At 45.7% G+C, this 288,358-nt stretch overlaps 3 protein-coding genes and 1 non-coding gene across 4 annotated transcripts; 1 reads left to right on the top strand and 3 right to left on the bottom strand.

Moving 5' to 3' along the window:
- Positions 1-18,987: 18,987 nt before the first annotated feature.
- On the bottom strand, positions 18,988-27,306 carry CLEC3A (C-type lectin domain family 3 member A). Its single transcript, XM_066243890.1, has 3 exons — positions 27,192-27,306; positions 21,727-21,810; positions 18,988-19,379 (listed from the first exon to the last, which is right to left on the bottom strand). The coding sequence occupies exons 1-3, from the start codon at positions 27,304-27,306 to the stop codon at positions 18,988-18,990; spliced, it is 591 nt and encodes a 196-aa protein (XP_066099987.1).
- A 40,981-nt stretch (positions 27,307-68,287) lies between these two features.
- On the bottom strand, positions 68,288-227,826 carry VAT1L (vesicle amine transport 1 like). Its single transcript, XM_066243322.1, has 9 exons — positions 227,485-227,826; positions 202,541-202,670; positions 197,969-198,184; positions 158,789-158,931; positions 149,721-149,824; positions 147,146-147,201; positions 142,657-142,851; positions 73,201-73,284; positions 68,288-70,897 (listed from the first exon to the last, which is right to left on the bottom strand). Exons 1-9 carry the CDS (start codon positions 227,715-227,717, stop codon positions 70,799-70,801), a joined length of 1,260 nt encoding a protein of 419 aa, XP_066099419.1. The 5' UTR covers positions 227,718-227,826; the 3' UTR covers positions 68,288-70,798.
- Positions 198,900-199,046, top strand: LOC136313791 (small nucleolar RNA SNORA15). The gene has a single exon (XR_010727226.1). It is a non-coding gene; the product is annotated as a small nucleolar RNA SNORA15 (small nucleolar RNA).
- Positions 227,827-269,857: 42,031 nt separating the features above from the next.
- On the bottom strand, positions 269,858-279,857 carry NUDT7 (nudix hydrolase 7). Its single transcript, XM_066243782.1, has 4 exons — positions 279,740-279,857; positions 276,442-276,595; positions 271,589-271,753; positions 269,858-270,537 (listed from the first exon to the last, which is right to left on the bottom strand). Exons 1-4 carry the CDS (start codon positions 279,832-279,834, stop codon positions 270,169-270,171), a joined length of 783 nt encoding a protein of 260 aa, XP_066099879.1. The 5' UTR covers positions 279,835-279,857; the 3' UTR covers positions 269,858-270,168.
- Positions 279,858-288,358: the final 8,501 nt, after the last annotated feature.

The raw sequence follows: 288,358 nt of genomic DNA, 5'->3' as shown, positions 1-288,358 counted from the left end.
CCAGAACATCCCTTCCTATGGGCTGAATGTTTGTGTCCCATCAAAATCCGTATGTCAAAATCCTAGCCTGCAATGTGATAGTATTAGGAGGTAGGGTCTTTGGAAGGTGATTGAGTCATAAGGACAGAGCCTTTGTAACTGGGATGAGTGTCCTTAAAAGAGACCCCAGAGAGTTCTCTAGTCCCTTCCAGTAATGTGAGGAAACACCAAGAAGTCGGTAGTTTGGAAGAGTGCTCTCACCAGAACCCAGTCATGTTGGAGCTCTGATCTGGGACTTACAGCCTCCACAACTGTGAGCAATGGGGTTCTGCTGCTTATAAGTCCCCCAGATTACAAAGTACTTTGTTATAGCCACTCAGATGGACTAAGACCTGCCGTAATTACAACCTCTGCTATAGTTCCTCCCTACATTGGACTTGTGACTGCCTAAGTGCCTGAGTTTAAGGCCTTGGGGAGGAAATCTGACACTGGGATCTCAAGGATCCAGTTTTGAAACATACTGTCAAGTAGAGACTAAAGCTTTAACTTCGTAACCCTGCTTAGAGAGAAGTGTGCACTCAGTCTTGGTGGTCTAGGCTCACTGAGTCACAGTGTTTCTGATGATCCTCGCTGGCTCCTCAGCTGGCTCCTCAGCTGAGCTCACCTCCCCAGCAGGAGAGAGGTCTGTAAACGGTCTCTTCCCCAGCAGAGATGCTGGAGAGTGAGAAACTTACTAAGGGCTTTTGTCGCGGTCCAGCCACGAGGAGTCTATTATGGGGTCTTCGAACGGGTAAAGGTATGGAATTGAAATAAATGATAGACAGAGACTTAAAGTGTGTGTGTATATATATACACACACACACACACACACACACACACACACACACACACACACACACACACGGGTTCAGGAGGACTCCACAGCAAACAGTCTCTACTGTTCCTTAGCTGTAATGTACCTGCTCCCAAAAACACATCCACTTTTATTCATAGAAAAAATGTGGTCCATCAGCAATTCAATTAAGTTTCCAAGGCAACTCAAAGACAACCCCCACCATACCATCCAAATCTACTTTACACTAATAAGAAACTAGCTTCCAGCCTCCTCTGGAGAACATGGGTGAGACAAATGAGAATCAGGTGTAGCTCTTTGTTAACTAGGCAAATGAGGTGGGGTTTGGGCCCAGCACCTCTGTCCAGCTTGCAAAAATACCCTATTTGGTCCCCAGCAGGCTTCCTTCCTAGACTGTCGGTAGGCAAGAATACAAATCTTGTACTCTGGGAGCTTTATGTTGCCTTTTAGGGCACAGCTGAATCTCCAACATCGATGCAACTTATGTGCACATATTTTCATTTCTTTTTCTATTTTCTATTTTACTTATTTTCTTTTGAGAGAAGGGGGGAGGAGCAGGAAGCATAAACTCCTGTATGTGCCTTGACCAGGCAAGCCCAGGGTTTAGAACCAGCGGCCTCAGCGTTCCAGGTTAACGCTTTATCCACTGCGCCACCACAGGTCAGGCTGCACATATTTTAACAGAAGTTCATTATGAGTTGACAAACATCTGATAATGGATACAAAGTTTAGACTTTGAGTTTAAATGGGTTGAAATAAAGGATTCTACAATAGAGCTTGTGAGGCCCCTGAAGCTTTGTGGCAAGTGGTTTGTATGTGCACATACATGCGTTTTATAGGAGAAGGGCTCATGCCTTTCTGATGGGCTCCATGACTCCCATAAAATATAAGACTATTAGTTTAAAAAACAACAACAACCCAAACTCTCTTTTTCCCTCTTTTGTCACTCATAAACCCACTTCCTTGTTTCTTCCTGATTTTGCTAAAAAGTAGTCCTAGGTTGATACTTAATATTAGGGACTCTGGTATATCAGATAGACGACAAAACTGAAAAATCTTTGTTTATCATAAGACTATGCAACTGGGTCCTGGCTGGTGGCTCAGTGGATGAAGCATCAGCCCAGTGTATTGACGTCCTGGGTTTGATTCCTGGTCAGGGCACATAGGAGAAGCCACCATCTGTTCTCCCCCCTTCCTCTCCCCCTTCTCTCCCTCCCTCCCCAATCAATTTCTTGATTGGTTTGAGTGTGGCCTGAGGCACTGAGGATAGCTCTGTTATAGCACATCAGCCTCAGGTGCTAAAAATAGCTCACTACTCAAGCATTGGTCCTAAATGGGGTAGCTGGGTGGATCCTGGTCAAGGCACATACAGGAGTCTGCCTCGCTATCTCCTCTCCTCTCACCTAAAAAACAACAACAAAAAACAAAACAAAAAAAAAACATGCAACTGACAATTGGACCAGAACTTGGAGACCCAATTCTATTCTTTATTGCTCATCTGATATGATGCTGAGAGGTTTGTTTTATTTTTAATTTTTATATATTTCCATTGAGTTGAGAGAGAGAGAGAGAGAGAGAGAGAGAGAGAGAGAGAGGAAGGGGGAGATAAAGAGAGGGAAAGGAGAGAGAGAGAAGCATCAACTCCTTTCACTTAGTTGTTCCATCTAGTTCTGTTTGCATTGATTGCTTCTTGTATGTGAATGGGGGGAGGGGTTTCAAACCTGCGACCTCAGGCACTCCAGGTTGATGCTTTATACTCTGAGCAATCTGGCCAGGGCTCTGCAGGAGCTTTTGCCTTTTTAAAAAGTATCTATTTGTGTTTGGATTCGTCCTGCAAATGTTTCTATCATCTATTATACCAAACTATGTGCAAACTCAAGGAGTTATTTTTTTTAAGAAGGCACCTGGAATCTCAATAGCCCTACAGTCCTTTGAAGCTTACAATTAAAGGAAGGAAAGTGAACACTTACTGAGCATTTTCTTTGTGTCAGGCTCTTAAAAGCATGTATTATCTGACTTACCTCTCACACTAGGAGGTTGCTATTGTCCATTCTCTCAACTGACTTTTTTATTGAGCCAGACAACTAAATAAAGCTTGAGGAATTTGAAGAACTTATCCTTGGTCACAGAAAAAATAAGAGGTGAAGTTTATTTAACACATACCATGGATGCTGTTTTCTTGTTTATATAGTGAGGCTCTTCCTCATTCCTCTCTAAAGAAATTCTCCATGAGCCTGACCAGGTGGTGGTGCAGCGGATAGAAGGTCAGACTGGGATATGGAGGACCCAGGTTTGAAACCCCGAGATCACTGCCTTGAATGTGGGCTCATCCGGCTTGAGAATGAGCTCACCAGCTTGAGCACGGGTCACTGGTTTGAGCGTGGGATCATAGACATGACCCCATGGTTGCTAGCTTGAGTCCAACGGTCGCTGGCTTGAAGCCCAAGGTTGCTGGCTTGAGCCCATGGTCACTGGCTTGAGCAAGGGGTCACTCACTCTGCTGTGACCCCAGTCAAGGCACATATGAAAAAGCAATCAGTGAACATCTAAGGTGCTGCAATGAAGAATTGATGCTTCTCATCTCTACCCCTTCCTGTCTGTCTGTCCCTCTCTCTGACTCTCTTTCTGTCTCTGTTAAAAAAAAAATGGAGGGAGGGAGGGAGGGAGGGAGAGAGGGAGGGAGGAAGGAAGGAAGGAAGGAAGGAAGGAAGGAAGGAAGGAAGGAAGGAAGGAAGGAAGGAAGGAAGGAAGGAAGGAAGGAATTCTTCATGAATGATCGAGGAGGACCTTAGAAATTCCCCTATATTTTCAGCATGGGCAAGGGAACTGCTCCTGTCTTGGGGAGGAAATATCAGAAGAGGATGAGGAAGAGAAGAAAGGCTGGTACAAGAACTGTCAGCGCCTCCCCTCCCCAGCGTACTTCATTTGCTTTGAAAGAAAAGGTTGACTTTTCCGAGTTGAAAGGTCTGGAAAGAATATTCTAATTAGGTTTCCTTCTTTCTTCTAGCAGGAAAATGGAAGGAAGCCGAGAGAAAAGGCCTGACTAAAAATGCCACCTAGATAATTTAACAACCAGACGACCCCTTCCCCATCCCCTTCTCAGCCCATCTTCCTATGTTGACACGTTTCCAAAGCATCTTTCTGCCCATGCTGCCTCTTTCGGCCTAGACTGTTAAGCCCAGACCTCTATGATTGCGTGATTATTGGCTGTGTAACAAGCACACATGCTATGTTTGTGGGAACAAAATGACTGCAGTGCCTTTTGCATATGTTCCCATTTATGAGATTATAGTAGAAGCACCCTAAAGGTATATGGTCTAGATAAGGCCCTCAGAGCAGGGCTGTTCCAGACTCAGTGCCGGGAAGCAATCCAGTGCTAACTAAGCATCTACTTTGTACCATGTTCTGTACTTGACACCTTACACACCTCATTCCATTTAATCTTCAACAATAATAATCTGAGCTTGGTCAGGTATATCCACTTTTTAAATTATTTTTATTTATTTATTCATTTTAGAGGAGAGAGAGAGAGATTGAGAGAGAAAGAGACAGACAGACAGACAGAAGGGGGGGGAGGAGCAGGAAGCTTCAACTCCCATATGTGCCTTGACCGTGCAAGCCCAGGGTTTTGAACCGGCGACCTTAGCGTTCCAGGTCAACGCTTTATCCACTGCACCACCACAGGTCAGGCAGGTATATCCACTTTTTAAGGGAGAACACTGAGTGTCTGAGAAATTAAGAAATTTGCCTTATCTCACCTGCTGTGAGTCGTTGGTGGAGTCCATATATGAACTCAGGTTGACTAATTGTTACTCTTTTCCTCTACATCAGGCTACCTTCCAGTGTTTGTCACAGGTGAGGACACAGGATTTATGACTGGAGAATCAGGCTGCAGGACTGCTAAGAATGCTGTTCCGGGCTGGGCTTTTATCTTGGCCCCCTTGAAGAATCTAGCATCTGCCTTGTCGGAGTGTGTGTGTGTGTGTGTGTGTGTGTGTGTGTGTGTGTGTGTGTGTAGAGTGTCTTCTCCACATTTGAGGAAATGTGCTCACAAGGGGATGACACAAAGAACAGGAATAGCTAGCGTTCATTGCAAACTTATGGACATCTGCTAAGGAGCCTATGGACATTGTCTTATTCCGTTCCCGCAACAACCTGGAGAGGTAGGTACTGTTTTAATTTCCATCCACAGATGAGAAGTGAGCCTTACAGAGATGTAAATGTGGCCCTGTTAACTCAAGACAAGTTTTTTAGTTAACTCTATGTAAAGGAAATTTGATTTCTCTCCCTGGGTCTGTCTGACCTCAAAGCTTTAATTACTTGGCTGCCTTGAATCTGATGTTGAAAATGATTCTTCTCTTTGTACCCAACAACTCAACAACTGTTAAACCACAGAAACCTTTTATTTCTGGGCAGTTCAGCTAAGGAAGTTTTATTGCGTAATGACACAGCTCTTTTATTTAGAGAAGCTACCAAACTGAGGAAAACTCTCTCTCTAGTTTGTTGGTAGTTATTCATTTATTCAGGGCTCTGTTGTTAATTTTAACTAGTTGTTTGACCTTTAACCACTATAAAATTCATCTGATTAAAAGAATATTTTCTTAACATAGAAATTGCCAGCAAATAAGCTCTAGTCAACCAAGCCAGACATGCTTGAATAAATATCCAAAGAGCTCATCGAATGTCTGCCTGTGCCCTTGACATTTGTAAAGAGATAATTATGACTCCAACTCAGTCTTTGCTATCACTGGGTTATTGCTAACATATCAGTCTTAACTTGACCATCAGCTTTGATTTTTCCAATGGCAAAAGAGCAACTTAAGCTTTTCACATTTTCTGCATTACTGGTCGTACACAGATCTCACCCCATGTCACACACACACACACACACACACCCATACTTTCTCAGCAAAGCGGCCTTTAAGAGGCTAACAATATAAACACTTAGCAGTCTAAAATACAGAGAAACAACAGAAACCTTTCATAGCTTGTTGAAAGAGGGGGGCTTCAAAGACAGCTGGAAGAATGTAAATTAAACACAAAAGAGGATTTCCTGTCTCGGAAGTTGGAAAGACATTATTTGCTAAGAACGTCCTCCTCATTAGATTGCACATACAAGTGAAATCATATGGTACTTTCTCTTTCTCTGACTGGCTTATTTCGCTCAGCATAATAATCTCCGGGTTTATCTTTGCTATGGCATAGTATTAGGCGCTCACAGACAACATTGTGGTTATTGCAGGAGGGAAGAGAGGTTGAGGGGAGCTAGCAGAGGGTAAGGGGGGATAAATGTTGAGAGAAGGGACTTGACTTGGGGTGGTGAAGCGCAGTGCAGTGTACAGACCTTGTGTTATGGAATGGTGCGCCTGAAACCCATGAAATTTATTGACCAATTAATTTAATTAAAGAAAAAATAAGGAAAAAAAATGTCCTCCTCTGCCTGTATTCTTCTCTGGCAATTTTTAAATTCAGGGAAAGAATCATTTGAATTCGTAAGTTTTTCTTCCATATCTTTTTAAGTTTCTTTGACTGAGCTCTTGTTCTTTTGTGGCCTTGTACACATTGCTTGGCAAAAGGAAGTCAGAGTATTTGAAAGAAATGAAAGGAGGAATGTATAAGTATAACATTGTTTTTGCTTCAGGCCCAAAGTTCTTTACAACATTTGTACATGTGAGGATTGCTCTTTGCTCTGCTGTTCTGAGGTGAGCCTCTGCAGTCATAACCCGCTCCCTTCTTTCTAACTGGGGATGATGGCTGCTCTCTGGGTACTGGATCCCCGTTACTGGCTACTGAAAAAACTCTTAATCCTTGGTCTCTACTTCGCATGATTATTTTTCTCTTTCTCTTTCTCCCATCCCCTTTCATTGAATTGGTGGACATCTTCTAGCTATTAAAAAAAAAAAGTAGACTGCAACATAAGTCAATGGACATCTTGGCTACTGAAATATTAATCTGAAGCGAGTCAGTGGGGGCAGTTGTAAGATGTGTTTGACAAGCATCTAAGTATCAAAATAAGTTGGTCCGCTGAAGTCCACTTACATATATAAAACATTTTTTCTTGATTTAAAAGTAATATATGCTCATTTTAAAACATGTGTTAAATAAGGCAAACATAAAGCAGAAAATAAAGTTCATCTATAAAATTTTATCACCCAGCTATTAACAATTTTCTGCATTCCCTTTTCAATCATGTGTGTTTGTTAATGCCTGTGTTGCTAAAAATCTAGAATAGTGCCTGAAATACTGTCAACTTAACAAATATTTGTAGGATGTGGACAAGATGATTTGTGTGTTCCATCTGACCAGAGTCTGCTCTGGTTTTGATTACTGGGAAACTTCTGTCAGTTACATCCCTGCACCACATCAATGTTTAGTAAGTTACTCCTGCTGGGCACCCCTCCCCTGGGTAATTGACCTTGAGAGTCTGCTCTCTAGACTTACTTACATAAAAGCACACATGTTAATTGTGCTAATAGATTAATTAGATAATTTAGCTACATGTTCATTTTAATTTTAACCTGGAGTGTGTGAGCAGGAGGGAGCGGCAGCCTAAGGTGGTAGAAAGAACCCTGGCCCTGGAGACTTTTGGATATGGATTCTGTTCCTTACCCTACTGCTTTCAAACTTTGTAGCCTTAACAACGAGCTTGATCTCTTTGAGCCTTACTGTCCTCATTGCTAACATGACTTGTAGTAAAAACACACATCATATTGTTATTGTGAGATGAAAATATGTACAAAGAAAAAAAATCACTAAATAAATTTGGGTTGTCATACAGTGAGACTCAGAACGTTTTTTTTTTTTTAAATCATGGCTTATCGCCCTGGCCGGTTGGCTCAGTGGTAGAGCATCAGCCTGGCATGCAGGAGTCCCAGGTTTGATTCCCGGCCAGGGCACACAGGAGAAGCACCCATCTGCTTCTCCACCCCTCCCCCTCTCCTTCCTCTCTGTCTCTCTCTTCCCCTCCCGCAGCTGAGGCTCCATTGGAGCAAAAAGTTGGCCCGGGCGCTGAGGATGGCTCCATGGCCTCTGCCTCAGGCGCTAGAATAGCTTTGGTTGCAACAGAGCAATGCAACAGATGGGCAGAGCATCACCCCCTGGTGAGCATGCCAGGTGGATCCTGGTCGGGCGCACGTGGGAGTCTGTCTGACTGCCTCCCCATTTCCAACTTCAGAAAAATACAAAAAATAAAAATAAAAATAAAAAATAAAAATAAATAAAAAATAAATCATGGCTTATCATGCCCTACAAGTTTTTATAGGTGAAAAAGCCATGGTGAGCCCTGGTCAAGTTGCTCAGTGTATATAAATCATTGACCTGGTATGCCAGAGTTTGTGGGTCTGACCCCTGGTTGAGGCACAAATGAAAAGCAATCAATGAGTACACAGCTAAATGGAACAACCAAGTGAAACAATGAGTTGATGCTTCTCTCTCTCTCTTTCTCTCTCAAATCAATGGGAAAATTTAAAAATAATAATAATAATAAGCCTGAGCAGTGGTGACGCAGTGGATAAAGCATCAACCTGGAACTGGAACACTGAGGTCACTGGTTCAGAACCCCAGGCTTGCCTGGTCAAGGCATATATGGGAGTTGATGCTTCCTGCTTCTTCTGCTTTCTTTCTTTCTTTCTTTCTTTCTTTCTTTCTTTCTTTCTTTCTCTCTCTCTCTCTCTCTCTTTCTCTCTCTCTCTCTTCCCTCTCTAAAATGAATGAAGTCTTTAAAAACATTAAAAGAAAAGAACCATGATGTTACAAGGTTAAATGGTAGAATGGTAGCCTGGATATTTAGAAAAAAAATACTATGCTAAAAGACAAAAATTTATAAATTGAGAGTGTTTGTTCATTCTTCAAAGGGAAACTCTAGGGCTGATTTAGATTGCTCATACTGGCTACATCTACACCCTCGAAAATTACTGTCATTTTAATCATTGACTTTTGAAGTACTCAGGAAATTTCTCTCTTTTTTCAGAGCCCCCTGATATTTGATTGTTGAGCAATCACTTCTATAACCATGAAGAGCCTTTCTTCCCTCATTCCAGGAAATCAGTTAGTAGCTGGTGATGATCATTTTCATTTTCTAAGCATCTCCTGTGAGCAACAGACTGTGCAATGCCTTTCTACCTGCACTGTCTCATGAAATTGTCGTAAAACTTTAATGAGGTGGGAGTATCGTTCCATTTTCTAGATGTTCCTAAATACTACCTGCTGTTTACAAATGAGGAAACCAAAACAGCTTGTGAATTGCTTGCTCTGGTCACAAAAGTGCTGGCAGTATAACTTGAGCTTTGCCATTACCAGGCAAGGAGGGAACACAGTCATGTCCTCTCGTCACTAGATCTCTGTATTCAGCTGGTGCGTTCAGCTAGTTCGAGATGCTAAGGCAGGAGGCAGTCTATATTCCCAGACCGCTTCTCACTTTGGTGTCCAGAAGAAGGCTGAAACCAGGTCTCTGCCACATCCTCTCCAGGAAGCTGAGCGGGTACTCCTGGAAGGTGCCAACCTGAGTATGTAAGTGTCCATTGCTCCTACAGCCCTCTATGTTGTTGAAGTCCACTTCCAGTTGCCGGAGAAAGCTGACAGCACAGGGGTCCAGTGCAGTCTGTTGTGGGCACCCCAGCAGCCAGCAGCTGGCCCGGCGCACAGGTCCTGCACGATCAGCTTCAGCACCCAGGCTGAGAGGACAGCGACAAGTGCAGCCCCTTTGGCCCCACACCCACCACCAGTACCACAGTGTGGGCTGGTGGACAGCACAGCCAAACACTGCCTTGACCACTGCCAGCAGCTCGTGGGCAGCAGGTGTGTCCAGCACCACCCTGGGTGCCAGAGCCTTGGTGTCTTCTGGCCCATTGGCCCTTGTGCCCATAGCCCAAGCTTTCTTCCCCAGGCCTGGTCCCCGGGGAGTCCTGACCTACAGCGACTCCCTGGGGGCAGGGCCACTCCTCTGACCTCCGCACACCTTCCACCAGCAGGGCATCTCAGAACAAGTTCTCAGAAGTGGTTGCTGACAAGCATGCCCCTTCATCAAGCTCAGGACTAGGACTAGAATCACCTGGGAGTCTGTCCTTGGTGTCATTTCTTTTTTTTTTTTTTTTTTTGTATTTTTCTGAAGCTAGAAACGGGGAGAGGCAGTCTGACAGACTCCCACATGCCCCCGACAGGGATCCACCCGGCATGCCCACCAGGGGTGATGCTCTGCCCACCAGGGGGCGATGCTCTGCCCCTCCGGGGCGTGACTCTGCCTCGACCAGAGCCACTCTAGCGCCTGGGGCAGAGGCTAAGGAGCCATCCCCAGAGCGTGGGCCATCTTTGCTCCAATGGAGCTTTGGCTGCGGGAGGGAAAGAGAGGGACAGAGAGGAAGGAGAGGGGGAGGGGTGGAGAAGCAGATGGGTGGTTCTCCTGTGTGCCCTGGCCGGGAATCGAACCCGGGACTTCTGCATGCCAGGCTGACGCTCTACCACTGAGCCAACCAGCCAGGGCCTTGGTGTCATTTCTTGAGAACTTTTAAAACCTCTTCCTTGAACTCTCTTATGTTACTTAAAAAATATGTTTGGGCCCTGGCTGGTTGGCTCAGCGGTAGAGCATTGGCCTGGCGTGCGGGGGACCCGGGTTCGATTCCCGGCCAGGGCACATAGGAGAAGCGCCCATTTGCTTCTCCACCCCCCACTCCTTCCTCTCTGTCTCTCTCTTCTTCTCCCACAGCCAAGGCTCCATTGGAGCAAAGATGGCCCGGGAGCTGGAGATGGCTCCTTGGCCTCTGCCCCAGGCGCTAGAGTGGCTCTGGTAGTGGCAGAGCGACGCCCTGGAGGGGCAGAGCATCGCCCCCTGGTGGGCAGAGCGTCACCCCTGGTGGGCGTGCCAGGTGGATCCCGGTCGGGCGCATGCAGGAGTCTGTCTGACTGTCTCTCTCCGTTTCCAGCTTCAGAAAAATACAAAAAATATATATATATATGTTTGTTGTGGTTTGTGATTACATGTTCTTTTGGTTAAAAAAAAATTTTGTTTGTATTTTTCTGAAGTTGGAAACAGGAGGCAGTCAGACAGACTCCTGCATGTGCCCGACTGGGATCCACCTGGCATGCCCACCAGGGGGGCAATGCTCTGCCCATCTGGGGCATCGCTCTGCTGCAACCAGAGCCACTCTAGCACCTGAGGCAGAGGCCATGGAGCCATCCCCAGCACCCGGGTCAACTTTGCTCCAATGGAGCCTTGGCTGCGGGAGGGGAAGAGAGAAACAGAGAGGAAGGAGAGGGGGGAGGGGTGGAGAAGCAGATGGGTGCTTCTCCTGTGTGCCCTGGCCAGGAATCGAACCTGGGACTCCTGCATGCCAGGCTGACGCTCTACCACTAAGCCAACCGGCTAGGGCCTCTTTTGGTTAATTTAATGGTGATTTCCATCATTGTATTTCCAGTTCTTAGCATAGCTTGAATTTGTGTGACCCAAATAAATATACCAAGTGTAATAACAATGTTACTCGCTGCCCTGAGGCTTCTTAGAAGTACCCCTCTCCCCTACACCATCCTAGTTTTTTTTTCTTTTCAAAAAATTTATTGATTGATTTACCTGGTCTGTGGTGGTGCAGTGGATAAAGTGTTGACCTGGAATGCTGAGGGCGCCGGTTCAAAACCCCAGGCTTGCCTGGTCAAGGCACATGTGAGAAACAACTATTACAGGTTGATGCTTCCTGCTCCCTCCCCCATCCTTTTGTTCTTACTCTTTCTTCTCTCTCTAAAGTCAATAAATAAAATATTTTTTAAATTGTTGTTCCATTTAGTTGTGAATTCATTGGTCTCTTCTTATATCTTCCCTGACCGGGGATCAAACCTGCAGCCTTGGCGTATCAGAGCTACACTCTAACTAACTGAGCTGCCTAGCCGGGGCCTCGTACTCTATTTCTTAGCTTAATCGAACAATTAATATTGTTATTATGTTAACATATAATATTATACTAACATTATGTTAATATAATATTATGTTATATTGTATGTCTGATTGAAAAGTTGCCAAATTGACTTACCAAAAAATATTTAACTCTGCTTACTTTAAATCCTAACAATTTTCTGAAGTAAATATCAGTATTGTGAATCCCCTATGTTTTTGTTTTACTTAACAAATTGGAAAAGCAAGGCAAAATGACTTGTTCCAGGTCACAGAGCTAGTGAACATGGCTGTTGGTTTGTTGTTTTTTTTTCCATATTTTTCTGAAGCTGGAAATGGGGAGGCAGTCAGACAGACTCCCGCATGCGCCTGACTGGGATCCACCAGGTACGCCCACCAGGGGGTGATGCTCTGCCCCTCTGGGGCGTCGCTCTGTCGTGACCAGAGCCACTCTAGCGCCTGGGGCAGAGACCAAGGAGCCATCCCCAGCGCCCGGGCCATCTTTTACTCCAGTGGAGCCTAGGCTGCGGGAGAGGAAGAGAGAGACAGAGAGGAAGGAGAGGGGGAGGGGTGGAGAAGCAGATGGGTGCCTCTCCTGTGTGCCCTGGCCGGGAATCGAACCCGGGACTCCCGCACGCCAGGCCGACACTCTACCACTGAATCAACCGGCCACCCCGGCTGTTGGTATTTAAACCCAGGAGTGAATGGCTGCAGAGTTAGTGGCATCACAGAGTATGCTGACTCTTCAAGTTTCACAGTCCTTTTGGAAAGCAATTTAGCACAATGATGCAAAGTATCTCAAGTTTTTCCTACCCTTTGATTCAATCATTGCACTCCTGGAAATCTGTCTTAGCAGTGGATAAAAATCTAAAGTCCAATAGGAAAAAAAAATGACAAAAATGTTCATCACAGCATTATTTACAGAAGTAAAATGAAAAGCAAAATTTTCATTTATTTAAATAAATACTAAACATTTATATTGAGATGGTTAAGTAAATTTCAAATCATAAATGTGTTCAAAATGCAATTATACATTTTCAATAAATAACATATTTGGAATATTATGGAACCATGGAAAATACATTGGAAAAACCTAGAAAATGGTTACTTTTCTAAGTCAAATAAAGCAGAATATTGCATTGCCTAATGATATAACCTCTGCACCTTTGCGTGGATGATGGTAGAATTAAACACTGCTGGATACATGTGCTCCATAAATATTATTGGGTGAGTGAAGAAGACCACAGTGAAGGACACTTTCTAAAATGTTTTTTCTATTCCTCAAATTTTTTCTGTAATGAGATGTTTTAGTTTTATAATGGAACAAAACCATTTTTTTTTTGAGATAGCATATCTAGAGTGTTTGCTTGCTCATAAAATGTTTTCCAATCTCAACTTCCAGTTCTGTGGGTGACCTACCATTCCCACTGTTAGATGAGGAAGAGGGGGCTCAAACATCTATCCTTACCTGAAATCACACGCAGAATAAGTGTGAAGTCTGGATCTTCTGACTCTAAGTTCCTTCACTGTACCTGACCTTGAACTGGGCTGGCTTATTGAACAGGCTCTGAATTGGAACACAGGAAACTGAATTTGAACCCTTGCCCTGGCTCTTGACTTTCTGGGTGATTTTGGACTGTCACTTTTCTCAGGGTCTCTCTTTCTTGGATTCTTGCTCTGACGATTTATAAGATCACTCTCTTTTCCATTCTCTCTTTTGATGGAAAGAGGGCTATATTTGAAGGGTTGATCATGTCTAAGTAACATTGCTCCTTTTACGCCATCTTTCATCTCCCTGTTTTAATTCTCTTCTTTTTTTTTTTTTTCATTGTCGTTTTCTCATATCAACCTTTCAACATTTTGTCATTTTCAGAAATGATCTTGTTTATTTCTTTGCCTTTTACACTTTTGCCTGTCTAGATAGAAGCTCCATCAGGCCATAACCAAGCCTATCCTGGCCGATATGCAAACTCAAACTAGCTCAAATGAAAAAGATAACTTGTCTTGTGCAGCTTGAAGGGATGGTGAAGTAACTCATAGAAATAGCAACCAGGGCTTTAAGAATGACAAACTCGCCTGACCTGTGGTGGCGCAGTGGATAAAGCGTTGACCTGGAAATGCTGAGGTCGCCGGTTCGAAACCCTGGCTTGCCTGGTCAAGGCACATATGGGAATTGATGCTTCCTGCTCCTCCCCCCTTCTCTCTCTCTCTCTCTCTCTCTCTCTCTCTCTCTCTCTCTCCCCCCCTCTCTCTCCTTTCTAAAATGAATAAATAATAAAAAAAAGAATGACAAACTCAGCACTAAGTGAACATCCACACACATTTACCCACTTTCTTTCTCTCCCCCTCCTCCCCTCCCACCTCTATTCCCTCCCTCCCTCCCTGCCCCATCATGTATCACCACTGCTTATCTTTGTTTCACTTCATTCTGCACATTGCATCCATCTGGAAGGGAAGAATTCTGCCAGAAGCTGTAAATTCACTTTGTCCCAATTTAGCATCTCCAGCCAAAAAAAAAAAAAAAAAAAGTTTTATTGCCCCCAGGGTCAGATGGCAACCACTGAAGAAGGCTCTGATTGGCTTTGCTTAGGTTATGCATGCCTCCTGAACCAATCTCAGGAGCAGAAGTGTCAGCTGCACTTACCAGCATATGTGCATGTGCTTTTTATTATTACTGTATGTATACTCAATTTAGTGTTTCTTTGAAGAAATGTAGTTAAATTGTTGCCCATTTTGTGGGTATAAGCTTAGGTAAAACCAGATAGAAATAATCTGTAAATCACTTAACTTCCATATTCAATTAACACTACTGATTCTTTCTTTATAGACTCCAGTGGTTAGTTAGTCTTGTTCTCTTTCTGTGTGCCAGGTTGTAATATCCTTGAGTGTAGGTACCATGACTTAATTCCATTCCTTCCATGGTACCTAGCATATTGCTTTAGTTAGTATTCTTTAAATTACTTACATCAGATTAAATTAGCTACTTAACTAGCTAAATTTGTGGGGTTCTTCATTCATTAGACTTGTTTTATTTGGTGAGGATCTTAAAGTTTTCCACTCATCCGAAATTAGGAAAGACTATATCTCTATTTTTAGTTTAAGAAATGCGTTCAACAGTGCTAGGGAAGAGGAAGGAACCATTGAGCCTTGCAATAGATCCTCCTTCAGCTCACTAATTTGAGTCTCTGTTATTGGTGTTTTCTTTAACTAGTTCATTTTTACTCTGTACCTCATTTAATGGTATGGATGGAAACATCTGCGGGGGAGATTGCTTAGTATTGTTGTTCACTCACACTGTAGATCAGGGGTCCCCAAACTACGACCCGCGGGCCGCATGCGGCCCCTGAGGCCATTTATCCGGCCCCTGCCACACTTCCGGAAGGGGCACCTCTTTCATTGGTGGTCAGTGAGAGGAGCATAGTTCCCATTGAAATACTGGTCGGTTTGTTGATTTAAATTTACTTGTTCTTTATTTTAAATATTGTATTTGTCCCCGTTTTTTTTTTGTTTTGTTTTGTTTTTACTTTAAAATAAGATACGTGCAGTGTGCATAGGGATTTGTTCATAGTGTTTTTTATAGTCTGGCTCTCCAACGGTCTGAGGGACAGTGAACTGGCCCCCTGTGAAAAAAGTTTGAGGACCCCTGCTGTAGATCCTACCCTTGATTTTTAAGTTAAAGGGAAGCAAAATTGCTGGAATCCATCAGAGACTGTTGCTGGGTAAGTAACTGAAGGCCTAGGCCCTTGCCATCAGGCTGTCATGTGTGGTCTAGTACTGTTGGCTCCCACTGTTGGCTTTTACAAACGCAGAGTTTGGGGTCACCGCCCAGACCTACAGGAATCTACAGGTTCCCAGGTGGTCTGTAAACTCAAAAAAGTTGTACAACACTGCTTCCTGGTGAGGTCTGTTGACCTTTCACTGCAATGGGTATCTGCAGAAAGCCAGATGTTAGCAGTGGGGGTGACAGTTATGTGGTACAGATGTTGACATCCCCCAGCTATGAATTGGTGAGAAACATTGTGAATTGCTACCGGCACTCTTTCCACCAAGCTTCAGGAGGTTTCTCCACTCTGTAGTCCAGGCAGCTCTCCTGGAGAAAAGTTGGCCTCAGAGTAAAGACCCATTTACCAATCTTGCCTGAAAACCAATTAATTGTTTGCTAACTGGTGCCCAACAGGCAAAATGGACCAAAGGGAAGTCTAGGTTAGTGAATCTTGTAGGTAGGTATGGCCTTTGGTTGATTGGCTAAATAATAAACTCAAGGTCATGAGTTTGACCTTGGGCCAACCAGAGAATCCCTTAATCCACTTCTTCCAGTCCTGCTGTGTCTCCCATCCACCTGCTCATTGTTTTGCTAACTCATCTTGACTTTTCGTCTCTAAATTTCATCTATTCTTTTGCATTAAGCTTTTCCTCTTTAACTTTCTGTCTGATTGGGGTTTTGGAGGGCAATGATATTGTTTAACCCCATCTCCTAGAAACTCTAACTCTGACACTGACTTGTGTGGGCCATGGTTGTCTTTATTCAGCCCTTCTGAAGCAGCCTCAGACTAAATGTCTTACCAAGATCCACGGTTTGCCCAATAGCTTCCCTAGATGAGGGGATTGGGAAACCAGGTTCAAGTCTGCTTCCATTGCTTAGGCGAACAGGCTTGACCTTGTGTGGTAGTAATATAATGTTATAGTAGTTAAATATATATATAGAAATACAAAAAACAAAAATATGGAAGATATATAAAAGTAATTAAGATATAATATTAAAAATAATTAAGGAAATTAAAGTTATGCCATCTGGATAGAAATTAATGTAGTGGGTGCAGATGTGATAAACAGACTCTGACTTTCGAGCAGGGCCCAGTTAGTGTGTGTGTGAACTTATACATAGATAAGAAGTGGCTTGATGTCATAACTTTGTAAGTTAATGTAAATAAGAACATCTTAAAAAGTGGTTTGATGTAACATTTCAATTAACATAAAAGGAGTTCCCTGGGAGGAACTCCCAAAAAGGTGGTTTGGGGCGATAATCCTGTAGATTGACACCTGTTAAAAGGCATTGGCCAGAAAAGGTACTAAAGCTGAGGGGCCCCGTGCTGAGGTAGTCACCTACACTCCAAAGTGAACATGGACTGTCTCCATGCTGCTCTGACCAAAAACAGCCGAGAGGAGCACACTAATGGGGCCCCCTTAAGCTGTACCCAGGCACGCCAAAAGGATTTGTGAGTAATAAATGACCTGTGTGAATCTTGCAACTAATTTGTGTGTCGGTTGTGTTTTTCCTCCGGTGGCAGTTAGTGTCGGCATTTATCAGTAGCATCCTCACAGCCGCCTCAAGAGTAGTCTCGAAGAGACTGCCAGCCCTGCTGATAAGCAGGAGTGTCCCACTGCACAGGGAAGTCGAATCAGGGACGCCTGATCAATGTAGAGCTCAGGCTCTACTGGGGCACCTTGTCATAGCTCTCCTATAGTTACTAAGGGTATAGGATCTGAGCAAGTTGTTGGGTTCTGGTGACAACTCCACTACTTTCTGGCATGTGACTTAGGGCAAGTTAATACATCTCTCTAATAAGAAAATGAAATCATTTTAGAGCCCGATTCCCAGAGTTGTTCTGGAGATTAATAATTATATAAAAGTTAGCACAGTATCTGAAATATGATCAACATCATATACCATTAATGTCTACTAATTTCATTACTGTCATCATCTTTAAAGAAATTATAGTTGTATTGAAGTAGAGAATTGGCCAGGGTCAACCAAAAACAATGGCAAGTACAATTTATTTTTAACGTTCCTCTTCTCCCTCATAGACTTTTTCTCTTTATTGTCAGGTAAAGTTAATCTCCTAGTGCATGTAAATCATGAGTTTGATCAAATATGGGGTGTTTCCCCCTAAAATTCTGCCAAATTTGATATAAACCAGTATAGTTTGAATAACTACTCAACATCCAAATACATCCATATTTATCAGAATTCAGGCTTTATTATTACAATGGAAAGAACCAAAACTTAATTCCAAGCACATGTAGTTAAAGAGTGCGGAAATGGATATTTAGTCACAAAACAATTCAATGTTTAAAGAAAAATAGTGACATTTGAAGAACGGAACAAATTTGTGTGTGTGAAGTTATAGTAGTTAAATATATATATAGAAATACAAAAAACAAAAATATGGAAGAAATACAAAATTGTTTGCTTTTAAAAAGCCCATTTTCAGTTGCTTCTTGGCATCTTGGCTAAGATCAAGTGTAAAAAGGCCAATTCTCCCAAGCCTAAACTTTGTAATTTCATAGTAAGCAATGAAGTTATTTTATGCAATCTAGTGAAACAAGATTAATGCCATTAACTGCTTAATGGCAATAGCATTTGACAGGATAAGAAATTGTATAGACATGTGACTTCCAAATAGTTTTATTTAAATCTAGTTTTCAACCTCCAAAGATAGATTGCCCCTAATAGACTTAAATATATGATTATTGAAACATAAAGTATGTGAAAGAGGAAACTAACATATGTAATGTCCACCTTCAGTTTCATAAAGGAGAGTAGGATGCTAATGCATGGAAAAAGTAGACATTTTTCTTTTTCTGTTTTCTCATACAATTCGCTGCTCTTGTTCTGCCTTAAGGTTACCCGTTCATATTGGAAACTGTCATGTAATGCTGGAAGGGGAAATTGATCACGTATGCTACCTTATTGTTTGTTTCAGGTCTTGATTGGAAACTTTGTGTATGGGGCAGGGAACTTGAAGAAAAAAGTGTGATTGAGAATCTGAGACATTTATGTTCTGACGTGGCAGACAAGATGCGAGTTCCACCAGGAATTGCCTCAATGCAAAGAAATAATGAGCTAATGAGGTACTATGACCAGGGTGGGACAGATTGAGCATCAGACTGAAAAGTTTTTGGATCCTATAGCACCTAGAATCTCTGACTTAGAGAATTCTCATTAATAAAGTATATACTAAACTTTCCAGAGAAGCTTGCTTTTCTGGCTATTGCTTGCTTCATAAAGACCTGGTTTATACAAGTGAGACGGACTAGGAAAGAGACAGTTTGATAGCCCGTTTTGCAAAAGCCACTTTAACGGTGTGTGTGCATAGCTGGATCCCTATTTTCTGACCCCACCCCATACCATAGAGAAAGAAAACTCACAATGCAATATGGTAGTAAAATTGGCTGACTCTTGTATTCCTAAGATCAATTTGACTTATTCTTGAGGATCACTAGTCTATAAATCATGACCGATCTTGCTTGGAAGATATATTGGAGAAGGATCTATGTATTAAGGGATGATGAACTCGCATATGTACCTCTTGCTGCTGCGGCAGACCTCATCGCTCCATTTACCCTGAGCTGACTGGGAGAACAGGGCACAGTTTTCCCGTTTGCCGCCATTAGGCTGTGCTCGGTCCCAGTTGAGGAAGGAGATGGCAATTCCATTGACATCAACAAACTTGCCTTCTGTGATCAGGTCATTGATGCCCAGCCAGAAGTCATTGACACCTGGCAGGCTCCTTTTACCGTAGTCTCGAAGGGCATTGATTTCTTCTGAGTTTCTGGGGATTACCAGGGTCCCTCCCTTGGAAATGCAGTCTTCGTTGGCTTCGTGGAAGTGCTTCGAGCCTTCTGACGCAAGGTAGCATTTTCTGTGAACTTTCATGCCTCGGAGACAGACTGTAAAAATGTGAAATTGAAATTTACATGTTAAGTTGCTTTTTGAGAGTAATTCATCCAGGACTGGACCTGACAAATAGCAATACATATTTGTGGAATGAATGACATGTGATGGCAATGCTGAGTTAACATTTATTTATTGGAGATTTTGTATGTGTTGGATAATGTGCCAAACACTTTACTTAGATTAGTTCAGGTAATTATCACAACAAATCCCATGAAATGGATTTTATTACTGAGATTTTATTACTCCCATCTTTACATATCAGGATATTGAAGCTTAGAGAAGTTGTTACTTGCAACAACTTAGCAAATAAGAATGTAACTTATGTAGGCCCTGGCCGGTTGGCTCAGCGGTAGAGCGTCGGCCTGGAGTGCAGGGGACCCGGGTTCAATTCCCGGCCAGGGCACATAGGAGAAGCGCCCATTTGCTTCTCCACCCCCACCCCCTCCTTCCTCTCTGTCTCTCTCTTCCCCTCCCGCAGCCAGGGCTCCATTGGAGCAAAGATGGCCCGGGCGCTGGGGATGGCTCCTTGGCCTCTGCCCCGGGCGCTAGAGTGGCTCTGGTCACGGCAGAGTGACCCCCCAGAGGGGCAGAGCATCACCCCCTGGTGGGCAGAGCGTCGCCCCTGGTGGGCGTGCCGGGTGGATCCCGGTCGGGCACATGCGGGAGTCTGTCTGACTGTCTCTCCCCGTTTCCAGCTTCAGAAAAATAAAAAAAAAAAAAAAAAAAAAAAAAAAGAATGTAACTTATGTAGCATGTAAGGTCACAACTACACACACCCAGGTCTGTCCCACTCTTAAAACATGGCCTTTAGCCCTGGCCAGATAGCTCGATTGGTCAGAGCATCGTCCTGAAGCACAGAGTTGACTGTTTGATTCCCGGTAAGGGCACATACGGGAACAGATCTATGCTCCTGGCTCTCTCTCTCCCTTCCTCGCTCACTAAAATAAAAAAATTAAAAATTAATTAAAACAAACAAAAAAAAACATGGCTTTTAGCCTCTTGCTTCTTTGATATACACATGCTTGTTAGTATAGCTCTATTATGTCCTGAATTTGCTTGAGACTTTTGGAACTGAAATGATACTTTATAATCATTAAAAACAAAAACAGAAGTCTGAGTGTGCATATAGAGATATATAGTATTTTTTTAAATGCAGATAACTCAGCCCTGATAGTATTGTTAGGTCATCCAGGATGAATCAAACAAGTAATTTAGGGAAAGCAGTGGAGAATCAGGCTCTGGCATTTATTAGCTTTGTAAACCACGGTCAAATTATTTAATTTTTCTGCGCCTCAGTTTCCTCATCTATAAAATGAGGATCATTATAATGGCACATATCTTGTAAATTGTTAGAGGATTAACGTGTTAATGTTTATAAAGTACTTATAGTGCCTGACTATAGGTAAAGCATTAACAAAACTTTCCCCTTCTTCATGTGCATTTGACCTGCTTTAAACTTTCTAATTCTGTTTCTCCGGAAACCTGGTAAACGAAATATATTGTCAGTGTTACTAGGCAATATTGTTTACGGTAAAAAAAAAAAAATGACCTTGAATTGGTAACATGGATGGTCTGTGAGTTTTAAGTACTTGAATGAAAGCCATAACTTCAGTCTTGGCTGAAGGCTGTAACTCTTGTAACCGGGCAGGTCTCTTGTGGAGCCCTCAAAGCTCTGCTTTAGCAGTTGTTATGAGAGTATGTGTGGGGTCCAGAGGAGTACGAACCTTGCAAGGCAGGGCTGTCCCTGAACCACCCAGTGGGGCTCTCATTTCCTCACCCCTGGGAACCTGGGACAGTAGCTCCTGGACAAGGGTGTGTATGGCTTCCTATGCTGCTGGGAGCTCTGCTCCAGAAAGCAAGGCAGACGAGATGCTGCTCTCTGCTGGCAAACCGTGGTTCTAACCAGTGTCCTTCCATATGCATGCGATGTGTTGGCCAGAGTCCCATGACCCCAGGTTTAGTTGAATCTCAGCAGATCTTCCCATGAGCATGTAGTAAATATCTAATGAATGCTAATTATTTAAGGCAGTTATTACTTGCTTCAGTTCTGTTTCATTGTCTATAACAGAAGAATTAGAAACAGACTTTTAAAATGGTTTATTGATATACCTATTTTTATTTCTATACCACCCATATATAGAATGAGGGAGTGGAAAATCAAGCTGATTTCTCAAGACAATTGTCTCCCCAGCTTTGGGATGCTTATGGATCCATCTGGCTTATCAATATCTCTTTTAGAAAGGTGTCACCTAGAACTTTGCATGTGGTTTGAACGGCTGGCAAGCCACAGATCTGCCCTGGCCTCCTTTGAGAGAAGGCATTGATGAGACAGGGTCTTACCTGTCTGCAGGGCCTGCATTTCCTTCAGGGCGTTGACTTCTCTCCAGAGCTTTTCAACTTGAGTCTTTAGGTCTCCATCCTTTTCTGGGGATATTTTCAGGTGGGATGGTATAGGAAAAATAAAAAGCATATGACCAAAATAATATGAAAATAAAATAAAGCCTTGGAATCCAGAATCTAAGGTAGGGGTGGTTTTAATGAAATTGAACCCAGTGTACATGAAAAATAAAGCATGAACATAAGTTGGCCAGGAGTCATAAGAGTTTGGTGATTGGGCTCCGCTCTGTCTCTCCAGTCCCTTCCTGTGGGACTCTCAGCTTTCAGACTCTGTGACTTTCAGACACATCCTAGCAAGCTGTCTCATCTCGGGACCCATTCCTTAGAGTCCCTTCTGCCTGGAACACTCTTACTCATCTCTTTGTTAAGTTTAAATATTTCCTCTAAGAAAAAATTTTCTGATCATCCTCTCTACATTGGCATTCCTCTGGCTAATCTCTTTCTTTGAAACTTAATTTTTTTTCAAAGAACTTTCTCCAATCTGTGCTTATTTTACTTAATCTGTTTATCCAGAGTATTTCTTGATGCTTAACACAGTACTTGGCATATAATAGACATTCATAATGTTTGTTGAATGAATCAACAAAATTCTAGAACTGGTGGAGATTGTTTTAGAAATTAAAGGCTAGTGAGCTCTTCAAAGGCAGAAATTGTAATAAATCATAATAAAAATAAAAAGTACTGAAAGCTACCATACCCTGTGCTCCAAGAGTTTAATTCTTTCTTTCTTTCTTTCTTTCTTTCTTTCTTTCTTTCTTTCTTTCTTTCTTTCTTTCTTTCTTTCTTTCTTTCTATTAAGTGAGAGGTGAGGAGGCAAAGAGACACACTCCTGCATGAGCTCCCCCCGGGGACCCACCAGCAAGCCCCCTACCAGGTGATGCTCTGACTCTCTGGGGCTGCTGCTCTGTTGCTTAGGAACTGAGCTATTTTATCACCTGAGTCACCTCAGGTGACTGTAGCTATCCTCAGAACCCGGAGCCAGCTCACTTGAACTGTGGGAGGTGAGAGAGAGAGAGAGAGAAAGGGGAGGGGGAAGGGTGGAAAACCAGATGATTGCTTCTCTTGTGTGTCCTGACTGGGAATTGAACTACATGCCAGGCTGATGCTCTACTGCTCAGCTAACTGGCTATGGCCAAGAGCTTAATTCTTTCAATATTCCTGTGAGAGAGACACCATCACTATCCCCATTTCACAGAAGAAGAAATAAAGGCACAGACAGCTGAATTAACCTGTGAAAGGTCACCCAGCTCATAAGATACAGTCAGGATTGACTCTCACTGACCCCATGACTCTTTTCTTCCCCTGCCTCCCATCTGCTTCTGCACAGTGATCACCTTCACCTGCTCAGTCCCTAACACGTGGTCTCAGGCAGAGAAAACACTTAAAGCTTGATCTGAGCTGCCCCCAGATCCCTCTTCATGGGGGTGCCAGATAGTGAATCTATGCTCTGCCCTGGGTTTTTCAGGACAGCCCCAAACCCAAACATGCAAATTCACCACCCCTTTAAACATGTGTTTTCAAGCCAGGTATTTCCACAGTTGGGTAAAGACGCTGGTTGGCAAACCGGGGCTCTTTGGCCCCTTGAGTGTGGCTGTTCCACAAAATACCATGTGCGGGCGCTACCTCAATAAGGAATGTACCTACCTATATAGTTTAAGTTTAAAAAATTTGGCTCTCAAAAGAAATTTCAGCCGCTGTACTGTTGATATTTGGCTCTGTTGACTAATGAGTTTGCCGAGCACTGGTTAGGAAAATGCCTTCTGGGGTACCCAGGGTGGCTCACACCTCTGTTTCACTATTGTTTGTCAATTCTCAAAGTGTCCAACAGCTCAGCTCGGAAATACAATAGTCCAAGGGTTTCCTCAGTGGGATCATTCAATCCAGAATAAATATAAGGAAATACTGAGAATGCAAAACCATTCATTGTTTGGGTCCAGGTTTGCAAAGATCTTTCCAGTTACAAGTTGTCCGTCTATAAATGTCATCCCCCATTCCTCTCAGCTTCCTGCGCCACTCCATCTAAACAAGTGACCTCCACAGAGAAGCTGTAAACATTGTATTAATAATTTGGATAAAGACACAAGAATTAATATCAGGCCACTGAGAGATCGTTATGGAAGTCATGGTTCAGGTGGCTTGGTTTCTGCTTCTCTCCTTCATGACATATGTGAGAGTGTTTGTCTACAGTGAATTCAGGGAACAACTATTTCACTGTAAAAATTATATTTTATTCATTATTGCAGCATACAATTATTTGAGACCTTGGAAGTAAGTACCAGAGAAATCTTTCGTTTGGAGCTAAATAATTTAATTACCATTTTGAGTTTTTTAAAAAAGGCTCCTTTTCATTTTATTATTAGTGTTCTCCAAAATAGGTACAATACAGAAACTATGCAAAAATAATTCCTAATAAACATATGAAATGACCAGTAAACATATGAAAAATACCTCACTCTCATTAACCATCAATTAAATACAAATTTTAAAAAAGTATTTTTGTCATTTGGTTAGTTTGTCAGGGCTTAAACCTAAACTGATGGCCTGATGTTGGTTGCCATGGTGTGTGGAAATGGGCAGTCTCACCCTGACAACAGGATCATAGATTGATGCTGTTATTTTGGGAGACGATTAGAAAGTGGGATTAGCCAGGGGTTTTGCTTCTAGAAATGTATCACAACATCCTAGCATGGGGATTGGTATACTTATAGACAGTCCCTGACAGGATGGTTCAATGTATGATTTTTTATTTTATTTTATGATGGGGTGAAAACCAAACACTTTTAGTAGAAATGGTATTTTTTAAAAGTTTGATCTTTTCCTGGGCGAGCACTGTGTGGTATCATTTCCTCTTTGGTGCTGGGCAGAGGCCGAGAGCCACAGCTCCTGGTCAGCCAGGTGGTCAAGAGGGTAAACAAGCTATGCTCTGTAGTATACTGCATCGTCAGCATTTAAAAAATATATTGTGTTATGAGCACATTTAACATAGTTTAGGCTAAGCTACATAATACTTAGTAGGTTTTATATATTAGGTACATTTTCAACTTATGATATTTTCAATTTATGATGGGTTAATCAGGATGTAACCCCATCGTAAGTCCGGGAGCATCATTATATGTGTACAAAGCAGGTCACTGAGGTTCTGAATCAAAAAGAGAAGGATTGGAAAGCACACAAAAGTTCACCAAGAGAACAGATTACATTAGTCATGACCCATCTACACGACAGAATAGTATGCAGCTCTTCGAACAACTGAGGTATGCCTCGTGTTGATCTGGATCCACAATTTAACAGATGAAATTCATTAGTTTGTCTATCGGGCACTTTGTGTAGTCAATGCTTATTTTGTTAAAAATATCAGTTTTTAAAATATGCATTTAAAAAACTGGTACTATTACCTCCCGACAGTTAATAGTGGGTAAGACCATGGAGATGATTGGGAGGGAGAAAATGGGGTTCACTTTTGATTTCATAAAGTATTTATATTATTTACAGGTACTTAAACTACTTCAAGTGTGTTAGAGGGTGGGGGAGACTGTTCTGTGAGTCTAGGCTTACTACCTCACCCACTGTAGAATCTGCTTTTTGAGACCTACTGGCAAAAACTAGCAAAGAAAAAACTGCTTTGACAAGATGGTATTTAAGATGTGTACCCAGCCATTTAAAAAAAAGGCATGTGTATGTGGGGTGTGGGTGTGCAGAGGAGGGGAAGTGGGCAGCTCTCTATGACCTGAACTGCAGTTAACTCAGAAACAACCACACTGCACACATGCACGTTCCCATGATCATACCCCTCCCCATGTCCCTATTGGGTGGTCACCACTTTGCCACTCCCCTCCATTGGTAAAGAGAGGCTGGCTGCAAAAATATGCCACATCACCCGGTACCTTCTCTCCTCCTTCCCCTGCCTCATCTTCAGCGACAGACTTGACCTACACGTGGGAAGTATTGCAGTCTTCCATTAAAAGAGGAAACAGGGCGGTATGATAGTTAATAAGAAAAAATTTTTCTACTTAAGAAACCTTGGGGCCCTGGCCAATTGGCACAGTGGTAGAGCGTCAGCCTGGCGTGCAGAAGTCCCGGGTTCGATTCCCGGCCAGGGCACACAGGAGAAGCGCCCATCTGCTTCTCCACACCTCCCCTTCTCCTTCCTCTCTGTCTCTCTCTTCCCCTCCTGCAGCTGAGGCTCCATTGGAGCAAAGATGGCCCGGGAGCTGGAGATGGCTCCTTGGCCTCTGCCCCAGGTGCTAGAGTGGCTCTGGTCGCAACAGAGCGACACCCTGGAGGGGCAGAGCATCGCCCCCTGGTGAGCAGAGCATCGCCCCTGGTGGGCGTGCCGGGTGGATCCCAGTCGGGCGCATGTAGGAGTCTGTCTGACTGTCTCTTCCCGTTTCCAGCTTCAGAAAAATACAAAAAAAAAAAAAAAAAAAAAAAAAAGGAAACTTGGATCAGACTTAAACTGTATAAATTCCTCTAGATAAAGACACTTTGTAATCATCAAAACACAACATAAAACAAACCACCTTTCTACCAACCAACCATCTGTGTTGTGTCAAATCAAGACTAACCTTGTTGGTATTGCTTTATATGTTTTGTTATTATTAAAGTGCAAGTGATAAAGGAAATAGTGTTATAATATTTATCTAAAATTATCCTGATATGAAAATGACTCAAAGAATGAAATAAAACATTACCCATGTTTTCCCTTTTGTTTTGGTTTCAGCATGTTGCAAATAAATTGCCATCATCTGTTTTCTTTGCAACGTTTACTATTTTTTTAACCTCTTACCCTAATTCAAGCCACCCAAAATTTGAGATTGATTGTAGATTTAGTTTTGCATTAAAATGTCTTCAAACACTATATGATTTTGCAAGTTAAAATATGTTTAAGTTAAAGAGAGGTTCAATTTCTCCCTGATATGAAAAAGCTTATATAGATAGTATAGACTGTCCTTACATTGCAAGGGATGTGAAAATATATCTATATGGTAATTGGTGACAAAAAGAAAATCACAATTACCAATAGCTCTATACTACCCATGTAATAAGATTATAATTATCTCAGACTTATCTTTGAATAGACTTACACAACCTCAATGAGTGAAACAGTGTACTCTATAATAAACATTTTCTGCTTGACCTCTCATTCATAATATCAGATGTCTATATATCCAAATGACTCCATCTGAAAAACATTCTGCATATCTAACCCCACCTGACAAAGGTTATACTATATATATATATATGTTATATTACAAAAGATACTTTTCCTGAAAAAACTCATCCAGAGAATTAAAAGGTCAGTCAATCTCATGAAACACCACACCCCTCTGATGGCATGGTACTGTCACCAGGGACGGTGCTCACCCTGAGCAAGCCTAGTATTTTGCTGGACTGAGAAGCCCCGTTACCTTTCACTCGGCGTTTGCTGTGCTTCCTGGCTTTGATTTTGGACGTGTGACTGGTGGTCTGGTCCAGGAGTAAGGTGATAACCAGGACGTAAATTACAAGTCCACTCTTTGCCATGGCTCTCGGGCAAGTCCTATGGCCACTTTGCCAGCTCCTCTGAAGTCACTAAGGGACAAGTAGACAGCACAGCCACATCTTGCTCAGGAATGCCAGGAGCCAGCTTTATAAAAGTGAGCCGGGAAGGCTGGCGGCAGTCCTGCTGACGAAACGTCGGGCTGCCTCGCTGGCCACAGCATAAGGCGACCCCTTGTTCTCCTTCCTCATGTCAGACTTTGCTATTTTAATATTGCTGCTGCATTACCCAGCCGACTTGCCTTCTCAGAGTGTATCAGAGTGAACTAAGGACAAAAGGTTTTGCCTGTTTTTCTTTCTTTTATTTTAAATTTAAAGTCCAGGAAGCTTGGGGTCTCTGCAAAGACCCCAACATTTAAGTCTTGCATTTGAAGGAGCTCAGGATTCACTTAATGTTCTGGGAAATGTACTCAATTCCAAATGACCAAAAAAATAAACCCACCCCCAACCAAGAAAGTTACTCTGTGTGTGTGTGTGTGTGTGTGTGTTTGTGTGTGTGTGTGTGTGTGTGTGTGTGTGTGTGAGAGAGAGAGAGAGAGAGAGAGAGAGAGAGAGAGAGAGAGAGAGAGAGGCTACAGCACCACCTGTGTGTCTATACCCACTGGAGCATCTGCAAGCGAAAGTCCAGCTTGGGAATGGCTTGCTTACAGGATGGAATGGAGACAGCTGAAGTGGAGGGTTCATGAGGTATAAGTTCCCTCTTTATAAGGGTCTCATGGATTCATTAAGAATTACTTTCTTAGAGTGAAAACAAATTATAACAGTGAGTTACTTTCACAAGAATTAATGTAAATTATTAACTATAGTTATCTTATGGGAGATCCCCACCACCCAATACTTTTAACCTTGAAACTACCCCCAAAACTTAAAGAACACTTTCAAGTGAAATATAGCAATAACAGAGACCTAGAATGAAAGACTTGGTGTAATTACTCTTATCTAACAATGGGCTTTAAGGATGAGTATTGGGAGCCAGATATAGAATTTTGAATCAAAAGCAAGAGACTTCCATACAAGTGCAACCAAGATGGAGTAAGTTAGACCTCAGAGAAAGGCCCCAATGGATTGATTCCATCCTCGTTGTTATCTGGATGACTGGGTGCAGATAGAGAGCAGGGCTTGCAGAGTTTGGAAGTCTGAAGGACCATACTAGTACTACTACTACTACTACTACCACCACCACTACTACTACCACTACTACTACTACTACCACCACCACCACCACCACTACTACTACCACTACTACTACTACTACTACTACTAACACCACCACCACCACTACTACTACCACCACTACTACTACTACTACCACTACTACTACTACTACTACTACTATATGACTCCTCCTCCTCCTCCTCTTCCTCTTCCTCCTCCTCCTCCTCTTCCTCCTTCTCTTCCTCCTCCTCCTCTTCCTCTTATTCCTCCTCCTCCTCCTCCTTCTTCTTCTCCCTTCTCCCTTCTCCCTCCTCCTCCTCCTCTTCCTCCTCTCTCTCCTCCTCCTCCTCTTCCTCCTCCTCCTCCTCTCCCTCTCCCTCCTCCTCCTCCTCCTCTTCCTCCTTCTCCTCTTCCTCCTCCTCCTCTTCCTCCTCCTCTCCCTCTCCCTCCTCCTCTCCCTCTCCCTCCTCCTCCTCCTCTCCTCCTCTCCCTCCTCCTCCTCCTCTTCTTCCTCCTCCTCCTCTCCCTCTCCCTTCTCCTCCTCCTCCTCTTCTTCCTTCTCCTCTTCCTCCTCCTCCTTCTCCCTTCTCCCTTCTCCCTCCTCCTCCTCTTCCTCCTCCTCCTCCTCTCCCTCTCCTTCCTCCTCCTCCTCCCCCTCTCCCTTCTCCTCCTCCTCCTCTTCCTCCTTCTCCTCTTCCTCTTCCTCCTTCTCCTCCTCCTCCTCCTCCTCCTCCTCCTCCTCCTCCTTCTTCTTCTTCTCCCTCCTCCCTTCTCCCTTCTCCCTTCTCCCTTCCTCTTCTTCTTCTTCTTTTTAGACAATAGGGAAGAATCAAGGGCTGATTGATTCCCTCTGAATCTCAGTAAGGAAAACCACAGCCTAATTCATCTATATTTCCTCCCTGCTGAAGTCGCTTTGTAACCTTCCCACAATTACAGCAGAGTAAGGCTACTGATGTGGGGAAGTCAGACCTAATTTAGCAAGGTAAGTGTGAAATAAAAAACTAAACATTTTACTTATGCAAGAGTCTTTTGCTGATATGGGCAGCCTACAAGTAGGCATTTGAGGGCACTGGAAACCAGCTGAGCTGGGTTCACATCATGCTTTCACCCATTTATCAGCTGTGTAATCTTGGGCAAGTCATTGCACCTCTCTGGATCTTAATGAGGGGGCTAGGAATGCTTAGTTTTCAAGGCTGTGGGAAAGATTAAACGAGATAATGGGTATGAGCACTTAGCACAATGTCCAGTGCTTCATGGTGATAATGATGATGATAATAATAAGTGGGATTCATCCCAGAATCTCAAGGATGGTTCAACGTATGTAAAACAGTTAACGTAATACACCATATCAACAAAACAAAGAACAAAAACCACATGATCTTATCAATAGATGCAGAAAAGGCTTTCGATAAAATACAACACAATTTTATGTTTAAGACTCTCAACAAAATGGGTAGAGAAGGTAAACATCTCAACATGATAAAGGCCATATATGATAAACCATCAGCTAACATCATATTAAATGGCACTAAACTGAAGGCTTTCCCCCTTAAATCAGGAACAAGACAGGGTTGTCCACTCTCTCCACTCTTATTTAATGTGGTACTAGAGGTTCTAGCCAGAGCAATCAGACAAGACAAAGAAATAAAAGGCATCCATATCAGAAAAAAAGAAGTAAAGGTATCACTTTTTGCAGATGATATGATCCTATGCATCGAAAGCCCCAAAGAATCCACAAAAAGATTACTAGAAACAATAAGCCAATACAGTAAGGTCGCAGGATACAAAATTAACATACAGAAGTCAATAGCTTTTCTATATGCCAACAATGAAACATTTGAGAATGAACTCAAAAGAATAATCCCCTTCACTCTTGCAACAAAAAAAATAAAATACTTAGGAATAAACATAACAAAGAATGTAAAGGACTTATATAATAAAAACTATAAACCATTGTTAAGGGAAATCGAAAAAGATATAATGAGATGGAAGAATATACCTTGTTCTTGGTTAGGAAGAATAAATATAATCAAGATGGCCATATTACCCAAAGCAATATACAAATTTAATGCAATTCCCATCAAAATTCCAATGACAGTTTTTAAAGAAATGGAGCAAAAAATCATCAGATTTATATGGAACTATAGAAAACCTCGAATAGCCAAAGCAATCCTAAAAAAAAAGAATGAAGCTGGGGGCATTACAATACCTGACTTCAAACTATATTATAGGGCCACAACAATCAAAACAGCATGGTATTGGCAGAAAAATAGACACTCAGACCAATGGAACAGAATAGAAAACCCAGAAATAAAACCACATATATATAGTCAAATAATTTTTGATAAAGGGGCCAACAACACACAATGGAGAAAAGAAAGCCTCTTCAATAAATGGTGCTGGGAAAACTGGAAAGCCACATGCAAAAGAATGAAACTCGACTACAGTTTGTCCCCCTGTACTAAAATTAACTCAAAATGGATCAAAGATCTAAACATAAGACCTGAAACAATTAAGTACATAGAAGAAGACATAGGTATTAAACTCATGGACCTGGGTTTTAAAGAGCATTTTATGAATTTGACTCCAAAGGCAAGAGAAGTGAAGGCAAAAATTAATAAATGGGACTACATCAGACTAAGAAGTTTTTGCTCAGCAAGAGAAACTGATAACAAAATAAACAGACAGCCAACTAAATGGGAAATGATATTTTCAAACAACAGCTCAGATAAGGGCCTAATATCCAAAATATACAAAGAACTCATAAAACTCAACAACAAATAAACAAACAATCCAATAAAAAAATGGGAAGAGGACATGAACAGACACTTCACCCAGGAAGAAATACAAATGGCCAACAGATATATGAAAAGATGCTCATCTTCGTTAGTTATTAGAGAAATGCAAATCAAAACTGCAATGAGATACCACCTCACACCTGTTAGATTAGCTATTATTAACAAGACAGGTAAGAGCAAATGTTGGAGAGGCTGTGGAGAAAAAGGAACCCTCATACACTGTTGGTGGGAATGTAAAGTAGTACAACCATTATGGAAGAAAGTATGGTGGTTCCTCAAAAAACTGAAAATAGAATTACCTTATGACCCAGCAATCCCTCTACTGGGTATATACCCCCAAAACACAGAAACATTGATACGTAAAGACACATGCAGCCCCATGTTCATTGCAGCATTGTTCACAGTGGCCAGGACATGGAAACAACCAAAAAGCCCATCAATAGATGACTGGATAAAGAAGATGTGGCACATATACACTATGGAATACTACTCAGCCACAAGAAATGATGACATCGGATCATTTACAGCAAAATGGTGGGATCTTGATAACATTATACGAAGTGAAATAAGTAAATCAGAAAAAAACAGGAACTGCATTATTCCATACGTAGGTGGGACATAAAAGTGAAACTAAGAGACATTGATAAGAGTGTGGTGGTTACGGGGGAGAGGGGGGAGAGGGAGAGGGGAAGGGGGAGGGGGAGGGGCACAAAGAAAACTAGATAGAAGGTGACAGAGGACAATCTGACTTTGGGTGATGTGTATGCAACATAAGTGAACGACAAGATAACCTGGAGTTGTTATCTTTGAATATATGTATCCTGATTTATTGATGTTGCCCCATTAAAAAAATAAAATTATTAAAAAAAATAATAATGGTTATAGCTGTAATATCCTTATCGTTAGTTATAATAGTAATGTACAGTTTCTGGAATGCCAGATCTTTGTAATCTTCAAAGCAAGCCTATGGAATAAGTAATCTCTGCATTTTATAGATGATTTAAACCAACCAAACCTCAGAAAAGTTAAGTGGATTTGTTCAATGTCACTCAGATCCCAAGGATAAGAGTAAAAATTAAAATCTATTTTTGACCCCAGAAGACTTCTCTTTTAACCTGGACTGGGGAAAATATGGTTTGATTTAAATAGGGGAAAGGATCAATGTTTTACAATTGATCTTATGATTGCTCAAAAATGCTTTTTGCCAGTGTCTCAAATCCTTTACACTGAGATTTCAAGTTACAGAATACTGGTGGAAAGCTAAAGATTTATCTTGGATCTTTGATATGTATTGTGTTCAACCTGAACTTATAAGAACAAGGTGTCTTTCTTCTTCAAATTAAATCTATACTGTTTTTAAACTCTTTCCTTTTCCAGGAAAACCTCTGACACTTTTAACCAGATCTTAAAGCCTATGCTTTCTTCTTTAATAATTAATAGACTTTATTTTTTTTAGAGCAGTTTAGATTTACAGAAAAATTGATCAGAAAATAGAGAGGGCTCCCTTTTAACCCCTCTCTCTGACCTCTTGATTTCTCCTATTATCAACATCTTGCATTTGTGTGGCATATTTCTTGTAATTAATGAATAGACATTAATATGTTATTATTAACTAAAGTCTGTCGTTTACATTAGCATTCATTCTTTGTGTTATGCAGCTCTATGGGTTTTAGGAAATAAGTGTATAATGTCATGTACCCACCATTATAATAACATACAGAACAGTTTCACTGAAGCCCACACTTAAAAAAATTTCAATTACTGTTTGCATTCAATATTATTTTGTATTAGTTTCAGGTGTACAGCATAGTGGTCAATCATGTACTTTACAAAGTGTTCCTCTGATAGTTCCAATACCCACCTAGCTCCATGTATAGTTATTACACTGTTACTGACTCTACTCCTTATAACAACATGACCACTTTATAACTAGTTTGTACTTCTTAATCCCTTCACCTTTTTTACCCAGTCCCCCACTGCCCCTCCTCTCACAACCACCCGTCTCCTATTCTCTGAGTCTGTTTCAATTTTATTTTGTTCTTTAGATTCCACATATCAGTGATACCACATAATATTTGTCTTTCTCTGACTTACTTCACTTAGCATAAGACCTTCTAGGTCCATCCATGCTGTCACAAATGGTAAGATTTCATTCTTTTTTATGGCCACATAATATTCCACTGTTTATATGTACCACAGCTTTTTTTTTTAATCTACTTGTTTATTGATGGGCACTTGGGTTGCTTCCATATCATGGCTATTGTAAATAATGCTACAATAAACATAGGGGTGCTTATATTCTTTTGAATTAGTGTTTTAGGTTTCTTTGAACATGTACCCAGAGTGGGATCACTGCGCCATAAGCAGTTCCATTTTTAATTTTTTTGAGGAGCCTCCATACTGTTTTCCACAGTGTGAAGCCCGCACTTTTTGTTCTAATGAAACATCTGAGGATTCACCTGTTCCTCATCTGTGCTGCCTGGCACTCTCGGATTCTCTCCTAACTGCTCTAATCTCCTCCACTCTCTACCTAGATTATCTTATTCCTTCTCATGGATTCACATTCCGTCTGGGACTTCCTCACACTAACTTCTCAACTTAGGATCGCCTTCTTCAGCCTCATATTTCCTGTTGTTCATGTGACGTTTCCAGTTGGATGTCTCAGAGACATTTCACACTTGTGATGGTTAAAATTAATTCCAGGTTCCTCTCTCATTAATGCCCCATAAATTTAGAAAAGCTCCTGTCCTCCTCAGTCTTCCCTGTCACAGTTCATGTCTCCATCGTCTACTCAGTGGGCCAGTTCCAAAACCTGGGAGTCATCTTTGAGCCCCCGTTCCTTTAGCCTCAACATCCTTTCTTATGACCTTGTCAGTTGGAAATGGTTTGGTTTCTACCTCTACATACATTGTTCCTCTCTGATGCCTTCAACTCATCCTAAGTCCCCAAGAGCTCTTGTCGTAACCAAGCTCCTGCCTAATTCAGAGGAATGCACCACACATCACTAATGTAGTTGTTCCTCTCCTACTTCAAATCCTCCAAATCTTTCCATTGTACTTAAAATGAAGCTCAGAATGCCTATCGTGGTGTCTGAAGCCCTATTCCCTCGTGCGACCTTACATGCTTCTTCCCGATGACTTTCTCCAGTTGCAGAGAGACCTTTGCCAACTTTGAGTCATGTTTAATTCTCTCCTTCTACCAAACTATGCCTTTCCACGTGCTTTTTCTCTGTCACTATACCCCACCCCTTTCCAAAACTTGAACTCTTGGCACATAGTCTCAATTAATGCCATTTCTTTCTTTCTGACTGACTCCCTCTTGTCCTCCAGGTCTGAATTCAGAGATGACCATCGCAGACACACCTTCTCTATCTGCACAATCTAGGAAGGTCCTGCTTGGTTTTCTTTGTTAAAGTACCATGCCTTCTTTGTAGCCTGCATTACAGTTTGGTACTCATCTGAGATTTTCCGTTCTTAATGAGTTTCCTTGCTGGATCTCAGCCTCTCTGGCTGGGCTGTGAGCGCTGGAGGTCAGGGGCTATCCCAGGTTAGCTCATCCTGCATGTAGCACCGCAGGCAGTGTTTGTTCAGTCAATATTTACCAATGTGTGGCAGGACAGTTTTGCTTTTGCTTCCCTGTCTTTCCACCTCTGCCCCAAGGCTCCCACAGTAAGGCTCTTTGATCAAGGAAATAGCAACTCAACTCATGGAAGAGTCAAGAGGCCAAGACTTGTTTGGCCTAATACCACCGGGAGTCATGCTAAAAACCATCACTCCCAACACTGGGGAAGTTCCAATTGTCTTGTAGGTACTCGGACCTGAGGCCAGGCGGGAATGGGAACTTTCCTGTAACTTCTCTTCCTCCTGCTGCGATTCCAAGTCCAGTTCACCCTCTTTCAGGGAAGAACCCATGGAAACTGAATGGCTGCAAGTTGGCTAGAAGAAGAGGAGGAGGGATGGTGGTCAGGGGGTAGAGTGCGAACTGAGAACATTCTCAAGGAAGGATTTTTGTCCTTGTCCCACCATCAGACATGGCCTCTCCATCAAACATGGCCCTTTGGTTCAGCCCCTACCCCTGAAACATCAACAGAGGCAGGAAAAGAACTGAAGATACCTGAAAAAGAATCACACCAGGAGCTGTACACACATCAAAGATAATGAGGGCCAGCGGCCCTCTTCCCACCTGGACCTTAGGGAAGTCCGGCCTCACCCGGTTTTCTTGGAGGCTTAACAATCCCTTTTTTGTGCAGCAGGATGATGTCACCAGCTCATCTCCTGGGCTGGACCTGGGCTTCTGAAAGAGCTATTTAAGAAGTAGCACATATTTATAGGCAGGGAATAGGAACTATAAAAATATTGCCTTTAGTCAAAAAGTCTTTGGGTGAGGATTTAAAACCTGTCACCAGGGTTTTACTTTCTTTAATAAATTGCTGTTTACAGCGCATCCCCTGACCATCCTGTGTAATTGGGGTACTTATTCCACCAGTTGCTATTTTAAAGTCTCTCTAAGCTGTTTTCCAGTGTTGAATTCTAATAAATAAGACCATCTGGCTTCATTGCTGTTTGGCTGTTAATATTCAAGTCTGAGTATGTTTGGAGGCTGTGTTCAGAGATTCAAGGGCAGCATTTAGCAAAAGCGAGAACACCAAATTTGAATATAGCGCAAGTGGCACAAGTTGAAATGCTTGGAGGAAAGATTGGTTACGGTACATGTGCAAGTTTCCCGATTCCTACTGAAGGCTGTTGCTTGCAGCTGTGACTGGCAGGTGTGTCAGGGCATTTGAAGAGAAGGCTGGGACAGGTTTTAGTGAAGGGGGTTCAGAGACTGTTAAAATGGGGCTGCACTGAGTATAGGTAGAGAACAAATACTGTGATAAAATGGGGTTAAAACTCAGATCTGTTACTTATAAGGTTTGTGGCAATGGTCAGACTTTGTCATCTCTTTTAACCTGGGTGACTGTGTTGCAGAATGGTTGAAAAAATTTGAGCATGTCTGTAAAACATTCAAGTCACATCTTGTTGCAGTAGGTGATCAATCAAAGCATTGAATGCATGAGGCATCAGACCCGTGGAAGGTCCTCAGAACCGCCCTTCCTCTGACCGTATCTCTATAGGTTTGGTCTCATTTGCACCCACACTGAACATACATTTATCATAGAACCTCTGAACATCATATACTTATTTGATATTAGTCTCCCCACATTTTTTTTACCTTGGACTGGATCTTGTCTTATCCCCTTTTGATTTGCTGGACCAGGGCTATCTGACAGTGGCTGGTGGCTGCCATATTGTATATAGCACAGTGGTCCCCAACCCCCGGTCCGTGGGCCATTTGGTACCGGCCCGCAGAGAAAGAATAAATAACTTACATTATTTCCGTTTTATTTATATTTAAGTCTGAACGATGTTTTATTTTTAAAAAATGACCAGATTCCCTCTGTTACATCCATCTAAGACTCACTCTTGACGCTTGTCTTGGTCACATGATACATTTATCCATCCCATCCTAAAGGCCCCTCTGTGAAAATAATTTCTGACATTAAACCGGTCCGTGGCCCAAAAAAAGGTTGGGGACCACTGATATAGCACACTTTTTGTTCCTAACAAAATGAATATTGCTTAGCGCACATTTAATAAATGTGTATTACATGAAATGGTTCTCCAACCATGAATATTTGGAGTAAAGAGAGGGGCGATTTAAATTCAGTTAATCTCATCCTAATTGCTGCACTAAGATTTTTCATCTACATCCAGGAAGGAAGGCGTTGTTATGCTTGTTTGCTAGTAGATGAGACCTAGCCTTAGAGAGTGAAGTGACTTAGACTTCTCAGTCTCTACATGTTAGTCCCGTATCAGGGCTCAGCTGAGGTGTGAGGCCCCCTGGTGGTAAAAGGGGTTTGGAGCTTCCGTGGGCTCCAAAAGGAGGTCCCTGTGGATATTTCCGGTAAAATCAAGGTGGTGGGATTACAACAATGGAATCCAACTTTGGGAGAGACAAGTGTCTGCTTTGAGCAGTTCCCATGGTGGAACATCCACTTCTCAGCCAGGCAGCCAGTTCTATTGCTAGCAGCTTTGGCCTCACCCAGAAGACCCCTCTCCTTTTCCCCCATGTCTTCTTGCCTCTGATTGTGACCAGCTTTCTTTCCTGGCAGCCTGTCAGGAAGGGCGTCAGCGCCAGTTTAATTCATGAATGCCCCCTGACGTGCTGCGTCCGGCTTGCCCCGTTTGCACACTGTTTCCATCGTCGCCCCGGTTTCTCAGGGTTCTTCCTGATGTTAGTGACAGCGGCCTCTGCCCAAGTTCCTCTGCTTCAGGCCTTGGGTAGTTTTTTCTCTGAGCTGGTTTCCAGTGTGTGATCTCACCTTGAACTGGCCCCCTCCCCTCTTCTAGGGTCACGTGCCCTTGTGACTCCGTCCCAGGTGGCCTTCAGGTAGGGGCTTCTCCGACAGGGGCTGTAGCCAAGCATCCTGGCTCCAGGCAGACACCTCACTGAAGCTCTTCCTTCCTTCCCACAGCGACCTGCAGTGGTGGACATGGCACGTGCGCCATCACACAGACCTGGGCTTGACTCGGGGTTCTCCCATTTGCCAGCTGTGTGATTTGAGTAAACTCATTAACCTCTCTGAGCCTCATGTGCCTATAGACTGGGCATCATAATGACTACTTGCCAGCATTATTAAGAAGATTAAAAAGATGCCCTAAAAATAAGCAATATACTTAACGTCTGATACAGGGGAGCTATCTCATATGTAAACGTACCATTAATAAATTAACCACCATTATCATCAACATTAGTATAACAATGTCCTAGTTCTTATGACTTCACCATGAAATCATTCCTCTCCAGCCACCCCACCTGGACCATCTGGTACCCCTGGGCCCCATTCTCTGAGCACTTACTGCAGGGAACAGTGCATTTTTTAAGGAAGGCAAACTTTCCGTTGGTCTGTTTTCCCTAGGTGTACAGGCATTCCAAATTTATTGTGAGTTTTGCCTGGCCCTGCCGCCAGGATAGTCTAAGAATACAAGTCAGTCAGTATTCACCTCCCTTCCACCCAGAGCAAGGACAGCCCACAGCGGAAAACCTTCATAATTCCTCTCTGTGGGCCTCCCAAGGGTGGACTTGGTGGAAAGAGTTTTCGACCTTCAGGTGACAACAGTGAGGCCTTTGTTCTTCCCCGGAGTTCAGAGACTGACTTGCCTGTGCTGGGAGCAAGGGGGTCGCAGCTTGCAGAGGGGACCGTGGCACTGATCTGCCTTTCTGGGGGGGGTCGCAGCTTGCAGAGGGGACCGCGGCACTGATCTGCCTTTCTGGGGAGGTCGCAGCTTGCAGAGGGGACCGCGGCACTGATCTGCCTTTCTGGGGGGGGGGTCGCAGCTTGCAGAGGGGACCGTGGCACTGATCTGCCTTTCTGGGGGGTCGCAGCTTACAGAGGGGACCGCGGCACTGATCTGCCTTTCTGGGGAGTCGCAGCTTGCAGAGGGGACCGCGGCACTGATCTGCCTTTCTGGGGGGGGGGGGGTCGCAGCTTGCAGAGGGGATCACGGCACTGATCTGCCTTTCTGGGGGGTCGCAGCTTACAGAGGGGACCGCGGCACTGATCTGCCTTTCTGGGGGGTCGCAGTTTGCAGAGGGGACCGCGGCACTGATCTGCCTTTCTGGGGGGTCGCAGCTTGCAGAGGGGACCGTGGCACTGATCTGCCTTTCTGGGGGGTCGCAGCTTGCAGAGGGGACCGCGGCACTGATCTGCCTTTCTGGGGGGTCGCAGCTTGCAGAGGGGACCGCGGCACTGATCTGCCTTTCTGGGGGGTCGCAGCTTGCAGAGGGGACCGCGGCACTGATCTGCCTTTCTGGGGGGTCGCAGCTTGCAGAGGGGACCGTGGCACTGATCTGCCTTTCTGGGGGGGGGTCGCAGCTTGCAGAGGGGACCGCGGCACTGATCTGCCTTTCTGGGGGGTCGCAGCTTGCAGAGGGGACCGCGGCACTGATCTGCCTTTCTGGGGGGTCGCAGCTTACAGAGGGGACCACGGCAAAGATCTGCCTTTCTGGGGGGGGGGTCGCAGCTTGCAGAGGGGACCGCGGCATTGATCTGCCTTTCTGGGGGGGGGTCGCAGCTTGCAGAGGGGACCGCGGCACTGATCTGCCTTTCTGGGGGGTCGCAGCTTGCAGAGGGGACCGCGGCACTGATCTGCCTTTCTGGGGGGTCGCAGCTTGCAGAGGGGACCGTGGCACTGATCTGCCTTTCTGGGGGGTCGCAGCTTACAGAGGGGACCGCGGCACTGATCTGCCTTTCTGGGGGGTCGCAGCTTGCAGAGGGGACCGTGGCACTGATCTGCCTTTCTGGGGGGTCGCAGCTTACAGAGGGGACCACGGCAAAGATCTGCCTTTCTGGGGGGGGTCGCAGCTTACAGAAGGGACCACGGCAAAGATCTGCCTTTCTGGGGGGGTTGCAGCTTACAGAAGGGACCACGGCAAAGATCTGCCTTTCTGGGGGGGGGTCGCAGCTTACAGAGGGGACCACAGCACAGATCCGCCTTTCTGGGGAGGTCGCAGCTTACAGAGAGGACCACGGCACAGATCCACCTTTCTGGGGAGGTCGCAGCTTACAGAGGGGACCACGGCACAGATCCGCCTTTCTGGGGAGGTCGCAGCTTACAGAGGGGACCGCGGCACTGATCTGCCTTTCTGGGGGGGGGGGTCGCAGCTTACAGAGGGGACCACGGCACAGATCTGCCTTTCTGGGGGGGGTCGCAGCTTACAGAGGGGACCACGGCACAGATCTGCCTTTCTGGGGAGGTCGCAGCTTACACAGGGGACCATGGCAAAGATTTGCCTTTCTGGGGGGGGGGGGGGGGGGGTCGCAGCTTACAGAAGGGACCGCGGCAAAGATCTGCCTTTCTGGGGAGGTTGCAGCTTACAGGGGGGCGCATTGCCCTTTCTGGGCACGAACTCATTTTTCAGCTTTCAATCCATTACCATTTTACTGGTGAAAATTTAGTGACAGGACTAAAGTCACCCCGGGTGCCCCTTGAGCTAGCTCAAATCAACAGTCAGACTATGCTCTTTGGTTCAGATGACATCGAATGGGATTACCTCTGGGTCGCCTTTCCAGGAAGTTCTTCCTGTGGCTGAAACCCTGGATGGGGAAACTGAAATTGTCTTTCAGGGGTAAACCATGGAGATTGTGTCCATGAGATCTGTTTTTCACAAAGAATAGGAAAAAGAATCAAATAGGTAAGTTGGCTATAGAAGGTACTACATACTTACATTTCTTTTGAATCTGAGATGAATAAAGAGGAAAAGGAAGAGAATCAGCAGACAGGGAGGATGGAAAGGTTGAAACAAATTTGGTATTGGACACGCTGGTCTTAAGGTGTTCATGGGACACCCAGCTGCATATGTCTAGTTGATGATTGGAAATAAGAGTTAGATTGGCCCTGGCTGGTTGGCTCAGTAGTAAAGCATCGGGCCAGTGTGTAGATGTCCTAAGTTCAATTCCTGGTCAGGGCACACAGGAGAAGTGCCCATCTACTTCTCTACCCCTCCTCCTCTTGCTTCTCTCTCTCTCTCTCTCTCTCTCTCTTGCCTTCTCTCCCCCTCTTCCTCCCCTCCTGCAGCCATGGCTCGATTAGAATGAGTTGTCCCTGGGCTCTAAGGATGGCTCCATGGCCTCTGCCTCAGGTGCTAAAAAATGGCTCTGGTTTCAACAGAACAAGGGCCCGAGATGGGCACAGCATTGCCACCTAGTGGACATGCCGGGTGGATCTAGGTCTGGGTGCATGTGGGAGTCTGTCTCTGCTTCCTCTCTTCTCGCTAAATAAAAAAAAATAAATAAATGAAAATAAAATAAAATTTATATATATATATATATATATATATATAAAAGATGAGTTAGACACTTGATCGAGGTGAAAAGAGTTGAATGAGTGAATCAGTAATTTTTTAGTAGAGAACCAATGGTATGTCCATAGTGGAAAACCAATGATGTGTACAAAGCCGAGATACTTATAAGGATAAAAGAGGAGGATCAGAGACAAGTCCTTAGGGTCCCAGATATTTCAGGGGCGGGTGGAGACAGGGAAGGGATTAAGTGGTCAGGCACGCTAGGGAAAAACTGCGTTTCCTTTCACCGATTCAACAAACATTATTTGAACATAAGACGGAGGTTCTTAGAGAGGAGGGCGAGGTCAGAACTGGCAACTATGTCAAAGAAACGAAATAAGAAAAAGACTAAAATAAACACTGGTCCTGGGAGTTAGAAAATGACTCACATGATTTCTGTAATGCATTAGACATGGAAGTGAAAAAACAAAACAAAACAGTAAGTAGAGATTAGAAAGTTAAATTTCCAAAGAGCTTTTTTTTTTTCAGGGTGATTTCAGGTTAAGACCCAAGTTGAGGGGAAGGTACAGAGAGCTCCCTACCTCCCCGCCCCCTGCACACGTCTCCTTGCACGTTGGGGCGGACGGGAGGGTGTGTTTGTGCGCAAGGAGCGGGGAACCCATCCCCCTGCAGTCTTCGCATCCGGTCCCTGCTGCTGCCCGTCCTGACCCACAATCCCGCACGTACCTCACTCTCAACACAAGACCGGGCTGGCCATGGGGCCACACACATTCATGCCCACAGGCTGGTGGGCAGAAGGTGCTCTCACCACAGGCTCTGTGATGAAATGGCTGGGGAGGAGGGGGGGGGGTTACGGCTGAAGCTCCGGAACCAGACTGCCTTGGTTGAATCGTGGCGTTCTGACTGCTCAGCTGTGTGCTGTGGCTGCAGCGTCTCTTATCTCCCGGGAAGAGAAGGCGTGACAGCCGCCCCTACCTCCTGGGCAGAGGTTAAATCGGTGACTACACATCGTAGCTTGCAGTAGTGCCTGTCCAATAACAAATGCTAACAGTGCTCTTATTAAAGAGGTGGGAATGTTGTGTGATTCTACCCCTGGGTTGAAGTTTTTGTCAGGGGTGGACTCCTCGTCCAGTGAGTGTCCCAGAGACCGTTCTGGGAGCCTGGCAGGCTAATCCTTCCCTAGTATGATAGGGCAGCAGGGGGCTGGTTCAGTCAGGGGAACCCCCTCTCCGTATCCTGCCGCCTTGGGCAGGTCCTCAGTAGCCACAGCTTAGTGCTCGGCAGACTGCCAGCGGTCAGAGTTACTGCACGTTGTTGTCATAGATACGTAATATTTCATGGACTTTACTAAAATTTTTCCAATTTTTAAACTAATTTAAATTTTATAAATAATGATGAGATTAACACCCCCCCCCCAGATTATTGTCTCAGGACACCCTGTTCTATCAGTGAATTTACTGAAAGGCAAGCATAGTCTAATGCTTAACAACACAGACTAGAGCTGGGATTTCTTGGAATCAAATGGAGGCTCTGCCACCAGATCTTGGGTCATGGACCGATCTCCCCACGTCTTGGTTTCCCCATCTGTAATACAGGAGACAATAGTACTTAAAATATAAGGTGATTGTGGGGCTTAAATAAGTTAATACTTATAGAGTATTTAAAGCAATTGTTAGCCCATAGGAAGCATTAATAAGTAATAATTAATATGACTGGGCCAAGGGGGATGCATATTTAAGATTTTGGATAGATATTGCTAGTTACATTTGATGAAGAAGAGGAGAAGGTCTTAGCTTCTTCAGGAGGAGGGACTAGTGATTAGATTGAGTCAGTTTTTGGACAAAGATTTGGGCCACACAGACCAGCCAGCAGGGTCCCTGATTCTTAAAAGGACCCTTAAAAGCACGGAGATGGCTGACTCTTCCCCTTTGCCTCTTTTCCTGAGCGTTTCTGCTCATCTCATTGCTCCTCTGTAATATGCAGCTGGATGGATGGTGTTAAGGTCCTGGCATGTGGGTCTCGTCTCAGAAACTCCAAATTTTGGGGCCATTTTCTGTGTTCCAGCCCAGTCTACTGCAGGATGCGAATGCTAACAATGCTTTTATTAAAGAGGTGGGAATGTTGTGGAATTCTAACCCAGGGTAAGGCCAGTTGTAAGGCCAGGAGCCGCCATCGTGGCCATTCACATGCAGGTTCCCATCGGATTTGGGCAGACGGTAAAAGCAGGAAAAACCTGCTTTTCCCATGAAGGGCAAAGGATCAGGGAGGCCCCTGCAATGGTGATAGCAGGAACCGAGAGAGAGCAAGCTCCCGGTCTGCCCCACTTTATAGTATAGAAATCAAAACCTTTAGTCCAATCCATGCTCTGTAGTGGAATTTGGGACACAAGCTCTGTACTAGCCAAGTAGGTCCTTGTGTCCACTCATCATTGTCCCTCGTGCATGGAAGAGGAGGGTTGGGTGGCCACGGCAGGATTCTGGTATTTCTGTGATCCCTGACCACTCTGTTGTGTAATAATGGCCCCAAATGCTGCCATTCATACGTAACTCTGTTGGAAAGGGGTGAACCCATTTTCCCACAGTAAAAAATTTGATATCTTTTCTTAGCAGTGTGGAGATGTCCCTCAGGTTATGGAGCAAGATGGCAGACTCAAGGGAGAGTTGTGCTGGTGCCTAGAAAACACGGCTCTCTTCCTCAGAGGTGAAAGCCTCCGGGGTTTTTGAACACGAGCCAGTGTTTCTTTCCTTTCAGGAAGCCACCAGCACATCCAGTTTCCATGTCTGGAAAACAGGGAGGGAGTCAGTGTTCTGTGAATGTCTAATGTTCGTCTCGGGAATCTTTTCCAGCTCCTATTTCCCTCTGATGAGCCGAGGGCCATTCAGTTTGCATTGGATGCTGGTTTTTTTTTTTCTATTTTCTATCTTTCTTTCTTCTTCTTTTTTCTGAAGGGTTCCTTCCAGTGAAAACCAGACAGGAAATATTCCCAGAGCTTGGCTGCTGGGGTGTGGAGACAGCAAGTCCAGGAGACAGGCTGATGTCTCTGAAGGACCCACATTCACCACACCCACTTCCTTCTGTAGTTTATTTCTGCCCAAGGAGACTAGGCCACCCTCCAAAATATATACCAGATAGCTGGGACGGTGGTGGAAAACCCAGCCCTTGCTTGAAGTGTCCCTTATTGCAAATAAAGAAGCAAATGGTCCAGGCTTGGGTCTGCTGACAGTAGTTCAGAAAGAGTAAGCAAAATAATTATTTCTAACAACCAAGCATTGAAAGACGACGACTCAAAGGGGATTAATCTAGTGTTAATTAATCTTCTATGCCATCCTTAAACTTCTGTTGTGAAAGAATATTGGTCGACAGGGAAAATGCCCATAGTATATTTCTAAATATAAAAGGGAAAAAGCAGTTATAAAATAGAACTTATGGGTTGGGGAGTAACAGGTCTGTATGTGGTGATCTGCATAGATTAGGGATAGAACCAATAGCAATAATGGTTACTTCTGGGTGCTGAGATTATTTATTTTTTCTTTTTGATTTCCTAAGTCTTCTGAGTAAAACATACATCAATATTATTTTAAATGTAAGCATTTTACTGAAGTATAACACACACAGAGAAACATGCCCAAATTATAAGTCTACAGCTTTCTTGTTCTTCCTAAAATTTAAGTATGGCCATGCAACCAGTACCTAGATGAAATAAGGAGAACAGCCGAGCACCCCCGAGCTTCTTTGTGCCCTGTCCAAGTCACTGTCCCTTAAAGGGCAAGCTGCTGCCGTGACTTTGGAAGACATCAACTCAGCCTGGCTCGACTGTGTTTCCCAAAATTCCTTTCCCTGTGTGCTTTGGATTGTGGTGAGGCACCAGCTTCCCTGTGAGACACCCACATCATCAAAGGAGGGGCAGGGAGGGGTTGACAAGGGTGCTGGCCCTCGCTCGCGGGTCCTAGCTTGTCTTCCTTCTCTCCCACTTTCCTTCCATCTTCCCGACCCGCCGCCAGCCTGTGGGCCTCTGGCTCCAGCTTCAGATGTGAAGACCACGGCCGTACGGAGACGGTTTGACCAGTGTCCACAAGGGCATCAGGCCATCTCCCTGTCCTAAACTCTTTACTGGCTACATGTGCACACACACGTGTCTGTCTCCTAATGGTTTCGCTTCCTTGATTGAACTGTCTGTTAATAGATTTAGAGGGTGGATGATGGTGGCCCGTCTTCAAGATGGCCCTTACTTGTTGGTGTCCACACACATGTGTGTAGTCCCCTCCTATGAGCAGGATTGACCTGGGTCACTAATAGGATATGGTAGTATGTGACTTCTGAGATTAAGTCATACACGACATTCCGACTCTTCACTTCTCTCTCTCCAAGTTCTTGCTCTGGGAGAAGCCGGCCATCATATCATGAAGATATCCAGCCGGCTCACCCTGATCCAGAACCGCTCAGCCAAACCACTCAAATTCCTGACCCACAAAAGCTGCGTAAAATAATACCTATATGTTGTTATTTTGAGTTGCTAAGTTTTGGGGTACTTTGCTACATAGAATTAGATCCACAGAATTGTGAGTTAATGAAGTGGTGGTTATTTAAGGCCTCTAAGTTGTGAGGTGGTGTGTTACCTAGCAACAGCTGTAAAAACCCTTTCTAAAATCCTGATAGTCGTGGTGCAAATCTGAATCAGTTAGGGGCATGTTCTGCTGTGAGTAACAGCATCTGGAACAAATGGGAGGGGGACCTTTTTCTTACATAATAAGAAATCTAGAGGGAGATAGTCCAGTGTGACCTCAGCGGCTCCATGTTTGGGTGTCAGTTCAGTCCTCTTTGCAGTTCTCTGGGTATAAGATGTTTGCAGTAGCTTCAAGCGTCACATCTTCCCAGCATCCCATTAAAAGCAGTGAGCAGTGGCCTTTGTGGGACAGCAGTGTGGTCCTCACATGCCTCCCTTATTCAGGGAAGGACACATGTGCTCAGATGTTCCCTAGCAGATTGCCCCTTCATGTTTCATGGGCCAGAATTGGGCCACAGAGGCCCTAGATAGCTGCCACGCCCACTTTCCCTGACTTGACAGGTGCTTTCCCAGATACTTGAGCAAAACAGAGTTCCATGAGCCAGGAAAAGGGCGGGAAGGGGATGCTTTTGAGTAAACAGCCAACAGGAGCCGCCACAAACTTTCCATACCCAAATCTTTCAGATTACCACACCGTCAGAAAGAACTTCTCTGTGTCAGAACTTTTTTTTTTCTTTTCTTTTTTTTTTTTTCTGCAGAACTTTTTTTTTTTTTAACTCTTGAGGATGTGAAGTATTGGGTACTTTCTTTTAGGAACAACAGTCCCTGTAATCTGGGTAGTTTGTTATTTAACAATGCCTGTGTCTCTCGTTAGACTGCACATCGCATGATTCATGCCTGAGGACACAAGGTGTGGCATGTGTGACACCAGAAACTTGACTCTCCTCCCACCTCCTCTCTTGTTCTTTTTTTTGCTCTTTCTGATCGATTGACACCATTCTGAGAAGTAACATTTTCAGTTTTCTGCTGACTTTTATTTGTATATCTGTCCCTGGATGTTCAATTGACTTGTTGGGCATAACTATTTAATAAAGCAAGACATTGAATGTTTAACAAATGCAATGTTCTACTACGAGAAGTCCCATGACGGGGGAATTGGATGTATTCCTGACTTTATATAACTGACAAGGCTTGATTAAATATTAATCGGCCTCTCTTGGAAACAGAGCCTGAGTTTTGTGATACAATTGTGGCTCATACTCATCAGTTAGGATTCATGCTCCTTAACTGCTTCCTCTGGAATAATAATGCCATTTCCCCCAAGGCTTGTCAAGTCAAGGGGAATTGATAGAGAGGGTCGAGCAGATGACATGTGTCAGACCTGGCTTGCAGGGCTGTAGAAAGAGAAGACCTCTAATTAGTTCTGACTAGAATGTGGTTCCTGCCTGCATCCCTATGTCAGATTGGTCCATTTGCTAAAGGTAGGTAGGGCCCTGCTGTGGGCCAGGAGGTGTTCCAGGTGCCAGGGTACAACAGTAAACTGCACAGACAAAATCCCTGCCTGCAAAGAGCTTAGATTCTAATGTTTTCCCATCCCTATTATCTTGAGACCATGAATTCTCAATCGGTGTTCACAATTCACCCAGGAGATATAATTTATCATTTCCCATGATGAACAAAGGCAGCCTTATCTACCCAGCAGGTTTTTCTCCTCCTAGTTGCAAAACCTCTGCTGGGAGAAACACGTTCTTTGTGGTTCAGGTGGAGATGAACAGCCCCATCCCAACAGTGTTCCTGAGAAAGACGAGTACACGAGCTAGGAGCCACCACGGAGTCTTCTCCCAGGTCAGCCGAAGTCCTTCCCGGGCCTCAGCACCAGCCCTGTCACCGGGCTTTGATCTCCTCCTGCTGAGATTGCTGGAGAGAGAGTCACTAGCAGCCAAAGGTTCACATACTATCTTTCCCCCCCACCTCAGCTATGTACACACATACACACACACACACACACACGCACACACACGAGAGAGAGAGAGAGAGAGAGAGAGAGAGAGAGAGAAGAGAGAGAGAGAAGAGAGAGTGTGTCCTACTGAGGTTCTGGATTCAGTTGTGCTAAAGTCAACTGTCTTCCAGAACTGTCCCACCAACTTACTGTTTCTCTCCCGCATTCCCCTCTTTCTACTTTCCTACCTCACTTTTCCACTTTTCAGCAAATATTTACTGAAATACTGTTTTAGTTTCCTATTGCTATGTAACAAATTACCACAAACTCAGAGGCATGGTTTTCTTGTTTGTTTGCTTTTTATAAACACAAGATTCTTGTCTCAGTTTGTGTGGGTCAGAAGTCTGGGCTTAGCTGGTCTGATCCTCAGGCGCTAGTCAAGATATCAGCTGGGCTGTGTTTTCAACTGGGTGCTTGACTGGGGAATACTCTGCTTCCACACTCATTCAGATTGTTGGCAAAAATCATGTCCTTGTAGCTGTATGACTGAGACCCCATTTTATGGTGATTGTCAGCCAGGGTCCACTCTCAGCTCCTAGAGGCCACCTAGAGCTGTTGGCCATGTGGTCCATAACGTAACTTCTTGTTCACACCAGTGTCACCCTATTATATCTAATATTTTTAAATTCCTTCTTCTTTTTTAAATGAGAGGAGGGGAGATAGAGAGACAGACTAAGATCCATCTGACAATCCCTCTCTGGGACCAATGCTCGAATCAACCAAGCTATCCTCAGTGCCTGGGGTCAACACTTGAACCAACTGAGTCACTGGCTGCAAGAAAGGAAGAGAAAGAGAGAAAGGACAGACGGAAAGAGAGAGAAGCAGATGGTTGCTTCTCATGTGTGCCTTGACCAGGGATTGAACCCAGTACATCTGCATGCTCTATCCACTGAGCCAACCAGCCAGGGTCTAGTTTAATCTCTAAATGAAAAAAAAAACCCACAAAAACAAGGAGAATCTCTTGCTCTGGTTTGCTAAAATAGAGTTTTATACAATGTAACCTAATCTAGGGGATGCCATCATCACATTTGCCATGTTCCACTGGTTCACTGGTTAGAGACAAGCCACGAGTTCTGCTCTCACTCAAGGGGAAGGGATTATACAAGAATGTGACTCTTTGGGGGTTAGTAATGAGTGTGTCTGCCACAAACACCTGCTTTAGGTACCAGGCTCTATGCACCACTTTGAGGAATGCCAAAATGAAAAAGAGATAGAGTTCCTGCCTTCTTAGAGCTTCCATTCTTATAACCTTGGAGTTTGTAAACTCTATAAGCCAATGAAATGCTCCCTCTTCTCCAGTTTCTTTATTTTGTTTTTAAGCTAGCTTGAATTCCTGGCATTAGAAAGAATCCTGCATGATACAACTCTATTTTGTAGGTGGGACAAGTATATAGGTTGTAGAAGTCCAGGGTCCAATTACAGGCCCTTAGCCGTGGAATAAGGTAAGACTTTGGGGTGAGATTGTCTCTTATCTTGGCTCCACCATTTACAGATTGTCTGACCTTAGGCAGACATAGCCTCAGTTTTCTTATCTTTGAAGTGAACATAGTACCTGTCCACTATAGGCCCATTTTGTGTGGTTCATATGTGACAATATTTAGAGGACTAGTTATAGAGCTGGGTGATTATGACTAATGGTATTTGGAGACCAGAACCAACATCAGAGATCTACAGAACCTTTCTGTGCCAGGTGGTGGTTTACCTGGATCTTCCCAAAGCAAACATCTTGAGAGTGGGGACTCCACCCTTTCTTAGCACCTCTGCTTCTCAGGTGCCCGATACACAGAATGTGCTAAACTAGTGCTAGTCCTTCCAGCATCTTGTGCAGTCTTTCATCAAAGTGTTTGTGGTCGCCCGGATGATGGCCACTCAAAGATGCCCTGGAGACCTGTGGATATGGCAGGTTACATGGCAGAAGCGACTTTCCCAAAGTGATATTGTTAAAGATCTTAGATGGAGGGATTGTCCTGGAGTGTGTGGGTGGGCTCAACGTCTCTATGGAGAGTGAGGCAGCAGGGTCAGCATATGGGGGAAGGTGATGGAAGCAGAGATTAGAGGAGGCCATGGTTGGGAGGGACCCCAGCTCGGGAAGGTGGGTGGCCTCCAGAAGCTGGGAAAGCCAAGGAGTAAATTCTTCTCTAGAGTCTCCAGAAGGAATGCAGCCCTGCAGACACCTTGACTGTGGCCCATAAGACTCCTTAATGAACGTCTGACTTATAGAATTATAAGATAATAAATGTGTGTTGTTTTAAACTGCAAAACTGTGGTCATTCTTTTTTTTTTTTTTCATTTTTTCGAAGCTGGAAATGGGGAGGCAGTCAGACAGACTCCCGCATGCGCCTGACCGGGATCCACTAGGCATGCCCACCAGGAGGTGATGTTCTGCCCCTCTGGGGCATCGCTCTGTTGCATCCGGAGCCATTCTAGCACCTGAGGCAGAGGCCACAGAGCCATCCCCAGCGCCCGGGCCATCTTTGCTCCAATGGAGCCTCGGCTGCAGGAGGGGAAGAGAGAGACAGAGAGGAAGGAGAGGGGGAGAGGTGGAGAAGCAGATGGGCGCTTCTCCTGTGTGCCCTGGCTGGGAATCGAACCCAGGACTCCTGCACGCCAGGCCGATGCTCTACCGCTAAGCCAACCAGCCAGGGCCTGTGGTCATTCTTTATAGCAGAAATTGTAATCTAAGATAGTCCTCGTCTGATGTGATATTGTGTTCTATGTATGGCCATAGTGTGTACAGAAATCAGCCTCTGTCAGCACTCCAGAACGAATTGTTAAGTAACTGGGAATCTTACGAGCTCATTGTCAAAGTCTTGATAGCATGCAGTTGACCATGTTGGGATTATTTGCAGAAGTCAGCAGCAACAAATTAGGGTTAAAAAAGTGCTGGAGAGCTCGTTTGGTTGTGTGATAGCGGGGGTATGGGGGGCAACTGGGACCAAGTGGTGGTCTGTGTGACAATATTTCCGGGGGACATCCTAAGGCAATTATTGCAGGCAGAGGCCGTGTCTTGTTCATCTCTAAAACTTTTCCTTCCCTGTGCTTTGCACATTGTGGATTCCCAATTTGAAATATATTATTCTTTAACAACCCTCCCAGATGGGTCAGTCCTCCAGTGCTGGCCTCACGCATAGGATTGTCCAACTGTCCAAGGGCAGCCCAGTGTAGCAGAGAGCCATGGGATTTGGAAGCTGTCACAACCTCGGTTTGAGACCTGGCCTTATTGCTGGTTAGTTATGTGACCCTGAAGAATCAACCTTAGTGAGGTCCAGTTTCTCATCTGCAAGATAGAGCTTATGTTATGTTTGCATGTTGTTGTGTGAAGGTTGGACACAATAATGGATGTCCAGGGAATTTGTAAATGTAAAATGCCATATAGGAAGAGATCATTGTCACATAGAAAACTAGGTAAGAGTCTTCAGATATAAAACTATGGTTTCAACTTTGTGTGTGTGTGTGTGTGTGTGTATGTGTGTGTGTCTGGGTGTGTGTACACATAAGAAATAAATGTCTGTGGAGTTTAAAATATATATATTTACCATGAGAGAGCCCATTTTAGGCTTTCTGGATTCAAAACTCTAGGAGTGGGCCCTGGGCAGACGCATTTTTTTTTAAAGCCTGCAGATGATTCAAACTTACACTCCATATTTCATGAAGGTCAGAATGTTTGCGATGAGCTGTCAGAAGAGTTGATGTGGGACCTTGTGTAAGTCCCTCGTGTCCCCCAGGCCTCAGCTTCACCACTGGGAATGACTTGACTGACCTAAATAATTGGTAGGGTTGCTTCCAGCTCTATAAACAGTCTTAGTTTCCTCCAGAGCCCAACAAAGGGACTGGCAACACCATAGGTGCCCAACAAAGGTTTGCTGGATCAATGAATGAGAGTTGAGTGGAGAGTAAGAAGATAAATTAGCAGCGCGGTTTTGAGTGACCACTAGGTGGCAGGAGGGTCAAGCTCTGGTGCCCAGGGGCCCTGGGTGGCAATGGGGCGCCTGACTGGGAGCCTTCCGTGAGGGGCCTTGAATGTCCTTCTAGGCTAAGGCTTGGCGTGGGAAGGGGGGAGGGGACCAGGAGGCCTCTTTCACAAAGGCCTCATTATTAGACAAATGAGTTTATTTCCACTGTCTTAGAAATTCATAGACAGGCTTGGAAAATATTGATGCAACTGTTTATATTTTTGTAAATTTAGCATTGATGATATTCTTTAAATATCTGAACTGTCTCGCCTGACCAGGCGCTGGCTCGGTGGATAGAGCATTGGACTGGAATGCAAATGACTAGGTTCAAAACTCCAAGGTTGTCGGCTTGAGTGTGGGCTCACCAGCTTGAGCGTGGGGTCGCTGGCTTGAATGTGGAGTCGCTGCCTTGAGCATGGGATAATAGACATGACCCTATAGTCTCTGGCTTGAGCCCAAAGGTCGCTGGCTTGAAGCCCAAGGTTACTGGCTTGTACCCAAGGTCGCTGGCTTGAGCAAGGGGTCATTCGTTCTGCTGGAGCCCCCTGGTCAAGGCATATATGAGAAAAGCAATCAACGAACAACTAAGGTACTGCAACAAAGAATTGATGCTTCTCTTCTCTCTCCCTTCATGTCTGTCTGTTTCTATCTGTCCCTCTCTCTGTCTCTCTCTGTCTCTGTCACACAAAATAAAATAAATATATGAACTGCCTCAAAACAGAAGCGGCAAGCTCTTCCCCCTCTCTCCCACCCCCCTTCCCCAGTACATACACACCTGAGAAGTCCTGCACTCCTGACCTCCAGAGCCAGGTGTGGAACAGGCCTCCCGACTGTGAAATGCCACTGGGCTGTTCTGTCTCTGAGCTCATTCCCATTGCAAGAGGAGCCTCGCTCCTGTGTAGGGTTCTTCCTAATGCAGGGGAATCACCTGGGGCTGGTGTGCATGAAAACGCAGATTCCTAGAAGTCACGGAATTTTAAACCAGGAACCCCTTGAAGTGCTTTAGTCTGCAGTTGCATTGGCTTTAACGAGCTCCCTGTGATTCTCATGTACAACTGAAGCTTGGGAACCAGGCCCTTAGGCTTTCTTGGGAGCTTTTCTGGGACTCCATTGGACCTCTCAGAGGTCTAGTGATGCCTAGCTGCCTCCAGTTTCACACACACACACACATTAGCATAGACACACACACACACACACACACAGGTTGTGTTTATTTTTCTGATTACATGCACAATAACGCCAGGGCTTCTCAAATTTGTACACCAACTGCACAGATTGGCTGTGGACTGAGGCTATGAAGTCTCACAGACCCACTTACCCACTTACATTTGGCCACTTCATGCATGTTTAGTCATGTGTTCCTGAGGAGGAAGGTAAGTGTAGGAATTGCTGGGCTACAGATTTCCATTTGGTGACAGAATCCCCCCCCCCCAGTAGCTGCTCATGATCTTCTGGGAGGGGCTTTCATACTTAGTTCCCATAGAGCAGCGGTTCTCAACCTGTGGGTTGCGACCCCGGCGGGGTCACCTAAAGCCATCGGAAAATACATAATGCATATCAGGTATTTACATTCCGAATCATAACTGTAGCAAAATTACAGTTATGAAGTAGCCACCAAAATTATTTTTTGGTTTGGGGTCACCGCAACATGAGGAACTGTATTGCGGGGTCACGGCATTAGAAAGGTTGAGAACCCCTGCCGTAGAGGCTTTTATCAGAATTCTGGAGGCACATTCTGAGAGTCCTGATCTAGGATCATATAGTCCCACTCTTTTGCTTTTATAACCATTTTCAATTTTGTAGTATTTTTTTAAAATTGAGATATAATTCACATCTCATAAAGTTCACCATTTTAAGGCACACAATTCAGCGGTTTTTAGTATACCCACGAGGCCATGCAACTATCATGATCAAATTCCAGAACATTTTCATCACCCAAAAGGACACCCCACACACATGAAGCAGTTACTCCTCATTTCCTGCCTCCAGCCCATACCTGGATCTACTTTTTGTTTCTATAAATTTGTTTATTCTGGACATTTCCTATGAATGGAATTGTACAGTAGGTGGCCTTTTGTGTTTGGCTTCTTTCAATTAGCATACTGTTTTCAAGGTTTCTTAATTAGTGCAGTTGGTCTTAGACTTCAGGAGGCTTCAGAATTCATTGGAGAACTTATCAAAATGTAGTTTTCCTGACTCTCCTCCTAAAATTTCTGGTTCAGTTGGTCTGTGATGGGAACCAAGCATCCACCTGTTTGAAAAGTCCTCTGGGTGATTCCGGTCCAAGTGGCCCAGGGACCGCACTTTGAGACACCCCCCCCCCCCCCCCCGCCCGCTGCCCCACCCACCAGACCCAGCACTGCAGGGTCAGCCCGAAGGCACACCGCAGTTCCCTAGTATAATAATTACCTGTTGGATTCTGTGGCATCTTCCTGGAAATCAGATATCACCACCCCCTCAAAAAAGTTCTGAAATGACTAGAGGAGCACCGGGGCGTACCAACTTTGGTGAGAGATTCCAGAAGATCACACTAGCGTAGTTGAGCCCATACCGTAGTCGTTAAGCCACCTGTCTCCTGAGCCAGGGGTTACGGGTTTGGGTCCCAGTGAGTGTATGGTTTCCGGATGAGCAAATCAAAATGCAGGATGGACTGCCCAGATAAACAAGAAATAATGTTCTAGTGTAAGCGTGTCTCATGAAATATTCGGGACATACTTTACTAACAACTTATTGCTTGTTGGAAATTCACGTTTAACTGGGCATCCCGTAGTTACTCTGGCAACCCCTGGCTAGGCGCCTCTTTTGTCTTCCGTGGGGCAGCACAGCTTGGTGGCTGATGGTGGGTGAGCACATGCACTCTGGAAGCAGACGGCTTGGGTCTGAATCCTGGCACTGCACAGCTGGCTGTAAAACCAGGGTTTTACAATGGAAGAGTTACACTTCTTCCAGCCTCGGTCCCTTCATCTGTAGAACGAGAGCGTATAGTGAAAGGACTCGATGGAATAATCTGGGCGAGGTGCATAACGGGGTCCTGCCGTCAGTGAGGGTGACTGGGAGTTCCTACGCTCCCCACACACAGTTAAGCATTCGACGGACATGACTGTGTTGGTTTCCTTCCCAGCACTCTGTTGCCGCTAAAATTTAGCCCTTTCAAAGTTAGGGGACCATTTTAAGGTTCTTTTGGGGGATTCTGGCTCAATCTGGGGAGTGCAGGTGCTTGGCAGCTAGAAATGGGCTGTAAAAGTGGCGGACCAATGATTTGTCTTCCCATCTGAGTTTTCTGGTGCGGAGAAAACAAAACTTCTGTCAGTGAGTCATTGTTGAAACGGGTGATAGCCAGCATTTAAATAGAAATGGCTGGCTGCAGAAAATACAGTCATCACCCAGGAGCCAGATCTGTTTCAAAGCTGTTGTGAGCAAAGTGGGTTTTGTGCAGAGGGAACCTGAGTGTTCAGTGATGTGCACTGACATGTCTTCTCAGCCAAGCGCTCACCATGAAGTCAGCCCCCGGCCTCCCGCCTCCCCTGGCTGCTAGCTGTTCCAGCTGTCAGAGCTTCTCCAAGGCATGTTTTTCCAAGGGCAGGTTTCCCTTAAACATTGAGATTCATACCACTGGGGCACATACATTGGGGAACACTGGGTCACGTGGCAAGAAAGCTGGTCCTGTTCCAGTTCTCTTTGAATCCTGATCATGGTGTCAAAGAGACAGTTTTAATTGGATGGTAGTATGTCTTTTAAAATCTTGCTAAAACTTGCTAATCTCTTTTTTTTTTTTTATTAACAAGATAATAAACAAGAGGAACTTGCCCTCAAGGACTTTTGAAATTTGCACAATACTGCTCTTGTGTTATGGGTATTTTAGCTCTATTTTTTTTTATATATATATACTTCAAATACTTGACCATTGGGTCCCAATTAAAAACTTGCAACGTTTCTGAGATGCCTGTGTTTTGGCATGTGTACTCTGTCTCTTACACTGCCTCTTAGCCCCATGCACAGTAATAACCTTTTGACAGGACACATGTCCTGACTTACCTTTGGGAAATAAAGGTGCTGTATATATACATGGATACAGCCAGGAAGATGAACTATTCTAGTAACAACACTACCAAGTTATTCAAGGCCCAGTTTGAAGTCCTTCTTTGTATCAGGTGGGGTTCTTTAGTTACATAAAATAGAAATCAGGTTGACTTACTTAGGCTGTGTGAATGAATTGCTCACATAATCCAAGCTAAACGTAAAGATCTCGGCTTGGGAAAAACCTGGAAACGGGCAGCTTTAGGAATTGTGGTAGCAGGGAGTCCTGGGGAATCTTTTCAGGGTACCGCCTTCAGGACAAATGGGCTCCATTCATTTTTCTGTGTTTACATCTTCCTTCTTAAGCTTCACGTTACTAAGAGACCATCCATGGTACCTTCCCTGGGTTTATTTATTTATTTATTTAGTGACAGAGACAGAAAGGGACAGATAGGGATAGACAGGCAGGAAGGGAGAGAGATGAGAAGCATCGATTCTTCATTGCAGCACCTTAGCTGTTCACTGATTGCTTTCTCAAATGTGTTTTGACTGGGGGGCTACAGCAGAGCACGCGACCCCTTGCTCAAGCCAGCAACTTTGGGTTCAAGCCAGCGACCTTGGGCTTCAAGCCAGTGACCTTTGGGCTCAAGCCAGTAACCATGGTGTCATGTCTATGATCTCATGCTCAAGCCAGCGACCCCCTCACTCAAGCTGGTGAGCCCACGTTCAAGTTAGCGACCTTGGGGTTTTGAACCTGGGTCCTCTGCATCCCAGTCCGATGCTCTATCCACTGAGCCACCACCTGGTCAGGTGTTGCCCTGGCTTCTGAGTCCCATTTAGCAGAGGAGGATTGAGTGCTTTTATTCCCAGGATTCCCAACACAACATATAATGGATGGGGTCATTCCCCAAAGGAAAGTAAGAAGTCGTTGACACAATGCCTCATCATTACAAGTGCTTATTCTCCATATCAGGCATTTATTTAAACAGTTTAGATCTATTTCTTTAGTTAATGTATGCCACAACCTGATAACATTTTAATGTTATCGTCCCTCTTTACAGAGAAGGCAGCAAAAGCCCAGAGATTAAATAACTTGTTCAAGGTAATGCAGCTGTTACTGTAAGAGTCAGGATTAAGATTCAGGCCGTCTGTCTTCAGAGTCCTGCTTCTGACCACAGAACTGTAAGTAGGGTAAAGTCAATTTTTGGTGGGCAAATCCTCCAGGGTCCAACCACATCCATTCCATAGAGACTGTCTTATCCTCTGTCCAAATGACACCTCTCCCAATTTTGTACCCTATGGGCATTGCACCTCTCCCTTTTAGGTTGCTAGTTTTTTTCTTTTTTCCTGGTGATTTGTGTCCCTGTCTCACTCTGTCTTTTAGACCAGTGATTTTCAACTGTTGTGCCACAAGAATTTTTAATTTTTTTTTCTTTTTCTTTCTGAAGCTGGAAACGGGGAGAGACAGTCAGACAGACTCCCACATGCGCCCGACCGGGATCCACCCGGCACGCCCACCAGGGGCGAGGCTCTGCCCACCAGGGGGCGGTGCTCTGCCTCTCTGGGGCGTCGCTCTGCCGCAACCAGAGCCACTCTAGCGCCTGGGGCAGAGGCCAAGGAGCCATCCCCAGCGCCCGGGCCATCTTTGCTCCAATGGAGCCTTGACTGCGGGAGGGGAAGAGAGAGACAGAGAGGAAGGAGGGGGGGCGGGGTGGAGAAGCAAATGGGCTCTTCTCCTATGTGCCCTGGCCGGGAATCGAACCCGGGTCCCCCGCACACCAGGCCGATGCTCTACCGCTGAGCCAACCGGCCAGGGCCCACAAGAATTTTTAAAACATGCATTACCTGTTTAGTCAGAGACACTGACTTCTTTTCCTTCAGATTGTCAAATAAAAAAATAACAGTATTAAATACAACAATAGCTGCCTGGTTTGAATGAATCGAAATTAATTTTTTTTTTTTGTCAGATTGGCAAAAAAAAAAAAAAGATTTTTTTGGCCTGCTGCAGAATTTTAGTAGTTAGTTTATGTGTGCTGTGCAACAAACAGGTTAGAAGTTGCTGTTCTAGACAGCAGGCTCGTGGCCAGCAGTGGCTGGGCTGTATTTATTTCTGGCTCCTTTACAACACATGAAACAGGGCCAGCACATAGCCAAAGCCTAGGAAATATTTGTAGAATTGAATTTAATATTTTTGATAATATTTACTTTAGCACATAGAGAGAGAGATCCAGAGTAAGAATGGGAGTTTTGATATACTCTTCATTCACCCAGTTAATAATTAAATACTCTGTGTCAATTTGATGGTGCACTGACTTCCTGCCTTGCTGGTTGATCAACTACAAAGAATCCTTAGGATATTCAGACTTGTGCCCCTCAACAAGGACAATAATCAGACCAGCTCTTTTTTTTTTTTTTTTTTTTCATTTTTCCAAAGCTGGAAACAGGGAGGCAGTCAGACAGACTCCCGCATGCGCCTGACCGGGATCCACCCAGCATGCCCACCAGGGGGCGATGTTCTGCGCATTCAGAGCCACTCTAGCGCCTGAGGCAGAGGCCACAGAGCCATCCCCAGCGCCCGGGCCATCTTTGCTCCAATGGAGCCTTGGCTGCGGGAGGGGAAGAGAGAGACAGAGAGGAAGGAGAGGGGGAGGGCTGGAGAAGCAGATGGGCGCCTCTCTTGTGTGCCCTGGCCGGGAATCGAACCCGGGACTCCTGCACGCCAGGCCAACGCTCTACCTCTGAGTCAACCAGCCAGGGCCCAGACCAGCTCTTAACATCAGCTGTCAACCCGAGCGTTAGCCTGGACGCTGTAAATAGGCATTTATGCTTGTTTTTGCAAAGGATAAAAAGATGAAATGCATAGTGAATGTGTGTGTTGATCTGATTCCCTGTTTCACAGCATAGCCCTTTAACTCATCAGGGCTGCTGGGCCCCCTCCTGCTGGCCTTGGATAGAATTCTCCAGAGTCAGGAGTACAGTAATAATCCCGTCTCACTCCCTGGGCATTCTTTGAAAATCTGAGAAAGGCTGGCCCCAGAAGTCATCTTAATTGACAGTAGCTTAGCTTTTGAACACCTTTTCCAACTTGTTAACTGGCATTGTTTATTTTCAGTGACTTGGGAATTAAAAAGAGCTTAACTTGATTTCTGGGCCCAAATTCAGGAGGGTGAATGGCTATATGTAGTTTTCGGCATTTTATTTAACTTTTCTGAGACTCATTTTGTCATCAGTAAAATTCAGGACACTTTATAGGGTTGTTATGAGTATTTGGCAAGTTAATACATAAAAAATGCTATTTTTCATTTGGGTTCCCCCAAAGTAGCCCCTAAGATAAGGACTTGGGTTCAGATAGTTTATTTGGAAGGTGGTGTCAAGAAGCAGGAGTAGGGGAGAGAAGAGAAGAGATAAGGAAGGAAGACAGCCAGTAGACATGCTAATGAACATGTGACCATGGTGGATATTTTTGGCTTAATGCCATCAGGGGACCCTTGAGATGCTATGTGGAACATGGTTCAGAATTATGACACCAGAAGAAAGGGAGTCTGGGCGTTTATCCACTGGTTCCCATCCTCCATGGTCAAGGCTTCCCCTGGAGGTATTAACCTTCACTCCACCCTAGTAATTCTGGGTTAATTTTGTGCATTTGTGCCCCATGGTCCTGGAGTAAGCCTGCAGGCACAGAAGAAGGAAGACAAGTACAGGTGCTTGAGGTGGGGAGCTGGCAGCATGCCAGGAACTGTCTACAGCTGCAGGTGACCCCGGTGTACAAGACAGCATGTGCGGGGGCATCAATGGTGACTGCCATGTGGGCATGAAACAGTCTCTGGTGCACTATTAGTACTCCATGTACATAGCTACAGTGAACACACTGTTAACTGTCCATCATCCCCTCCTACGGGGATCTACCCCTCTCACTGGATGCCGTTCTCTAGAGTTTTCAATCAGGGTGCCAGCTCCTACCATGACCAGTGGCAGGGGTGGTCCCATGACCCAGGCTAGCCAATCAGAATAGCCATCCCTCTGCCTCAGTGATTGGTTTAGGATGGACATGTGACCCAAGATGGGCTGATGAGAGACCAGAACTGGTGGAAAACAAGTTCTTTTTCCTTTGGGAGTGGAGGGTAAAGGGGTCAGGAGTGTGGGGTGGTAGTGGGAGTGACCACCTTGCCAGGGGGATGTTAATTTGGAACCTTGAGCCCCGTCTCTCCCAGCTACTGGGAAGAAACCTTTCTGCCACGTGGAGTCCTAGGTTCTAAGTAGAATTCCTCCTCCTAGCTGGGTAGACACGGGCAGGCCACCTCACTTCTCTGAAATTAGTGTTCTTGTCTGTAAGTGGGGATGGTGTCTAATGTCCAGGGTATGGTTTTGGTCCGGTGAGGGTAGTTTAAAGTTTCTGGCAAACAGCATATCCTGAGCAAGTGTAGCTTTGTACTCATCGTTTGCCTTGATTTGATTTCCCTCTATAGAAATCTCTGAACTCGAAGCTAGGACAGTTTTGTTTTTTTGTTGTTGTTGTTCAATTTTTTTTCTTCTTTTTTTTTTTTTAAAGATTTTATTTATTATAGAGAGGGGAGAGAGAGAGAGAAGGGGGGAAGAGCAGGAAGCATCAACTCCCATATGTGCCTTGACCAGGCAAGCCCAGGGTTTTGAACCGGCAACCTCAGTGTTTCCAGGTTGACGCTATATCCACTGCGCCACCACAGGTCAGGCTGGGACAGTTTTCTGATAATGGTTCTGATCTTTATGAGTGTGAGTGTTTATGAGTCTGTCACATGGGTTTCATTGTCTGATTGTAACCACAGAACCAGCTCCAACTGGCCCATCCTGTTTCCAGCAAGACCTGGAACTAAAGTTTAACCCTTTGAGTTTAAACTTATGAGTTACACTTTGTGAACCCTTAACTGCTGTCCCAGTGGAACCAAAGGACCAGGACATAACCAGAACCTGAACACCAACACCCTTTCAGAGGTGAAGGGACCAATATCCAGGAAGACCTGAGGCTGAAACCCCTTAAATCTTGCCCCAAACCCTGAATTGGGGATGTTGCCTCCTGTCTCCTTGCTGGTGGACCTCACAGTACAAGCTTTTTTCTTTTCGGAAAGCTGGTGCCACAGTATTGACTTCTAGGAGCATCAGGCAGCAAGCCCTTGCTTGGGAACACTGTTAGTTTTGACTCTCAGCTCTGATGGGTGGTGATTTATTTCCTGGGAGCCTCCCATGGACAAGCCTGCCCACTCCCCAGGAAAGGACTGTACCAGAAACCCCTCTTTGTTTTCCACTCCTGGAAGGGAGAGGTGCCCCTTTCCTCCCACTCGTGCCAGTTAGTTGCCACCTTAACTGATGAGCAAATAGACTATGGATGGGTCCTGGGGGACTGTTATTCCAGTATGGCCAGCTATCTGTCCTGCCTCTGAAACTGGGCCACGTAGGATGGTGAAGTTCATTTTGGGAAGATTTCCTATGATCCTTCTCCAGTAGTTCCTTGATAAATCTCTTTGCTTTTCATACAAAATCCAGAACCCTTGAAGGGACATTTTAGATTTCTACAATTCAGTCTTTTTAATATCTCTTCTCTTGATACATGCAACAGCTACATGGACCATTCTATTAACCTACCCTGTCCTTCCTCACTGATGAGCCTAAAGATAGTTCCATCTCCTAGACAGCTCTCTTGACCCACTCCTGATGGACAGTTTTCATCAGTTTACACCAGGGGTTTTCAACCTTTTTACTCTTGGGGACCGGTGAAAATAAGAGAATTCTTTCAGGGACCAGGCAGAAATCACCCTGAGCATAAGCGAATTTGATTAACATCCTTGAGTCTATAATCTTCACACAATATCAGGGTGGTTAACTCTTTTGTGAACTAGCATGAAATTTCTGGCAGACTTTGGGGACTGGCAATTGAAAAAACACTGAATTACCCCACTCTTTACCATTCTACCCCAATACGCTCTTAGTTCCAAGTCAGGCTGTACAAACAAATCGCCATTTGTGCAAGAGATAAAGTTTATTGTTATCAAATCATTAAACAGTAAGGTCCTGGATGGCCAAGTCTATGTATTTCTTATTTTTCCTACTAAGACTTTAAAAATACTGTATAGGAAACATTCTAGGTATTTAATCTCTGTTTGTTGAATGAAAGAAACCACAACTTGTTTTGAAAGCATTCACTGTCTGGCTTCTAAACTGGAAATTGTGGATCATGGTTTCAGTTTGGTTACATATACACTGTTACATTTGATCTTTATAACAATTCTAGGAAATAGACAATGTGATCATCCACATTTTAGTAAAGGAAAGCTCAAATGCTGAGCAATTTGCCCAAATTTGATCCTTGATTTGCAAGATTCCAAGGCTTACTACTCTCTTCACCACAAACACATGTGCGGGTGCATGTGCACGTGGCTGATGTGGCTGGGTCACTCCTTTGTGTGGGTGTTTGGGTGCCAATCTGAAGAACTGACAGGATGCTTTTCCCAGCATCTTTGTTTTGCTGGTAAAGGAGCTCCGCCCAGTCTGCTCATGCCAGAGAGAGCGTAGACACACTCATGTCTTAGGCAGTCCAGGCGGCTCTAAGAAGGCATCATCAACTCAGTGGCTTATCAGAAGTTTCTTTTCTTTTTTCTTTTCTTGTGTGACAGAGACAGAGAAAGAGACAGAATGACAGAGTGAGAGATAGACAGGAAGGAAGGGAGAGAGATGAGAAGCATCAATTCTTCGTTGCAGCTCCTTAGTCTCCTTAGTTGTTCATCGATTGTGTTCTCCTCTGTGCCTTGATCGAAGGTTGGGGTTGGGGGCTGGGGGTGGGCTACAGCAGAGTGAGTGACCCCTTGCTCAAGCCAGCGACCTTGGGCTTCAAGCCAGTGACCTTGGGCTCAAGCCAGCTACCATGGGGTCATGTCTATGATCCCACGCTCAAGCCAGTGACCCTGCGATCCAGTTGGTGAGCCCCCACTCAAGCGGATGAGCCCGTGCTCAAGCTGCTGACCTCAGGGTTTCAAACCTGGGTCCTCCGCATCCCAGTCCATCACTCTATCCACTGCGCCACCGCCTGATCAGGCAGAAGTTTAATTCTTATAGTCTGGAGGCTGGAAGTCCCAGATTGGGGTGCCAGCTTGGTCTAACTCTCTGGAGGGCCCACCTTCTTCTAGGCTGCAGACTGTGGACCTCTCATTGTGTCCTCACACAAGGGAGAAAGAGAGGAAGCAAACTCTCTCAGGACTCTGATAGGGGCACTAATCCCATTCATGAGGGCCCTACCTGCATGACCTCATCTCATCCTGATTACCAAAGGCCCACTTCCTAATACCATCTTCTGGTGAGTGGTAGGATTTTATCATATGAACTGGGCAGGTGGGGGGGGGGCAGGGGACACAAACACTCAGTCCATAACAGCCTTTTATTTTCTCCCACAAGCAAATCTAGACGCAGAATACAGAGACCTATACATTCTCTGTTATAAAAAGGAGGAAAGCTACCGAACATTTCCCAGTCATCTCGTTCTTTCATCACTGGCACAGGGCGGTGGGGTGGGGTAGGGAAAGGAAGCTGATATTTATTGCACGCTTACTATGTAACAGGCACTAGCTGTGTGCTTGAAGTATGTTACGCTCATTAGCAACACCCATCATCTTAAAAGACTCTATTCAAGCATCACTTTTGGCCTGTACAATGTCTCCGCCATCCCTTCCATGGTGGAATTGACCCCTCATCACTTTCGCCCTGTGCAATGTCCTCACCATCCCCTCCATGGTGGAATTGACCCCTCATCACTTTCGCCCTGTGCAATGTCCTCACCATCCTCTCCATGGTGGAATTGACCCCTCATCACTTTCGCCCTGTGCAATGTCCTCACCATCCCCTCCATGGTGGAATTGACCCCTCATCACTTTCGCCCTGTGCAATGTCCTCACCATCCCCTCCATGGTGGAATTGACCCCTCATCACTTTCGCCCTGTGCAATGTCCTCACCATCCCCTCCATGGTGGAATTGACCCCTCATCACTTTTGCCCTGTGCAATGTCCTCACCATCCCCTCCATGGTGGAATTGACCCCTCATCACTTTCGCCCTGTAAAATGTCCTCACCATCCCCTCCATGGTGGAACTGACCCCTCATCACTTTCGCCCTGTGCAATGTCCTCACCATCCCCTCCATGGTGGAACTGACCCCTCATCACTTTCGCCCTGTGCAATGTCCTCACCATCCCCTCCATGGTGGAACTGACCCCTCATCACTTTCGCCCTGTACAATGTCCTCACCATCCCCTCCATGGTGGAATTGACCCCTCATCACTTTCGCCCTGTGCAATGTCCTCACCATCCCCTCCATGGTGGAACTGACCCCTCATCACTTTCGCCCTGTACAATGTCCTCACCATCCCCTCCATGGTGGAATTGACCCCTCATCACTTTCGCCCTGTACAATGTCCTCACCATCCCTTCCATGGTGGAATTGACCCCTCATCACTTTCGCCCTGTACAATGTCCTCATCATCCCCTCCATGGTGGAATTGACCCCTCATCACCTTCACCCTGTACAATGTCCTCACCATCCCTTCCATGGTGGAACTGACCCCTCTACCTTGTGCTGCCCTCTGCCCTCTAACATCACCTCATGAGACTCAGTGTTACAGATCTTGGTGTCCATTTCTCTCTTTCCTTTTATCCTGTCTATATCCAGAATGGAAGCACCAGTCAGAAGTGCTATGGGGCATTTGAAAGTATCTAGTTCTGGCCCTGGCTGGTTGGCTCAGCGGTAGAGCGTCGGCCTGGCGTGTGGGGGACCGGGGTTCAATTCCCGGCCAGGGCACATAGGAGAAGCGCCCATTTGCTTCTCTACCCCCACCCCTCCTTCCTTTCTGTCTCTCTCTTCCCCTCCCGCAGCCGAGGCTCCATTGGAGCAAAGATGGCCCGGGCGCTGGGGATGGCTCCTTGGCCTCTGCCTCAGGTGCTAGAGTGGCTCTGGTGGTGGCAGAGCGACCCCCTGGAGGGGCAGAGCATCGCCCCCTGGTGGGCAGAGCGTCGCCCCTGGTGGGCGTGCCGGGTGGATCCTGGTCGGGTGCATGCGGGAGTCTGTCTGACTGTCTCTCCCCGTTTCTAGCTTCAGAAAAAAAAAAAAAAAAAAGAAAGTATCTAGTTCTGGGCCCTGGCCGGTTGGCTCAGCGGTAGAACGTTGGCCCGGCGTGCAGGAGTCTCGGGTTCGATTCCCAGCCGGGGCACACAGGAGAGGCGCCCATTTGCTTCTCCACCCTTCCCCCTCTTTCCTCTCTGTCTCTCTCTTCCCCTCCCCAGCGAGGTTCCATTGAAGCAAAGATGGCCCAGGCGCTAGGGATGGCTCTGTGGCCTCTGCCTCAGGCGCTAGAATGGCTCTGGACGCAACAGAGCTACGCCCCAGAGGGGCAAAGCATCGCCCCCTGGTGGGCATGCCAGGTGGATCCCAGTCGGGCGCATGCGGCAGTCTGTCTGACTGCCTCCCCATTTCCAGCTTCGGAAAAATGAAAAAAAAAAAAAAAGAAAGTGTCTAGTTCTAATTGAGATGTGAACCCAACATACCAGATTTCGAAGTCTTAAAATGAAAAACCGAATGTTAAATAGCTCATTAATAACCTCTATGTTAACTATACGTTGAAATGATAACATTCTGAATATATTGGATTAAGTAAAATATTACAATTAAATTTTCTTGTTTCTCTTAACTTTTTTAATGTGACGACAAGAAAATTTAACTTCGTATGTGGCTCACATACAGGGTGGAGCAAAAGTAGCTTTACAGTTGTGACTATGTAAAACACAGAGTTTATTCTTGTGTTACTATTTATTATTGTGTTATTTTCCATATGAACAACTACAAAGCTACTTTACCCCACCCTGTATATTTTTATTGGATTACATAGTTCTAGCCCAGTGTTTTTAAACCGCTGGTCCATGGACGGGTGCCCATCTGCTAGAAATCTCATGCCGGTCCATGAAAGAATGAACCACCCTGATATTGTGTGAAGATTAGAGACCCGATGATCTTAGTCGAATTCATTTTTGCTCAGGTTGATTTCTACCTTAGCGGTCCCCCCAAATAATTCTATTTTCACTGGTCCCCAACCAAGTGTGAAAAGGTTGAAAACCACTGTTCTAGACTGTAAATTCATTGAGGAAAGGTCTGTATCTTATTTTTTTCTATTTCTAGAATCCAGAACAGGGTCCTGCACATAGTAATTGTTTATTAAAATTGTGTTGCACAAACATGTGGTTTTACTTAACAGAGAACCACAGGTTTTCTTGCCCCAGGTGAAGAAGACCTGACATTTATCAAGAAGGTCCCAGTGAAGTCAGCCATCATGGTGTGATGGAGGGCGTTTTGGCTGTCCCTCCTGAGCAGAAACGGTACTAAGTCAAGGGACAACGAAAGAAAAGCAGGAAAGAAGGGGTGGTGTGAGCTAATGGGATAGCTGGAGTGGGGCGTGGTCAGTAAGACTGGATGTAGTTTGTGGGAAGCCGTGAACACTTCCCTCCGTAATTGCACAGTAAAGGGTGCAGGAGCTGTGGGCACTTGTGCCACATCTTCTCACTGCTCCCGTACACATCAGCGGCTCCTTGTCGCTGTCTGAGGGCACTGTCTGGCCACAGCAATGTGCTCAGCTCACACAAGGGGAAGGTCAAGAGTGTCAGGGAAGGGATATGCTTGTTGGGAGTATCCCTCAACCAACGATGCATGGAAATTGGTGGATAAATATGACAACTTCCTCACCTCTCAAACAGGACCCTGTGGGGCATGTCTGTGGTCTCCCACAGTGGTAACTGGCTCATCGACACACCCTGAAGTGCCTTCTTCCCTTTCCTGTTTCACGTGCCTCCTCCCCTGTCTGTGTTCCTCAGGATCAGCTCCCAACACTGCTGACACTCAAATCCTTGTTTCAGCATCTGATTCTGGAGGACCCAGACTAGGGCAAAGTGCTTGATAGCCAACTCCAGACCACCTTCAGGCTCCTGTTAAATCCCTCTTTCCCTTAAACCCTGCATATACTCTTAGTAATTGCCTGCACACCCCAAGCTTCCCCATCACACCATTGTACATCCTCCTTCCTTTCCATAGCAATCCAAGATTATCACACTGGCATTCAAAGGTCTCCAAGCCCGGTACGAACTTCCCATCATGCATGTCTCCTCTTCCACTCCGTCCCTGCTCCTGTGTCTCTCGGCTGCACTGCTCTGCTCTCCATTCCTCCGATACTCCCTTCCAAAGTTCTCAGCTCTGCTTTTACACAAGTGTTTCGCTGTGCCCCAAATGGCTTTTGAAAGGTTCACCTCCATTACCGCCCTATCCTGATCCACACTGCTGAAAAGAATCTTGGTTCCGACTGCTAGACCTCTTGCCTGTTCTCAGAGGAATAAGTGAAGATTGGATTTTAGTTTAGATTCCAGTTTTTGTTGCTGGCCTGTGTTTACATGCTGGCACCACATTAGCTACGTGCGACCATGAGATTTACAGGGAGTACATGAGCTTTAAATGACGAACGAGAACATCCTCTGTGCAGAGACTTTGTACGAATTTCCGTGACGATATGACTGTACCAGGAGCCTGCGCTGGCAGACACCACGTGCTCGGGCGGCTCAGGCTGAACGCAGTCGCTACAGCACGTGACGAGCACGTTCTGGTTGGCTTTGATTTCTGTTTGCCTGTCGCAGGGTTTTTATTTATCTGGGACACTTGGATGAAAGCTGTCCTTTTAAAGTTAGGCTATGGGAAAAGGGACAATCTTTCCAAAACCAAGTGTACATGTGGCATTGTATTGACATGGGACGAGCTCTATTTTCTTCTTTCTTTTTTGCTTTCTGCCGAGAATTATGGTAAACACAGTAATGCCTCTCTAATCATGAATTCCTCTTTAGTGAAATTTTAGCCTTTGAAGTTTAACTTTTGTGTATCTCTTTGATAGCCTTGAGGAAATCAGATCATGAAAATAAAAATGGTCGAGATGTGTGTTTTAAAATCAGCACTCTACCAAACACTTGGAGGGAGGGCCAGGGGGAAGAAAAAGCGCTTCTTGATATGCATATTATTTGCTACAAACCAAAACAAATTGACAGACATATCCCTGAAATCAGAGGAAACAGAATCCCTGAAGAGTTTCTAAGGGATGGTAATTTGAAATAAATCATAGTCTCACCTTATCTAAGACAAGAGAGCACACTGGGGCAGTTAAGAGCATGAATCCCAGCTTGTTTCAAGAACCCTGGCTCCTTCACTTACTAGCTGTGTGATCAGAAACAAGGGCAAAACCTCCCTTAGGCTTGTCACCTCTAAAGTGGGCGGAACGATAAACCCTACCTCTCAGGACTGTTGGGAAGGTAAGCAAGTCAACACACATGTATATAGCTGTTTCAACAGCATGTGGTAGGTGCCTTATGAATTGCAATTATTGTTTTTACTATTATTACTATATGCTAATCTTTAGTACTTTTATTTAGTGGTTTTATTTTCTCTCTTGAGGAAACCTGAATGTTGAATTTCTTTTTAAAGGCTTGTCTCATCTCTACCCCACATTTTCTACGTAGTCTTTCGTTCCTCCTTTGGAGATTCTTCTATCCCATGTTTTTTTGCTCCCCCTTTTCCAGTTATTCATTCCTTACATTTCAGTGGAGATAGGGGTTTGCTTTTCCAGCAACTATTTATGTGGAGGAACTGACACCAAGCGAGGTTATGCTATGCCGAATACTTTATTTATATTTTTTGTGTAAACATAATTTGCTTTGTAGGCACAATATAACAAAAGCTCTAAAGCCACAAATACATTAGACAATGTTTCAGTTCACTCCAATCAAGCTTAAATGACAGAGAAGCCTTCACAGTTCCTTTAAGGCAAACTGAGCCGTTCTTTACACTTCCTTCAGAAAAACGGCCACCTGACCAGAAAGAAGGTGCTTTGGGCGAGAGTGCGTTACACCGCTCATTTTGAGCCTTTTTTTTTCTTTTTATTCTGTTCTTTGTGACATAGATTGATCATATTGGTCAAACTCCAGTTTTCTCTTCTCAGCCTGTATTCTGAGGCGATGGAAGGGTTTTCTTTAACCCACGGCCATTATTTGTGAGTACTGTATTCCTCTGGCTAGTCGGAAGAACAGATCAGGGGAGGAATGACTGTCGCTCTCTCCTCTGGCCCTAACAAAGCCCAGCTGGATTCCGAATAGAGCTCCCACTCACCTGGCAGCGGAGAGCCCTGACACACAGCCAGTGGCTCTGCTCCTCCACCCTTTGGACATGTCATTTCTGTCTAGCTCACCAGGAATGCCACTTGGGTAGCTGGATGGAAGTGGCAGAAATGGTCTTCTAAGACCCCCCTGGTCAGCTTTGTTGTGGGAGAAACCTGACCAATAGTACAGCCTTTTGCAAGGGTGTAGGGAGAAAACCTCAACACTCTCTCTGTGGCACAGGACCGAAGGGGTGGTGAGGCCTGGGCGGGAGGAGGGAGGGAAGGGGATGCGGGCGTCCTCGCTGAGATGCCCTCATCTCTCCACACGGCACATCGGGCGGCAGCACCCTTTCTCGTCTTCCTATCTTACGTGCACATTCACAGCCAGACTCTCCCTTCAGGTCAATATTTGGCATAAATAAGTCATCATCACAAGCTTGGGGGGGGGGGGAGAAAAAGAACATGATTAATGGGTGACATTGGTTACAAAAGGACTTTGGAAATAAAACTGGTAATTGCTGGAAGGCATTCATTCCCATCACTGGGAAGAGTTGGGTCTACCCTAAGGCTCATTGGTGGAGAGATCGGACAGTGGGCGGACCCTCCAGCATCTCCCGGAGTGTAAAGGGATTGGGGTGCTACCTCTGTGGGCTTCGGAGTCTCCACCTGTGTTTAGGCTGGATGGGATCAACCCTTCGGGACAAAAGGAGTGGGGGGGGGGAGCGAGGAGCCCCCTGGTGGAGACATGGAGCCTCTTTCTCTTCCTGTAGGGGGGTGGGGGGGGATTGTACACCTCAGCCACGCCAAGTGGGTGGAAAAAGGCAGGGCTCTTAGAAGTTTAGGAGCTGGAAACGGATCAAGGGTGTGTAATCAGGTAGTTAGGACCCCAGTTCCCTCAGTGCAGGGGCCTTGCCGAGTGTCTGCACCATAATTTTATAGTTTGGAAGAGAGGAACTGCTTGTTTGGCATCTGATACTGAATGTCAAAACCTTCGTACCCCTAGAATTGGTTACATGTTAGAGCATGCTTTGGCAAGTTAAAGGATGCTCACTGATTTTTCTTTTTCCAAATATGGCCTACCAGGGAGTCCCTGGGCTGGGGGGCGGGGAGTCCAGCCTGAAGGTGGCTGCTCACTACTAGGAAATGAATGTAGCAAAACCGGCAATGCCTTTGGCAAGTGGGCAAACACAGGCGAGTCTAATGGTTTCCGAATGCGTCTCACGCTTGGTGAGCTCTCCTAAAGTTACAATAGATGGTGGGGGAGGAGAGGGTTTTGCTCATGAGATGTGGTTTCAGAGGAGAAATCTCTGTGGTGGGTCCTCACACCCATGCTGTTGACCCATCTTCTACCCTGAAAACTTCGCATCTGTTTCCCTGTGTTTATGGATGAGACCCAGCAAAGGAAACAGGCTTCAGAGGGTGAGAAGGCAGAGGTTCCACCTTCTGACTGTGCAACAAATCAATGAATGTAAGGATGCTGCCTCTTTAAGGGGGGAGAGGGAAAGTACTGTTTGGAGAGATCTTAAATTTAGGGGCTCATGACATCACCTGGCACCTCTTTCTGCCAGCCCAACTGGCGCATGCTCTCATCGGAGGTCCGTGACTGGCAGCGAAAGGTGTCGTTGGCCTGAAGAATGCTAGGATCTGGGTAGTGCTCCGTGATCACACCTTCCAATCCCAACTCGTCTTTGCCCACCTCTGGTCTCTTAGGCATTGGGCCCGTGGGCTTGTATCCATTAGCAAGGCTGTTCTAGAACTGTCAAGAAGGACCCAACGATGGAAGGTTTTGAAACAGGGGAGAGGGGAGAGTGTCCTACACAGGGGGAGGACATAATACTGCATGGAATGGGATTGGCACTTAATTTCAGAAAACAACAGTGATCAAAAGCTTTTTTAGCTCAGCTGACTGCAGACAAACACAACACACGGGACTACGGCGTTTGTTCACTGGGGCGCAGGAGAGCTTCCGCAGCCGGCTCCTCTTCCAGACCGCCCTCCGTTCTTCCGGCGGGTCCTGGGCTACTGGATGAAGGGCATCCGCTCCTTGTTCTCGCTGTCACCCTCGTGGTCCTCCTCCTCCTCCCCCGCCTCGCTGGTCTCCGTGCTGTCATTGGCCATCTGCAATTCAACAGCAGACTCCTGAGAGGGCTCTGCAGCCTAACCCCAGCTCCTCTGGATATCTGATGAAGCCACTTGGGAGGACTTCTTTCAGGGTCCAGACCCAGGGGCTGCTGCTTCCCCAGCAGGGCAGTGTGGTGTTAGCATCTTATGCTGGACACTCCAAGAAGCAGGCTCTGAGCTAAGGATTTGAGTGCAAGCATTTGGAATTTGGGAGATGAGTCCCTTGAGCCTCATCTTACGTCCTGATGGGCTGTGGCCTCCACCCACCCCAGAATGCTCCAAATATGGGTCTGAGTTGGCCCATTCTCCATCATCTCTTGGTGTCCTTAAGCCCCAGGGTAAAAGTCCTCTGAGGTTCAGGAACAAGGCCAATGATAAATGCCAAGGCAGGTTTTCAGTTCTCACCTTGGAAGGTGTGCTTTTCAGCTTTTGCTCTGGTAAGAACCACGCCCCTCCACTGCCTCTGGGGTCCAACAGGCCTTCCCACCGTCCCTAGAGGCAAGGCCTCTTGTGGTGGAGACAGGTAGGAAGACAGCGAGAGCTATTTGCCTTGAAAGCAGCAGCAGTCCAGGATGTCTCTAGACCTGTCTGCCTTACACTAACGCGACTCAAACAGACGTGGTCACATGTTTAAAGAACTCAAGACAGGTGCACAGAAGCAGGATCACAGCTGCCTTGTCCTCCTTAACCTGGCCCACTCCTCGGCCTTAAAACATTTGTGGGCCAGGTCCTTTAATAAACTATACCCAGGTTGTTATCGGTCACTTACACACTGTAAAATGTCCCCTCATTTAACTGTCCTTCTCTGAGTGAAATGGCCATCAGACCTAAACTACATCATGGTTGTAAAAGCCCAGTAAACACTTTTAAAAATACACGCTTTGGACTAAAACATGCAAGACACTTGAGCTCTTCCTCTTTCATAAATGATTAAGGCAGCCTCAGAATTAACCCTTTGAGTGGTATGAACGTTCATGTACGTCCTCGTGCCTCCTGACCATCCAGAGCACGATCGACTTATTTTAAAAATGTGCAGGCAACATTAAGAAAAGGTAAATGTATGTTCTTCTTGTTTCCATAAATTGGTTATCAAACAAACATGATTTTAAGTTAATAAAACTGGAACTGGAACTAATTTCATTTTTTGAAAAAAAATCACAGCACAGTCCTGGGGGTCAGTGAGCATGAAAAAAACTCACTACTCAAAGAGTTAAACATGTGAGAAAACAAAAAACCTCCTGAGTATTTTTTTTTTGTCAAAACTTTCCGAGAATTTAGTGTGTATGAGACAGTGTTTTATGCCTATCATTCTAATTGAGAATTTATCAATCTCCGATTTACAGACAGGGGGCTGAAGGCAGAGAGGCAAAATGAGTGCCCAGGTCACACCCAGGAGCTGAGCTGGACTTTGAATCATGCAGTCGGGTGGTGCTTCTGTGTTGACCACCATACTATAGAGCCCCCTCCCCCCCCCAGGTGGCCATTGCAAGAGTGTCTGGGATGTGAGTTGGACTTGCTGCACTCCTGGTGAGATCCACGGATAGAAGGGTTTTATCCTGCTTTAAAAACCCCACAAAATCAATGGAATCATCAGGAGGCATGTCAGAGGCACTTGACACGAATCTGAATCTGTTGACTATGTGAATGTGAATTTGTGAAGACTTTTTTTTTTTTTTTAACCAGTAATTCCTCCTATTCGTTGCCCCCAATAGATCAGGGGTCGGGAACCTATGGCTCATGAGTCAGATGTGGCTCTTTTGATGGCTGCATCTGGCTTGCAGACACATCTTTAATAAAAAAATAATAACATTAAAAATATAAAATATTCTCATGTATTATGATCCATTCATTTCCTACCGCTCATGTTCATGGTTGCGGGTGGCTGGAGCCAATCACAGCTGTCCTCCGGGACAACACCAAATTTTTATTGGATAATGCCTAACGTACACGGGCGGTTGTATGGCTCTCAAGGAATTACATTTTAAAATATGTGGCGTTCATGGCTCTCTCAGCTAAAAAGGTTCCTGACCCCTGCAATAGATATTATTTGTCATAGATAGTTCGATTGTTTCTATCCTTTTCCTGACTGCCCTCAGATTGATCTTGAAATGCTCTCACTGAAGAATTTTCCCTTTCTTCCCAGACTTTATCTCAGTTGGTGACATCCCTTATTTGGGGAGTCTTTTGATTATTGCTGGTCTCCACCAGCCCGTGAGCTCCCTGTATTTCCCTCTGCCCCTCCTGTGCCTGCAGCTGATCAGACCCTCTTGTGTTGTCGGATCCCTCTGCTCTTGACTCACCAGTGGAGTCGGGGTTTTCTCTACATCCAGAATTAACTTGCCGATGTTCCCTCGGTCGTGAATCCGCTGCATGGCCTCCTTCACCTGATAGGGAGAAAAAAGGAAGCACGGACTGGATGAGATGTCTCCTGAGTGCCAAGGGCCTGGAAAAGCCAAGCCGCAGGATACCCACCAGGGGGCGCTGTGGTTCAAGTTTAGTGGTAAAACCTGAGATGATTTTGGACATTGGGTGCAAATAAATTCTGGTTGTGTCACTCACACATTCTGATCTGTACAAGCAACTTGGTCTCCTGAGTCTGAAAAATGAGGACAATAACTCCTGAAATAAGTAAACGCAAATTTCTTTTAAAAAGTGAGCCCCGGGAGGAGCGACGTGGGGGAGGAGGGGACTGGAGAGTTCCCAGGCTTATGTGCTGTGGTGTGGCAGGACACATCAGCCAGAGTCAGTTCTGACCAATCAAATTAGTTCCTGAGGGTCAATTGTGTCCTGCTTATGTTTTACCACTTTGACTTGCAGTTTGGTTCAAATGACTCATTTCCCGGGCGGGCTGCATTCAAGAAAATTCTTATGGTTACTGGTATTCGGTAAAAATTTTGTGTTCGACTAAGTAGAAATTCCCAAAGAGCTAGTATTCTCCCCAGAAAAGAGGACCTAATGTTTTTTGTTTGTTGTAATGATGGGGGCCAACAGACATCTGGGTTTGACATAATCCAATGGATGCTTTGAGCATTTCATTGTTGCTGTGTAAAAAATGAACTGTAGGGGGTGCTGTGAAGTTGAAATGAAATAAGAAAAGGGCAAAGGAGAGCCCAGTGCTTGGCATGGGTGAGTCCTTCACGACTCTTAGTGATTTCTAAACGGAAATTCAACATCTCCCGATTAAAAAAATATTTTTTTCAATAGAATTAGCTTAAATATTTTCCCTATAGTCTCAGATTTTAAAATATTTCTGTTTATTCATTCAGCCCACAATACTCATTAAATGTTGCTTAGAGGCAAGATGCCATGTTTAAAGAAAAAAAGGAAAAACTAAGCGATGGTATCTGCCTCTGAGGAATCCAATCTGGGGCTGATAGAGCAGCAGTGCTTGCTTATATGAAAGCCAGAGCCGTTTTCTCATTTGGGTAAAAACTTGACAGAGCCATGAACATGTGTGTATTCTAATTGCTTTTCCTGGGATTTTTATCCTAAAGACATAATTCAAATTATGGGGAGAAAAAACTCACCACACAAAAGATACTGAACCATACATAGCATTGCTTTTAATGGCAAAACATTAAAGCAACTTCTATGTCACAGAAAAAGGGAATGGTTAAGTAAACCCTGACTTTTACATTTATCTACTGAATGGCAATGTTATACAGCTGTTAAAGTGCTAATTATGCAGAATTTACTGCAGGAGCAAATGCCTCTATAATATTGCTAAATGAGAAAATCAAGATGCATATTTTTATTTGCATCCTCATAAAAATACGGACATCCTAAAATAACTAGATATATGCTAAAACATCATGTAGGGGAAATGTGTGCCTTTAAAATTTTTTTAATTGATTGATTTTAGTGAGAGAGGAAGGGAGAGAGAGAGAGAGAGAGAGGAACATCAATCTGTTCCTGTATGTGCTCTGACCAGGGCTTGAACCGGCAACCTCGGCCCTTCAGGACAATGCTCTAACCAACAGAGCTACCCCACCAGGGCTAGGTGTGCCTTTTAACTCAAGTGTCCAAACATTATTATTTGGTAATAAGTTATCAAATATGCATTTAGTATAAATTAAATGCATCTCTGAATGTGATATTTGAATAATCTAGCATTGGTTAGAATAAACATCATTTATAGACTGATAGTGTCATAATGATTGTTAAACTTCTTGACCCTAATACATAATCTATTATAGTTGAATTTCTTCTATTTCTGTAGTGAATGTTGCTTTAGAGAGTACTCTTATATTTGGTTATAATAACAGCTACTATTGAGTATCTTTAAATATTGTGATAGACAGTTTCTAACTGTCCTCACTTCTTGACACTCACACCCATGTGTGAGTGACTCCCCATAAATGTGGGCTAGACCTAGTGACTTGCTTCTAAGAGAAAACAGCAAAAGTGATAGGGTGTCAGTTACAAGATTAGGTTATAAGTACCATGACTTCTGTCTTGCAGTCTCTCTTTCTCTGACCCTTCTAGACTTCTTGCTCTGATGACATCAGCTGTCCTGTTGTGAGCTGCCCCATAGGCATAGGCCCTCAGGGCAAGGCCGACAGCCAGTGAGAAACAGGTCCATCCCCAGTTGAGCCTTGAAATGAGACCAGAACTCTGGCTGACACCTGGATCACAGCCTTGGGAGAGATTCCGAGCCGAAGGACGGACCCAGTTAAGCCATGCCCAGGTTATTCATACACAGAAACTGTGAAGGCATAAATGTTGTTTTAAGCTAATAAGTTTTGGGGGGTAATTTGTTATGCAGCAACAGATAATTAAGACATTCTTACCTTGCACACATAATTCTTTGCAAGATACATATATACATGTATACATATACATCATACCCGTTTTTACAGATAAGTACCTTGATGCTGAAAAGGATAAGCAATTTCTCCAGAAATTACATGGCTATAGACAGCAGAATTGTGGTTCAAACTCAAGTTTGTCAGGTTACAAAAAGGATGCTTTTTTCCCCATTCTTCCCTGACTGCACTGCTTGATTTGATTATCAAAGGCAGAGGAAGGTGGTAGCTAACATCTCACATAATGGTTTCCCAGAATTCAGTAGTTTATTACCCTGGCAAGTCATTGAACACCTGGAAACTCCTTGGAGATTAGGAACAATTTTTAAGCTGCTTCTCCAATAAGATAGAGCCCAGGGAAATGAAAAAGCTGTTTTCTCACCAGTTAATGCTTCCTGTTATGCTAGAAAAGAAGCCCTCTGCAGGGCTGGCTGTAATCTGCATATTTTTTAGTCATTTCTTTCAAATAAACTGAGTCCCTGAAGTTCCTTATGTCCTTATGTGGGGGACAAAGAAAGGGTTGGGAGTCCTTCCAGGAGATGACCGAGGCAGTCTGACCCGCAGTCACGCGGTTGGGGTTGCCATTCTCTTAGCTGCTCTTGGAGATGTGAAAGTGTCCTTTGGATGAGAACGTAGAAAGAAAGAAACCACCATTTTTTTTGGATTATTTTTATCAGGCAACTGTGAGAGGCATTTTACATATGTTGCTTGATGTATGTGTGTGTGTGTGTGTGTGTGTGTGTTTTGTTGCTTGATTTTATCTGTACACTAAGCCTTTGCAGCGAGTCTTGGCATCACGGTGTCATAGATGAGAAACCCGGAGGTAAAAAACCCGAGGCATCTGTCCCCGGTCAGACAGATGAAAGGTGGTCAGACCCAGGTGGGAGTTAGCAAGGAGCTTCTTCAGAACTCTGGACAAAACACAGGACAGGGCTCTGTAGTCTACATCCCAACACTGCCCTCAAAGAACACCAATGCAGGGTAAAGGCTGCAAAAAATAAAAAAAAATCTTGCTCTTTGCAAATTGTCACTTTACAAATGAGGTGCTCCAGTAGATGACAGCACCCAGATGGTGGTGACAGCCTCCAGAAGGCTATTTGTCTCTCTTGCTGCTACCAGATTTTTTAAAAATTGAATTTATTGGGGTGACATTGGCTAATAAAATTAGATAGGTTTCAGGGGTACAATTCTACAATCCATCATCTATATATTGTAGTGTGTGTTTACTGCCCCAAGTCAAGTCTCCTTCCATCACCATTGATCCCCCTTGGCCCTCAGGGGGCAGAGAGATTTTTCTAAGACACACTTCTGCTTGAAACCGTTTCCCATTGTAGTCAAGACCAAAGTCTAGCAGACCTGCAGTGCTTAATACAACATCTACTAGACACATGTGGCACGCAGTACTTGAAATGTGGCTAGCACACCCTGCGATGTGCGGAGTGTAAAATACACAGGAGATTTCGAAGACTTACTACTAATAAAAGAGAATACAAACTATCTCATTAAGAATGGTTGGCATCAATTACTTGTTGAAATGATAACTTTTTAAATGGGCCGAATCAAACATACTACTAAAGTTAATTTCACCGACCATTTTTACCTTTCTGAATGAGGCTACTACGAAATTTAAAACTTTGTATGTGGCGCCTGACCAGGCGGTGGCGCAGTGGATAGAGCGTCGGACTGGGATGCGGAGGACCCGGGTTTGAGACCCGAGGTTGCCAACTTGAACGCAGGCTCATCTGGTTAGAGCAAAAAAAAAAAACCTCACCACCTTGGACCCAAGGTCGCTGGCTCGAGCAAGGGGTTACTCAGTCTGCTGTAGCCCCACGGTCAAGGCACATATGAGAAAGCATTCAATGAACAACTAAAGTGTCGCAATGCGCAACGAAAAACTAATGATTGATGCTTCTCATCTCTCCGTTCCTGTCTGTCTGTCCCTGTCTATCCCTCTCACTGACTCTCTCTCTGTCTCTGTAAATAAATAAATAATTAAAAAAAAAAAAAAAAAAAAAAAAAAAAAAAAAAACTTTGTATGTGGCTCACATTAAAACTCTGCTGAACAGCACCGGAATCATTTCCCAGAGCTGACATCTTGGCCTTTAGGCTGCATTGCTTCTTCCTCTCTTCCTCTCTCATTCCTGCCACTGGAGACCTATCTGAAGTTCCCGGGGTCTCTCAGCTTTGAGCCTCTGTATAGACTGGGTCCCTTCCTGAGTGCGCTGGTCCTGAGCTAGCTCAGATTTGTCCAGTGGACGTGAACTCTCTAGGAAGCTGCTCAGCCCCCCTTCCCCCTGCCCCTCAGCACATTAGGCCAGCTGGTGACGTTACCCTCGCCCTCCGGCTTGAAACTCACTCACCAGCCTTTCTCTATGGTGCAGGCCTCTAGCCCAGCACTGTGCCTCAGATGCCACTAAATTTTCTCTAATTAGTCACAGTAAGAAATGTAAAAGGAAATCGGTGAAGTTAATTGGTAATAATACACTTTGTAACCCTATCTATCCAAAATATAATTTCAAGATATACTCAATAAAGTGCTCATGAGCTATTTTGAATTCCCAAGGACGCGTTTAGAACCCAGGGTGGATTTCATATTTACAGCATGTCTCAGTTCAGACTACCCACCCCGCACGTGCCCAGGGGCGGCACATGGCCCATGACCACCACAGGGGAGAGGACAGCTCTAGATGGGCAGGCCAATGGCATCACCCTCCACGGCCCCAGTGCCGAGAAGTATCTGGCATGTGATAGACTCTAGAATGAATGAATGAGAGAGCAGATGGACACATGGAGGGGGTGAAAAGCCACATGGCTGAGCTGTACCCAGAGTTTTCTGTCCTGTCTATCCCACATCCCAAAGCCCCTGGCCCAGGGGCTGTCCCTTGGTGGCCTGCTCAGTGCTGCCTGGGTGGCCCAGTAGTGTCTGTTTGTAATCAGGATGTGGCTCCCCACAGCCAGGCTGAGACTCCACTGTCAGCTGCCTGCTGGCTAGATCTGGTCTTAGTAGCTGGATTTTTTAGAACTAGGAATTCAGGGCACACTCAGGCCATTTCCATTGGAGCTGGTTTCCCATCGAGACAGTGGGAGGAAATTTGAGTCACATCATTCAAATACTTTAAGGTATCAAAATCCTGAGTACAGGAGCCATCTGAACCTTTCCTGATACTTCTTGTCCTTGGGAGGCCACCTCAATACCATCCCAAGTAGATGGTCGCCAGAGGCAGTGGGGACATCACTGAGTCCTAGGCTCTGCTTTGACTCAGTAATTTTGTTCCAGCAAGTCATTTCATCTCTTTGTCCCTCCACTTTTTAACATGTTAAGTGATAATTGTTATTCCATCCATCCATTCATTTAGTCAGTTACTCATTCACTCGCTCAACAGTGCCAAAGACCTCTCCCGGAAGCTGTGGATAGAGTAATGGGTGAAACAGATGTGCTTTCTCTGTCCCAAGGGAATCACAGTTTCATTTATTAAGTCAGCTGATCATCACAATAAGAATTCACAATTAAAAAAAAAAAACATGTTCCTGATTTGTTTATTGAGCCCTCCCATGAATTTCAACCTATCGAAGTTGATCCATTGGCATTCGAGATAGCATTCAAGCATGACCCACAAGGAAAGTGTAATCGGCTCGGACCACGTCTACAGAGGAGCAACGGTCATGATCGTTCTTATCTCTGTCCGCATTGGAACTAGAAGAGGTGGGGTTTCTGGAAGCCTGGTAAAAATGACGGCGAGCAAACACCTGCGAGATCCCCAGCTTTCAGGAAGTTTATGATCCTACAGGAGACACAGACTTAAGCAAAGGATGACTCATATCAATGTGAGGTTGCCCTTGGTAGCTAGGGGACGGTGTTAGGAGAATGTGGGCGGGCATTTGACCTGGCTAGGAAGATCAGAGATGGGTTCTCTAAAGAAGTGATAACTGAGCTGGGGTTTAAAGGATGAGTAGGATGTACCTGAGACAAGAAGGGAGAGAGGACCATTCCACGCACAGGGGGGAGAATGTGACAGGACAGACTGAAGCGAGGCCAGTGGGCGTGAGGACAAAGAGCAGAACTGACAGGAGGCGAGATGCTGGGGACGTCGGTTGGGGCCTTTGGTGCTGTATTCCAAAGAGTTCCCGCAGAGGCAGCTGCCCACACCAGATTGCACAACTCTAGAATATCTTCCAGTCCCCTTCTAAATGAAGAGCCAGCTCCTTCGCGTTTGGGTAATGAGTGGTAACACTGCTCCATTTTTGTCTGGGGTCTCGTTCAATGTTTCATAATTTTCAATTTCCTTTTGAATGGTGTGTAAGGCACAAAGTTATTAGGGTACAAAGGACATCACTTAATAATCAAAGCATTGAGCTTGCACTATGAATAGTAATAATCCTGACCACCTAAAACAGGAATAAAATAAAGACAGATTATCCCCCGGATCACTGTGCCTGTTAGATAGTAAATTAAAAGATCTGAAGATAAGAAAATGAGCAATACTACAATTAAGAGGCACATCTACCAAAGTCATCTGTGGAAGGTTACTGATATTAACAACAGCCATCTTTGGGATTGTGTAAAATCCAAAGCAGGTGTTGAAAAGTAACACATTCATTGCATGTAGACTTGGAATCTGGAATTTCTGTGTTCTGTCAGGTAGCTGCAGGGATCTGAAGTGAGTGAGCCCCGAGATTTTGACCTCGATGGGAGAGTGACAGGAAATGCAGAACGTCAGGGATCGTGGACTGACCCGCCGGAAAGGCGGAGAAAAGACTCCAACACTCACGTTCTTGTGGGATGAGTTGTGTGTGGGTTCTCTGCAACGAAGCAGGGAGGAACCGCTTGTGCATGTGGAGTTCCCATAAACACGTACATATGAAATTTGGTTATTTTCTCTTGTTGGGAGTAGGATGGAAGGAGGGAGATGACAAGGGCACAAAGTTTAAGGTGGTACTCACTCCCAATGTCGTGCAAGTGCTGGGTTAGAACCCGAGAGTGAGCACCTCCTTAAAGCACCCTTTACTGCCTCAGCCTAGTCCCAGCCCTGCAAGGATGGTTATTATTGTTAAAGGAAGGGAAACAGTAAGTCGCTCTCACAAGAAAAGTATCTGCTTGGCCACAGGACAGACAATGGGGATGGATGCTCCAGGAGGATTTTTTTAAGGGGCCATTTGTATGAATACTGGTTTAGAAGAGGTCAAGAACATTCTGAGAGTGAGGAGGAAAGAAGGCAGAAAGCAAGACAGGAGAACGTGAATGGGGTGCCTGGTCCTTTGTCCCTGAGCACTCAGATGACAGAGACTCTAGTTCCTTACTAATCATGTAATTACCTTTCTTCCAGATAATTTTGGTTTTATTTATTCACAGATCACAAACTATCTCATTCCATACTCCCTGAATGTTTTCACCTGGCATTGCCAAATATGAGGATTTGTGGGCGAGGGTTAGAGCCATAAGAAGCCCACAGACCCTTCAAAGTCTTGAAATTTCTCATATGGGAAGCCATCTTTTCAGAAGGATGACAGCCATACCGGCTGACATTTAGAAGAGTCCAGTAGAAAGCAGAGGTCGTCTTTCCTTAGGCATGGAGAGAAAAGGCTATTCTGCAGGTGTTCGGGGCATTTTTAGTACCTTAAGGGAATTGAGACGTACATTGACTAGGTCACACAGACACAGCTGTACTTTAGACAGGTGCTGGAGTGCCTACAGTGCAAAATTAGAGGTGGCCAACGGAGGCAGCTCTGCCTGAGACACACTGTCTGGGACCTGTGGGATGGTCTGAAGTACAGAGTGGAAATGAAAGAGTGATTGTGGAAGAGGCGTGTGCCGACAACGTGCTCCTATAGAAAGCTGGTCCTCCGCCAGTTGGGGGGTTTCTCATAGATCCTTCCACACAGAGGGAAGGATACACAAGGGCTGTAGGCTCTGGACCCAGGACTGGAGTGCTATGAGTCACCAGCTGCCCACAGAGTGTATCAGGAGAAGGTGAGAGTCTCAAAGAGCTGAATCTAAAAATCAGTTGAACTTAAAAGGAGGCAGCGGGGTTGGTGGGGGACGTGGTTCATTGTTATCATAGCAGCTGACATGTAACGAATGCTTAGCAGGTGCTGACACTGAGCAAAGCACCCTCTGTGCATGATCTCATCGTGTTGCAGCAACCATGGGTGTACGTGGGAGTCTGTCAGACTGTCAATCAGAAGTACATAAAATATTCTCCCTTTTCTTCTTGAGCCCCTGTTGCTTGTGGAGGAGATAAAACTGAGGTACAGCAGAATTAAATGGTATGCCCAGGGTCAAACAGTGAGATGTGGAGAAGCCAGGCTTCACACCGAGCCCTGTGTAACCCCAGGGCTTGATGCACTGTGGCCAGGTAAGCGAGAGCAGGATGGACCCAGGGAGGGAGGGCTGGGGAGAGAGGGAGCAAGGCTGCAGGGCTCTGGATACCGCACTGTGTGTAGAACCAGGAATGCACTGTTTCTTCTGTACTTTAACGTGCAGCCAGCTTCCTCCTTGGTTATGACACTCCATTCTCTCTTTGGAAGAATTTCTCAACCTAGGAACTATTGACATTTTGCATCAAATAATTCCTGGTTGTGGGAAGCTGTCCTGTGCATTACAGGATGTTCAGTAGCATCTGTGGCCTCTACTCACTAGATGTCAATAGCACTTCCCAGTGTGACAAACCAGAATGTTTCCAGACATTGGCAATGGCCCCTGGAAGGCAAAATTGCCTCCAGTTGAGGCCTATGGTGTGACAGGAGCAAGTTCCCCAGCTCCATCAGTGGGATCTCCCAGGTGGGCACCTGCCTCCCCTCAGTACCCACATGGCACCGTGGACAGGGGCTTGCTCACAGGAGACTGGGTTCCGCTCTACACCCAGGACGGGGAAGGCTGTGTGGTACACAGTAGGTGCTCAGTAATAGAAAAACAATGCGGTTTCTGACCTTTGATTAGGTTTTCTCAAAGCATGGCCTAAAGGCTGCCTGCATCAACATCCCCGAGGGTGGCTGTAAAGGTGATGCGTTGGCTCCGCCTTGCACTCATTTGTCATGACGGTGATTCAGGGGCTCTGAAGTTTTAGACTCTTGAAGTTTCCTGGTGTTTCATTTGATAGATATTGACTGCGCACTGTGAGTCAGGCACTGGGCTTGGCTGACTCATGGCGGGGACAGGAAGGACAAACCCCCCGCTTGGCTGACTAAGATTCTCTGAGAGGCTGGGCGGGTATATGAATAGGACCCACTTTAACAGTGGGCGTTAGCATCATTGCATGTTGGAAGGTGGCGAGAGCCACAGCTACAGCCCCTCCCGTTCTAGGGCAACTGACAAGGAGTCAGGTCTCAGCTTCTGTTCTGCACAATTTCTGCTCTGTGCGTTAAGAAACCTGCAGGCTATTGCTTGACCGTTAGTTAAACCCACGCAGTGTCTCCATGCGGCCCCTCAAAGAACTCAGCAGTTGCGTTTCATCTGCTTACGGTTCAAGGGGATGATCTCTGTGGTGGGGCCATAGGACAGGTATGCGTAAGTTAGAATCAGCGGGTTACTCGGGCAACCCACAAATGGTGCAATGAATGAGCCGGATCTCACTGTGATGTGGGCTGAAAAACCGGCCGACTGCATCCTGGAAATGCAGTGGGAAGGCCTGTCTCGTTCCGAGGAGGGAAACCGTAGGATCTAGTGTGACCCAGTGGCTTGGAGAGATGTATATCCGTGAATTAAAAAACACAAATAGTGCTCTGTCAAATGAAACAAAAAGCCCAGAAATAAAACTGCATTGGACTCTAACTACCACCACGTAAATAACTCTTTGCATATAGACAGGAACCTGGAAATAATATCTTGAAAAATCCTACCTGGTGTACAGCTAACCTAATGATTCTTTTCACTTTAAAAAAATCACAAATAGCCCTGGTTGGATAGCTTGGTTGGCTTAGAGCATCATCTCCATATGCACAGGTTGTGGGTTCGAGCCCTGGTCAGGGCATACATAGGAGCAGATCGACGTTCCTGTCCCTCTCTCCCTTCCTCTCTCTCTAAAATCAGTCAATAAGTGTAAAAAAAATAAAAAACCACACAAACCTGGGGATGTCGCGGTAGCGTATGAGTTTTCTAGGGCTGGTGAAACAAGGTACATCAGACAGGGTGGCTGAGAATACGGGACATCACGTGCACAGCTCTGGCGGTCAGAAGGCGGAAGTCATGGTGTCAGCAGGACTGGTTCCTACTGAAAGCTTGGAGGGAGAATCTTCTCCGTGTTCCTCTCTGAGCTTCTGGTGGTGCTGGTGTTCCTCGTGTGTGTGTGTGTGTGTGTTAGTGTATATGCACACATGTGGGCACAGTATGCACGCATGTGTGTGCGTGTGTACATATGTGTATGCATGGTGTCATCTACCTCTGAGTGTTGACTCTGCTCTTGGTTGCTGCCCAGCTCAGGACCCCGCCGTCTCCCTCTGGAACGATTCCTCCAGCCTCCTATTTGTTCTCTAAGGCCTGAGTTTTCCCACACGCCAATCTGCCCTCCTTCCACTTCCAGAGTCACGACTATTGATACAGTCAAACGTCTTTTCTGTCACAAATGCTTGAGACCACGCTGTAATTTAGTGATGATAACAAGAGTGCTTTTGATGATTAACACCGACCACTCAGCATGTGAGCTGGGCACGTATTTTTCACAAAATAGTCCCCCGCTCCTCATTAGAACCCAGTGGTGCATGATTCATAATTGTTCTCATTTTACACATATAGAAAATGAGGATCAGGGAGGTTAATTAACCTGCCTAAGGTCACAGATGTAATAGGTAGACAGGCTAGAATTTTTTTTTTTTTTTTTTAAGTGAGAGAGAGAGACAGGAAGGGAGAGAGATGAGAAGATTCAACTCATAGTTGTGGCACTTTAGTTGTTCATTGATTGCTTCTCATATGTGCCTTGAATGGGCTTGGGGCAGAACCAGCCACGCCAGGGACCCATTGCTTAAGCCAGCGACCTTGGGGTTAAGCTTGTGAGCCTGCAAATAGGCCGGATGAACCCATGCTCAATCCTGTAACCTCAGGGTTTCAACCTGGGTCCTCAGCATCCCAGGTCGATGCTCTATCCACCGTACCACCACCTGGTCAGGCCAGGCTAGAATTTGAATCTAGATTATTTATGAAATATTGACAAATGAGATGATAGTATGTTTGTGAGTTGCCTTAAAATACTCCAGAAAAACAGTGGGGGAAGGGAGGCAACAAATGAAATGAATTTGGCCAAATGTTAACCACTGAGGAAGCTGGGTTGATGGGTACATGGCTCAGTATTCTATTACTGCCACTTCGATATGTTCGGAATTTTCCAAAAAGTTTGTGAATGAGGATTTTGAGCTTTGTTCTCCAAACAACAACTATACAAACAATTTCAGTACTCAAATGCCCAACCTGTTAGGACCCCAGCACATGTTTGATGATGATGATGTTATAAAAGAAGGGTTTTGCCCTGGCCGGTTGGCTCAGCGGTAGAGCGTCAGCCTAGCGTGCGGAGGACCCGGGTTCGATTCCCGGCAGGGCACATAGGAGAAGCGCCCATTTGCTTCTCCACCCCTCCGCCGCGCTTTCCTCTCTGTCTCTCTCTTCCCCTCCCGCAGCCAAGGCTCCATTGGAGCAAAGATGGCCCGGGCGCTGGGCATGGCTCTGTGGCCTCTGCCTCAGGCGCTAGAGTGGCTCTGGTTGCAACATGGTGACGCCCAGGATGGGCAGAGCATCGCCCCCTGGTGGGCAGAGCGTAGCCCCTGGTGGGCGTGCCGGGTGGATCCCGGTGGGGCGCATGCGGGAGTCTGTCAGACTGTCTCTCCCTGTTTCCAGCTTCAGAAAAATGAAAAAAAAAAAGAAGAGTTTGGGTTCCGTAGAAGCTTGGTGCTAGACAAGTTCAAGGTGTTACTCTCTTCTCCCCACATAGAAAAATGGACCCTTTAAACCAAATAACCCCGCTTTGTGAGGGTAATAACTTCCAGTATTGAATGCCCACCATGTGCGAGGTGGCCCTCCAGGGAGATAAACACATATATCCCCACCCTAACAAGCCCACAGGCTGCCAAGGAGAGGAGGCCACTAACCAGTCAAGTGCAGCAGAGCATGGGAAGAGCTATAGTCCAGGTGTGAAAGAAGAAGTGTGAGAGCGCAGGGGAGGAAATGACTCAATTTAGAGAGAAATGGCCTTCACGTTGGGTTTGCAAGAGTGGGGAGGCGTTTTCTAGGAAGAGGAAAAAATGCACGTGCTCAAGGCAAGAACAGTTCTGAAAGGGAGCAGAGGGTCATCCAGGGACTGCGAGCGGGTGACGGGGGTGCCATGTGCCTGGAGGACACCGTGTGCCGAGCTTGGGTGCTGGGTTCCCTTCTGGGGTGACCAGGGAGCTAGAAGGTGTGCCTTGGGAAGATGACCCGGGTAGTGATGTTGACCGGCGGGGCCCTAGTGGAGGAGAGACTGGGAGATCAGTGAGAACGGGAGTGAGGGATGCTCGTGCAGTAGAGCTGGTAAGATTCGAAGGTGGAAGGCAGACAGAACGCCGTGAAGCCCCCGCATCGTCTTTGAGATCATTCCCCGCTGCTTGGAAACCTCATCGCTCCCCAAGGGTGGAAGGATTCTCAGAACGACCTATGTTTTGAAAGATTCTCCATCAAGCAGAGAGGAGGGCGGAGGAAATTTGATTTATCTTCATCCGTTTTAATTAGCTTTGGAAACAGATGACCCGGAACCTTCCTTATGCCAGTGTCTGTGTGACTCCAAAGTCTGATTTTTAATTACCTCTGCTCATGGGCAGAGAGGCGCAGAGGAGAACCAGGGGGCTAGCCGTTTCTCTCCTGTGTCTTTTGGTCCTTCTCCCTCGTCTGTCTGCTGAGCTTTTTTTCCTCTTAAACATCAAGGCTAATAGCTATTGTCTCGAGGTTGTGTTGCCATGGCAACAAGACAAAGGAAAAAAAAAACCCCACAAACAAAAGCCAGAACAGGCTTTTCTTCTATAGGGGAAAAAAAAGGAACTAGCCCAGAGATAGGTGTTGTCTTCCAGCAACTTTTTATTCCTACTCAGGGGGCTCACTGCCTCAGCCGACAGGGCAACTGGTAGGAGACCGAGAGACAGGGCCACTCTTCTTCTGAACTGGGGCTCACTGTGGGGTCAGACTGGACGGATTCCTGAGGGGCAGCTGTGGAGAAGAGTCAGACCCTCTGGAGTCATGAGAGAGTGGATCTGCGAAGGTGCCCACGACAGACCAAACGTCTGGTAGGAGTTTGGGGAGGTGGGTGGCAACTCGCTCACACTAACAGGACACTGAAGTCATGTAGCATGGCAGAAGTTCACGAAGTCTCTCCAGGGTCTTTAAAATGCCTTGCAAAAATCTTTAAAGTTCTCTAACCTAGTAATCCCACTTTTGGGAATGTGTCCTAAGGAAATAATCTTACATCTGGAATAAGAACACCAGCTTTGTATCCAAAATGTTTGTTACAGTTAAAGTCATACAAAGGAAATAAAATCTAGATGTCTAGGAACAAGGCCACAGATGATATACCCATTTGTTAAAATGTTAAGTGGCCATGATAGTTTAAAATGCTTATAAGAGTCCATGAGAGGAGAAAAAAAACAGTCCACACATCTTTGGACACAATGGATTATAACTTGTTAAATGCTCAAACAAAAGAAAAGCAATACAAACCCCCCAAATGTACAAAGAGAAAATATTGGAGGAAAAAAACAACAAAATATAAACAAGGGTTATTGTTGGGTAAACATAGATTTTTTTTTTGAAGGGTAATATTTTAAGTGTGTTTACTGAGTATGTATCATTTTTACTATTGGAACATTTCTTAATTAAAAAATAAATTGTGCAATCAGGAATCAGTCGTGTTTCCGAGTGTACGAGCTGATGGTCTTCCCCAAGTGCGGCTACCGCAAGCCACTTTGTACCACTCTATGGGGGGGGGGAGTTCTATGTGTCATAGCACTGTAGGCATTGCGGGAATCACAAAACCAAATGCTGTGTCGTCTTTGCCCCCATTGATTTGACAGATTGTTGACTTCTGAATGTTGTTGAATGGACTTTGGCTCAACCCAGATAATCTGTGCGAACACACATCAGACAGGGCTGTGGGGCTCACGGAGTCTATAATTAGCCTCATCATTCCTCGTTACTTGGGGTTCCAGGCTGGTTTTAAAGAAATCATCTCATGGATGAAGATAGCTTGGGAGACTGTTCAGTTTATCTCTGCGCCTGTGCAGGTGGAATTATTAGACACCTGCCCCTGTGCAGGTCCCATCTGCCTGGATTGTTTTCCTGTTCATCAGAGTTTTGGCATAAAGAAGAGGCAAGGACACGTGCCTGTCAGTCACCCATAGCTATTTAAGAAACCAAGACAAAGCCAGAATAATAATGTGGACAAAAATAGCTATTTGAGCTCTGATTACTGTAGGCAGTATAATAGTAGCAGTCATGATGATAATGGTTATGTGCACTGAGTATTTACAACGTGTCTGCAGTAACCACCTAACTGGTTTACAGGCCTCCTCTTCCCTAATGTTCACAACTTTGTGCACGGCAGGTACCTTATCTTCTACTTTACAGAGGAGGACATTAAGGACCCTATACCTGAATATGGTCAAGGTCACATAGCTAAAAAAAAAAAAAAAAAAAAAAAGGAAGAACTAGAACTAGGATTTAAAGATGGGAACCAGGGTACTCAACATCAGTTCAATCACAACCATTTTTGTTATTTAGTGCTTCTCATAACCCTGAGAAGTGTGGAGCATCACTGCCCTTTTTTTTTTTTTGTATTTTTCTGAAGCTGGAAATGGGGAGAGACAGTCAGACAGACTCCCACATGCGCCCGACCGGGATCCACCCGGCACGCCCACCAGGGGCGACGCTCTGCCCACCAGAGGGCGATGCTCTGCCCCTCCGGGGCGTCGCTCTGCCGCGACCAGAGCCACTCTAGCGCCTGGGGCAGAGGCCAAGGAGCCATTCCCAGCGCCCGGGCCATCTTTGCTCCAATGGAGCCTTGGCTGCGGGAGGGGAAGAGAGACACAGAGAGGAAGGAAGGGGGGGGGTGGAGAAGCAAATGGGCGCTTCTCCTGTGTGCCCTGGCCGGGAATCGAACCCGGGTCCCCCGCACGCCAGGCCGACGCTCTACCGCTGAGCCAACCGGCCAGGGCACTGCACTTTTTAAGAACAAGAAAACCGAAGCCAAGAGGGTTGGGGACTTCCCCAGATGTTACACAGCTCACAGGAGCACAGCTGGGGTTCAAACTGATTAGAGCCTGCTCCTTTTCCCCTCCTGCAGCACCATGGCCCGGTCACCTAAGTGTGGCCTAGAAAGTCAGGTTAATATTTCATTTCTCACACTTCATTTTGAGCCAGGGCTTAAAAAGATGTGTGGAAGGGATGAGCAAGTGACAAAGAGAGGCTGAGACTCTCGAAGCAAAGCAGGGAGAGAGAGAGTTCAAGGTGCAGCCACCCATTCCATACAAAATCATCAACCAACCAAACAAAAGTGTCCTTGAATCACTACTGAAAGAGTGTTGGATAGTAGGCATCAGGGTGTCCCTCCAAAGTGTATGACTGAGAGTCAAGTCATTTCACGCTCTGAGTGATTGGCTTTGCTCTTCCGGAAACGAGGGGCTGCTCCACGGGGCTGGATGGGAGGCCGGCACCCAGAGGAGGCACAGGGGAAGCCCCCGGGGGGAGGCACAGATGAGGGAACAGGGTCCCCGACTCTGCCTGGGGAGTGGGCTATTCACTCCAACCCCAGGGGCAGTGCTATTCCTTTTCAGGGTGGGCATTCTAACCTCCGGCAGAGTAAGCACATCTTCCAGAGTGACCGACCTCACTAAATCCTCACAGTGGGGTTTTCCAACTTTAGTATTAGTGGCATTTTGGGTCTAATAATTTTTTTTTCTTTTTGACAGAGAGAGAGAGTTACAGAGAGGGACAGATAGGGACAGACAGACAGAAAGGGAGAGAGATGAGAAGCATCAATTGTTCATTGTGGCACCTTAGATGTTCATTGATTGCTTTCTCATATGTGCCTTGTTGGGGGTAGGGGTGGGCTACAGCGGACTGAGTGATCCTTTGCTCAGGCCAGCAACCTTGGGCTCAAGCCAGTAACCTTGGGCTTCAAGCCAGTGACCTTTGGGCTCAAGCTAGTGATCATTGGTCATGTCTATGATCCCACGCTCAAGCCAGCAACCCCACGCTTAAGCTGGTGAGCCTGTGCCCAAGCCAGATAAGCCTGCACTCAAGCTGGTGACCTCAGGGTTTCGAACCTGGGTCCTTCATGTCCCAGTCTGATGCTCTAACCACTGCGCCACTGCTTGGTCAGGCTGGGTTGAATAATTCTTTGTGGTAGGAGACTGTCCTTTGTATTATGGAATGCTTAGCAACATCCTTGGCCTCTGCCCACTAGATGCTGGTAGTCCCCAGTTTTGAGAACCAAAAATGCCCCAGACATTGCTAACTGTCCCCTGGACAGCAGAGTCACTCTCAGTTGAGAACCACTGCCTTAGAAGTAGGCAACAGAAACAAGAGACTGGTGGCTCTGACCAGTTTGCTCAGTGGATAGAATGTCAGCCTGGTGTGCGGACATCCTGGTTCGATTTCCAGTCAGGGCACACAGGAGAAGTGACCATCTGCTTCTGTCCCATCTCCCTCTCCCTTCTTTCCCTCTTCCTTTCCTACAGCCAGTGTCTTGACTGGTTTGAGCGTTGACCTCAGGCCCTAAGGATAGCTCAGTTGATTTGAGCATCGGCCCCAGGTGGGGGTTGCTGGGTGGATCCCAGTCAGAGCACATGCAGCAGTCTCCCTATCTGCCCTCTTCTCACTAAAAAAAAAAAAAAAAAAAAAAAAAAAGGACTTAACAAGAGGCTGAAGGGGAGCCAGGTCAGTGACCTCAGGCAAGCAAGCACAGATGGAGACAGAAGGTATATCATCTTTAAACAGTTCCCCTTTGCCTGGGTTGTTCTGCAAAGAGGAGGCAAATAGGGGTGGTGATCCTAGCTAGTAGCTGTCATTTGTGATGAGGAAGCCCCTGCTCTGGGCTCCTAGAAGCAGACTGCTCCAGGAGGTTAAGTGACTTGCCGGGGGCCACAAGCTAGTAAGCAGGAGGTCTCTGAGTTCAAACCACTGCACAGCACTGCCTACATAGACAAGTGATCCTGCAGCCTCCCCTAACTTGATCCTCCTGAGTTGGAAGGGTCACTAATTGGAGAAGGGGAGAGAGGGCCGTGGGTGCAAGATACCTGTTCCCCATGGAGTAATAGCCCCTTCAAAGATTTCATGATCACCACTGCCATTACCACTCTGACCTGTGGAGGGCGCTGCTGACCTTCACTGTCTGACCCATGTGTAAATTGTCATTTTTACTTAATTATTGAATCAGTTGAGAATTGGTTGTAGCATGTAAATAAGACTTAACTAAGGACTGGGACACGATTAAGACCATGGCATCCCCTCTGGGCCTCAGACAACCCTGCAGTGATAGACAATAAAGAACACCAAGAGGAAATTAGCCGTGAGAGATAAAGTGAGTTAGTTGCCAAAGGACGCGTAGATAGTAAGTGTGACACCATTGGGATTAATGCGAGTTTGACTTGGAAAGCCTGGCTTTTTCTGCTAGTCTTAAAATGACAGAAGCTGAGGGGGCGTTGTCAAACCCAGGCCAGCTGACTGAGTGACAGCAGCCATGGCCATCCACGTCCGCACGAGGGAGCAGCTGGTCTAGTTCTCAGAAGACCTCCAGTAGAGTTGCGGCTTTGACACCTCAGGGGAATTTTGACCTTCTGCCAGTCACCTCACTTTCCTGCCTCTGTGTTTCACCTGACGTAGGATGGGGGGGGGGCAGAGGAATGTCTATTTGATTCCTAGGTGTGGGTGTTTCCGAAGTCCTGCCCTGTGTATCCCGTGAATTGTTCAAGGAGCCAATGTGAAGGTGTTTGCTGCTTTTCCTGGAGGGTTCTGACACCCTCACCCTCCTTGCCTCCGGAACCGACAGTGCCATGGTGACCTTTCTAGGAATGATTGCATTTGGGAAGGCTTAGATGAGTGGCCAGGGGTGCAGCCACCTGCCACAGGGTTAGACACCCACTTGCAGAGGCTCCCTGTCCCCTGAGCTCAAGTCTGTCCTCACTTCTGAGAGCTTGTCTCTGAGACAGAGCACCTGGGCGGATGGGAGACCCCAACGTGACCAATATCGGCCCATCCAACCCATCCACTCAACAGACATCTGCAGGGGGTACCACTCCTCCCTGTCCTTAGGGGCTGACTGTTGGGAGCAGGAGGGCCAGAGAGATAAACACACTTACCTACTGAGTGGTGGCAGCTACTGCAGGGGACAAAGCCAGCTCTGTTGGCATCTCCAGAAGATGGTCCCTCCCTCTGCAAGGGGACTGCGAGGTTTAGTTACAACACACAGGGGCCATGCAGTGCCTTCTCAGGATGGGAACCTGTGCAGTCCCTCTAATACCACTGGACCATATACACCTTCCAGAATGACCTGGCTCAATAAATGCTGGGATACCTTTGTCAGCGGGAGTTCCGGAGCCATTGCCCTGGAAAGCCCAGCTTTCTAAGGTCAGCTGACCCCCTCTACTGCCCTCCTGCCCTGCGCCTTGTCACAGAAGATGACGCCTGAATTTAGTGTGTCTGGGCATGTGCTGGGCTCTGGGGCAGAATGAGCTGAGTCGTGGGCGTTCATGCTCTAAGTCCAGCCTCGTCACTTTCAAGCTGCGTGACCTCCAATAGGTCACTCAAACTCTCAGAGCCCCAGGTTTCTGCTCTAAAAGTGACATAAGAATGCCTTCCTTTTAGGATGGTTGTGAGGACAGAATGTGACAATGGGGTAAAGCCACAGCCACGTCAGGCGTATGGCTAGAACTCAGTAAACCCTCTGTGCCCTACTGGAAGGAGATTCAGTGTCATGGCCAGGGGGAAGGTAAGCTTTACTATTTATTTGTTTGTTTGTTTATATTTTGAGAGTACATTTATGAAAGCTGGAGATAGTAACCAAGGAAGGGCCTAGAATAGAAGAAGCAACAGGAGAGCCTAGGTGGGTTGCTCTGGCTCCCTGGGAAGTCAGAGGACAGGGGGGCTCAGAGTCAGGTTCAGGGGGTTAGCCCGGCATGAGCAGCCGCTACCCACTGTCTCCTGGTTGCAAGTCTTGTGAGGACCCTCAGAGTTTAGAAGGTGCATACCCGTGGGGGAAAAAGGAAGTGAAAGAAGATGGGGAAAGGGAAGGAGAGGGGGAAGGGGAAGAAGAGGGCACATGAAGAGAGGGAAGGGGAGGAAGAGGGAAAGGAGAAGGCACAGCGTGCTCTGGGCAGGGAGAGTGCATGGTGAGCTTTAGCAGCAGGGAGATGACTGGGGACTTCCGGGGCCTAAACAAGAACCTTAGGAAAGACCTGGTGGGTAAAATATTTTTGTTTTTCTTGAGTGCTTACATGGGGCCTGGAAAAGAAGGTGTGTCTCAAGAGAGGGAAGGCAAGAGGGACAAGGTGCAGAGCTTCAAGTGCCACAAAGAGTGTTTAGGGCTCCAGTGGTCAAAGAAAGGGAGCTGCACCCACTCCTGAGGGGGGGTGCATCTGAGGGATGCCGGAGGGTGATGCACTGAGCGGACTGGTGCCTGACCCAGGGCTGGAGTAAAGTACCCGTGGGCTCAAGCCCCCATTCTGTCACTCATGAGCTGTATGAGCTTGGGCATGTCCTGTAACCTCTGTGCCTCAAAGTTACTTCTCTGAAAAATGGTGACAATCATGATCAGCAACTACAGCTTTGGGGGCTTGCATGAGATGGCACGGGAAAATATCCTGCATGGTGCCTTCCACATAATCCCAAACCCACTGTAAGTGATGGTTCATTTCAGTGGTGTGCTCAAGATGGCTCCTACTGCTTTATGAAAGCTGATCGTGTGCATTACTTCCCAATTCTGGGCTCAGTGATGTTATGTTGGTTGCGTGAAATCAGCCACAGTAGGGATATTTACACCATGGGAATTGGCAACTGCTACAAATCAACATATGACAGCATACCAGTGCTTGAATCTAAATCTGTTTGATTTACCAGTGGTAGTCAACCTGATCCCTACTGCCCACTAGGGGGCATTCCAGCTTTCATGGTGGGCGGTAGCAAAGCAACCAAAGTATAAATAAAAAGATAGATCTGGCCCTGGCTGGTTTGCTCAGTGGTAGAGCGTCGGTCTGGCGTGCAGGAGTCCCGGGTTCGATTCCCAGCCAGGGCACACAGGAGAAGCGCCCATCTGCTTCTCCACCCCTCCCCCTCTCCTTCCTCTCTATCTTTCTCTTCCCCTCCCGCAGCCAAGGCTCCATTGGAGCAAAGTTGGCTTGGGTGCTGAGGATGGCTCCATTGCCTCTGCCTCAGGCACTAGAATGGCTCTGGTTGCAACAGAGCAACACCCCAGATGGGCAGAGCATTGCCCCCTGGTGGGCATGCTGGGTGGATCCCGGTCGGGTGCATGCGGGAGTCTATCTGACTGCCTCCCCGTTTCCAACTTCAGAAAAATATTAAAAAAAAAAAAAAGATCTAACTACTGTAAGTTGTTTTATAAAGATTTATTCTGCCAAACTTAGCGAAAATCCGACATAAAGTACTTGGTAAGTAATTATTATTATATGCTTGAACTTGCTGTAACTCTGCTTTATAAATTTTATAAAGTAAAGTCACTTCCCTACTTTCTAAGTAACCATTACTGTGGAACCAGTGGGCGGTTAGAAAATTTTACTACTAACAATGATACAAAAGTGGGTGGTAGGTATAAAAAGGTTGACTACCTCTCTGATTTAGACAAATGGGAACAGAAGCTCCCAAAGGTAGGGAATCAACTGCTAATGCAACCAAGCTGCTCTAGGCCTTTCTGCCCCCAGGGGGCCCGATAAGTATACCCCATAGGTAGCTGGGTCTTATCTTTTGAAGATGCCCAACTGGCAGTGACTTGCCCCATCGAGTTACTTCCTAAGTACAAGTAGCATATTTAGTAAACTGTTTAAAAGAAAACTCTCCGCTACTTCCATAAAGAGAGAAAAGTCAGTATTATTTGCCATGAAAAGCTAAACATGGTAAGTAAAATAAAAAGAAACTATTTTTTATTACATTCTAGCTTGATCCTATTGCCTGCCTGAAGGTTCGAACCTGAAGCCGGCTCCTTCCTTGTTAAAAAGGGAGAAGAACAAGAGGATTTAAAGCACATTAGTGCCCCTGAGACTTCAGTCTTGACATAATCAGAAGGACCGAGAGAGAAGTACCTTTCCTACCAGGCGACTCAGTGTGAGGCCCTTCTGTGCTCATGCCCTGTTCCACATCAGCACACATGGGAGTAGAGCTCACTTTGGGAAACACTGTATTAGATGATGCTAAAACACCTGAAGGCAGAAAGGAAACCATTATAATTTTTAAATTATGCACGGGTGTATCACTGAATGCAATATTCATATTAACTTTGAAGCCAAAGTCAGCGGTGTGTTGGACTTGGCTTGTACTAGCTCATGAGAAGCGATGGGTCAATTTTCAGAAACTGAGCATCACTAGACAGCACATTGGTAGACTGAAATTAGCCGTGGTGGGAAGCTTTACACCATGTAAACTGGCAAATACTACAGATCCGAGCTTCCCACACTCCAAGATGTGACTGTTAAACCATTTACAAGTATGCCACTAGCTAGAGCTGTCCCCGCCAGCCTGAACTTGTTTAAATCCCTTTAGGCCATAGCCTTAGACTGCTGGGGGTGTCTGTTCCTCTTCTCCTGCGTTGGACAATTGTGTTGGAAAACCTGAGATACACCGAGTAACATCGGAAGCCAGGTGATCTCATTTTCACTATTGCATCTTAAAGAAGAGTAATAGAAACCACTGCTGAGGAATTTGCTGTGATTGATTACTGTATATTACGTACACTGACAATCCTGCTTTCCTGCCCAAAGTCCTCCATGAGCTATTTTCATGCTGGTTCTGCTAAATGTTTAATATTTATCATGCCCTGGGAACTCATAGTACCACACTGGGTGTGATGACTATTATGAAAAGACAACAAAGAAATAAGATAAGACAGTAAATGGAGGGCAGGAATTTTTCACCCTTTGTATTCCCTCGGGCCACTGCTGTCTCTTTTATTCAAGCTTTTCTGTGTATCTTTTTGGTCCAAAATGTCAAACCCTTTGATCTTATCTTACTTAGCCAGGAAGCATGTAAGGACCACACCCAGATTACCCCACATAGGGGAAAGGGTGCAGGGCTTTGGCATTAAGTTTCCATGTGGCTGTACCTGGCACACAGTGTCACCACCATTGGTGTGACAGTAGATGGGCAATAACCTTTTTGTGTGGAATCTCTGGTTTTGGGGTGGGGAACCCTGATTGGTAGCACTCGCTGATTTCTTGGCCCACCTACCCTCACCACAGCTGAGGGTTTTTTTAGTTTATTTATTGATTTTAGAGAGAGAAGAGAGAAAGAGAGGGAGACAGAAGCCTTGATCTGTTTATGTACCCTGACTGGGGATTGAACCAGCAACCTTTTTGTATCGGGACAACACTCTAACCAACTGGAGCTCTCCAGCCAGGGCAATCCCATAGCTGGGTTATACAGTGTAATGCCACTGATGTTTAACAATGGCACTGGCTCCAGTGACCATTGAGTATGGCTCAAATAAATCTCCAGTCCTTCTGACATTCCAGAGAACTGGGACTTTCCCAGTTAGCTTGGGACAATTAGACAGGCACCTTCCCAGTTAGCTTGGAGAGGTGGTGACAGATTCCAGCAGTTACCACACAGTCCCCTGCGAGGGAGCCCATGGGAACCACAGGGGGCAGCAGAGCTCTCTCAGGGCAGGGAGCAGCTACAAGGAGGAAGCCCAATCTGTGCAGCCCAGGCAGGTGGGTCCCGCTGGCCGAGGTCTGAAGCCTCATTCAGGCGTGAGGAAGGGTCCAGGAAACCCCTGAGCCAGCTCACCCTTTCTCTCCCATCCCCATGCTCATGTTCCCACTTTACCCTTCTGCATATTTTCCTTGCTATCACCTCCTAACATAAAGTGGAATACAATTACTTACTACGTTGATTGCTTTTTTTTTCTCCTCCACTCACCTGTCCCCACACAGTAGAATGTAAGTAAGCTCTAGAGATTTTTTCCCCCTTTTTTGTCAATGTTGTTTACAGATGCAGCTCACGTATTTAAAACAGAGCCTGGTAAATAGTTGGAATTCCGTAAGTGTCTGTTGAATCAGGACCCAGGAGGCAAGGGAAAGACGCAGACAGCGGTTGAGAGCAGAGGTGCCATACTTGCAGTGGGAACTAGGGTCGCCGGGGAGCCTAATAAAATGGAAGACCCTGGACCCATTTCCCATAACTTCTGATTCATTGGTTCAGAGGTGGGGCTTGGGAATGGGTCCCAGGTGGTCTACTCCTACAGAGACCAGGCCTCTATTGTTGGAGGGAGTAGGCAACTGTCAGAGGCCGATTAAGGTCGGTTGAGGCCCCCGGCACGGAAGAAAACATTAGGCCCCTTAAAAAAAGAGAGAGCCCTGGCCGGTTGGCTCAGTGGTAGAGCGTCGGCCTGGCGTGCAGGAGTCTCGGGTTCGATTCCTGGCCAGGGCACACAGGAGAAGCACCCGTCAGCTTCTCCACCCCTCCCCTTCTCCTTCCTCTCTGTCTCTCTCTTCCCCTCCCACAGCCAGGGCTCCATTGGAGCAGAGTTGGCCCGGGGGGCTGAGGATGGCTCCATGGCCTCTGCCTCAGGCACTAGAATGGCTCCGGTTGCGACAAAGCAACGTCCCAGATGGGCGGAGCATCAACCCCTGGTGGGCGTGCCGGGTGGATCCTGGTCAGGTGCATGCGAGAGTCTGTCTGACTGCCTCCCCGTTTCCAACTTCAGAAAAATACAAAGAGAGAGAGAGAGAGAGAGAGAGAGAGAAAATAAAAATACATGTTAACCATATTTTTAAATAAATAAAATTGCACATATGAAACCAAACTTGGTGCCATTAGAAAAAAGCGTAAAGTTGGGGTTTTGCGGGGCCCTTCAGAAGTTGGGGCCCAGGGCGCACGCTCAGTGTGCCCTCCGTTAAATCCGCTCTGGCAACAGTGAGTAATGTTCCTAAGAGGAAAGGTTCTGCCCTGCATACTCTTAGAGTCACCCTTCCTAGGTTGGGGCAGGAAGCTGACTGGACCTGCCCAGGGGGTGTCCAGCTGGGAAGACATGAGCCGAACAGTCTTCCTTCTAGATGGGTTCAGACCCACTTTAATTATCGGTGGCTTTTCCAGTGTCCGGTACCAACCTCAAATAGACTTGCTGATGAAAGTATCCATCCTGCCTGTTCAGAGCAATGCTTTTCATTTGTGGAATTGTCCACTTTCCCGGTTCCTAAACCTGCAATGACTTAGCATCTTCCTTCACAAGACTGTGGTTCCATCTGAAGTCTATGGGCACGTTCCTAGGTAACTATCAGTTCTCTTTAAACATCTGGCTTAACAGCTTTATCTGAATCCTCATCGAGTGGGGGCATCAGTGTGGATTTAAAGCTCAGCTTGTCTTCTCTATTCATGTAACTAGAGCTCCAACTCACCTTGTCACACAGGTTTTTCTCCTGGTCTCAGAACCTCACCATGCCTCCCACTGTCTCCCTAGCTGCTACCACCTCACCCAGGCATACGTCACCGACTCTCGCGGAACAGAAAAATCAGGGGGTGTCAAGAAGAGAGAGAATTGGGACTCTCTGAAGAACGAAATGATATTTATTAGGCTTCTGTTATATTCTAGACAGTGCTGGGCACTTTAGATACATTATCACATCGGAATTCTCAACAGCCCTGCAAACTGGTGTCATTACTCCTATTTGATGGATGGAAGAACGGAAGTACAGAGGGCTTAGATGCCTGTCCACGGTCACACAAGTAATTTATGCCAGAGATGGGCTTCACATTCCAGTCAGCTCGACTTTACAGTCTGTGCTGATTTTACTGAGCAGGCCCGTCTCCGGCGACGGCTGTAGGCAATCCGGTAAATCTGAACCTCGTTCCCACACGTCTCACTCCCCTTTCTGATCTTCTCTCTCTCTTTCTCTCTGTCTCTCGGAGACTTAGAATACGGGCAGGATTTTCTCAGAAACTTCATTGAGTGAGCGAGCAGTGGAGGGGGTATGGGGCACCAGGTTCCCACTGACTGCAAGGTGTGACAATAAATCCTGGTGCCCCCAGAGGCTGCTCACGGCTGGTTTCCCCAAGAGCCGTAATTCTGTAGGCTATCAATGCTGTTACCTGCACCGCCAATTTATTTCATTATCTGTAATAAGCAGTAATGCAATTTCTTAATTGCACTCCATAAAAATCTAAATTACCACTTTAGAATTATATCAGATTAGATGAAGAGACATCACCTACAACCAAAAAGAAAATTCACACTTCAAGCGACTCTTTTGTTATTTTTTTCAGCGTTGCCATACACCCTGGGAATCATTTTGCCGGTTTCAGGCGGAAGTTAGAACCGAGTAGACTGAACTACACTGGTGGGGCGGAAGTGAGAGAGAGAGGGAAGACCTGCCTGAAGAAACGGCCTGGGGGACCATAGAGGAGCACAGGAAATGTTATGTGAGCATCGCGAGGCGTTTTCTTCTCCGCTCAAAAAATGCAAAGTAGCCCTGGCCGGAAAGCTCGGTTGGTTAGAGCATCATCTTAAAGCACAGAGGCTGCCAGTTTGATACCCGGTCAGGGCACGTACAGGCACAAGACTGATGTTCCTGTCTCTCTCTCCCTCTCTCCTTCCTCCCTAAAATCAATAAAAAAAATAAACATTAAGAAATTCAAACTAGATCAGAGTCCTTTTTAGCAATAAAACAAGAGGCAGGCTTCATTAAACTTGGCCATGAGACCCGTCCCTGCCTCTTACCCATCCTTACCCCTCCGTCATCTGAGGCAGGACCTGTCCTAAATGGACACCTCCTGCTTGGCTTGGACACTGCGGCACCACACAGTGAAGTCCTCTTCCATTTCTGGGTTAACAACAAATCCATCCCATCTCCCTCTGTCCTCTGCTGTAACCCCTAGTCTTCCGCGGTGACCACTGTTTAGTGTTTCACAGTTTTCAAAGCACTGTTCCGCATACCACTCTCTGCGTTTCCTCTGACTGCTCTAACCAGTTACCCCAGACTTCTTCGTGGCTTAAAGCAACACAGATCTATTTTCTTACAGTTCTGAGGTCAGAAGCCCAGTGGTTTCACTGGGCTATAAAATCAGCGTGTCAGCAGCGCGATGTTCCTTCTGGCTGCTCGAGAGGAGAATCAGTTTCTCTGGACTCCCCTCTCATTCCTTGGCTCCTGGCCCCTTCTTCCTTCTTCAAAGCCAACAGCATCTTCAACTCTCTCTCTGACTCTAACCCTCTGGCTCCCTGTTCTAAGGACCCTTATGATTACAATGGACCCATGTGGGTCATCCAGGAAAATCTCCCCAACTCAAGATCCTTAACTTAATCAATTCTGTCAAGTCCCTTTTGTCATGAAAAATAAAATATTCATAGGTCCCAGGGATTAGAACACAGACATGTTGAGGGGCCATTACTTTAAGATAACCACTATTCATCTGTTTTTCTGGGAGGTTCTTTTGTTGTTGTTGTTGCTTTGTTTCATTTTTTGAGAGAGAGGAAGGGAGAGAGAAAACCATCAACTGGTCCTTTCACTTAGCTGTGTCACTGACTGCACGCTTTTGTCTGGATGACTTCAGTAGCCTCCTAATTGCTCTCCCAGTTCTACTCTTATTCCCCCTGTCTCAGAACAGTCTGTTCTGCACAAAGGAACCAGAGGACTTTTAAGAACAAGAAGATAAGACCACGTTAATTTGTTGCTCAAAGCACTTCAATGGCTTTTTTTCCCCATCCTAGTTAGAAAACTCCCGGTTTTATACGGCACCTTCCTCACTACTTCTGCCTACTTCTCTGACATCACCTACTTCCTGTTCCTTCCCTGGCTCAGTCTGTTTGGGCTGTATAATGAAATATCAGAGACTGAGTGGCTTATACACAACAGAAATTTCTTTCTCATGGTTTTGGAGACAAGTCGAAGATCATGATGTAGGCAGGTGTCTGTTGGAAGCACATTTCCTGGTTCATAGACACTTTTTTGGTATATCCTCACGTGGTGGAAGGGGCAAGGGAGCTTTTTAGGGCAGAGCCTTCTTGACCTGATCACCTACCAAAGACCCCAATTCTCAATACCATTAGCTTGGGGGGAGTTAGGTTTCAACATATGAATTTTGGGAAAACACAAATATCCAGACCATAGTACTCACTTACTCCCTTACCCTAGCCATATTTGCTTTATTGCTATTTTTTCAAATGCGCCCAGCCCATTCCTACCTTAGGGCCTTTGCATTTGATATTCCCTCTTCTTCTTGCTCTGCTTAAGGCTGTTTTCTCACTTCCCTCAGGTTCCTGTCCACAAATCACTTCTTCAGGCTTCCTCTGACTCCCCATCTGAAATAGCCACTCTGCTCATTCATCACCCCCACCTTCGTCTCCTTAGCTGGTTTGAGTTTTCTTCCTGGAAAATGTTATTAACTTACCTTGTCTGGGTATTTTCTTGTTTATTATTTTGTCCTAATAGAAACTTAAGCTCTATTAGGGCAGTGTCTCCCAAATCCCCCACATCCTGAATAGGAAATGGTACCTGTAAGGTGTTTCATACATATTCAAAAGAATGAATGTATTTCTATTTAACAGTCTTCACAACAGCCCTGTGGGGTAAATGCAGTTTTTACGGTCAGGTGGATATGGGTTTGATTCTGGCTCTACCACTTATTAGCTGGAGGACTTTGATTCTGAGCTACAGTTTCCCCAGTTGAAAACAAAAACTAAGCTATATTATAGGTTTAGTCTAAGTTCAGATGAGACAGTGATAAAATGGCAAGATGTGATACGTGAAGTATTCTATCACATTAATTTACTTTTTTTCTCTAGGCCACTGAATTTGTCAAGAACATAGGGTCTTGAGGTAGAGACACTTCTGCTACCCATATGGGTACTCTCCTTTGTGAACAGTTAGGAAAACTGTATTTCCCATCCTCCTTAGGTTAGGCTGGACCACGTGACAAGTGTTAGCCAGTGAGATCTGTGTGGGAGACTATTCCCCAAGTGCTTGGAATTCTAGTACATTGTCCCTCTGGGTAGAGTTCTTGGGTCCTAACGTTTATTCTCTTATGTGCTATCTCTGCACTCCTGGTTAAGAATGACCACCTTTGTTTCTTCCCTTTGGATTTCTGTGAATTCCTGGCGGCAAACAAGAATGCAGGTCTGTAGGCAGCTGAAAGGAGAAGCTGGGGGTGCTAGAGCTGGTACACAGAATGAGTGTGGGTATCTCAGGGACTGCGTCATTGGTAGGAGGCAACATTCCTTCCCCCAGAATGTCTGTGGGCTCTAAATGGTGAAGCACTTCCAGCTCTTCCATCCCATCTGAACTGTTGCTTTGCTAGAATCTGACACTTTGATGGCAGAGGCATACTTTTATGTTGGTAAAGAAGTTAGTTTTGAAACCTGTGTTCCATGGATTATGCATGCCTCAGGAAATTTTATTAAGTGAGCTACAACGACAAACATTTGCACAGTTAGATAAGTAGGACAGTGCAGTATCCTCTCTCGACAAAAAGTCCTATAGGAAAGAAACCTGTTGAACTTGGTTTCATTCGGGTTTCTTACAGGTAGTTTATTTGTAGCTTCTACAGTGGGTTTCCTGTATTTCCTCTCCCCACATTGCAACAAAAAGAATCCAAAGTTACATTGCTCTACATGCCCAGGTATGGATGAATGAGTGAAAACCCAAGGCAATATAACATACAATGATTTCCTTAGTAGGAAGACAGGCAGCCTAAAAACATCGCCATCAAGACATACAGTGTATTTTTTTTCCACATTAGATCAGAAGTTTTCTTATAAAAAAAACAAAACAAAAAAACCCCCAGCAAGTTAAAATCCACATAGTGCTTTGGTGTAAAATTTGGATTTTTTTCCCTAATATCTTCAACTTAAATATATTATTGTTAAGCCCACCACATGCCAGCATTCACTAAGACCAATATATTTCTTTCAGCTATGCAACTTTCATATCCCCTCAGGGATCTAGACTTTACGGCTCCCAGCTAGGATTCCAATACAATATTCTGCATCTCTTTGTATAAGTTTTTCCCCCTCTATGAAATCACTGTCCAAAAAGCATGAGGAAAGGTACTGTTTTGCACAAAATTTATGGAATTGGGATTTGTCTCAGATAACTGGAGAATTTTGCACACCAGCAAATATAGTAACGGATCCCGGGGCCCTTCTCGCCTGCTTCCCTGATCTACCTCTTAACATCTCACAAGCCTTACTCTCCCTCCTGTGGAATACATGTTGGAAAATCCAGTGTAAAAGCTAATTCTATATAGGCTGCTGTTTGTTTCCCAAGGGTAAAATGGCAGAGTGATGTCCTCTCTCTGGCCCTCAGGTTTCTTACCTATATATTAAAAAAAAAAAAAAAAAAGGGAGCTATTGAAACATTTAAAGCCCAGAACCTCTTACTTCTGACATTTTATCATTCTGTTAGCACTGATGTAATTTCATATGAAACTAAGCTGCTTAATGTCCATTCACTCCCTCCAATGGAAGAATGTCCTTATGCAGCAATAATTCTGACCTAGAAGGCAGTGTCATAAATCGATTAAGCCATTGACCTCCTGAGTAAAATGACCTCGGTTTGAATTTTAGTTCCACCACTGACGGGCTGTGTGCTCCTGAGTAAGTGACCTTTTTTTTCTTCCTTGCCTCACCTGTAAAATGGGGATAATACATTGCCTACCCTCTATAGCTGTGAGGTTTCAGGAGATTGAATTTAAGTACTTAGTATAGTGGTTGGCACATTGTAAACACCCAGGAAACTATATTAAATGTATGTCTTGGGTTGGGTCACGGTCAAGCCAGAGAGAACGAAGTGTCTGGAGACCAGCCAACCTTTCTCTACCTGTTCTTTCTAGAAAGACAAACACACTAGATCGGAGAGAGGGGAGTGCTCGTCTGCATGCTCCCTTGGATAAGCTGGCAGTATTGAGGCAGGCCAAGAGGAGAGGTCCATCTCCTGGGAGCAATAGGAAGGGTTTTCCTATCAGTCAAGCCTTTCCGTGCTCTGGGATCAACATCATCTAAGCACCAAAAGGTGATCCATGCCTTACACGGGGTTTTATTGGGCGTCAGGGAGTTTACCCTCAGTTGTAAATGAGACAGGAGCCCTGGGACCCATCTAGAACACTGGAACAGGATTTAGGGTTGTGTTGCTGAGTATGATTCAGCAAGATGTCATCTATATGACATTCCCCTGGGAACGTGTCTCACCACCCATGCCAGAAAGTTGTTCATTGGACTAGGTCAGACTAAATTCCTGCTGGCCCTTTTCACTGGGGCGAGGGACAGAACCAATGGATGGGGTAGGGGAGTGACCACGGTACACAAAACAGTGGAGCAGTGCGCTCCAAAGAACACCAGTAATGGTAACACTGGGGAAAACCTAATGGCTGCCACTGCGGCTACGCATGGCCAGGAAACAGAATACGGGCGGGGTGGTGGGGTGGTGGTGGAATCTTGTGGTTCATTCCAAGAGTGATAAGGAATCCCAGCCCAGGAGTGGGTGTTGGTGAATTATTTCAGGAAGTATAAGAAATATGAGCTGGGGGCGTCGGTGAGTCATTCCAAGAAAGATAAGGAATATGGGCTTGGGGGGAGATGTTGGTGGCTCAGTCTAAGAAGGATAAGGGATACGGGCTGGGGGAAGGGCTGCATTGGTGGTTCATTTCAGAAAGGATAAGCTATATAAGCTGTGGGTGTGGGTTGGAGGCTCATTTGGAAATAGGGCACCTTGTCTGGACAGACACGCAGGCAGTGGAGGGAAGTGTGCCGCGTGGGGCAGTAGCTTGGAGAGCAGGATTTGAAATCCGTCTGCTGGCTTCAAAGCCCAGTTCTATCCCTTACCAACTAGGTCTCCTCAGACAAGCTGCTTAGCTTCTAAGTATTTCCTCAATGGGGGTAATTACAGCACCTATGCCATGCCATCTTGTGAGTATGAAAGCCCTTAGTAAGGGTGAGGGAGGCCTTTGCTACGTTCTATGAGGGGTCTCCATCCCACCGCACAGTTCCCATCCGATTCCCTATCTGCCTTCCTCTCCATTCTGAAGATGTCAGTGCTTTGAGATATGTTAACTACCTGGGAAAATGGGGCTCTTTTCTTCCATTTGGAATTGACTTTTATATTTTAAATGTTCTCTGGAACACATCCATGATTTGCTAGAGCAGAGAATTGCTACTAAGGCTTTATTTATGAAGTATTAAACACTGAAAGAAATTCAGCATGTCTCGAAACCCCTTAGGGAATAATATAAAGATACGGTCTTAAACACACACACACACACACACACACACACACACACACACACACACACCCATAACTCCTGTTTCTACCCAAGTAGAAAAAATGTTGCCGATCTTTCCCTCACTAATGACTGCCTGGAAGAGAGTGCCCCATTGTTCAGGTGGCAATGAGCCAAGAGACTAATTATCGAAGGAGAGGGATGGGGATTTCTTTAGACAAAGAAGGAATGTCGTATTCCATTCATCTAAAGAATTCGGAGCTCAAATAAGGAACATTCAAAGTACATCAGTACCAGGCAGCATGACAATACCAGAGCATCCTGGTACAGCAGCAGCCTGGAAGGTTTAAAATGCTCATTAAAAAACCAAACCAAAACAAGCAAGACTTCTCTGACTCCTCTATCAATATTAGCCATTTTGCGCAGTTGTTTTTATAATTAATTTTGGTAACATGAAACAAGTCATTTAAGAGGGGCTTGCTTTCAAGTGTTATTTCCTTGATCATAACTGTTTCTTTAAATGTCACTAAATGTTGAATGTAACACCTGAACCGAAGTTTCTTTGATGTTGATTATGGAACATTTGGATAAGACTTTTGTCTCATACATCATGTAGCATTATAAAAAGTCTCAACACTTGATAATGAACTTATAAGAGCTGAGAGGCAACCTCCCTCCATCCCTGAGTCTCTCCCCATCCAGAATGGAATAATAGTAAGAGGAACAGAATAGCAGTAGTAATTGTAGGATTAGTGAACAGTTACTGAGTTTTTATAAGTGCAGGGCACTATGCTAGGTGATTATATAGTTTTTCTCATTTAGAGTTATTCACGAATCTTCACAAAGGAAGGTCTGCTCTGGCATCCTTGATTGAGCTTAACTACATAAAAAAAAACACGACCTTGTCAATAAGTCCTGCTGTGAAAACATTCTACATAAGCTAAGAAAACACCAAAGATACTAAATGACTATTATTCTGTGAAGAGGATGCATTTTGTGGTAAAGGGAAAGGATTGTTGAACTAAGGGGTCAAAGGACTTTTGAGTTCCATGAAAAGTGTTAGTTGGAACCGTAGATCAGGAATGCTAACTGTAAGAATTTGAAAAGAATTTTGAAAACTTGGTGCGACAGCAGTTCTAGTTCTGAACTGCAGTTCAGGAGTGATATAAAAGAATGGGAGTATCCAGGGTGACCCGAGGGACGCAGCCCCGATTCCTGGCTAAGAGTGCAGATGGAGGAGATGGACTGACTGGTTTTGATCTTGGTTCTTCTTCTTACTAGCTGTTCAACCTTTGTCCAGTTATTTAACTTTACCGAGCCTCAGTTTCTCCTTCCATATATGGGGGGCAATAGCAGTACTTACTGTGTGCAGAACCCTCCTAACCACGTGATGGGTACTAAGTTCTCAATAAATAGCTAATAATTGTTCTATTGTATTGCACATTCCTAAACAGACAGGTAGAATATATAAATGTGTAAAGGTCCTTGAAAATCTGGAGGAATTGACTGGTTGATCTGTGACTTCAAGGGCAGCTATGGTGGAGTAGCTTGACGAGGCGAAGTCTCTTTCCAGGTGACATTGGGAGGGAGGCATGTCCCCACAGAGGGAGACTGTAAGAGGAATGAGACAGGGCTGTGTCTCTGGGAGGGGAATATAGGCTCCGGCTGAGCTCTAGGTCAGGTCGGTAATCTGCACCGTCCGAAAAGCTAGTGAGCGGGGGAGGGCCGTGAAGCCAACTTTCTTTCTTGCTCTGAGATATTTTTTTAAAAAAATCTGACCATATTTTCACATGCCTTATCAACTACCACATCTCTGAGTGTTTTATTTTTTCATTATTTTTTTAATAATGTATCATTACCAGGAAAGGATCAAATGAACATGTACCATTGATCATCAAAGGACCAAATAAAGCATCTAGTCAATTTCATGGTCAAGGACTTTCAAAGCAAGGGGGAGGGGGGGATTAAAGAAAGATGATGTTTCCGGCTTTTTATGTTGTTTTCAAGATTTCTCCAAAGGCACTGCCTTATGATCGAGTAATGACTCCCCAAGTCCACAATCTATTTCACTCTCAATTTCCTTTTGTCTCCCCTCTGGATTTTCAGGTCATTCACAGTGCTGGCAAAAAGCAAAGTTGATTTTAGGAAGGAAAACTCTGAAAAGCGGCTCTGGGTTAGTCCCATCTCCTGCTTAGTTCATTTTATTAAATGAAACAAAGGAAATGTCGGAACCTGGGAAGCTGATACCCTCCCTTTCTTCCTGGGCAGAGGAAAGTAGTCCTTACCGAACAAGGTGTTCTCCATTTATGTGGACACCTTTACTTCCCTCAAAAACCCTTTATGTTTCAGGGGTCTGAGCCCGATTTGATAAATAGGTGGAGCTTAAGCGACTTGATTAAGTTCAGATAGTGAGTGTTTGGTGAAGCTGGAATCAAATACACACCTGTCAGGTTCAAATAGCCATAAGGGGCAGGCAGTGCTACGTCCAGGGCCAGGGCCAGGGGGAGGCACCATTTAAGGAGGCACTCACTCTCAAGGTTGTGCATGAATCTGAGAGTGAGGACCTCCTTAAATTGTGCATGCTGAGTGCCTCATCTGCCTCATCCTGCCCATCCACCCTGCTCTCAGCATTGGTGGTGGTGGTGGCGGGTGGGGGGGTTGAAGGGGCTTCTAATCTTCTGGGAGCTCTCTGGAAAGGATCACCCATGGTCTCAAATACTTTGAGAGAGGACACGTTTGCTTTCAGTGTACACACGATTAGATAGAGACAGCTTCATGCACCAGAATTCCTCTTACGGAGAGGGCCATGTGTTTGGAATAAAATACTGTGATAAAACAAAAAGAAACAGAGAACAAGCTGGCCTCCTCCCTGCCTCGGGGCTTGTGTGTTTGCTGATACCAAGTCTTAGGAGGAAAGAAATTACTTAGCCAGACAGAGGGAAGGGAGGCAGGATTGAGGGGAGCTGGAAAAAGGGGGCGCTGGTGGAGACTTAAAGAAGGCTGAGGGTTCAGGCACCAGAGTGATCCCTATCCCCATGCTCGTATGCCCCTGAGTCTCAAGCAACTTCTGCTAAAGCTCAGTATGCTTGATGTGTGTGTGGTGGTGGTGGTGGTGGGGTGGGGGCAGGTGTATTATGGAACTCAGAGAAGTTGATATCAGGGTGCTCCCAGGTGACAGTGACCCTACCCAAAGTCACAAGGAAGGCCACCAGATTATAAGTCCCAGGAAATAGCAAATATAGAAAGAAGAGTTTCACACTTTCATGGACCACAGAATTGGCTGAGAGTCTGAGTCAAAGTGGCCCTTTAAGGGAAAGGGAGCCCCCAGCAGACATCTGTGTCATGTACCGAGGGAGAAAATAAGGTCCAGAGAGGTTGAGTCAACTGCTCAATGTCCCACCCACCATTGGTAAGAGACAGAGAGGATCCAGTCTCTCGTGTGCCTGGCTTCAGAGCCAGAGGGGGAGGGGGAAGGGGGGAAGACAGGCTCCAAACGAGGAGGGAGACATCAGGGCCTGTGGAGCAAAGGCTAGTTTGACAGCTGAGTCTCGTCCATGCCAGTGTCTGGTCACGAAGCTTAAAATAGCTGCGCTGGGACAGTGTTCTTAGGGGCCATGTTTTTCTTCCCCAGAGAAGGCAGTTTGTTTTCAGAAGCTGAGTCTACCCACTTGGGTAGAAACTTTGAGCTAGAAGAGGCCTTAGGGATTCTTGTCCCTCCCCCTCATTTTAAGGGCTGGGAAACCAAGGCCCAGAGGAAAAAGCTCAGTACCCGGGCAGGAGCCTGGCTCCTGAACTACGCCAAAGGGATTCTGTGGAGCCCAACAGAGAGCAGGGGCCTGGCCAGGGAGGAGGTCGGCTTGACGTTGTCCAAACCAGTCCTGCCGGGGACAGGGGTCTGAAGACCTGAGTCAGGGCCTGTGAGGTTGCTCCTTTTTTTTTTTTTTAATTACAGTGGACATTCAGTATAATTTTATATTAGTTTCATTAGTTTATATAAGTTATCTAACTACTACGGTTGTTAGACATTGAAATATGTATATTTACTATGTGCTCCTTCAGCGGACGCAGTGGGCTGATACACTCACAGCTGCCCCTTCTCCACAGCACTGCCCTCCAGAAGCTGAGTCCCTGTGGGGGCGGGTCTTAGGGCTCCATTGCCTGATGCTGGGGGAGGGGCTTCTGAGTGGGGCCGAGGGGGCTTTTCAAAGCCTACCATTGTGGCAAGATGGTGCAGGCTTTGAGAGGCCACCAGGTTTAGTGTCGTGGTCCTTGAGACTTAGTGCATATAGAAATCAACCAAGATTCTGGATGAATATGCCCGGATTGGGGCCCTGGAATCTGCATTATGCCTCTCCCAGGACTGCTCACCCAGGCGGTTCCCAGGCCGCATTCTAAGGGCAATTGGTACAGTGCAAGTCACATGGGTGTGAAAGCTGGACAAACCTAGGTTGAAATTCTGGCTTTGCCTCACAGTAGCTACATGGTCGTGCCGAAGGGGCCTTGACCCTTTGTGCTTAACCAAGTTTCTTCTTATTATTATTCTTTTGTTGATTCAATCGGAAATCCAAAATTTAGTAAAAAAAAAAAAAAAATGTATACAATAAAAAGAAGAGTGCCGATGGTCCTTAAGCTTCTTCGTGTCTCAAATGTACTGTCGGGTGTGGAAGTTGAATGAGAATTTCTACAAAGTGCCTAACACAGTGCCTGGCACACAGTAGGAGCGTCATAAGTGTTGATACCTTTCCCCCTCTGCCTCTGCTTGAGAGGCTGCTTGCTCTCCTGCTTCTCCGTCTGGAAGCCCGGTCCCTGCCGGCACACGCCGAGCCACTTCCGCTTCCTCGCTCTCCCAGCGGTGACAGGCCTGCGGCAGCTGCCTATCTTCTCAGTGTAAGGACCTGCTGTCCTTTCATTTTGAGACCAAGGCAGGGAAAGAATGTTCGCTTGCAGCCACTAACAAGCAGCACATTTCTAACAATGGCCTGGGCTTCCTTTGTTCGGTTGAAACATGTCTGGCTCAGCGGCCTTGATGGACCCGGCCTTGGTAATTACCATGATTCTGTGGCCCTGAGCAGCTCACATTGTGCCTTCTAATCCCGAGACCTAATAAGAGCCACGTGTATTTTATACACACTTGTGCACGCGCATGCCACGCTCACACGGTTATTCTTCATTCATCGAATATAGTATAACACGTGCCTGAATTTTCCAGAGTAACGACTCGTCTCAGGAGGTGCTGCTGTGAAAAAAAAAATAAGCTTTTCTAAAGTGCACGTGATTTCCTGGTGTTATATATTCCAGTAGGATTTGAGGTGACTTAGAAAAATATCAATGCCCAAGAGTCTCAAATACAGCGATCAAACGAGGACAAAGGGAGAAGTATTAATGAGACATAATACTGAGTCATGGGTAAGAGGAGCAGGTAGTATACATACAGCAGGTCCTGCGCAGGTTTACGGGACAGCCCGCTCTGGCTCCCACAGCATGGCAGAGGGAGCCGGCTGTAACTCACTACAGGGCTGTGGTCCCCAGAAGACCCGAGCAACCCGTGTCTTAAGACAGAGGCAGTTTCCTCTCCCACTGGATGCCTTTGTCCCAGGGGTCTTTTAAAGCGGAATCTCTGACGTGGATAAAGTTCTCCAAACACCCCCGTGAGGTACACATAGGATTTCTTATTGCAATATCTCTCAGTGCCTGACAGGAAACTGTCAATGCGGTTCAGTTAAAGCAATCCTATGAGGAATCGGAGCAAGAGGATGTTGACTTATGGTGTCTTTGGGCCTCTACCTGCCCCAGAGAGGAAAGAGCAGGAAGCCTGTCACCACCCACTTCCCTCCACACCCATGGCATGCATGCCCACCCCCTATTAGTAAGAGCCCTTCTTTCTTCTAAGGTTTGGCCTCAGACTCTTTCCCAGCATAGACTTCCAGGTAGCCACTGACCACCTACTGAACTTGCTATATGAGATAAAACTGAATTTGCCTCGGCTGATCTAGAAGAATGGATATTTGTGTTAGCATGGTGGATTCCCTGTATGTACGTGTGTGTGCACATTACACACACACAATGTATATTTATAGGATACATGCATACATATTCTATACATATATCTGTACAAGGACATATTAGGTATACACACACATATGGAGACAGTGTGCTGAGTAATACATGCATTGAGATATTCATTCTTAGAAGACACAAAACAAGGCCACCATTATGATCATCTGGTAACGTCTTGAACTATAACTCAGTGGGGTTTTTCACTGAGCATTTTGCCCCTGCCATGCATGGTGGCTATATTTGGGTGAGACCTTTGGAAAGCTCTTTGGAGGTCTACTCAGCTTTTCCTCTCCCTTTGCTGGTCTACTGGCTGTCACTCTGGCAGTTGTCAGGGACCTGCCTCTGCCAGTGTCCTCCACCTTTGAAACATCATACCCCACACCAGACCAGGCGAGAGGCAACCAAGATTTGCAGTGATTATAGATGTGCATGACACGTCTAAGTCCCCAGGAGCAGAGCCAGGTCTCCCCTGACTGGACATACACTCTGGGCACCTCTGGGTGGTCCCAACAGCGATCACTTTGCTTTTCCTTCTGGAATCATGGCTGTGTCTAGACACAGTTTATGTTTTGGTTAAATGAGGTATATTGAGCCTGTCTTAATAGTTCCATCTATTTCTTGCTTCCTGAACTCTTCATCTGCAAATCTAGCAGCCAAGGCAATTTAGATAGCAAGGGAAATTTTATACGTTCTCTTCCTTTCTCTGGCACAGCCATCTTTTCACATATAGACCCACTTTAGCTCATATACTACACGAGAGCCAGCACTTGCGACACGGGGTTGAGAAGGCAGCACAAACTCACTCAAGAACACTGGTATATTCCCACACCCTCTAACACACCCCAGGGGGTGGGAGTGTTTTTTGGTTCCACGTATCTTCACCTCTAATTAATTTTAAATAGGCTGCCTGGCAACGCTACTGCTGAACACTTCCCATTCCAGCTCCAGTCTCTATTTCTGTTAATTGGAGACTGTTTTGTTTCAACTAATCAACCCAAAATTCTTTCCAATCAAAACAGCATTCTGGTCTAGGTAAAACACCCATCAACGAAGGGCCTGATCGGGTTTGCAAATTAGGAAGCATAGTAACTTTGTGTTTCCTCTGGACACCCAGGCTGCAGGCAGAGCATCCAGCAGGCACACACACACACACACACACTACACACACACACACATATACAAACTCACTCACTCACAAGCTCTCGGGGGACTTTTAGCCTTTTATCAATGGCTGCTTGGTTTCAATGCCCTTCCCCTTCCCCACTGGCTCAGCCTCTACACTGACAAGCGATATGGAAGCCTCGGCATTGTTTAGCTGGCCAAGGCTTTCTTGAATAAACAAGAAGCTAGATAAGAAGGAATGATGGATAACACCTGTTTCTGGAGCAACTTCATTTTAACTAATAGCCATGCTAAATGAGAGGGAGAGAGAGAGAGACGATTCCATCGAACCAACATTTCCTGGGAGCCTCTCCCGAGCCAGGTATTATGCTACACAGTCTAAACCCTTAGATAAATAAATATTCTTTCCCCAAGGAGCTCAAAATTGGATAGAGGACAAAGACAGGCAGAGTAAGAATTATGTGGAGTGTGGTAAGGAGGTGAGGCAGAGGCAACCCAGGGGTCCTGGGAGCATGGCAAAGGGATGGTTGGCTCTTGTTGAGGAGCAAGCAAAGAAGGCACTCTGGAGGAGGTGATGTTTGGTTTGAGTCTGAAAGAATTCCTAGTACAACAGGAATTTCTTTCTCTTGTTCTTCCTTTCCCCTTTTCATCATAGTGTGTGTGTTGGAGTGGGTTTGCCTCTAAGTAAGAGACTAAAAAGAAACAGATACCTTATTAGGACAACAGCATATTGAAACTGTATTCGGAAGGATGTCAGTGTCAGCAAGGGAAAGGTGTGTGTGACTTATAGATGCTCCTTTTGAAGAGAGTAAAAGGCAATATGATTCTTTGACTACACAACAGGATGGAGACCGGGGTGATGCCCAGGTATGCTACCCCAGGATGAAGCCATGGCCCTATAGGGTATCCGGGCAGGGGAATGACCCAGGAGACTGTGGGGAGGACAAAAGACAAGGAACCTCTGGAAGTTCTATGCCAAGTAGCCTGTTTAAAGACTGAAGGTTTTAAGAAACTTTCAACGTCCTGTGGAAGGCATGCTCATGGTCAGCTTGGGAGGGCTAATGCATTCCTTCCCATTGTAAGCCTGTATTTTCAGGGCAACCAAATGCACTATGGGTAGTTGCATTCTCAGGAGGCATTTGGACCTGATATTCTAGTGTTGGCTGTAGGACAGCAGGGGTCAAGTGGACAGGAGGCAGGAATACAAGTGGCCAGCAAAATAACCTAACTTAAGAAACGTGGGGGATAGAATTATAGCAGTGGCTGTTGGAGTGAAGAGAAAGGACTAGATTCAAAAGAAATTTAGAGGCAAGAGCGGACAAAATATATGTTTGAATATGTGTCTTTGGAGGAGAGTTTTCTACCATGGCCGTCTGTGTGCATGGGTGTGCCGTTAATTGGGATGTAATGAGAACATTTCCAAATGTCTGAGTCAGTGACTACCTTATTGTGCTTGTACCACCTTCTCTTGGTCTCTGAGACAACATAATCAGCTTGCTGGGCCAATTGGTGTAAGGTCAGTGAGAGAAGCTTCTAGTTTCTTGAGCCAATTAGCAAATTCCTTAATGCCTTTGCTTTACATCCCCATAGCTCCCCATTCACACACTTACTGGACCATGAAATTCTTCAAAGTATATCATTTTGGTAAAAAAATAAAATAAAATGAAATCCAGGTTTATATCTCTGTTCTTTATTTCCCTGACTAGTTGAGTATAAACTAATTGATTGTTTCCTAGGATGACAGAAAGTGGACACTTAGATCTAGAAGGTCATATCGAGCCAGAACTTCAGTATCTGGCTTCAGATGATTTCCTTCCCATGTGGGAAGACAGGGAAGTTTGGGAATTCAGAATCCTTCCTACCCATGTGTCTCCCACACAAAAGCAGAACAAGTCATACACTGCCCTCATTACTCCTCGGTGTGCTTCAGTAATAATCTCTCCTACATTCTGAAAGAGTCACTGGATCCAGAAAAGCAAGGCAGCCTAGTGGAGGGACACTTAGATTAGACAGAAAGAATCCGAATCTCTCTCCACCCAATACCAGTCCTCCTGAGCCTCAGTTTCGCTGTCTGTATAGCCTTGTAAACCGTCTGTTAATGGAAACTAAAGACAAAGCAAACCCCAGACAATGCTGTGAGGGTACTGAGTTGGATCGAAAAGTAGCCTTCTCTTTTTATTTTATTTTTTTATTTGCAAAGTGCCTTCTTAATTGCAATGATTTTGAGTTGAACAGGGATCTTTGAGACTCCACTGGGATGAATTTAAGTATCTCTGCTAAATTTGCATCGAAACCCAAGCCCCTTTAGCAATTTTTATTATCAAATAGTAAAGGTGATCTGGTTAAAGGAAATAGTTTAATAAAAGGTAATCTCATGGAAATGATAAAGCACAGATGTGACTTTCCCCATAATACCGCAACGCCCACCCCCATCTGTGGTTTCACTTTCTGGGGTTTCAGTTACCTGTGGTCAAGCATGGTCTGCAACATTAAATGGAAATGTCCGGAAATCAACAATTCACAAGGTTGAAATTGTATCCTGCTCTGAGTAATGTGATGAAATCTCTCACTGTCCTGCTTCATCCTGCCTAGGATGTGGATCCTCCCTTTGCCCAGTGTATCCAATGCTGTATGCACCTCCTGCCTGCTAGTCACGTAACAGAAGTCTCGAGGAGCTGGTCAGCTGTAGTGGAGTTGCAGTGTTTGTGTTCAAGTGGCCCTTATTTTACTTAATAATGGCCCCAAAGCACACGGGGGGGGGGGTGATGCTGGCAATTCAGATATGCCGAAGAGAAGCTGTAAAGTACTTCCTTCAAATGAAAGGTGAGTATAGTTCAATAAGATAGTTTGAGAGAGAGAGACCATAGTCATATAACTTTTATTACAGTATATTGCTATAATTGTTCTACTTTACTATTGTTGTTGTAAATCTCTTCCTGTGCCTAATGTATACATTAAACTTTACCATGGGTATGTACGAATAGGAACAAACAGTGTATATAAGGTTCGGTATGATCTGCAGTTTCAGGCCTCCATTGGAGGTCCTGCACATATCCCGATGGGTAAGGGGGGACTGTTCTACTACATCTTTGGGATCAATGTGGCTTGCCCTTCCCTTTTTCATTTCTTCCAGTTTTTCTCCGCTTCTGAGAAATTCCACCTTCCATCTTCCACCCTAAGCCTTACCGGGAAGATGAGCCTAAATTCTCTTTAACCTCATCCTTCCATGTTGGCCCTTCATTAGTGGAACTGAGGCTTCCAAGGCGCCATGGAGAACCTAGCTTATATTTCAGGGGTTGCATCAGGCCAAGGAGACAGATTACTCAAGACTATCTCTTATCTAAATCCTTCAAGTGCTGGTGGATGAATAATAAACTTTGATTCATTGAAGTAATACATAGAAATGATTTATTTTTTTTAAATCAAAGTAGTGTCTGTTAGTACTCCTGCAGATGGGCATGGCTGCCACTGTGAAAGTGACTAATGTCACCATAAGCACAATCACCACTAATCAGAGGCTGTTCTTTGCCCAGAATGCCAACCGTGGAGTGGAGAAATATCTCTTTGAAGATGTACCTACCTTTAAAAAAGAGAACTTCATATGTCATAGGAAGGATCCCTTTAAGAGTAGATTAGAACAACTCTGCTGTAAAGTCTTTCCTCTTTCTTTGAAATTTCTGCATGTGATAACAGTAATAAAATACCAATGTACAAAACATCCCTCTTATATATTTCTTAATCCCCAGACCAACCGTATGGGGTAGATAGAAATGTTCCCACTTCGATGAGGAGGAGACAAGAACCTTCTAAATTTCATAACCATACAGCTACTAAGTGGCAGCAGCAGGACTTGAACTCCGATCTTCTGAACTAAACCCCTTGCACTTTCTTCTGTACCATGTCATAGGGATCCTATCATGGGGAAAGTCCTTGGGGAGGTAGCATTTTCAAGGACACGGCTCTGATCAAGAACATACCAGGTGGGGCAAAAGTAGGTTTATAGTTGTGAGTATGTGAAACACAGAGTTTATTCTTGAATTACTTAGTAATTATTATATTATTTTTCATACAAACCACTGTAAACCCACTTTGCCCACCCCGTACCGTGAATCACTGTTGTTGAGCTCACCAAACCCAAACTGACTTAACAGGTGTAGCGACGCTTTCCCTGTGCTGCCCTTGGCCCCTCGGTCTTACTGACCTCATAGTGTCAGTCACCTGGTTCTTTGTCCGAAAGCTTTCTCTTGCTGAGGCTGCCTGCACAGAAGGCAGGAAGTACCAAGGAATTAATGTTCCCCACGTTCAGAACAGCTTTCAGCTGATGACTGCTGGGAGCTGATGCTTAAGTACTCCGGTTCTCTCATCCCTAGGTGGGATTACTCTGTGGTGGGCATCTTATAGTGTCATTCATCATTCCCCTGCGGCGCGAACCTCCAGTTGCAGACAGGTGTAGCCGGCTCGCTAACGCACCTTGTAGTGACTGCCTTTCCTTTCCTGATTCACTTTCCCACCTCTCCCACCAGGGTGTTCTAGATCCCAAATAAATAACCTTGCACTTGAATCCTTCTTCCAGCTCTGCTTCTGACTTGTGAGACCCTCCGGCTGGGCCCGTCTCATCTTTTCAACCCCTCCTTGCTGTAGTTCCCCATCCATTTCCCCACTCCCTCCACTCCTGTAGGTCCGGGCTTATAATTTACATGTTGCGGGAACGCCAGCCGCCTGGTCTCCTGCCTCCCAGCCTCTGCTGTGCTGTTCTCATCACCCACACTTTCCCCTGTCATGCTCTCTGCTTCCACCAAGGCTTTGCTCGAGTCCAGCCCCCCTGAGAGGCTTTCCCTGATGACTCCTGCACGGCTCCCTCCCATCCACTTACCAGGCCTTTTGCAACAGCACACCCTCATACAGTACTTTCCCCATTCACACAAGTACACGTCAGTAACGTCAAGAGCACAGGTCATCAAAGAGAGTAAAATAATTAAGAAGTGATGAGTTTTAAGTATTTGGTAACTTTATACTTTTGAATTGTAACCAGATATACTTTAATGTTCAATATAATAGCTCTGTTGAATGATTGGCTCACAAAAATTGTAAATATTGCCCTGGCCGGTTGGCTCAGTGGTAGAGCGTCAGCCTGGCGTGCGGGGGACCCGGGTTAGATTCCCGGCCAGGGCACATAGGAGAAGCGCCCATTTGCTTCTCCACCCCCCTCCCCTCCTTCCTCTCTGTCTCTCTCTTCCCCTCCCGCAGCCAAGGCTCCATTGGAGCAAAGATGGCCCGGGTGCTAGGGATGGCTACTTGGCCTCTGCCCCAGGCACTGGAGTGGCTCTGGTCGCGGCAGAGCGAGGGGCAGAGCATCGCCCCCTGGTGGGCAGAGTGTCGCCCCTGGTGGGCATGCCGGGTAGATCCCAGTCGGGCGCTTGCGGGAGTCTGTCTGACTGTCTCTCCCCGTTTCCAGCTTCAGAAAAAAATACAAAAAAAAAAAAAAGTAAATATTTAACAGAATCTTGTGAGCTGCTGTGAGCCGGCTGCAGTGCAGCACTGCGTCTGCTCTGGGATTCGGAGTGTCTCTCACGGTGCTGGGCTGCAGTAAGCGCTCTCGGAACACTTCTGGTGTGGGGGAGTGGCTTTAGCTTTCAAAAAAAGCAGATGGCCAAAGAAATTGAGAAAATATGGCGGCCCTCAGACATCGTCTCAGTGAATGTTGTTGCTGAACTGCTTAGGGCACCAAGCCAGAGGATAGGCAGGTTCGGTCCCTGGGCTGATAGCGCGGAAAATAAGCATGTGATAGAAACTGCCAATTACCTCTTTGTTAATTCCTTTTCGGTGATCCCCTATTTTCTCCTCAATAGGAACACCAGGGACAATTCCAAAGATAATTGTATGTCTGGAGTTGAGGGTATGCTTCTCACTGTTAGTTAATAAGCCAGGATTCTAGTTTGGACTTTGGTGTTACTGGGCAGTGCAGGCTGCTTTAGACACTGGTTGTTTACTGCCAACTAGTGTCTGAGACCCTGCCCTGTCAGGGTCCCTGTCATGTAGGATGATGGTAAATGCTCACACATAATGATTACGAGCAAGGCTTTGGAGCCAGACTGTTTGGGTTCAGACGTCAGTGATGACCAACATGACCCCAGGAAAAGGATTTAATCACTCTAAGCCTTTGCTCATCTATAATATGGGGATAGTAATTGTACCTCACAGACTTATAAGGATTCAACGTAAATTTCAAGTAAAGCTCTTAGCGTAATGCCTGCCATGTAGTATGAGCTCCAATAATGTAAGATGACAATAATAACAATAGTAACATACTAACAACTTTGGGAAATGGTAGATTAACTGGCATTGATGAGGTTTCCTTAATGCAGGACTTCTCAGTCTTTAAGATTCAGAATGCCTAGTGTACTTCTAAAAAGTGACATTGTGTGCTGAATTTTCAAAACCACTGGTGTTTGTGAAACACACCAGTGGGAGAAGCTCATTTTTAGCTTTATCTGGAAACCTTTGAAATTTCCCTTCAGGAGAAAAAAACAGCTGCTGCTTCCCAACTTTTCATGTTCCCGTGCCTTGAAGCAGCAATGTTATTCATGCTGACAAGGCGGCTCCTGGGACCCTGCTCAGAGCCCCAGGGAACCAAGTGGAGTTTTGAGGATCCTTGTTTTCCTTAGAAGAGTTGATATGTTTGCAAAGACTATTCCAACTGTAATTACACTTCACCTTATCGGTAGTCCTTATTCTCCAAAAGCAATCGGAAGAGGAATCTATTCCCTCTCCAGCAATCTGGCTGCAGACATGTATGTGAGAAATGGTTTCCGGTTGTGTTCCTCCCTAAGCCTGTGGTGCTCCTGTGGAAGCCATGCTGAGAGGAGGGGGGCGGGGTGAGCTGGCAGGACAGGTGGATGGACAGATGCAGTATGCTGGCGTGGAAAGAATCAGTGAGCCAGCAAGGTGGGTTCAAATCCCGGCTCCTCCACTGAGTAAATGTCTAGTCTCGGACAAGGGACTGAATGTCGCTGTACTTCCGTCTCCTGACCTGCTGAAGTGGTTTGGGCTGTGAGTGGCCCATCTGAGAAAACCCAGGTGGAATTGCCCAGCGCTTAGTAGCACAAGGAGTCTTTACAATCCTTACTGCAGAGAAGCGAAGAAGTGAAGAAGGGGGGAGGGTTGGAAGAAAGAGATAATTTGAGAAAGAACTGCTATAAAACAATGTACAATTAATTAAAAGTTAAATTGATCTTTAAAAACCTCTTTAAAAATAAGTGATTGCCTTAATTTTCATGTCTTATGATTGACCGGAGGCAAGGTGCTTTCTTCCTCTGTGTCTCCTTCTCCTTCTTTTGGAGCAGGGACAAATCATAGCCTCTCCTTCCTGCGGCGATTGTAAGGGTGAAAGGGGTCTGATGCATAGAAAGTGCTTAGGATGGTGCCCAGTTCCTAGCGAGTGCTTGCTATGCGTTGTTGATGATGACGACATATTGTTGTTATTGTCATTCTTCGCCCACATCCTCCTGTTTCCCTTTCTTCTCTCTCAGTTCTACTCTCCTTCGCTGTTTTAAGCCACTGAAACAGATCACCCTGTCAGAAGATAACCACCAACCCTTCTGCAAGGGTTCTTCATTTTTTTTTCTAAACTCTCACAGCTCCTGTTATCTGTGCCTTCACTGGATAATTAATCATGGGACAAATACGATGCCTTCTCTTTTGTTGTCTGAGTTGTTCCTTCAGTGTTTTCATTGCTACTCTATGCTTTTATTCCATTCCCTCTAAACAGGAACTAAACAGCGGCTCCATGCCCTCTCTCTCATCACTGGTGGCGAAGACATAGCTGCTGGCTTTTGCTTTTCATAGAAGGTTACTGCCCAGCTCGTGAGCAAGCCCAGCTCTGAGGAGAACTGATATTTATGGTTTCAGGCACTGTGTTAGTAAATCGATGCTGGGAATATAAAATTAGGGACAATGTCTATTCCTGCCTCTGGGGAGCTTAAGGTTTGATGGGGGATGTGGACAATAAAAAGACAATATATATGATATCTCGGTGTTGGGAGTACAGGGTGCTGGGGCACACAGATGGCACTTTAACTGGGGGGGGGTGTCGTCCAAGAAATGGGAGCTAAACAGAAGCATGAGGAATTATGTTGAAATGGTCCTGAGGCTGCTGAGGGAGGTTCTGCCTAGATATTAATGTTTTTTACACAGCCTCATAGTAAAATTCTAGAATGTTCTGAGATTGTTTCTCTCAGTTAAGTTGTACCAAGTGATCAAGCAGGCACATAGTCAGGGTTTCTCCATACAAGAGACTAGCAAAAGCGAGCTCTATGCCTGATGAAACCCACCCTCCAAGTGATCCTGTCATCAGTCAACTCATAGAACTCGGGACTAGGAATTGTGTCCCAGAGGCTAGCTCCCACAGTGATTGTGCGCATGTGTCTCATCCTAACTGCGCATTCAGTGACGTCATATTGGTAACTCTGTATTGGTCATGGTGGAACGTATTTACACCATGGAAATTGGCCAGTGTGAAATATCAGGGCTTTCATTTCTAGGACTGATTGTTAGAACATTTACCATTATGCCAATGTGTCTACCTCCATTTTCTATGCTGCCTCTTGCAAGGTGTAACCACTTTATAGGTCTCTATATCTATTTCCACTGGGGTGCATATAATTTTATTTCCACTGTATTGGGCACTGCTTGCACTGAAATCTTCTGAGTCCTCTTCATCCTCTTGCTACTGCTTTGGGGACCACACACAGGCATTGGTTGAGCGGCTTCACGCAGATGCAACCTGACAGGGCCTTGGGTCCTGCTTGTACCTGTGCTTCACCCTGAGGCGTAGCTGATGTGACAGTGGGGAGACTCACAAGCATGCATAGCCCAGAGGTCCTGGGGAGCCGGTGCCTGGGCTGCCACCTCAACTAACAGGGAATGACAGTCACTGACAATGTGTCCCCCTTTGGTTTCCCAGGAAGACAGTGCTGAGATGCATTTCCTAAATCTCCCTAGTAACTGAGCACTCCGCCTGTATGTTCTCTTGCAACCTGACTTTAGCAGGGAAGGAGACAAAGCCACAGAGAGTTGCAATTACTTGTCGAAGATCATGCATCTGCTTGATAGAGGAAGTGGGATTTGAACCCACACCAGTGGAACTCTGAATCTTTCCAAGCCTGCATACTGCCTCTGCCTGTCAATCGAGTCCTGCCAGCTTACCTTCCCCTCCCACCTCCTGAGGGTGGCTTCTACTGGATCACCTGGGGCTCTTGGAAGAACATAGTTGAAAACCACTTATCATAGCAGTTGCTGCCTTTGATACGTGTCCTTCCTTCATTTCCTAAATTTCATCTTCCTCGGATTACTTCTCACATACATTCTTGCACTCAAGCCTGAAGCCCAGGCTCTGCATTGAGAGGATCCCAGCCTAAGAGACCCCTGGAGTCTGTTGGCATCTGCCTATTAATCACATGATGGTCTTGTTGTGTGATATATACAGTGATAAGAAGTAAGTACAATGGAGGACCGGTCAATGCTACCTTCTTTTTGAATGTTTGCCTGGTTCCCCCAGACCTAGATCTAGCACAATGCTTAGAAGGCCAATGAGAGAAACAGTCGCCACTGCTATTGACGGTTTTTAATGACTGTTTTTTTACAAGGCGTGTTTCTCAACACTGCCGATCTGTGATAAGCTTATAAACACTTTAGGGGAGGCACAAACCTAGGTGATGAAAGTTACGGAGGGTGAGTCATATTTGCAAAGCATCGAGGCGAGATCCTGTTACACAACAAACCTAACAAACCTAAATTGCATCTAATGATAGAAACAAAATAACAATGCGGGAAAGCCTGCCAACCTAGAAACCAGAACAAAGCCAGTCGACCTTTGAAGCACAGGACCACAGAGGACACTGACAAATGGCAGCCAAGTGGAAGCCAGAAACAGGAACAATAACCACATCCATCTGAGCAGGAAAATGATCTCGGCAGGGGTCGCAGGGACCACTCCGGGGATTTGCTCTCAGCAGCTTCCTCCAGGGAAAATCTGAAGAATGCTCCTTGTCAAATTTTTTTTTTTTTTTTTTTTTTTTGCATTTTTCTGAAGCTGGAAACAGGGAGAGATAGTCAGACAGACTCCCGCATGCGCCCGACCGGGATCCACCCGGCACGCCCACCATGGGGCGACGCTCTGCCCACCAGGGGGCGATGCTCTGCCCATCCTGGGCGTCGCCATGTTGTGACCAGAGCCACTCTAGCGCCTGAGGCAGAGGCCACAGAGCCATCCCCAGCGCCCGGGCCATCTTTGCTCCAATGGAGCCTTGGCTGTGGGAGGGGAAGAGAGAGACAGAGAGGAAGGCGCGGCGGAGGGGTGGAGAAGCAAATGGGCGCTTCTCCTATGTGCCCTGGCCGGGAATCGAACCCGGGTCCTCCGCACGCTAGGCCGACGCTTGTCAAATTTTTAAACACACATGCACGCGCGCGCACACACACACACACACACACACAAGGTTAGAATCTTTTTTTTTTTTTTTTGTATTTTTCTGAAGCTGGAAACGGGGAGACAGTCAGACAGACTCCCACATGCGCCCAACCGGGATCCACCCGGCATGCCCACCAGGGGCGACGCTCTGCCCACCAGGGGGCGATGCTCTGCCTCTTCGGGGCGTCGCTCTGCTGCGACCAGAGCCACTCTAGCGCCTGGGGCAGAGGCCAAGGAGCCATCCCCAGCGCTCGGGCCATCCTTGCTCCAATGGAGCCTTGGCTGCAGGAGGGGAAGAGAGAGACAGAGAGGAAGGAAGGGGGTGGGGGTGGAGAAGCAAATGGGCACTTCTCCTATGTGCCCTGGCCGGGAATCGAACCGGCATCCCTCGCACGCCAGGCCAATGCTCTACCGCTGAGCCAACCGGCCAGGGCCTACAAGGTTAGAATCTTGACAAAACGCCAAGGACAGTGAGCATGACAACAGGCATCTCCTTTCAGTTGCTTTTTATTTTTTGATTCTGCTTCAGATTCTTTTCTTCCTTAAAGATAATGAGGCCATGCCAACACATTTATGCTATCTGGTTTTTTAACCATAGGAAAATTATTTCAAGATCTAGAGCACCTAAACACTGAATTGTCTTTTTAAGGTGCCAGTAGGAGGTGCACGAATGAAAGCCCGGTACCTTGAGAGGCAAGGGGAGGGTTTCTAAGGGTCTTTCCGAACCACAGCTGCTTGAGTTGAAGTCCCCGGTTGCCATCAGTATTTCCTTTATGAACCTGTCCTGTTATTGAACTTGCAACACTGTAGTTTAATCATCCGTTTTCCTGTCTACACCGGTGCTTCGCTTTTCTGTCTCTCCAGAGTGTGGCTCTGGGCTTGGTAAATAGTAGGTGATCAGTACTTATAAGTTGGTTTACAAATTGAATTGAAGACTATTTCGTGCCACTACATGAAAATTGCAACAACAACAACAAAATTCTTAAATTAAAAAATGGGTCAAGGAAATGAATTCATAAGTGGTCCAAACAATATTGAAAGCATACTTCTTTACTCGAAATTCTTATATTAGTTAGAAAGAAAATTTAAAAAAGGATTATTCTAAGTCTCTCTAGGGAAGTTAGGAAGTATTATTGGCTGAATGTGTGTTTTATCCCCAATTTCATACGTTGAAGCCCCAATCCCCATGTATCTAGAGCAGACACCGCCTCCATTTTGCTGTGACCCCCTGTCTGTCCCTAAACGAGCGCCATAACCTACTCCTGATGTCCTCACACATGCTCATGAGCAGATCTGGCACTTACACTTATAACTGTGGGAGGAAAAATATGTATCGGAATAAAGCCAGGAATGCGGTACATCAATAGAGTAACAGCAGTTTTGTTTAGGGTGGCACAATTATGGATGTTCTGTTTACTAATATTTAAATGTTGTGTATTGTGGTTCTATATTTATATATTTGTCCTTTTAACTGCAAGGAAAAATTATGCTGGGGGTGGGGGGTAGCAAAACAAACACATGAGCAAAGTCCATACATATTCACAAACACATAGAAGCTCCAGAATAAAAAACCTGGCTTGGATTCCTGGTACAAATGACCTCAGTCCCTCTTTTTAAATATCTGTACAATGGGCACAATGCCACTTGTCCTGCCTGTCTCTGGGGGTATACTGTGAGGCTTGATTCCACAGGGCAAGGAAAATGCTGTGCAAATAGGTGTGTGGTGAGGTGTGGCCTCAGTGAATTGACACCTCTCTTCTTCCCAGCACAGCCTAGTGTTCAGTGGCTTAAATAATAAAGGTGATTATTTGGAGTGTGTCCAATTGCCAAGCAATAAAAATGCAGTAAAATAGGAACCCAGCTCGTTCATAATTCGTAGACATTGAGGCAAGCAGAGAGGGAGGTGGTGAAATCCCAGTACTGGGGCCCTGGATTGCGGGACATTTGTGCTGCCACTTAGAAGCCTGTGGCTCGAAGGAGGCATCAAGTATCCTTGCCTCATCTGAGACATGGGCACAAAGACACCAACCCCAGGGGGTTGGGGTGAGCATCACATGGCTGTCAGCTTAATCACCGCGTCCCCGCGTCCCCATCCTCAGCTGATTTTTTTTTTTTTTTTTATTTTTCTGAAGTTGGAAACGGGGAAGCAGTCAGTCAGACTCCCGCATGCGCCCGACCAGGATCCACCCGGTATGCCCACCAGCAGGCGAAGCTCTGCCCATCTGGGGTGTTGCTCTGTTGCAACCAGAGCCATTCTAGCGCCTGAGGCAGAGGCCACAGAGCCATCCTCAGTGCCCGGGCCAACTTTGCTCCAATGGAGCCTTGGCTGCGGGAGGGGAAGAGAGAGACAGAGAGGAAGGAGAGGGGGAGGGGTGGAGAAGCAGATGGGCACTTCTCCTGTGTGCCCTGGTCGGGAATCGAACCCGGGACTCTTGCACGCCAGGCCGATGCTCTACCACTGAGCCAACCGGCCAGGGCCTCAGCTGATTTTTGATGCCAGTTGAGCAGACTTGCGGAATGGTTATGCGGATGTGCCAGGGGAGCTGGGACAGTGACATGTGTTTGGGAGGATAAATGGAAAGGAAGAAACACTCGAGTTAGAGCAAGCACCCACTCTGAGGCATTTCTGTCCAGTATTCATGTTACAGCTCACACGTGGCTTGCAACACTGGCAGGAATAGCAAGAGTCATCAGTCCCATTTTAAAACTGGCAGGAATAGCAAGGGTTATCAGTCCCATTTTACAGATGCAGAAAATAGGAATGGACAACCCAGGCTCCGGAACACCAGTCTTCTTCCCCTGAACCAGGGCGCTTGGGATCAGGGACATGGGGCAAGCAGAGTGAAGGGCCTGGGACAGAGTCATCCCACTCCTGGAGAAGGTCGGAGCCTTGGATACGAGCATGGCTTCAGGCAAGAGCCAGCCTGAGAGTCCAATGTGCCTTCACCACCTCTTGGCTATGTGACCTTGCCCAGGCCCTTTACCTTTTTCTCTGAGCCTCAGTCTCCTCACCTGTTCAATGGGGAAGTAGTAGTCCCTGACAGGATTGCTGTAACTCTAGCTGAGCCCGTGTTCTCGGGACAGTGCCTGGCTCAGTGTAAACGCCAAAGTTTAGCCACTGTTGTTACTTTGTCCTATGTCCAGGGCTCCCCAGGCAGCTGTTCAGGTAGTGTATTAAATGACTAACCGGAGCATGGCAAGTTCCTGGCAGCACCTCCTCAAACAGGCGAACAGCTTAGTAATCAGATGGTTTATTGGTTAGTAAGCAACTAGATGGTTGGAGGACGCGGGATCCAAACACCAGCATGTGTTGATCATTTGTGCCGCTCAGAGCTTCTGTTAAAACAGCTCCCACAAATGTCTGGAAGTGACTAAAAGCAGAAGGCAGGAGCACCAGCAAGCCTGTCTGCATCTTGGCAATGGTAGATCCAGGAGGAAACCGGTCTGGGAAGGTTTAATTGCAAGAGGATAGAAAGACTCCCCCCCCCCATCCCACCCCTTCCGAGAGGACCACAGAGGCCGGCCTCACTGCGTGCCCGGGCGGGCGTGCCCTGACGGCTCTCCCCGCACAGCCTCTTGACATTTTCACGGCCAGCCCCTAGAAGAGGCACTGCTCCTATCCCCGTGAAAGAGAAAGTGAAGTAACTGTTGGGAGGACTCACAACTACATATAACTGGAGGAAGGGAGACTTGAACTATTCTCGAACCCGCCCCTTTAATCCTTACGCTACATTTTGTTTTTTCAGCCCCTCACTAAATAGTTTCCCATTTTGACCTTCTCTGTCTCACCACTTTTTATGGATTGAATCATGTTCATTTCATCCCCGACCCCTGGCAAATTCACATGTTGAAGTGCTAAGCCCCAGAACCTTAGAATATGATCTTTGTTGAAAATAGGGTCATTGCAGACGTAATTTGTTAAGATGAGGTGGCCCTAGCCTGGCCAGAAAGCTCGGTTGGTTAGAGCATCATCCGGAAGCGCAGAGGTTGCTAGTTTGATGCCTGCGGGGCACATACAGGAACAACGTGATGTTCCTGTCTCTTTCACTCTCTTCCTTCCTCTCTTGCTGAAATAAATAAATAAAAATTAAAAAATAAATGAGGTGACCCAGATTAGAAAATCCCCTATCACCTATGACCACCTATGACTGTCATTACGAGAAGGGGAGATTTGGAGGCAAGCACACAAAGGCAGAGGCTGGGAAGTCGCTTCCACCAGCAGAGGAGCAGCAGAGCTGGCCAGCAGACGCCGGGGGAGAGGCATGAACAGAGCCTTCTCCCAGCCTCACGGGGAGGAGCAGAGCCGTCTCCCAGCCTCACAGGGAACCAGCCCTGCCCACACATAGCTTTTTGTACTTCGGGCCTCCTGGACTGTGATACAATGTATTTCTGTTGTTCCAAACCATTCAGTTTGGGGTATGTGTTCATGGCAGCCCCAGGAAACACATGCACAACTTCTCTGGTAAATGGGGTGCTTTGTTTCTGCTTTCTGGGTGAGGGAAAAGGAGGCCCAGAGGAATGAAGTGTTTGCAGCTAAACAGCAAGGGTTAAGAATCCAGTGTGTGGGTCTCCTGCTCAAATGCTTATCACACCTGGTTGCAGCTGCTTCTTCATAGCATAACATGCCTCATGTTGGCAGAGTGGTTTACAGTTCATATGAGTTCAACACGTGTGGACTCAATGGGTTGTACAATGACCATAGATCCTTTGCAGGAACAGTGGATGTGAGTGGCACTGTTTCCAGTGGAGGCAAGTGAGGCAGAGGGAGGAACATGGGTGGCAAGGAAGGCATCATCTTCAGCGTGTTTACCGGCCAGCATGTGCCTTAACCCTCGTGCATTCTCTGACCTGAATGTATATTCCAGTATTCAAACGATCTTGGGCTGTAGCACCGCTCCCCTTCCTATCTGGGCTAGAGGATGGGTCAGAACCTGTGATAACGCATCAATACAGATCCCTCAGAAAATACTGGCCAACGGTTTTCCTGGTGCCGCCTTGCGAGTAAGACATAGAAAGCGATTCCTCCCCTGACTGGGAAGGCGAGGGAAGCAAGCAGATATTCCCAGCCTTGGGAAGCCGCAGAACCTCGCCTGGGTCTTTTAAAAAATCCCATCCAAGAGCAGCCTGCATCGCCTAGGTCTCTGGCTCCCAAGGAAACCCAGTGTCGTGATGTTATTTTCAGCCAAAGGATGGGAATGAAGGCAAGCATGATCACTTGCTTCATAACAGAGGTGTATTGAGAGCTAAGCTTCCGGATGTCTCACGAGGAGCGCTGAGCTGTGAAGGAACCTAATCCTGCAGCACGCTGTGGTTTCTGGTGGAGATGAAATTGTCTGCCTCGGGCCTGGATGGCAGATGATGCACCAGGCTGACCAGAACGCCTGCCCCGAGACCCCAGCAATCTTTTGCACGGCACATGTCTGTTCTCCCTGCTTGCTGTCTTGCCTGAGGCCCTGCTCCCAAAGACCTCAGCTCTGGTAGGAGGGCACACTTGCAAAGCACTGGAAGAATAAGAGCTAGGAGACACACGTACTATCTGCCACGCTAGTGATCGCTTACTCTCCATCCAGCATTGGGTCAAGCACCTTTTGCACATTTCATTCCTATGGGTCATTTAATTCCTCCATTTGGGAATTGGTGGAAGGTACCTTCATTTTTCCGTTTTTACAGGTAACTGCTCATGCACATGTCAATGCGAGAGGCAAGCCCATGGGGGCCCCCGAATCGGGAGTTTGTCACCTAGGATTGGGATCATGGCGAGACAGGGGAATGTTGGGGATACTTTTGCAGAGGAGTTAACTCAGTCCCTGGATTTTGCAAGGGGAGCAGGAATTTTTCAGGAGGATAAGGGTGAGGGAAGGCATAACGGGTTGGAGACAACAGCATGAATAAAGGCAAGAAGACAACAGCCACTGAGGTTTCCGAAGAACCACAACACCCCAGGGAGGCTGGGGTGGTGGGTGCAGCTGAACCTTACCCCGTTTCCTCTCCCCTCCCATCCAGGGCAGCCTTCCCTGCCTCCTCATCACCCTGTGCCCAGCCAGATGCTCCTTTTCCTCCTCCCTCCCTCTCCAGCTCCTAGGCTTTTGCCCAGGCTGTGACACACGCCTAGGACTAGGTCATACCCCGTCCCACCCCTACTCTCATCCTTCAGGTCACACTTCTTGCTTACGTAATTGTCTGGCTGCTCAATTCTGCCCCCGTGGCTGCTGCTTGTGCTCAGACCCAGGCCTTCTCACTTACAAGTATGTCCTCCGAGTCCAGCCTCTGCCAATATTTGTTGAATGGATGATGTATTAATTTTTCAACTGCTGCTGTAACAAATTGTGACAAACTTAGGAGCTGAACACAACACAAATTTATTCTCTTCACAGTGCTGCAGATCAGAAGCTTGGAATAGGTCTCAGTGTTAAAATCAAAGTATTGGTGGGGCTGCTTCCTTCCAAGGCTCCAGGGGCAAATCTGTTTCCTTGCCTTTTCTGGCTTTTGGAGGCTACCCGCACCCCTTGGCTTGTGGCTGCATCACATCACCTTTTCTCCCTCTAAGACCTTAGTCACATCGCCTTCTCTGACTCTGAGTCTCCTGTCTCCCTCCTATGAAGACCTTTGTGGCGACATCAGGCCACCAAAATAATCCACAGTAACCTCTTCATTTTATAGTCCTAATTTAACCACACTTTCAAGGTCCCCTTTGCCGTGTAAGGAAACATACTGAAAGATTTGAAGGATTACGATACAGGCATCATGAGGGGGCCACTATTCAGCCTGCCACAGATGAGCAACCTGAACCAGAGCTGGGCCTCAATTCATCTGACATGTTGGGTAGATCGGGGCAGGGCTGAGGGCAGATGTGTCGCAGGGCTCGGGGGCATGACGGTGCTGATCGGTTTGACCTGCAGAAAAGACACATGACCTGGGCACGCTGAGAGAATGTGTGTGGAAACTGGGAATGTGTACATGGGCTGGGCTGGAAGATGATTCGGTTGAACTGAAAAATCTAGAATTCTACTTGAGAGAAAGGAGGATATGCAGCAAAGAAAAAAAAAGAAGAGGCTAGGAACATCAACAAGCACAGCGGTCACTTCCCGAACCTTAGCTTCCTCACCCAAAAACAGGAGAATGGACCAGGTGGAATGAGTGGTTTCACCAGGCCCTGTGACTGGGATATTAGTAAGGACTGAGGCCAGGGACATGGACTTCCCAAGCTTCTCGCCGTCTCCCAAGTCCCCTTCTCCCAATGCTGAGGAGCACCCCTTTCTCTCTTCCTCTGTACAACAGCTTTACTGAGATATAACTGCACACCCTACAAGTCACTCATTTAAAGTGTACAGTGCACAGACTTGTGCAACAATCAACATTAATTTTAGAACATTCCTGTGCTGCCAAAAAGAACTATCTACCCATTCGCAGTCACTTCCAGTTTCTCTCCAACTCCTCCCCCAACTCTCCCAGCCCTAGGCAACCACTAATCTACTTTTTAAACAACCCTCCTGTGGACCCTGCTCCTCCCGGCTCTCTTCCAGGCTGCGTTCTGCTCAGTGCCGAGTGAGAGACTTACGCTGCCGGTCAGCCTACCCTACGTGTGCATTCCCTACCTGACCCTCTGCATGCGGACTGCTGTCCTCCACTGTCTCCTGAAAGGGCAGCAGTCACCCTGGGGCCAGATCCAAAGGCTGTTCCTCCGTGTGCTTCCTGCCTCACCAGCAGCAGCCGACACTAAGACCCGTCAGATGGTCACGATGGTCCCCTCGCTGCTGTCCTGTTTGTGAATGCCTCGCCTTTTGCCTGTTGTGTGAAGGGTGGGGGATGCTAGGGCTCTGGCCTTAGCCCTCTTCCCTCTGCAGTAAAGACGTCAATGCCCTTGGCAAGGCCCGAGAGCCAGACTGTCTTAGTCTGAATGCCAGCCTTCCACATGCCAGCCGGGTGATCTGGAGCAGCTTCACCTCCCTGGCAACCCATTTCCGTCATCTGTCCCACGGCGGCGAGGCATGAGCTAATTAAGGGAAGGGCTTGGAAAAGTACTTGGCACATGCTATACTGTTTGCTCATATAATTATTTTGCTGATTATTTTGTTCAAAGGAGTTTATTCATTGTCATTTTTTTCAACAACTTCTATATATTCCCTGAACTTGAGATTTCTATTAAATTCCTTTAAAAGCAAGGACTCTGGGCAAGGATAACTTCGCCAAACCCTCACTGTTGAGACCCGTGAGACGGGGATAGCAGTCACTGGGTCTCGGGGTTGCTGGAGTGTGTACATGAGTTAATACGTGCCAGACACACAGTGACGACTGGCACAGAGTGAGTCCTCCAGAGGTGGCAGCAGAGGGAGTGACCATCCAGCCCTCTACGCTCACCTCAATGTGACTGCAGGTTTGAACCTGTGGATGTCTCCACCTGCATGTTCTACTGTAACCATAAACCAGACTCACATTTCAGCTCATCACATCTGTCACACTGCACCTATCACATGGTCTGGCTGCCACCCCATTCCTGCTCTCCCAGGTTGTAAGACTATATCAGTCATCCCTGACTCTTGCTCCTCCTTTGTCCTTTAGTTCCAATTTCCATCCTCTCCAGTGACTTGGATTTGCTCACTCTCTCCCTTCCTACTGCCCTCATTTGAGGCCAGGGCGTACCTACGGTCTGGTCTCAAAATCTGCAATGGGCTCCTGGCCAGACGAGCTACACGGAATACGTCACACATGACCTGCTTTTTGGTGATTCTTTTACAATACACTCCCTACCCCCAGCTGTGTCTTGGAAGGATCTTCTAAATCTTTAAAGAAGGTCTATGCCAGCCAGTTGCTTTCTGTCATAATCAAATGGTGCCTTCCATGGTTTCTCTTTGAGTGTCTGCCTCTTAGTTTGGGCTTGGGCATCTGTTTCAGATGCGTGGCTTCATCCTCTCCTAATTTTCCAGTCTGGTGTTGAAGCCAAAGCTTGTAGCTTTTTATAAAACTGACTATCCCACCCCCACCCAGCCATGTCTCTTGGATCATTCCACCCTCCCTGTTGCTAGTTCAACATTAATCTTCCTTTTATCAAGTCACCCTCTTGCTCTGGGACAAGTAAGGTTCTCTTTCACACTCGGCATCACAGTGTTTTTCCTTCATTTATTCTTTTAGATAGACCTATCTCTCTATAAGTTTTCTGATGGCATAGAATGCAAGGCATATCGCTAAACCACACTTACTAACATGAAGGCAAAAATGCGGTGGACACATAAGGAGGAATTAGAGGTGCTTAAATCAAATAATGGACTGCATTTGGGCAGTAACCGTCACTGCAGCCAAGGCAAAGGGAGATATACAAGGAAGGGCACAATTAACCTAATCTACTAAAAGGTAATCATGCCCGATTGCTGGCGAGGCAAATTCTTTCCTACCTTCAAACAGAAGGAGGAGATCACCTCAAGACCAGCTGCAGCAGAATATCTGCGATGATAGAGATGTTCTTCTATCTCCATAGAGTAGCTACTGGCCACATGGGAACACCGGCCACTTGAGTGGCCAGTACAACTAAGGGACTGAATTTTTAGTTTGATGTGATCTTAATTTAAATTTAAATAGCCACAGGTGGCTGGCTAGGGGGTACAATCTTAGAGAGTGCAGTCGTAGACCTTTATTTAAGTATGTTGTGAAATACCATAGATCACACTGTTAGTAGAAGATTTTAAAGCTGCCAAGATCTCCATGCAACCCTGTATCAGTTTTCTAGGACAGCCATAAAAAAAATACCACAGGCAATGTGGCTTAAACAACAGAAATTTATTTCCTACAATTCTGGTGGTTAGAAGTCCAAGATCTTGGTGCCAGCGGCATTGGCTTCATTCTGGGGTCTGTCTCCTGGGCTTACAGATGGCCATCTTTTCACTGCATCCTCACACGGTCTTTCCTCTGTGCACACAGGCCTGGTGTCTCTCTGTGTGTCCTAGTCTCCTCTTCTTGTAGGTACATCAGTCAGACTGGATGGGAGCTTACCCAAAGGCCTCATTTGAACTTAATTACCTCTTTAAAGGCCCTATATCCAAATACAATCATATTCTGAGGAACTGGGGGTTAGGGTTTCAACATATGAATTTGAGGAGGACACACTTCAGCTCATAACAGAGTCCTCTGTGTACTATTAAATGGCAGATGGGCAAATACATTTTCTTTTCTTTTTTTATTTTAGGTGGGAGGAGGGGAGATAGTGAGGCAGATTCCCACATGCACCTCAACTGGAATTTACCTGGCAACCCATCTGGGCCGATGCTTGAATCAACCGAGCTCTTTTTAGTGCCTGAGGCTGACGTACTCTGACCAACTGAGCTATTCTCGGCGCCCAGGGCCATGCTTGAACCAATTATGCCACTGGTTGCAAGAAGGGAAGAAGGAAAAAATGGGAAGAGGAAGGGACAGGGAGAAGCAGATAGTTGTTTCTCCTGTGTGCCCTGACTGAGAATCAAACTTAGGACGTCCATAAGCCAGGCTGATGCTCTATCCACTGAGCCACTGGCCAGGGCCGCCAAAAATACATTTTTAATCAGAGGCTACAGCTGCATAGTCCAAGTGTGTATGTTTCAAGTGTCATACTTGGGACCAGAATGGGCTTCTGGGAATTGGCAAGAGCAAATGGTGCATGTTCCTTAGGTCACGCTCTCTCACAGGAAGCCCCCAATTCAGAAGTTGACTCCAGCTCCTCTGCCTGTCAGCGAAAGTCTCCAAGATTTGACTCCACTGACCCAACCAGTTTTCCTCTCCTCCTCAGTTAGCAATCTCTGCTTTGATTAGCTTAGACCTCCAAACCCAACCTACCCCATACTCCTACTCCTGTGATTTCTTTCCCTCCTGTTTGTAATACCTTGCTTTTTAACCTCAACATCATCCAAAGAATTTATATCCTTCCGATCTCAACCAAGCCCCACCTCATTCTTGAGACCATTTCTGAACAGGCATTCTTCCTTAACAGCATTCTCTCTCACTTCCAAATCCAGAAGCATTTGAAACCAACACCCATGATTGGACTCTAAGGTATTCTTTAATTGTTTCACGGTTGTCTCAAAAACTAAATCACAAACTCAAGGGTTGGCGAACACAGGGTCTATCCCTTCTGTAGACTAGACAACCTAAAATAGACTTGGCATCCTATTAGCACAGAGTAGGTGCTCAATAATATCACTGCTGCCTGGTTGACAATTGTATTTTTTCATCCCTTCCCCATCTCTGAACTGTTTGGAGAGATCAGCTTTTTTTCCAATTTACTATACAGCTGTGCATTTAATATCCAGAGGCAAACCTAAGGCTGCAGTGTATCCACTCTGCTTCGTGTCTTAAATTTACAGTAAAGTCAAAGACAGATGGCTAAAAAGAAACCCTAATCATCTCTGATATTATTAAATCAAGTCGGAGGGCTCAGAGAGCCCAAGAAAATTTTCTTTTAGTCCCTATGGGATTTATAGTCCATAGATGAAATTATAGAGCTGGTCTGAAAAGCAATTTTGGGAAATCATTTACGGAAGGGGAGGGGAAAATCGTTATAGTCCTCCTTCCGAGGTTTGTAAGTAATAAGCATACTCGACTCTCGTCAAGCCCAGAAGAGCTGCGTGGGCTTGATAAATAGCTGGGTTTGGCTCAACTGGAGCTCTAAACAGATGTCTGTAAATATTGCAGAAAAGAACCCTCAGAAAGTTGGTGGGTGTTACTGATGAGCGCCTGTGGATGTTTTTGTTGGCAAACAGGCAGCGGCCGTCTGTCTCCCCTCTGTGCATGCCTAGCCTGCTATGGGACTTATAATTAATTCCTTTGTTTCCCTGTGACTGTCTTAACCAAGATGGCTCTTTTAGGGGCGATTTTGACAATATCAGGAGATATTTTCTATTGTCACAGCTACTAGAATCCAGTGGATAGAAGCCAGAGATGCTGCTAAACATGCTGCAATGTACCGGATAGCCCCCCCCAAAAAAGAATTATTCACTCAAAATGTCAATTGTGCCCCAGTTGTTTTATAGTAATATCTTGTTTTAGGATTGCTTGTATTCATTCATTCACTCATTCATTCAAAAAATGTTTGTTGTTAAACATGGAAAATATCCAAGTAGCCATGTTTCTGTGTGTTGGTGAATTCATTAATTCACTCATATAATAGAAGTTTATTGGTTATCTACTCCATCCCAGGCACTGGGATCTTGAACAGCATCGCCAGGGCCTCTTCTCATCTAGGGTTTACATTTTACTGGGAGACAAGAGTTTAAACAAGATGACAAATAAATAAACAAGATAATTTCAACCAATGATAAATACAGTGGAGGTTATCAAACAAGGTAAAGGAGGAGAGGATGACCCACCCAGGCAGGGGTGATTGTGTGGGAAGCTACTTTCAGGAGGGGGTCTGGGAAGGCCTCTCTTTATAGGTCGCATTAAAGCTGGAACACAGTGATGAGAAGGAAGCTCTGCAAATCTGGAGGGGAAATGTTCAAAATAGAGGGAGCAATAGATTCAACAGCCCAAGACAGGAAAGGCTTGAGTGGGTTCAAGCACCAGGGACATGCAAGCCACTGAAGCTTGAATGTAGCACGCGAGGTAGACAGCACGAGGTTGATCAGAAGTTAGGACTTCAGTCTGGGCAGGGCCCTACAGGCCTGGGGGAGGAATTTAGACTCTACTCCAGGTGCCATGGAAAGCCATGGGAGGGGTTTAAGCAGGGTAGACATGATCTATGTTCGGTAGTGATGTTCATTCAGACAGCTGGGTACTGAATGTCCTATAGAAGGGCAAGATGGAGGCGTGGGGCCCAACAGGAGTTCCTTATAGGGGAGAATCCAGCTTAGGCTGCAGTGCCATGAATGGGGATCAAAGGAAGTGTGTGAATTTGGGAAGCAGTGGGAATAGAGTCCTGGACTTGCATATGAGCCACTATTTAGTCAACTGTCAGCCTTAGCTTTCCCATCTCTACTCAGTGGGTCCTGAGACTCTCTGCTCTGCATCCTTGGTCAACTCAGTTCTTGAACTAATCCCGACTTAGCTCCAGTATTCACAGAGCTCCCTTTCCCTAGCTGCCTTCCAGGCAGTGGCCACGGCTGGTCAGACCATCTCTGATGAGAGCTAAGCGAGCCTGGTTCCCCCTCCCATTCCTGAGTTGGATTGAGACCTCCTTTGAATATCATCAGACTTCTGCAGTTGGAGCCTAATAATTTTTGCTTCTTCTCCGGTAAATAACACCCTTAAGACCGTGATGTAGTACCTCCTAACCATGACATTTTAGTGGCCTCCTGTGGGACTTAGAGTAAAATCTAGATTTCCATTCAGCCCCTAATGACCTATCTATTCAAGCTCTCCTAGAACCATTTCCTCTTTCGCTCACAATACAGGAAAACTGGTCTCTTGAATCTATCATGGTCTTTCTTTCCTCATCCCTTTGCTTTTGAGGGTCTCTCTGCCCTGTATTCTCCTTTTACAGTTTTTTTTGCCTCTTTTATGTCCTATGACACCTAACCTCTCTTCTCTAAAGTCACTCTACAGCATGCATTCTCAGTGGGCATGATTCCATACCCGAAAGGGTAAAAACTGGTTTTTGGAGGATGAAAAAAAAAAATCTTATTCTTTTAGTGTATAAAGTACAGATATACATACATGATGTAAACAGACAAATAGATGATAGGTGGGTAGATAGACAAATATAGATGATATACCTATGGTAATAAAATTTCATAGGGGGTTTAATTAGGGAAAAGAAATCTAAAAATTCTCCTTATGGTCTAAAATGAAATAGAGGTAGAAAACACTGCTTTATAGAAACTTCACCCCACCCCCCACTTACTTGTCAACATATGACTTAATTTAACTCCTTCCAAGAACTCATTACAATTGGTGAATACCCTGCTTATTGTTGTTCGCTTCAGTGTTTTATGCCCTTTCCCACCCTTCTGAATATAAGCTCCATGAAACCCAGGGGTCTTGGCCATGTGTTCACCATTATATCTTCAGCATCTGCACAGTGGTAGGCACATAGTAGTTATTCAATACACATTTGGTAATTCAATTATTACCATTATGACCAAAGACTAATTTCAAATACTAGAATAAGGAACCATTGGGCCAACAGGATCTCTCTTGGGTTTCAAACTCTGCTGAAATGCTACCAGTTTTACTGGGGTTTTTTTGGGCATTGAGTCTAAGTATAAGCCCCTTTTAGCGCCCTTGGTCAAGTTAATCTCTCATCCCTGGTCTTGACTATTCCCAGTTTTCTCTCCTTCCTGAACACCGAGACTCTGGTAACAGTGGAATCCAGCTGTCCTCTATTGCACTGAGACACCATAGTGAATACCATGTGGATGTCTGACTCATTAAATTAAAAAATATTTTCAAGAAAAGTACAATGATAGGCTAACAATCTTGGAAATTACACAGCAGAGGGAAGAAATGATTATCTGATTTGATTTATCAGTAAACTGAATCACAATGAGCATCTGTAATAGAAAAAAGACAGGAAGGAAGCAAACCTTCCTGTTATCCATAAATGTTAACAATGTTATCCATTTCTGGAATGTGGACTTGTAGTTCATTTTCTCCTTATGCTTTGGTTAATATAGGAGTTTCCTACCATAAAGATTTCTATTATCATAAGAAACAAGGGTTTTAGTGGTTGGGTTTTTCAAGGGCATTCATAATACTGCAGAGGATCAGATATGAGTCCTGGTATCTGGATCTGGGGCCCATCTTATTTTATTACAGTGATTCTCCACAAAGCTTTCTAGGGTGATTTCTGTATTGAGGGAAGCCATGGGATTTGGCCAGCCTTGTCCATTAGGCAAATAGCATGAGCCTTCTTGCCAGGAGGATGCCCTATGAACTTTGTGTTTGTTAAGTTTTTCAAAGGTGCCCATGACTCCTAAAGTACAAAAAAGTATTGGTACTATTAAGCACTTGCCCATGCAAAATGAAAAAACAAACAAATAAAAAACCCCACACATTCTCATATATTTAAAAATATTTCTTAGTGGCTTCATGGCTCCTTGAAGTCAAGGTTATAAATCTTGGCTTAGGAAGATTACTTAGTAAAATACCTCTGGACACTTAGGCCACACCTCTTCATTTTCTCCTCATAGGTAGCTATCATGACTGGCTTCCCACATATCTTCAGTAATCTTAAAGGTTGCATTAAAGGTTCTTAATTTTTTTCATGATCAAGGAATGATTTTTAATTACTAAAACTTTTGGTAGATCAATTAATGAAAACAGTCCACGAATGAACCAATAGCAATTAAGACTCAATTACAACAGGAGGACCCACATAATCCACAGAAGGGACATTCCAGGAGCACCCAGCTCAGGTGATCAAGGAGATGGTGCCACTGGGTCCCACAGGACACCTACTACATAAAGCCATCCTACCAAGAATGGGAGTCATAGCAGATCTACCTAATACATAAAAACAAACAGAAAGAGACAGCCAAAATGCAGAGACAAAGAAAATGTCCAGAATGAAAGAGTAAAAGAAATCTCCAGAAAAAGAGCTAAATAAAATGAAGGCAAGAAATTTACTATATATAGAAAGAGAGAAAGGACAGTACATAATGATAAAGGGGACAATCCAAAAAGAGGATCTAACCCTTATAAACATTTATCCACCCAACATAGAAACACCTAAACATTTAAAGCAAATAGTGCTGGTTATAAAGGGAGAGATCAACAGCAATACAGTCATTGTAGGGGATTTTAACAACCCATTGGCACTAATGGATATATCTTCCAGACAGAAACTCAACAAGGAAATGACGGTCTTAAATGACATACTAGATCAGATGGATTTAACTAATATCTTCAGAGCTTTTCACCTCAAAGCAGAATATACATTCTTTTCAAATGCCCATGGAACATTTTCTAACATAGACTACATGTTAGGGAACAAAAAAAGTCTCAATAAATTTAAAGAGGTTGAAATCATAATAAGCATCTTCTTTGATCATAATGGTATAATACTAGAAATCAATCACAAGAAAAAATAAGCTGAAAAACACCCAAACACATGGAGGCTAAATAACATGTTATTAAACAATGAATAGGTTAACCGTGAGATCAAGGAACAAGTCAAAAGATACCTTGAAACAAATAAAAATGAGACCACAACAGTCTAAAACCTATGGTACGTAGTGAAAGCTGTCCTAAGTGGGAAATTTATAGCAACCTCAAGAAACAAGAAAAATCTCAAATAAACAACCTAGCTTTATACTCAAAGGAACTAGAAAAAGAACAACAAACAAAACCCAAAGTGGGTAGGAGAAAGGAAATAACAAAGATTCAGAGCAGAAATAATATAAAAAGCCAATGAAAGCAAGAGCTGGTTCTTTGAAGAGATAAACAAGATTGACAAACTTTTACCCAGACTCATCAAGAAAGAGAGAGGACCCAAATAAATAAAATCAGAGATGAAAAAGGAGAAGTAACAATTGACAACAAAGAAATACAAAGGATTGTAAGTAAAAATTATGAACAGCTATATGCCAACAAATAGGATAACCTGGGCAAAATGGATTAATTCCTAGAAACTTACAATCTTCCAAAACTAAATCAGGAAGAATCAGAAAATCTGAATAGAACAATACAACTAATGAACTAGAAGCAGTAATAAAAAACTGCCAACAGACATAAGTCCTGACCCAGATGGCTTAGTAGGTGAATTTTACCAAACATTCAAAGATAAACTGACACTTATCCTTCTCAGACTATTCCAAAAAATTCAAGCGAAGGGAAGACTCCCAAGCTCATTTTACGAGGCCAGCATTATCCTCATTCCAAAACCAGAAAAAGACACTACTAAGGAAGAAAATTATAGGCTAATATCCTCAATGAACGTAGATGCTAAAATCCTCAACAAATTATTTGTAAACTGGATCTGGTAATACATTAAAAAGATCGTACACCATGGTCAAGCAGGATTCATTCCAGGGAGGCTAGGTTGGTACAATATTCGCAAATCAATAAATGTGATACACCATATAAACAAAATGAAGGATAAAAATCACATGATCACATCAATGGATGTGGATAAAACATTTGACGAAATTCAGCATCCACTTATGATAAAAACACTCAACAAAGTGGGAATAGAGGGAACATACATCAATGTAATAAAGGACAAACCTACAGCTAACATCATACGCAATGGGCAAAAACTACTAGCATTTGCCCTAAGATAGGAAACAAGAAAGGGGTGTCCCCTTTCACCACTTTTTTTTTTGAGAGAGAGAGAGAAAAAGAGAGAGAGAGAGAGAGAGAGAGAGAGGAGAAATATTAACTTGTAGTTGCAGCACTTTTGTTGTTCCTTGATTGCTTCTCAAATGTGCCTTAACTGGGGGGCACCAGGTAAACCAGTGACCCCTGACTCAAGCCAGTGACCTTGGGCTCCAAGCCAGTGACTTTGGGCTCAAGCCAGAAACCATGGAGTCATGTCTATGATCCCACACTCAAGCCAACAATCCCACACTCAAGCTGACGAGCCTGAGCTCAAGCTGGATGAGCCCACGCTCAAGCTGGTGACCTTGGGGGTTTCAAACTTGGGACTTCAGTATCCCAGGTCAATGCTCTATCCATTGTGCCATCACTGGTCAGGCCCCTCTCACTACTCTTACGCAACATAGTACTGGAAGTCCTAGCCATAGCAATCAAAAACCAAAATGAAATAAAAGGCATCTATTTGGAAAGAAAGAAGAAAAACTGTCATTTTTTGAAGATGACATGTAGTCAATATAGAGAACACTTAAGATTCCACCAAAAAACTACTAGAACTGGTAAATAAATTTAATAAAGTAGCAGGATACAAAATAAATATCCAGAAATCAGTTGCATTTTTATATATCAATAATAAATTATCAAAAAGGGAAACTGAACAAAACAATCCCATTTACTTACAATTGCATCAAAAACAAAACCTAACCCTAAAAATAAATTTAACCAAGGATATAAAAAACCTATGCTTTGAAAAGTTATAAGACAGTGAAGAAAGAAATTCAAGATGATACAAGAATAGAGTATAGTAATGGATAGAAATAATTAATATCATGAAAATGTTCATACCACCCAAAGCAATGTACAGCTTCAATGTAATTTCTATTAAGATACCAATGACATATTTCAAAGAACTAGAACAAATATTCCAAAAATTTATATGGAACCACAGAAGACACAGCAATCTTAGGAAGGAAAATGAAATTGAAAGAATCATGCCACCTGATATCAAACAAAACAGCATGGTACTGACATAAAAACAGGCATATAGATCAATGGAACAGAATACACAGTCCAGAAATAAACTCATGCATTTATGATCAATTAATATTTGACAGTTGAAACAAGAATACAAAATGGGGTAAAGGTAGTCTATTCAATAAATGGTGTTTGGAAAAATTGGATAGATACTTGCAACAAAATGAAACTAGACCATTTTCTTACACCATACACAAGAATAAACTCAAAAGTGGTTAAAGGCTTAAATGTAAGAGTTGAAACCTTAAAAGTCCTGGAAGAAATCATAAGCAGTAAAATCTCAGCTATTTCTCATAGCAATATTTTTTCTAACATATCTCCTTGGGCAAGGGAAACAAAAATAAAAAATAAACAAATGGGATTACATCAAATTAAAAAGTTTTTGCACAGCAAAGAAACCATCAACAAAACAAAAAGCCTACTGAATGGGAGAACATATTTGCCAATGACACATCTGATAAGAGATTAATATCCAAAATTTATAAAAAACTTATAAAGTCCAACACCAAAAAACAAACAATTCAATTAAAACTGGGAAAAGGACCTGAATAGACAATTCTCAAAAGAGGACATGCAGATGGCCAGTAGACATATGAAAAGATGCTCAATGTCACTAATTGTCAGAAAAATGCAAATTAAAAGCATAATGAGATAGCATTTCACACCTGTCATAATGGCTATCACCAGTAAATCCACAAATGACAAGTGTTGGCAAGGATGTGAAGAAAAGGAACCCTTGTGCACTGTTGGTGGGAATTCAGATTGGTACATCCACTGTGGAAAGCAGTATGGAGTCACAGCAAAACATTAAAAATGGAACTGCCTTATGATCCAGTGATCCCACTTCTGGGAATATAGCCGAAGAAACCCGAAACACTATTTGAAAGAATATGTTCATTGCAGCATTATTTACAACAGTCAAGATTTGGGAGAAGCCAAGTTTCCACCAGTAGATGAAGGGATGAAAAAGCTCTGGTACATTTATACAGTGGAATATTACTCAGCTTTAAAAAGAGAAGGAAATCTTACCTTTTGTGACAGCATGGATGGACCTGGAGAGTATTATGCTAAATGAAATAAGCCAGTCAGAGAAAGACAAATACCATATGATTTGATTTACATGTGGAATCTAATGCAAAAATTATAAACTACCAACAAAATAAAAAGATGTATAGATACAGAAAACAGACTGACAGCTGTTAGGGGTGCTGGGGGCTGTGTGAAAAAGGTGAAGCAATGAAGCAAAAAACAAACAAACAAACAAAAACCCAACAAATGAAAAACTCATAGACACAGACAACAGTGTGGTGATTACCAGAGGGAGGGGGGGTGGGGGAGGGGAAGAGTGCATAGGGGGATTCACACTGACTGAAGGACCCTTGAGCTGGGGTGGGGAACACCCAAGTCAGTATAGATATGATAATATAATAGACCTATACACCTGAAACCTATTTAATTTTATTAACCAATGTCACACACAAGAAATTAAATTAAAAACAGAAAAATAGACCCACTAGGGAACTTAAAGTATTTCTTACATCCAAAGCACCATACTATGGGACAGTGACTTTTAGAACTGTCATTTAAAACAAACCTGGAGAAAAATCATTTAATACAAAATTGCATTTGGCTGCCCAAACCTTCCTGGACTAAAATGGGATTATTTTCTGGGGAAAAACACCCTTCTTACCTCCTCCAGGGCCCAGAGGGAGTCCACAACGGGCTTGATCTTCTTCTGGTTGTAGAGCCCTATGAGTTTGTCCACCACTCCTCGAATGAGGCCCGCGCGGCCCTGTTTGAAGAGCAGATTTAAGAGGGAAAACCCCGCGATGACTTTGTTCTCTTCATATAGCTTGATGGGGTTCACTTTCTCCACCTGCCACCACTGGGAAGAGAGAAGGAGCCAGGTTACGAGGACTCGATGCCACGCTGCATTCCCCGTATCACGGGCAGAGAATGGGGCTGCAGTGGACCAGATTCTAGCTGGCCAAGGGGTAGCTCTGGTTGGTGTGTTTTTCAAAGCATCTATTTGGTGAGTGCATGGGGAACTACAGACATGATGCTTATGAGAAGAGCTCAGGATGAAGTGGGAGAGGGAGCCCTTGATAAGACAACCACTCGGCCACATGTAGTTGGAATGTTAAGGCGCCTGGTTAGGATCATCAGCTCTGGAGTTGACTCCTGGCTGACCCCCACAGCCTGCTCCCTGTGATTCTCGGCTTCACTTTTCTCAGTGTCATTCAGTGGCAGGATATTGCCTCGGATGTTTCCTGGGAGGATTTAGTGTCAAGCACGTGGCTTAACGAACAGAACAGGGGTGGTGGTTATGGGATTGGTGACGGGAATGGGTGGCATGGAAGTTTACAAAGCATGGTGGGGACAGGATGGGGGTGATGACATTGATTGCAGGTGCAACTTTCCTAGGGGGAATAACAACAAGGCTGGAGGGGTAACTAGGAATGCAACTGACCAGGGAGAGTAAGGAAGTGTAATACAGGGAGAAGTATGGCATGACAGAGCGAGAGGAGATTTACATGTAGAATCTAATGCAAAAATTATAAACTACCAACAAAATAAAAAGATGTATAGATATAGAAAACAGACTGACAGCTGTTAGGGATGCTGGGGGCTGGGTGAAAAAGGTGAAGCGATGAAGCAAAAAACAAACAAACAAAAACCCAACAAATGAAAAACTCATAGACACAGACAACAGTGTGGTGATTACCAGAGGGAGGGGGGGTGGGGGAGGGGAAGAGTGCATAGGGGGATTCACACTGACTGAAGGACACTTGAGCTGGGGTGGGGAACACTTAGGTGTTGGGCCTAAGTCTGTGGTTTTCAACTAGGGGTAGTGTTGCCCTGAGGGGACATTTGATAATGTTTAGGGACATTTTTATTGTTTTTTGGTTTGTTTGATTTTTTGTATTTTTCTGAAGCTGGAAACGGGGAGAGACAGTCAGACAGACTCCCGCATGTGCCTGACCAGGATCCACCCGGCACGCCCACCAGGGGGCGACGCTCTGCCCACCAGGGGGCGATGCTCTGCTCCTCCGGGGCGTCGCTCTGTTGTGACCAGAGCCACTCTAGCGCCTGGGGCAGAGGCCAAGGAGCCATCCCCAGTGCCTAGGCCATCTTTGCTCCAATGGAGCCTTGGCTGCGGGAGGGAAAGAGAGAGACAGAGAGGAAGGAGAGGGGGAGGGGTGGAGAAGCAGATGGGCACTTCTCCTGTGTGCCCTGGCCGGGAATCGAACCCAGGACTTCTGCACGCCAGGCCGACGCTCTACCACTGAACCAACCGGCCAGGGCTGGGACATTTTTATTGTGATGACTGGGTGGCACGGGGGAGGGAATCTACTGGCTTCTAGTGTATAGATGCCAGGGATGCTGCTAAACATCCTACATTGCACAGGGCGGCGCCTTGCAACAAAGAATTACACATCCACCCCAAAATGTCAATGGCCCTAAAGTTAAGAAGCCTTGGACTAAAGTCCCCCAGGGGATACACACAACTGGCAAACATAGCTGCTTCTTTCCCAATCTCTCAGCTCCCAACCAGACACGAAGGCCAGTAAATAATCCACTAACAAACTACAGACATAGTTATCCACCTGCTTTGCTCTGATTCAACTGTGTTCCTTTGGTGCCAGTTTGAATTTAGAAATCTAAGTTCCAGTTTCTATAGGTTTTGAGAGGTGAGTGCTATTGCTCGGTTTATTTACACCCTGTTTCTTTCCAGGATTGGAGAGGCTCAAAAAAAGACAAAGATCTGATTTTTCTCAAGTGGGAAAATCATATTGTTAGGAAAATAAATGTGAGAAAAGACAGGTTTAAATAGGGCTAATGTTCACGCACAGAATTCTTCATTGAAGTCCATGCCCCGAGGACCTGAGAGGCAGCTGCCGCAGAGCCATGTGGTTGGCCATGAGTTTACTTGCCAAAAAATAGCAAAAGAAATCATTAATAATTCAACTCAAAGTGTATCTGCAATGCCTCAATAAATACTTGTGAAATTAATGCTGGCTGAATCTACAGTGGCTGCACAGTTCTGGTTGAGTTCCAGACCCAAATGCCTGGTTTCGAGTCCCCGTTCTGCCACTTAGCTGCTGTGCAACCGTAAGCAAGTCACGTTACCTCTCTGTGTGCACTTTCCTCGCTGTACCTGGTTGGGGCTGTCTTGAGGAATAAATGTGTTAAGATGTATAAAGTGCTTAGCTCGGTGTCTGATGTGTATTGTATGACGTGTTCTATAAATATAAACCAGCTTTATTATCCTCCAATGTCAGAAGGGATGGTTTGGATGTAGTGCACAGCCTCTGAATTGGTGGTCAGACTGCCCACTAAACGCTGAATTCTCCTGCTACTAGCATTGTCGTTGTTCCGAAAGCAAACGACACGCTTGTCAAAGAGTGTGCACAAGCTCCATATGGGAGTTTTAAGGTAGAACATAATTAAGATAGCTGAGTGAGAAATTCCTGTGTGCTTACAAACGTGCTTTAATTTCTGAGCCCCTTGGACTCTATAGAACCTTTCAGAACAAAGGCATCATTCCACTCTTTGGCATGCCCTATCTTCAATTTGCTTCTAACTGACCAACTAGTATTGGGCCAGGCCTCTGAAAGGGAACAACCTTCATCCTTGACCTCCAACTATAAAGCGGTCTGGTAATCAGCACCTTTGGTTTAGGCAGCAGAGTCTCAACCTCCACGCTGGCTGTGTTTTTGTGCGCGTCTTCATGGAATCTGGGCGCTCCGCAATTATTTCATTAAAACCGTGTCATGATTGTGCATTTGGGGATGAAAGGGAAAACACTCCTTACAATAGTATGTAATTTGGGACCCATTTGGTTACCCACAGCAGGCTGTCAGCATCACATTAATTACGGCCACAGCAACAAAGCAGCTGTGAAGGACACAAAGCCTGTCTTCAGGGGACATGCTCCAGACAGTATCCTTCATTAGACTCTATTCCTGCTTCCTGTTTACTCTGCAGTTCAGATGATCCTTGACCTGAACTTTAAAGTTCAAATGCAAACAGAGGCCTTTTAATTCTTATTTCACAGGACAGGAAGTAATAATCATCCCAGAATCAGGGAGTGTTTAGGGGTGAAGTTCTGGCAGCCAGTGTTGGCACTTAAAAGGCATATGAATACCCTGTAGTCATGCTTAGAATGAATCTAAACCCCTTATCATAGCTTTCCCTGACCACCTATTCAGAATGCCTCTAGCCTATTCTGCCATTTTCTATTTCAGCACCCTGTTTTTAGTTCCTTCAGAGCTTTTACGACCATTTACAATCATGTTCTTAATATGTTTTACCTATTTCAGTTGTTTTTCTCATTACAATGTAAGAGTCACGAGGGACTAAGATGCACCTGTCCCATGTGCTGTGATACCCGGTGCCTCGCTCAGAGCCACAAACAGCAGGTGCTCAGAAGATGCTTTCAAAGTAAGGGAAGCATCAGAGCTGCACTGGCTGCTTAGGAGTCTGGGAGAAGAGAAGACAAAAGCAAGCTTATGAGAAACAGCAATCCCCTGTTGTCAGAGGAAAGGGGATAAAATCAAAGCTCAAACCCAAATTCTTTAATTCAAGCAAGTGTAGCTCTGGATGGGAATGTAGGTCTGAGCAGGCTCATAATGAGGTGAATGCCCAGGGATGTGGCTTTTCCATTGCAGACAAAGTATCCACTATGTTCAGAGCACGATACTCTAAGATCATGGTTCATAAATGTGTCCAGGTCTCAAAATCACCTCTGGCGCTTGCTCAAAAGGATCTCATTTGTATCTCCAACTCAACAAAACGAGGATTCAGAGAAATCTCAAGGACCTGCAGAGACCTGGTCAGAGAGTTTGCTTCATGGAGCAAATAAAATGCACTAATGCTCAGTTTCTTTTTTGACCAGTGATTAAACATATCAACACATAAGCAAACTCCGTTGAAATAAAAATAGTAAAGCTTTCTGACACTCCCCTCTCTCTGCCTCATTTAGACGACAGCAACCCAAGTCACAGCCCCGCCCACGTGTAGTGAGCAAGGTGGAATGCAGGCTTCACGGAAGATGAATGATGAAGGTGACAGAATAACAAGGTTTAGGTTATTAGGTCAGTGTCCATAGATGGAAGAGCTCACAACATACAAAGCATCATGCCACCATAGTACGTTAGCTGTGTGTGGATACTTACTGATTTTGCAAAGCTAAAGAAGCTCTTGGTCTCTCCAGTCACCATGTTGGATGAGCCTGAAATGGAAGATTCCCAAATTAAGTGACTGCTATTGAAAATCAACATCTCTTGTTACGCATGAAAGAGTGGCAAGTTATCTGGACCAGAACTGTCAAAAGCTTGAGTCAGCCAGGGGGAAATGAGGATAATGTGGGGGGGGGAGGTGATGTCAAGCTGACTTAATTTTATCTAAGTTACACTGGATCAAAGAGGAAGGAACCTTTCTCGACACCATTTCATTACTTTGGAAAGTTGGACATGTGGCAAAAATGTGATTTAAGCCAACATTCTAATAAAATGATGAGGTGGCTGAAATGTCAGCTCTGTTCTCCGAGACTGAGAAATGAACCCCTATCTGAGCCTCCTTTAGGGCTTGAATTTGTTTTTTTGGCAAGTGAGGGGCTTAGGGCTTTGGCCTAGGCAGGGCTCTGAAGTGGTTAGGAAGAGACTGGACTGAGCTAGAATGTAGATGGATGGGGAAAATGGCGTACAGAGGAGCAGATGAGAGGGAAACCGGTTCAGAAGCCGCAGAAATAGTGTGACCAATGCCTTGGCTCCAAGGAGGTCTGAGCAGGAAGGTAAAAACCACTGGATACAAAGAGCATGGGAGACCAAGCTTTGCTAATTAGAATAAGCACTCTTGGAAGGGAGATGGCAAGTGAAGTTGGGAAAGACCCCCTCAGAGGAACATCTTACAGAGAGAAACTGACTCCCTGTGGGGTTCCCAGAGGGGTGAATGAGAGAGCTCTGAACAGGTCAGATGCCACAATGGGGCCCTTTCAAGGATTTTTCCTTCCTTATAATCAGAGAACTAGGAGGAAGTTCTCAGAAAACTGCTATTTAATGATAAAAAAGTACACTTTTAAACTTAACTAGTTGGCCGGTGTGAGTTAATCTCTGCTTTTAATTTTATGTGGTGACTACCACCAAGCATCATGGCACTAGGCTTCAACTACTTAGTAATCAAGTAATCAGTGTAATGGAATTAATTGAATTCCACCAACTAATTGATCAAGTTGTAATACGATCAAGCTGTAGTTCACCAAAATGACATAAAACTCGGCAAAAATAGAATCAATCAATAAAAAAATGAATAAATTGTCCATCTGGATCTGACTCACATGTTAGTCATATCCAATATCCCTACATTGTGCATTGATGCTCAGATTCTTATCAATAACCATAATTTAAAAATGATGTGTCCACCTCCAAAGACTTTCAAATGTGTGGCTACCATTGAAAATGCTGAAATGCCTCAGCAGTGGAAAGCTTATTCCCTCTCTTTCATAATGATCTGATGATAGCAATGCTTGAATACCTGTACCTCTCAAATATCTCTTCTGTAAGCTTCTCAGCTAATAGCAAGAAAGTATTTTTTTCGGAGTACCCAGAGCTAGGGCTCAGTTTTCTACTGCACCTACAGGACACAGAGGTCCCACAAATCTCCAGCGTTGGATAGCCCGATATCATTTGGCTTTGGAATGAGACATCTGGCTTCAGATATGCTTTATTGACTTTGTGGAGACTAATGTTTAAATTACTTTGCATGCCTATGAAAGAAGAGAAGAAGAGGGAGGGGGCTCTAGGGTCTCATTCTGCAAGAGGAAACCAGCTCCTAGATATCTTTCCTAAATTCTCCTAAACCCAAGACACAGGAGCAGATCTGTGCTCCATCTACCCAGGGATTCTGTCTTGATTGGGACAGACAGGAGTAATTTAGAGGAAGGAGAATCTGTTCTTTGTAATTTCATCTCCAGTACTGAAGAACCTCCTTTAAAACCCCCATCCTCATATCCCAGCCACTCCTCTCCCTCCTACTGTGGGCCCTTTATTCCTTTATTTCCCACCTTTGCCACTTTCTGTGGGCCATGTCCCATCTCAGTGACTACATTAGCTTGACTTGGCGTGGTCCCTTTTGGAATAAGAGGTACTCATGTGAGTAACAGGACCATAGGCACACATGTTACTTTTTTTTTTTTTTTTGTATTTTTCCAAAGCTGGAAACGAGGAGGCAATCAGACAGACTCCTGCATGCACCCAACCGGGATCCACCCTGCATGCCCACCAGGGGGTGATGCTCTGCCCATCCAGGGTGTCGCTCTGCCACAATCAGAGCCATTCTAGCGCCTGAGGCAGAGGCCATGGAGGCATCCTCAGCGCCCGGGCAAACTTTGCTTCAATGGAGCCTTGGCTGCGGGAGGGGAAGAGAGAGACAGAGAGGAAAGAGAGGGGGAGGGGTGAAGAAGCAGATGGGTGCTTCTCCTGTGTGCCCTGGCTGGGAATCGAACCCGGGACTCCCGCACGCCAGGCTGACGCTCTACCACTGAGTCAACCAGCCAGGGCATATGTTACTTTTATCATTGGAAACAACTAATGGCAATAGCAGTATTTTGGAAAACATTAAAAAAAAAGGTAAACCCCCAACCTCATTGCCCTAACATAGCAACATGTTTCATTTTTCGGAGCCTTTGTCTGTAAGCTCATGCGCAGTGCTCCCTGTCAGTGACCTTGTCCCCCGCTACTGTTTAGCACTCACCATATAAAATGTAGGTTCCCAGTGGTTTCAGAAGGCTGAGACCTTTTCCAGTGTTGTCCCCACAGAGGCAATCCAAAACAATGTCCACTCCTTCAGCAGAGATTCTAAAAGGTGAGAAGACAGAGGACAATACTGTAACCTTTCAGGGACAAAACTATCAATCCCATGCCCTTCCTGTGTCATACTCTTTACTCCCAGAATCAGGAAGAATGAGAGCTCTTAGGAGTAGCAATAAATAGAGCAGAAGCCCAGGAGGTAGATTTATCCTCCTGGGTGCAACTATAAGAATTTCACAAAGCAGGAGGCAGCTAGGAATCTGGCTGGCAGCTGGTATTGGGAACCAGCCTGGGCTAGGAGGAGCATGAACATCACAGAAAGTCTGTGTTTTCATAGAGCTGCCTCACTCAACTTTTCCACGCCTTAGCTTTCTCCTTTGTAAAGTGGAGCTGGCATGTTTCTTTGTGCTAAAAATGAAATGAGGTGACCAATGAAATGCTTGGCCCATTGCCAGCCACCTAACGATCACCTCATAAGTCAGTCAACAATCCACATTTGTGGGCCATGATTTATGTGCTAAGCTCTGTCCAAGGTGCTGAAAGTAAAGTGGTGACTAAAACCAAGGCGTTCCCTTTCTTCATGGGGCTTCTGGTCTTGGAGGGACTGGCTTTCTTCTCTCTCTACCTCCCTTTTCAGTGAAGCTATAAAAATCAGGTTAATTTAACTTGCAAACTTCTATTTGCTCAATCTCAAACACTGTCTTAGAGAAAGAGGGTTAAATAGAGAGGATCTTCCTGCAGTAATGGAAGGTTCTAGACTAGAGAGAATCCACATTTGTGCTCTATTAAGCAGTGCTCTATTAAGAACAAGATTCCTTTTTCCATTCATGTATTTATACATTCACTCACTCATGCATTTAACAAACATCCACTGGGCTTCCACTGTTAGAAGATACGTAGGACGGAACCCTGAAGATTGTAGGGAAAATATTTATGCCCACAGAGCTCCTGACTGTGGCTGGGTTCTGCTCTACTCAGAAAAGAATGGCATTTCCAGATGTGTGAGTTCGCAGGATTACCTTGTTTTAGCACATAGGTCAGTTGTTATATCCCCACTCTCACACAACCCCCCCCCCCGGCAAAATTTAGGCATTGCAGTGCGTGTCAGCAGTTCTGCCCATGATATCACTAACTAGGGAATTTCATGCGTCTCTCCTGTGTTCAGACACTAAATGGACAGCCAAGTAGATGTGAAAATGCCTTTCAAACCCCCAAGTCAATCCCATTACAAAGGCTCCAAGATGATCAGTTTCTCTTCCACCTAATAGAGCACTTATCTGCACAGGTGTGCCCTTTCAAGTTCCACCTGTAAGTTCAGAACTAGGGAATTTGGCCAGTGAATCGCTAACAGAAGTGTGCATGGCTCTCTCCCAGAAGGCTCACTAAAACACAGATTATAGGCCCTGGCCGGTTGGCTCAGCGGTAGAGCGTCAGCCTGGTGTGCGGGGGACCCGGGTTCGATCCCCGGCCAGGGCACATAGGAGAAGTGCCCATTTGCTTCTTTACCCCCCCTTCCTCTCTGTCTCTCTCTTCCCCTCCCACAGCCAAGGCTCCATTGGAGCAAAGATGGCCCGGGCGCTGGGGATGGCTCTGTGGCCTCTGCCCCAGGCGCTAGCAGAGCAACGCCCCGGAGGGGCAGAGCATCGCCCCTGGTGGGCGTGCCAGGTGGATCCCGGTCGAGCGCATGCAGGAGTCTGTCTGACTGTCTCTCCCCGTTTCCAGCTTCAGAAAAAAATAAAATAAAACAACACAGATTGTAACTGCCTCCCTCCCCCTCTCCATCGAGCTTCAGTTAACCTGGGGTGGGGCCCAAGGATGTGCATTTCTAAAAAGTTCCCAGGAGATGCCGATGGTGCTGATTCTACCCCCACACTCAGAGAACCTCTGGTCTAAGCCAGTTACTCAAAAGCCAAGCCAACAATTTTTTAAATTAGTAATTAATTTGTTCCTTAAATATTTAGCATGGGCACTGCACTAGGCACTAGGAGAAATAGTGGCGATCCCAAACAGATTATATTTCTCCCTTTTTGGTGTTTTCATTAGGTAGACATTAACCAATAATTAAACAAATAAAAATTAAGTTGAAACAGAATGTGGGTCTAATGTCACAAAGGTATTACAAGACGATTTAATTCAAGAGTTTGCTCAGTCAGGGCTGCCAAAGAAGAGGTCCCAGGGATAAGTGGAGGGTGAAGGAGTTAGCTGGGTAAATAGTGGTGGCAATAGTGTTCCCGGCAGAGGGAACACCTGTGCAAAAGCCCCACAGTGGGAGGAGCCTGGTGAGCAGGAAGTCTGGGAAGTTGTGAGGGATGGAGTAGAGATGAGAGTGAGCTTGCTGTCAGGTGAGGCTGGAGAGACAGGAGGGAGTTGAAATGCACAGACTGTTGGTGGGCTTTAAACTGATGCCCCATACTTGGCAATTGGGTCTCCACCTTGTGTTGTGGGATGAGTAATTATGCTTCTGCCTTCCTCAATTTTACCAGGTCCATTTTCTGCCCACTTTGCTCATTCCTCTGGAAGTGGGACTCTGCTCTGCTTCTACTAGCCAGTCCCCTGGGCCAGCATGTCCTCCCTGTGAACTCCATTTTTCCCAAGATCTCTCTCTTTGCCTGCAGAATGGCCGTGCTCAGGAGCAGCGTCCCAAATGCTAGGCTGTGCACACCTCCCAGGGCACTCCTGATGGACCTGCCCAGCCCTAATCCTCACTTCTTGCCTGATGGATTCGTTTATTCACTGACTGCCTCTCCCACCAAAACATAAGCCCCATGGCACAGGGACCATGCTTGTGCTGCTAATTGTTGTGTCTTTAGCCTTTCCCAACCTGCTCGACATAGCATGAGTCCTCAAGAAATGTATGAATGAGTAAATGGATAAGTAAATGAATAAATGAAAGTGCAGAAAACAGTTTAGACTGGTATTCCACATCTCTCTACTTGTGTGTCCTTCGAAGGACATTCCCACATTCCGAGTTCTGCTGTACCCCAGGCATTTCCCAACCGAGCGTCATGACCAGTGTATGGGGCAGGCATTTTAACTCCACTGCCATGGTGGGGTAGTGAAGGCTCACAGGAGCAGTGCCTTGCCCAGGCTGATGTAACTGGCACAGCAGGAATTCAAATGTCCGTCTAGTTTAAGTGTAATGCTGATGGCCTTTTCACCACTTGGAATTTAGGACTTCATAAACACTCAAGCCAGTATAATTACGGAAGCACTGCTTCAGCAAGCAGCTCTGGGGATGCAGTCAATTTAATTTAGTCTTTGAAGAAGTCAGGTTTAAATTTTGTCTTTTAAAAGTAAATATACATGTATCCAGAGTCAGACCACGTTTTTTCCATACCGGTAGGCCAAGTGGTTTCTATTTTCAAGCTGCTTTTTTTCATCCTGGAGTACGGGACACACCCAAGGTCAGGGTCCTACACGCTGGCCCTAAATCTCTGGCCACTGGACAGCCATTCATTGAGTACTTGCTTTGTGCTAGGCTCTGTGCATGCTGAGCTGGGAACGCACAGGCGAAGGTTCAAGATTATCGCCACTACCCAGGAGCCCGTGGGTTACTGGCGGTTAGATTATAAACGGACAGCCCAAACAGAGTGAGCACAGCTTCAACAGAGGGACGCGGGGGGCTGTGGAAGACAGTCTTCTCTTGAGTGCTGACGGCTGAGCAGAAATTGGCCAGGCGACAAAGGGAAGGCATTTCACTGAGAACAGTGCCAACGGCCTGACTTCAGGTAATCAGCACTGAGTAGACCCAAGGAGGCCTGGGGAGACCAACCACGCTAATAAGAGGCCCTGGTTACTCTCTCCTGCCGGAAGGCCCCAAGACTGGCTGCCACAACCGACAACTGCTATGGGGGCAGTGAGCAGCTGTGCGGGTGGGGAAACAGCAGTATAGCCCTGGGCGTAGGAACGTGAATCTCATCTCAGTGTGAGGTTTAGTTCTTCCCCTTACTTGCTGTGTAACCTCAAGTGAGTTACTTGATATCTCTGTGCCTCTGTTTCCCCAACCGTGGAGGGAGACGATGGTGATAACGCCTGCCCCTGGCTTCTTTGCAAAGCTTGAGTGAGTTGATGCACATGGAACACAGGGCCCAGCTCGCGGTGGCTCTGGGTCCAAGACAGCTTTCATTACCATTTTCCAGAGTGGTCTAAATTGAAGAGAGTTCCTTTGGTTTAGTAAAAGACCACAAAAGACTGTGCAAAGTCTCAACAACCCAACCATCAGCCTGAGGATCCTTGAGGGTGTGGAGAGCCACCAGCCCAGAAACCGTCAGGACAGAGTCTCGATGTCCCACATTCAAGAGCACCTACTGTGCGCCAGGCACAGTGCTGAGCACTTCTGACATCTCATCTCATATGCCAGCCCTGTGACTCAGGGGCCACTTACTCCATCTGATGAGACTCAGTGGGTTCAGGCGACTTACCCCAGGGCCCACTACAAGTGATGGGATGGTTTGACCATGGCATCTAGACACCAGGTGAGGGCCCAGAGCAGAGTAGGGTTTTACCATGTGAGCTGTGGCCAGCCCCACGGTGACCACCACTGGCACGTCTAGTTTACACAGCCTCCCAGCAGGGGCTGAGCAAAGCGGGGGCAAGTCCCTGGGCATCCCGCTGGAAGCACCTGCTGCGGGTCTCCTGTGTATTCAGGCCACCGACTCAACCCCACACCTCCCTCAGCATTTCTGTAGGTGAATCGGGTAAAACGGTCTGCATAGGCACAGGGTCAGTTATGCCACAATTCATTACTCCCTGCTGTTGTTGCACCCTTTAGAAGGTCAGTGGCGTGGCGGGGTGAGATGAATCCTGAGAAAGAAAAGTCGGGTAGAGGCAGATGTCATTCCTTGGGCCCCTAGAGTGAAGGTGCTTTGGCCATTTCTGTCAGACCTTTAAGCAGACACGACTCCTTTGGGGGTTAGCTGTTCCTTCAGGTGAGGATTTCAGAACTGGAAAGCGCTCCAGCTCTCACTCATTACAAGCCCAATCCCTCAACCAAACTGGCCTCCGCTGGGTCTATTTAAAAGGCTTCCTGCCCCAAGGGTAGCTTTGGGATGGGTCCTCTCTCATCATGCTCACACTGTAAAGCACCCTAGTGGCTCCTTTAAATGGAGTAATTGTGAGGAGCACTAGCAGAGGGGGGTAGCTTCTGAGGGGCACAGGGCCAGCCTTATTTCTTAGGCTCCAATTTCTGGGGGCGTATGCCTTGCCTCTGCATATAAAATCATAATTACACAAATGTGGGCGGGGGGGGGGGCAGAGAGCCAAGAGCCACAGCTGCTCTGTCTGCTTTCTCCTCCGGTCACAAATCCCTCCAGGTCCCAGACAAACACAAATAGCCCCAGCTCAGGGGTGCTCTGGGCCAGATTCAGCAGCAATGAGATATTTTGGAATTGCTGATCCAGGACTTTCAGGCCTGTCCTTCCCTGGTTCCCCACTCCTCACCCCTTCACCGGGCATGCCCTCTCTTTGCTCCCCACCCACATGGATCAGTGATGAATTTCTCCTGAGTGGTAGCAGGTTCCATAGTGCCATGGCTGGGAGAGAAATTCTCTGGCTTTGCTAAGACATTAATTTTGCTTTATTGTAACTATCACTTGCAGTTGGATCCTTGGCTCTCTGCTCAGTTGTTTTTCTGAATTCCTTTCCTTTGAGAACTTGCCAGTGCCGTAGCTTTAACCATTACCTCTGGGCTCAGGACAGAGGGATGAGGCTATTGAAGCATGCTTAGCACAGTGCCGGGCACACAGTAGGCCTCTCACAGAGGGCTGAGTACAGCACCCCGTGAAATACAGGCTCTTCACAGGGTGCCGAGCACAGTGCCTGGCACATAGTAGGTTTCTCAGGAAATGTTTACTACCACTGACTCCCACATATATAAATACTTAGCAATACCGCCTGTAAGAATCCTTTCTTGATCACTTCCTGTTTTCTCCAGGTGATTAAGACGGTCATCAATTCCCACCACATCTCGGTTTCTTCCTCTGTGAATGAGGAAGTTTCACCTTGCAGCGTTGTCTGACATAAAATGGTCTAACAGCCTTGCTCAGCAGAGTGAGAGGGGACCAACCCAACCTGGTGCTATTATCCACCTTTCCCTGGGATCACTCGCCTTGCCTGGGACTCACTTCCTACCTCCCTCTACCTAATGAAATCACTCCGGTCCTTAAGCACGCCCTTAGGGGCGGTCCACCCTGGTGCTCTCTCTGATTTCTCTCTTTATTTTTATGGCCCGTATACAGTCAGATGCGCACGATTCAAGTCTTCTTACCCTTATACTTGATTTCAATCACAGTCCTTTCTCTCCTCGCAAACAGAGAAGGATGAAGTGATGTGAAGGTTAGGTCTGCACTAGGAGTATGTTTTTCCTGCTCCCTTTCCCACGCCTGGCTCAAGGCTGAGAATGTGCCCCAAAGAACCTTACCTAGTGACTGGTTTATGAAAGACTTCTCATCTCAAAGAATTTTCTTCTTATTTTTTTCCTAGCTTATCAGACACATAATAATGTAACACATAATCATGTAACACTATCCATGATCAAAACAATAAAGAGAAGTCACTCCCGTTTCCCCACTTTCCGAGGGCGTTCGCCTTGATGCCTGCCCCTCCCACTGCATGGTAGCAGTTGGATTTTTTTCCCCCTCCCCTTTCATTTTATGTGCTTCTGAATTGAGAATTTATACAAAGCTGAGATCACAGTGTAGATGAAATTTGGCAGTCTGCTTTTTTGCACTCAGTATGCTACCACGGGTATTTTTTTCATTTTGTGACAGAGTCTTCATAATTATCTTTTTTTAGGGCCTGCATAATGCTCAATGTGTGGGCGTAGCGTACGCCGCGGAGCCCTGCGCCTCCTGTTGGTGACGCAGGCGGGCTGCTGCTGCCTCGGAGCGATCTCAGCTGACAGGTGCCGCACCCCTACACCGGGTCAGAAGCAGTGCCCGGCTTTGCAGCAGGCAGCTGGGAACCTGTTGCTTTGTTCTTCTTTTGAATTATTTCCTGAGAATAGGATTAGTGGGACAGAGGGCATAAACATATTTGTGGCTTCCAGGTCATCTTCAGTCCAATTCCAGGGGTCTCTACTTGAAAACATAAGGAATGTGGGACATTGCACTTTAAAGAAGGTGGTGGTAAGCTGGGTCTCAGCTGCTGTTGCTTTCTGCTCTTCTGACCTCAGTAGAAATCATTGATTCAGGGGCTAAAAGCATCAGGTCAAGGATAGAGAGGGACAAGGGCATGGAACAGCTACCTGGGAAATGGGGACAGCAGGAGCTCCCTGGTCATAGGTTGACCCTCTTCTCTCTTGACCTCCCACATCCTTCCACCTCTGGCTGCACTGGTGTCCTTTCAGATTCTCAAATTTCCCAACCCTTTTCCGAAGCAGGGCCCTAGCGCCTGCCGCTCCCCTGGTCAGAGATGCTCTTCCTTTGGCCAAATTCTCATTCTTCAATTCTCAGCCCAAATCTTGCTCTTCGATGGGCGATGTGTCTGATTTCCCCATCTGCATATGTTTACTAGCACCTTGCATTTCCTCACCAGGCACGTATTGAAACTGTAAATCAATGAATTAAAAAATGTTTTTTTGACCCCTCTTCCCCAACTAGACTCAAACTCCATGAAAACAGTGACTCTCGAGGTGATCTGGCTGTATCTTCTGCTTCAGCCCAGTACCTGGCCCAACACACACAGTCAGTATTTATTAAGCGGTCGGTACATGAATAAAGGAAAGTATGCTTACAAAAATAATAATAAGATGAAAGAAAAGATTGCTGAGGGGACAATGGTAGTTCATTTTCAGACCACAGTTTGATAGACACTAGTTAAAAGAAAAAGAACTGCCTGAGGGTTTTGCAGCTAAGCGGAGGTAAATCCTGGAAGTCTTAAAAGATGCCTTCAGTCTCTAGACATCTGAGAACCGGAGGGTGAACTAATATCTAGCTGTGAAGCTCTCATTTCATGCTCTATTGGAAATATTGGGACAATTTTGAATTAAAGGAGAATCTCTTTGTTTAAAACTTAAAAACTAAATCTGAAAATTCAGATCATCAGAAGACTCTCCTTTCCAAGAAACTTTCACTTCATCTGGTCTAAATCTATCTCCTCAGACAACCACATCTGCCATCCCTCTAGTCCCCCGGTTTTCTGTCTTCACGTGTGATTTGCAGAAAACCGTGGTGCTGTTATTATGTTGCTAGCTGGACAACTTTATCCCTTTGTACCTTACAATTTGCTGCTGATGAATGAAGATACAGAAACACTGGCTCCGGGACAACCCCGAATCCCCTCCGGGGCTGTGAGTGGAGCAGAACCTGAGAACCAGCCTTGAACTCTGGGCAGCGGGAGGGGTGAGATGCACAAATCATCTGAGATCACGGAGGCAGCTGGGTTTCCCTCCTGACTCCCGTGTTGGCATGCACACAGCCATCCATGATCAACAGCGTCAGGATCACAGGTAGAAATGGATCGGGTTAGAAGCCAGCATCCCCCTGGGTGACTGCAGCAGCAGTCAGGAGACCGATCTCTCTGCCTCCAGCCTCCCCTCTCCCATTCATTCTCTGCACACCACCAGTGACTGTTCAGAACCCAAGTCTGATCACGTCACCACATCGGTCCTTTGTTGGCTCTCAGTCATACCCAGGCTGGAGTCCGCATTTCTGCAGGCTGTTGTGTGAATGAATGAGAAATAAATGTCTCTTGTGTTAAAGGCAGGTGTTACAGCAGCTAGCATTAACAGCTTGGCTTTGCAAGTTATAAATGAGCTTTTCAAGTTACTTCACTGCTCTATACCTGGGTTTTAGCTTCTGCAAAAGGGGGCCAATAATAGGGTTGCTGAGAGGATTGAATGAGCCAATACAGGTTATGTATTTAGCACAGAGCTAGTCATACTAAGCCTCTAATATGTATTTACTACTATTACTGCTATTAGTCGTATTAGCCTCCCTCTAGATGGATGCACCTGTTCTTTCAGAGAGAAAAGAGCAAGGGCCAACCTAGGGCTCTTCTGAGCAAACACCTTACCTTTTCACTTCTTGCACATAGTCTGCATTTCGGTCAAACAGGTGGGTCACAGACTCTTTGATGGCCTCATGCTTGAAAGTAGAAGCTGTTCCAAAGACAGTCACATTGGGGATCGTGGAACACAGCTGAGCAACAGCTTGGCCCTGGAAGTAAAATACAATAAACAGGTCACACAGGAGAGCTACCATCCAACAGCCGGTGTTGCTGGGTGGAGAGCAGGATTTCTCAACCTTGCCACTGTGGGCCCTTGTGAGGCCAAATTAGTCTTGGTTGTAGGAAGCTGAACTGTGCATTACAGAATGTCTAGCAGCCTCCCTGGTCTCAACTTATCAGGAGCCAGGAGCACCCCCTGTTGCGACAACCAAAACTGTTTGCAGACATTTCAAAATGCCCCCCTAGGGGATAATACTTCCCTTGCTTGAGAAGCACTGGTGTAGAGGAGTGTTGGTGTAAGCCAGCTAAACCCCAGCACCAAGACTTAACAACTATCAACTACACTGAGCCTCAGATTCCTCTCTGTAAGCTGTCAGTAATGGCACACACTCCACGGGGATCTTGGGGGATCTTAGTTTGGATCCCCCAGAAGCAGACCCGGAGGCAAAGATGCAAGTGTTAGTACTTTATCAGAAATATAATTGCAGGGACTACCAAGATGTGAAAACAGAAATAGAAGGCAGTCAACGAAAGGTATGTTGTCAAGCCCGTTTCAAACACTGCCAGGGTCCAGCCCCGGGGGGGAGGATCCAGGGGTCCCACAGGAAGAGACGGCGTCGGCGAAAATGGAGTGAGAGAGCCGAATTATTTTCTTTCTCTTTATTCTCTAGTTAGCATTTACTGCCAGGCATCTCCCTCAATGGCTGGTCTAACATTACTTTTTATGCACACACACTAAGTTACAATCACATGGTATTTTCAATACATCATTGTTTTAGTTTCACTATGGTTACATATTTTTAGATAACAGTTCATTCATATCTATAAGCTACAAGTCAGGTGGTAAGTTATTCAAAGTACAGTTATACAATAGTAATAATAATATTGGTACAAACTTCTAAAAGATTAGTACTAATTAATAACTCTATTTTACTCTTGTTGTGAGTCAAGGGCGCAGAAAGAGATAGGAGACAAAATCATCAAGGACTAGCAGAGGACCACCGCTTGCTCAGGCAAATAGCCTTGAGTTCATGTAGTGTCCTAATTATTTTTTCACAAGACTACAAAAGGCTTGCTATTAAGAAACTGACATAGTATAAAGAGTAATTTTTACTTAAAGATACATAGAGTGCACCTGCAAGATAGGTAGTAGCAACATAATATCAGAAGGCATTAGTTGCTATTGCTGCTATGAATCCTACCACATAACTCTCCTATTCTTGGAAAATGCAAAAATCTCATGAGAATGTTTTACTGAGAAAAGCCCAGTGACTGTCTTCAGTGACAAAACAAGTCTTTTAACAAAACATTCTTTACTAGCCAGCTGCACTCCTATCCAAGGCCACGCAACAGGCCACTCCACTCCACTTTATCTAAGATTCTAATGTCTAGTTAAACTTTATTTATTTACTATATTCATATACTAGCTAAGTTCTAACTATATTCTTTCTAACATGATTAATAAGAAGAAATTCTCCTACAAACTTAACCCTTTATGAGGGATATCATGGCCAGCCTCTTATGTTTATGAGCCCAGTTCAAGGGGCTTACAGGCTTTTCTGTGGAACTTACACCTTCTGTCTCATTTCCAAAGAAATTACTACAAATCTACAGGGAAAGTACAGTACTATTATCCCTGTGCCATAAATAATAGCACACACCCAGAAAAAGGGGGGAATATAAGGCCAGATTAATTCAAAAGATTAAAGGGGGGAGTATCGTTGTGCCTTTCCTTTGCGGTGACTTTGTCAACCCGCAGCTGTTGGTCTTACTGCGGTGACTCTATCTTCTTTTGCTGTGACTTTGTCAACCAGCAGTTGTGGATCTTCTTCTGCTGTGACCTAGTTAGCCAGCATTAGTGGATTGGCTCCCGACAAAACACGGGCAGGGTGAACTCAGGCCCTCTGAAGAACTCGGCAGCAAATGGAGAATATACTTCAGACTTACCCCAACCAAGTGGGGAGAAAGCTGGAATATTTATTCACCAAATTTCGATCAGGTATTGGCTGAGGGTTGCTTCTGCAGCAGTAACTCCTGTGCATGTCTGGCTTGTCCTTTTGGACAGCCAGACAGAAGCCCTAAGCAAGCAACCTTTAGCATGTTGAGCTGAGTGCAGAGAAGATATAGTGCAGCCGACAGCATCTGCTACAAGGGTATTAAATGAGGCAATATATAACACAGACTAACCACCTGGCACAAAACAGGACACTTAATAGGTATTCAGTAAATCTTAATCATCTGTACCCATTAGTGGCTTATTACGTCCAGGGCTGAGATATCCAGGTGTATAAAGAAAAGGTCAATGCATGAGGTTTAAATATTAAATGATCCAGGAGAAATCACAAATGCAGTGAGAAATGGATGATTTTTCCATGCCCTTTTTCAGTATGCTTGAAAATAAAAGTGTTTGGACAAAATACTGTGACCGTGTATATTCAGAGACCTTCCACAAAACCTCAATTTGTTGGTAAATACGACGCATTCTAAAATGAAGTACTGTCTCTTCCCAGTATATTTCCTCTGTCATCTTTAGGAGGCATAAATTATCATGGGGGGGACTTATTCTATCAAAGTCATCTGTGGTATTTATTTCTACGTATCACTTTATGTATATGTCTTCTTCATATTGATGGGCGAAATTAGGTTGGCAGGTCAGTTTGTGACAGTTTAATTCTTCCAACATTTACAATCAAAGGCAACATGGAGAGAATCAGAATGTCAGACTTGGAAGGTCATCCAATTACCATTTCCCATCATTGTTTTATGGATGGGGGAAGGGGACTCAAGAAGGTTAAGGTGACCCAGTTCTTCAGAGACAGATCTGAGATTTAGAGCAAGGTCTCCTGATTTCCAGTTATTGCCATTTTCTGTTATGCCAAGTTATCAAGTTATTTTGACACTTAAACTAAACAGACTTTCAAGTTGTGACCTAAAACAGACACAGTACTGACATGCTCATGTGGAGGTCAACATTTCAGAACATGGGTGAGAACCGAAGACTCCAGATAGGCTAGATAATTCTCTATTCTTTTTTTTTTTTTTTTTCCATTTTTCCAAAGCTGGAAATGGGGAGGCAGTCAGACAGACTCCCGCATGCGCCCGACCGGGATCCACCCGGCACGCCCACCAGGGGGCGATGCTTTGCCCCTCTGGGGCGTCGCTCTGTTGCATCCAGAGCCATTCTAGCGCCTGAGGCAGAGGCCACAGAGCCATCCCCAGTGCCCGGGCCATCTTTTCTCCAATGGAGCCTCGCTGCGGGAGGGGAAGAGAGAGACAGAAAAGAAGGAGAGGGGGAGGGGTGGAGAAGCAAATGGGCGCCTCTCCTGTGTGCCCTGGCCAGGAATCGAACCCGGGACTCCTGCACGCCGGGCCGACGCTCTATTGTCGAGCCAACCGGCCAGGGCCAATAGTTCTCTATTCTAATAGCTTTGATATTTGGCTAAGTGTTTTATCCCCTGATTTTAGAGAACAAAGAGGGGACCATCTTCACTGGAGAGTATAAATATCAGCCATCGACATAGCGATCCTCTCAAATGTGACAGGGCTTGAGCCAACCTTGTTAGTCCTGGGATGGGAGATGAAAACAAGTCCCAGCATCTGGGTAGTCCCTCCTGCCCTCTGGCCTTAAGCGGACATTACATCGATCCACTTAACTATTTTTCAGATTCCTATTATGTACTAGTCACACTGTGCTATAAATGCTGGAGTGTCAGAAGGACTGACACACCTTCACCTCTGGCTCTAGTCCCAAACCCTCACTGAGTCCCAGGCTTGTGTGTTGAGCTACCACTTGGGCACCTATCTCTGCCTGGTTATCCAAAAATACATCACACTCAGCTGATCTAAAACAGAACACAGGGCTACCTCCAAATGAGTTTCTCCCTATATTAGTTTAAGACTGTTGTAACGAAGTTCCACAAATTGGGTGGATTAAAAAACAAATTATTGCTTCACAGTTCTTGAAGCTAGAAGTCTGAAATCAAGGTATTGGCAGGGTTGGCTCCTGCCTTTCAAGGGAAAAGGTCTGATCCAGGCCTCTCTCCTTGGCTTATAGATGACCAAATTTCCCCTTCTTATAAAGATGCCAATCATATCGGAGTAGAGCTCACCCTAATGGCCTCATTTTAATTTGATTACCTCTGTAAAGACCCTGCCTCCAACTGACGGCCCATTCTGAGGTGTCGGGGTGATGATTTCATCATATGAATTTTGGGAAGACATGATTCAACTCATAACACTCCTCTTACTGCATTTTCTGCCTCAGTGGACGGAACTGCACCATTTACCTATCGCTAAAGCTAGGAATCTGGGGTTATTCTAGACTCCTTTTCTGCTCTTGCTCCCACATTTAATTAGTCAACAAGTATGTTATTTCCACTCAGTGTTTCTTATGACCGCCTCTTCTTAGTCTGGGTTGTCATACTTCCTCCCCTGGGTTATGACAACACTCTTCTAATTGGCCTGGCTGTTTCCATGTACACTTTCACACTGTGGGCAGAGTGATTTTTCTCAAACACAACACTGAGCATTTCACTATTTGTTTCCACGCTTCCCATTACTTCCCCTGTCTTCTGGGATGAAAGGCATCCCCTTTATCGCACAAGGCCAGCCCTCACCGATCTGACCCAGTCTACCTCATTAGCATGCTTTCCCTTCACTGTTCCAATATCTACTTCCTAACGACACACAGAACTTGAGTCATCACTGATTGACATTTGCCATGAGCCCGGTGCCGGCAGCCCTCATCGCATGGCATTCCCACAATGAGTCTTTAACCTTACCTCACTGAGGAAGAAGCTGAGGTTCACGGAGGTTAAATTCCTGGTCCAAGGACATTAGGGTAAGATGTGGCCGACCTTAAATCTCTGTACTTATTAGCTGAGCAACCTTGTGTAACATATCAATTCCTCTAGTCCTTCATCTCAATATGTGGACTGTAATACTATTGATATATGGTCTCTAAGATTGTTGTGGGATTATACAACATAATGAACCCGAGGGCTTAGAACAGTGAATGGCAATAAACATTTGCTATCACTACTCTATGACTACAATTACTGTGCTTTTATTACATCAGCAGTAGGAGCACACCCACTACCCACCATCAGCCCCTGAATGTCTTACGCTGATTTAGCATCAGTGCTAGCTTTCTCCATGCTTCCCCTCCTGATCTTGCCCACCCACCCACTTCTTCAGATCACAGCCATTCCCTGGGAAGCACCTCGTCTACAAATCCTTCCCAGCCACCCAGGCAGAGTCTCTTGCCTCTTTTTGTGCCACCATAGCTCTGTGGTTCTTTCCTCCAGGACAGCGGCCACCACAGCCTTCTGTGGGTGCTAACTGATTCATCTGTGAGCTCCATGAAAGTCAGGGACTGTGTCTCATTTGGTTTTGTATCCCCGTGCTCAGGGCAGAGCCTGGCCTGGCACATAGCAGGTGTTTGCTAAAACTTCTTGAAAGGATGCAGGAGAAACTCAAGTAGTTTCATAGGATGGGAAAGCCCCCTCATCATTTTGCAGATTTCTAGGTCCGTTAGTACTGCAGAGTGGGAATAAAGCATATATTTAATTAATGCATCTAGTTTCTGACCCAGGCAGAACTATACTGTTTCCATTTTAATGAGAAAGATACGTGTGGTAGTAAAATGAGCTGATGTAAGTAACTGAGTTACTTACATATTTATACTGTTATTTAATATATAATACATGAATATTACACCTGTAATATACATTGATCTATGAATATTATATAATATAATTAGAATAGTGTATAATTATTATATATTTGTGTACATATATAATTACTATCTATTACATAATATTCCATTTCTAATATATAATTACTATAATGAGACAGTATGCCCCACCCCTTATTCGTGGTTTCAGTTTTCATGGTTTCAGTTACCTGAGGTCAACCGCAGTTCAAAGACATTCAATCAAAAACTCCAGAAGTAAACAACTCATAAGTTTTAAATTGTGCACCGTTCTGAGCAGTATGATGAAATTTCACGGTGTCCCACTGCATCCTGCTCAGGGTGTGACTTGTCCCTGTGTCCGGCTGTGTCTGTGCCATACACACTACCACCCATTAGTCACTTACGTGCCATCTCAGTTATCAAATTGACTGTCACAGTATCACAGTGTTTGTGTTCAAGTAACTTTTCTTTTATTGTCACAATTCTATTTTTTATTGTTGTTGTCAAGCTTACTGTGCCTAATTTATAAATTAAACTTTATTATATATATATGACAAAATGTTATATATATATATATATATATATATATATATATATATATATGGTTCAGTACTGTCTGCTATATCAGGCATCCACTGGGGGTCTTGGAATGTTTGCCCTGTGGATAAGGGGAGGGTTATTGTAATATAATAATTAGTATGGTTCATAAGACCACTATATATGCTACATAATATATTTAATATAATTAGTATAATATACAAGTATTATGCCTTATATCATTTGCAGCAGCTCTCCCCGCCTTTTAGGTCTGTCTTAATTCAGTCGGGCAGTGAGAGGCCCTTGCAGCTCCTCAGTGGTTTTCTAGAGTAAACAATGCTCAGCATTCTGTATTGAAGCAGCAGAGGGCCTTCCCTCACATTTATAGAAAAGCTGTCCTCTCCCTTCTGCAACTCCCAAGGTGAGTGCAGGATCAGCACCTAATTTATCCTTGTTTCTCCCACATGCCTGGCAAATAGCACGGACTCAATAAACATTTGTGGAAGACGGAATGAATTTTCAATAAAAAGGATTTTGCAATTTACCTGCAGACCCAGAACATAAAATGAACAAGACAATCCATTCTCCCAGCAGCAGCAATAAATGGAGACATGCATGCACTTGTTTTTAATTGATTTTCCTTCCCCTCTTTAGGGTGTGCAAATCCGGCGGCAGCCTCTGCCCCACTTCCCCACGGCTCCAATCCGGCAGCGGCGGCAGCTGCGGTTCCCTTTGTCTCCCCCTGTGCCAGGCTCTGTGCTGTGTGCTCCCTTAAATCCTCAGACCGCTCTTAGGGTATTCCTGGCTCCCTTTTATACCTGAAACGGGGGATTCTGAGAGGGAAAGGAGCTCGTCCGAGGTCATACGGCTTGTAAACCATAAAGCCGGGAGACCAACGGAGCTGCAAGGCCGCTCTACTGTTAGCCTCTCATCTGTCCGCCTCTCATCTGTCCAGCTGAGCAGTCAAGCTGCTGGCACGGAACTGAAGTCTTAGCGAAAAACCCCGGTTCTTGGCATCGCTCTGTAAGGCTTCACTGCGCCACTAGGATTCACATGGGTGAATGCATTTCAACCAGTTCAGTCCTGAGGCCAGGCCTATAGGGGTTCCCTCAAGCAGAGCACAGACTGGGGAATCCAGAAATAGTTGTTACGGGGGAGCTGTTTTGCATCCTTAAAATCTGACTCGTAGCAACACACTGGCAGCTCAAAGCACAATCCTTTTCCAGAAAAGTTAGGCGCAGTAGACAAATGGTGAGAAGAGCCAATACATCTATGTAAAAGGCCTAATATGCTGCCTGTTACACACTAAGTACTCAATAAATGCCAATTGTTAGCCCTAACTACCCTGGACTCAGGGCTGAACCTGGTTGAAATTCTGGTCACATACTCTCTAAATGGGAACTTAGGATAGATGATTCTGTCAGTGCACTGAAATTTAGGATTCAGCCAAAGAGATTCAACTAAGTAAGAGGCAAAGAATGGATGGCTTAAAAGGGCCTCTAATGTAGACACGATCTATCACCCCAGCTGTTTCTCATAGTATGCCAGAATTCTAGCTTTGACTCACATGGAAAGATGCTCAGTCTTTCCTAATGGCCACTCACTTCCTCACCACAGGACCTTTGTACATACAGTTTCCACTGCTTGAAATCCTCTCCTGGGTCTTTTCTCTTGGCTGATTGCTAGTCATCCTTTGAATCTTAGCCTCTCTGTTAGTTCACTGAGTCATTCGTTCTATCATGATAAGGCTATTTAACAAGTGTCTGTAATAGATTAGACACCAGAAGAGGTGCTAGAAATGCAAAGGTGAACAAAGTCATATATGGTTCCTGTTATCTTGTAGCTTGCATTCTAATAGGTGCGACAGATACTAATAAAAATAAAATAAATATGCTATCAGAAGTACAATTATACATCTATATCAATAGAGTGCGAACACCAATTCCAACCGTTGAACCCCTAGAATGAGACCACTTTTGTGCACTACTACATTCTTGCAAATGTGCAGATGAGCAGCATGCCCTCGAGTCATGTGGACACCGCAGTGGGAGAGACCAGATAAAGTGGGAACTTGGACCTGATGATCTGTCGACCACACTGACTGGCTCTTTAATTGGGCTAAAGAAAGTTTATTTGAAGAAGTCCCCCAAAGAGAATGACAGTTTACACATTTCCCCAAGTTTGGTGGAAAATACAACCCTCAATGGCTAGCTTGACCATTTCCGAGATCACCTTTTAAATAGAATTGTGGGCCCTGGCCGGTTGGCTCAGCGGTAGAGCGTCGGCCTGGCGTGCGGGGGACCCGGGTTCGATTCCCGGCCAGGGCACATAGGAGAAGCCACCATTTGCTTCTCCACCCCCCACCCCCTCCTTCCTCTCTGTCTCTCTCTTCCCCTCCCGCAGCCAAGGCTCCAATGGAGCAAAGATGGCCCGGGCGCTGGGGATGGCTCCTTGGCCTCTGCCCCAGGCACTAGAGTGGTTCTGGTCGCGGCAAAGTGATGCCCGGAGGGGCAGAGCATCGCCCCCTGGTGGGCAGAGCGTCGCCCACTGGTGGGCGTGCCGGGTGGATCCCGGTCGGGCGCATGCGGGAGTCTGACTGTCTCTCCCTGTTTCCAGCTTTAGAAAAATACAAAAAAAAATACATAAATAAATAGAATTGTGAATATCTCTTCCAAAAGTTGTTTTCACTTGTCAACTGCTCATGGAAACCACGGGCCATTCATGTAGTCAAAGAATGGAAAAGGATGAGCAGAATGAGCTGTGACTGTACTGAGAAGGCGCCCAGAGGAAATGGTGAGGTGAGTTGTTTTTCTTCCAGAGAATTGTCAGTTTCCTTTTTCAGCTTCACCAATGCAAAGATAAGATAACCGAATGTCACCATGAAAGCTGGTGCGTCCAATACCTGAGCCACACTTATGCTTTACTTGTGACAATACGAACTCCCACGTTGGAATCTAAACACAAGGTTAGAATTTTTTTTTTTATTTTTCAGATCAATGCTGTCATTAGCCTGTCAACAGTTTAGTTGACTCGGTTGTTGTAAGAAGAGGAAATTCAAATCCCACGGTGTGGGCTGAGCCACATGACTGCCATCTGAGGCAGCAAAGAATCTCCCGTGTTCTCGCCTGGGACTCACTAAGCGTCAGTCAGCTTTTCTTTGTATCTTGTTTGTCACTGAAAAACTGTTGAACTATACCTGACACCCCTGTAACATACATGTGCTAAGCATTGTGTACAGAAACAGCCTGTGTACAGAAACCTTATTTTAAATCCAAAAGAGCAGTAAGACACATTCTTTGTGAAAAAAACAATATCTTTTCTTTTCTCTTTGATTGACTATGTAGATCAGTGCTTCTCAATTTGCAGTGCCAGAGCCAGCAGCCTCCACACTGTCTGGAGACTCGCTGGAAATGCATGTTCTCAGGCCCAGCCCCGCCCTGCAGATTCAGAAACTCTGGGGTGCAGCCTGGCAATCAAGAATCTTAACCAGCCCCACAGGGAGTCTCCTGCAGCTCAGTTCTCCGTCAGAGAGAACCGTCTGTGGTGGCCCTACTCCACGGGACTTAGATGCAAAGGCCCCCATGATGCTTACGGTGTCTTAATCTTAATATCAGATATTTTATTTTATTTATTTATTTATTTATTTTCTCTATTTTTCTGAAGCTGGAAACGGGGAGAGACAGTCAGACAGACTCCCGCATGTGCCCGACCGGGATCCACCCGGCACGCCCACCAGGGGGCGGCGCTCTGCCCACCAGGGGGCGATGCTCTGCCCCTCCGGGGCATTGCTTTGCCGTGACCAGAGCCACTCTAGCGCCTGGGGCAGAGGCCAAGGAGCCATCCCCAGTGCCCGGGCCATCTTTGCTCCAATGGAGCCTTGGCTGCGGGAGGGGAAGAGAGAGACAGAGAGGAAGGAGGGGGAGGGGTGGAGAAGCAAATGTACGCTTCTCCTATGTGCCCTGGCTGGGAATTGAACCCGGGTCCCCCGCACACCAGGCCGACGCTCTACGGCTGAGCCAACCGGCCAGGGCCAGATATTTTATTTAAAGCCAATAAGTTCCTTGGGGTGACTCCAATGGGCAGCCAGGACTGAGATCCAGCAGTCTATAAAGTTTTCCTTCTAACTTGGTCAATTTTGGCATAGTCACAATCCTCTTTTCCTGCTGGAGGTTGACATCACAGCACGTGGGTTTAGTAGGTGGGACCCTGTAGATTGGGGCATGACTAACAGTCTTCTGTGAGTCAGAGATGCCCCAGGAGGAAATCACCCCATCCCTATTCACAACGTCTGGCGCTCCGGATGCTTGGAGGAGGTCAGCCTCCCTGTTCCTTGGCCCTCAGCTTTGCTGCCCAGCCCCGCAGGATTTCCCAGCCACTCACGGCTCTGTCCATCAGTCGACTACAAGGGTGAATATTTAGACCTTTCCCCCTGCTCAGACTGCGCCGAGGTCACTGCACAGTCACTCAGCTGAAAGCAGTAGGACCATGGGGTGCTGAGAGTTGATTTAGTTACTCACCCTCCTGTGCACAGAGCCACCTGTGTGCCAGGTAGGCCGCCATGCTCTGGAAGCACCAGCGCAGGCGATCGGCATCATGACCTCTGTGAGGTGGGGGACTATCACATCCTCATTTCCCAGATGAAAGAACAGGGGGCACAGATCAGTTGTGTAACTGCCCGGAGTCACACAACAAGTAAACGGCAGACACAACATTTGAACCTGCATTGTCTGGCTTCAGCATTCACAATCTTAACCACTGCCTTGAGCTGCAAGACAGTAGTATGTCTGGAGGCCGACAGGAGAGAAGGAAGGAGAACCATTCCTCACTGGCTGGTTACTCTTCGTCAACCACTGTGCTAGGTACTTGACACGCATCTCATTTTACCCTCCCAACATCCCACTCCCATGATGAAGACATACTCAGAGATGGAGGCTCAGAAAGAGCAAGTGACCTTACTCAAGGCTATCCTGCTAGCAGTTGGGAACTGCAGCTCAGAAACGCTAAGTACTAGCAACTGGAAGTGATGGGATTAAACCCAAGCCTCCTTGTCGCTACGGCCGAATCCTTTGTTGTTATTGAGCACCAAGTTCAATAGCAATGAGACACTTCAGAGGCTGCAGAACAAGGGAGAGCTCCGGGATCCTGATTCGATCCTGGAGCTGCCACTCACCCTGGCCAGGCCTCAGACTTCTCTTCCAAAACCAGGGACGACAATATCAACTCCAGGAAGCCCAGTGTGGGTCCCAGGAGGTAGCATACGACATGTGACTCACTAGAGATGACCCAGAGCAGGTGCTTAATAAGTTGGGTTTTTCCCCCAAGACCCTTAAAGCCACCTCTTCTGGGAACCCTTCCTGGAGGTCCCCAGAAGACTTACTATCTCCTGCTTTGCCCCCCAAACTTGCACACTTCACTGCTCAACCATTCTTCTTCTCTCCCTTCCCCATTCTTCTCCTTCTCTCTCTCCTCTCTTCCTCCCCTTCCTCCTCCTCTGTCTCTCTTCCTTTAAACAATCTCTTTCTTTTGCTATCTTCCAGTAGACTGTCAAGGCCTTAAGGGGAGGTCCACACCTCATCCCCCCTCTACATCCACAGCGTTGGGTCCCAGCGACCGTATGCAGAAATGGGGAAAAGAGCAGAAAACAAGGTGGCCAGAGAGGCCCTACAGTGTCAGAGGACGACTGCGGGCTGAGGCCGGGGCGGTGTGCCCTTTCCAGAGCAGGGTCAGCTTCAGAGGCAGGTCAGCCCAGCGGCTGCTCAGCCAGCGCGTGCCTGGCCCCTCGGCTGGAGGTGCACGCGATCCGCCCCACAGCTTGTTAGCAACACAGGTACAACTTTCCACCAAGGATGGGGCGAAATTTGTGTGCTTTCCAAGAGGAAACATATTCTTGCTTTCTTTTCAACAGCACGTGGAGTGGGGAGAAGGGTAAGGTGTGGGTAACACATCTGAAGGAGGAATACAGAGGGAATGGTAGCATAAAAGTTAGGATGAAACAGGTTTGGGCATAGAAATGTTATTTCTCAAAGAGCCACCGACAGTTAGACCGTGGCACTGGTTCCCCCTAAGGTAATTTGCAGATGCTCCCTTGGGCAGGGCTGAGGTGGACCTCTCAGCCACACCAGCTGCCAGTGGAGGCCTGCTCCCGAGAATCCGGTCACCTGTGGGGACATAGGGTGATGCATGGAGGGGTTTGGCGGAAACGACTCCCACCACCCAGCATGAGCCTAGATCCCTACTTGGTGCCTGAAACCGTTGGTCCCAGCACAGCTGGGTCTCCGAGGGGCGTCCTCGCTGAGCACAGCAGGCTGCTTCGGGGTGGAGTGCAGGAGGGGGGTGACTCTCGCTTTCTCAAAGTTTCTAGTCTAAGGAGGTGGTCCCACGAGCACTGCGCTTACTGCGATGATAACGGGTGACAGGTCAGCCTTGTGCGCTGGCTGAGACAGAGGTCTGTCTGGTTTCATTCACTTCATGGTATGTCTGTGGGTCAGACAACATGTGTTTGTTGGTTTGAACAATTAAGAGAGACAGACCCAAGGCAGGGAGTTGGAGAAACAGAGGTGGGCCTTAGGGGCTCAAACTGGAAGAGGTCCCCTCTTCAGAATAAGACCCAGAGCAGGGCCTTGGTCAGTTGGCTCAGTGATAGAGTGTCGGCCTGGCATGCAGGAGTCCCGGGTTCGATTCCAGGCCAGGGCACACAGGAGAAGCGCCCATCTGCTTCTCCACCCCTCCCCCTCTCCTTCCTCTCTGTCTCTCTCTTCCCCTCCCGCAGCCAAGGCTCCATTGGAGCAAAGATGGCCCAGGCACTGAGGATGGCTCCATGGCCTCTGCCTCAGGCTCTAGAATGGCTCTGGTTGCAACAGAGCAACGCCCCAAATGGGCAGAGCATCACCCCCTGGTGGGCATGCGGTGCATGCGGGAGTCTCTCTGACTGCCTCCCCGTTTCCAACTTCAAAAAAAAAAAGAGCCAGAGCAGGCTGGCTCTGAGGGGACCCTTGGACGCACGGGACAGAAAACTCAGTCCTGATCCTCCTCTCACCATTGAAGCCCTTTCCACCTCGAGTGGCTCCTATGAAGTGGAAGGGCTGGTGCGGCCTCTCTAAGGACCTACGCCAGGCAGCTCGGCACACGGGGACAGAGGAACATGGACTTTTAAAAAAAATTGAGATGTATCAGCCTGACCTGTGGTGGAGCAGTGGATTAAGTATTGACCTGGAACGCTAAGATCGCCGGTTCAAAACCCTGCACTTGTCTGGTCAAGGCACATATGGGAGTTGATGCTTCCTGCTCCTCCCCCCTTCTCTCTCTCTCTCTCACTATCCTCTCTAAAATGAATAAATAGCCCTGGCCAGTTGGCTCAGCGGTAGAGCATCGGCCTGGCGTGCGGGGAACCCGGGTTTGATTCCCGGCCAAGGCACACAGGAGAAGCACTCATTTGCTTCTCCACCCCCCCTTTCCTCTTTGTCTCTCTCTTCCCCTCCCGCAGCCAAGGCTCCATTGGAGCAAAGATGGCCCGGGCGCTGGGGATGGCTCCTTGGCCTCTGCCCCAGGCGCTAGAGTGGCTCTGGTCGTAGCAGAGCGACGCCCCGGAGGGGCAGAGCATCGCCCCTGGTGGGCAGAGCCTCGCCCCTGGTGGGTGTGCCGGGTGGATCCCGGTTGGGCACATGCGGGAGTCTGTCTGACTGTCTCTCCCCGTTTCCAGCTTCAGAAAAATACAAAAAAAAAAAAAAAGAAATTAAAAAATAAAATAAAATGAATAAATAAAAAAATTGAGATATATACATCTTGATGAGTTTGAAGATGAGTACCCATGAAACTGTCACAATGAACTTAACCATCACCTCTAAAATTTCCTCCTTTCCTTTTTTTAATAACATTTAACATGAGATCGACCCCCTTCTTCACAAATTTGTAAAGATGCCACGCAGGACTGTTCCCTGTAGGCTCTGCACTGTCCAGTGGCTCGCTAGCACTTACTCATCCTGCCCGACTGAAACTGTGCTCCCCCCGCCAGCCCCTCCCCGCTGCCCCTCCCCCAGGCCCTGGTCACCACCATTCTAGTCTGTGCTTCTGTGACTTGGATTGTTCCAGATTCCCGCCATAAGTGGGACTATGTAGGACTTATCTGCGTCTGCCGTATTTCAGTTAGCATAACATCCTTCAGGCTCGTCCATGTTGTAGCAAAGGGCGAGGTGAATGATGTTCTGTTGTCTGCCTATACCACATTCTGTTTGACCATTCCTCACCTGTTCGTGGACATTGAGGTGGCTTCCATGTCTTTGCTGTTGTGAATAATGCTGCAGTGAACAAGGAGTGCAGCTATCACCTTAAGACCCTGGTTTCACCTGACCAGGCAGTGGCACAGTGGATAGAGCGTCGGACTGGGATGCTGAGGACCCAGGTTCAAGACCCCGAGGTCACCAGCTTGAGCGTGGGCTCATTTGGTTTGAGCAAAAGCTCACCAGCTTGGACCCAAGGTCGCTGGCTTGAGCAAGGAGTTACTCGGTCTGCTGTAGGCCTGTGGTCAAGGCGCATATGAGAAAGCAATCAATGAATAACTAAAGTGTTGCAACGTGCCACAGAAAACTAATGATTGATGCTTCTCATCTCTCTGTTCCTGTCTGTCTGTCCCTGTGTATCCCTCTCTCTCTGACTCTCTCTCTGTCTCTGAAAAACAGAAAAAAAGACCCTGGTTTCCCTTCCTTAGGATGGATACCCAGAAGTAGAATTGCTGCATCATACGGTAGTTCTAGTGTTAATTTTTTTTTTTCAGGAACCTCCATACAGTTTTCCATACTGACTGTACCAATTTACATTCCCACCAACAGTGTACAAAGGTTCTCGTTTCTTTATACTCTGACACTTACCTTTTTTTTTTTTTTTTTTAAATAATAGCTATCCTAACAGGTGTGAGGTGACACCTCACTGCGGTTTTGATTTGCATTTCCCTGACGATTAGTGATGTTGAGCACATTCTGAGTCAGGCAAACCTGAATTTGAAACCTTGATACACAGATGGGCTGGGTGACTGTGGGAAGATATCTCACCCTGCGCCTCAGTGGTTTCATCTATAACACGGAGAAGGGGCGAACGATGCAAAGTGCTGGTCGGCACAGACCGCAGCACTTAGGCCTGTGCCAGGCCGAGCAGACCTTCCCTAACTCTCAGGGCCCCTGGGCCCTTTCCCACTAAAGAACGCACGGGCTGCGTTATGATCTTCAGTCTACTCATTCCCGATTCAGCAGATGTTTCTCAGGCCCTCGGAGCTTTGTGATGGCCCACTGCAGGGCAGGTAGCTGGTTTGGAAGGGTTTGATTTATGGCCAAGACTCCCCACTGCCCTGCCTCCTGCCAGGCAAAGCTGTGAACCCTGGCAACTGGAGTCTGAGTATCTATATTGTTCATTTTTAAAAATTTTTGTATATTAATGATGTTTTGGCATCTTAAAAATTTTTATTTATTTCAGAGAGAGAAGAAGGGGAGAGGAGAGAGGGAGACAGAGAGAGAGAGAGAGCTATGGATATGTTGTTTACTTATTTATGCATTCATTGGTTGCTTCTTGTATGTGCCCTGACCAGGGATCGAGCCCGCAACCTTGACGTATTGGGATGATGCTCTAACCAACTGTGCTACCTAGCCAAGGCCTGTTTTCACATCTTAAAACACCTTTCTGGCTTGGAAGAGCTTGCCCTTTCCTGAGCTAGCCAATATTTAGAAATAACAAAGGGCCCAACTGGGAGCATGCCATTGATGTACAAACTAACCATGCCTGAGCCAGACTTCTTTATCTGGCCCATACACCCCAGAAGGCAATATTCCTCTGCCTTAACCATCCCAGACCCACATACTAGACAGTAGATATGACCCCTATAGTCCCAACCCCACTGACATTGTTCAAATAAGCCAATCCTAACCTGTCCACCTCCCTTGCCTTGCCTTTTCTGCAGATAGCCCAGTAAAAGCCATGGTCTAACTGCTGCCTCTGCTCCTGTCTTCTGCATTCTGACCACCCTGGTGTTTGCCCCACTGACGTGTTGTGCCTTGGTCCCTAGGCCTTATGTATATAATAACATGGTTTTCCTGACCCTTTCCTCTGTCTTATTGTGGCCACATCTGACCTTCTCATAAAAGAATACAAAACAGCATTCCTCGCTTGCCCCAGGAGTTGTGTTCTTCTTGTGCAGTGTATAATTTGCCCAACTGCCCATGGTAACTCTACTAACAAGCCCTCATGGGGACCATACCAAGTCTGTGTCTGTCTTCAGTACGACTTTTCAACTGACGGAGACCACGGGTGGCCACAGGACAACCCATCACCCACAGATGCTCACATTGCCCAAGACTTGGACTCCAATAACCACATAGTTAGAATTCTGGCCAGGTGCGAGTCCAGCCCACCAGATGGCAACGTCCCCATACCAGGGCTCTACATCATGGTGGGTCACGGCCATTCCAGGCTGGCTGCCTTCCATGCAGTGCATCTGGATAAATTTCTGGATGACTCCATTTGCATAGCGGGATGCCAGATTCACATTTCCAGCCAAATTATGATTTGTAGCCACAGTCTAAAGCTTGTGGTTTTAATAAATGCATCTATTTCAAACAAAAACTTGTTAGGTAGGGTAATCATACAATTCATTGTCTAAATCAGGATACTTAGAGTAGGGGGGAATGCTACTATTCATTTTGTCCATTCAACAGGCATAAACTGGAAATGTCCTAGACAAATTGGGTCACCCTACCTACTACGGCGTGGCCACCTTAATATTAAGTCAAGGAAAGGAACTAATAGGATGGCCGGAGAGGAGAGCAAAAACGTAGGCATTGTGAGACCTGGGTTTTGATCCCTGGATCTACCACTCATCACTTGAAGGACTGTGACCCAATTACCACGAACTGACAGCTTTATCTCTAAAGTCGGGATGATGTTACCTGCCTCATTGGGTTGTCAGAGTGTTAAATAGACTCACATAAAGAAAGGTCTGCACAGGTTTGGGCACTAAGTGGGGGCTTAGGAAGTATAAACCCGCTTCCCCACTCCCGTCTTGGCCTGTCTACTTCATCGCCTGAGCGCAGAGCACAGGGATTTGTGAAACCAACATGCGCCAGCGCCTGGCAGGACGGAACGGCCCTGACCTGGAATGACAGTTGTCACAACTCAGCAGTCTGACTTTCCTGCCTTTTTCTGAGCGTTCCTGTTTGTTGAAGGCACCTTATTAACCAGGCCATTAAACAGGAGCCTGACCTGGGTTTTAGCACCCTTCCGACATGATCAACAACTTCACCGAAAGCACCCGCCCTGGACGTGAAACAGACAAGCTCTCCAATCATGGCTCTCCCCTGCCCGCCCTCAGAGATCAGACATTGGGACTCTTTCTGCAACCTCAGATCCCACAGCCGAGGATATGAGGTTCTAAATGAAGTGGTGCAGAACCCTTCCCAGCTGGAGGGTGGCATGGAAAGCTTCCAGATGACAGTACCTGACTATTCAGTCCTGGCGGAAACGGAAGTGCCGAGCTGGGTCTCTAGATGGGGAGCCCCGCGGGATGTTTAGTGCTATCCGCTGAACTTTTCAACTCTCCGTCCTCAGACCCGCTCTCTTTAAAGAACAGCTCATTTCCCAACGAATGTTAACACATATTTCAACTAACTGACTTCCTTTGTATATGCCACACATGTAAAATTATGTCACTCTTAATATCATCTATCAAGACATCTTCCTCCCTGAAACAGTGACATCTGGGTCCAGGTAAAGAGTTATCTTTATCTGGAGTCTCCCACCCCCACCCCCTCACAGCAGCAGCACACAGAAGGCATTCTAAAATGTGAGGATGAATGAATGAATGAAAATCTCTTCACATTTTTTCCTTCCTTGACACATCTCAGTAAGGCAGCAGCACCCTGTTCCTTTATGGTATCCTTTACACTGTTCTGTAAATTCTTATGTGTTCATTTATTGTCCCATTCAGTAAAAATGTATGTGCCACACAGAGAAATCATTGTGCTCCGTGCACGTGCACTGTGCTGAGTTCTAGAAACACGAAATGGTGGGCTCTGGGCACGAGTGGCCTGTGCAGTACACCTGACGACACATGCCGGCCGCCCGGAACTGATCAGGTCACGGGAGTCTTCAGAACGGCAGTCTTGGCAGACAGGTGTGGTAATCGTGCCCTCCTGGAGGTGGGTGTGAGGAGTGAAGGACGAGACCCCATAAAGGGCTGGGCATCCTGCCTGGCACCAGCTAATACTATTATTGCTTAGGGACCTCACCTCCTCTCTGTCTCTCCAACAAGACCTCCAACCAGGCAGCCACACCTGGGCGGACGAAGGTGAGCGCTGGGAGCACAGATCTGCAGACTCTCAGGACCCCCGCACGTTCCTGGACCACCCACTCCACCCCTCGCTGCAGGAGGAAGCCCGACTCAGCTCCCTCCCATCTATTTCCGAGAGAAAAACTAATGAGATGATGATAGTGAACTAATTGCCTCCCAAGTTAGCCCATTCTATTTTGGGGTAGTTTTAATTGTTTCAAAGGGTCTATTTTTATTGTGCTCTGGGTAGCCTCTCCATAGATTTTGCCCCTGGGAGGCATGGCACACACACAGAAATAGCCTTGTGTGTCTCATACCCTTATTATTACGTCCACATCTTCTTTTTTCCAGCCTGACCATATTTGATCCATTCAACTGTCATTGGCCGATAAAATTACGTCCAGCAGACATTGGCCTATAGAGTAAAAATCCTCTTACATGTGGCACAGTGGGACCATATCCCTCCACTAGAGCATTAACAGTTCTAGACATTTCATTGCCCTTAGCCTCCTTTTGTATAACAGATTTTGGTTAGCATACCCGAATGAATCAAAAGGTCAAAATAACACAAAAAAATAGGGAGGGCTATGTTGCTATTCACAACCACAGCATAGCAATCATCTTTATAGTCTGTAAAGGCAAAGACAGTCATCCTACTGTTCCCTTAGCTTCGCCACTTGATTTTAGAACTGCTTAGTGGCCCAGCCAGGCTCTTTTTACATGTACGCATAAGACAAGTTTCTTTTTCTTTTTCTTTCTTTCTTTTTTTTTTTTTTTTTTTTGTATTTTTCTGAAGTTAGAAACGGGGAGGCAGTCAGACAGACTCTCACATGCGCCCGACCGGGATCCACCCAGCACGCCCAACCGGAAACAATGCTCTGCCCATCTGGGGTGTTGCTTTGTTGCAACCAGAGGCATTCTAGCACCTGAGGCAGAGGCCATAGAGCCATCCCCAGCACCCAGGCCAACTTTGCTCCAATGGAGCCTTGGCTGCGGGAGGAGAAGAGAGAGATAGAGAGGAAGGAGAGGGGGAGGGGTGGAGAAGCAGATGGGCGCTTCTCCTGTGTGCCCTGGCCGGAAATCGAACCCGGGACTCCTGCACGCCAGGCTGACGCTCTACCACTGAGCCAACCGGCCAGGGCCAAGACAAGTTTCTTGCATGGACCAGTAAACAGGCTGTCTTCCTGAGGCAACAGCGTCAACCTAAGCTGCTGCTTTTACTCACAGCAGGCGTTTCTCATGCTACAGTGAATTTTAGAGCTCTCACATGTCCCCACTCTGGTGGACAGGCAGTTGCATATCCTTCAGTTGTAGCGAAAGTCAGGGGTACACATGGGCAATTATTGCCAGGGTTCTGAAGTGCACAGCTGGTACAGTATTAAGGCAAGACAATTTGAGGACCACGGGTTTATATGTCAGCAGCATGAGGGACAGAGGGAGGGGTGGGTCGTTTGGCTTTGGACTCCCTTCCTCCCCCACACACCCAGCTTTTGGCCGCTGAATATTTATAGGTCATAATCAACAAAAGAGCTAAAGGTGAACCACTCACAGTTCCAGAGTTTCCTGTCTTCTTCCTCATTCCCGAAAAGCTCTTGGCAGACCCGAAGCCATTCCTTTCCAAAGCACAGCACAGACCCTAACATTTTAGTGCACTCTGCTGATATACGAGATGATGGAATGCCGCATTTTACAGAGGAAAGATCTATTCTAATCCCTCCTGAAGTTCTCTGAAAAAGTATTGTGATGAAAGCAACACATGCTCATGCCAACTGAAAAGAATGAAATTTGGAAAATATAGAAAACTATAAAAATATGAACTCTAATGTCATATTTCAGAAATAAATACTTTACATTGTTTGGCTTATTTTTTTCTAGGAGCTTTTCAACATGGAGAAGCATATCAATCTCTGGTTGTCCATAGAATCGGCAGCACACTGAGCACACCATGTTTACCCTACTTTTTCTTTCTGTGTTTATATCATAAGCATTTTTGTGGGTCATGAAAATTCTTTAACATTGCCATTTTTGAATGACTGAGGTATCTATATGCTATTGTGTGGTTATCCTATATATGTATTTTTTTTTTTACCCAATCCCTGTTTTATAGGAAATGAGAATGCTATATTATTATAAACCATATTTCAGTGAACATCTTTGTACAACCATCTTTCTTTAGAAGGCAGAGTCTAAATCTATCTGTATATTTTGTAGGATAGATGAAGATGTTCAGTGTTTGAATATAGACTGGCTGCCTGCATGACTAACTCTGATTGTTTCTTTAAAAGAGATTGCAAGTAGATAAGGTTGTAACTTGTATTTTCTATGGCAACCCTACCAGTACGGAATTACAAGGTCAGACGGCTTAGTAAAGTTCTAAAGAGAAGATTTGGTAGGCAGAGCAGGAACTCCAGACTCTGCAGGTGCACAGAGTGATGGAGTCGAGTCCACCAAGGGCCGTTTCTGCTGTGAAGGGTAATTTCGGTATTGGGAAGCCAAGCGTGGTCACTGGCTTAATGGCTTACAAGCTATTTTAAGTAATGAAACTGGCTACATGTCATTCACATTTTGATGATAACAACTCATTTATTAATTCCGCATACTTAATAAATGTATCTGCCTCTGTGTAATTAAGAACCTCATTATCATTACACAGATGCTGTCTGCCTGGAACAGGTAAAGTTCATCAATTTAATTTGATCAAACAGTTGCCCAGCACCCACACTCTGCTGGACCCTGTACTCTGTGCTGGAAACACAGGCACATCTAACACCTACTCTGACTTCAGAAAGATCCATCTAGACAGGAAGACCCGTGGACAACCGCAGTATGCTGGTGCCTGCCAGGCAAACTGAGATAGTTAATGCATACCTATTGGCTAGATGGATGAATGGATGAACGGATGGGTGGATAGACGGATGGAGTCTGGTGAAGATAATACCGGTAAAACAATGTTGAGGTTATAGAGATGAGAGAGCAGGGAATGCTTCCAAGGGGAGGTGATATTTAAATGATAAATAGGAATTTTTCAGGCAGAGAAATAAGGAGAGCTAGCAAGGGCTGTCAGGTTGGCAAACGTGTAGTTGCAAGAGGAAGACAAAGAGACAGGCATGGCTGGAGGGAAAAACGTTGGCTCCTTGTCTCTGCCTAAATGTCACCCATTCAGTGAGCTCATCTTTGACGATTTAATATGCAGTGCGGCTTTCTCCCTGTTTGTTCTCTCTGATAGCGTCTTGATCAATATCTATATATACATACATACATACATACACACACACAATGTACATATATATGTATGTATATCTACTTAACCCTTTATCATATATACACATGCATATTTATACAGCTCATAAAAATTAGGAGATATTTCAAAATGAATATGAAGCTATAAAATATCCCAATTTTTGTGAGCAGTGTATAAACATACACATAAGCACACGTGTATTATTTATACCCATATAAAATATGTACATCCATGGTTTTTTTTGGTATTTATTTGGCTATGTGCCTGTCTCCTTTATTTGCCATTGCATTTTAGTCACATAGCATGCTGCCTAGTACAAAGTAATTTCTCAATAAAGGCCTGTTGGATGAAAAATAGAGTAGGTCACATGCCTCATGCACTTTCTGGCAGAGGAAGTCTGGTCCTCATGGTCCCTTCCCTCCTCAACGCCTCAGTCTGCAAGGCCCTATCCTCTCTCCATGCTGTGGAGCTGTGTGGCTGGGGGAGGTTCCCGCACCCGTGAGGAGCTGGGAGTGAAATTGGCCTCCGCTTGGCCCTGGGCAGGGGGGTCCAGGTCTCGGCATTGAACACATGGCCATTGTATCATCACGGGGATGGGCTCGAGAGAACAGGGCTCCCTTTGGTCGCTTTTCTAGAGGCTTAAAATATTTGCCCTACTTAATGCATTCCCGACTGGCTGCGACTGCTAATCGTCGCAAATCCAGGTTTTCGGACCCGCTAGTGTAATTAATTCCCTGGAGGGATTAGAATTTCTTGTGGGAGAACTCGGGGGCCCCTGGGAAGTAAGGTTTGCCAGGTAAAACCCATACCTGCTAGATCTGGTAAGCCCCCCTCCGTGGGGGCTCTCGGGAGAGGGCAGTGACGTGCCCAGCCTCTGAGCTGGGTGGCTCGGCGCACACCCACACCTTGCCCTGCCCCACACACTTCAACTCCTGCCCTCTCTCTGCCCACCTGGTTCCTCACAGGCCAACCTGACCCTATGCCATCAAAAAAGACAGCTTGTAGCAAGGTTGCTCTGATGCTCCAAAAATAGGTGGGCAGGCAGAAGCGATGAGCAGATGGGTAGACCTGCACCTGCTGTCTTCCTCCTCGTCTCCTGACCTATCTTGGTGGCTTACAACACAGGCTTTGAGAAGGGCCGATCCAAGTGTGAATTTTAACTCCATCTTCTTTGCCAACCATGGGGCCTATCAGGGCTGACTTTCTTTCAACAAGCCTCACTTTCCTCAATCTCAAAATGGTTGACATCTCATAGGGTGGTTATGAGCATAAATAATGTCATACTGCAATGCACCGGCAGAATGCTTGTAAAAAAGAAGTAGCAAAAAAAAAAAAAAATGCAATTCCACACTTAATTTCATGTACATAATACATATACATAGTATGTGTACAATTTGAAATGTTGAAATTCGATCCTTTTAAATCTTTGAGAAATTGCTACTATGTGTTATCTTGGCTCTGGTTCACCCATCAATATGTCCATTCAGAGTTATAAATAAAATTTATAAGTGAGAGCTAGGAGATGAGGAGGGGATGAGTCTTGTGAAGCCAGCATCATAGGTGGATCAGGGCACTGGGGATTTATCCCTGCTATCTCTGCCGCTTGTGACCCAACATCTGTGGCTTCACGCTTTCCTCGGGCTCCGGTGCCATGTTTTCTGGCAACGTGGAAGACCCCTAGTTGTCCATAAGAAGTCTGCTGATATAGCATCACTCCCCAAAAAGAATGAATTATTCTTTAACAGAGTAGTCTAGCGCTTCTTCTCATGCAGACTCCACCCTCTGCTTCTCAGTTAGTGGCTAATCCGTCTCCTCCAAAGAACATGGCGTCCTCCCAATGCGAGGACTGTCTCTCCCAGCCCTGTGTCCCCAGGACACCATCCAGCGCCCAGCGCAGAGTGGACACTCATTTGTATGGCTCTGTTTCCACTAACTCTCAGGGTCATTTGGCCCCAGAAAATGCTTTAGACATTTTCCCTTAAAAGAGCGCCCAGCCTGACTTTGAAAGCCATTGGTGCCTTCCCCTGGTGGGTACAGTCTTAGGTGCCACCATGGCTTTCAGAAAAAATGGAGGCCGGATTTGTCCTCGCTTCAGTTGAAATTCCTGTTTTGACCTCATGCCGAGCTCAGGACAGTGGCCTTCAGAGGAACCAGCCTCCGAGCTCTGCCACCACCAGGAAGTCCTCCATGCCTTCCTCTCTCCTCCTCAGAACAAGGAAGCCCCCACCCCACTGCCCACTCTGAACGGCCAGGTGTCCAGGAGGCAGCCGTAGCTTGGTGGGACTTCCTGTCAGCTCTCTGACATGCAGGGCATTCCTGCACCCCTGACTCAGCCCACATGTGGCCTAGAGTGGAGAGAGGACAGGAGGCAGCAGTTTCTCCCTCCTTTGCCCTAAGGCAAGGTCGGTGGGTTTGACAAGCCCTTGTGGGCAAGGGGTCAGCAAGGAGGAAGTACGAATGGGCACGCCTGCCTGATAACAAACTTACATAAGGGCATTTAGAAATACTCACGAAACACGTGTTATGGGTGTATAGGAGGGCCTTTGATTTAATGATTAACTTTTAAATCGGTGTAGTTTGCTTCAGGTTTGAGACTGATGTTACTGTGACCCCAGTTTAACCTGAAGTTGGACAGGGAAAAAAAATAGTGCAAAAACTATCATGCCTGTTAATCTGAATTTCTGCCTCCTTACATCCATGCTGGAGAGTCTAACATCATCCGCAATAGAACTAAGAATAGTTAAGTAGACATGATATACCCTGGGCTGACTATTTGATGCACATTAAATTCGTTTTTTCATTTTGCAAGTGAAAATGAGAGTCAGTGTTTGAGCCAATGTCTGCCTCATGCAGAGCCCTAACCACTACGCCTCCTACCACACGAGTCTACCACCTGGCATGCAAAACTGGACGCCTGCTCCAAGCAAAGGATACGTGCCAGACAGATTAGACAGTTTTTTATGGAGCCAGAAATAAAAAATTAAACCACGGAGGATAAATAGCACCCTTAGTGTCCAAATGCTCCTATGGATTTTCTCGTCATTTGACCCTGACGTGTGTTACTGGCACTCTCTAACTATTGACTTACGCTCCAGCCCGGTCAGCCCTTCCACCAGCCGGGCGAGCAGCCAGCAGAGCTGGGCACCAAAAGTTCCAAAGTGGGTGCATTCCCAGGTTTGGCATTGAGAGACTCTGCAATAACCATTCATTCCTGTGTGACACAGACGGGTACCATTTTATGAAGACCACCTGACTCACCCTCCTCCCCACACTATCAGCTGGGTCACCCATCTGCTTTTATTTGCAAACATAAAAACGTGTGCAAGATAATTATTCCATTACCTATTATCTCCGAGGGAGGGTGTGCTTTGGACGTAATCACAGGCATCATTTCCTGCATGTTTACCCAGAGCCGACATTGTGCTAAGGACGCTCTCTCCACTCTCTTTTTAACGGCACAAGTGCCTTGGAAGGACGGTGCTATTCCTGCCAATTTCCCATACGCGGAAATTAAGACGTAGAGAGATTAAGCAACTTGAAATATCAGGGGACCACTCTGTGAAGGATACGACTGTCTAACCACAATACGGTCCACACGACTCTACTACAAAACACTATTGGATGTAAACTGTCAGTGAAAAATAAAATTTAAGGGAAAAAAGAAGCAACTCGGTTAAGATCGCCAAGTAAGTTGTTGAATCTGGGATGCAAACACAGATTGTTCTGACTTCTAAGACTCGACGCTTCTGTGCCATAAAAACTCAGCTAGCATATACAAATACAGCGGACTGAAATAAATACAAGTATATTCCTTAAATCTGCATTTAATGTGCACTGCCAAGCACCATCGCACAATGGCAGTGATATCTAATTCCTAGTGCCGGGCTCTGTTCTCAGTTCTCTGTCTTTGGCTTTCAAACTTGACCATGCCTTGGGGTCTTCTGGTGGGATTGTTAAAACACAGGTTGTAGCCCTGGCCGGTTGGCTCAGCGGTAGAGCGTTGGCCTAGCGTGCGGAGGACCCGGGTTCGATTCCCGGCCAGGGCACACAGGAGAAGCGCCCATTTGCTTCTCCACCCCTCTGCCGCGCTTTCCTCTCTGTCTCTCTCTTCCCCTCCCGCAGCCAAGGCTCCATTGGAGCAAAGATGGCCCTGGCGCTGGGGATGGCTCTGTGGCCTCTGCCCCAGGCGCTAGAGTGGCTCTGGTCGCAACATGGCGACGCCCAGGATGGGCAGAGCATCGCCCCCTGGTGGGCAGAGCGTCGCCCCTGGTGGGCGTGCCGGGTGGATCCCAGTCGGGTGCATGCGGGAGTCTGTCTGACTGTCTCTCCTTGTTTCCAGCTTCAGAAAAATGAAAAAAAAAAAAACAAAAAAACACAGGTTGTTAGTCCCACCCCAGAGTTTCTGATTTCATAGTAGGTCTAGGGTGGGGACAAAGAACATGCATCTCTAACAAGCCCTCAGGTGATGCTGGTGGTTCCAGGGACCACACTTTGGAAACCACTGCTCTATGTGAGTAACGCACTGACCTCTCACATCAACATTATTGTCCTCCATGGAAACAACCAAAAAGCCCGTCAATAGATGACTGGATAAAGAAGATGTGGCACATATACACTATGGAATACTACTCAGCCATAAGAAATGATGACATCGGATCATTTACAGCAAAATGGTGGGATCTTGATAATATTATACGAAGTGAAATAAGTAAATCAGAAAAAAACAGGAACTGCATTATTCCATACGTAGATGGGACATAAAAGTGAAACTAAGAGACATTTATAAGAGTGTGGTGGTTACGGGGGGAGGGGGGAAAGGGAGAGGGAAAGGGGGAGGGGGAGGGGCACAAAGAAAACTAGATAGAAGGTGACAGAGGACAATCTGACTTTGGGTGATGGGTATGCAACATAAGTGAATGACAAGATAACCTGGAGTTGTTATCTTTGAATATATGTATCCTGGTTTATTGATGTTGCCCCATTAAAAATAAAATTATAAAAATATATATATATAAAAATATGAAAAATATTCTAAGGTGTTCAAGGAAAAAAAACACAAAAAAAAAACAAAAAAAATTATTGTCCTCATTATAAAGATGAGAAAACTGAGGTTCTGAGAGATTAAGTAACTTGCCCAAATGAAGAGAAGTACACCTTTAATCTTTTATTTGAGCTTCTCTTCAAGCTGAGTGCAGAATAACTTTACTTCCCTCTCCAGCAAATCCCGCCATAGGAGGTCTAGAGCCTAGGGCCTGGTTGAGCCATGTTGTAAAGTTATCTTGGCTGGCATACATACATCCTGGGTTTGTTAATACCGAGAGGAACCCAAATGGTTTAATTAGAAACAAGTATTCACCAACTCCCTTGTCTACCCATTTATTCAACCCAATAGCATTTATGAGCTTCGTCTGAGCACTCAGCAGAGTTCTAGACAACAGGGGGATGCTCAGCAAGAAGACAGTCTTCCTGAACTAAGTGAGCATAAGGCTGAGAAGTGAGGTCTAAATGAGAGCCACCCTGGGGGAATTCGACCCGTGGACCAGGGGGAATTCGACCCATGGACCAGGTAGGCGAGCAGCTTTGCATGGGCTCCAGATAGGATGCCCGATAATCAAAACGATCACCATAATAAGTGTACGGCAGGAACCCCAGAAAAGGACTCTGCGTGGAGATCTGCATGCAGGGTGTTTATTAGGGAGTACTCTGGGAACAGCATCTGCAAAGGAGTGAGGAAGGAAGATTGGGCAGAGAGAGTAGCTGAGCTGTGATCTTGTAAGAGACACTTTGAACCAGGGGTCTCCAAACTTTTTACACAGGGGGCCAGTTCACTGTCCCTCAGACCATTGGAGGGCCGCCAAATACAGTGGTCCTCTCACTGACCACCAGTGAAAGAGGTGCCCCTTCCAGAAGTGCAGCGGGGGCCGGATAAATGGCCTCAGGGGGCCACATTGCGGCCCGCGGGCCGTAGTTTGGGGATGCCTGTGCCTGTCCCACAAGGAGCTCCAAGCTGGGCCCTTCAGAACTGTAGGGAACTCACTGGCTTTTCAGAACTGCAGGGAACTGGGGTTTTGTAGTCCAGCATGCAGCAGTGGTTAGAAGCAGGCTGTCCCTGGAGGGAGGCAGCTCTCTGCCCCGAGGGCGGTCACTGGAGAGGGTATAGCTGTGAGCTCTAAGTGACCAACAATCACGGCAGCTAGGAGCAGTGTGTACCTGAGTCCTGAAGGGTGTGTGGACGGCACACCACAGCATCCTCCACAGTTTCATTAGGTAACATCGAGGGAGTACTTATTACGTCCAGGTACTGTTTAAATGTTTCACACACATTGATTCACTCGAGACTCTCCCTGTACTCCGAGCTAAGTGTAATAACTCTGTGCAAGCCAAGGAAACGAAAGCACAGCCAAGCAGTAAGTCATGGAAATCAGTATTTGAACCCAAGATGTCTCCTCCAAAGACGGAATGCTTAGCAAGTGCTGTGAACTGTTTCTCGGACTCTCTAAGAATGTCAACAAGGGGATCATGGTGGGGGGATAAGGTGAGGGGAGGGGTGCTGGTGAGATGAGTAACAGGGAAGTTTTCATCGAGGAGGTAGACCAACAGCATCACAGGGGATACTGTTGGGCTTGTTACGGTGAGCCTGTAGGACGGACACAGTCAGAGTGACCAGTGGCCCGCCTGGGGGCGTGGGTACCCAGGGCCACGGCTGACCGCCTGGTGGGGGCCCCCGAGAACAGACAAGCCTGCCTCTTGCTGTGTAACTCATCTTTCCCTGATGGACCGACTATAGTAAGGGTGACAGCATTCTGATAAGCAACTGCAGCCTTTCAGGTGTGTCACTGGGGAAGTGGATGGGTCCCTGGGGGTCATATAAACTCAGCAAAGGCTTGTCCTTGTGTTTAGAGTTCTTGGTGCATGTCCAAGGACTGGAACTATGGAGCTAAATTTGCCTTAAAGTCTAACGGTGTCTTATGTGTCTGAGGAAAGCGATGTTCGGGAAGGGGCTAGTGTGACAACCCACCCCTACACGAGAACACTGAGCAGCCGGCTGTCGGGGCAGCTATGCAGAGGCAGTGGGGACTGACTTCATCTGCCCCTGGCTCCAAACTGTCAACAGGCCACTGGCTGGTTATCCTATAAGCTGCTCTTTTGATTCTGGCTATAAATGCCAGAGAACCATTGAATAATATTTTCTAACCAGATAAAGATAATAATAACAACAGTAATAGTAGCAGCTGACACAGGACTTGGCTTTGAGCCAGATAGTAAGCTAAACCCATGAAAACACCAAATAAAAGCTATGAGCTAGGTGTTGTACCCACTTTTACAGTTGGAGAAGTAAGGCCCAAGGAAGTTAAAACACTTATTCAAGTTCCCTCACCTGGAAACCACAGGACAGGACATAAGATGAAAACCAATCTGGGCCCTTAAGTTCCAGACTGTCTCCATAACTTACACGCTGCCTTTTTGGGCCCTTCTTTTTCTCCTTTCTCTTTCTTCTTTTATTTCCTCTACAAATATATAACTATTTTTAAGTATCCCCAATGTGCTGGACGCTGGGCTCAGTGCTCAGGATACAGGGATAATGAGATCGCACCATCCTTGCGTTCATGGACACGATGGCCTGAGGCTTAAGTTCAACTGGACAGTTTAACATCAAGGACAGCTCCAGGCTCAACCTGACCGATTCTTCAAAAAGTTGGCTGTGTAAATGGAAGTTCCTCCCCGCCTCCTGAGGATCCCTCAGTTCCTGGGAAACCCCTGGCTGAGGAAGGCTGAGAAAGCCCACCAACAAGGCCCATGAAGTGGAATCCATTTCAACTTACTCTAAGCAGGAGCAGGGCTGCTTTCAGCACCACCTACTTATCCACACAGCCATGGGCTTAAAAACATGGGCTCTGTATTCAAAGAGTTCACACACCAACTCTTCCTCTTTACTGCTGTGTGACCTGGAGCAAGTTACTTAACCTCTCTGTGTCTCAGTGTCCTCCATTAAAATGAGGACATAATAGTATTTACCTCATAGACAGTATATGGAAATTACTGGGCTCAATCCATTGAACTCTTATCCCCTTGTGAACTGATATATTAATTCAACTAATACTGAATGAATGAATCCTGTCTCAGAGGCCAGATTTAACTTTTATAATGTTTATGCTAAACACTGTTTCTTTGGATCCAGTCATGATTTACTATAAAGGAGTTAAAAGTATCTGGAATAAATATTAAGTGAGGCTTTTACAGGCATAGACATAGCTTGGAAGAAATGTTTTTAGATATAGTTTGTCTTAACCTTAGACATATTGCTGACTCGTGAGAAGTCCAGGCATTGGCTGACGTCAGAGGTTTCCAGAAGCAGGGAAATGGGCCCTTACTTTATGACTTGTCCCTGAAGCATCTTTGGCATTTAGGAAGATGAGGAGCTCTTTTTCAAGGTCATCAGTTAGAGGATGAGGGTCTTATCCATTCCCGTGCGTCCCCAGGCCTGTCGATGCCAAGATACGGTTACTCCTCATCCCTTTGATTATTCATGAAGGATCAGATAGAGCCACTTTGTTCTCTTTAAATTTTCAGAGCCTCCATTTCCTATACTTGCAGGCCCGAGAACCGCGAGGTCTTGCTACAGTGAAGTCCCCCCTGTGCAGGGGCACAAGGTAGGGCAAGCAGAAGAAATTAGGGTGGTACAGATATTTCTGAGCCCAGTGCTATGGTTTAGTGCTAAAGACACTGGATATTTGAGTCTAAATATGGCCCCCGTACTAATTAACATTGCAGCCTTAAAAACAACACTGAGCCCTGGCCGGTTGGCTCAGTGGTAGAGCGTCGGCCTGGCGTGTGGGAGTCCCGGCTTCGATTCCCCGCCAGGGCACACAGGAGAAGCGCCCATCTGCTTCTCCACCCCTCCCCCTCTCCTTCCTCTCTGTCTCTCTCTTCCCCTCCCACAGCCAAGGCTCCACTGGAGCAAAGTTGGCCTGGGTGCTGAGGATGGCTCTGTGGCCTCTGCCTCAGGTGCTAGAATGGCTCTGGTTGCAGCAGAGCGACTCCCCAGATGGGCAGAGCATCGCCCCCTGGTGGGCATGCTGGGTGGATCCCAGTCGGGCGCATGTGGGAGTCTGACTGCCTCCCGTTTCCAACTTTGGAAAAATATAAAAATAAAATAAAATAAAAAAATAAAATAAAAGAGAATGCTGGAGGAAAAGAATAAGAGGCACCCATTCCTGAATTTGAAAACAGAAATGGCAGGCTAGCCCAACATACTTCCCCAACCTCCAATATCCTCAAGACTATTCATTTCTGAGTAAAATAATTGGGCTGATTTAAAGATGAACAGTACCCCCCTCCTTCCTATCTGTCTTTCTCTTCCCCTCCTGCAGCCAAGGCTCCATTGGAGCAAAGATGGCCCGGGCGCTGGGGATGGCTCCTTGGCCTCTGCCCCAGGTGCTAGGGTGGCTCTGGTCGCGGAGGAGAGAAGCCCCGGAGGGGCAGAGTGTTGCCCCTGGTGGGCAGGGCGTTGCCCCTGGTGGGCGTGCCGGGTGGATCCCGGTTGGGCGCATGCGGGAGTCTGTCTGACTGTCTCTCCCCGTTTCCAGCTTCAGAAAAATACAAAAAAAAATAAAATAAATAAATAAAGATGAACAGTAATTGAAACACTTGGAATGACACCTATTTGAAGAAACTAAAAGAGAATAAATAAAAAAACAAGTAAAGAACACACATTCCAAAGGACTTAGCCAGTCCTGGCAGGAGAGCATCAACCAGAAATACAGAGGTTGCCGGTTCGATCCCCAGTCAGGACATATACACGAACAGGTCAATAATCCTGTCTGTCTGTCTGCCCCTTCCACTCTCACTAAAATCAGTCAATCAATCAATAAAGAGGACTTAGCCAGCCTGACCAGTGGTGGTGCAGTGGACAGAACATCGCCTGGAATACCGGGGTTTGTTTATTTGTCTAAAAACAAACAAACAAACAAAAACAACACTGAACCTCGTAATTAACCTGGGAAATTATAATAGCTAAATTTCACTGGATGTTTTTCATATGCCAAGCATGCTGCAAGTTCGTAAGTACCATCTAGGGCTGGCATGAATATCATCATCCCATTTGACAGATGAGGAAACTGAGTCTTAGCATAGCTGGGAAGGTGGCGCTAGGACTAAACCTACGGAGCCTCCCTCTAGAACAGGGGTCCCCAAACTGCAGGCCGCATGCGGCCCCCTAAGGCCGTTTATCTGGCCCCCACCGCACTTCCGGAAGGGGCACCTCTTTCATTGGTGGTCAGCGAGAGGAGCATAGTTCCCATTGAAATACTGGTCAGTTTGTTGATTTAAATTTACTTGTTCTTTATTTTAAATATTGTATTTGTTCCCGTTTTGTTTTTTTACTTTAAAATAAGATATGTGCAGTGTGCATAGGGATTTGTTCACATTTTTTTTATAGTCCGGCCCTCCAACGGTCTGAGGGACAGTGAACTGGCCCCCTGTGTAAAAAGTTTGGGGACCCTTGCTCTAGAACTTATGATCTAATCTCTTCACTGTCACATGCTATCTGATGGGGGAGGGTTTGTTATAAGGGCTACATGAATACTGTTCTCAGAGTTTCGTACACAGCTAGTGTTTGACACAAGTTGGTGTCCATCTTTGCTCCCTTTCTTCCCTGAGATCTCACGCATGCGCCTGCTAGTCGGGGTGCTGAAAGATACAGACTGGGTGTAGCTGGACCTGGGATGATGGATGGGGCGCCGGCTGGGGCAGCTTCAGGGGGCAGGGACCTCCTTCACCTAATAATGCACATCAGATACCGACAAAAATCGGGGGAGACTATTCACAATGTGGATGGCATAACCAGGGGCACCAAAGACTCTTTAATAAATTGAAATTTCCAAGACCACTAGGAATGTCTGACCTCCAGGATTAATGCAATAACAGGGCCCTCCTTAGCTCAGCAGGTAACTTTTCTAGAGCACAGAAAAATGGCTTGCAACAGCTTTTTGACTCACGAATGTTTACCGCTCTTATTATGGGGCAGGAAACTGGCACAAAAAAGAGTTAGGACCCAGTTGCTCTGATGAAGGGGCTTATGGATTGGGGGAGAGGATAAGATGAGTAAACCAGCAATTAATAACAGTAATGATAACAGCTGACAGTTACTGAATGCCTGGCCCTATGTTAAGTGCTTCCTATGCATAAGCTCATTAAACCTGCAGAGAACCCTTTGAGGAACAAGTGTATTGTCATTCTTCCCATTATGTGAATGAGGAAACTGAGAAGTTGAGTAGCTATGGCAGTGGACTTTGGTCATAGACCTTCTGAATCCGGGGGGCCCTTAGGAGAGCAGAGTGAGAAGGAAGGCGAAGCCCAGAGAGGTGGAAAAGCCATGTGTGTGGAGTGAAGGGAATGGTAGCTGCTGCAACAAGTAAGCCATGGGACTCGAAGTTAAAATAACAGCAGTTTCTTCCTTCTTCTTTCTACATAAAGTCTAAGTGGCAATGGGGTAGGGACAGGCCAGGGGATGGAAGAGTAGTGATTGAGGTTCCCAGGAGGGTGCAGGTTCTGCCATCATGTGCTCCCCAGGGCGACCTTGACGTCTGCCAGAAGAGAGAGCGCACGGAGGATCTCATAAGAAGGGGCAGGCCTGGAAGGGATACGTATCATGTAGCCCAGGGGTCCCCAAACTACGGCCCGGCCCCGCGGGCCTCATGCGGCCCCCTGAGGCCATTTATCCGGCCCCCGCCGCACTTCCAGAAGGGGCACCTCTTTCATTGGTGGTCAGTGAGAGGAGCATAGTTCCCCTTGAAATACTTGTCAGTTTGTTGATTTAAATTTACTTGTTCTTTATTTTAAATATTTTATTTGTTCCCGTTTTGTATTTTTACTTTAAAATAAGATATGTGCAGTGTGCATAGGGATTTGTTCATAGTTTTTTTTATAGTCTGGCCCTCCAACGGTCTGAGGGACAGTGAACTGGCCCCCTGTGTAAAAAGTTTGGGGACCCCTGATGTAGCCTCTGCCCTCACCCCAATGGCACGAGCTCAGATGCATGCATGGCCCCAGCTAGATGGAGCGGCAGGGGCGGGAAAGGTGGCTTAGAAATGGCAGTCCCTGGCTGGCCAGCCGCCCAGCAGCTGCAACTCTGTCTACAGAAGGAAAGCACTGAGCTTGGTGGGCAGCCATCTCAGCCACTGCCCTGTGGAAGCCGAGACAGAGACAAGGCCCAGTTGACAAAGGCCATTTGTGCCAAGAAGCTAAGGAACACTTTATCTTGGCAACCATGGGAGTTGATTATAAGCAGGGAGTGACAAGAGCAAACTGGCATGTCGGGACAACCACTCTGGCTGTGAGAAAAGAGCTGCTATAGAGAGGAAACTGTGGCAGGAAGCCAGTTAAACCGGGGCCCAAAGTAAGACAACAGTTGATGGGGCAGGGAGAGGCAGGAAGATAGAAGAAATGTCCTATTATCTGGAATTCTTGAAAACCTACTAGTCCCATCTCCGCTTGTCATGAATGCCCACCCCACCTCCATTCATGCCTAATTTACCTGCTTATGAGCCTCAGACTGAAATACAAATGCCATTTTCTTCGGGGAGCCTTCCTGATTTCACCCCCACCTCTATCCCAGATCAAGCTCCTATTATAAGCATTCATATCAGCTTGTGTCTCCTTTTATAGCACTTGGTAGGTTATTCATGTGGTTTTTTTATTTATCTGCCTACCTTTGATTTATCAAGCTTCTCACTGGAAGAACATCTGTCATATTCTCTATTGAATACCTAGTGCCTAATTCGATGTCTTAAACTGAGTAGATCCTCACTATACCCGTATTTGATGAGTGAAAGAATGAAGAAGTGAATCATAGGATTTAGAAACATGTAACTAATATGTTGGAGAAGAGCTAACCATGATTCTAGAGTTGCTGTCTTGGGTGGCTTGGTAGATGTTGGTGCCTTTCATGATCAAGGATGGTTTGATCTCAACAAAATATTCTCCTATGGTGATTCTGCAGATGGTCATGTCTTTTCTGCTGAAGTGGTACGACTAGCCAATATGTCCAAATCTTCAAACACACACCGAGTATTCCTGCTCACCCCAGGCTTCCCCCAGGTTAATGTTAAAACAATGTATGGCTAATCAGTCATTCAGAGAGGACCATCAGCATATGGGCTCATATGTGAGGTCGGGGAGCCTCATGGTGCCCCCTCTATAGAGTCCACCCCTCCCTTCTGTGGTTTCTTCTTTGAAGTGATTTGAACAACACTGGGTGATACTCCATCCATAATGAATAGAATTTAATAATTGAATGGTAGGCATTTAACTCTGTCTGAAAATGAAGTTCTGCTCTCCTTTCCAGTTCTGTGGCCCAAAGCAGGCTGCTACTCTCTGTTCAGATGAGGTGATGAAAAGATAATAGGACTCTAAAAACTGGAGAGCATCAAATGCCACCCACAGGAGCAAACAACCACATAGTAAGAGTAATGTTATGTTCCAGAAATCGAGCACATCCCCAATCAAGGTGCTCCAAGTCAGAGTAGCTTGTGAAATGGGATTGGCAGCAAAAGCCTCATCTTGAAATTCCTAACGTGAGCCCCAGTTGGTTGTTTATTTTGTTGCTTTTCCCTTAAGAGATTATAAACCCATTTTCAACCCAGTTCAAAAGATTTGCTTCGGGGTATTACCCTCTCAGACTGTCTGGTTGTGCTATTGTCAGAGAGCAACAGTCTTCAAAGATGTGTAGACACTTGGCAATTCCATTGAGAAAGTAACCTGCTATGGATTAAATTATTTTCCTATACTATATTAAAGTTACAGCTTAAGGCTGGCATTTGTCATTCTGTGTGCAAATTCTCCATCCTGGACTTTGATAAAAGGCAGACAGAAATCTTGGTGGCCATTAGAACTGCACACATGCTATTAACTCAATTTAGGAAACTTTATTCAAATTAGGTTTAATCTTCTTGTCACCCCTCCAACATCAAGTTAGGAAATGCATGTCCAGGTCACAATCTTTTGGCCCTTTTTAAATATCTATAGTTAGTCAGACATTTCTGTAGCATTGTTTATTCTGACATATCTCCTCAGGCAAGAGAAACATAAGAAAAATAAACAAAGGGACTACATCAAACTAAAAAGCTTTCGCACAGCTAAGGAAACTATCAACAAAGTGAAAAGACAACCCGTTGAATGGAAGAACATATTTGCCAATGATATATCTGATAAGGGATTAATTTCCAGCATATATAAAGAACTCAAACAACTCAATACCAAGAAAACAAACAATCCAATTTAAAAAATGGGCAAAGGACTTGAATAGACACTTCTCCAAAGAGGACATACAACAATGAGATACCACCTCACACCTCTCAAAAGGGCACTCATTAACAAAGAGGACATACAAATGGCCAATAGACATATAAAAAAATGTTCAACGTCACTCATGATCAGAGAAATGCAAATTAAAATCAGTGAGGTATCACCTCACATCAACATGGGTCTCAGTGGGCCAACCTCAAGGTGCTAGCTGGGCTGTGAATGCTGAAGGGGGAGAATCCATTTCCTTGCCTCTTCCAGCGTCTAATAGCCACTTGCATTCCTTGGCTCATGGTGTCTCCTCTATCTTCAAAGCCAGCTGCATAGCATCTTTAAATCTCTTTCTACCTTCTTCTGTCCCTCTTCCATCTTTAAGGACCCCTGTGATTACATTGGGCTTGAGGTCCTTACTTTAATCACATTTGCACAATTCCTTTTGCCATGTAAGGTATCAAGCTCACCAGTGCCAGGACATGCAGGTCTGTAAGGTGAGGAGGGCTTGTTATCCTGCCTACCATAGTATTCACACAGCCAGTGGCTGCGCTCATCAGACTTGTCCAACAGTGATGGGAAGCACCTCCATTCCTCTCCTGGGTAACACGGATGATACACTGAAGGTGCTCCCAGGGAAGGTGCTCCCATTGAAGGTGCTCCACCACAAGAGCAGTGACTGATCGTCTTCTTGGAAGGAATCTAATTCTGCCTGGGGGTGACTCACTGGTCTTCCCACTGTAGGGTGTTGGATTCTCTTTAGGACTCCCTAGATTTTGTAAGACAGCATTAACTCAACCACGGCTTGGTTGAGTGTTTACATACATGAATGTACACTTGGCCAAAAGTCTTTCCTTTCATGGTAACCTTGAACTCAGTGCTTCACACCACCTACCAAAATCTTGGGTGGGAGAAACACTATTCAAGGAGACTCACTCACCTGAGAGACGGGCAGTCCACCCACTCCCATACACTGGTTGCCCATGAAGCCAGACTACTTCCTTTTGGCCCCGGGATATTCGCTTTCACTATATTTTGCTTTACTTTGGTGCTGTTGGACTATGCTAGAGATACACCTTAAGAAAAAGCATCAAGGAAATAATGGCATTTACTGTAACAGCTTTGTTGAGGATGTTCATTACACTCCAGCCTACGTTTCTTATAGGAAATCACCAAGAAATACATATTCTCGGTCTCAAAACCCTGGTACTAGTTACGATTCTCTGTAAGAACTGGTTATTTCCATCAAGTGGGCGCGAGTTTACATAGCTGGTCTTTTCCTCCTATTTGTGCACAGTATGTTTTAGAAAGCTAAGTACCAAGACTGTTGTCCATCTTCAGCAAAGCATTAGGCCATTCTAGCCTGCATTATGTGTGCCGACTTCTTTATCCCACCCCATTGTCCCTTTCCCCCAATTCATTCATCTGTTCCACTTTTTAGTTCTTACTGTTTTAATGTCTGTAAGCCCAAAATAAGGCATAGTAAAAACTTATTATTTTCTCTTCCCTGAGACACATGCTCCTGACACAATCTTCTTTGTTCCAGAAACAAACTCACATGAAAAATATAAAGACATAAAACATCATTAGTGCCAGTGTTTAAACACTGACTCTCAGCTGAACTGGGTTTGTAAAGACTGACGCTTATGTTGCTAATGTGAAAACAAGTCTCTAATGCTTTGTAGGCTGAGCACACTAAGATCATAAATGCCAGAATTCTAAATGGCTTGCTTGCTGTTAGCACATTAGCTGGCACTGAAATCTATTTCTTTTCTAAGGGATGCTTAGCTTTTATTATATCTTTACTCATGGTCAAAAGACATTAGCAGATTTGCTAAAGTGATTGAAGATATTCCTCTTAAGGCATTCCTAAAGTTTAATGTCTTTTTGCCTTCCTGATTTTTGTATGTTAGCTTGTCTTCTCAGAATGAAAAAAAAAAACAGAAATGTGCTTTATACTGTGTAGAGTTTTTAAAATTGTAGAAAGCCAATATTTTGAAAAAGTCACTGTGAGCATGACCTCCGGTGAAAATATCTTCAAGGCAGACCCAAGCATAAGAGTTCACCAAACCACACAATCACCAACACTGAGAACATTTCAAACCCTACTAGGTGGTACATCAGGGCCTTCTCTTATTAATCTCTGAGTCATAGAGTCCAGAACATAGTATATTTTCAATAAGCACTTGTTGAATTAATGAGTAATACCTCTCTCAGAAAGACTGGAGTTCTACTCCAACCACAGTAGACCATGACAGGGACATAGTGCCTGCCAGGTAGCAGGTGTGCAGTGCATACTGAGAGACACATCCAAACCATGGAAGAAATTTCTGTCATCCCTGAATTCCAGAGTAGCAATTTTTAGTTCCATTATTTTCCCCCTTCTCAAAGACTCACCTGACAGATGACATTCTCATAGCAACTACCCTCACGGGTGTACTTCAGCTTATGTGAAATTCCCACTGTGCTAGTACAATCTCAGTCTTTCTCTCTCCCACTCAAGGAAATACATCAGAACGCAAATGAATAAGGATGTCGTTAATATGGGAACAATCTTGAATTCATGGCAGTTTATTGAAAAAGTAAATCATCCACCATTTTGGCATTTCAAATAATAGTAGTATAGGACCGTGACACATCTCACAATGATTGAGAGAAACAGTTCATTTGTAAGACCGAGACTGAGAGTGCTTCTCACAGAAAGCATCTCTGGGACCCACTGAGTCCTAATCTGCCACCTTGGAGACCTTCTCAAACTCTAGAAAGATCATCTCTGAGGTTCACCCTGTCCGCAATGCAGTCATCCATACAACCTCCTCCATCATGTGACTGTCACCAGAATTACAGAGATCATTCCTATTCATGCAAATAGCTCACATAGGAAGCTCACTGCCACTTGGGTCCACCTTCACCATCATGACCCCGAGGAAAAGAACTCACAAGCCACCAACTTACCACACCGCCGCCGGCCGAGTGCACGAGCACAGACATCCCTTCTCGGAGGTTGGCAACTTCAAAGAGCATCATGTAGGCTGTGACGAAGTTCATGGGGAATGCCGCAGCCTCAGAGAAGCTCATGTCATCTGGGATCTTGTAGACAAACTCCACTGGTGTGCACACCACCTCTGCCCAGGCGTTATAATTGACGAATGCCATGACACGGTCCCCGATCTGGCAGAGGGAAGCACAAGGTTAGTGGAGGTTTCTTTTTCTTTTCTGAGGGATTTCTCAAATATTCAATAATCTGATAAGAATGATAGACTTGATAGACTTCCTCCCAGAAAAAAAAAACAAAAAACCCTCAAATACGCACAATCTCACCTGCCTCCCAATTTCTAGGCATTTTTGGATGCTCTGAAGTCCATCTATAAAAATGTTCTCAGGGGCCAGGGAGACCAGGTTCTCTGCTTCCATTCTCGAACATAAATATACAATGCAGAGCACGTCACACGCCACGGAATGCTTATGTCAAAAGGTCACTTTACTGACTCAACCTTTCATCTAATTTCTCTGTTTTGAAGAGCTGAGAAAATCTAAGCCGCAGAAAAGGTTAATGGGACAAGGCTGGAAGCAGAATCGACCCTTGCTTGTTCAATGCCACCCACGTGGATGCCCCGACAGGCTCGTTCACGGGGGTATTTGCACCAAAGCTTAGCACCAGATTGCTGATTGCTATAGACGTGACCGTGAATGTAGTGGATTGGAAGAGCCATGTAAATCTAAGTGGAGGAGACTGAATAAGAGCAGCCGGGCTTAGAGCTAAATAGGAATACGCCACTGGGTGTGAGAACAACTACCATTTCTTGAACACATATTATATGGCAGGCATTGTTCCAAGGACGTCGCATGTTTTAGGGCATGTAATCTATACAAAACCCCTAGAAAGGCATGGTTGAATACTGTGTTTTATTTATCAGTAGTTTACATAGGCAGGTAACATGTAGAAAAAGAAAGAAGCAGTCTTCCCTTTTAAGTGGTTATGACGGTATGCTAAGTTTTCTCCATAGCAATCATTAATAAAGTGAACCAACACAGGTACTAATAGCTTGTAGGAGCTGCAAAGTGCTAGTTAAATCGAGCCTTTCTGCTATTCATGTTATTGCCTTGTATGACTTTCAAATGCAATATTGAAATTGCTGTGGTCATATTAGATTCTCAAAAAATTAATGGGTTTAGAGTATACACACACATATATATACATATATATACATATAAATACATATATACATACATATATATATATGATGGCTTGCATATTTTTTCTTTTTTTTAAATTTAATTAATTGTGTTTACATAGATTCTAGGGGGCTTTCATATTTTTAAACGTTCCCTTAACCCCAATTCCCTCCGGGGATTCTCAGCCACACACATAAAAGATGCCACCTGCAGGTGAGCAGCTTCCCCGTCAGGGTGTGATTTGGAAGAAATTTACTATATATGTGCTTTAGTATACAGTATAAGTATATATATATATATATAGTTATAATAGTTTTATATATAATTATAATAGATTCTACTGTTTTAATTTCTTTGGAGCTTACCATTTCTCTTTTACCTTTACTTAACAAACAATAACAAAAGCCCGCTACAAGATGGGTTCTGTAAGAATCCCGTATCACAGATGAACGATTGTAGACTTTACAGCCATTTAAATTGATGCACAGAGAGATTAAAGCATATGCCCAAAGTCATGTAGCTAAAGAGAAACTGGGCCAGGATTTGAATCTAGGCAAGCTGACTTCAGATAAAATAATGAATTCCTTATACTTGGGGTAAGAGCTACAAAGAAAACATAAAGTCATACAAGGGTGTACAGCAGGTGAACCTACCAAGTCTGGAAATGTTAGTTTATCTCTTTAAGCCTCAGTTTCCTCATCTTTAAAATGAGTATACTATTAGAAAGGGCCCTTGGGGAGATTAAATAATGTAACATGCATGCCATGTGCCAGGCAGTCTGCATGTAAAGGGGGAAAGAACAATCCACATTAACTCTTAAAAAGAACAGATTGGTGCCTGAGCTCATGGAAGTCACAGTTTAAGGATCAAAAGCTAAATATAGACCCATTATACTTTATGAAGCAGAGAATAGCTATCTAATGAAGACACTGATGGGAAGGAGAGGCTGTCGCGCTGGCAGTGAGGGTCTTAATCCCTGGCAGTGTTCAAGATCAAATGACCAACGTCGGGAATTTCTCAAATGCAACGGCTTAGACCAGAGGGTCACTGCGATCTAACACTGGCATCCTCTCTTGCACAAACTCCTGAAAACGCAGATACAGACTCAGGATCCCAGAGTGGCCGATGCCTCCAGTGTCAACACCGAGTGTAACACAAAGAGTATTTCAACGGCCTTGACAGAGAGGGTCCCTGCCCTCCCAGTGGGGCGGACTGCCTCCCTCATTTCCATTTCATTACCGGAGAGGCAAATGTGGCTAAGCCATCATCAGTTCAGCCCATCTCAGTGTGCAGAGATAGGCAACTTAAAAAATAAAAGCCTAATTCATTTCATTATTTGATTCTATTAAGAAAGAAAGAAAGAAAGACATTAGTCCTGGGTGACTGAGACCAAATTATTCCTTTATTGCTGCATCTCTGGCAACAACTTCTTTAGCCTCTCTGGCCATCAGTCAAACAAGAGAGCTATACAGTGTGCTTCCGCATGGAATGCCATCTCTAACGTGGTTGAAAATCTCAAGTCAAAATCATAGAGCAAATAATCACTGCTGGTTTTCTCCCAAATCACACCCCGACCGACCGGAAATGTGCAGGTGGCGTCTTTTGTGTGTGCAGCTGAGAGTCCCTGGAGGGAAGTGGGGCTGAAGAGAAGGTTTGACAATATGCAACCCAGAGCTCACTAGCAGAAGAAAGGTCACAGATGAGGGAAAAAATATATATATATTAATATATATATATATATATATATATATATATATGATCAACCAGAGAAAGCCCTCCCTCCAAACCAAAGCCAGCAACATCCCTATCTACTGTTATAGTCTAAAGTCATGGGTTATTTATCCAAGGCTCAGAATTGACAGGGTTAGTAGTATGATCTTTTCCTTTGGGACTATGTGGAGGAGTGAAGACCCGATACTATTTCTCATATGCAGCACTTTCAGGGAGAGATGGTGCTGCCTCGGGTTATATTGTTTACGTGGGGACAGAGTTGTAGTCATAAAAAAGAAAAAAAAAACACATTTACTTCTTGTTCAACGTTGTTTTTTTTTTTTTCTGATGTATTATCTGAAAACTATTGACCAAAAGACAGATGGGTGAGAAGACATTTCCGGACAGTCACCATAACGAATTTAGAGCATATTGATATTTTCAGAGTACACTGAGGCTCAGATGCACTGACACTGAGCAATGGGCTCAAATTCAATTCCAAGGGCACTTTAGCATTGCATTTGATAGGATTTCTCTTCCTGCACTTGGTATTGCAGTTCTTGCCCATTGGGAGCAAGGGCAAAGATCACACGATAGCGAAAAGGCTCTGGTGACTTGAGTCCAGGTTCAACTACCACTCACTACCTTTGGAACCTCACAGAAAATTACCGAATCCTTCAGAACCTCATGTCTGTGGAAACAGTCGCTATCTTTGCCTTGCAGGGTTGTGGTGAGGCTGAAAACCCACAACTTGCCACTGTTTCTGGTTATAGTGGATTCTCAAATGTTAGCTCTATTCATGTCTCCTTGGGGAAACGCTTAGTTATAAACAGGAGCTCTTGTACCTAATTTCCATTGGTTTTTCTGACTCTAAACCACAGCAATTTTGTGGGATGGATTTGCCCACAGTTTTTTTAGTTTTTATAGACCGGATTCTATTTTGTTTGCATTACAATGGTAGAAAGGGTCCTATATCTTTTAACCATTTAAATTGCTTTTATTGTGGAGAATCTTAAACGTGGACAAAAGTAGTCAGAATAATACAATTACCCTTTGTTATCCATTGTCCTGCTCCCAAATCCATCAATACATGGCCAATTCTGTTTCTCTGCCAGGTACCTCTACCCTGCAGCTTTAAAATTGCACCCCCAAATGCCACTTCACCAATGTCTGACATAATGATTATAAAAGACCACTTAAATGCATCAGTTAAGCAGATATTTAAAGGAATCAAAAAACACAAATATGGAGGCTATTTCTCCCCAATCTTTATGTTTTGTAATTGATTTTTGAGCCAGAAGTGATGGGAAAGTGGGAACCACGAGGGGGGTGTGTGTGTATTCTCACTTTAGTGAATCCAAGGCCAAATACTTTACTTAATAGCTGTATAACATGAACAAAGGGGATGATAAGATTGCTCCGGTCACCAGGCTGTTGCCAGGAGCACCAAGGTGGTACATGAGAAATGCAGGAGACATTTGGAAAGTCCTATCATTGATAAACATTGATAATCAAACCAAACAATAAGACATCGAGTATAGTACACTTTATAGATTGTGTCAAGCATTTTGCACGATCTTTTCTAATCTCACTGGGATTCCAGATTAATATTATTCTTTCAGTCAAAAGTCAGAACCTTACCTCGTATCCTTTCACGCTGTCCCCTAGAGCTTCCACGATCCCTGAACACTCAAAACCCGGCACCAGGGGAGTCTTGGGAGGGTTGTCGATATTCCCTTGTCGCACCATCAAGTCAATGAAGTTTAGACCACTGTGATCAGCAAATGGGAAAAGAGAGAAATTCAAAGTGAGATCCCAAAGCAAGCACTGTCCTGGCTTTTCTTCTCTCCCTTTCCCTAGTCCCCCTTTCTCCTTCGCCCCCAATCCTTTCTTCTTTCTTTCCAGAAAAGGGTGCCTAATATCAACGTCACTTAGCTCAGTGTTGCCACTAAAGCAAAACTCAATCATCTCTATAGACAAGTAATGCTTTCCTGGCAGTTCAAATAGCCATCACCGAGCTTACCCTCTAATTCTAAAGGTAGTCCCTTTGCCTGCTCTCAGAACCCACTTCCTCTTACTTTGTAAACACATATTGACTAGCCTGGTCATTAGCCAGTCTAGCACTCGATTGTGGGTGGGAAATACAGGAGGAAGAAGTCGTAAGAAGACACATGGAAAGCAGCCAGGCACTGTGGCCATCAGCCAACCAATGAGAAAGAGGAAAAGAGAGGAAAGACCTTATTTAAAAGGTCTCTAAAGAACCGTTGCACCTCAGCCATCACACAGACTTCCACTAACCCTGCGCCATGCACAGCAACCGTAATGGTGACTGTGAGCCATCAAGCAATGACATCGTGTCCAGCTGGAGGACGGTGACTCAGGAAGAGAGACCTCAGGGATGGACCCCAGGCTATGGGAGAACTGGAGGGTTTGCTTCAAACTTTTTAGATATCTCGGAACGAGAGAAGTTATTTGGTATTTTCTATTAACATATTACTATTAAAATAAGAACATTATCATGAAAATGTTTCAAAGGCATCACCTTGGGAAATCATATTTGATTCTAAGGATGCTACCAATGCTCTCTAGAGTCTAAATCAGGGGTCTCAAACTCAACTCAGCATGTGGGCCGCAGAGCAAGATCACAGCCATTCGGCGGGCCGCACTAGGTCTACAAAAGGCAACTGTTACGCAACACTTTTCTCACTGCAGTTGAAAACAAAAAAAAAATCAGTACAACAAGCATAATCGTACATGCAGTTTACTCAGTGTCACAAAACGACCAGAAACTGTAGTTCGCATCACAACTGCTGTTAACTAAGCTAATATCTAGCTAGGATGCTAGAGAAATGAAAAATACAAGTAGGCCCCTAGGCTTACTTAATTTTATCCAAAATATTTTGAATTTCGTGGATTAGTCTGTGGGCCGCACAAAATTGTTCGGCGGGCTGCATGCGGCCCGCGGGCCACGAGTTTGAGACCCTTGGTCTAAACAATCTTTCTTTCTTTCTTTCTTTCTTTCTTTCTTTCTTTCTTTCTTTCTTTCTTTCTTTCTTTCTTTTCTTTCTTTTCTTTCTTTCTTTCTTTCTTTCTTTCTTTCTTTCTTTCTTTCTTTCTTTCTTTCTTTCTTTCTTATCCATCCATCCTTAAGAATTACAATTGGGAATCACATTTAACACCCATTTACTAATCAAATGAGAAAACACATTCGACTAAACATGTATTTTTTCCTGCCAAATGTGGTTTTAACAGACTTCTTGTTTTTATAAACCACCATCTAAGACTCAGGTTATAGAAATCAAACTCCTTGGTCTGGTACAAAGCCCATTAACATCTGACCATATCATCTTTTCCAAGCAAGACAATTTGAACTTTTTTTTTTTTTTTTTTTTTTTTTTTGAGAGAGAGAGAGAGAGAGAGAAAGAGGCAGGGAGAGAGAGAGAGACAGGAACATAGAGATGCTCCTGTATGTGTCCCGACCAGGAAATCGAACCAGCAACCTCCGCACCAATTGGCCAGGGCTTAATTTATTTACTGATTGATTGAGACGGAGGGAGAGAGAGGGGAGGAGGGGAGGGAAGCATTCATTTGTTGTTCCACTCAGACATGCATTCATCGTGTGTCTCCCGTGTGTGCCCTGACCGGGGATCAAACCTGCAACCTTGTCCTTTTGGGACAACCCTCTTAACTGACAGAGCTAACTAGCCAGCGCCTGAACTATTTCTTAAACACAGTTTACCTATTTCTTTCCTGGACTCTTTGGAGCCAGGGAAGCATCTAACTCCACCCAGTCTCGACTCATCAGTCTCCTACCTAGAGAATGGATATTAATGAGGAGGACCACTTCCTTGAGAGGCGTGTCCAAGAATCACCATCTGCTCAAGGTTTCCTTGCCCACGAATCAGGCAAGTTTCACATATTGTCCCCCCCAGTACCTAATGTGTGCCCCCCTTGAAAGCAGCTGTGTGCCTCATATTTCTTTGCCTCCAGAGTTCCTGGCACAGTAACACACTAGGTACTCAAGTAACATCTGCTGAAGGAAGGAATATTCCTGACTATTTAAAAATGCGTGCTGCCAGTTTGCATAGTAACTGCTTTTCAAAAGCAGCCAAGGGATGTTGAGAGAAATGGACACACTTGTGAAATGCGTGCATAGACTTCCAAAGGTCCAACTTTGAAGGTGAACAGTCATGAGGGCCATTTATTAACCCAAGTGTTCTCCAATCACATGGCCAGTTTCTAAAGAGCTTGGGGAGTCCTGGACACAAATCCCAACCCCATCACTTCTCCCTGTGTAACCTTGGGTAAGGTACTTACCCTCCTGAAGCCTCGTTTTCTCATCTGTGAACTGGAGATTACGCTAATATCTGTCTCTCTGGATTGTGGGGAGTATTCATGAGAGTTAAGTACTTAAAAAAGGTGCCACATGCATAGTAAGTACTCAATATCTGTTAAACTTAAAATTTGCAACCTCTGTTAAGAAGGCAGAAGTATGCAGTACACTTTAGGATGATGCCATTAAACAAGGGTTAAAAATAGTTTCAGAGCAGAAATGAGAAAACTCCAGCTACCTATCAGCATCATCTTGCGAAATAGCCCATTTTCCAACACTACCAAATAAAGCGTCACTGTATAACAATAAAAGAGATTTCTCTGTCTCGGATCAAACACTCATCTCATTTCACACACGTTTTAGCTCACTGTGTTTTCCTTTGCATGAAAGCCTACGATTTCCCGAGACCCTGATGGAGAGATGCTGGAGGAAGTTACTTGACAGTTGTGTGAACACGCCAGCCCTCGGGGGAGCGGAGGAGCGTTGTTCAGACGCTCATCACGCTGTTGAACAGGGATGCCTTCAAGCCCCATCCAGCACGACCTGGGCACGGTGATGGAAACCTGAGAACCTGCCTCCCATTTCCAGTGAGAAGGACTAAGACCGACTGTGTAATGTCCTGTAGCATCCCATGTCCTCTGTTAGGTACGCAGGGACCCCATCAGGGCCATGGAGATGGCTGCCCCGTCTTTAGGAAAAGAGAGTTCAATCTGTGCTAAGTGCTTTACTTTTGTTTTTTAAAACTCAGCATTACTCCTCTGATGTCTGAATGATTACACCTGTTTTCTCAGATGAGGAACCCGAGATTCAGCAAGACTAAGCAACTCGCTTAAGGGCACATCTTTAGAAACTGTCAAAATCCGGATTAGAATTCAAGCAAATTCTAGCTGCTGAGTTGTTATACACGACAGACTTTTTTTGTGGGAACTTCACCCACTGTCCAGGCTGAATGGGCATGCCCAAGGGGCCATGTTTAGAACTTCTTATCTCTGGACAGCTGATTGCTGCAGTGGTGGCCCCAATAATCTAAGCAGGAACCCCTTCCTTAGCATGGAGTAAAGGAATGGCATGTTTGCTCAGAAAGTATAAATTGGGGAACATGCAGCAAGTGAACAGCTTACCATCTATCAGAAAGGATGCCGACAGAACTGAGCCAGAGAGACCTAGTTGGCTGAGCTTCCAGGAAGCATACATGAAAAAAAGCCAGTCGGTAGGGGAATTACGAGGAAAGAAAAAACATGAAGAGCAGTAGAGTCAACCCAACAACCTACGCCAGGGTCAGGCTTTCCAAACTTCACTGCGTTACCAAGGATGGGAGGGGCCAGTCTCTCTACCTGGTGAGGACCAGCCCCAGTCTGCCTCCTGCTCTCTGATTTCTAAGAGGTTATTGTTGTTGTTGTTGTGTTGACTTTGCTTGACTTTATAATAGAAGCTCTTTAGTGTGTTGGTCTCTGTCTCCTAAAACCAAAAGACACAAACTAAAACCAATACCATAATCAATAACCCTGAATCTTACCCACTAGACTGATGTTATTGACCTCATTGTGTTTTCAGTCAAAACCAGTAACACTGTTTAGAGATAATAAGTTATTTGCCCGAAGCCACACGGACAGTGAATTGTAAAGCCATGGACTTAATCTTGGGTCTATCTAAAACTTTTCTTTTCCACAACCGGAAAAAGACAGGGGCATATCAAGCTCTACATCTTCATAATTATAGTTTCCAGTATTCTTTAAGATAATTTGATTTTACACCTGGAAATTTTTTTTGGGGGGGTGGCAAATGACTGCCTGATGACTCAGACCCCATACAGGGGGTGATATTAAGATGTCTCCCTCAGCTAATTTTTATACAGCTCTTACACGTCAGCAATCATCGCAAAATAAATAGTGCTAGAAAGTGCCTGACACAATGTTCTGCCAGGTAATCCCATTTTTCTCAAACATTAGTATGATTTTACTAAATAAGACTTTAATTTTTTTTCCTCCCATACTAAATTACTAGTCAAAAGCCAGGCTTAAAGGGCTATTACTGAGACATGGCGTCCTGAAGGAATGGAAGCGGAGGTTTGAGGCAGGGACTCTGAATCACTCAAATCACAGGATGAGGGGTGTGATAGAAGGCACAGGGAAATTTCGGGTCACGTAATAACACTCTTGCATTTGCACAGCACAGGGCAGTTCACTGTGTGTTTTCAAACACATCTCATTAAACCTTGTAACAATCCCGGGAAGTTAGGAAATGCAGCTATTATTATTCCCATAAAACAGATGTGAACATTGAGACTCAGATAAGAAAACTGACTTGTCAAAGACAGCAGAATTAGAACCTGGCAGAACCGAGACTTGAATTAAAATCTTCAAACTCCTTGTTCACTGTGTATCCCATGACATCATGACATCTCAAGTGCAAGGAAACTAAATGTTACTGAAACCGATACTTCAAAATTCAGGGACAAGAAGACTAACAGGAAATGGTGGAAGGAAACAGGTGCGGGGTGCCTGGGTTCCGGTTCCTACGCTGCCGTCAGAGAGCTGTGGGCCCCGGCGGAGTCTCTGGAGCCCGCCCAGCTCTCATACTCTGGTCCGCTGATGGTCCTTAACCTGTGGGCTCTGCTTAAAATATTATCAAAATCAAAGCTTAGGTAGGGAGGGAGAGGTTCTTGGTGGTCTTGGTAAAAGGCACTAACTTGGGATACTTATATTCTATCTAGAAGCTAAAATAAGGCAAACTAGCCTTGGCCTCTATATTTTCTGCTGTCTGTTAAGTGATGGATGTCAACACTGTAAAGGCTGAGGGCTGTTTAGCTGTCTTCATCTGTGTTCTAAGGGAGTCTACTAGTGTTCTAGGAGAGCTTGCTGCTGGAAACTACTAGAGTCACCATTTCCCATGATGATGATGTTATGTGTTAGGTATAAGGTATGAGCCATTTTAATCTCTATTTTTTGCAAGAGGAAGGTGAGGCCTAGAGAAGTGCATTGTGCAAGTAGGTGCCAGAACTGGGATACAAGCCCTTCTCATATGACTGCACCATGCTTGAATTTTTTACCGCTAAGCTGTCATCCCATTATCCACGGTAGGCTGCTGTGCATTCTCCCCAAAGTTGGGGTTTGAGATCTGTTCATTTCTTTTAGATACACTAGTAATATTAAAGAAGACACAAATGATTTCTTAAAGGACACCACTGGATGGAGGACAGAAGAATCAGCCCAGCTATAGTTTGTTAATTTTCCAATCTGAGGTAACATTGACCTAAAGGAGTTAAACAAAGAGGAGACAAGTTGATACAAACAAGGTCCCTTGTCCTTTATTATTCAGTGGCACGGATGACAGAGGTTTTTCATATGAAAGGATTTTAGGTCTCTTGCCATCTTGTTCCTCCTTCAGGTTGTAGGTGTCTTAGCAGTGACCATGGGAATCCCAGCACCATCAGACCATTGCACAAAGAACAGTATGAGGAAAATCTCCCTCTTCGAGCAGCATACTTCCATATTGATGTAGATCAATAAAGCTCCATCAGCCCTGGCTGATTGGCTCAGTGGTAGAGCGTCAGCCTGGCGTGCGGGAGTCCCCAGTTTGATTCCCGGCCAGGGTACACAGGAGAAGCGCCCATCTGCTTCTCCACCCCTCCTCCTCTCCTTCCTCTCTCTCTCTTCCCCTCCCGCAGCCAAGGCTCCATTGGAGCAAAGTTGGCCCGGGCGCTGGGGATGGCTCCATGGCCTCTGCCTCTGGCGCTAGAATGGCTCTGGTTGCAGTGGAGCGATGCCCCAAGATGAGCAGAGCATCGCCCCCTGGTGGGCGTGCCGGGTGGATCCCGGTCGGGCACATGCGGGAGTCTGTCTGACTGCCTCACCGTTTCTAACTTCAGAAAAATACAAAAAAAAAAAAAAAAAAAGCTACATCATATATTTTGATCTCACACTCATAGAAACCCCAAATCTTGACCCATCATTGGTTCAATTAAGAGAGTGATAGCCAAAAAGATAACCTTCCGAAATCTATTGTTTCACTTACTAAAGGGATATTGCTGAGCATATCCTTTGTTATACTATAAATTTGCTTCTTCATGAAGACAGAGGAGTCTTCTTCAAATCTCAGCACAAGGATTGCTTGCATGAATCTTGAAGGCTGAGTACAGTGTATAAACTGATTATATTTCTCTCTCTCTCTCTTGCATTGGCTATTAGAAAGCCCTGAGTCAAATTTGTAGTAACCCCATCCCAGAATTTCAGGGCATTAGTCATTCATTCTCTGTGTCCTCTCAACACTCCACTTGCTCTTAACTTTCTGAATGCTTTGGAGTTTCCATTTTTAAAAATCTTAAACTTTATTATAGCAGTTCTTAGGAAGGCTTATTAAATCACAGGTTGCTGGGCCCCGTCCCTGAATCCCTGACTCATGAAGTCTAGGGGAAGGTCCAAGAACTTGCACTTCTAACACGTGTCCAGGTGATACTGCTGCTCGTGGTGTGGGTAAGGACCATCGCTGGTAGATCATTTCTTTTTAAGCTATTTCAAGGCCTTTTTGGAACGAAGCAAGGTAAAAATTAATAGACAATTATTAAAGACATAAGAGAATGAGAAAGCACTCTCATGTCCTCTAGGACAGTCGAATTTTTTGATCCTAGTCCTGAGGATGCTGTTTACCCTTGTTAAATGTGGTCTTATTAGATTGCGTCCATCATTCCAATTTGCTTGGCTCTTTCTTGAATCCTAAATTCTTCTGTTCTTGGCTCTTCCTCCTGGATTTATATTCTCTGAACATGTGCTTATCAGGCCATTAACATCTTTGTACAAATTGCTGACAAAAATATTGGATGAGCTGTCACGTTCCTGGTTTCTGAGGGTGTTTGTGAAACTCATGAAGATGTCATGGAGAGAATTTAAAACACAAGACTGGCTGACAGGTGTTTTTTTTTTTGTTTGTGTTTTTGGGTTTTTTTTTTAAGATTTTATTTATTGACTTAGAGAGAAGAGAGAGAGAGAGAGAAATGGAAGAGGGGGAGAAGCAGGAAAAATCAACAAGTAATCGTTGCTTCTGATATGTGCCTTGACCAGGCAAGCCCAGAGTTTTGACCTGACGACCTCAGCATTCTAGGTCAATGCTTTTATCCACTGCACCACCACAGGTCGGGCTAGCTGACAGCTTTTAAGTTTCCTCGAATCATGAGTTCTTATGATTCTATGAATGATCTCTAAGACACTTTGAATTTGTATGTAACAAGTATTCAGGAGGACCATGAGGCCTCGCTCTCTGTAGGAGACGGGAGTTAACCCCTCTCTCCTCAGAGCAGGAACTGCTGACCACGCGGGGTGCAGCTTGACTGAGCCTCTGGTACAGCCAGTCTGCTGGATGCCTGTCTGGATCATCATGGCGTTTATTTTATTCTCATTTTTTCCAAAAATGTGCATGTCCTGGCCCCAACTCTGAGAGTCCCTTGAACCCACTCTCCTGTGCCATTAGCATAGAAAGAAATGGCTTCAGTGGCCCAACATCATCTGTGCACATGAAGAAGAATGTCCAGGAAGAGATGGACCATTTCTCACAGAGGGCTTTGTGACTAGTGTGAAGGGCCCTTAGGAAACTAGCAGATATCTCTGCAAACCCCTGTTCCAATTTCTCTGAGATGGACATGGGGAGAAAAAGGATTCTTTGTGGCTAGTAATCATAATAGATAACAGTTATGGAATGCTTACTACATATCAAGCATTATGTTAAATGCTTTATAAGCATGACCTTGTTTAATTTTTATAACAGCCACAATGATGCTTAGAGATAAATGATACCACCCACATTTACAGGGACAAAATCGAGGCACGTGGAGGTCACAAGGCCAAGTCCCAAAGCACATGCTGTGATTCCAGGGGCTTTGCCCTTGACTACTGTACTTTGCTCTCCTCTTGGGACACCATCACTCAGTCTTCCCAGTTACAAAGAGGGGATGCCTCAACTCATCGGTTCCATTGAACACTGGCTATATGCTGAATGCAGATTAGATACTGGGTATCCAAAGTTAACAAGGGCTCAGAATTCTCATGGGGAAATAGAGTCAGCAAAGCTGATTATGAAGCAGTGATGAGTGGTTTGTAGACATGATACAGAGTGCTCACACAGCTCTCAGAAGGCGTGCTAACACCCATGGAAGCCCATGAAGTCTAAACATTGACCCCCTAGGAAGGTTTTCCCAAAGAATTGTCCTACTCTTCCTATGCAAGCGTCAAAGCAGAATTTCATTCTTAGCTTTAGCTTTCTGACTCCTCTTCAGGCAGGTTGCTTGACCTCCTTGATTTCTTCATTTTTTCATCTAAACCTGGAATAGTAGCACACTCACCCTGTGGGACGTTGGTGTGGGTTGCATGTGATAGCACATGTAAAACAGAGTGCCTTACAGGACATGCTTGATAGGTGTGAGCTGTTATCATCATCACCTCCATCACCACCACCATTGTCATCACCACCACCACCACCACCGTCACTTCCATCATCACTATCACCCCCATTATTACCATCATCACCACCATCACTTCCATCACCTCCGTCACCACCATCATCACTACCACCATCACTTCCATCACCTCGGTCAGCACCACCATCACCACCATCACCATCATCATCATCACCACCATCATCACTACCACCATCACCACCATCACCACCATCACCATCATCATCATCATCACTACCATCATCACTACCACCATCACCACCATCACCATCATCATCATCACCACCATCATCACCACCACCATCACCACCATCATCACCACCACCATCACTACCACCATCACCATCACCACCACCATCACTACCACCATCATCATCAAGATCACGGAGAAGGTGCCATAGATCAGCTTTCCTGGGAAGCAGACTCTGAGACTCAGACTTGCATGCAGAAGGTCTAACAGGGAGGCTCTAGGGAGCAACAGCTGTATGTGTGTGGGGCATCTTGACTGGGAAGAGGGAGAAGACGAACACTAAAGTAGTAGTAAAATGGACTCAATGTCTCCACTGAAAATTTCAGAGCCAGGGATGTTCCCTCAAGTCACCATAAAACAAGGCAAGGGGACTGGACTTCTGTACCCCTACCTCAGCTAGTCATCAGATGAGAGCTGCCTGGGGTGGGAGGTGATGCAGCTTTCGGCAAGGGGGATAGTTCCCTGGGAGGGACACAGCCACAAGTCTCAGTACCCACCCCATCACTCCCAGTCGCTGGGAAAATGAAGGCCTGGTCCTAACAGGCTGTTCTGAGTGGTGAACCAGTGTCCACTACAAGAAGGGTGGTATGATCTCCCTTTCAGGGTTTTATTCCCTTGTGGTCAAGGAGAAGTTGTCACTGATGGTGAATATTTATAGAGTTCCTTTGCACAGTATTCCCTGAGGAGAAGAGGTCTAGGGGATCTTATCACGAATGCTGGGAAGGCAGTGAAGAGAATTAGATCTTTAAATTAAGACCTGGAAGAATGAGAGGAAGGGAAACAGAGGAATTGAAGAGATAAAATAATCAAAGAATAGATGGAGACAAAGATAAAAAAGAAGGGTAAAGGCAGATGAACTGTCAAAATGCATGCAGTGCAGATCTGAAATGTGGTCACTGCAAAAAAGAAATGGTAACTGTAACAGGGGAAGCCGTAGCTAACACTATGGTGGTAATCAATTCGCAATTAACAAATGTATCAAATCAACACCCTGTAGCCTTGAAACTTACATGGTATTTATTATATGTTAGTTGTATCTCAACACTGGGGGAAAAAGAAGAGCCTTTTACAGGGTTTTATAAACAATTTTCAGTTATTCAAAAAATATATGCAGGATTGGTAAATCGCTTGGGAAAAGCCATGAAAAATACTAGCTGCGGGCTTTCTGTGTGTCATCTGTGGGGAGTCAGAGAGCACAGGATGCTGGAAGGGGCCTGGGCATCAGGATAACACTGTCAAATTCCAAAGGGGAAATTTGCACTTCTCTCTGCTTGGTGCACATCCATGACCCGGCCTCCATGGCAGCCTCCACCGGCTGCAACAGGAGCACAAGAGCCGAATGCAAGGCTTGGCTCTGAGCAAGAGCAGCCCCGGCTGGTGTACCCTCCCTCATCCCTCTCTGGCTGCGGCTGTGATCGATCGTCAGCGCATCTAACTCCAGACCCAGATGGGCAGGGAGAAGCAGGTGTGTGTACTACTCTCTCATTTCCTCACTGCCCTTGCTAGAGTTTTCCTTTTTGTTTGTTCATCTCAGCTGATAACTTGCAAGTGCCTAAGACAACAGGCATTGATCTCAAAAGACCTTCTTCCCAATTCTTCTTTCTTTCCCCTTTTTGGGTTTGTTTGAGCACCTGTTTTGTTATCTCTAGACTGATACCAATCTGCTAAGAAAGGAAAAACACTCATTGTCTAAAGCAAGGACACCTTTTAGGCAAATCTCAAATGTTATCTTTCATTTGAAACCATCCAGAATTGTCCTCAATGAACCTCACGAGAGAGGAATCACCTGCCCCCAACCCCGTCAGAGGTTGGAAAGAGTGTGTTACGGATACTCAGACTCTCTTCCCCCCATTGCTGGTCCGTGAGTCCTGCCTCTGGTCCCCTCTGTGTCTGGCTACACATGAGCCTATGTCACGCTCTCCCTAACCACTGTTTGTTTAGATAAACAGACGACTGCTGCCATATGAGACACACGAAGTTCTTTGACATGGCCGATGTTTTTCATAACCTACTACTTTACTTATTAAGTAAATAATGCTTGTCGTTGTCTCACCTGGACTCCTTTAGCCATACAATCTGGATGGATAATGAGGGCACTATGGCTCGGGCTATAGTTATACAAGTCTCTTTTATTTCCTCTAAGAGAGGAACTATGTTCAGATAATATGTCTAAATTTGTATTCCAAACACATTTCAGGAGTATTTCAAACACAGAACAAAATGGCCAAGGGGATATATTAAGAATCTAAATATCAAGAGCCAGTTTTCAACAGAAACTGAAAAGCATGGTACAAATAGTCCAAAACAAGTTCTCCTTGAAGCCAAGACTAACCCCTTGATTTTTTGGACCTAGAGTCATTTATTTATTCTCAGTCTCTCCTGGGGACACAATGGGTATTTATTCCTAAGAAGGTTCTTGAAAAGGTTAAAATCTCTATGCTCCATCTTAGATGTTAACCAAATCATTGATCAACTTCAAACCAGTGCCTGGCAGTGGTCCGTTCCATAGAACATTCCATCTAATTCAATTTAAATCCAGCAGATCCTACATGGCTTAGGGCTTGGGGCTTGGCACCAGTGTTACAATAGTGACAATGACAACTGTGCTTCCCAGGACTTCAGAGATAAACAAACAAAGGGCTGCATAGTGTGACAGTTCCCCACAGGAGGTGGGGCAAGGGTCATAGGTAGAAGGGGGAGGGCGGTTATTAGCACACTTTGCAAGAATCGGGGAGGATCCCACAGGAGGATATCACTTAGGAATGGGTGTGTCCTTTGTCCCCATTCTCCCACCTCTCCAGCCTCATCCCGCCTCGCCACGGAGGGGACCAGGCAGTGTCAGGCAGTGCAAAGTGGTTATTGCTTGGGGGGGGGCAGGATCCCCACCGAGAAACAGTCCATTTTTGCTATCACCTGACAGTTATCCCCTATGTCATTGCTGCTGATATAAGCAGCGTTTTACAAACACAGTTGTTTTAACAGGGGACATGGGGCGAAGGCTAGGCAGCGATGTCTAATAAATAGGCCATTCTTCAGTGATAAAAATGTTGTGCATGTGTGTGCTGCCTACGGTGCCCGCTAGCCACACGGGATTACAGAACACCTATGATCTAGCTGGTGTGATTGAGGGACTGAATTTTTCATTTCAGTTCACTAATATTTACATGCATGTAATTAGCCTAGGAAGGAGGCAGCAGCAAAGTCACCATCCCGCTGTCTTCCCCACACACCGTGGGCACCTCCACAGCAGAGTGCTTTAAAACCCATTTTCCAGTGTTCACTGCTTAGCACGTGCTAGTCCCCGCAAACAACCGTCCCTCTACTGAAGGCATGATTAGGAAAACACAGAGGAGTGGCTGAAGCATTTCGTCCTGTCTGTCCTTCTCTTTTCTTCTCACTAAAGGGAATTATCTCAGAGCTGCGCCTGTCCGGCAGACAGCCTGGTGTGTACACTGACAGTGGTGGTGGTGGGGTGGGGGGGGAGAAGTAAGATCAAAGACCTGCGGACGGATGTGCTTTGGGGAGAGCAAAGATTTGCTCCTGAACATAAAAGAATAGGTGTGAAAGGTGAGCAGAGATAGACAGGAAAGACAAGAGATGGTGGGTGGGGGCTGAGAGTCTGAGGGAACTGGAAGAGCACAGGGCGGAGGTCTGGAGGTCCCAGGAGACCCTGGGCAGATGTAAGCGGAAGGAGATTTCTCAGAACTTGCTCGCTGCAGCACGGATGGATCCAGCTTTTGTGTTTCCTAAAGAGCCAGATAGAATTTGACAGTGCTTTTCAATTATGTTGGAAGTTGGGCTTCTATTCAAGAGCAAACAGGCCCGGCTACATCAAGGTCACGAAAGAAGGAGGAAAAGAATAGGAAAAGAAAGAAAGAAAAATGTTAAAGGAGCCAAAGAAAGAAGTCGAGTCTCCGGAAAGTGCTGCTAGCTGAGGATAAAGAGGGTTGAGGCTCCCAGGGGGTAAGAGGGTGAAAATCGCCTATTCTCTTCTTCTCCCTTGAAGTAGCAGCCCCAGGGGCATGGGCCGTCTCTGGGGTCACACCGAGAAGGTTCTCTCGAGGATCTGAAGGCAGATAAACCTGAAAGCACTGTTTCAGAGAGGTGGGCACATCCCTAGCTGGGTTACGCATCCCTGGTTCCGGTTCCGGCTGCCAAATGTTGAGTCAGAGTTTATTACAGGGTTCCTGATTGGAACCTTTTAGCAAGTTTAGTCAGGAGGATAAAGAGACTCCAATCACAAAGTCACTCAGATGAATCATAGGAACGGTAGATTTAATAGCATCTCATTAGCTGATTGAACTAGATGTAGCATAGATAAATGAAAAGCAATTCTTTCTAATCTTAGACAAGGGATTTTTTTTTTCTAAAGGAAATCTGTAACTTGATGGATAGTCTGTTTAAAGAAGCAAGGTGTCTGTGTTGGGAGGAAGCCGAGGGGCTGTGTCAAGGGCAGCTGAGAGCCTCATCAGAGTTCCCTGCAGAATTCAGACCATCTCGGCCAGTGAGGCTGCCCCAGGATATATACCTACTTGCATGAAGAGCAGAGAAGCCTTTTGGGGGAAAGGAGAAACAAAAACTCATCCTAAGGGAAATGTGAGGAAGTGAATATGAGCCTGGATGAAGAAGGTTGTGGCAGTGCAAGAGGAAGGCTTGATTCCGACTCTGGTGTTTGTCACTCTGTACTCAGGTCACCCTCTGCTCCAGGACCTTATGTCGATGGAAGGCGGAAGGAGACAAACCATGGCTCACCTCCCAGCTCTCTCTTCTTTATTAGTGGCATGATCTTTAACAAGTTATCATAGAGATTCCCCTAACACACTTCACCTAGTACCTGTGACACACAGAAAGTACTCAGCAAAGGTCATTAGGATAATAATGATGAGAAATAATTAGTGCCAAGAGTGTCATTATTAACTCCAAATAGCTGGCCTCTTAAATAGAGGCGGCATATGTTGCTTGGTAACCTGTGCTGGTTGGGAAAGAGGGCCACAGTCCAAGCGGAGGGCCGGACGCCCCTGCAGTGGTGAGGAAAAGGGAAAGACGTCCATGGCTTCAGTGTGTGGGAGGAGGAGCAGCCCCGAGCAGCGGGAGAGGCTCAGAATCATTGGGGGAGCCTGGAGGGCTGTTTCTGAGCGCTGTGCAGCAGCCCCTAGGGAACTCCTGCAACTAGTGGGAGTTACGGAAGGGTGGGGTTTGGGGTCCTGATACCTACCCAAGAAAGGTAAGGACAGAGTTACAGACATACTTTCTGTTTTTTGGGGTTTTTTTTACCCCAATAGTTAGAAATAGTTATTTATTTTCAAGTTTTATTGCGATATGGTTGACATTGTATTAGGTTAAAGTGTACAACATAATGATTTGATACATGCCTATAATGTGAAACGGTTCTCACAGTGCTAACTGTAAACTTAAGCATTGTGTTAACACCCAGGCGGTGGGCCCCAGGGTTCTCAGGTGTGTGGGCACACAGGAATGCCTGAGCATGTGCTGGAAGGGGGGTGGAACAACCACGTCAGAAGCCGCACCGTGGGTTCTCTCCAAGAGCCCGAGAGCCCTGGCCTCCAGCACTTGCCTCCAATGTAGATAAGGAGAAAATTACAGAGCTTCTTGAGAAGCCAGAAACCCACACTTCCCAGCCTGGAGAAAGTAGTTATTAGAGATGAACTTGGAATTTCAAGAGAACAGACCAAGTTAAGGAGAAGTAAATTGCCCTGAAAATATAGCTCCTTTAGCATCTTTGTAAGTTTCCCCTAAGAGACCTGTATGCTAGAGCAGTGGTCCCCAACCCCCAGGCCGTGGACTGGTACCGTGGGCTATTTGGTACCAGTCCACAGAGAAAGTATAAATAACTTACATTATTTCCGTTTTATTTATATTTAAGTCTGAACGATGTTTTATTTTTTAAAAATGACCAGATTCCCTCTGTTACATCTAAGACGCACTCTTGACGTTTGTCTCGGTCACATGATACATTTATCCGTCCCACCCTAAAGGCCGGTCTGTGAAAATATTTTCTGACATTATACCGGTCCGTGGCCCAAAAAAGGTTGGGGACCATTGTGCTAGAGAGATTTCAGCATCTTTTCAGAGAAAGCTGAGATGACAGAGGGGAGCTTGAAGCCACCCTGGCTTGGGATGGCCGCTGATTGTATTAGGAAAGTCACATTTACAAGTTAAATGGCAACTTCTGCAGAAATGCACACCTAATGTTCTGGGAAATGTCAGTAATATATTCACTCATCCTCCAAAAATGTATTGAGTGCCTACTGTTAACCAAGCAGCAGGCTTGGCATTCATCAGTAAATGAAAATGGAGAAAGCTTCTGGAATTTCCAAGATTACCAGAGATTTAAAAGCTGATGGGCCTCCAAGTTGAAGATCTCATATATGTTATTTAATACGGTTCAGTAACTCTGTGCTGAGAAATGTTCAGTGCCGGGATGGAGAACAGAGCTGTCTTCTCCAATCCCCTCTCTGCTCCTTCAGCTTTCCTGGTGCGGAAGTCTCTTATCCCCCATGACGGCTTCCATTTCGATCAGTTCAGCATGTTTCTTACTCCTCTGTCTTGTCTTGTGGTAACTGTCCTCCATTCCTTTTGGGGTGTCTACCCCCACCCCAACACATGCACACGCATGCGCGCGCGCGCACACACACACACACACACACACACTTTATGTGTTCTTGGTGGAGCTATCAATTGTGATGCCCCAATCTCTCCTTTGGGCCAGAAAGAGAGAGATGCAGGGGCTGGTATGTGAGTCACAACGGGCCAATCAGATTCCTTCCTTGACATATGGAAATTGGGAGGAAAAGTTTCTTCACACCAGGTATTGTTAACCCTGCACCAGGCAGCTGGAGCAAAGGGCTGCCATCTTTTCTAGTCCCGAGAAGGAAGCTCAGTGCAGAGGGGGCACCTGAAGCTAACTCACGAGGAAGAGAAGATTAAAGATGGAAGGGAAAGGGAGGGAAGAGCCAAGAACTCCAGCAACAAATTCATCATGGTGGTCAGCATGGCCAAAATAAAGAAAGAAGAAGTCAGGGCAGAGTGACTGGTCTTCCTTTTGAAGATAACTAAGTCTGGCCCGTTTCTGACACACAGTAGGAGCATGATGAATTTGGGTTTTCTTTCCTCTTTTTTTTTTTTTCAGGAATACATCTGGATCTTCTTGCTTATGTCACGGCCTAGTGGCAGTTTTTATCTAGGCCACTTTTGGTGTTAGGGTATAAGACACATGGAATCTAAATAGGAACTCTATTCAGCAAACTTTATGAAGTATGGAGGAAATTTCTAATGTCTTATTTCTTTGCATTTCTTCTCCACCATTAATACATATTAAACACATACTATCTGACAAAAGACTTCATTCAGTCAATAAATATTAAATGCGTCCATATCATTGCCAGGTATTTCAGATGCATTACATTTTATTGTCACACACACAAAATTATGCCCCACAGATATTATCACAGACCCATATCTCAGATGAGAAAACTGAAGTTTTAAAAGACTAAATTCTTTTCCTACGGTTATAGAGGTTGCTACGATGACCAGACCCAAGGTTTGAATCCAGGTCTATCTCACTTATAATAACAGTAACTCTTTTATAACCAAAAAATCATCCTGCGTGCCATCCAATTTGTGTGTACAGTTCCTGTCTAAGAAATAAATCATTATCATTCCTCTCACAGGAGAGAATTATCCTACACTAGGCTCTGGGGACCGCATCCATTTAGAGAAGTCAGGGGTAAAAGGAACTAACACGCTATTTTGCCGAGGGAGTTCACAGCTCCTGAACAATGCTGGGAGGAGGCTAGGCTAAGGGGTCAAGGGTCACTCGCTGAAGAAGATTGAGGTCAGAAGCTCACTGCATTCTCTGATCAAGAAAATATTACATTTAAAGATGAAACAGTCCCCTTCACTGAAGCATCTGTTTTGTCTCCTGGGCCTTCAGACTTTAAATTTACTCATTTTAATACCGTGGCTCCAACCGATCTTCTGTGTGAGAACACACACAGAGGAATCAGACTAATTTGAGATTACATGCCCGCTGCCCTTTCCGATGAGGAGTCTCTTCTTGCTTCTAATTAAACTTTTTCTTCCGTGACAAATGCCAGGATACCAAAAAAGATCCCTATTAAAGATGAGAAGTGTCAGAAACTTGGGGCTGGCTGGAGGGGGGGGCTATTTTCCCATGCCTGGCTGAGTCCTGCTGTCAGTGTTGAATGTCAGTGATGTGCCAGAAAGGTCATGGATTTTGGTTCCTGTCAATGAGAGTGAGCCAGACTCCAGAGGCTGGACTGTCTCTGCACAGCTTGCTCTCAGAGAAACCACTGCTGCCACTCATGGGTGGGCATGCAGACAACTGGTGTGAGGGTAGCACAACTGGTGTGATCAGTTCAAATCCATTCCCAACCCTGGGAATAAGATTCGAAAGCCAGCAGCACCCTATGTTGTCTGGTGGGAGGACAAGGAACAAGTCGATGGCATCAAGTCCTCATTCTGTCTTTCCCAGCCCGAGTGACATAGGAAGGGATGTAACCTTTATTGAGGACCCACTGTAGGCAAAGAACAGCCTGTAAACAGCAGCCTGATAATGATACAGGCACTAGTGACTGTATCAGGACTTCACGGACTCTCAGCTGGTCTCCATAACAATACCAAAAAGTGGGTATTATCACCAAGGTGGTGGCGTGGGCAAGTAGAAAGTGTTGTTTGCTCATGACCACACTGCCATGGAGTGGCAGAGTGAGAGTCTGCACTCACATCTGTTGTAGTGTCTCGCTGTTTGCACACCATCTCCGAGTCCCAGGGTTTTCTCTTCGGTAGTAAGGGCAATAACCCCATGGAGTTGTGGGGGGTCAGCTGAAAAGTGGACGAGAATATTAGGCTTTGTTCCCGCCAAGATGCTGTGAGTAGCAGGTAGGCTGAGCATCCATCATCATCAGTCATCATCCCCTTTGCCCAATACGGGACACCTGCCCTTGGTCTCTCACTAGTGCCTGTATCATTATCTTATCAGGCTGCTGTTTACAGGAATGTACTATATGTCAAATGTTTGACACTTCCCTTTTCTATGAAGTGGAAGAATCACTGATTCTGGGCTTCCTTTCTTTCGTTGAATTGTGGGGAGACAAGGAGTCCATTCCATTATTGGTTAAAGAGCAGATATTGTCACTCTCCCCAGCCCTCACCAGTGAGAACAGAGTTAACGGGCATATGCAAACTTGAATGAATAAGGAAGAACCCTGAGGTAGCATCTCCACCTTCCCATCACCAAGTGGGGCTCAGTGTGACTCAGCGCAGTCACCCTTCCCCGTCAAATCCTGACATCTCCATCCAACACGGAGTGACTCAGAATAATGTCTTCCAATCCCTGAGCCAGAGTGGCTCCTGGCTTGGGTATTAGACACACGCCAAGCAATTTCTCAGTTTTACAAACATCTGTGCCACTTAACCTCATGCGCTCCATTTGTTTACTTGATAAACACAGGGAAAATCATATTGGCCATATATCCTTGTGTTGACCTTATCAGTGACAGACAGTTCAATGCTGTGTTATGTGGGGACATCCTACACTTCAGCTGCCAGTGTAGTAATAGCCAAACTGAGGCAAAGGGAGCACAGAAAGGAACTCGAATGCCTTGAGTGGATCCGAGTGGTGACTGTACTTAATGAGCATGGGTATTCTGGTCAAGGGTTATAACATGAATCCTCAAAACATCTCACACATCAGAAGTGGAGAGAGGGAAAGTAATTGTGGTACAGAAACACATTTTTGGGGGGGCAGGATGGCACTGTGCAACTCTGTCTTATTAGTTACACTTTAAGTCGGCCGCATGCAGTCGTGGTTCTCTCTCTGCATTCCTGATGCTTTGTCTGCCTGGTGTGTCTCTTGGTTTCTCATCGTCTCTTTGTTCTCTCTTTCTCTTTCTCTCTCCCCCGTGCCTTTGTCACTGTGTCTCTCTGATTTTCCAACTCCCAAATGTAAAGAGTCCAGGAACAAAGCAGAACTTGGATTTTTACTCCGCTCTTAATGCTAGTTTCCTCCCATATCTCCAATATATTATACTTCACCCTCATTATATATATATGGTGCCATCAATGTGTTGGCTTCCTTTACTGTGGCCTGCCCTCAGCCCATTTTCAGATCAGCCAATGGAGCCATGGCTGGCCGGGACCATTTTTCATACAATTGGTCTTATTCCAGCAGTTTCACGAGGCCTGTTGCTGTAAATCATTCTGGGAAAATAAACGTCCCCAACCTATTAGCGCCCCTCACCACAAGCCAACTGGAGCCACAGACCAGACAAGACTTGTTAATGGCCACTTAAATAAATTCCAGCAGCCCAACCTGGAGACCCTCAGGCTCAGATCCTACTAGCTCCTTCCCAAGAGGAGCTCTCCTGCAACAAGACTGCTGACAGCAAGGGTGTAGATCTGTTCTTTATCAGTGGGGGGGCCACACACCTGGTTTGCCTATTCCAGTTCGCTCCTCTAGTCCTAGAGTAATTGTCTTAGTGCCCCTTTCAAAAAAAGGTGCCAGTTCAAATGATAAACTATAGAGAATGTCTGTGGAAACCAAAGATAATAGTTCAAATGATAATAGGTATCATTTACCAACCACTTGCTACATGCCAGGCATGACCAGAAGGTCCCTATGCACTGGATCTCCATTACAGCACTACAAAGGGAGGTGCTGCTATTATCTCCATCTTATAGGAGACTGAGGTTTACAAGAGTAAGCCACACGTGCAAGGTTAACCAGTGCAGAGAGCAGGCTGTGCCTCGCCCCACCCATTTTACTAGGCAGCGCACCCATCCACCCCACTGCTGGGAGGGCTGGCTGCTTGCTCGGAGCAGTCCCCTACGCTGCTTCCCCACTTGCAAGGGGAACTGCCCTCGGTCACACAGAAGCCACCTCTGTTTGAAAAGTCCCATGCCCCCACACAGGAAATGGCCCACAGCCCAAAACGAACTGAAGAACAACGCAGGAAGGAGGGTCAGTGTAGGAATATGAAAGACTTCCCCCGTTGCCTCTAGGTCAGATTGAGTCCGTGGCAGGACTCATGCTCCAGACTCCCGATGGGCTCCAGCAGAAACCAAATCCTTCCTCAGCTTCTCGCTCCTCTTGCTCCCACTCTCCAGAAAGCATCCTCGATTGACCACTTTTATAAAGCATCCTCGTCTCGGTCCTGGCCGGTTGGCTCAGTGGTAGAGCATTGGCCTGGCGTGTGGGAGTCCTGGGTTCAATTCCCAGCCAGGGCACACAGGAGAAGCGCCCATCTGCTTCTCCACCCCTCCCCCTCTCCTTCCTCTCTGTCTCTCTCTTCCCCTCCCGCAGCCAAGGCTCCATTGAAGCAAAGTTGGCCTGGGCGCTGGGGATGGCTCTGTGGCCTCTACCTCAGACGCTAGAATGGCTCTGGTTGCAACAGAGCAACCCCCGGATGGGCAGAGCATCGCCCCCTGGTGGGCATGCCGGGTGGATCCCAATCGGGCACATGCGGGAGTATGTCTGACTGCCTCCCCGTTTCCAACTTCAAAAAAATACAAAAAAAAAAAAAAAAGAAAAAAGAAAGAAAGCATCCTCCTCTCAGGCTCCACTCCCAGGAACCAGACCTGAGACACCCAGTTAGCAAGTGGCAGAGCTGGGACTCACATCTAGGAAGGTCTTAATTTTAATCATTAAGCAGATGTGACATGATGTTGCCTAATTATATAAGTGATTGAAATGATAGCCTCCAAGTTATCAAGCTGCCAAGAGCTCTGTCATATAGGCACAGTGACGACAAGAGTCACAACAATAGCTACGATTTATTTAGCACCCACAGTGGACCAGTCTCTTTCTTGCATCTGATCCTCTCAACACCGTGAAATTCACCTTATTCTCCTCATTTTGCGGCCAAAGCCTGGAAAGCTCTGAGAGGTTAAGAGACAGGTCCACTGATGTTACACAGAAAGTGGTGTTGGCCCTGGCTGGTTGGCTCAGTGGTAGAGCGTCAGCCTGGTGTGCGGAAGTCCCGGGTTCGATTTCCGGCCAGGGCACACAGGAGAAGTGCTCATCTGCTTCTCCACCCCTCCCCCTCTCCTTCCTCTCTGTCTCTCTCTTCCCCTCCCGCAGCCAAAGCTCCATTGGAGCAAAAATGGCCTGGGCGCTGGGGATGGCTCTGTGGCCTCTGCCCCAGGCGCTAGAATGACTCTGATTGCGGCAGAGCGAGGCCCTGGATGGGCAGAGCATCGCCCCCTGGTGGGCGTGCCAGGTGGATCCCAGTCGGGCACATGCGGGAGTCTGTCTGACTGCCTCCCGTTTCCAGCTTCAGAAAAATACAAAAAAAAAAAAAAAAAAGAAAAGAAACTGGTGTAACATCCATCCACATCCATCTTTCTCCAAAGGCCACTTGCTTCTTCCATTTGGCTGCTTAAATCACTTGCTGTGTAAATTGTTCAATGAATGGTTGATGAAATGGGTTCCCCATCAAAGCTGGAGTTCTTGTAACAATTTAGACAGAAAACTCTCCTATCCCTCCTATCCCTTAGTCCCCAGGGTGGTTCTTTTGAGCTGTATTTGACCATCATATATCCACTTTAGGGGAAAAACCATATTACTTTGGAAACAGCCAGAGTGTTCCTTTGAAATATCAAAAGATCAAAGGAGCTGCATTCACTGAAAAGGGGAAAGCAAGCTTACCTCCCAGAGGTCTGCCGAGGTAAGTCACATTTCTTGTGGCTTTACCATGGAGAGTGACAAAACAGAATAAAAGGAAAACATAAAGAGTTTTAAGGAGAGACAGACCAGGATTCAAATCCTAACTCTACTACTATCTGTGTGATGTTTTTAGCAAATTACTCAATCTCTCCAAGCCCCAAGTGGCTCTACCATGATACCTATCTCACTGGACCATAAATGAGAGGGTGCAGGTAAGATATCATATGTATTCCCCCACCTCTTCTCTTCCATTTCTATAAAATTTAGAGAGAACCCAACTTGGCCCTTCATTCTAGGTTGGAATACTATTTCAGATGGACTATGTTTTATTCCCAAGCAAAAGCGTATCCTAGTTGATAAAAAGGTTTCCATGAAAAATAGAGAGCAGATAAAAGGGGGACCTTCATGCACGAGGCCATCAACTGATTCATAAAAATACAGAATGAGTCATCCTGACTTCCAAGGCTAACCTTACAATCAGTGGGCATCTTTGGCCAGTCAGTCCCACCACAGTGGAGGAGGAGGGACCCAGCGGGCAATCTTCACAAACCTGTTCCAATCCCCTCTCACAAAACCGATTAACTCTGCTTCTGGCTTGGTGAAATGGAAATCAATCTGGGACCTTTGCAATACTGTATTCCAAATGCTCCCTGGGGCCTGGCTGGCTTTCTGAACAATTGAGGTGGGGGATCTGCAGTGATTCCTGTGTGTGTGTGTGTTTATGTGTGTGTGTGTGTGTGTGTGTGTGTGTGTGCGTGCGCGTGCATGCGCAGCGCGCACACATACAGCTCAATGAAGAACAGCATTATGTGTCTGGCTTTAAAAAAATCAATCTCCTAGCCTTCATCTTGACATTTATTATTTCAAAATGCTTCAACTCCTATCAGCATTTGTGCACTTAGTGTAAGGCTAGGCAACCCAGACCTACTGGCATCACAGATGATGCTCTTTTCTTTAAAAAGTAGCTTCAACATTTTCACTCCCTGGATACAAACCCTGTTGGAGTCCTAGAACCCAATCCTCAATGTGGATAGAGTCATAAATTATCCATATGTACACACACACACACACACACACACACTATCTTTGATTGATGGTTAAGGAGGGTGAGTTATCAATACACAGTTTTAACTTTACTAGGCATTCTTTTCCATCAGCAAATGAAGAAAGTCATGATGCAACAGTCCACCTCCAAATGTCTTTCCTCAATCCATTCATTCCGCAATAACTTATCTAGAAGGTACTATGCCGTGCATTGGGGATTCATCTGTGCAAAGGGCCGACATAAGCTCTGCCGTCAGGGATCAACCAGCTTGGCATAGCAAGAGTTAACAAAACAGAACTGCACAGGAGCCCCAGTTTGCAAAAGCTTCTTCCCTTGCCCTGAATTCCCCAGGGAGAGGCCCACGAGAGTCCCTTTTAGAGTCAAGCATGACCAGCTACATATATGCAGAGTAAGCCAGAGACCGGCGCCTGCTTCTCTCACCAGCTGCCTTCCAGTCTGGCAAATGAAACCTGCACCTGCTCTCAAAATAGCAAGGGCAGGGGACTCTCCTTTGCCTTTCTCCTGCCTTTAGATGCGGTCCCAGAATTTGGGCTTGGGCCTCTAACCTGGGAACCGTTCAGTTCAGCCGGCTGCTATGTTAAGGAGCAGTGTCTGTCGGGGGATCTAAACCATACAGATGGGAAAGGACAGGCCCATCTGTGTGGACAGCAAGTTCCTCTTCTGAGCTCGCCAGTCTGCTAATAGAGAACTCAGAGAACTGGGTCCAGTGAACACTCCAGGTGAGCCCTCCCCTCAGAAATACAGGGAAATGATCCTATAGTGACAGCAATCAGAGAGGCTTAAATACTCCCCCCCGGGGGGGGGGATCCCAACTCCGGTGCATCTGAGGACCTCCCCCCACCCCCCAGAAGGAGTGGGGGATAGAAGGGCACTCAGATTAATGAGCTCCATCTGAGACAGGAGCACGAGTTCAGAGATGATTGATCAGGTTTGGGTTTTTTTCTCCTTCTCTTCCGAGAAAGACAGAAGATGCTAGTGGGGATGAGGGAGTGTTAGACTTCAGCCTTGACCTCACCCCCTACCAAGCTTAGATGCTTGGTACCCATCTCCCGGCTTCCCAGTTCCTTGCCCCAATCCGGGCCACAAAGAGGGAAGTGTGCAGGAGCTGGGAGGAAGGACCCATTTCCCCAGCCCTGCATCCCGTCCCCAGCCCCATCAGGACGTCACGCACAGGTTACAAAGATCGATGATCAAATCCTGGCCATGGCACTTAGTGGTGGCAGTGTGATCTTGGGCAAATCACTCACTCTCTGCGCCCTGCTTTCCGTACCTGTGACGGCAATGCTGATGGTACCTAACTCCCAGGAAGCATTAAATAAGATCGCTCACATAAAACTCTAAAAATGATGACTGGTACACAGTAAGCTAGCGGCTACTATTATTTTTTTTTTAACTGTGTCACCATCAAACCCCCTATCCTGGCGGCTGCTCCCACAGCGCAATCTGCCAGACCCTGAGTGCTGGTCGCCACCATCCACCCCTCGCGTCCCCTCCAGAGAGCACACAGTCTCCTCTCGTCACCCCTAGATCTGGCTTGGGGAGGAGAAGGACCACTTCTCAGCATCCTCCCCAGTATTGGCGGCGGCTGGCGGCGGGGAGGTTCTGAGACCCGGGTCAGGGTGCGGAGAGAGGCGCCCGCGGCTGAGACACCCCCGTCAGCGTCCCCGCCGAGCTCTGTCACCTCCTCCCTGGGAGCGCCGAGCGCGCAAAGACGCTCTGCCACCTCCTCCCCGGAGCGCCGAGCGCGCAAAGAGAGAGAAAGAGAGAAAGGCGCGGATACTGGACCAGGCTTTGACGCGGATCTTGAGCTCGCCGTCCTGCGGCTCGGGCATGGCCTTCCTGGTGACCCGCAGCTTGTTGAGCCCCCCGAAGCCTGTCAGCACCACGGCGCGCATCTCCTGGGCGTCCCCGAGTCGGTGCGAGCCGCCGCCGCCGCCGCCCTCCGCCGGCTCCTTGCCTGCCTCCTTCTCGATCATTTGCTCCGTCTCTTCCGCCTTCTCCACGCCTTCCTTGGCCATGGCGCGAGCGGGCGCGGGGCGCACGGGCTTCAGCGGCTGCGGTGCGGGGGGCTCGGAGCTCCTCTCCCGCGGGTTCCTCCTGTTGAATGTGGGATGCTCGGCTGTGCAATGGCTGCAGCCTCTGCGAGTGGCTCCGCGGTCCACAGCCTCCGCCGTAATCTTCGCAAGAGCCGCGCCAGCGCTCGCTCCCCTCCTCTCTTCCTTGCCAAACCAAGCCTCAACTCCAGTTTTCAAACCAGTCTTAAACTAGGATCTTGATCGCAGCCCCAGAGCCAGATTTCTCCAAAATTTGTGGATAAAACATATAGAAAGGCTTCCGTGTCCTCCGTGGTGAACGCGGTACTTGGTTATATACGGCACAGGCTCGGGGCCTTGAAATGGACAGAAACGAATGCCTGGGCCTGGAGGATACCTCCCCGCGACGTGGTTGCCTCCTCTGCCACCGATCTTTGAGAGCCCACAGGATACACAGGAAATTGGGCTGTTCCCCAAACCGCAGGTCCTGGCTGGAAAGGCAGAGAGGTTCGGGAAGCAGGACGCACGAGATTCTGCACTCATCTGAAGAGTCCAAACTCAGACTCGTTTTGCTCGGGACATCCTGGGTCAGCATGGATGCTCTTTTCCTGGCATCACTTGGAGTATTTTAGGATGGCTAATTCTCACCGCCTTATCACTTCAGGACACACACACGGGGACACACACACACACACACACACACACGCACACCAGTAACTGGCTTTATGCTTTATTTTTTGTTGTAGAGCCCTTCAAAAAAGAGCTCACAGAAAAACTTGGGGTTTCAATATAAAAAGCTGGGGTGTTACCTTGTGCCAGTTTACAGAAAAGATACAGTTGAGGAATGGTAGGTGTATATCCTAGTCACTGGGCAGCCACTGCCAGCCTCTGGGTTTTGGGAAACTCAACCTCTCTGAGCCCCAGCTCCCTCATTTGTAAAGTGGATATGTTAATTTCATCAATTTGCACTGTGCTAAGTGCTGGGATCTATATGACTTTCAGTGACACATGGTCCTTACTGGCGAGGAGCTCATTCCGGGAGCATGAGGAAGGATGACACAGCTAACAAACAGACACACATAATGAATGTGTCTTCCTCCATTTCCCTGGGCTTCTCTGCTTTAAGCAGCCTGGCCTTCTATTCCTCAAAGACTATTGTGTTTCCTCCTCCCTCCTGCTGTCCCCAGTCCTGGAACCTGTGTCCCATATCTTTCATCTGGTGACAACTCCTACTCCACTCTCAACTACTCAAGCGTCCATTCCTTGCAGAAGGCCCTCCAACCCCCAGGCTGGGTCAGCATCCTTTATGATAAACTCATGGCAGCGTGTAACAAACTTGTACATATATGGTTTCCTAGTGATGTCTGTTGCCTTTGCCCAGCTGTGATCTTCATGCATTTTCTGTTTTTCCTCCAGCGTGGTTTCCCCAGGACTATGCACGTGATTGGCGTATAGTAGCATATGCTCAGAAAATACTTATTGAATGAACAAATGAATCAGCGGGTGGAGATGCTATGGTTGGATGGATTCTCTGAAACATGCTCCATCAGCGGATGGAGGCCAGAGGAGGAACACATTAACTTCCCCAGGAGTGTGGGGTGGGGTGGGTGGAGAAATCTTCATGGAGGAGGGGGCATTTGAGCCAGACCATGAAGGATGAACCCAGTCCTTCAGATGGGGAAGATCACTCGAACATTCAAACACATCAAAAGGTGACAGACAGTAGGGCGTTGAGACAACACTGGCTCTTTCTGTGCGGGCTGAGCATCAGCTGTGTTTAGCAATCACTGGAGAAGAAACTGAGAGGTTGCCTGGAACCAGCTTTTGAGGGGTCTTACAAACCATTTTATAAAATTGATCACATAATCACAGAGGCAACGAGTGCCACTGAAGCCTTAAAATACAACAGCGAGGGAATGGCATCACCAGAACTGCATTTTAGGATGACAGCTGTGGCAGTAAGTGGTGATGGATTAGACGGCACAGGTACTGGGAGCATGGAGAGCAGTCAGAGACTATGGCGCAGAAAAAATAAATGAGAAGAACCTCCAGCGAGGCAATGGCTGTGGGGTGGAGAAGGGCTTGAAAGGAGGCCGAAGAGACCAGGCTTGGTTAGCAAGTGGGAACATTGCACTGTGAACCCAACTGTCCAAATCATTAAACCTGCTTACATTGTGGGTATGAGGTTAGGTTGTATTTTATCCCAAAACCAGATTTTGAGTGCCGTCCATTTATTTTGGAGGTAATCCCAGGAAGCTCCCATCAGGAAGAAAGCAAGTGAGACAGGAACGTGATAGAAGCCAATGCAGGTGCTCTCATGAGCAGGCTCCTGCGGGGAAAATGGGGCTCGAACCCACAGGAGACCCTCGAGGGGCGGTGTGGAACAAGCCTCCGAGTTAGTTGTCCTGCTCGCAAAATGAGGAAAAGCGTTTTCACCACTAAGTCTTCTGGGTGATTAGCTAAGGTCTGTTCCTGGAAGCGTCCCCTCCCTGGCACTTTCTTCCCGCCCCATGTCCCTGGCCTGAGAGACTCCCCAAATCAAAGAGCTTCAGACTCTCTCGGTCAGAGGCCATGATCTATACAGGTGACGGTGAGTTCTACACTATGTGATATGAGCTCAGCAGTGATAACATTTGATATATGGTATTTTTGGGGGGGTGTCTGCTGTCCTAGACACTTCAGGGATGTTTTGTAATTTGATTTTTAGCAAAACCTTCTCAGATAAGCATTATTATTCCCACTTTTCAGAAGAGGAAAATGAACCTTAACATGGTGAATTATCATGCTCAAAGAAACACAGTGATTGTGCTGAGATAGATACGACTTCCAGCTCCAAATTGATGCTCTTCACATCTCATCATTCATGGTAATTTGGATGGGCCAAATCAGTTCTGCCCCTGACTAATAATATTCCATGGCATTTTGACATTCTCTGCTCTTTTATAGGCTTCCTCGTGTCTCTGCCCCACCAAGACCCCTTTCCTTGGTTCTGAAGGTTTCCTTTTAGCATCATGAAAGTGAATCTACTTGGCACTCAGCGTGTTTCAGAGAAAATGTTTGCCCTATAGTGTGTTAAGGAAAATGTAATTGCTCTCTCCAAGGGAATCTTCTAGCTGTTTACAAACCCCACATTATAATTGGTATGCTGCTGACTGTCACAGCAGCTGAACGGAAACACCACAGTCCGTGCAGTTTGGGGAGGAATACTTTCTCGGAGTCCTATACTATACCGATGTTTTTCAACCGCCAGTCTGTGGACCAGTGCCGGTCCAAAAAGAGTTAACCACCTTGATGTTGTATGAAGATTTTAGACCCAATGATCTTAGTTAGTTGAATTTGATTATGCTCAGAGTAATTCCTGCTTTAGTGTTCCCCAAAATAATTCTCCTATTTTCACCCATCCCCAAGTGTAAAAAGTTGAACTCCACTGCTGTATACCACTATTGGGATGTCTAAGTATTCCCAAATCTGCTCCTCCCTAGGGGAATGTTTCAAGAGCCATACTACAAAGCATTTCTCAAAATAAACACAATAAATCTATTTTCAGTGTATAGAATCGACTCTGTGGACATTCATTTAGAGCTTATGTTATATGTCTTACATGTAGGGCAGTATCAAGCAATGGCCCCTCCTGGTGAAACACAGCATTACACCTCAGCTCAATGAACTTGCATATAGTCTGGGAACAGGTGTATGTGCCTGTGAGAGGAGTGGAGGGGGTCAAATTCAGGAACTCTTCAAGGTGTTGGCCATCTGAGAGGAGAGTCATCCAACAAAGGTTCGATATTTGAATAGGCATATATCGGAAATGATTTTGTTACGATTTTAGGAATGGGTATTTAATAACTTGGAATGGTTGAGTCATTTTCCAAAGAAATATATTACCTGGGGAAGACATACAATGTCTTCAACTCTATCCTTTAATATCGGTTGTAGTTTACTCAACACAATGAGAATCATTTATTGTACATATATTATTTAATCTTTAAAATAATTCTGTGCCATACGTATTATCTTCCATATTTTACACAGGAGAAAATTTAATAGAAACAAAGTGACTTCCTCAAGGTCACCCTCTTAGCCAGTGGCAGAGTTGGGATTTGAAGTGGGAACCATTTGACTCTAAAACACGAATTCTTCACCACCATGCTATAATGTCTGTGGTTTTATATGCCGCTGTACCTTTCAGAAATGACATTGAGTAGTCCAGGAGGAAAGAGATACATTTAGAAGGTCAATAATGGAGAGAGGCAGCAGATTCTGGCAATAAAATATCTTTGTAAAATCCAGGGGCTCATATTAAAGGACGTGTGCAGCATTTCTTACAGTTTGTGTTGATGCAATTTACGGAATAATGGAGCATGAATGCCATGAGCATGGCATTATCTTCAGAGAAGTCCTGGAGAGGTGTGCAGCCCATGCTGAATGTGGTGGAATAAACTGCCTGTTTGTACCTTGTAGGGCCAGTTATCAGCGACAAACTCTAGATGTGTCGGGGGTGGGAGGAATAAATCATATTTATCCAGCATCTTTTGAGTACTGACCTTGGGCTATTGCTGGGTACTAGAGATAAAATGGTGAATAAGACAAACATATTCTCAGTTCTAATGGAGCTAGTATTCTAACCGAAGAAAAACATATTGGTTTAGATTGGATTCCCCAGAAACAAACATTTCTTAATTGTAGGATCTCAGTGTCAGTGGTTTGTGTGTTGATTCCAGGAAGTCAGAGTCTGCGGAAATGAGATGGGAAAGCATAAGAAGTCAGTCCAAGATGTATTATTTCACAGGTTATCACTGTCATTAACTCAGGTTAAACCCTGCCAGATAACTCTGGATGACTGCAATATAGAACACACCTCAGAAGTATCCCCATCAAGAGGCAAGGAAAATGGAGAGTCCACCAACTCCTATCAGCCCTTGGTTGAGGGATGTTTCTAGAGGGCACTTCACCTGCCTCTTCTGGTCTGCCCTGTACATGGGCTGTTTGAAAACTGGCACCTAGCCCTGGCCGGTTGGCTCAGCGGTAGAGCGTCGGCCTAGCGTGCGGAGGACCTGGGTTCGATTCCCGGCCAGGGCACACAGGAGAAGCGCCCATTTGCTTCTCCACCCCTCCGCTGTGCTTTCCTCTCTGTCTCTCTCTTCCCCTCCTGCAGCCAAGGCTCCATTGGAGCAAAGATGGCCCGGGCACTGGGGATGGCTCTGTGGCCTCTGCCTCAGGCGCTAGAGTGGCTCTGGTCGCAACATGGCGACGCCCAGGATGGGCAGAGCATCACCCCCTGGTGGGCAGAGCATCGCCCCTGGTGGGCGTGCCGGGTGGATCCCGGTGGGGCGCATGCGGGAGTCTGTCTGACTGTCTCTCCTTGTTTCCAGCTTCAGAAAAATGAAAAAAAAAAGAAAAAAAAAAAAAAAGAAAAGAAAACTGGCACCTAGACCAAGCTCCCCTGATAGAGTTGCAGGTGTTTCCATTGAAACCATTGGGTCACTGTGTGTAGCAACGGTGAGTTCCAAGAGGGTGTAGGCAGAGCATCAACAGTCTCTGCTACAGATATTAAACCAAAAAAATCATATAAATAATTCATCATTTACCAGTATGATAAGTGCTATAAAAAGAAATGTTAGAGCCTGACCTGTGGTGGCGCAGTGGATAAAGCGTCAACCTAGAAATGCTGAGGTCGCCGGTTCGAAACCCTGGGCTTGCCTGGTCAAGGCACATATGGGAGTTGATGCTTCCTGCTCCTGCCCCCTTCTCTCTCTCTCTGTCTCTCTCTCTCTCTCCCTGTCTCTCTCTCTCTCTCTCTCTCTCTCTCCTCTCTAAAAATGAATAAAATAAAAAAAGGAAAAGTTAGGTGTTGTCTGGAAAGTCATGGAAGGCTTCACTATGAAGTGATGGTAAAGCATTAAATTCAGCAACAAATTTTTAAAAAACCCAAAATAAAAAAGTGGTTTAAAGAAGATAGAGTACATAAGCATTGTATCAAGGCTTCACAAATTCATCAAGAGTCAATATTGCTTCCATCTGTAAGAGAGAATATAGATCGACCCTCCTCCTCATGGTTCAAGATATAGCCGTGGCGTCCATGTTTCAGGGGGCAGGATGGAGACGAGCGGAGGGGGAGGAAGGCTCACATCCTCCGTTTAGAGGAGACTTCAGGAGTCCTCACCTGAATCTATTTAACTCTCATGGCCACAGGTCGTTGCAAAAGAGACTGGGAAATGTAGTGACAGTGTCCCCAGGGAAAAGTCAGGATTCTATCAATAATGTGGAAGCGGAGAGATACTATTGGAAAGTATAGCAGTGCTATAGGCAGATGCCACTGAAGGGCTTTTAACAAATGGATGTTAGCCTACTAGCCTGCAGGGAGAATGAAGGCTAGTCCCCATGCCTTGTGAAAACAACACTGCACCCGACTTCAACCCCTGGGACTCAAATGCCATCCTCTTCACAACTTTTTTCCCCCTTCTTTTTCAAGTGAGAGGAGGGGAGATAGAAAGACTGACTCTCACATGAGCCCCAACTGGGATCCACCCAGCAACACCCATCTGCAACTGATGCTCTGCCCATCTGGGGCCATGCTTGCAACGGCACTTGAGATATTTTTAGTGCTTGAAACAGAGGCTCCATGGAGCAATTCTCAGCGCCCAGGGCCGATGCACTCAAAGCAGTTGAGCCACGGCTGCAGAAAGAGTAGAGAGAAAGAGAGAGAGAGAGAGACAAAGAAACAGAGAGAGAGAAGGGGGAAGGATGGAAAAGCAGATGGTCACTTCTCCTGTGTTCCCTGACCAGGAATCAAACCCGGGACATCTATATGCCAGGCTGATACTCTACCACTGAGACAACCAGCCAGGGCTGTCTCCACAACTTTTTAAAGAGAGTTTCTCCCTATTTGATTTTCTCTCCATAGGCATTAAACTTTCATTCAAATTTTATGATGGAATTTAATGGGGAACCCCAATTTTCCTTCCATAACCAAAAGATGCCAGTAGCAAGACACTGAGAACCATTTCGGAGCTTTATGAACCTGATCGCGTATGAATAGCATTAGAAACATTGTACCTGCTCTTATTCTTTTATCCATAAGTGGCTGTTATCCATAGAGAGATAACCTTATCAATTGTTTAGTATCACTTGCTAAACATGGTCACTGAGTGAGAAAGAGAATATACCACATAGGACTGAGGAAGGGATTTAAATCAAGCAGTTTATGTTTTTGAAGCCTTGTTTATGCTGAAAGATAATTTCTGAAGGATTGCTTTTACCCCCTTCCCTGAATATTATCCCAGGTTTTCCCCCTAGTGGGAGGCTATATGATTTCATGTATGAATCATCTCTACAATGGTGCTGTCTGCCTCTTTCAACTGCTGCAGAGAGCTGTGTGCTCCCCAAAGCACTTTGCTATGGATCATTGTGAATAACGGTAATGGAATGGGAATGTAAAATTCAGGTTCAGAAGTAAACAAAGCATTTACTCCTCCGCTGGAGTCGAGGAAAAACCAGAAAGTGGGAGAATTCCCTCCCTTACCCCATCACCACCATCTTTTTTTTTCTTATAAGATAACACATTACATGATATAAGTCAGGATGAACTAATCCTCCGGGGAACTCAGGCTCTTATTTCCCTGATGTCTCTAGTTTGGGCTAAGAGATGATTTCCCTGAGAGTTTTGTTTCCTTTATTATTTTAATGGCCTGTAGCTAGTTGGTTGAGACTTTCTCAGAGTCATGACTGTGTAAAACTGTAAGACGTCAGTGTAAACTACAAATGCTCCTTATGAGAAGAGCACATTGCCTACCTGCTCCGAGGTCAGAGGAAAGCTCTTCAGGAGCAGACATCCTACCCAATTCCTTCTAGTGTGCCTCTCTCTTCACAGAGCTTGGAGGGATGCTCTATACACAGAAAGTGAGTAAGAAATAACGTCCATCCTTCACTCATCCTCCACCCACCTATCCATCCAGTTCCTGTATTCTTGCTATGCCACAAGCCACGTGGAAGGAACGCACACCCTGTTTCAAGAATGTGTTCAGATCCCAGTTTTCCATTTACTAGCTGTGTGGCGCTTAGGCTCCAAGGTAAGTGTTGCCCAAATTAAGTGAGAACCAAAATACCTAATTTTCAGACATCACATGAAATACTGCATGAGATATAGTGACAACTCTTCCAAGTATTATTTCCCACATGTAGCGGTTGGTGAACAGACAACAGTTCCCTTCCTGAGGGGGGACTGACACATAACCAATATGGCACAGCGTCCCAGGGAGACAGGACAAGGTCGGCAGTCAACACATGCATAGGCCCTGGAGTTGGACAGGCTGTGTTCCAGTCCTGGTCTGACCTCGTCCTAACTGTGCAACCATGGGCACGTTCCTTAATCTTACTGTTGCTTTGTTTTTCTAATCTACAAGATGTGGATCTTGGTCACACCTGCGTCTCAAATTGGGAGCGGGTATTTAAAAGAGGTAATCCAAATAAATGTCGATGCTTGGGAAAAATTACTCCCTCTATGTTTGTACTTTGTAACTGCCTTTGTCATAGCACTTAATATTTCAACAACTGTGTTTAATGTGAGAATGTTAGAGTTCTGGTCCAGGCTTTTTCAAAGCAATTCAAAGACAGTAGTTTCTGGGGATAATGGTTGGTTCTGGGGCAAAGCGAGTTCTGTGGTCAAATTGGCTTGGGACACTCTCGGTCAAATGTGGTTAACCAGCTTTTTTTTTTTTTTTTTTAATGCAGGGCATTTTAGGGTAGGATACCTGCTCTAGTATATGTTGATGTGACTTTTGAATCTCTAAAGGGGGCTACAGAATACACCTTCACCCAAACTTACTTCGCTTCCAGCCCTTTTCACTTGAAGTCCAAAAGACTAGCATTCTGCAGGATATCTTTTGGGAAAAGCTGCTCTAAACCATCAACGGGTGGCTATTTCTGAGTGTCTTCCTGGGGTGAGGCGCGGTAGAGGGAACACAGGGGGAATGACATAACCCACCCTCTGTGAGTTGAGAGGCGCCCTTAACAGAAAATAAATTGACACACAGTTTTGAGAGACCTAAACACTAAACAGGAGCTCAGGAAGATTGTGAAACAAATACAATGGGTCTGATGTGGGTCACAATAGAGAGCGGTGGGGACTATGACAACCAGGAGCGAGGATAGCCATTCGTCATTGCTATGTATGCTCAGGGCTGCCATGTCTTCCAAATGTTCAAGAGAAAGCAGAAGTCTGGGTTTTGTGTGAAATCTCCTGGTTTTTTTTTTAATTTAGAAATTAAATTTAATGGGGTGACATTGGTCAATAAAAGCACATAGGTTCCAGGTGAACGTCTCTATAGCGTTGGAACTATTGATTGCTTTGTGTGACTGTCACCGTATATTTGTCCCTTTTTACTCTCCTTCCCACCTTCATCCTCTGGTAATCACTTCACTTTTCTCTATGTCCATGAGTCTCAGTTTTATATCCCACCTATGTGTGAAATCCTATAGTTCTTAGCTTTTTCTGATTTATTATTCAGTATCATGTTCTCAAAGTCCATCCATGTTGTTGTAAATGTCACAATGTCATTATTTCTTACGGCTGAGTAGTATTCGTTATCCAATCCTCTATGGAGGGACACTTTGGTTGTTTCCATGTCTTGGCCACCATGAATAATGCTGCAATGAACATGGGGGTGAATGTGTCTTTGTGTACCAGTGTTTTCAAGTTTTTCAGAGTAGATATCTAGTAAGGGATGGCTGGGTCATATGGTAATTCTATTCTTAATATTTTGAGAAACCACCATATTGTCTTTCATAATGGCTGTACCAGTTTACATTCCCACCAGCAGCGGATGAGGGTTCTTTTTCCTCCACAACCTCTCCAGCACTTGTTACTACCTGTCTTGTGGATAACAGCCAATCTAATGGATGTGAGATGATATCTCATTGTAGTTTTGATTTGCATTTCTCTAATAGCTAGCAAAGATGAGCATCTTTTCATATATCTATTTGTTGTTTTAATGTCTTCATGAGAGAAGTGTCTGTTTAGGTCCTTTCCCTATTTTTTAATTGTATTGTTTGCTTCCTTGCTTGTTGTTGAGATTTGTGAGTTCTTTATATATTTTAGATATTAATCCAAAGACAAGGGAAGTAAAGGCAAAAATAAATGAATGGGACTACATTAAACTAAAAGGCTTCTGCACAGCAAAGGAAACCAACAATGAAATAAAAAGACAGCCAACCAAATGGGAGTTGATATTCACAAACAACAGCTCTGAAATCTCCCAATTTTTAAATATCCTGACAATATTACATAGAATGAACAAAACATATCTGTGATCCAAATTTAGCCCATGTGACACCAACTGCAGTTTTTGCTCTAAGCCAGTAGTTCTCAGCCAGGGGTGATTTTGCCTCCCCCCCCCCCCAGGACATTTGGCAATGTCTAGAGACATCTTTGGTTGTCGCAGCTGGTGCTACAGACATCTAAAGGGCTGAGGGTAGGGATGCTGCTAAACATTTTACGATGCACAGAACAAAGAATTATCCAGTCCCCAATATCAATAACGTCAAAGTTGAGAAATCCTGCTCTAAGCCAGCCATCCTCAGATCCTGCAAGGAAAGAGACTTTTTGGCTTTGATTTGCTGCCGGTGTGACTTTGGAAATGTCCTTGTTCTAGGTGGTAAAAGAGGACACTTGGACTAATTGATTCTCGGGGGACTTTTCAGCCCAGGACTGAGGTCGCATCAGTCATCAATGTTGGCAGTGGCCTGGCACAGGGGCTCTCTCGGCAGCAACGACATTGATCAGGAATGATGACTACCGAGATGACAGCACACACAAGGGGAACGTGGATGCAGTCAAAGGCCTGTTTTGTGCAGGTCTCCCTCCAGACAGTTGAATAAATTTGAAGCTGGTTTTGGAAGGCTACTAAATCATTTGGGCAATTTTGTTTTAGAGACTGTTCATATTGTGTTGAAGGAAAAATCAAAGGACATATTTAATTTAATACACCACAGACTTTCCGAAGAGGGAGAGTCTCCCGGATATTGATTTTGAGTTTTGGCAGTGCATGAGCCTGTTTATCCGGTTGGTTATCATGAGCAGAGTTTGTTTTTCGTAACCTTAATGATTTAATTCAATCATGCCCATGGCAGGCTGTAGGATGAGGTGAATGGAGAGGGTTTGACTTTTTGAGCAGCACAAGCCATGATGAGGGGAGAACAGAACAGAGACTAAATGAGGGCAGTAAAGATAGGGGTCTCAGCCCCGGCTGGTGGCTCAGCGGATAGAACATCAGTCTAGCTTATGGATATTCCAGGTATAATTCTCAGTTAGGGCACAGAGGAGAGGCAACCATCTCTTCTTCCCCCATCATCTCCCCTCTTCTCTCCTCCCCCTCTTGCAGCTGGTGGTTCATTTGGCTGAGCATGACCCCAGGCTCTGAGGATAGCTCTGGCTGAGTGTGACAGCCTAAGTCACTAAAAATAGCTTGATACTGGAGCATCGGCCCTAGATGGCATTGCCGAAAGGATCCTGGTCAGGGTGCATGCGGGAGTCTGTCTCTCAGCCTCCCCTCCTCTCACCTCCAAAAAATAAAAAAGACAGGAGTCTCCAATACATACACTCAGTACATTACTGCTAATGTCAACTCTAACCCCATCTCTAGACAGTGTGTGAGTCACCCATTTTCTCAGGCTGCCTTTGTGTGACATCATTTCTCCTTTTCTTGACCTGCTGCAGGGTTTCTCAACCTGGGATAAATTGCTGGGGAGAAAGGGCTTTCTGCAGTCCCAGAGAGGGAGAGGCAAGATGTTGTTTAGGGGTTCCAGGCACGGGCCCCCATCCTGTCGCCCGCACCCCTGCTTTGTGTCGCTGAGTTTCATTAAGGAACCAGCAGGCCAGGCGTTTGCTTTCATGGCAGCATATGGGTTGGTAGGGTCATTTCCTCTGGACCGGTGTGATGGGCTGGAGGACGTGGAGCAGCAGCAAAGCACACCCCCACGCTGTGTGGCAGTGTCATCAGCAGGTGTGCCCCTGTTGGAGGTCATGGGGCCCAGAGGAACTGCGCCACCAGAACCGGCTACATCTGCCCCTGACCTGGGCAGCAACCACTCTTCCAATAGCTTCCTGTACGCTTAGCCTACAGAGCTGAGAACTGGATCTAACTGTGCAGCAGTTGTGTGAGCGAATGCAGGCAATCCCTGCCAGTCCCTAGCACACTGGAAGCCGCTGGTGGTACCGTGCCCACCGGAGTGCCGGGGTCTCGGTGAAGGTTTCCCCAGAAGCAGCCCCTGAGACTAAGATGGGAGCACAAGCTGTTTATTTGGGAGAGGATGCCAGGAAGCACTTGTTGTTAGATGGGGAAGGAAAGGAAGCAGATAAATAGTGCACCCCGCTGGGACACTCCAGAAGGCAATGTTGGCCACGCTGTTCAGTTATCCCATGTGCAGGATAAAGCGGGGGTGTTTCTACACCCATACTTTCCCTCCTATCATTTATGGAGGGCTGCTTTCAGGAGCATTAACTTTCCGGAACTTCCAGCCTGCCCTGCTTTCTGGCCGAGCGGGATTCCACAGCCAAAGCCCCCAGGCCGGGAGCAGCAGGCACCCTTGCAGGCAGCTTTAGAAGTGCAGAGGTGCGTGCCAAGGAGAGACAGGTTGGGCAGCCCCGGCACCTGCTGCAGCGTATTGATTTCAGCCATTACTGTCATCATACTGCCTCTGTGAACGCGAGCCGATGGTAATACCCTTAAACTTACAGCGCTTATCAACAACTCCAACACAGCAAAGCACACTTACATATTACACTTTTTAAGCAGTAAAAAAAGCAATGAAATTCAAAATTACAACAGTAACTCGACGTGATGGCTGGTGTTATTTGGGCCAAACAAAATCAATCTTTGCGATGCAGGTGGTGGTGACTGCCCAGGGGGCCCGGGTTTCGAATCCAGGTTCTCAGCGAGACCCCGTTATACCTAGACCCCCCCTCCCCTCCCACTTTTCGGTGCTCCAGCTGCTGCACAAGTTACTTCCACAGCTTTGAGCTCATTTGGTCTTCGCATGACATACATGTATCATTCTGTACTGTCTTTTCATCAGGCAAAGACTTTTCATGAAACTGGCTGATGTAACACGTCAGGGAAGGGGTTTATTGGAGAGGTGCTGTGTAGCTCACAGGATCACCGGGAAGATGAAAGAGTCAGCCCCGTGGACCCTTGGGAACGATGGCGACTGGGAAGCAGCTAAGACCCCAGCAAAGCTACGCTGTGAAACCTCTGGGGAGAGGCTACTGCTCGACCCATTTCTGGTTAGCAGGAACACCCGTGCTTATGCCCCCCCACCACCACCAGCAGACGCGGGGTGCCATTGCCGGCCGTGGCCCTCCTGTTACTGAGGCCCTGACGTGCTGCCGCTGCTCCAACCATTTGCCGGGTCAGTGCTCTGCTACCCTGCTGCAAAGCCCAGGCTGGGTGCGAATCTGATTAGTGGGGCTTGGACCAGGAGCCTGCATCCTAACCGGAGACAACATCTGTATCATCAGGTTCCAGAGTGGGACTTGGGTTCAAGGCAGGGCATCCCCCAGATGTAAGAATGATATTGAGATCCTGGGAAGCCAAAAAAAAGGTGACTGAGGCCCACTACAGTCCTTCCTTTTAATTTTTCATTAGGGTCTCACAATTAAAGAAGCGAAGGAAAACTTTGGCAGGCTGGTCACTGTCTACTGAAAGTATCCCCACAAGTTATTGAAGGGGTCGACTAAAACTTTTTTTCAAGTTGCCAATACAGGGAACTGAAAAGCTCAGTACACAAGGCCAGTGTAGTCTCTTCCCTGCACGCCCGTTACTGCATCTCCTCCTAGAAGGCCAGTGGCGTGTCTTGTTTGTTTCCTTGTGAATAAGAATGGGCATTGAGTTCATGCTTTAAAGGAGAGGGAGGTGGCAAGGGAGGAAAGCAAACGGTTTATACCGGTTCTCCAGCGCCAGTGCCCAGACACGAACAGATCAGGCAAGGAGTTAGCAGGAAGGAGGAGAGAAGTGCGGTTTCTTGAAGGGAGCAGAAAACAGTTCCACTCGGTGTAAGAAGAGGAAAGGAACCCTAGATTAAAGCCTAGGGGACTTCAGCTGTGGTTTGAAGAAAGGCCATGCAGATACAAGACCAAGAAAGGCCAAGGCGTGTGTAAGAACACCAGATGTTCTCCAGGAAGTCAGTGCCAGGGGAATGTTCGAGGCACCTTGGCTTTCCACAGCCCTCACCCTAGAACTAAAACTCCAAGGGAATCTATTATTGATCGAGACCCTTAGCGCATCAGCTCTTACCGACTTCAGTTAACACGTTAGAGTTTAATGAAGGTTTTATTATTTAAAAAAAAGAAATTTTAGAATCCCAGGTAAATTTACTTTGCCAAATTTTCTCAAATGATACAAAAATCCAATTATTCCCATAAGAAGAGTATGAGAAACCGGCGGGCTGCGTAATCTTTCGAAGACTTTCCCGTCCGTCTGTGATTTTGGACATCTGGGTGTTAACTCGGGATTTCACAAGGAGGGCAACTGCTCAGAAGTAAACGTCATTTTCAGACAGACGCAGCTCAAGTGAGAAGACAGCCCTGTTCATGCCAAAGGTTTGAGAGAGATAGTCTGGTCAGAGACGCAATTTATTTAAGAAGGTTCCAGTTGGTGAGCAAGCAGTGTCTGAAAACATAGGCTGAAATAAGTACACATTTAAATGCTGACCTCCTTTCTTTTGCAAGTAAACTTGAGAAGGTGTGTGAGAGCGTGTCTGCGCATCTCGGGTGTTTTTGCTGCAATGCAATGTGGTAGGTCCAGGGCTGAGGTTGTGCACGGAGGGTGTTTGGAAGCGGTGCACACATCTGAGAGGGGAATTTCTGCCTGTGAAACAACCGCCTTTCGACAGTGTAAACTTTTGATTCAGCAGTTCTCTTTTCAGAAAGATATAATAAAGAAATAATTAAAAACGTGCAAATAAAAAAAAAAATAATAAAAACATGCAAATATTCCAGCTCCAAGCATTTCTGTTGCCGCATTAATTATAACATTCTAAACCTAAAGTTCTAACAACAGGAGAGAAGGGATTTGTTTCTCATGACCATACAATTGAAACCCATGGGGCCTTTGAAAATGTTTCAATGCAAGGATATTTTAAGCAGCTTGAAACAGCACCAGATAGATACCTGTCCATGCGCATATACATATGTGCTTGATGTTAAGATCTGAAAAGACCAAGAAAGGTCTTAATGGTGATTTATCCTAGTTGATGACTTTCTGAATATCCTAAAAGTTTTATATTTTCTGCATCTTTTCTTTTCTAATTTTTCTACCATTAATATATCCATATATTGATGTTATACTTTAAACATTTTAAAAAAGGTTTTATTTATTGATTTTATGGGGGTGGGGGAGGAGCCAGAAGCATCAACTCACAGTTGCTTCACTTTAGTTGTTCATTGATTGCTTCTCACATGCGCCTTGACTGGGCAAGCCTGGGGTTTTGTACCAGTGACCTCAGCATTCCAGGTCAATGCTGTATCCATTGCGCCACCACAGGTCAGGCTCCTCTGCTTTTCATTCCCAAGTTCAGCCTTCAAATTGGCTTTGAAGAGCTAAGGCTCCTTTTCAGAAAAGGAAGGAAGGAAGGAAGGGAGGGAGGGACGGAGGGAGGGAGGGAGGGACGGAGGGAGGGAGGGAGGAAAGAAGGAAGAAAAAGGACAAGAGTTGAGTTTATCTGATTTAAAAAACCCAACAAATATTTACCCTTGGGGTGGGATTACCCCCCCCAGCCCCTTATTCTGGGACCAACTGTGAACCAAGCCTAGGAAAAAAAGCTATGGCAACAGGACACAAGGTGGAGAAGGACAGCTCAGGGGAAAGGTCACACAGGACAGTGCAGAGCCCGCTGCCCTGCAGACGGTTCGCAGGTGGAGTCCACGATGAACTTGCATCTCCACTTCCAGTGGGCCCAGCCAGTAGAAACTTGGTGAATGAATGAGGAGTGGGAGCCCTTCACCCCAGGGTGGAAAGAGCAAAAGGATTAGAGATACCAAGGGCACTGAACAGAAGGAATGGGGAGAATTTCTTGAGGATGAAGGTAGTTTTTTTACTTCCTAACTGCAAATAGGTAGTGCTCAGGCATGACCTCAAATGCGTAGGGGGAAAGTCCCATCTCTATGCATTTGCTGGGAGGGCTGGTGCAAATTGAAGAAAGAGGGGAGCCGTTGACCCTAGGGTTGTAGGGCTTGCATGGTATAACTCGAACCCCAAATCAAAGACTATTTGGCACATGTCAAACCTTACCTCACAATGACCTTGAATGAGTAAATGATTGACTGGCATTAGGTTGCTCAACATTGGGCTGTACCACTCTTCCCTTCTTGCCCTCGTTGATTTAACTTTATTTTTGAATGTGTGGAGCATTACATGCTTTCAAAAGTCATGACTATACAAAAAAAAAAAAATGGTCTACTCACAAAAATGTGGCTCCGCTCTGCCTCCCTCTGCGCTGTTCCTCACCTACCCCGAGTTCATCATTTTCTAACTTATCCTCTGTGTTTGTTTTTGAAAAGATTAGTGTGTATATATGTATGTTTTCATCTCCTCTCTTCTAAGACAGAAGGTAGCATTTTATATATGCAGTTTTCACACTTTGCTCTTTTTATTTAACAGTCTGTCCTGGAAATCATTCTATAATCAGTCTAGAGATATCTTTCTTAATTATTTTACAAGTTGCTTAGGAATCCGTTGTGGGTATGTATTCAAGTTTATTCTTACCCAGTTTTTAAATCTTGGCAACTAATTCAATTTTTAAAATAGGATAAAACACATCTGTGGGCCGGGCGTTTTATCATCTCTGTCCCATGCATTTTGTATGGGTCGGAACGTCACCAAGGGAAGGGGAGATCTCTGGGGTTGGGAAATGGTAGAGGCAGAACCAGGCAGCTCATAGATGAGGGCTGAGAACGGAGAGAGGGCCGTGGGCGCCACAAGTGGTTGGGACCCTCACCCACTTCCTCACAGTGCACCAGAGAGGTGACGGACATCAGAGGGAGTGGCTGGGGGGAGGAGGCTCAGCTCCAGGTGCCAGGATCCTCAGCCTCCACAAAGCCCCTGCACTTACTCCATGCATGGAATCAATAAAGAAATCCCCCTTCGGGAGCCTCCTGGATGAATGCTCTGCCCTTTGGAAGACCTTCAGGGCTTTCACAAGTTGAAGGGAGCCTGATTATCATGTTTCTGTCATCCTAGTGGGCTGAGGGATCACCGTAGACTTTCTCTCTCTGCATTTACTTTCTTGTTTGCCACTGAGATGCAGAAGACTATTAGTTGTTCAAATTTTACTCAGAGAAACAAATGTAACATTTCTTACACTCTGTGGTGGAGCTAAATTCATTTCCCCTTTATATCCACTATTCTGTTTCATTCTTACAGAACTCCTGCCACGAAAATATTATTTCCACTTCAAATATATAAGATCCAGAGATACTAAGTTTCTTGTCCAATAACACACAGCAAATAAGTGGCAAAACTGAGGGTGATACCCTATGTCTGACTCACAAACCCCTAGACCATCTTCTCCAAAGAGTAATACTTTTCAATAGCTGGTGGCGTGGTAAGTTCATGATCATGGATATCACAACCTTTCAGAGAGTTGGAAAATACTCTTCGGTGTGTTTGTCGCTCTGTTCAAAGCTTAGGAAGCACAGAGCAGTCCAACGTATGACATGCTATAGAGTCTGTACAGGTAAACCTGTAATCTCCAGGAGTGATTTTGAATGAGCAGTTGGGCATTTATTTGGTGTATTTGACAGATAACATAATTCAGTTTCACTTCTTGGTTGGGAGAGGGGCAACCTCATTCCAAATAGAAGGAGAAGCCATGAACACTCTGAGAAGGGCGCGAGGTGGGTGAATGGGACTGACTGTGAAAGCAGGAGTTGCTTTTCTGTCACCGCCGTCTTCTTCAAAGTAAGTGAAAACCTTTAACAATGAACTTAAAGAGAAAGTGAGGTGGTATCTGGAAGGACACTGAGGGCCGATGGGGGGAGCTGAACAAGGAAGACTCCTGGAATCCAAACTGCCACTTTCTCCGCCTTGGGGGCAGTGCGATGTTTTCTCTTGGCTGCTTTCTGAAAACTGGCTTTTTTCCCCTCCCCTCTTTTCTTTGCTCTCTGTGCATACGGTGTAAAATGATTGTGTAGACCTTCAGCTCCGTTCATGCATTAAGAAAGGAAATAAGTCAACCAGTAGAAGCCTCTACAGTGAATAAGTGTGAGTGAGTTTAGTAAGAGACGAAGAGTCTAAAGCAATGGTCCCCAACCTTTTTTGGGCCACGGACCGGTTTAATGTCAGAAAATATTTTCACGGACCGGCCTTTAGGGTGGGACGGATAAATGTATCACGTGACCGAGACAAGCGTCCAGAGTGAGTCTTAGACAGATGTAACAGAGGGAATCTGGTCATTTTTTAAAAATAAAACATCATTCAGACTTAAATATAAATAAAACAGAAATAATGTAAGTTATTTATTCTTTCTCTGAGGACCGGTACCAAATGGCCCACAGATGTGGCCCGGGGATTGGGGACCACTGGTCTAAAGTAAAGCGATGCTCTTCTTCTGGAATGACCTTTCTGGGGGTGCACAGAGGGCTCTGCACTGGTGGGGGAGGGCAGGAGGCAATGGGGCCGAGGAAGGTCTGGAGGCTCCCGAAAGCTCAATTTGCAAATTGCTAGAGGCCTCACACTTCTAAGAGGCAGATAGATACAGGGGTTGGACCCAGTTCTCTCTGATTAAAGCTACCCCTCTAAGACTATGAAGCAGGAATGACTTTCCTTTTCCTGCCTACCCCTGGGATTGGTTGGGAAATCCAAACAGGATGCTAATAACAGCTTGGGGATCAAAGAGTACTGTGAAGATGTGAAAAGTACTTGTGTCACCATGCCCGCCACGAACAGACACTACCTACATCCAGGATTAGGAGGAGGCCAGTGGGACTGAGTTGTGCAAACAGGGGTGGATCCTCTCTTTATTAAAATATTGATGTTCCAGTCATCATGGATTTTTGCATTCATTTTTATGTCTAGAAATTATGCATTAGAATGGTATTCACCTAGATTATTTTTCTTATTGCTCACCCCCTTAAATTTTGCATCTCGAGGGGAGTGCCTCACTCTCCTGCCCCTACTCCTGTCCCTTCTGGCCCCTACAGTGGTTTACCTTATAGCAGGTTTTCCCAAAGCATGGGGCGCGTGCGCGCGTGTACACACACACACACAACAGGTTAGTCCTTGGCATATTGCCATGACGTGATATAACACCAGTCACTTTGTGAGAACGTTATTTTTACTTTTCCCCATTCTTTTGCAAAGCTGTGTCATATTTACATATTAACAAGTCTGCACCCCATCGTTGACCCAGAGAGGTAAAGTAACTTACCCTTGGGTGCACAGCAAGGGAGAGAAGAAGCTGGGCTGGAATGCAGGAACCTGGCCCCATGCCCTGTGTTTCTGCTGGGACTGTGGGTGCAGCAGCATTGTGTGCAGAGGAAAAGCTGCATTAGCCCTGACCCTGCTTGTTGCTATGCGTTCTGTTTTCGGAAGGCTGGAGTGAAGGCCCTTGAGTCTGGCCGCATTGCTGTTTCAGATGGTGGTGATAGAGATGAGACTTCTCTTTGGGGTTAGTAAGCTTGGAGCAGGCAAAGAGAGGTCTCATTTACTAGTGCATGAATGAATGAATGAATGAATTCAGGGAAACTTGAGGGGAGTCTTAACCTATCAATCCCTGGTTGTGGTGCCCTGCCCTTATGCCTCCTGACCAGTCCTCACCAGCAGCAACTTGACTTACTGTGGCATCGTCTCCTCTCCTGGGACCTGCTTTAGGAGATTTGGTCCAGCCTGGGCCCCTCACTCCTTTGGAATCTTGGCTAAGTGTCTCCTGAAATGGTCCTCTAAGCTTCACAAGTACTAACCAAGAAACTACTCTGTGCAAAGCAAATCATTTGGCACAGAGAGAGCCCCTGAGAACAAGCAAGAAGGAATGAAGGCTCCCGTTTCCCCAGCCAAGAACAGGGATCACAGCTACTGAGCCATTTATTCTGCCATGAACAGTTCTAGGGACCTCACACACAGCCTGCCTTGCAATCCTCACAACAGTCTTGAACTGGGGAAACTGAGTCTTAGATAGCTAGTGACGATGTTATCACACATGGGCTATTAATATGCCAATCCTCACAGCTACACCGAGAAGAAGATATCACCATTTCCTCAATTTACAGATGTGGATGATGAGACTTGGAGAGATTAGTGACATGCCGAAAGTACTGCATTCTAATTTTTATAATTTCTTTTATGGGAGAAGACGGAAGATAGCGTGACAGAATCCTGCATGGGCCCCAACAGGGATCAACCTTGCAGCCCCTGTCTGGGGATGATGCTTGAATCAACCAGGCTATTTTTAGTGCCTGAGATTGATGGTCAGACCAATCGAGCCACTGGCTGTGGTAGAGGAAGAGGGAAAGGAGGGGAAATGGGAGGAGGAGAGAAGCAGCTGGTTGATTCACTTGTGTGCCCTGACCAGGAAATGAACCCAGGACATCCATACGCCAGGTCAATGCTCTATCCACTGAGCCAACTAGCCACGGTGAAATGTACTACATTCTAAGTACTGCTACATGCCACAGCCAAAATTAAAACTCAACACTGTGGCCCTACATTACTGATTTTATCATCATGGCCTGTATGGCATGGCAGTTAAGGGACTGACATCCCAACTGGCCCTGGAAGGGACAAGCCCCTACTTGAAGGGTACATGTCATGTTAGCCAGGAGGTCACTGTGTTACCTTTCTTGCAAAGAAACAAGTGTTTTTTTTGTTTTTTGTCTTTGGCAAAATGCCCTGTTGTGTTAGGTCCTTTTTTCCTGAACATGGCTTTCGTATTTGCCTTCTTTAACAAAAGGACAAAGCTGAGGGCTTTACATCTTTCCAACCTCTTTGCAAAGTGGGCCTTTCAAGAAGGTTATACAAGTCAACAACTGACATTGGTACACTTTACAAAGGGCACCAGCACATTTGATTCTTAATGTAACTAACAGGAGGGACCGGTGTAGTTAGCTGGCGTCAGACAAGGCATTAATCTCTGTACACAGTTGAGTAATCTGAGCAGGGGTTAGAGTTGAACAAAAGCAAAACTTCCAGTGCTCGATTCAGTACATGTTTCATTGCATTCTTTGTGTTGTCTCTCTGGTGCTCTTTCTCCAACATTTAAATTAAATAAGAAGTTTTGTGCAGCTGCAGTATCATAGCCAATGTTTACCCGAGGCGTGCTTATTGCTAACTGAAAATTAAATTAGGTAAGCACATAACACTTCTACTTAGCACAGTGGCTACCATGTCATCAGGGCTCACAAAGTTGTCAGCTATTACTATTTTTCATGTCACTGCCTGTGGTTGTTACCGTCACTTCTCTGCTGCACTGGGACATTTGTCCCAATAGCAGAGACTCCGGTTGGAGAGATGACACGATGAGAAGATCATGGAGTTGGCAGCAGACTAGGATTTGTGTGGCTTTGAGCCTGTTGCTTAATCCTTCTCACCCCTGCTTGCTTTGCTAGGATAATAAGGACAACCATACTCACCTTTGACTCTTGAACTATAGATCACTAAGTTGGTTTAGTAATCTAAATAAATAAAATAACCTGAAGGAAAGGGGGGAGGGTGGTGTGGGGAGGGGGCAAAGGAGATGTTGAGGGGAATATGGGGGAGGGGAGAATGCATTCGAGGTGACCCTAGAATCTATGTAAACACAATTAATTAAATAAAAAAAAAAACCCAGAGCAGAATGGAATAGAAAATGCCATAGTACATTTCATGCAGGTTGGTTTGACGGGATGTTTCCAAGCATCTGTATTTGCAGTATCAAATAGATCTCTTAGTGTGGGTGATACTCAACCGTTTTAGAGACAATGTTTTAAAGATTAGAGCCAATTTAGGTAAAGTAAGTGCTAAGCACATAGTGTGTGATCAAGTGGTCGTTGCTGTCGTCATCATCCCCATCTCCAGACGAGGCAGGGGAGTCCTTGGCTCGCTGTGCTGAACCAGATGGTCCACTGCTCAGACAACCAAAGGACAGCTCAGGTGCCTGGGCCAGTGCTCCTGAGCTCTGCTGACCTCAGGACTGCCTGGAGACGCCCATTCAAAGGGCAGATGGCAAAGGCCAGCACAGACCTTCTCAACCTGAACACCTAGCAGAGCGCAGACTGAACTCGTCTTGAAGGGATCAAGGTGCCTTCCCAGCACGCTGTGCCCAGGTATCTCTCACTGTGGAATCCCTGGTGTCCCTCTCTCCAGTCAAAAAGGATGGAAACAGCAACTGGCATGTTGATTACTACTGAGCAGCTGTGTCCCCAGCTCAGATCAGAGTGGCATCTGCTTGGAACAGAACATCTTGTTATTCTGGGTCCCCTTTCCCTACGGCGGTGCAGGCGTGATGGGACATGTGAGAGACACTGAACAGATATTTATCAAACACCTAACTGTGAACTGAAGCGTTGATTTAGTGTGCCTACCTTTTGCAAAAGAGCTTCCGCACTGTCAGCAGACTGACCTTTCTTCCACCATGCCCTTGTCCATCTCCCGATTCTAGCCCTTCCGTGATTGCCCGTTATCTACAAGATAGACATGAATTTCCTGAATGAAGCCTTCAAAACCCTCCCTAACATGATCCTTCCTGACACCCATTGCTTCACCCTCTGATCTCCTGGCTTCATACTTACACTCCGTTTCCCCTCATAGCTACAGCCCCGAATAGGCTTTGTGTGTGTGTCTCTGTGCTGTTCAAAATGCCTCCCCCTCTGCTTGGAATATCTCTCCCTAGCTCAGTCACCTGCTGAATTTCCATTCATTTTTCAGGGCTCAGTTCACTTCCTTTGTGACCCCTTCAAGGTTAATTACTTTTTCCATTGAAAACTTGTGAGCCTAAGGGACACGTTCATAAATAATTATGGTAAATTATAGTCAATTTATTTCGTTGCCTGTCTCCATAAAAGCATCTCCAGGTGGGCATATACTAATTAGGACATCCAGCAAGTAAATAAAAATGTCAACCAACCTTTATTAAAAGACCTACGGAGTGCCAAATTAGAGACCCAGGGTTAGTATGCTATATGATGGCCCCCTGAAATATCCACACCCTTACCCCTGGGACCTGTGAATATTAACGTATATGGCAAAAGCAACCTTGAATATGTGATTAAGTTAAGAATCTTCACATTATAATCCAGAGAGGATCCTGGATTCTCTGCTGGGTCTTATATAATAATCACAAGTGTCCTTATAAGAGGTGACAGAGGGAGAGACACAAAGCAGTGTGGAGACAGAAACAGGATGCTACGCTGCTCTGTTTGAACACAGAGAAAAGAGCCACAGCCAAGGAACACTGTTCTAAAAGCTGGAAAAAGCCACAGAACAGCTTCTCGTCGAGAGCCCCTGGAGGGAGCAGGGTCCTGCCGACACTTGGGTTTCAACTCAGGAAACTGCTCGTGGACTTCTGGCCCCCGGAAGTTCAAGAGAATAGACTTGTGTGGTTTGAAGGCACTAAATGTGTGATCATTTGTTACAGCAGCCATAGAAACCTAATATACCAGCTAGCGTGTATGAGAGAACACACATTACAGATGTAATTAGAGAGGACGAGTGAAACAGAGCGCTGCTGCTTCTCAAACTTCAACAGGCACCAGGGCCACCGGGAGTGTTTCCCGGGGGGAGCGCAGAGTCTGGCCCACCCTGGTCGGGAAGGGTCTGAGAGTCTGAGTTTCTCACAAGCGCCCGAGGGAGGAGCATGTGGCTTGCCCGGGAACCAGGCTCTGAGGAGCAATGGACTAGAGAGCAGTGGGGTGGACACTGGTGGACTGATCAAACTGAAGAGTTTTAGAGAGGCAGTTACGAGCACATACTTTTATTTTATTTTATTTTATTTATTTATTTTGTGGGGGGTATTTCTCTGAAGCTGGAAACGGGGAGAGGCAGTCAGACAGACTCCCGCATGCGCCCGACCAGGATCCACCCGGCACGCCCACCAGGGGCGACGCTCTGCCCACCAGGGGGCGATGCTCTGCCCCTCCGGGGCGTTGCCCTGTTGCGACCAGAGCCACTCTAGCGGCTGGGGCAGAGGCCAAGGAGCCATCCCCAGCTCCCGGGCGATCTTTGCTCCAATGGAGCCTTGGCTGTGGGAGGGGAAGAGAGAGACAGAGAGGAAGGAGGGGGGGAGGGGTGGAGAAGCAGATGGGCGCTTCTCCTGTGTGCCCTGGCCGGGAATCGAACCCGGGACTTCTGCACGCCAGGCCGACGCTCTACCACTGAGCCAACCGGCCAGGGCTATGAGCACATAGTTTTAGAGACAAAAATCTGATGGGCGGGAGTCTGTGTAGTGATGGCCCTGGGCTGGGTGTGTGACCAGTGATGCCCCAGTGCCTTGGTCAGCACTTTTATTGTCTTTATCACTTCCAACTACCTGGAAGAGTAGCACCTTCATGCTGCTTTGGCAGATATGGGCGTGGCGTCTCGCAGTGTTGAAGGGCTTTGGCTGCATCAGCAAGGGGTCAGGTGTGATGAGCCAGAATGATCTGACTCCAGAGTCAGTGGTTTCCTCCCTGCTTTCCTCCAGCGTCTTCTCTTGATCATCAGCCATATGCGTGTGCTACGGGGCTTTGCGGGAGCAGTATCTTTCTGTTTTCCTGTCATGTCTGGGGTCCACCTCAGTGGACATCTTCAAATCCCCCGATGACATATCCTCGTATTGCCAAGGATTGACCCTGGGCTTGCCAAGACCCAGGCTGAGAAGGAGTGAGCTTTCGCCAGGACATCCTTTTAGGTGAACTGACAGTCCAAATGTTGAGTGAGGGTCAGAGCCTGGGGCTGAGAGGTGGAGGGGTACAAGGTAACAGGAGAGGTGGGCTGGGAGAAGGGAGACTGAGAAAGGCTCCCGGAGAGTTCTAGCAGGGAAGCCAAGGGCAGTCAGCAAGTCTGAGGGGCAGGAGCGGGGATAAAATAAGAAGAGAAAGTGCAGATTCAAAACTAGAATGGAGAGCAGCGGCATCAGGAGCCAGGCAGCAGCCACTGGGGGAGACCATGTCCGTTACAACCCACACCTGGTCTGTGGCTCTGGTGGGTCCTGTTAGGTCACGCCGAGAAGGAAGCAGGAGAACCATGGGGATAAAATACTTTATTGGGGCATCTGCATTCAAATAAATACTTTATTGGGACAGATGCGTTTTTGAGACCCGAGTGGTGTCAGCACCGAGCATCTGGGGATTCAAGCCTCTAACATCGTGGACAGTACAGTGTGTCCGTAAAGTCATGGTACACTTTTGACCAGTCACAGGAAAGCAACAAAAGATGATAGAAATGTGAAATCTCCACCAAATAAAAGGAAAACCCTCCCAGTTTCTGTAGGATGATACGGCAGCATGCACACATGCGCAGATGATGACGTAACACCGTGTATACAGCAGAGCAGCCCATGGCCATGCCAGTTGAGATGTGGATGGTACAGAGGAAAGTTCAGTGTGTTCTGTGGCTCGCTAAATTCGAATCCGTGACCAAAGTGCAACGTGAATATCGGTGCGTTTATAACGAAGCGCCACCACATAGGAATAACATTACTCGGTGGGAAAAGCAGTTGAAGGAAACCGGCAGTTTGATGGAGAAACCCCGTTCTGGTAGGCCATCAGTCAGTGACGAGTCTGTAGAGGCTATACGGGATAGCTACCTAAGGAGCCCTTAAAAATCTGTGCATGAGCCCACGTCAAACTGCACTGAATAGGTATGAAACTGGGAGAGTTTTCCTTTTATTTGGTGCAGATTTCACATTTCTATCATCTTTTGTTGCTTTCCTGTGACCGGTCAAAAGTGCACCATGACTTTACGGACACACTGTATTAGCCAGGTGGCTAGCCTTAACAGGGAACCCTGGGGCGGGGTGAGGGTTGGTCACTAAGCAACAGTGTATTTGGATGGGTGATGGGATGAGAGCTACGTGAACTACCCTGCAGCCAATCGCTTGAAGTTTTTCCTGGCTAATTGAGGTTTTGATAAGGGGCCCCGGACCCGAACCTAACAGGTCTTCTCATGATGGGAATGGTTATACTGGTGCTGAAGGTGGTGAGGACGATCAGAACTAAACTACACGAAGCTCCTGTTGTTCTCAAGCTGTCAGGAAAATGACGGATGCCTTCCAACAGCCGTGCTATCTGTTATTGGTCTTTATGCATTATTAGTTTTATGGTCCCAAACGGAACAGGATGACCTAAGCTACGTGGTTGCCAGAGTACCTATGAGTTCTGAACGGCCAAGTCCTGCATCAGCAAGGTTTTTTGTGTATTGTGTTGTTCTGTGGCATAAAACATAGGGGAAAATTCTAGAATTTTTCTTAAAATTTTCAAGAACATCAGAGGATAGGAGGAGAAAGAAGAGAGTAAGTTTGGGCAGAGATTTCTTAATTTTGTGTTAACACCTTTGAACTGATATTTGCATGATGCAGAAAGCCCTTCCCTCTCACTCCTCCTGCACCCACTCCCTCACTCCACCTTTCAGAGACTCGTAGCCCAGTTCCCAAGGCTACTCTTCTTGCCTGGGCAGCAGATTTTACAGATTGTAGAGGGAACTAGCAGGGAGGAAAGACAATTGTATCGTAGGCATTAGGGAGGCAGGCAGCATTATGAATTCATTAAGAATAATTCATTGTTACCATTTATCCTAAGTCCTACCATTAGAAGTGGATTGAGTCCCAACTTTACTTGGGGAGGTTACTCTGTCCTGTCTGGGCCTCCATTTATTTATCTGTAAAGAGGGAATGGAATTAGCATTACCTGACAGTCTACATGAAGGTTAAATAGGAAAGTGCTGGAGGAGCATTTCGGCCAGGGTTCTTTTAAGGGTCAAGAGTTAATATTTTGCAGGTCACAGATTTCTATGGCAATACTTCATGGAGTAGGAACAGACAGCCATAGGCACTCTGTGCGACGTGAACAGAGTGATTCCTTGTGTGGAAGTGCTGGCAGGAGGGAGTGGGTTCTTTCCTTTGGGCTTTAAACCTAAGGAAAGAATTCTATAACCCAAGGGTTTTGGAATTGCTTTTTTAATAGGTCAGCCCCTTAATGATTTAATTTTATTGATCAAACCTGAGAGTCACTGAGGATAATTTGAGAAATAAATGATAAACAGCATGGTTCATTTCTCATGAATATAGCCAAGATTCACCTGCAGAGTTGGAGAAAGAATTTTATAGTATAGAAAAATTAACTGCAAAATATGAGCAGAATTAAGATAATCTAATTTGTTTATTTTTAGCTATTCCTGGAGTCTGACTTATTACAGTCAAGAGAATTAATTTAGTGAGCTTGGTCCTAGAAACACAGCTTTATTTTGCCCCAGCCAGCAGAGCAGAAGCAGTCGTTTTGAGTGCTGTGTGCCCTGTGGACACTGATGCCCTGAACAGGAAGGTTCCTCAGAGACTCCCTCCTGATGTGTGATTAGCTGGAAGGCAAAAGGCAAAATGAAGGAATCTTATCATATTGCCTGGAGTTGAGGCAGGAAAGGACAGAATTCTTTGGCAGTCTATTTCCACTTTGTCATCTGCTCAGAGTTTTTTTCTTAGTATCACTCCTAAGGGTCTTCTGAACTGATCCCTGGCAGGAAAAAATAGCCCTGGGATCTGGCAGGAACCACAATAGGAGTGATGGGGGAAAGTCAAAGGTGTTGGTATTTGAAGTTAGAATCCCTTTGGTTGGCAATGACTGACACCCAATTCAGACTGGCTTAAGCAAAACCTAGTTTTATGGACACATGGGGCCAGGAAGTCCACGAATGACGGATGGCCAAGGGAGCGGGGAACACATGCTGGGCAGATCAGTGCGTGGTTACCGCCGAGTCCTGTAGTAATGTCCCTGCTTTCTCTCCTTTTCGTCCTTCACGGGAACTTTGACGCAGGTGGAATGGGAACATAGGTTCCGCAATAGCGCTCCTCACTTAAGTAGCCTTGTGTTCTTGGGCAAGCCCTGAACCTCACCCAATCACCTTACTTGCACTATACAGCTGTTCCAGTCTTGCACATGGGGTGGTAAGGACTAAACAAGACACCGTGTGAAAGCGCTCTGTAAATACACATAACTGTCCATTGTATTTGTTATTTGGGTCCTTGACCCACCTATTTGTTTCCAGTAGGAGTTGGTGGAAAAGGAGGCCACAGGGAAAGAGTTGCCTAATCAGTGTGGAAGGAGGAATGAAGGTTTTCAAAATCTATACATCCTGTGGATGGATCTGGCTCCTGGTTTCATATTAGAAATCTGTGGAATGAGCCTGACTGATGGTGGTGCAACGGATACAGTGTTGGCCTGGGACACTGAGGACCCAGGTTTCAAAAAACCCTGAGGTTGCTGGCTTGAGCGTGGGATCATAGATATGATCCCATGTTCACTGGCTTGTACCCAAGGTCGCTGGCTTGAGCAAGGGGTCACTGGCTCAGTGTGAGTCACCCCCTTCTACCCACGCCCACTATCAAGGCACATATGAGAAGCAATCAATGAACAACCAAAGTGATGTAATTATGAGTTGATGCTTCTCATCTCTTTCCCTTCCTGTCTGTCTCTTTGTCTCTCTCACACATACAAAAATGTGTGTATATATATAATATATTATATTATATATATATATACTATATATATATATATAATACACACACACACACACACGCAGAATGAGAAGCAAATGTCTTCTGTGTGTGAAGTCTCAGGCTCTTTTTCAGTTATGTTTCTTTTTCTAAATACTTACCCATACCTGGCCATCATTTAAACCCATGTCTTCAAGACGCTTGTGATTGTTGAGCGGCCTTGAAACTTCGCATGGTTACAAAGTGTTTTTCCCCATCTTGGTGAGCTAATCTTAGGGGATGGTCTGGGGATAGCTGCACACCCCATTGTTGAAGACAGGTGAGCAACGAGAACTTCAGAGCCCCGTGGAGGTCCCTCCCTAAAGGCCAGATCTCTGAAGGCTCATGCTTTCTCCTCTGAGGCTCCCCACGTTGTGCCCCGCTCACAGGGCCGGGGGGACACTACGCAGCACTGTTCATCTTGTAGTACGATTGCCCTTTTCAAAAATTTAAATGAATTCTCTTTGGTTCCTTTGCCTGGCCTCCTTCTGCTCTCTGAGACTTTCCTTTTCACCTTTAAGGCCATGTGGTTCTCCTGGCAACTTGTTTGCAGTGCCCCCCACCCCGCCCCCAAGTTCTGATATGCCAGCACATAGCCGGACCCTGGCACGTTTTCATTTACTTTCTCAGAACATGACTCAGCACCGATGCGTGAATTAATTGATAAAAACAGATGCGCAAGAGAGGGAGTGGTCACAGCCTCACGGATCTTCCTCACGTTGAATAACCTTCTCACACTTCTCTGCACATGACCAGTTTGTAAGGCAGGTGCTTGAGTGTAATAGACTGGGGTAAAGAAGGATGCTATTGCAGGGCATGCAGGGGTGAGCAGGAGAGGGAGCGGAAGCAGAGATGGTCTCAAAGCCATTGATGCTGCCCCACGCTGGGGCCGGCATGCTTAGTCACCAGCCAAGCCAGTGCCACCAGAGACGCACCAAAGGTCACCTTTATGTCATCATCCAGCTGAGTTCTTTGGCTGGAAGTCTTGGTTTTGGAATTAAAATTTTTATTTTCTGTCTTTTTTAAACTTAGAGATTAGGTTTTTGTTTTATTTTGGGGGGGGAGGGGATAACTCTCTCATTCTACTTGAAGCATTCCTTATATTTTATAGTCATTCAAGGTTTTTTGTTGTAAAAGATAGTCATAATCTTAACCTCCTTTCCAAGAAGAGACTTTTAAATATTTCTGTGAATATTCTTTTCTATAATTGGCCATATGTACTTTTCTATGATTTAACTATAATTTATTTAAATGGTTTGCAAGTTGTTGGGTGACTAGGCTGTCCTGTTTTTTTTTTTCCTGATGTATGCACATATGGAGCCAGGATAATTAGATGGAGTAAATCAGACATTTTTCAAAAAGAAAAACAGTAGCAATTATAAACCATAATTAAAACACATAAATGGTTACAAAATTATCTCTTAGTGAAACAAATTGTCAATAGTAAAAAATAATAAAAATAAATATTGAAGTGCTTGGGAGTATCTTTTTACCTAATCTTTGATATGATTTCATTATTGTGTTGATCTACTTCTCTGTGGAAAAATGACCTGACCATTTAGTTTCCAACAAAAGTAATTCATTCATCTCTTCAAGATTTATTTATTAAGTTCCTGGCAGAAAAGAAAATGTAATAAAAAGTCTCCACACTCCCAGAGCTTATGTTCTGGTGGAAAAGGGGAAAAAAATAACAAATACATATAAATAAATAAAATCATAAAAATAGCAGATATAGAGGAGGTGTGCAGAAAATGAAAATATGGGTGTGTACTAAAGCGTCATGTGGTAGGACTCACCCAGGAAAGAATAAGAATTGATAAAGAAATAAAAACTGGAGCCAGTTATGCAAAAACCAAGGTGAAGCCCATTCCAGGGAGAGGGGACAGCTCATGCGAAAGTTCTATCATGGGGGGGGATGGTCTTGGAACGTTTCAGGAAGGACAGGAAGATCATGTACATTTCAGTTCACGAATGAAGCCAGAAAAGTGGCCCAGAGTGAGAAGGGTCAGAGGTAGGCAGGGTCCAGAGTGTGCTAATTTTGTCACCGAGGAAAGAAGGTCGAACTTCATTACTTGAAAGGTACTAGAAGGTTTTAAGCCAAGAAGTGACGTGGTGTTACTCATAGTTTCAAAAGATCATTCAAGATGTTGAGTGAAGGATAGAGTGTCGAGGGCAAGAGTAGCAATGAGGGGGAGACCAGACAGGAGGTTATTGTAGGTCTAGCTGGGAGAGGATAGTGGCTGGGACCATGTGTCCCATGGGAAATGGGAACAAATGGATGAATTTGGAGTATGAATTGGATGCTAAGTGAATAAGACTTGTTTATGAAATGCAAGTGAAGGATGCAGGAGAAAAATAAACAGAATGAAGGATAATACCAATGGAACTACTGAGAAGAATATTTTGTCTGATAATCATTTTTTTTTTTTTTGGAAAAATAGCATGTTTGGGCATCTATTATAAAACAGAGCATATTGTGGATTTTTCTTCTAAGAGTAAAAATAGTACCTTCCATTTATTGAATGCCAGCGACGTTGGCCGCTGTTTTCCTTACTGTGTGTGCAGGGAAGATACAACGATGTGCATTGAATTAAATTCTATTCCTTTCATCTCACTTACTAAATTACAAAATGACCCATGTTTTCCATATGGCCTTTGCCCCACTGAGGATTGCATTGCCAAGGAAACAGATTGTTAAGCAGAGGCACTGTAGCTAAATCCTATTAAACATGCAATAATTCAAACAAAACACACAAAGACAACCGGCACTGGGGTTTGGAATATTGGCTCCAAATGTCCCCTTCTTAATGCCTAACTATATACCTAATAAGGTTCAATGTCTAAATGCCTGTCTAATTCTACCCAGAGTGCTGTACTCGTACATTCCTGTCCCAAATCCCTGTTCTGAATGTCAGAATTTTTAATTAATCTCCCCCAAATGGTATTTTTGCGTAATGAACTCTCTGCATGCTGCTAGCTTCAAACAGTAGACAAACAGGCCGTTCTTCTCTTGTCCACAGTCCCGATTTTTCCTTTGTGAACCATTAAGCAAAACTGTTTACATACCTGTATATGTTCAAATACGACTGGAGAAAGTCTAGAGTAGAGATTTCAGAAGTAGAAGTTATTTAGAGAGCACTTAGTTCACATCTGCCCTACACAGGAGGAACCCGAGGTCCAGGAAGACTGGATGGTACCTCCGGGGTCACGTACAAACGGATGGACGATGCCAGGGCCAATGCCCCCTTGCCTTGGCTGGAGACCTGATATCATCTTTGTTTGTGTCAAGGTCGTTCCTCTCACTACCCTTCTTCTAAAAGTTGCCCTGACTACTCCTCTAGTGTCGACTCCTCTCCTCCTACCCTTGTTTCACCTGATCACTTCAGCCTGATCCTCGCTGTTCATTCCTCGCTTCCCCTGCCCACTGCTCCGTGCAGCCTCTTACTTCACGTCCAACCTCTGATCGTATCATCCACTCCCATCACCCTTTCTCGGGCTCATCTATCTCCTGAGGAGATCGACGCCTTTATACATCAAACGTGTTTCCGCATAAATGTGTCTTTTCCAATCGAGCGCCCATGGGTTTTGCTATAGGGCTGTCCTCACTTAACCCTGTCATTTCATTACAGAAAAAAAAAAAAAAAAAGACCCAGTGGAGTGAGGAAAAGTATGATTAGAATCAATGTACCGTGTATAGATAAAGTCCTCTTATTTAGAAAACCTCACTGCTAGGCTTATTTGATGTGGAAGGTGAGTCCCAGGGGGCGGGAGAGGCAAGGAGTCAAACAGGAAGAGACAAGCCTTCTGCAAAAGAAATGAGAGCCACTTGGGTTTGCAAGCAAACAGAGAAGAGACAGGGATGGGTAAGAGTACTGACGAATGCAGCATCAGCCTGGCGCCTGATAGGGCAGAAGGGGACAGAACACTTTTAAGAACAAGAGAACACAGCCTGACCAGGCAGTGGCGCAGTGGATAGAGCGTTGGACTGGGATGCAGAGGACCCAGGTTTGAGACCCCGAGGTCGCCAGCTTGAGCGCAGGCTCATCTGGTTTGAGCAAAAGCCCACCAGCTTGGACCCAATGTCGCTGGCTCCAGCAAGGGGTTACTTGGTCTGTTGAAGGCCCGCTGTCAAGGTACATATGAGAAAGCAATCAATGAACAACTAAGGTGTTGCAATGCGCAATGGAAAACTAATGATTGATGCTTCTCATCTCTCTCCATTCCTGTCTGTCCCTGTTTATCCCTCTCTCTGACTCACTCCCTGTCTCTATATAAAAAAAAAAACAAAACAAAAAAAAACAACAAGAGAACACAATACAATATCCAAATTTTGGGTGTTTCTTTTTTTTTTTTTTTCTTTTTTCAAATTTTGTTTTGCTCCCTTATGTTGCATCATAAGTTTACCTGGCTGACACCCCTATGTCTCCAACTAAAGTGACTTTGTGATTTATATAAAGGACAGTCTTGGGAAAAACAAGAAGCAGGTTCCATCCTGCATTTGGGTTGACACTTGGGTTAATGGGCAGAATGTAGAACTAAGATTCATTGAAGCTGGAAATTGAACCAGAGGTGATTAGAAGGAATGTAAGCCCTTAAGCATTTGAATAAATCTTAGGAGAAAATTGAGCTTTGTCCTGGAATTACTATGGGGATTCAAGTCAAGTTATTCTAGATGTGAAGGGGCATGGGCCCTAAACACATGACCCGCGTTGAGGATAGAAGAGTGAAGAGGGTCTAATTCTTGTCCCGGAGGAGTTCATCAAGACAGCTGGGGATGGAAATAACTAAGTCACAAGGCAAAAATTGATTAAAGACAGGTGCTGTTCATTCATGTTCACAGTTGGTAGGGCACTTTATATACTTTATGCAGTAAATGGGAGACGACTAACAACAAGGTTGGCCACCTTAGATTGACATTTGTCAGGTAGACTGTTGGGAAGAGACTGAATTTTTTCTTTGCTCACTGAATTGGCTATTTGATTGGCTATTTTTACTTATTTTGCTTTATTCTTTCACTTAATAACTACCTACTGAGTATCTACTTTTCGCCAAGCACTGCAGTAAGTGCTTGGGGTACACTGATGGACCAAAATTGAGACATGATTTCTCCATTATAGAGTTCAGAGTCTAGAGGAGGAGGGGAGCATCAGTTGAAGAATCAGACAAAGGGATATAATATTGTAACAGTGAGAGGAGTTATGAAAGAGAAGTAAATGGTAACAAGAGAACTTATATGTAACCAGGGGAACTGACCTAATTAAGATGCCAGAGGAGGCTTCCCTGAGAAGCTAAGGCCTGAATGATGAGTATGAGTTAACAATAGACAAAGGCAAGTGGGAAATCCTTCCAGATTGAGGGATCAGCTTGTGCAAGAGTCCTGTGACGTCCATGAACTGAACCAGGACTAGCATTATCGGAGAGGGATGAACGGGGAGGCACAGACAGGAGCCAGAACACTGAGCTTACACGCTTCATTAGACTTCCTCATAAAAGCAATGGGAAGCCATCTGGGTGTCTCAAGGAAAATATCACATTTAAATGTTGAAAAAATAACTATAACTTGCAGGAAATGACATGGAGCAGTGGTTACCAGATAGATATTTTGCAGAAGTCTATGAGGGCTTAAACTAAGTTCATGTCACTAGAGATAAGGAGAATAGATTTGATAGATATTTGGAAAGTAGATTTAATAAGATTTGGTGACAGTTTGGGTATAGGAGTATCTTAGTTTGGGCTTACCTAGAAACAAACTCTGAGACAAAGATTAAGTAATATATTGAAATGTATAGGGCACATTGGTACGGAAGTGGGAAGGCAGCCTCTAAAAGTGAGGTATTAAAGCCAGCTACCACAGCGGGCAGCTGAAGCTCAGCTCATTCTGGGAGCCAGTGAAGAAGTGATGATACCTTAGGATTATCCCTCCCGAGGGGCAAGGAACCGTGCTACCGATATACCCAATTCCACTAGTCAGTGGTTAAGGGCTGCTAAGGGGGCACTTCTGACCTGCTTACTGGGGATCTAGAAAAGTTCTTTAGGAACAGAGATGTGAGAACTGGCTGTTGGAAGTGGACTGGAGCTCAATGCAATGGCAGAGCCCGAGGGATATGGGCGGACGTTGACTGTGCCTGCTATAGAGGTGAGGGTGAGTGTCAAGGAAAAACTCAGATTTCTGGGCTGAACTACTAAGATCAGGAATGGTGTGGTAAGCGTTGCATGCTAGACAGTGCCAGGCCCTGGGAATACCAACAAGGTCTACAGTCCCTGCCCTCGTGGATCTTAAGGGCTAGCAACGAGGCTCTCTGGTGAGAATGCCCAAGGATGTGCTCAGGGAGCAGGCAGACAGACGCTGGCACTGCTCGATCCTCAACGCAAACGAGTTACTGAGGGAATCAACCCGAGGAACTGGGCTTGGGCTGGTGCCAGCTCCTGGACCGTCCACAGGGAGCTGTTTCCATCTGAATCCTGAGACAGAGGGGAGAGAACTAGTGCTCAAAGAAGGGGTGGGTTCAGAGATGGGGGGAGGGTCCTAGGGCTGATGTCACAAATGATCACAGATGTGGTGGCTTTAAACTACAGAAATGTATTCCCTAACAGTTCTGGAGGCCAGGAGTCCAAAGTCAAGGTGTTGTCAGGGTCCCTGAGCCCCTGAAGTCTCCAGGGGAGGAGCCTTCCGCGCCTCTCGCAGCCTCTGGTGGCTCAGGGAGTCCCCTGCCCAGGGCAGCCTCACTCTAAGCTCCACCCCTCTTTTCACACAGCCTCTTCCCAGTGTCTCCATGCCAGTTCTCTTCTTCTTTCACTGAGAAGGGGGCAAATCCTTATCATTTCATACTCATTGATAAATCCAATCATTGGGTTTAAGGCCCACGGTAAATCCAGGAGGATTTCATTTCAAGATCCCTAATTATGTCTACAAAGACCCTCTTCCCGAATAAAGTCACATTCACAAGTACTGTATTTCCCCATGTATAAGATGCACCTTTTTTCAAAAAATTGGGGGTCTAAAAACTAGTGTGTGTAAAGCCAGTATCTCTGGCCACCATCACAGCCGCCTGGCCCATGCAGGTTTGCATTGGATTCGGACAGATGATAATGAAACAGCGAAGCCAAAAACTGGTGGGCCATCATCTTTAATCCTAGCTTGCACCCTGCGTGCAAGTAAAACACACAGTGGGCTCCAAAACCCACTCATTCAGTGCTCACAAAGCTACTGACTTATCCGAATTTCCTAGAATAAAAGGTTTCTAGCTCACCAGACTTATTCACCTCTATTCCCCATCTCCTTCCTTCTTCCTGCACAAACTGTGCACAAACTGGCTTTTCCTTCAGCACTCTACCATCTTGGCTGCTTCTCCTGGCCTCCTCCACGTGGCCTTTCTCTGCTCTCCTGTCTTATGCTAATCTCAGGAACCAAGAGAGAGCAAGCTCCCGTTCTGCCCCCATTTTATAGTGTAGAAATAAAAACCTTTAATCCAATATACAAAATAGGGAAGTCTCTAATACAAAGTCACTTATCTGAGGCATGATGGGATTGCACCACTCCACATCAAAAAGGGTGGGTAAGGCTTAGTCCTAAAACCAAGTCCCAGGCTACAAGGATCCAGCCTGCCCACAGCCCGCCCCCAACACACATTTATATCACCTGGGCAACGGGCTTCTACGTGGGCAGCGCCATCTTTAACAAAGTGAGCATAATATATTTTATCTGCCCAACAGTGTGTCTTATATAGTGGTTGTAGATTTTTTTTTACTTGCATTTCCCTTTCTTTTGCGCAGATAAGGAGTTGTATGAATTTTATGCTGAACAAAGCTTGAGTTCAATAACTTTATGTAATACATTTGTTTTCAAATTTTGGGCCCCAAAATTAAGGTGCGTCTTATACATGGGAGCGTCTTATACATGGGGAAATACGGTACTATGGATTCAGAATTGGACATATCTTTTGGGGACAACTATTCAATTCACTACAAGGCACTAAGATAGAGTGAAATATGTTTATAACAGGTTAGGAGTTCTAGCAAAACTACCTTTAGTTTATTATTTGATCTGATGTTAGGCCCTACAGATTTATAGTCAGGAAAAAAAATGTGGGTAACTTCTCGGATTGCTTTATGGGCTTCGTTGGATGCAGCAGGTTTAGAAGAAAAAACTCCAGGCTGAGCCCAGAGCAGAATCTGTTCACAAATTAACAAGGAAACACAAGTGAATTAAGAAGTTAGAACAAAATAACCAGAAGGAAAACTTCAAGATTCGCATGGGAAATGAGTAAAAAATAGAGAGAAGAAAGGAAACTGAAGTGCTATTAACAATCACGATGGTGTAAGGAATAAAGTCTTGAAGATATAAAATGAAAAATCAAAGTTCTAGTCAAGGGAATATCAGACCAAGGCTACACCTATAAAATAAAAATTTATGGACTTGTGTATGAAACTTTAAAAAGGTTCTTTAAGTTGCTTTAGGAAATATTTCTTCTTCCAGTTGGATCTGGTGGCGCCTCTGACAAAACAACTACTGCCGAAATCAAATACACGCTTCCACCAATCACTGGCCCACTAATCTTGAAACTCTGGCTTCTTGGACTTACTCATCAGCATGCCCTTGGCCAAAATACATAGTTCCCAAGCATCTATTAGCTTCTGGCATAGTTCGAATTCTTTGGAAAATCTAATAGACTAAGCTCAGTTATTTAAGTAGACTGTACAAATAATAGATTACTGACAATTAAATTAGATGCTAATTTAATGGGTTGGCCATTGACCCCTGGTTCATTCATTCACTGTAGGTCAGGGCAAGTTGGACTAAGGGGTCTTATGCTATGTCCCTTCCAGAACTGTGGCTGGACTAAGCACAAAATTGTACGTATATTAAATAGGTATGCGAAGGGGGGCAATGAAACAGTGTTCATGCTGTTGAGCAGAACTGGCTGAAGAAGAGAGCGTATAGGAATGGACTCTTCATGTCTGAGTAGTGTTCAGCAGAGGGAAAGCACAGGAATGTGGCTGAGGGGTTATGGTGGGGGAGTCAAGAATTCTGAATGGAGGATACACAGAGACCCTCATTAAGGACCCCAAGTATGCCACATCAAAGATTGCTGGACTTGGGGTGATCACTCCAGTGATTTTTCCAAAACCTTGTGCTAGACGCTGGCCAATTGACTCAGCAGATAAAGCTTCGGCCCAGTGCATGGATTTCCTGGTTTGATTTCCTCGTCAAGGAACAAAAGAGGAGTGACCATCTGCTTCTTTTACCACCGGTGTCTCCCTTCTCTTCTTCTTCCCCTCCTGCAGCAGTGGCTCAATTGGTTTGAGCATCCACCTGGGTGCTGAGGATAGCTTGGTTGGTCCCAGCATCAGCCTCAGGCACTAAAAATAACTCAATTGATTTGAGCATTGTCCCCAGACAGGGGTTGCCAGGTGGATCCCGGTCGGGGCATATGCAGGAGTCTGTCTCTCTATCTCCCCTCCTCTCACTTACAAACGAAACAAAACAAACAAACACCTTGTGCTAGTCTTAGATAAGAAACGAACTGGAAACCAGAAAAAGACCTGAATTATATATATGTAATTATCTTGTCTAAAGGATAAGGAATAGTTGCCCGTCTCAGTTCTTGAACTGGAAAGCTGGCACTGTGAACGGAGTTGTTAAATTAACAAGTGTGCCAGCACTTTCATTTATTAATGGGTATGTTCCACTTCAATTAAAGTCATCCTAGCTAATTACTCATTTCACTGTGTGCATGCAGCACCAGCTGATTAAGCTGAAGGACATGACGAGGGTAAGAATAAGCACTGCCCCCTCTTTCATTTATTGAGTTTGTAGTTCTTGTCCTTCCGCCGGTGGTGATGCAAAGGAAACACGAATTTAACCTCTGTTCTTGCCTCTCTGCCTACGAAATACGCCTCACCTTGGAGTAAGCGGCTGTAGTAGAAAGAGCACGGGCTTCGGAGCTCGTACATGTGGGTTCACATGTTGGCTCTGCTGTTTACAAACTGTGTGACCATGGGCAAATATTTAACTCCTTTGATCCGCAGTTCTCCTATCTAAAAGTGGGAACACTAACAGTACTCACTGCAGAGATTTGTTGTGAGGGTTAAATGAAATCATGAAAGCAAAGGAGCAGGGCTGTCAGAGTCCCCGTTGAGATGACCACCATCCTTCTCACCTGCGGTGACATCTCCTACCTGTCAGGGTTCAGCTTAGCCACCACCTCCCCTGTGGTGTCTTCCCTGAGTCCCAGATCTGGGGACGTGTCCCTCCTCTCTCTATGTGTTTGTTTATCTCGATCAAATGACTGTATCTGAATCTTCCATTTCCTCGTGTGCCCAACTGGGGTCCCCGACTAATGGGCAATGGGTTAAGATTGAAGTATAGGCCCTGGCCAGTTGGCTCAGTGGTAGAGCGTCGGCCTGGAGTGCGGGAGTCCCGAGTTTGATTCCCGGCCAGAGCACACAGGAGAAGTGTCCATCTGCTTCTCCACCCCTCCCCCTTTCCTTCCTCTCTGTCTCTCTCTTCCCCTCCTGCAGCTGAGGCTCCATTGAAGCAAAGTGGGCCTGGTGCTGAGGATAGCTCCATGGCCTCTGCCTCAGGTGCTGGAATGGCTCTGATCACAACAGAGCGGCGTGGCATGGTGGGTGGATCCCAGTCGGGCACATGTGGGAGTCTGACTGCCTCCCCGTTTCCAACTTCGGAAAAATACAAAAAAAAAAAAAATTGAAGTATATAAGTATTTTTGTGTCCATACAGTATATTTTCAAATGACTACCAAGTTAGTAGGACATAAACACTTAGTAAATTGTTTGGCTATAACAACATAGAAAAATTAGGTGTTTCTTTTGGCCTAGTTGTGCTGTGAAAAATATTACTGAGATGCTGAGGGTGCTCACCGTGAACAAGGGTATGGGAACTTCTGTTCAGAAAAACAGGGATGTTCTGAACTAGAGAAATGACGGTGCTTATGATGTTGCTACAATAAAAGCCACAGTTCTAGTAACGCTGTAACTACTAGCTCACAGGTCACTGAGCCCTTATTACTTCCCAGGAACTGCTGTGAGCATGTGGGTGTGCTTAACGGGGTCACACGTATTAGCCCCTTCAATTCTCTGAACATCCCTAATAGGAAAAGTTTATTTCTCCCCCATTACAGAAAAGGGAACTGAGGCCTGTGGACGATGAGTAACTTGCTTAAGGTCCCTGAGTGGGTCGATGCTGCAGCTGGGGTTCAAGTCTAGGCATTCTGACTCCAGACCTGGGGGTCTTAACCACCTGTTTACTAAAGTCGCGGGATGCAAAGGAGACAGAGCTGGGCTTTCCGGGTGGCAGGGTCCACGGAGGTTCGCAGGCTTTAGGGCCTGGAGAGAATAGATGTTCTGGGACGTGCATCTGATTTCAGAAATGCTCTGACCCACAGCCTGTGGGCTCAGGTGACTTAGGGCGATGTCCGCCTTTGGGGTCCTGACTCTGATCCCTGCCCTTCGAACATGTCTGCCAGTTACTGGAAACCTGTCAGGTGACCAAACTAGGCCAAGTGAAGCTGTCTCCAAGAAACTGGGAACTGAATTACTGAGCTGTGGCCTTTCTATGTTCGCATCAGCTGACCCAAAAGATGGTTACTGTCCCAATATGACTGGAGGCAAAAGTGAAGAAGGTTCACAAGCTTGTGCTGTTGTGGTCACGCCCCCGTGGCTATGCTTCCTGAGCCCGATTTGCTGTGGTTTTGGTAGATTCCCTGAGATCAGTACTCGGCCAATCACTGTTCCTTTTATTTGAGCCAGATTGGATAGACTTCTTTTCCTTTTCACCAAAGGATGTTTAACTAGAACCTTGAACATAGATGTCGTAAAATACACTACTAAAAAAAGCGACGGGGGACGGGGGGGGGCAGTACCTCCATCACTAAATATTTAGCACCTTCAGTTGAGTGGCCACAAGTGTCATTCAGATGGTAGACTTCAGCTGGGCCAAGTCCTCTTAGACACCAGACAGGTCTGTGGAGTTCACAAACACAGTTCAGAAAGGCGACTTCCTGCACTGCCCGAGAGGTCAACAAACCTACCTGGCAATTACACCACTGTCAGACTGTAAGTACACATTTGCAAATGCCTCTATAATTGTTCAGAAACATTTCAGGCATGTCCATGCAGCCCCGGTTACAGAACCGGGGGTTAATGGGGGACCTTACCAACATCTGCTCTCATGGTGGGAGCCAGACTTGTGCCGTTTCAACACTTATGGGTATAAAACTGCAGAACGGATATTTTCCTCTGCCAACTCTCAGAAAATAAAAAGTCAGCAGCAGTGGGCAGTTGAAATGGCTGATTGATGGGTTTAATGCGGGGACCATGTTTTCAGCAATCAAAAAGTCTATTAAATATGGTTTGGCTTTCTAAAAATTAAGCAAGTCAAGAAGACGGGCAGTTGCCATCAAACAATTGAGGTTATGTTGCTTTACTTACCTGCTTCCCTGACCTTGTGCAGGATGGCTAAGACCATAACTAAACTAAAAAAATCCCTGTTCAGTATAAAACAGGAGATATGCAGATGCCCAGGTAAGAAATGGTGGATCTCAAGGTGTGCAATTCAGAACGATTGTCCTTCTGACTTGATGTGGGGCTGATACCAGGAATCGGTGTTTCCCTGCTCTCATCATCTGGAGGTAGATAGAGGTATTTGTCCTGATTGGCAGGCACATGGGCCTCTCGTATTCCTTCATTTCAGCTGCTCTGGATGTCAGCCGAACCCCACCAACATCCAAGAGCATCCTGTGCCTATCTCAGAGCCCATGTATTAAAATGTCACAGCTCTTCCTAAATTCTAACTGCGGTAAACACTTCAAGTCTGGGTGACTATCCATCTTGCCATTTTTAAGAGTTACGGTATATTATTTAAGGTTATAGCTCTGCTCAAGCAGTGACTCCAAATTAAGAGTGGCAGAAACGTTAACAAATTAGAGTGGCAGAATTTTATTCTCTCCCAGGCAATAGCCCCAACTCCACCATGAACAGCCCAGGGTGGCAGGTTGCTCTGCTCCACAGAGTCATTCATAGATCCAAGCTCTTGCCACCTTTTGGTTCTGCCATTCCCCCAAGGACGGTCTTCCCCTGTATGATCAAATCTGGGGTTGCAGATAAATCCATGTTGCAGCTCATGGACAGGGGAAAAGGAATCCAGGGAAGCTGGCTTATCTTTAAATTGGAGATGACCTGCAAAGTCGACTTTCATTCACCTCTCATTGGCCTTAACTAAGTTCCGGAGCCACGATGCATTAATGACAAGGGGCCCCAGGTAATGCTTGTTTCTACGTGGGAGCTTTGGACTCAGCCTCAATCCTCCTGCCCTGGAAGAAAGGGACAATAGATTTCGATGGCTGGCCAGAAGTTCCTGTTACATGTACATCAGACAGAAAGAGATAGTACCTCTTACAAATAAGATTAATGTCACATGTTCATATAGTCAACAAATATTTATTTAAGTGCCTACTGTGTGCCAGATACTTTTCCTTGCAATGCGCAAGAGAAATGGTGTTAAGGTATCGAGGGCGCAATGATGCAATACTATAAACACATTTTCCACTTTTGAAAGACTTTTGCTTTTTCAGATAATGGAGGGCAACCGAAAACCAGGCCAGGTTTTTATCTTCATATTGCAGGGAAAAATATTCGCACCTGTCAAATTCCACCAGCTGGCATGATTGTTGTTCTGCGGATAAGCACACGCCAAAGCCGCTTAGATAGTTATTTTGGATGCTGGTTTCATAAATCACAACTTGCTTGTTGCATGTTTATAAAGCTTCAGGAAGGATTCTTCAGAGGACGATATTAGATCATCGAGATTAAATTCAACCTCAAAGGTGGGTTTTTGTCCCAAAATAATTAAAGCAACCAACAGAGCGTATTTTGCAGTTAGTCCTCTGATATAGTAAGTCACACCATCCTCCGGGTTTGTGTACTCAAAGCAATGCATAATAAAGGGATGACCAGATTGTGTCAGATAATTCTGGTGGTAGGCAAGTGGATGCAGGAAATAGTCCAGCGGCACCAGGAACACATCCTTGACTTCATCGGGATTAGGCTGGGCCTGGAAGTTGTGGTCTATAAACCCTACAACTGCTGTTACCAATGTATTTCCCTAAAAGCAGAAAACAAAATACCCAAATTAAGAAGTAAATAGATATTGTTGCCAGTGCTAAAGCCATACCACTTCCACGTGAACTAAGACAACAGCCGAAGCAGTCAGTGCACAGGCTGGGTCAGGAAGGGGAAAGAACTCACCACAGATGTAAACCTTATGCCCCTCATGTCCTACCTGATGTCCTACCTTGGGCGGCATCTGTGAAATACCCTGAAATTATTGTGTGAACATCAGTAGGTACAATATTTTGGAATGGCAATTTGGCTTTATAAAAATGTGGCCCCTCTCACTTGGCAATTGTATTTGTGTAAGCATGTCTGAATGACAAATTCCTACCTGGGAGAAAAGATAAAATACATCAGGTCCTCTGATAACATCGTTTCACTATAACATTGAATGAGAGGCTGTAGGAACTTCCTCAATATAATTGATAAAAGTGGTTTCATTATACATTGTTTTGCTTAAACTTACAGAACCTATCGGCAATGTTCAGTGAGAACCTACTGCACGAGACCGAAGCATTATTTACAATAGTCCCAAACTCTAAAGTTACAACTCCTCAAATGATGGACATTTAGGGTCGATCAAGTATGAGTATAGGCATATAATGGGATTCTATGCAACCCTCAAAAAAAAATGCAACAGATAACTTTTCCTATCAGTATAGACAAGGACACATATGTTTATATGTGGGAGGATTTCTACATATTTACAATCACAACTGCTTGCAAGGAAGTGCAGGGTGCTGCTCAGTGAAAGATTCTACTGAGAATTTAGAGGAGGAGGCCTGGGGTTTGGTATAGAAGCATCTACAAGAATCCATAGCACCCAGTTTGAAATCCATCGATGGAGTTCCCCTTTCATTTCTGGATGGAGAAAGAGGGGCCCAGCCAAGAACAGGGCTTTGCCCAAGGCCACGTGGCCCATAAGGGGCAAAGTCCACACAAAACCACTCTCTGTACAGCACTCTTAAGGGTCCCGTTTGGCCATCTGGAAGAGTGGCCACCCTGGGAGCTCAAGACACTAAGAAACCCAGTTCCACTCCAACCTTTACATCCAGCAGACACGGCACCAGGCGGCAGACAACCTCCACTTGCTCAGGACAGAGCCCCACTTCCTCCTGGGCTTCCCGGAGGGCCGTGGCCACACTGTCCGCATCTGTCGGTTCCCCCTTTCCTCCAGGGAAGCACACTTCTCCAGGTGACCGTCTTAGCTGCATAGGGAAAGAACAGAGCAGCACAGAGAGTGATTCCAACTTTGGAACCCGTCTGCTCACTCAACAAGTCATCACTGAATGTCTAGTCTGTGCGAAGACCATCCTTGCCATAGCGGAGACCATGAATGCTTACCATGTTCTGGATGTGTTGCTTCACACGGACTTTGTTTTCACTGACTTTATCTGATAGTTTCATAAGCTGTTCTTTTTTTTTTTTTTTTCAATTGAGGTGAAATTCAGAACATAAAATTATTGAAATGAACAAATCAGTGACATTTAATGCATTCGCAGTGTTGTACAATTACCGCTATCTCGTTCCAGAACATTTTCATCCCCGCTAAAGGAGTCTCTGTACCACTGAGCAGCACCCAGTCCCCTCGTCTCCCTGCCCTCACTTTCTGTCGCCGTGGAGTTACCTATCCTGTGTATTCCCTGTGAATGGGGTTGTATGACGTGTGACCTCTGGTGAATGCTTCTTTCACTTAGCATCGTTTTTTAAAAAGTCTTTTATTTATCGATTTTATGGGGGTGGGTGGAGCAAGAAGTATCAACTTATAGTTGCTTCATTTTAGTCGTTCATTGATTGCTTCTCGTATGTGCCTTGGCTGGGCAAGCCCAGGGTTTCAAACCTGGGACCTCAGTGTTCCAGGTTGATGCTCTATCCCAGGTGTCCCCAAACTTTTTACACAGGGGGCCCCTTCACTGTCCCTCAGACTGTTGGAGGGCCAGACTATAAAAAAAACTATGAACAAATCCCTATGCACACTGCACATATCTTATTTTAAAGTAAAAAAAAAAAAAAAAAAAAAAGGGAACAAATACAATATTTAAAATAAAGAACAAGTAAATTTAAATCAACAAACTGACCAGTATTTCGATGGGAACTATGGGCCTACTTTTGGCTAATGAGATGGTTAATGTCCGGTTCCATATTTGTCACTGCCAGTCGTAACAAGTGATATGACGTGCTTCCGGAGCCGTGACGCGTGTGTCCTGCGTCACCGGAAGTAGTACTGTACGTGAGCGACGCGTGCTTTGCGGCATCCACATCCTGTGCTCCTCTCACTGACCACCAATGAAAGAGGTGCCCCTTCTGGAAGTGCGGCGGGGGCCGGATAAATGGCCTCAGAGGGCCGCATGTGGCTTGCGGGCCATAGTTTGGGGACCCCTGCTCTATCCGCTGCGTCACTACAGGCCAGGCGTCATCGTGCCTTTGAAGTTCTCCCACATCATACTATGGATCAGCACCTCTTTCCTTTTTGTGGCTGACTAGTTTTCCGCAGTATGTATATATCAGTTTGTTTATCTGTCTTTCCTTGGATGGACATACAGGCTACTACAATGTTATTATTATTATTTCCACCTTTAGATAAGGGAACTAAGGCTCAAAGAGATTAAATAACCTGACCAGGTTCACATAGGGGTGAGTAGTGGAGCTGGAATGTAAACCAGGATTTAATTCTACAGCATGCCTTGAATCAGCACACCATACATGTACTATGATGGCACACAGAAACTGTGGTCAGAGGCACCATCAGCACTGCCCTGTGTTAACACCTCCGTGTCTTTGCACACGAGGAAAGGGACAGGGGCCTCTCCTTCCCAGCGTTGCCCCGTCCCCCTATGTCCTTGATCCCATGACTTCCTGACTTCCGGAGAACGGTCTGTGTCTCCATCTGTAGCGTCCTAAATATTTTCTCCTTTTTTATATCTGTCTTTAGAATGATTTCTCTCTCATCTTGGGCAGGGGTAGAGAAGCACAGGCCCTCCATTCTTCTCTCTCTCTCTTCTGCAGGGCCAATAATGAGAACTTGGAAGCTCAATTCTCGATATTGAAAAGCTAAATCAAGGGGCTGTGTAAGGCACTTTTAGCACCAGGACCAAAATATCCATGTAAGAATCAAGTCGATGCTGTGATAAATTTTGTAATATCCTACAGTTTAAAGGCCCATTTGAGCAAGCTTTATAAAAATGTGAAAGAAAACACATTAAAGTTCCTCTCTGCTAATACATCAGAACAAAAAAAAAAAAATTTAAGATCAGTAACAAGGCAGGAATTGCTACACTGCGCAGAAACCTCCCACATCTTCACATCAGTTATAGTTATAAGAGTAGGTGAAAGCCAGGTTGATGGACGTGCTTCTATTGTCTTGACCATTCACCTCCCAACTGCGTAAGCACTACACGTAACGTGGCAGCACCTCAGAGAACTCACTGCAGAGTGCCAGCACACTCAGCAGCAGGGCATCCGCGACAGAGGCACCTGCAGGGACGCACCCGGCTTGACAGAAAGACAGATCTGCTTTAATGACTATTTTAAATACTTGGAAGAAAATGCCACGCAGTTTTAAAGAAAATAGACCTGTTCATGATTATTCACAAAACTGTCAGTACCAGAAAGGGCCCTATCTAAGTACAGAAGTGTTCAATCATTTTTATTTTATTTTTATTTTTGGTAAATATCGTAACAGTTTTTATTAAGCAAAACCATATGGGATTCTATTCAAAGCCAAATGAGGTTGCAACCAAATTTCCTAAGACTTCCATCTATGCGTTTGTCTTGAATTTCCTCTTGCCTATTTCAAGCCATAGAGAGCAGGGAACAGAGGAGAGGGAGAATTAAAGGGAGAAGAGGGAGAGGAGAAAGGGAGAAAGGGAGAGAGGGAGAAGGGGAGAGGGAAGAGGGAATAAAGAGGGGGTCTATGGAGAGGAGAGTGCTGTCCTTTCCCCTCCTAACATTAGGCTCTGTCTTCAGACCTATTTTAGGAATAAGAAACTGGGGCTCAGAGATGAAGCACTTTGCTCCAGTTCCCAGAGCTAGCAGGAGAGCCCACCCTTAAGCAGGAGGGACTGGTGACACATGCTCCCTTCTCCATCTCCCTAGAGAAAATCATGGACCCCAGCTTCAGTTACTCCAGGGAGGGGCCAAGCTCAGGTAAGCCCAAGGGAATTTCTTGCTCCTCCCCCCCCCACAGCCAGATAGGCTCGGAGAGTGTGATTTAGATTTAAATACTTAAAATAAAAAGTGACCTTTGCATATCAGAATTTATGGTCTAAGATAATCTCACTTAATAATCAATAGGCAAAGGTATTCTAGGCAGAGACCAGAGGCCCACTGTGGGTCTCGTCTTCTCATCTTGATTTTCTACATTATTGTTTGTCTGATCATTCAAAAAGTAAGGTGCTGCTCCTGTGCTTTTTGGCACAGCTGGGAACAGACCCCAGTTCCCTGATTCCGAGTTAAGTATCTCCCCTTGGAAACTGGGTTGTCATCATCTGACCCAGACAGGAAAGAATCTACACAAGTCTAACCCCAAATCCACAAAACTTCCGCTGATTTCTCAGCTTGGTTTTCTTCCCCCATGGAGATACTTTTTGTTATTCTGCTTAGAAAGACCCTTTCTTATGCCCATTTTCTTTTTGGTGCTTGGATTAACTACTTCCCAACTTCTCCTCAGAAGTGCCCCTACCAGTAAGTGACAGTGATGGTACCTAAGGAACTCCATCCCAGCCCAACATTTCTTTCAAGTTGAACAGTTTATCTTTTTTTTTAATTTTTCTTTTTTATTATTATTATTAATTTTAATGGGGTGACATTGATAAATCAGGGTACATGTGTTCAGAGAAAACATCTCCAGGTTATTTTGACATCTGATTATGTTGCATACCCATCACCCAAAGTCAAATTGTCTTCCTCAAGTGAGAAGCGGGGAGGCAGAGCCAGACTCCCACATGCGCCTGACCAGGATCCACCCAGCATGCCCACTAGGTGGCGATGCTCTGCCCATCTGGGGACCTTGCTCTGTTGCAACCAGAGCCAATTTATCCCCTGGGGCAACTTGCTCCAATGCAGCCAATGGCTGTGGGCCCAGGACTTCCACATGCTGGGCAGACACTCTACCACTGAGCAAACTGGCCAGGGCTTGAACGGTTTATGTTAAAGCCTCAGGCCCTGTCCGCTAATGGCACTAATGTTGATGACTGCTAAAACTTACCAAATCCTTGCCAAGTGCTTTGGCTGTTTTAGGGGCTTTACATTTATTATTCTGTGAAATCCTCACAGCAGCCCTATTAAACAGGTATTAAAATTTTGTCCTCATTTTACAAGTGAAGAGACTGCAGCACAGAGAGGGTAACCAAATAGGATAAAGTCACACAGCTGGCAAGGAGTCTGCATTCAAACGTGGGCAGCCAGTCTCAGGGCCCAGAATGTTAACCTCTCTGTTCCCAAACTTTCACATTAGACCTGGGGTGGGATTTGTCTAAAACAGTGGTACAATTCCCCCCTTCCCATTCCTGCCAGGACAGGAGTCAATCTCTGGAGACATTTGTGGTTGTCACAAAGGTGTTTGTGTGTGTGTTACTGGCATCGGGTGGGTAGAGGCAAGGGATGGCACTAAACATTCATCCCATAATGCACAGGGCAACTCCCACCATAAGGAATTATCCAGCCCAAATGCCAATGGCACCAAGGTTAAAAACCCTGGCCTAGAAGTATTTTAAATGACTTACTTCCACTTTCTAAAACGTCTCCAAAATATGCCATGTTACCCGGTGGCCCCTTGACATCACAATATTGAAAGTCCATTTGGGAATCTCTGGCCCCAAAATGTGTGCAAGTGACAAAATTCTGTGGGGTTTTCAATTGTTCTGAGGCTTTAATGGCAGAACTTTTTGTTACCTACCTTCTCTGACCGAAGGGTGAACAACAGATGAAGTTTTCCTTCTTTAGCCAACAATGGTATAAGGATGGAATATTTATTAGACGGCAAGTGAGAATATTTGGTCCCAACATCATGCTTTCTTAAGCTGGCCTTAGCATCATCTATCAAACTGTTTCTAAAAAGGAAAAACAAACAAACATTGTAGCACCAGAGTTATGGTAAGCATCTCCTTGTCCTGCCTCTGTTTCCGCTTGGTTATATATCTTGAGGTTTACCATTTCTGGGTCTCGGTGTACTTTTCAATAACAGGGCAGAAATTATAATAGCCAAATGGCATGATTTGGGGCAAGATAAAATGAGGCAAAAATCTACAGCAGTCCCCCCCTTATCTGAAGTTTCACTTTTCACAGGTTCAATTACCTGCAGTCAACCTCAGTCCAATAATATTAAATGAAAAATTCCAGAAATACACAATTCACAAATTTTAAAGTCTGCGCGGCGTTCTGAGAAGCGTGATGAAATCTTGCCCTGTCCAACTCCATCCCACCCGGGACGTGAATCACCCCTGTATCCAGGTTATCCAGGCTGTATATGCTCCCTGCCCGTTAGTCACTTAGTAGCCTTCTTGGTGATCAGATGGACTGTTGCAGTATTGTGGTGCTTGTGTTCATGTCACCCTTACTTTACCTAACAATGGCCCCAAAGCACAAGAGCTGTGATGCTGGCAATTCGGATATGCCAAAGAGAAGCCATAAAATGCTTCCTTTACAGGAAAAGGTGAGTACAGGGGGTCCTCAGGTTATGACACAGTTCTGTTCCTACGACAGTGACATAACCCAAATTTTGGTGTAAGTCAAAACACGCCCTAGCCTAAGTCACTTACCTATCCTCACACAGTTGTAAGATCATAATCTAGGACATAAAAACACAACTAAGCCACAGAAAAAAAATACTGTAAATTCTTCCGCCACATGCAACCAAACTAGTTTGCCCATGTAGTCCCCAAGTATGACGCTAACGGTGTAAGCTGAAACACTCAAGTCTCAATTTTTTAAAGTTTAATGAATGAGCGTCATAAACTCTAAACGTCGTATGTCGAGACTGTCATAACCTGAGAACCCCGGTATAATACAACATGGTATGTTGAGAGAGAAAACACTCAAGTTTTATTATAGTATGTTATTATAATTGTTCTATTTCATTATTAGTTATTGTTGCTAATCTCTTATTCTGCCTAATTTATAATTAAACTTTTCCATAGGTATGTATGTATAGAATATAACATAGTGTATATATGGTTTGGTACTCTCTGCAGTTTCAGGCATCTACTGGGGGTCTTGGAAGATATCCCCCATAGGTGAGAGGTAGGGATTAGTAAACAAGTTCACTTGAAAACTAAATTGAGTTTAAATTATGGTAAAATATTTTTTTTAACAATGCAGTAGTTAACTGTTGAAAGACATAATTAGATTCGGGTAGGACATGTTCCTTGAGTAAGTCACTGTAAATTTCAACCATTGTAAAGTTAAGGACTTTCTCTTAATCTGGCCCTTTTGTCATGTTATCAGGCATTCCATTTGTTATCAAATATCCAACTGTATTCTGACAGTGGTTCCCAAACTCTAGCAGCAATGGAATCACCCTGAGGGCTTGCTACAACACAGATTGCTGGGCCCACCCCAAAACTGTGACTCCATTTGTTCGGGGTGGGGCCTGAGCATTTGCCTGAATATCAAACTCCCAGGTGATGGTGGTGCTGCAGACCAGGGGAACATACCATAAAAAGTATTAGCTGATAATATACAACTATTTCTGATTTATGACCACAAATGGTCCCCGAATCCATGACTGTGAATTTGTTTTGTTCATTTTGAAAGCTGTATTTTGTTGGTGGTTTGCATAGTGGATTAAACAGTATCCCCCCAAAACTTCAAAATGTGACTTTACTTGGAAGTGGGATTTTTGTAGATGTAGTGTAGGATTTAAGATGAAATCATCCTGGATTTAGGGTGGGCCCTAATTCCAGTGACTGCTACCCTTCTAAACAGAGGAAAGGACTCAGGGAGATAGATACACACAGAGAACAAGGCCATGTGAAGACACAGGCAGAGGCTGGATGTGATGCTGCCAGAAACTGTGAGAGAACAAATTTTTGTTTTTTAAGCCAGCCAGTTTGTGGCACTTTGTTATTGACAACCCAATAAACTAACAGTTTAATTTTAATTTTTCCATGGAAAAGGCCATTTTGCATAGTGGGCAAAATCAGATGTTTAAGTCAGCTAGAATTGGTTTCAAACTGTTTAGGAATGACCCCTGAGCCCTCCTTTCGTCACTTGTGACAGGTTTGAAAATATTTGTGAGGATTTAATGACATAATTCATATACTGTGGCTGGTTCTCAGCTAGCGGCCTATGAATGGTGACAATGTCATAGATGTAGCCACCATTAAATGGGCGGTTATTTTTGCAGGAGGTATTTGCTATTTTTTTTGCCTCTTTCTACACGGCAGAATGCTCACTAAAAGTGGGGGGATGATGGCAATGACCTGCCAAAGGCTTGTGGAGAATCACGAGATGCGCCCTCCCCCCAACTTCAGGGCACATCCCAAGCACACAAGCCTGCATCTAGAAGAGGAAACTGGTCCACCCAGTCAACATGGACTTGACCTGGTGCGGCTTCTCAGAGGCCCCCACAACTATTCGAAGAGTCCCGCAGATGCAAAGTCTGCAGAAAACGTGTCTGTCCACCTTAGGGACTGATCCTTGTAATGACCATTATAAAAACTCCACCAACAGTAGCAGCCACCCTGTTGTAGGCATGGGCTTACCCCACGCTCTCAGCCTTGATTTTCCCTTTCATCCTCTCAACAGCCCGGCAGGCCCAGAGCGCCTTATCTGGTCTGGGCCCAGAGAAGTTATGTAACCTAGCGCCCTAAGGGCCTCGCTGGAAGTAGCCACCCGGGGACTTCAACCCTGGGTTGCCTGGTGCGGGCTCGCGGTTCCTGAGTTCGAACTCTGGAGACGTCTGGAGCAGAAGAAAGCCAGCAGGTCAGGGGGAAACGCTTTGACCTTGGGGAACGTGGAGGTGAACCCATGATAATGGGCGAACTCAAGATGGCCAAAGTCCAGTTCTGTCTTGGGCCAGAGAAGGTGCAGAGGTCCCCGGACACTGCGGGCGACCAAGAAGATGAGTGCACCGAACGCGGGCTCAGCAAAAACAATCGCAGGCAAAAAGCCCCGGCGACCGGCTGCCTGTGATCTGTTTGGCCCTGCCCGGATCAAAGCTGGGTACAGTGTGCCAGGGTCGCGGAAGGCTTTACCTGACTGGCTCCGGAGGACAGGGTCGCGACATTGTTCCAGGAAAAGTTTGTTTCCAGCAGGAGACTTCTCGCAGGAGATCAGCCCGGATGGGCATGCGCAGAATGGCAATGAGCCGGAGGAGAGAGAGGCGGGGCCTATGGCTAGAGGCAGGATGGGCGGGGCCCAGGAGAAGTGGGAGGGGCCTGGCGCCGCCGTAGGAGGAGAATCGGGGCGGGACGTGAGAAAGGGCTGGCCTGGAGTAAGTGCCAGCCTTCCGGGTCCCGCGAAGCAGTTTCTTCCCAGCACCTTGCTCTGCACCTGAAACAGCAGGCGTATGAGGAATTTTGAAATTGACAATTGTAAAACAAATGAAAGAAAAGTGAAAAATGCAGTGCTGGTGAGTTGAGAGGATTCTGACACTCCCATTCACTGTTGCTAGGAGGTTAAGTTGGTTCACCTTTTATGAACAGCCCGCAACACGCATTTGCTGAACACCTGCTAAGTGTAGGGTGCAGATTCCACAGCTAGCAAATGGGAGAGAGAGAGAGAGAGAGAGACAGGAATAAAAAAACTACATAAATCAGAGGCCTTTATTCCTTAGAGAGCACCCTAGGGTAAACGTGACCAGATCTGCTCAGGGAAGGTGTATCAGAAAGAATGGAAACGGCGCAGAACTCCCAAACAGCTGTTCTCCAGGTGGAGTTCAGGGCCAGCAGCATCAGCGTCAGCAGCACCTGGGTGCTGTTAAAATACAGACTCTTGAGTACCCTCCCAGAGCTGCTGGATCAGAAACTGGGGGTAAGGCCCAGTGACCTGTGCCTAGGAGATTGTGATGCTTAGAGCCACTGCTCTCGGGTATGTGCGGAAGGCAAGCAAGGCCGGGGGACAGGGGAGAGAGTTCTAGGAAGAAGGACAAGTTTGCGCAAGGACCCCAGAGGAGTGGTTCCGGACGAGGTGGTGAGAGGGAGCCTTGATCAAGCTGACACTGAAGGGGGACAGATTTCAGAGAATTAAGGCCAGGTTGACGTCTCTGCCCCATACAGGAAAAGCAATGCCTGGGACCCACAATAATGCTTTAATTTTAATTACTTTTAAAATCAGAAGAAAATGAATATAATAATAAGCGATATAAAATAATAAATCCAGCTGGGATTGCATTCATCTTTATACCAATGTAGTCATAAAATAGAATTTATTTCATTATTTTTACTTTTTGGAGGAAGGGATCCATAAAACCAAAATTGCCTAGGGCCTGTGAAACTCACAGTGTGGCCCTGGGTTGAGGGGCATGGGCCACAGTTCCCAAGGCCTCTAAAAACCACTGAACTAAGATGTTTACGTGATGAGTCTTCCACAGCCGAGAGAGCCCAAACCAAAAGCTTGATGCCATCCTAATAATAACAGTGATGGCACCTCACCCACATGAGTACACTTAATCCTCTGAGCAACCTCACGAAGTAGGGTTATCTCCACAGAGGCAGTATTGTCCTCACTTTCCAGGTTAGGAAATAAAAAAAAAATGTCTTGCTTAGGTTCACATAGCTAGGGTTCAAGGTTAGATCGTTCTGACCTCTGAGTTCATTTATTTTGACATCACCTCTCAGAAGGAACTGCTCTGTGAATTATATGGGTCTGATTATAAATTTGAGAAGGAGATAAATGAACCCATCATCCAATATCCACTGCAAGCTTGCTCTGTGCTAGGCATGTCTGAGATGCCGCCCCTTGACCTTTAATTTAAAGCCTTTTAGTCTACTGGGATGGTAATAAACATGACTCAGGTCTAGTAAAGCACAGTGTGTTCCCAGTTCTGAATGAGGAGGGAAGGGAGAGCAGTTCAGAGGGTTGAATGGGGAACTGAAAATCATTGTCTGGGGATTTGATTATTCTCTTCCTTCAGACATCCTCTGATTGAATCCTCGATTGGAAGATAAGCAAACCAAGGCTCTGAGTAGCCTAGTGCCTTGTCCATGGTCACATAGTGGGTGAATTGTGGAACCAGGAATTGGTCCTATGCATTGGCTGCGGCTGTCTCTCTGGTAGGCTGTGAGGGATAAGGTGGGATTTCAGGAGGCCAGAGAAGGGGAGACAGCATTCTGGGCAGAGGGAACATCAGAAGCCAGGCATGAGTGAAGAGCCTTGTTTAGAGGGGCAGAGAGTGTGACTTGGCTGGAACAAAAAGGGCATTTTGCAGAGCAGAGCCCTGGAAACTGGTGAAAAGGCTTTGGAAGCCACAGCAAGATGGAAGTTGACTTTCTTCCTAAAGGGAGGAATAAATGGTCTGGGTTTGCAGGAAAATCTCTGTGGAATCAGAGTGAATGAATTGGAAATAGGGAGAGACTGAAGCCAATTAGGGGGCTCTTCTGAAAGTCTGGACTCAAGGAACCAGAAAAAGATGCTTTAAACCTTCTGAAAAACCCCCATACTATACTCCCGACATCATAAAGTCAGAGTATAGCAGGGGACGGTCTTAATATAAAAAGCAGGTTCGAGATGTTTTGCCATGTACCAAGGCTGAATGCGCAGCACCTTCTTTCAAGATCAGAAAGAGTGCTATAAAAAATGCTCGTTTTTCTTCCCCTCCCGCAGCCGTGGCTCCATTGGAGCAAAGTTGGCCCTGGCACTGAGGATGGCTCCATGGCCTCTGCCTCAGGCAGTAGAATGGCTCTGGTCCAACAGAGCAACACCCCAGATGGGCAGAGCATCGCCCCCTGGTGGGCATGCTCGGTGGATCCCGGTCGGTTACATGCGGGAGTCTGTCTCACTGCCTCCCCATTTCCAACTTCAGAAAAATACCAAAAAAAAAAAAAAAAAAAAGCTTGTTTTTCATGGGTTTTGTAAGGCTGGAAGTCATAGCACAGGGAACTTCACAAGGTGAAATGCATCATAATAAGATTATATATATAATATACATACATGTACACGTGTGTGTACATCTCCAAACCTGCAAAACAACACAGGCTTCAAGGTTAATGAGCAGTGTCTTTAGGGTAAATGACTTGTCTCTGTAGCTTTTGTATACAGATTTGTCGATAGTGATATAATTCTAGAAAATGTATTAAGAGAAACAAAGCTATGGACAGGTCCAGGGCAGCAGGCAAAGCCCGCACCTCAGTGTGCAGTGCTCTAAAAGGATCAACTCCAGGTGGACTGTGGATTAGGTCACTCTCCTGGAACCTTTATTTGAGTGGTACCGTATGGCCAAGCCGGGTGCTACAGGAATAAAGAAGCTCCAGCCAGTCTCTGAGAGCAAAGAATGTCAGGGGAAAAGACCTACAACAAACAATTAGCTTTAATGCCAGATAAATGCTCTAATCCAGGAAGGGGGCTAAGTGCTCTGTGGAGCGAGGAGCAGAAGGCAAGCAATTAATTCTGCCTGGAAGCAGACAGTGAGGTCTAGATAGGCTATGGAGATAATACGGAGTAGAGGCAGTGCCCGGTTATGAGCGAGATAGGTTCTGTAGGTTTGTTCTTAAGTTGAATTTGTATGTAAGTTGGAACAGGTACATTTACCTATTAAATGCAACTTAGACAGATGTTTGTCTTAGCATACTACTGGTATTTATTTTTACTTTTCTGTGCATATAACTATTTAAACATTTTATTTATTTATTTATTTTAAGAAGTGAGAGGCAGGGAGATGGAGAGACAGACTGCCACATGCGCCCTGACCAGGATCCACCCAGCAACTCCCGTCTGGGGCTGATGTTCTGCCCATTATCGGCTGCGGCTCTGTTGCTCAGCAACCAAGCTATTTTCATGCCTGAGGTGAGGCCTTGGAGCCATCCTCAGTGCCCCGGGCCAACTTGCTCATTTAAGCCCTGGCTACAGGAGGGAGAGAGAGAGAGAGGAAGAGAGAAAAAGGGAAGGGGGGGGGGTGGAGAAGCAGATGGGCACTTCTCCTGTGTGCCATGACCAGAAATCAAACCTGGGACTTTCACACACCAGGCCGACGCTCTACTGGTGAGTCAACTTGCCAAGGCCTATTTAAACATTTCAAATATACAGAACCAATGTTTATAACTCCAGGATTGCCTATATTTAGCACTTAGCATTATTTCCCTAAGAAATGTGAGTTTCCTCTATTCCTTCCTCAATTTGCAAGAAAGTCTCTAAGCTCTTGGAGGGTAGTCTCAGGGGAAGACTTTTATATTAAGTACCGTGTCCATCAGAGCATAATGGTTATAATTGCTGGGCTGAGCATTCATCTCTGTCTACTCCCCGCCCTCCTCCTGCCAAAGAGAGCTGAGGGGGCATAGCCTTCCCATGTTTTGAGAAGTGAAAGTTGAGGGAGTTCTTTGAGGACTGGGTTTAAACAGGAATTTCTTTATGAGTGGGTCAGGGTCCTTAGCATCAAAATCATCCAGGGTGCCCCGACAACTCAGTGCTGCACACCCCACCTCGCGGGTCCTCACCTCAGGGTGGACCTAGGACCATGCGTTTCTGAGCAGGTGATTCTTCTAGGTGATTCTGATGTAGAGGTTAAACACACTGGTTTAAGTGCTCCAAAGAGAGACACTTGACGTTGAGGACATAAGCTACTTCCTTGTCCTGGAAGAAAGAGAAGATGGTGGCCACCAGTGCCAGGAGGCACCATTCCTGTTAGCATTGGAACAATCTTTCTTTCTGGTCTTGAGAGTTGGCAACTCGGGCAGGTCCATCTCAGGGGAGGCTCCAGGGAAGGGAAGTGACTTGCTCTGTAGAAAACAGTGGCTAGACCCTACAGAAGGTGGCCTTTGTTTTTGTTGTGATTTGTTCAGTTTTTTTATTTATTTATTTTTATTCTTTTTTTTTTTTTAGAGAGGAGAGGGAGAGACAGAGAGAGAGAAGAGACAGAGAGAGAGAAGGGGGGGAGGAGCTGGAAGCATCAACTCCCATATGTGCCTTGACCAGGCAAGCCCAGGGTTTCGAACCGGCGACCTCAGCATTTCCAGGTTGACGCTTTATCTGCTGCGCCACCACAGGTCAGGCAGTTTGTTCAGTTTTTAAAGACTCATTTTAAAAAGAAAAGAACGTGTGTGAGTTTGGGTCAGCATGGTCTACTGATCCCTGTTGTTGGCATGGAATTGGATGTTAGAGCTATTAAAGAGGCAGGACAGTTGATTCCCACTCTGGAGAGAATTGGTGCCGCATGTGGCGCTGAGTGACTTCCGTCTGCACAGGCATCTCCTGTGGGCTGATTGCACATGTAAGTTCTTGGGCCACAGCCTCAGGGCTGCTGACGCAGATGGGCCCGAAGCACTGGCATTTGCAGCCAGACCCTTGGGTGATTTTGGTATGTCCCCGCTTTGAAGGGGTGGGGAGTGGGGGAAAGAAAAGAAACTTGAATCTGAAAAATTAAAAGAGTGGAAATCAACCAGGCCCAGGAAGTCTAGATAGACAGTTTAGCCAGGAAGACGTGACCTGAGACAGACCTTAATGTCTGGCAGCAGGTGCAGACTGAGAACTAACGGTGAGACACAGATTACAGGGAAGATGCTTATAGAGCCACCCTGGATTTCAAAAATGCAAATTGCTGGGAATTTACAGCTGGGCACTGCAAATGTGATTTTTCAAAGTCATTCGTGGTGTTTTCATCCGTGTTTAATTTTTATTGTGTAGCAATAAAACAAATAAATGCTTGTGTATTAGGATCTCTTAAATCTCTGAGTTTCCATGAGCGAGGCCTGCCCAAAACTGACACAAACCGATGGGTACACATCGTTCACATATTTCATACCATTGTCGGTCCTCATTTCTGTGCACCTTTATAAATGAGCTGAAGATGAGTGATGTCTGATTCCTTTACTGTCATGGAAGCTCTGTGGCATGGAACGTTCTGGTAGGTTTAATTACCAATAACAACCGTGCTGGGAAATTTGTCATCTCAAAGAAGGCTCAGCCTAGAATGTGTGAAATGGTGTAACTATGCTGTACAATGAAACACAGTCTGGTCTCAATTAGCTCATAAATTAATTGTGAAATTGGCTTGAGATTTTTCAGCGCACAGGGAAGTTCAGCGTCTGTGATAAAAGCACAAACTCTGCTCTACGGGGAGTTATCCCCTGTGTCCCCATCCTGGCTTTGGGTCTGCCCACCAGGAACTCAACAATCAACCCTGGTTCAACTCTTGCTTTTGTGGATTAGTGAGGGGAGGTAGAAACTCACGTCCCTCCCAAAATCCGGACTCTGCCACTTACCTGGCGTGGCAACTTACTCAACCCCTTGTTTGCACCATAAGGAAAGCCAGGCCATCTGTGCTCTGCTTCCAGGGTTATACTGTGGTGTGCAGCCTCCTGGTGTATCTGGGGTAATAAATACTACCAGGTGGGCCGAGAATCAGATGGACATACCCTTTGAGAAGGATGCTGTCCATTTGCTGCTAGCCTCTGGGCTCTCCTGTGGCTGTCTGTCTGAAGATGGCCACACAATACTCTTGTGGAGGGGAAGAGGTGGGCATTGGTCATTGCTTGAAGTCTTTTGTGAAAGCCAGAAGCAATGCGGGCTGTCATGGAGCAAGTTCAGACCTGATGGTGGAGGACTGTCCTTCTTACAACACTGTCCAATAGAACTTTTTGTAGCGGTGGAAATTTTCTATGTCTGTGCTTTCTAACACAGTGGCTCCTGACCAAATATGGAGTCTGGGCACCTGAAATGTGGCTAGTGTGACTGAGGGACTAAAGTTTAAATTTTATTTACTTTTGCCTGACCAGGCGGTGGCGCATTGGATAGAGCGTCAGACTGGAATGCGGAAGACCCAGGTTTGAGACCCTGAGGTCGTCAGCTTGAGCGCGGGCTCATCTGGTTTGAGCAAAGCTCACCAGCTTGGACCCAAGGTCACTGGCTTGAGCAAGGGGTTACTCGGTCTGCTGAAGGCCCACGGTCAAGGCACATATGAGAAAACAATCAACAAACAACTAAGGCCTAGCAACGAAGAACTGATGATTGATTCTCATCTCTCTCTCTCTGTTCCTGTCTGTCTGTTCCTATCTATCCCTCTCTCTGACTCCCTCTCTGTCCCTGTAAAAAAGAAAAAATTTATTTACTTTTAGGTACTTAAATGTGGCTAAGGGCTACCCTATTGGCACAGGTAGTGTTGCAGTTTCTCAGTTCCCTTCCGTCCTGTAAACTTCCTGGAAATAGCAGCTCAAGACCTCCATAAAGGGGACAGCACCTTCCAGGATAAACACATGCTTTGGGAAAAAAATTCTCAGAGCCTTCTTTCCGGGTATTTTTGGGGAATAGAGGCTAGAAGCAAGTGTCAGTAATTCTTTTCTTTTTTTAAAAAAAAGTAAGCTCACATTACCCCCGGTAGGCACCCACTCTTGTCCTACCTCCCATCATGGCAGGAGGGTGTGAAACAGGCCTTTATATTGATATTTACCTAAGACAATATGCTGTTAACAACAAAAAGACTTATTTCTTTGTGCCTACTACATGACATGAGTTGTGTTGAGCCAAATGCTGGACACAGTGATTGGATGCCATACTTGTCTTTAAAGAGTTAATATTGTGGAAGGGGAAATACAGTATTTCCCAAAATGTGTTCCAAGCAAGCTTAGACCTGTGACGTGCCCTGTGGGAGGGCGCTGATGTCAAACACACTTTGAGAAGGCTGCATTCGATACCGCCTCTCACAGATACACGATCCGTTAACATGGCAAAGTTTCCAAACTTTGTTTAGCCCCACTCTCTCTGAGGACCTTGGTCAGAGAGTTCTTTTTGTTGCCATAATCCCCACTGACATTGATCTGAACTGGTGTTTTGTTCAAGGCACTTCGACACATGTTGCTACAAGAGAGCCATGGGTAGGCATATGGGGAAAGGGTGAATTATTTTCTCCCGGGGCTAAAGGAAAATCTTATGGGGAAGCCTGATGATGCTGTCCCAAATGGTGTCCAAAATACTGTCATTCCTCCTTCCCGTCACCTGCTTTATTGTTCTTCATAGCACTCATCACTAGATGGTCTAATACACAGTTAGTTCTCCTCCCTAATTCTCTGCCTTCCGCCACTAAAATCTGAGCTCCGGGAGGAGGGGAGCAAAGCATCTGCTCTGGCCTCAGCACCTGGGTAATCAATACATATTTTTTTTTGATTGAATAGAGATATGGAAAAACATTCCTACTGGGCTTTGAAGAAGATGAAGGATTTTGATGGGCTGGTGGGGAGGTGATGTTCATTCGAGGAGAGCCCCGGCAGAATAAAAGCACGTGGAGTTGTCATGTGCAAGCTGGCTTTGATTAGAGAAAGGGGGGGCCTAGTGGCAGGAGATGAGACTGCTGAGACCCACTGTGGCCTTTCCATGGAGAGAGCGAGAGGGGAGGACTGTCTGGCTTTCCGGAGCAACTCCCAGTGGCGGGGGCGAGATGTCGGAGGCACCTCCACGGCTCTGGAGAGTGCGGGGTTCTCCACTGAGGACGAGGCAGTGTGAGCTGTGGCCACAGTCTATTTTCTGGAATTCTGGCTGGGTTACCACCCACAGCACATCCACTGATACATATACGTACATACAATATGGGCATTATCTGCCTTTACGAAATTTTTACAGAGATTGTGCACATAGAATGAACTTGCTTCGGTTTATTTAACGGAAGCAAAATACATAGCATCAAGCATGCACGATGAGAGGCTCCCAGAGGGTGCCATCCTCATAAACAT

The sequence above is a fragment of the Saccopteryx bilineata genome, chromosome 9 (genome assembly GCF_036850765.1).
Source record: "Saccopteryx bilineata isolate mSacBil1 chromosome 9, mSacBil1_pri_phased_curated, whole genome shotgun sequence".
NCBI classification, from domain to species: Eukaryota; Metazoa; Chordata; class Mammalia; order Chiroptera; family Emballonuridae; genus Saccopteryx; species Saccopteryx bilineata.
This window is presented reverse-complemented; position numbering and strand designations above follow the sequence as displayed.

What these genes read in the sequence shown, in the direction of transcription:
- NUDT7 (XM_066243782.1), bottom strand. Translation starts at nt 279,834, where the DNA reads ATGCCCATCCGGGCTGATCTCCTGCGAGAAGTCTCCTGCTGGAAACAA. An exon ending in TGTCCTCCGGAGCCAGTCAG is followed by an intron (nt 276,596 to 279,739) that starts GTAAAGCCTTCC and finishes TTTCCTTTTTAG; the next exon opens with AAACAGTTTGATAGATGATG. An exon ending in TCACCCTTCGGTCAGAGAAG is followed by an intron (nt 271,754 to 276,441) that starts GTAGGTAACAAA and finishes TTCCCTATGCAG; the next exon opens with CTAAGACGGTCACCTGGAGA.
- CLEC3A (XM_066243890.1), bottom strand. Translation starts at nt 27,306, where the DNA reads ATGGCAAAGAGTGGACTTGTAATTTACGTCCTGGTTATCACCTTACTC. An exon ending in CAGCAAACGCCGAGTGAAAG is followed by an intron (nt 21,811 to 27,191) that starts GTAACGGGGCTT and finishes AAATATCCCCAG; the next exon opens with AAAAGGATGGAGACCTAAAG. An exon ending in AATGCAGGCCCTGCAGACAG is followed by an intron (nt 19,380 to 21,726) that starts GTAAGACCCTGT and finishes ACATTTTTACAG; the next exon opens with TCTGTCTCCGAGGCATGAAA.
- VAT1L (XM_066243322.1), bottom strand. Translation starts at nt 227,717, where the DNA reads ATGGCCAAGGAAGGCGTGGAGAAGGCGGAAGAGACGGAGCAAATGATC. An exon ending in ACAGCGTGAAAGGATACGAG is followed by an intron (nt 198,185 to 202,540) that starts GTAAGGTTCTGA and finishes TCCCTCTGCCAG; the next exon opens with ATCGGGGACCGTGTCATGGC. An exon ending in TCTTTAGCTTTGCAAAATCA is followed by an intron (nt 142,852 to 147,145) that starts GTAAGTATCCAC and finishes CTCTCTTCCCAG; the next exon opens with TGGTGGCAGGTGGAGAAAGT.